The sequence below is a fragment of the Zeus faber genome (assembly GCF_960531495.2).
Source record: "Zeus faber genome assembly, chromosome: 4".
NCBI lineage: Eukaryota > Metazoa > Chordata > Actinopteri > Zeiformes > Zeidae > Zeus > Zeus faber.
Window position 1 is genome coordinate 2747553 of NC_137191.1, and position 288358 is coordinate 3035910.

General features: G+C 44.6%; 2 protein-coding genes across 4 annotated transcripts; one reads left to right on the forward strand and one right to left on the reverse strand.

The window, feature by feature from the left end:
• Positions 1–65726: 65726 nt before the first annotated feature.
• On the reverse strand, positions 65727–69533 carry spcs3 (signal peptidase complex subunit 3). The gene is made up of 5 exons (XM_079999828.1): positions 69283–69533; positions 68611–68686; positions 68027–68101; positions 66989–67104; positions 65727–66040 (listed from the first exon to the last, which is right to left on the reverse strand). Exons 1-5 carry the CDS (start codon positions 69423–69425, stop codon positions 65908–65910), a joined length of 543 nt encoding a protein of 180 aa, XP_079855954.1. The 5' UTR covers positions 69426–69533; the 3' UTR covers positions 65727–65907.
• An 8994-nt stretch (positions 69534–78527) lies between these two features.
• On the forward strand, positions 78528–201136 carry LOC307228650 (glutamate receptor 2-like; the record flags this gene model as incomplete). 3 transcript variants are annotated; one of them, XM_079998380.1, is made up of 19 exons in its annotated part: positions 78528–78597; positions 88230–88370; positions 125403–125642; positions 126640–126761; positions 136799–136873; positions 145670–145723; positions 146384–146542; positions 148004–148171; positions 174307–174411; positions 175373–175480; positions 181789–181852; positions 182288–182430; positions 182661–182876; positions 183002–183156; positions 183682–183880; positions 184088–184335; positions 190723–190837; positions 192864–192998; positions 194420–194590. In XM_079998380.1, the coding sequence occupies 19 exons, from the start codon at positions 78528–78530 to the stop codon at positions 194588–194590; spliced, it is 2688 nt and encodes an 895-aa protein (XP_079854506.1). The 3 variants fall into 3 exon arrangements, with proteins under 3 accessions (XP_079854506.1, XP_079854507.1, XP_079854508.1); XM_079998381.1 differs by lacking the exon at positions 194420–194590 and adding an exon at positions 201002–201136 and having other exon boundaries at positions 78573–78597; XM_079998382.1 differs by lacking the exons at positions 190723–190837; positions 194420–194590 and adding exons at positions 191962–192076; positions 201002–201136 and having other exon boundaries at positions 78579–78597.
• Positions 201137–288358: the final 87222 nt, after the last annotated feature.

Here is a 288358-nt window from a genome sequence, read left to right on the forward strand (position 1 = left end):
AAAAAAATCCGTACTGTTATTAGAGCACCAGTTTTAACTGCAATATCGCTGCAAGACAAGTGACTGAAGAGAACTCAATGTGTGCTGTGCCAATGTCTATAAAGTTGGGCTTCCTGGCAGGCCCATATCCGCCCAGGCCCCCTGCATGTAGTGGACCATGATCTTAACCGGCCCTTTTCCACAGGTGAAAAAAACGTATTGTGGGGCTGGGCCTTCTTCAACAGCTCCAGTCAGGTTTCCAGCCGCTTCAACTTCTCTGGCTTCAAAAACAGTCCTTATTGGTTTTTTGATCGCTCACCTGCAATACACAGAGAGTTGACAGCTGCCCACACCCTGTCAGATCAAACATTTCCAATAAAATTCAAATTATAACCACACATCAGTTAAGGGCCTCATATTTACAGAGACCACAAAACCACTGGGGGACTGGCTGTCAGTCCTGGCAGCCAGGACTTAATTCACCTCCATGTTTTTTAGCATTCCGAGGTCCATATTTGGAAGCCACAATGGCGGAAAAGTAACCGTAGAAACATACTGGGGCAGCTGTGAGTTGTCCTCCTTCATTTCCTCCGAGAGGAGGACATGGCAAAAGAAAGAACACAAAGAACACATTTCAGCACCCTGGATAGAGAGACACGCATGCAGGCATACACACTCACCTGTGTGTGATTTCTTGTGTTTGACGTACATGGGCCAGACGTGACCGTCAAACAGACCGGGCGGGTCTGGCACAGTGTAGTTCCTTGAGCACCTCCTCTTTTTGCATTCTTCATATGGGATGGAAATAAAATTGCGTTGGTTCAGTACGTCGATCAAAGGTCCGTAGGTGTAGGTGTACACACACACACACACACACACACACACACACACACACACACAGGCTAAACTGTCCATTATGCACCCTAACCAAGCAGCTCTGGGATTTTGGCCTTGGCCAGCTCCTGGAACCTCCTCAGGGTCTCCCTTAAGACAACCTTCCACATTTTGGTTGCTTTCACCTTTAACTGGTGAAGCACAATCTTTTTTGTGATGTTGGTCAGGGCTCCTTCCACAGCCCTGACCACTCTGATGAGCTGGGCCTGGGACAAGCGACAGAGGCGTGGTGGGGTCTCTTTCATGTACTCGAGGAACCTGTACACATTCATCAAGTAAAAGTTGGCTGTTGTAATGGTCTTCCCCATTGTTGCCAGGTGGCCAGACCATCTGCAAAATCACAAGGTTGGACTTAGTCACTGTTCACAGGCTAGTGTCATAACCACTTAATAACAATTGATTAGTAAAGCCACACTAACTTTCTGATTATGTCCATGTCCATGAAGTTGTCAATGTACATGAAAAGCACAAAGGAAACTGTTGACTTTAGAGTAGGCATTCAGATTAAAGATCCAAGATTCAACAGCTTTATTTGTCACATACATATACATACTTTCATACATACACTACTCACAAAAAGTTAGGGATATTTGGCTTTCGGGTGAAATTTCAGGATGAACCTAAAATGCACTATAACCTTTACAGGTGAACTTAATTTGACCTTCTCTAAACTTTTGAATGCACATGTCCAACTGTTCAATGTGTCAGTTCTTTTTGCACAACTTGCTGTTCTCTAACAAGGAGCTGAATGGCAAAATTCACAACAGGTGTTTGATCCATGAATCAACCAATACATTTCCTGGTTCAATTAGAATTGGTATTTAAACTGTCCTCTTCATCATGCTGTTCACATTTTGACATCATGAGACCAAGACGACACCTAACAATTGATCAACAGTACCTCGCCTTGCGAGGCTTCAAACAGGATGTTCTCAGAGGGAAGTGGCCACTGAGCTTAGAGTGTCACAGAGTGTCATCAGCAGCTTGCAACAGAGATACAGAGAGACTGGAAGAGTCACAGAAAGGCATAGAAGTGGACGTCCTTTGGCCACATCCCACACTGATGACCGCTTCTTTGTGAACAGTGCCCTGCGGAACCGGATGATGAATGCCACTCAACTCCAGGCACATTTAAGGGAGGTGAGAGGCACCCAAGTGTCACGTCAGACCATTTGAAACTGTTTAAATCAGCGTGGTCTGCGTGCTCGACCACCTGCAAGGGTACCTGACCACACCACCAGGCACAGGCATCATTGTCTTGCATGGGCCAGGGAGCATTTACGCTGGACGAGGGACCATCGGGCCTCAGTGCTGTTCTCTGATGAAAGTCGATTCAAGTTGGGCAGAAATAATGACCGCCAACGATGTTGGAGACGTCAAGGAGAGCGCTATGCATCAGCCACTGTTGTCACCAGACGAGCCTTTGGTGGTGGTGGTGGTGGTGTTACAGTGTGGGCAGGTGTGTCTAGTCAATACAGAACTGCCCTACACTTTGTGAATGGTACAGTGACAAGCCCATACTACCTGAATAACATCATAAATCCAGTCATTGTGCCCCAGCCTGAACAACACAGGCCTCATTTCATCTTCATGGACGACAATGCTCCAGCTCATCGAGGTCACATCCTTAGGGAACTTCTGCTGGAGACTGGGGTACCTCAAATGGAGTGGCCTGCACTTTCTCCAGACCTGAATCCCATAGAAAAGCTGGACATGTGCTTCCCCACCCTAACCACCTGGTGCTGGGCTGAGAGGAAGTCCAGGATCCAGGCACGCAGCGGAGTATTCAGTCCAAGCTCCTTGACAGCCAGTCTGGAGGGGACTAAAGTATTGAAAGCTGAACTATAATCGATGAACAGCAATCTCACATAGGCCCCCTTCCGACCATCCAGGTGCGTGAGTGTGGTGTGCAGTACCTGGGAGACCGCGTCATCCGTGGATCTGTTCTGCTGGTACGCAAACTGCAACAGGTCCAAGGTGCGGGGGAGGGAGGCGCAGATATAATCCTTAATCAGCCTCTCGAAACACTTCATGACATGAGGTGAGGGCCACTGGACGGTAGTCATTCAGGCAGGCTGGAGAGGCGGTCTTCGGAACAGGAGTGACGGTGGACCCCTTGAAGCAGGACGGGACCACTGATTCAGCCAGGGAGATGAATATTGTAGTGAACACCGGGGCTAGGTGGTTAACACAGGTCTTCCATACTCATCCAAATATGCCATCTGGGCCCGCAGCTTTCCTGGTGTTCACCCGCATCAGAGCCCTCCTGACGTCATGCTCGGACACTGAGAGTGTGCACTCCTCCCCAGCAGTGTAACTCCAATTAGCCGGCGAGCTAGCGGTGCTGTTGCCAGACTCAAACCGCGCATAAAAGGAGTTCAATTCGTTGGCGAGGGAGGCGTTTACACTCGTGGCTGGGGAGTAGCTGCTCTTGTAGTTTGTTATAGTCTGCAGCCCCTGCCACAGGCGTCTGGTGTCCTGTTGCTCCATCTGTAGCTCCACAGTCTCCCTGTACATCGGTTCGGATGTACAGGGAGACTGAGCGTCCGTTGAGCGTCCTTCACTGCCCTCCACAGATTGTATGCCGCTTTGTAATTGTCCATATTTCCGGATACAAGACCGTCGTGAGCAGACATGCGAGCATTCAGAGTGCAGCGGATGGATTTATCGACCCACGGCTTCTGGTTTGTAAATATCCAAACTTTCACCGTGGGAATGATGCTGTCCACTAACATAAACACGGAGCTCACCGCTACGTCCGTAAACTTGCTGACGTCACTTGAGCTTGATTGGAACATGTCCCAGTCAACGTCAGTCAGATGTCCTGAAGCACAGCCTCTGATTGGTCTGTCCACCACTTCACTTCCCTCGTCACCACTAATTCTCACGCAGTCAGAGGCCTGTAAACGGGAACCAGCGAAATCGTGGGTAGGCCTACTAGGTACAGTAGGTGCAGCAATAAAACAGTAGGTACAGCCGACAGGAAATAGCAGTGCAGTGGAAATAGCAGTGCAGGAGAGCTCTAGTTGTAGGCTAGAGGGAATAGATGCGTTTTTAGTTTTCTTTTAAAGATGGCAAATGAGCCGGCTTTCCTAATATCTATAGGTAGTGCATTCCAAAGGTTTGGGGCATAAGTTTCGAAGGCTGCACTCCCGATTTTCTTCTGTGTATTACTTGGTGCTTCCAACAGGCCAGCAGTAGATGATCGTAGCTCTCTTGGGGGCACATAGTTAGTAAGGGAGTTGGTGATGTATTCTGGTCCTTGCCCTTTTAGAGCTTTATATATGAGGTGAAGGACCTTAAAGTCTACTCTAGATGTAACTGGAAGCCAGTGTAAGGCAGCCAGGACTGGGGTGATGTGTTCTCTCTTCTTAGTTCTAGTTAGTAGTCGGGCAGCCGAGTTTTGGATGAGCTGAAGCCTTTCAGTAGTTGCTTTGGGAAGGCCGGTGAGAAGTGCATTACAGTAGTCAAGCCGGCTTGATACAAAGGCGTGAATCAGCTTTTCAGCATCCTTTTGGTTTATGAAAGGTCTTACTCTTGCTATATTTCTAAGGTGAAAAAATGAAACTTTCGTCACCTTGTTAATATGGGACTTGAAGCTTAGGTCGGCGTCTAGAATGACACCCAAACTTGTAACCTCAGGTTTGACCCAGGGTGCCAGTTTCCCTAGGTTTTTAAGTAGCATGTCCCTTTTTTGGGGGGGGCCAATCAGAAGGATTTCAGTTTTGTTTTCATTTAGCTTCAGGAAGTTATTGCTCATCCACTTATTTATCGCTAGAAGACAGTTTGTGATGGACTGTATGGCTACAGTGTCATTTGGTTCTGCCGAGATGTATAGCTGTGTGTCATCGGCATAGCTATGGAAGCATACATTGTGCTCTCTAATGATGTGCCCAAGTGGGAGCATGTATAGTGAGAAAAGCAAAGGGCCAAGGCAACTTCCTTGCGCGACTCCGAAGCTGCTGTTATGTTTCTCTGATACATGATCTCCCAGCTTAACATAGAACTTTCTCCCTATAATGTATGTTCTGAACCAATTGAGCACGTTGCCGGAGAGACCAACCAGCGTTTCAAGACGATTGATTAGGATATCATGGTCAGTTGTATCAAATGCTGCGCTCAGATCTAGCAGGACAAGGATTGAGACCTTATTTGCATCAGCGTTCAGCCTGAGATCACTAACTATTTTAGTGAGGGCAGTTTCTGTGCTGTGATTTGTTCTAATACCTGACTGTAATTCTTCCATAATGTTATTTTCTTTGAGAAAAGAGTTTATTTGTACTGAAACTATCTTCTCGAGTACCTTACTGATGGAGGGAAGATTGGATATTGGCCTATGGTTTTTCAATTCGTTCACATCTAGATTGGCCTTCTTTAGTAGCGGTTTCACCACAGCTGTTTTGAAGGCGTCTGGAAAGATGCCAGTTTGAAGTGACATGTTTATGATCATCAGGACTTGACTTGCGACACTATCAAATACCCGCTTTAAGAATGCCGTTGGTATAGGGTCAAGGCAGGAGGTGGCTGAGCTACATTCGTCAACAGTCTTGCAGAGGTCTGACAGTGTAATGCAGGCGAAATCCTTCATGGTTACTTCTTTTCTGTGAGATTGACTAATCTCGTCTAAATTTACGTCAGGGATGATGCTCGCTCTGATCATGGTTGTTTTATCCTCAAAGAAGAACGCAAACTCCTCACATTTCCTGGCTGACTGCTGTGGTGGAAGTGGGGGGGGGGGGGGTGCGCATTTATCAGCCGATCGATAGTGGAGAAAAGCACTCTGTGGTTACCTGTATTTTCTGAAATTATTTTGGAGAAATAATCTTTTTGTGCAAGTCGTATTGCTGTATTGTAAGTAGTCAAGGAGTCTTTGTATATGCTACTGTGAGCTGGGATTTCCTCCAGTTTCGCTCAGCTGTCCTACACCTTCTTTTTTGGTCTTTGACATCGGTGTTATTCAGCCAGGGGGAAACTATCAGTTTTCACCTTTTTGACCTTTAGGGGGGCAACTGTGTCTAGCACTGTTGACAGAGTGCAATGGAAATTTTGGACTATCTCATTCAGGGGGGGGTCATGGCACGGCCTGATTGATCACATAATATTAGAGAATTTGGTCTCAGCGCTGTCGTCTAGGACCCTTCTGTGGACAAGGAGTTTGCTTCTGGACGTTTTCATGATTAGTTTTGTCTCATAGAACACGCAATAATGGTCGGAAATGGGCATTTGTTGCACCGACACATTCTCAATATCTAACCCTGCTGTTATTAGTAGGTCTAATGTGTTCCCATATCGGTGGGTGGGTTCGTGTATATGCTGTGTCAGCCCAAAACCGTCGAGCATGTTCTGAAGCTCACAACCTTTGGGGTCGTTCTCCTTGTTAATATGAATATTCAGGTCTCCATTTAAGATTATTTTATCATATCTAGTAAGGCAGATTGAGATCATTTCTGAGAATTCCTGTATAAACACTGATACTGAGTATTTTGGTGGGCGGTACAGTATCACACTGATTCATGGAAATGTGTTCTAATTTCTATAGCAAGATACTCGAATGATGGAAATGTGCCCAAGTCAACGTTATTTGACGTAATCTGCAGTGCCATGATGGCGGCTATTCCTCCTCCTCCCTTTCCCCTCGGTCTGGTTGATTGATAAGATTTAAAATTGGGGGGGGCACGCTTCATTCAATATCCCAGGACGAGTGTCCTTGTCAAGCCAGGTCTCCACTTAAAACATACAGTGTAGATTATTTTCAGTTATTAGCTCATTGATCAAAAAGGTTCTTTGTTTCAATGCTCAGTCATTAAGCAGCGCTAATTTCAGCTGAAATGAGTCTGTGGGGGAACAAGAGTCTGTTGGGGGACAGGGGGCGCTCTGATTTGGTTTAATACAGATCAGGTTTGACTTACATACAGAGCGTGCTGAGTAATGATTGTTCTTTCTAACCGTTATCAAAGTTGAAATGGCATCTGGTGTGTGATCAGTTATTTGGCCTTGAGTGATGCGGTTCTTGTCTGTCTTTTCTGCACTGTGGGCATGGGGAACCGGGGGGGCAGACGACGGGGCCTTTTCTGGGCGCTGGGTGTGTGGGGGGCTTTCGGGGTAATTGGCGCCTGTTCCTGGGAGCTGGGTGTGGGCGAGGCTTTCTGGGGGGTGGATACTCATTTCCAAGGGCTGGGCGTGGGGGAAGGGGGTTGCTGAGGGCTGGGCGTGGGAAAGGGGGGTCGCTTGGTGCGGGTGGGTCGAGGGGGAATTGCGGAGGGTCGGGCGAGTGAGGGGGAGGGGGGTCGTGAAAGGCGGGCAGGTCGAGGGGGAGTTTCGGATGGCCGGTGGGGGCTGGCCGAGGGGCTGGGTATGTTGAGGATAGAAGGTTTGGTCGTGGGGGGGATGATGGACAATGATGGGGGTGGGGGGGTGGGCGGGAAGGGCCTGTCCAGGAAGGTGAGGCCAGCAAATTTCGATAAAAATCCTGATGATGGCGAGGTGGTCTCCGCAAGGGGCGAGGCAGGTCGGGTGGGAGTTTCGGATAGCCGGTGGGGGCTGGCCGAGGGGCTGGGTATGTTGAGGGGTTTCAGGGGGAGGGTAGAAGGTTTGGTCGTGGGGGGGATGATGGACAATGATGGGGGTGTGGGGGTGGGCGGGAAGGGCCTGTCCAGGAAGGCGAGGTCAGCAAATTTCGATAAAAATCCCGATGATGGCGAGGTGGTCTCCGCAAGGGGCGAGGCACCTGGCAGCGCGGTGGTCCCGCTTGCTGTGGTGTCTTGTGCGCTGGGGAGGGCAGCCAGTGGGCAGGTAGTCAGCGGGGTGATCTGGTCACCAGCTGTGGCGTCCGGGTGCGAGGTGATCTGGTCACCAGCTGTGGCGTCCGGCTGCGGGGTGGTCTGGTCACCAGCTGTGGCGTCCGGCTGCGGGGTGGTCTGGTCACCAGCTGTGGCGTCCGGCTGCGGGGTGGTCTGGTCACCAGCTGTGGCATTCGGCTGCGGGGTGGTCTGGTCACTAGCTGTGGCCTCGAGCAGGGTGGTCTGGTCACCAGCTGTGGCGTCCGACTGCGGGGTGGTCTGATCACCAGCTGTGGCGTCCGGCTGCGGGGTGGTCTGGTCACTAGCTATGGCCTCCAGCAGGGTGGTCTGGTTGAGGTTGGGCAGGTAGTCAGCGGGGTGATCTGGTCACCAGCTGTGGCGTCTGGTGCGGGGTGGTCTGGTCACCAGCTGTGGCGTCCGGCTGCGGGGTGGTCTGGTCACTAGCTGTGGCCTCCAGCAGGGTGGTCTGGTCACCAGCTGTGGCATCCGGCTGCGGGGTAGTCTGATCACCAGCTGTGGCGTCCGGCTGCGGCTGGTCACCAGCTGTGGCATCCGGCTGCGGGTTGGTCTGGTCACCAGCTGTGGCGTCCGGCTGTTGGGTAATCTGGTCACCAGCTGTGGCGTCCGGCGGTGGGGTGGTCTGGTCACCAGCTGTGGCCCTTCAGTGGGGTGGTCTGGTCACCAGCTGTGGCGTCCGGCGGCGGGGTGGTCTGGTCACCAGCTGTGGCGTTCGGCGGGGTCGTCTGGTCGCCAGCTGCGGTGTTCGGCTGCGGGGTGGTCTGGTCACCAGCTGCACCACCCAGCGGCGATGTAGTCTGGGCGCTGGCTGTGGCATCGGGTGGTGAGATGCTCTGCTCCTTTGTCAGGGCCTTGCGCTTATCGCTGACTGTCTTTGTGCTGTTCCCATGTTCGGCTACTGTCGGCTGGATAATAGCGAAGGCTAGATTGTTTATTAGCAAAGCCTGGCCGGTTTGGTTTAAAGTGCCAGCGCGGTTGTAGATGCCCGATCGTAGCCAGAACAGATTAAAGTTGTCAACAAAGTTCAGCTTGTGTAGGTAGCACACATTTGTTAGCCATGTGTTGAGTCCAGGCAGTCTGCTAAATAGTTCAGATCTCTGTCTGGCAGGGGGCAGGGGGCCACTAACATAGACATGCACGTTTAGAGTGCTTAGCAGCTGGAAAAGCTCGGAGAAGTCACTTTTCAGTAATTTCGACTCCTTCCGTCCGACTGTCACCAGTTCCAATGTGTAGAATGATCTTATTGACACTTTTGTAATTAGCCAGAATTTGTGGGATCTTTGCTGCTATGTTAGAGACCAGTTCATATGGAAAACAACATGTCATGGTGTTTTTGCCGATCTTTAAATGCTTCATTGTCGAGTCGCCAATAATGAGTGTTGTTATTTGCTCTGATGGGCCATCAACATTACCTTGTTGTGGTGTTTGGGGTCCAGGCCTGCTGCTGGCAGTAGCTTGCTGTGTTGCAGCTTGGGTAACGTTAGCTGGTCGCGTATTCTTCGTGCGACCACTCCCCCCTCCATGGTATCGCTTATCTTGGGCTGTTTCATGGCTGCTAGTCAGCAAAGGCCATCCAGTCGCTGAGCTAATCTCAGGTTGCGAGGGACCCTTGCATGTGTTAACTTCATGAATTTCAGGAATTTTAATTGTCATCAGAGGCTTTCTCAGGTAAGCAGCCTCGTTATCTTGGTTATAAGTTGTTTTGCTTGGCAGAACACCAGGCAGAGTGAGCCCAGCTGTGTTGTGGGACGGGCAAGGCCTGGTAGCATTGTCTAGCTTAGCAGTACTCACGTTAGCTCGGTTGACTGAATCCTTCAGATTTAATACTGTTGTTTCAAGTACAGCAACCTTCTGTAGGAGTCCATAGCATTCTTTGCAAGGTGGCATAATTCTTCTAAGTTTCGCCGAGACTTGGCTTCCTCAGTGACAGTAAGTCCTCTCAGTAAGTCGTCTCTCTGTGTGTGTAGCAGGGGTATCAGTGTGGGGTAGCAGTGTCCATACACCACAATCTTCTTTAAGGTGGTAATGATCCTTTATAAAATAAGTGTCCAGCTGTAAGATAGAGCCGCTGTTTCTTCTTTAAGTGTTGCAATAGGAAAAAAGGTGCTGAGACTGGTGAAAATAGAAGCAAGGCACAGAGCAAAGCAGAGAGCGGATAGTCGATCAAGAAGTGCAGTAAATTAGCAAGGATGATGTGAGAACAGCATTAAAGAAGATGACGAGTAGAAAGGCAGTTGGCCCAGATGACATACCTGTGGAAGCATGGAAATGTTTAGGTGAGATGGCTCTGGTGTTACAATGAGACAGTTCCTGGACAGGGAGAGGATGCCGGAGGAGTGGAGAAGGAATGTACTGGTACCCATCTTCAAGAATAAGGGAGACATACAGAGCTGTAGTTACAGGGGAACAGGGGAATAAAGTTGATCAGCCACAGCATGGAGCTATGGGAAAGGGTAGTGGAGGCTAGCTTAAGAGGAGAGGTGGGGATCAGCGAGCAGCAGTATGGTTTCATGCCAGGAAAGAGTAGTACAAATGCAATGTTTGCTTTAAGAATGCTGACGGAAAAGTACAGGGAAGGCCAGAGGGAGTTGCACTGCGTCTTTGTGGATTTAGAGAAAGCATATGATAGGGTGCCGAGAGAGGAAGTGTGGTATTGCATGAGCAAGTCGGGAGTGGCAGAGAAGTACGTAAGAGTGGTACAGGATATGTATGAGGGCAGTCAGACAGGAGTAAGGTGTGCAGTAGGCATGACGAAGGCATTCAAAGTGGAGGTGGGATTGCATCAAGGATCTGCTCTGAGCCCTTTCTCGTTTGCAATGGTGATGGACAGGTTAACAGATGAAATCAGGCAGGAGTCTCAGTGGACTATGATGTTCGCGGATGACATTGTGATTTGTAGCAGGTGTAGGGAGCAGGTTTAGGAGAAGTGGAGGCATGCATTAGAGAGACGAGGAATGAAAGTCAGCAGGAGTAAGACAATACATGTGCCTGAATGGGAGGGAGGGCGATGAAAAGCTGAGAATGCAAGGAGTGGAGGTGGAGAAGAGTTCAAGTACTTGGGGTCGACCATCCAAACCAATGGAGAGTGCAGGAGAGAGGTGAAGAAGAGAGTACAGGCAGGGTGGAGTGGGTGGAGAAGAGTGTCCGCAGTGATCTGTGACAGAAGGGTTCTAGCAAGAGTGAAAGGTAAGGTCTACAGGACAGTAGTGAGACCAGCTATGTTGTACGGTTTAGAGGCGGTGGCACTGACAAAAAGGCAGGTGGCTGAACTGGAGGTGGCAGAGTTGAGGATGTTGAAATTTTCATTGGGAGTGACAAGGATGGACAGGATTAAGAATGAGTACATTAGAGGGACAGCTCATGTTGGACAGTTTGGTGAAGAAGGGAGAGAGGCAAGATTGAAATGGTTTGGACAGGGGTGTCGGATTTGGATCTGGACCAGTCAGGATTTGAACACAAAAACAGTACCGTATATCACACCAAAACCGGCAATTCACTCATGCAATCTTACTATTTAATGTATAATGTCTAATCTATACTGTTTACTTATTTATCATATCCTTTAGAATTTCCAATTTACTAATGCTTCATACTATTGTGCCAATCCGTTGCTGCTGTAACACTGCAAACTACCCCAATGTGGGATAGATAAAAGATTATCTTTTCTTAATCAGCATATCACTTTGACACAAGAACACAAAAGAAAGAACTCAAAAAGATAAAGAAAATTAACTCAAGCTATATAAACCAAAAGGAATGCATTTCTGCTGTTGTTATGCATCATATTGGCTCTCCGCAATTTCACAAAAATATTTTTGGAAGCAATTTTTCCCAATTTATATTGATCAATTTAGATTCATCAATTTAAAATGCATTGCGATAAAATCTATTAACAAAGAACAAACTATAGTTCTGAAAACACTAATCATACTCCTCATCTTTATCAAAGTTGCATTAATAAACCAACAAATACTTTTTCCAGCAACTTAAAAACTGCTACAACTCACCACACCAGTACGTTCACTTTCACAATCATCATTCTGAACACAATCCAACAATTCAACCTGTTCAATATCTATTCATACAGTAGAAGCCACTTGAAGAGGCCTCTTCCAGCCGGCTGACAGCTGAATTGCAACAAAGTTCCAGTCAGTTTCCAGCCAACCACCATTCACTTCCCAGCCAGTTGCCATTCGCCGGGAATCCCCCCTCCTTCTCATATGTCCTGATAGACGTGTCTAATTTTGCCTGTAAACACGTCTATTTATTCAATTGCAGTGTGTCACCATGAGATGGCGCTAGCTAAAAACACAATCCCATTCCAGAGAGAGATCTCAGATTTTCACCCCTAACCCTGACTCATTACCTGAGATATTGTCCTCCTCCATCCTTTGAAGCCTGACCAGAGGTTATCGTTCAAAATGCAATTGTTTTTTATCATATGAATGAGAACAGGTCTTAATGATTTATTTTGATCTACATGTTGCACAGCTGTTTAATTTAAAAATGGGAGCTGTTTTTTTATTTACATGTTTAAAATTACAAAGTTCAATAGCTTTGTAATGAGAGCACTCAAACCAGGTCTATGTAATTATACAGTCGTTTTTTTATATATATACATCTTGCGATGCACCATGACACATCATCAGTGTTGTATCCTGGGTTCATTAGGTGTTTCGGGCCTTGCAACAGACACCCTCACCCTGGCAACCCAGCTGGGATTGATCAACTCCCGGCTTGTGTCCTGGTAGCACTACCTCACCCACGCCTCTCCTCTCCTGATCCACACTTGAGGCAATTTAAGCTGCCTCTGTGACCATCTTTATGACCCTTCGCTTTCTCGCTCCTGTGATGCCCAGCATGTTATAGGGCCTACAGAGGGACTGCCTAGCAAACTCTCTGCTCCCTACTTCGATGGGCTCACACCTCGTTGCCACCCATTGCCACGGCACTGCTCCACCAGCTCGGCATACTTGCCTCTCATTGACTTCATCGATGCGGTCTTCCGCAGGGACAGTGAGTTCCAACAGGATGAGGCTTCTGTTTTAGGCTTCTGAGGGCAGCACCATGTCTGGCCTCAATGTTGTGATGGCAACAGTTACTGGAAACTTGAGTTGCTTCCCCAGGTCAACCTTCAGCGCTTTACAGTTGAGAGCAGGCCGAGCTACTGATGCTCGTAGATCCTCCTGGATCATGGCCTTCCTATCCTTCCCCTTCACCTTATCGTAGCATGGTTTTGAGCTACCACCAAGGCCAGCCCTTCCACGTGTCACCGTGCCCACCAGTGCGGTGTGTCTCACTGCTACCAGGACACAAGCCTGTTAGCAGAAAAGCAAGGCAAGAGAAGGAGGATGTAACATGTTGCTATAATTTCTTCCAAGTTTTTATGGTTGATTGGATCAAATTGTGTTGTGGTTTTTTAATTGATTTTTAGTGGATACAGGGAGAGCACATATCCTGTACCATATGATATGGCGGCACTTTTGGCAGAGAATAAGGAGGGCCTTGCATTTCTCATTTCCAAATTATAAATGCGAAATCTTTATTTATAGTCATAACCCTAATCCCCCCCAAAAATAATCAGAAAACACTTTGTTACAGAAACATCAATAAATACACATACTGTATATAGATTGTGGAAATCTCCTGCTCGCTCCTCTGATTAATGGGATCAACCCACCCTGGCTTCTCCCTTGGACCCACGGAAAAGGAAACCATACGGAAAGCGTTGTATTCAAGCCAGAAGCTGATGTGTGAGATATAAACAATAAATGCGAAACTTAAAAACTACGTTAATAAACAAACATTCTTCAAATGTGAATACGATGAAAAGTAAATGGTTGAAAACAAAAGCCAAGATTCACATAATTTACTGACCCATTGAAAGTTGATAAATTTCACAATTTCAAGTTCAAAGTCTTGAGAATGCTGTTGACAAATCATCAAACGACTCAACGCTTTTGTGTTGCTGACATGTTGATGATGTCGCTTCTGGCGTGGCCCAGGGGTTAGCCTACTTGGATAGAAACATTTGTAGCTTAAACATAGTTTGGTTACAGATTAAGTTAATTAATAATTCAAGTTGATACAGTTCTTGTTCAAAACAGAGAAGGTTGTAGAGAGGCCCTGGGATGTGTTATCAGTGTATGATCAGGGATCTGGGAGAGTTCACACCTCTGTGCAACTTTGGTAATAAACAATAAGGGAGGTGATATGTGTGTGTGTGTTTGTGTGGGTCTTAAGAGGGGCCGTGAGGTTATAACAATAAAGGTTGTGATGTGTTTTGTCAGTGGGTGTTCAGGCTCAGGGTCTGTGGTTGTGCCTTTGAAGTGTTGAACTGCATATCCATCAGAATGAGATGGGGGAAAGTGTGAGAAAAAAAGCAGATGATCAATGCTTTGAATGATGTTTCATATGTCTTATATAAGACAATATCCTTTTTTGTATCTTATGTAGCTTTTAAAACACATTGACTTGAGTTTCTAACGACTCACTCAGAACTCAGATTGAAGAGACACTGTTCTTTAAGATAGTACCATACTTCAAAGATCAGACAACATATCTTCTTTACTCAACCTTGTGTAGAGATAAGGATTACCCCAGGGGGCTTGACAGAATATTGTGGTTTGTTTATAGCACAGTAAGATTGTATTTGTGAGCAAAGTTTGACTGTTTCATTGTATGTGAGTGGGGGGCATAGTCCTGTGAATGACACCTACCAATGACACGCAACCCCTCACGGTATAAAGCCCTTTTCACAGAAGCAAGGGCAGAATGGACAGCATCACTGTTTTGAAATGCATCTGTATCTTTGTCTTTATTCTGCCGAATAAATATCTCAGTTTGTTTCCTCGAGCGAAACAGGTTTTCCTCAACGATCAGGCAGTGAGAATTCACCGAAAATCTTGACGACTTGGTCTGCTTGGTTTTGTTGTTTTGTGCACAACTGCAGTCAGGGACCAACCGTAAAACATCAAAGAAGGAGTAGCCTGGAGTAGCAGATCCAGCTGAGACAACTCAAGGTCCCAAATAAATTCAAAGGTGAGGACTTACTGAGATATTGTCTTGTTTGATGATGATCACGGAAAAAGCTTTGAGTAAGCTTAGATATTGTGCCAATTAGGATGATCGTGGAAAAAGCTTTTGGTAAGCATAAATATCATCCCCCTCAGACAGACATGTCGGCAGCTAAGTGCTGCACAGATTAGGAAGGACAGTGGAAATATATGTCTAGAGGGCTGTGGATAAAGTGGCCAAATTTGAATCGATCGAGATGATCGTGGATTTTGTTTCTTAATATGTTTTTTTGTTTTTTTTTCCTATAAATTAATGATAAAGTCGACATAATTTAAATCATAATTATTAAACTATATATATATATAGATATAGATATAGATAACTCTTTCTCGCTCTCTAGCTAAGTGATCTTTCTCTCTCTCTTTGTGTGTTTGTGTGTGTGTGTGTGTGTGTTTGTGTGTGTGTGTATATGTAAAAGAGGTATCTAACAGCCTGTTTCACACAACAGCTGCAGGCCCCAGTGTATGAGATCTCTCATACACTGGGGCCTGCAGCTGTTGTCTGAAACAGGAAAAAGTTTAGGGAGGTCACAAGTATAAATAACAAACTGATGATTATTATAATAATGATGATGATGTAAATAAAAATCATCTCGGGCGCAGGAGGAATGGTGTTCCGCTGCTGGGCTGCTGACAAGCCCGTGCACTGATCCCCTCTGCAAGACAGACAAAACATTAAGAAATCTCCCTGCCTTAAGTCGGACCAAACAGAGCAGCGCAGCAGCTTATTGGGCCGATTCGAGGCAGCAGGAAAGGGAAGGGTGCTGTCGTCCGCAGCCGGTGCTTGACCACGCCCCTTTGTCCAACACATACCCCTTAGGCTGGGGAGCCGTCTGGCCGACAGTCGACCCCCCCGCCCCCTCAGAGCAGGAGAGAAAGTCAGCCACGACCATCTGCGCCACTGGCCTGTGGAAGTTAAATGGCTGGAGAGCCAGGTACCATCAGGTGATCCGTGCGTTTGTGTCCTTCATGCGGTGGAGCCACTGCAGCGGGGCATGGCCCGACAGACGATGAAAGCTCATCCCAGGAGGTCGAGAAGTTTATTGACTCGGGGCATCAGCTAGGTGTCAAACTTGGACATCGCATTCACCCTTCAGGTAGTCCACGCAGCCCGTGACTGACCCATTGGGCTTACCCACCAGTCACTCGTGGACTCCTCTATTACGCCCATGTCAAGCATGGTCTCTAATTCTGCCGCCATGATCCTGCGTTTGTGTTTGGGCAGGTGAAATGGCCGAGAGCGCACCCACAGGGTCGTCTCCACATGGTGCTGTATGAGGGACGTGAGGCCTGCCAGGGAGGAGAAAACATCAGAGAAGCAACGCTGAAGTGCAGCTACAGAGACAGATGGTCACTTAACAGGGCCACTCATAATCGACCGAGCCAACCTGCCATGTGACCACAAAAGGCCCATGCCACTTTGTGAGCAATTTAGAGCTGGAGCAACAATAACACCTTGTCTCCCAGTGCGAATTGTCTGAGTCGAGCCCCCCGGTCGTATAAGAGGGGCTGACATTCCTGAGCCCGGAGCAAATTCTTGCGTGATAACGGCCGAACCAACGCGTGTTACTTTGCTCTCAGGTCTATAACATACTGTATTTCATTCTTACTGGTGCTAGGACCTTCCTCCCAGTTTTCTTTAATTAGATCTAGCACCCCCTACTACCCTCCTGTCAAACAAGAGTTCAAAGGGAGAAAATCCCATGGAGGCCTGGGGAACCTCCCACACTGCAAACAACAGGGGGTGCAACCACTTGTTCCAATTACAGCTATCGTCGTGAACAAACTTTTGATACATGTTTTCCAGCGTTTTATTGAAGCACTCCAACAGGCCATTGGTCTGGGGATGGTAAATGCTGGTCCGAATTGAGCGGATGCCCAGTAACTAGTAAAGTTCCCGAAGTGTATGTGACATTAAGCTGGTCGGTCAGAATTTCCTTCGGAATCCTGACTCGGGAGCTGACCTGAAACAGCGCCTGTGCCACACTTTGGACCATAATACTGTGCAGAGGCACTGCTTCTGGGTACCGGGTTGCATAATCCACTAGGACTAACCCAAAACGATAACTGCGGGCACTGTGGTCTAACGGTCCGATGAGGTCCATCGACTAGGGGGAGGGGCCTCAACAGCGCTTTTGGCGTAGCCGGAGGGTTGACTAACTGGCACTTAGGACACACAGCGCACCATTTACGCACATCTGCCAAAATGCCCAGTCAATAGAAGCAGGCCATTATCAGCTGTCATGTTTTCTTGTGACAGAGGTGAACGGCCATCGGGTTATGGTGAGCTGCCTGGAAGAGCATTTCAGCACCAACAACTGGGTTATCTCCTCTCCTGTCTGAGTGTCACGGCACCGAAAAATACGGGTGAGTGAGCACAGCGTCTGGGCCCGTCAATACGCCTTCGATTTCAACTACCCCCTCAAAGGCCCGGTGCAGGGTGTTGTCTCGCAACTGCTCCAGTGGAAAATCATCGACTGGGAAGGATAAAGGGACAGGGGGAGATCCTTCTTGGGATCCCACCACCCCTGCACCCGTCGCGCCTGCCGACGACCACTCTGCGTCACCGTGTGCCACGCAACACTCACATTTCACTACAATGCACTCTCCCAGCTTCTCTCATCAAAGCGTCGAACCCTGGCCAATCCGTGCCCCAAATCAGGGAATGCAACAGGTGGGAAGTAACCACAGCCTGTACCCTATGCTTTTTTCCCTTGTAACTAATATTGGGCCGGACCATCGGATACATGTGAATATCCCCATGCACACAACTAACCTCCACCTGTGACACCTCCACCAAAGCCTCGGCTTGAACCAGGCATTGCTGGACCATTGTCTGTGAACAGCCAAAGTCCAGCAAAGCCTGATGTCTACCCCCTTCTAGCTTTACTGGGACTTGGTATGCCCCTTTCTGACTGGGTGAGGGGTCCGGTGGGCCGGCCAGCTGGACCACCGGGCCGAGTTCCATCCGAGGACAGTCGTGGCCGAGCCGCCTGCAGTGTCCGCGCCCCTGCCCAGATATCTGCACAGCTCCCTGAATTCCAGCGGCAGCACCACCCTGGGAGCTGAGGGGTGACAGAGAGGGGGCAGCACGGGAAAGGGGACAGAGCATCCCGCGGCACCACAGAACCTAGTGAATCCTGCATAGGTCCTGGGGTCAAACGTAGCGCCCCTCCTGACATTGTCCTCCGTGGCACCGCGACGGGCTCTGGTCGGTTCCCTGTCGGCAGCAGCTGGTCACGGCACGCTCCAGGAAGCTCACTCTGGAGAGGAAGCGCCCCAGCTGGCAGCGCAGGTAGTCCCGCTCCAGGTCCATGAGGCATTTCCACAGCCAGCGTCTCGCCAGTGGGGGGCCTATCACTCGGCGCCCTGCCCCTCCCGGGTCCCTGCTCAGGCATCACCTGTGAGAGTCTCTGCCCGCTCTTAAGGGTTTAGGGAGGGAGACGTAGTCTTTCTTGCCGTGGTGTCGCCAACATGGCAAGAGTCTCTATTGTCACCTCACACAATAAGGTACGCTGGTCACAAGTATAAATAACAAACTGATGATTATTATAATAATGATGATGTAAATAATAATCATCTCGGGCGCAGGAGGAATGACGTTCCACTGCTGGGCTGCTGATGAGCCTGTGCGCCGATCCCCTCTGCAAGACAGACAAAACAATGAGAAATCTCCCTGCCTCGAGTTGGATCAATCAGGGAAGGGAAGGAAATGGAACCATTGAGAGGACACTGGTATGTTTTGTTGATGCTTCTCACCTGCGTGTTTACATAACTGTTTCATTGTTTCTCGTCTCCCCGAACTTTTGGTCATCTCACTTCTAGCCCTCCCTGCTAGCTTGCGCCACTCCCCAGACTTTCTGGCCATCGCTACTTCTGTTTTGGCCCACTGCTGCAACTACCAGAGGCCACTTATTCTACTGTTTTCCAGCTGAAACTGGATCAGCGGCTTGCCGAGATAGGCGCTCACGTGTTGCGGAGATAGTGCTCTTAAAATACTCGGCATTGGAACTCATGAATCTCTCCTGTCACTCTACTCCAAACTGCCTCACCCACATCAAATCCATAGGACTCCTGCGCCGCCCTCGCTACTGTATGTCCACAGGGCTGCTCGCTGCAAGTCTGTTTACTCAGATCACAGTATTCCTTCCATAATGTCGAATCGGCGGAGGCAACGTCATCACAGCAAATCACGCGTGCATTTTGTTCTGCAGCCGCTGGTCTGTGTTGACAGGCCCGTTCCTCCCAACTTACCTGCCCCACCTTCCATAGTTAAAAATGCAACTTTCATGCTCATGAAGTGGACACCATATACCAGCACCTCCAATTGCCTGCCCTCCCACACACATCCCAACCACAGGGTGTTGCACCCCCAACTGCCAGCCCACCCCAGTGCTGTCTCTCCTCTTTCTCCTCTGTGGATGTGCCACAAATGATTATGCTGGTCAACAAGGCCAAGGCATCCACCTGCTTTCTGGACCGCATGCCCACAGCCCTGGTCAAGGCTTGCCTTCCTTCCCTCTCCGCTGTCATGGTGGCCATCAGCAGCAATGATGCCTCCTTGAAATCCAGCACGGTTCCCACCAGTTTCAAAATGGCTTCAATCACACCAATAATAAAGAAGCCTGGTCTCGACCCGGACAACACCAACCACTACCGCCCGATCTCCAACCTTCCCTTCCTAAGCAAAGTCCTGCAATGAGCAGTGTATGCTCCGTCCCGGAAGCTGTGGTCCTCGGACACGGGTATGCTCTCCACCCCCCACATGAGGCTTCGAACCTTCTGGGACAGAGCCTTCAGTGTGGATGCCCCCACTCTCTGGAACTCTCTCTTGACCACGTCCCTATGTCTGCCACAAGGTAGTTTACAGGGAGTTTTAAAATGTAAAAATATGTTGAAAAAATGATAAGGCTGGAGAGAGCTGAAGTTGCGAGATACATCCTGCGGATGCACTGAGACACATCATCAGTGATGGGTCTTTCAAGCATCAGACACCCTCGCCCAGGCGACCCGACCAGGGTTGATTAGACCCCGGCCTGTGTCCCGGCAGCGTTTGCCCACCGTTCTGCGTTCTTGATCCAAAGCCACCTGGTGACTTTCTCCGCGGCTTCAGTTACAGATCTGATGGCCTTCCTCTTTGCCTTCCTGGTGATGCCCAGCAGCGTGAACACTTTGCAGAGTGAGCGCCCTGCGAATCCTCTGCAGCCCACCTCCACAGGCTCGCAGCGAGTTTGCCAGCCCTGCCTTCTACATTCTTCCACAAGCTCCTACTACTTGGTCCGCTTCCTTTCATTAGCCTCTTCCATGCATTCACTGTGAGCTCCAGCATGATCAATTGCTTGGTGGAATCAGAAACAATGATCATGTCTGGCGAAAGCCATGTAGATGTTATCCTAGCTGGGAACTTAAGTTGTTTTCCGAGGTCCACTTCCAGGTGCCCGTCAGTAGCAATGGTGAGGAGACCAGACTTTGCCCTCAGTTGAATGTGGGACTTCTCTCCCGCTCTGAAGAATGCGATGGTTCTTGCCCTGTGGGGGCCCTTACTGGTGTTGATGGCTGTGTATACACTCACAGCGACTGCCTTAAGCACCTGGTCGTGGCAGGAGCTGGAGCGCCCGTCTCCAAGTGCTTTTAGGCAGCCGCTAATAATGTGTTCCAGGGATCCCCTTCAAGTGAGGACAGCGAGGTGTATCATTTTTGCCCCAGACATGGAGGTTGGCTGGACTGGGTAGGACGTCGTAAACAGCGTAGACGAGGAACTTGATGCGATGGAACACTGCTTTCCATGTTTGACCAGGTGATCTGTCACTGCCGAACATTCCCCCATCTAGTCCAGGCTCCCTGCTGACCCATTCCCACCATCCCACTGGCTCGTACTTCCTGCACGCCTGCCCGCATTTCCTCCTGAATAAGGTATCGCCGCTATTTGCCTTGGGCTCTGTCGACTCTGGTGGTTGGGAAGTAGCCAATCCCGCACGCCCTCTAGCTGTGGACCCCACCAGGGCTTTTTGCCTCAGCTGTGACTCAGCCACCTCCAGCGATTTGGCTGCGCTCCATTTCCTGCCTGTTTGAACCTGGATGCCAGTCAATGACACTTTCGGGTCCCTGGATTCCTTGTATTGCAGTGCCTCCCGGGTTCGTGTCACCATGAACTCCTCCGTGAAGCACTGATTGGGAGCTCCATGATATTGCTGCTGCCGCACAGAGCAGCGCTGCTTAGGCTGCGGGGTAAACCTAGCCATCTACGCAAGTAGCTTCTGATTTTCATCCTGAAAAGCTAGTTGATAGATTGCAATGATTATGGAAGTTGATGAGGAAGAAACAATGAGAAGGGAGAAAGACAATGAAAGTGGAAAAGTTAGCACATGATGCATTTGGGATTCAATGTCTGGGATGGAATTTCGAGTAAAGAGTTGTGAATGTCATTTTAGTAAGATATTGGTTCAGCAGAGGAAGCTGCAAGACTGAGTGATTTAACTAATGGTCAAATGGTGCTCTGTGTGATTATGGTTAACTAGTGGTGTTTAGCGAACTAAATGATAATCTGATTGAATTTAAGTGCCAGTTAACAACAGTAGTCTATGCTAAGGTAGTACAGTAGGAGCCACTTGGAGAGGACAACTGGGGCATGATAGAGCCCAGGCAGACCAGTGATTGGGATGTGGCTGACCCATGCAAGAACCGTGACAGGTTCGCGCTCAAACCCTGGCTGTAATTAAAAACCCCTCGATGACGTAATTTCACGCCGGCGCCTGGCAACGCCCCCAAGCTGCATTTGTGGAAAAGCAGTTGCAATGCTTTATCTGTCCACTGGGGGAGCAGTGGTTTAAAACGTAAAGCACCTCGTGTTAACAGGATATCTGCGTTTATTTAATGAAAAGTATATATGTTTTGGAACAGAACATATGTTCTGTACATCTAAAACAATCAATATATACATTTCTGATTTTAAAGAACAAATGGTTTGAAAGAATTAATGAATCTGTGTTTTGTTTTTTTTGTCGATATATTTAATTGAATAAAACAAATTAAAACACTGTGCATAACCGTGTGTTATGCAGGTGTTATAATAAACCAAAGATAAATGTGAAATATTGCAATAAATTTAATCACAATACTTAATGTAACACAAAAGTCGCCATATCGTTTGCGTTTTCGCGCCGCCGGAACTTTTTCATCGTTCTAAGGACTTTTTGGAAGAACCGTCCCTTTAATTGTGTCTGCGCTGCAGGCACAACTGTAGGCACGATCGTAGTTCTTAGAACTCCCTTTTGAGCAACTCAATCAGCTCCTGCCCCAGGACAGGGACTGGATATTCAGTGATGGATGTGCCGGTGATGGGACAAATAATAAAATAAAAATAGTATTTTTATTGTCAACTTATTTATCAAATTTTACAAAGTGAATTGATGAAACAGAAAATCCCCGAGCAAGCGAGCTCGTGCTTTACGAAAGTGGGAACAAAGTTTTAAATTATATCTTGTAAATCCAATATGAGTGAAGATTTAACAACGCGGATGACGTCTCATCTGAGTCACCAGTCACCACTCTCAGGGAGCTCCCCCAGGTCCTAGTGCCCCTCAGGAAGTCCCTCCCCTCATGTGCGAAAACACATTGTATCATACGTTGTATGATGAGGTAACATTAGCATTAGCATTGAGATGATAATGTTTAAGGTTTAGAAGATAAGGTAATTCATATATTTGAGTTACCATATTTCCTCAAATATAAACAGTTACTGTAATAAAAAATGGGCCTCTCATAGTAAATGCTGGGGTGTGGTCAACACAAACAAATAAAGGCCAAAGCCCTCCCTGAGATTAAGACCAGGGAAAATCGAAGGATGAACTACTGGTGCCTGTTGCACAGCATGGGTACAGTATGCCGGTTAAGCATAATGTACATTTCCGCTGCTTTACGGAAAATTGATAAATTCATGAATACAATCATGTTATCTGAAACACTATGTTGTCCTCTACTCATTGTGTGAGAGGTAAACCTAACTCTGAGAATTGGAGCGGGGTTTTTTTTGTCCTACAGTGTGCCGTGTGCGCAACTTATAAGTTATTATTACTTATTACTACTACTCTATGGAAATACTTATTTTAAGTATATTTTTATTATCTATCGATCCCTGTTGCTTTACATATAAACAACTAATACACACACACGTCTTTGCAACGCACCCAGAGATTATGCACAATAGTTACTAAACCGAACACTAACCAAATTCCTACCTAGCTAACTAACTGAACTAACAGATTCCTAAAACACAATGCAGCTAGTGAATAGAATAATATGAATAAAATAAAATTAAAATAAAATAATACTCAAAAACATAATACAGAGTGGGGGTCCAAAGTAGAAGGGAATAGAGTAGTATATGGGATAGGCTATTTGTATATACAGATATGTGCAGTTTATTGCGTGTGAATAAAGTGTGTATGGAGATATGAATCTTGAATCTTGAATCACACAAGTGTTATTGACCATCTGTGGCTTATGACAATTGATTGTATGTAATCATTTTTATCTGTATTCCTGTTTCACCCTTTATTGTTGATCACATGTTTTGCTGTTTTACTTATTGTTTCCTCCTTTTTTTTAATAATTTGTATCATAGCCTTTCAATCTACAACTTTTACACAAGGATACAGTACTTGTCTGTAATTGCCGCAGTACACATTTTTGAGTGATACAAAGCAGACAAGGCCTTAGGCCATGTCTTTATTTACACTTAATGGTCGATCATTGTGTCACCCAACAGGTCTGTAAGCCCTCACACCTAACCCATACATATGCAAACGCAGACCCATTGACCAAAATCTCCACACTCCAATGGATCAATCCACCACTCTCTCACTGAGAGGTGAAAATTCCTCTCTGTAGGGGGGGAATCAAATATCCAATTTACCATTATGGCAATTATACGGCATACACCGTTTCTCTGACAGAGGCTCAAATGGAGAAATTTGTTTTGATATTTCACTATTATTTTTAGTAAAATAGCAATTACATAGTTCAAAAACCCTAATTTTGAAATCAATAGGCCGAAGACTAGAAGCTATAATTCCCCACAATTGGCCACTTTAAAAAGAGGCTAATAAAACTTTAAAACGAGTCACTTTAATTTATCAGGTATTGCATTCTTGTTTTGTCTTACCTCTTAGTAAGTATACTGCAGTGTTTGTCTTACAACACTGTGTCTATCTTACCATTCAGTATGACACTGCACAGTTGTGGCCCACGACTATTTAAGAAGTCCACTATCAAGCTGACTCACTGTCATTATTGTCTGCATTTTATCTTGTCTGCTTTTGAGGTAGATACTTTTATATTACTTATACTACACTACTTCTTTCCATTTTCGATTTAAAAAATTTTGTTTGAAAAATTAACTGTTAAAATACTCTTTCAATTCAGTTTTTAAATACTGTTCTATTTTAATCACTACGTGACCCTTATTTTACATATTAGGTAAAGTTGAGTTAGCTCTGAGACTAAGAATCTCATTATTGATAATGATGATTGCATTGTTATCAAGTATTTGACAATTTTTGTTAAATGCCCTGTTTTCTAATGCACTTTTTCCCTTAGGCGTGGAACATCGTAACACATCACTTCTTATGATTTTCAACCTACTAGTAACAAACACACTTAAGGCCAATAGTGCATAAATGAAGCATTCATATATTGTACATACATTCATCCACTTGAAATTTTTGTTTATATGCCTTATGTTTTGTGTGCTACTCATGTATTAATAAAATATTTTTGTTTTATTATAGTATAAACAGGGGGGAAATTTTATTAATTACTTTGCTATGTTGTGTAACCATGACCATATAAACTTGTGTGTGTAACAATATATCTAAATCTATGTAATCACAGAAACATTTATGCACATACATAATGAAGAACACAACCTCATATATCCTTGTAAATCTTTGTAATCACATATCAGCACAGTGTTAATTCCCACAGACAGTCCAGTCACAGCTATCAGTGTTGAGGCCTCACCGTGACGCAGCTGCGGAGAGCGAGAACAACATGCACCCTTTCACCTGTCACAGGGTATATGAATCTGTGACGCCAAACTGACCATATATTGTTTCTGACTTCCCAAAATAAATTGTTGATCCCAGAGAGCTGCTTTAAGCACACCTCTGATCCGACCCTTGTACAACCGGCCCTTGTACAAGATAATAAATTCACTTTGAGACCAAAAACCTTTTTCGTCTTCATTGTTTATTAGAAAACAGGGCATTCAAAAAAACCTTTTTTCTAACAAACTTGGCAAAGGGTATTAGGCATTCTTAGGCCATGAAGGCCATGAAGTTCCTTTGTAGTTCATAGGCTTCTTCCCGTTGAGAAGAGGAGTTGTTGCTTCAATCACCATTAGTTCTTTCTCGGTTATTGCAGTTTCAATAAGCCTTTGTAGAAGGCCTCTGACACATGGGATGATGCAGCATCCGAAGACCATTAGCACATCTGCAATGACAGCTACAGAGGTTATTATGGACACCATCCCCCCTTCCACTGGCCGAACCATGATTCAAAGAGGCCAGTGAGGGAGGTGTCGTGAGGGAGGTGTCAATGCTGGAATTCTCCGCCAGTTCCTCAGCTAATGTTGTGAGCCCATGCAATGCCTTGATCACGAGCCATCTGGAACAGTGTTGTTGAGAATGAATGTCATGACCCGAACGTCATGCATGTCCCACCCTTCTCAGCTAAGAGCATGTCTAATGCCATTCTGTTCTGCCACGCCATTAGACTAGTAGCTGCCATCTGTTCCACCAAGCCTTAAACTGCGATCCGTGTGTGATTTATGAACCTCTGTTGGTTGTAATAGATTGAATTGATCCAGTCCACATTCTTATTTATCGTGGACCTCCAGAACAGTGCAGATTCAAAACCTGCACCTATTTGATTTCTAGCTTTGAACTCGTCAGGTACCCCTCTGGGAACTCAAATAGCGTTGATGTAAACCTGTTTATCAAAATCACATCTTTCATAGTCCGAACATAGTCATAACAGAGTCGTAACATAACATAACATAGTCATAACAGAGTGTGTGTTGCACAGCAACACACACTCTATTTACGGACCGTGTGGGGCTGGATCAAGGTGAAAGGCATTACCAGCTGGACACTGCGGCAAACAAGGTAAACATTGACCCAGAATCACATTCCGGAACAAAGTTAAATGAAACAGTTTGCTTGTCTTGGCCACAAGAACCAAAAGAAAACCCGAAGAAAAAACTACTCAGAATAAAGTACTCACAATAAAAAAAACATCAAAACAAAATATTCCTCAGTTGAGTTCCCCAATTTCACTCCTACTACCCCTGGGCCCGAGCACAATTTCCTTGTGACGGACGTCCGACGAGAGGTGATGGCATCCAGGAACAACGACGATGGAGGAAGCAGTCGAATCCAGTTGGATCCAGTGGACAGTCCGACCCTCAAAAAAAAACCAGCCTGCACAAAAGTGTGCAGCGCAGTTATCAAACAGTCTGAATGCTTCTGTTCCACTGTCCATTGCATTAAATTAAATAATATTTTAACTTATTTCTCCAAACATGTAAATTTGTTTAACCATGTTCTAACGTACTGTACATATTGCCTGTAGTTAACACACTGCCATGGCCATTAAGAAGGCATAAACCGCCGCTGCACGTGCAAATTAACCTAGCTTTCAAGGCAAAAAGCTGTTTTTCAACAGCTGAACAATTTCTTGACACTACACTGTTTTGATGTCTTCCAGTCAGGATTTCAACCACACCACAGCACTGAGACTGCTCTTGTTAAGGTCTTCAATGACATCCATCTAAACACAGACAGTGGCAGAATCTCAGTCTGAGGATTATTCAATAATCTCAGTGCTGTATTGGCACGGATGACTAGAACATATTACTAGACAGACTAGAAAACTGGCTGGGACTTTTTGGCGCACTAAACTGGTTTGAATCCTACTCAAAGGACAGGGACTACTTTGTGTCTATAGGTAATTACAGACCTTGGCGGACAAAAATTACGTGGAGTTCCCCAAGGCTCCATTCTGGGGCCCTTCTGTTTAACATCTACATGCTCCTGGCACTATCACTGGCTCAGACAATGGAAAACAACAAAATATGCTACCATAATTACGCAGACAATGACACACAAATGTACATAACCATATCACCAGGGTACTATGGTCAAATACAATCACTGAGGAAGTGCATTGAACAATTGTTTTTGGAGACAAGGACGAATGACTAGAAGTCGGTGCTCAGCTTCAATCGGTGTTGTTACAAAGCACAAACCAAGCCAGAAATATTGGTGTTGTCATGGATTTTGACCGAAATTTCAACAGCGACATTAAATCAATTACGAAGTCAGCCTAACCTTAAGCATATGTCAAGGATTAAAGGTCTAGTGTCTCAGCAGAATTTGGAAAAACTTGTCCATGCATTTATCCTCAGTAGACTCGACTACTATAACGATGTCTTTACAGGTCTCCCTAAAAAATCGATCACACAGCTGCAATTGATTTACTACACTCCTGCTTGAGTCCTCACTAAGACAAGAAAGTGGATCATATCACTCCAGTTCTCAGATCTTTACACTGGCTTCCTGTCCGTCAAGTAATTGATTTCAAAATACTACTGTTGGTTTATAAAGCACTGAATGGTTTAGGGCCCAAATACATTATTAATCTTCTGCTACATTGACCTCTCAGGTCAACTGGGACAGGTGGGCATACTGCATACTGTCCCCAGAGTAGAAACTAAACATGGAGAAGCAGCGTTCAGTTTTTATGCACCACATATCAAACAGAAAAAACTCCCAGAGAACTGCAAATCTCCTGCAACTCTCACTTTTTTAAAATGAAGGCTGAAGACTTCTGTTTGCCTCTGCCCTTTACAAAATCAAATATTAATCCTGTGTGGAAGGATTAGAGGACATTTCCCTGGCGGAATCTCCACTCTGAGTAAAGGAGGTGGAGAAGGGAAGTAGCGAAGGCCTTTCAGGCCTATGTGAAGAGCTGCGGGAGGAAATGGCCAGAGTTCTGGAGTGGGAGCTACCAGATCAGCTCATGGACTTGCACATACTTGGGGAGGTAAAAGAAGAGAACGAATGAGATGGAGTTGTAAAGGAAGATATCTTAAAATAAATAATAATCATCTTAAACAATAATGAAATGATTTAAGTACTTACAAGAATGTTACGGATGAGAACAAATTATTAATGGATGACTATATTCTACAAGTAACATTGAAAGTAATAATTATCGGACGGTAATAATGTACCCATGTTAAGCAAATGGTTTAATATGAGAAAAAATGTTGTGATTAATGTGATAATGATGTGTAAGAATTAGGGAAAGACAATTGTAAGATAAAGAAAAAATGCATTTATTCTCTGGGAAGGTCCGAAAAAATGAGTTAATGTATTTATGGTAAAAAATGGTTTGACATGTAATCTGGAGTTTTATGTGGGCTGACCGGGAATGGCTATTTTAGGAAAAACCTTAGACGTCACGGGGGGATGAATCATGTTGTGAAAAACATCAAAACACAGGAAAGAAAATGTCAGCAAATAACGTCAGCAGGTAACGTCAGTAAGGCAGCTGTTTCCAGAAGAGCATGAATCACCGATCATGTGTTCGTAAAAGGGAGGTGTCGGCCAAAATTATAAAAAGAGGATACAAGCAGACACATTGGGATTCTTTGCTCCAGAGAAAACATGACAAGAACTGAAAGAGGATTACAACGCTGGACCAAGTAGCAACTTGGACTCTGGGACGTTGTCACACCAACCCTTCTCTGGATTATTCATGGATTATTATTATATGGGAACACCTGAATCCCCCCAGCAAGCAGCGGTTGTTCGACTGTAGTGAGGCCTGGGCTCCTTGTACTGGGAGGTGGACTGTTCTGGAGGACATCTCAACTACCATCGCCGCTGGTAAAGCCAGCTTGGAGGTTCCTGAACAGATCCTTCATCTGGCTTCCAAATTGAAATTAGGCCTAATTAGGATAGGGTAGGGAGTAGCATTACAGTATGTTTTTATTATTTTCTTTCCTTTCTTTCCTCCTCTTTTCCAATCCTGTTCAGATTGGTATCATGTAATGACTAACTACCCCTTTGCACTGCTGCATCACAGCAAGAAGGGCCTGGGGCGCTGTTGGCACCGTGCTCCGGTGGGTTATCTCCCAAATAGGAGCCTTTCTGTGTGGAGTTTGCATGTTCTCCCCGTGCTCACATGGGGTTTCCTCCACCTAATGTCAGTAAGGACCCCCACCAAAAACATGCACACATCATCGTCTGACCAGCGATGGACACTCACACCAGGTCTCCGGGCGCATCGACAAATGCTGCCCACTGCTCCTGGCTGTGCCCCTGGAGGAAGGACAAGCCAGGATGGGTTAAACGCAGATGCCTCATTTCACCGGCCACCATCCAAAGCGTGTGTATGCGTGCATGTGTTGTAGTGTGGTGTGCTGTGTGACGATTAAAAGATTGTTCTTGTTCTTATACGATCGAAATGCTTAGCCTATCACCAAATTAGAAACATCTCCTGAGGACAAAAGTATACTTGTCGTTAAATGAACACCCAGCAACCACACCAACTGGCACTCATTGGAAGAGAGCTGTCATTAACTTGAGTGGCCTTTTGAGTTGTATCCTAGTTAGTAACTATCCTAGTTTGTAGGGTTACTAACGGGTATAATTCAGGGCTGAAACAGGGGAGGCTTCAGGAAGGAGACAGTTAGCTGCTGGGCGAATCTATTCGCTACCTCGTCTAAGCAATCTTTAGAATTCTGTACAGTTGTAATAACTGGCAGGCTAGAGATCTCACCCATTAGATGAAGGACTAGTCCAAAGCACTGTACTGTGCAATTGCTGTTAGACATTTTGTATACTACTCTATTTTCTTAAGTTCTTCTTGATCTTTCATCATTTACTTTTTATCTTCTACCTATCTGGCATTCTTTCTAGATATAACTTCTTCAACCCTAGAAAGTTGTTTGTAATTTCTCTGTGAAGACCCTCTGGATGAGCTGTACATTTACCCACATTCACACTGTAAAAAAAGAGTTTTTACAGTTTTTTTCCCAATTCTTTTTATAAATTTTCCCTGTATTTCAAAATAATAGGAACATTTTATAAAATTACAAGAATTAGATGTTTATTGAAACGTGTCATGTGATTTAACAAGTGTCAGTGTAAATTGAATACATTAAATATGTTTTTTTAACAGCTTTTAAATTACAATTTTAACAAACCTGACTGTATAAACTAAGTATCCCCTATTCACAAAAGTAACAGCATTTTCTGCAAATTTACAAAATAAATAATTTTATTATGGCGATGTATCACTATGAACAACATACATTTTATTTCTTGGAGTGCATTTAGAGAAAGAAAATGCATTTATTTTGACAGTTTATTAATGTGTTAATGTGAATTAAAAAAATATTTTTGACAGATTTTTTCTTGGACATTTGCAAAGTAAAATTACATGTTTTTTTGTGTTTTATGGTCTTAGATTAATGGTACTTTTTGTTATAACAATAGTTATTATCTGCACTTAGGCTTTTCTTTATCATTTTTAAAGATAATTATTCTGTTTTTTAGAGACGTGTGGTAGTTTGGACTACCACACGACACCAAAGTAACATTTTCAGGGACCACCAGCACAGAGACACGGACGACGATGGGTTGTAGACATCAGTTTATTGTAGAGAGGGTAGGTGGAATTAGCCAGGAGCAGATGGAACATGTCATGACAGGACTCCTATTCTGAGGATGTGTGAGATGGGGGTTTTAACCTGTTGCTCGTTAGCCCAACCAATGCGCAACAAGTATGCAGCCACCCTGACCCAATCACCTAGATCCAGGTGGGGTATGGCTGCTCAAACCATCCCATTTCCACACCACAAGGTGTATGACTTTATTCTAACAGTTAATATGTGACCCACCGTGGATGTTAGGCACATTTGGTACCTTTTTACTTTTCTTCATAGCATTTGAAAGTCAAGAATCAGAGCTTCAAAACAAGGTGTCACTTGTGTGAATCAAGCAAATATATATATCCAGTGTTCTATTGTCCCAGGTGTGGCATGTCACAGACTGGGAGAAAGTGGGCAGAGTGGAGAACAGAGAGGCATGATTTAAATCGCCAAAGATGAAAAGGAGGGCCTGTGGGTGCTGTGTCTGCAGCCTGCTCACAGCTGAGTGAAGGACATCACAGGCCGCTTCAGCTTTGGCAGAGGGGGAACATACGCCGCTATCACAACGACGTGCGAAAATTCCCTCGGGATATAGTTCTCGAGATGCTTGAGAGCACATCTCTGACCCGACCCTCGTACAAGTAAAATCCAACGACTCTCTGCCTCTTTACTTAAAACCACCCACTGACAAACTGCAGATTAAAGCGACCCTTTCATTTCTGTAACAGTCCAGTCCCGGTTGAGTAGTTCCGAGGATTCTGAGATGCCATCTCCTTCTTCCCCTTGGCTTTCCTCCTCCGACGACCCCTCCTCGTCGTCCTCGCTGTCCACGCCCTCTTCTCTACTGCTGTCGGGGACTTCTAGTCCTAGGCAGGAACTTGATCTTCCAACCCCGACACCCCCAGGGCACTCGGGGCCCTGCGAGTCTCTTGCGCTCGGTGGCTTAGGGGTAAACGTGGACCATGGAGTCCCCGCTAGTTTGTTGCCTTGTACTCTGCACCAGTCGTAACCATCCAGTGGCTCCACTGATCCCGGAAATGGGATCGGCTCCCAGCTTTCAGATGTCTTGTTCTGATCTTCGCCTCGTACTGGTAATTCCCGAAAAGTCCCCTGCGGGATCGGCTCCAGGTATGCTTATGTATGTATATGTATGTGATGAATAAACTTCTTGAATCTTGAATCTTGAATCTTGTCCTGGACTCCGTCTTGGAACATGTCCTTCCGCTCCTGTGGGCAGCTTAGCCGAAGCTTTAGATCCTCGTCGCGAACAGTATATCACTCAAGATTCAAGATTCAAGAGGTTTATTCGTCAAAGACATATACATACATTCATACATATATGCAGTGAAATGTAATGCAACCTTGTTTTATGTACGGTGATAACACACAATATGTCCTAGGAAAAATTCCTTTCTAATAGACCAACTAACTGACTCCTAAAACGTAATACAGTAAGTCGAATACTTCTAGAATAAAATGAAAATATATAGAATAAAATAAAATACAATAAAATAAAATTAGATAAAATGGAATAGATAGAAGGAATATGCTTATGTATATGGAATAGGCAATTATGTATATACAGATATGTGCATTAAAGTGGCATGTGAATAAAGCGAGGTAGTGCTTGGGATAATACAGCACAGTATACAACAGTACGGCACAGCAATACGGCATCACAAACAACCCTGAACAGTGACACAGTATGCGGTACAGTATTCTACATATAGTACAGTAGGTAGTGGAGCCTATGTGTGTGGCTCAGTGAGGACCCCTGGTGAGGTCAGCATTGACAGTTCTACTGGCTTGCAGGAAAAAACTCCGTCTCAGTCTCTCTGTTCTCGCTGTGTGACTGCGGCGGCGCTTGCCTGACCGCAGCAGCTGGAACAGTCCGTTGTTGGGGTGATGAGGATCCTTCATGATCCTGCGGGCTCTGCTACTACACCTCCTGGTGTATAACTCCTGCAAGGGGGGGAGGGTAGTTCCAGTGGTACATTTAGCTGAAAGCACCACCCTCTGCAGAGCCCGCCTGTCCTGAGCAGTACAGCTCCCAAACTAGGCAGTGATGTTGACTGTCAGGATGCTCTCCACTGCTCCAGAGTAGAAGGACTTGAGGATCCTCACCGAGACCCGGAATTTCCTCAGCTGCCTGAGGTGGTAAAGACGCTGCCTCGCCTTTCTCACCAGAGTGTCTGTTTGTAAAGTCCATATTAAGTCCTCTGTGATGTGGACTCCCAGGTATTTGAAGCTGCTCCCCCTGTCAACAGAAATCCTGTTAATCACCAAGGGCACGTGCGTCCTTGATTGTGATCCTCGCCTAAAGTCCACAATCAGCTCCTTAGTTTTGCTGACGTTCAGGTGGAGGCTGTTGTCCTGGCACCAGAGTGACAGGTCAGCCACCTCTTCGCGGTAGGCCTTCTCATCGCAGTCGGTGTTCAGGCCCTCGACAACGGTGTCATCAGCAAACTTGATGATGGTGTTGGAGCTGGACCTGGCCACACAGTCATGTGTGTACAGGGAGCACAGTAGGGGGCTGAGGACGCAACCCTGGGGGGATCCTGTATTCAGGGTGAGGACGCTTGATGTGTGCTTCCCCACCCTGACCAGGGTGAGGGCCAGAGGCGATCTTCGGGACAGGAACAACGGTGGACCTCTTGAAGCAGGACGGGACCACTGATTAAGCCAGGGAGATGTTGAATATTGTAGTGAACACCGGAGCTAGCTGGTTAGCACAGGTCTTCCGTACTCACCCAGATATGCCGTCTGGCATATCTGTCCATTGCTTAAGGGTGTAAATCACGACTGTCTGTTCCACGGCGTTCCATATCTTCCCGTGGTTAAGTCGCTCTTGAATTGCCTGTAGTATTCCAGCATCAACTTGAGGCACAGCTGAGCCAGAGATTTCAGCCCGTCCAGGCTGATCACCACTCTCCTCATCTCGAGACTGTGCGCTACATCGAGGACTCGGTCCACCGCCACTTTTGTCACTTCCTTGCAATCGTCTCAGTCTTCATCCCCAGGCGTTCCCACGTGTATCACTGTCATGAGCCTGTAGATCTCGTTGTCGATTACGGTGACTGATCTCCTTGTTTCGGGTTTCTTCCGCAGGAGTTCTGTCCATTTCTCTCGGTTTTGCACATACTCTCTGCAGGCTCCTCTGTCGAGCTTCTTCCTGAACTCTCATTTCTGCGCCCGCAGTCCCTGGATGGTGATTACCAGCAGTCCATCCATCTGTACCTCCCAGGGGTTCCCCACGTACCAGTAGAGACCTCTTCATGGGAACCTGCACCCGCCCTGATTCCCGTCAGGCAGAAGACTCAGCGTCAGCCCTAGTCTTCGAGGGAGGCGTTTCAACTCGGTCGCACGAAGAAGATGTCTCCAAGGATTCCTTGTATTCCTGGGCAACCCCAGGAATACAAGGAATCCTTGGAGACAGCTTCTTCACAGTGGGCAACGCCAGGAATATGAGGAATCCTTGGAGACAGCTTCTTCATTCCTCCCAACTACTGCTGTTCCGCCGATCTGCGTTGCGGGAACCTATGGGCTTTCTGCCCGGGTTCAGGCCGCATGCTTTTCCTGATGGTAACCATTTATGCTCAGTTCTGGAACTTTCTTCTTCCTCCTCATTCGAAAATCCCAAGCAGGAGGTTTTTCGAAGGTCCCAATTAATACTTCATTTACGTATCCCCGAGGGGCCTCCGAGATCTTCATCCCTCATGAGTAGAGCCTCAATCTGGTTGGTTAGCCCTTTCACCTGTGTCCCATAGGGAATATTTTGAAAGCGATCTGGGTGTCCTTCCGGGGTGGTGTTGGGATCCCCCATCTGTCCTTGCTCATCCTTCCCACATTTTAGATCCCCATCAGTCCTTGGAAAGGTCCGCGGGAGATCTGGGCCCATGCCTGAGGGGGCTGTAAGATCCCCCGCTCCTCCCGGCTTGCTCCGCTGGTACAGGCTTACTTCCGAGCATGAGCTGCTGGGGTGTGATGCGCTGCCGGGAGCTTCCTTCTAGCTCTGTTCCCCCTCCTTCAGCTGTATCCTCTCCATCAGGTCATGGTGATCTTGTTCTCGGCTCCAAGCTCTAGTCGTGGGCTGTATCAATAGTGGTTCTGCCTTTGAACAGTTCGCCACCATCTTCACCATAGCATCCCATTTGCGATGAGGAATCATGATATTCCTGATGCTATGGTGGGAGAAAAAGTTATCTTCTGGAGCCTTTATCTACCACTTCAGCCATTTTTCTTTAGCAGGTTTCCCCATCTCTGCCACCGGACTCAGGGATATAACCAGGATGCCTGAACGGTGTTCCTTTTCCCATGGGAGGTTCAGAGGCTGTCCATGGCAAAGGCATTCCCATACCATAGCTTCGGTTTCTACCCATCCTCTCCAGGTAGCGTTGCCGACCCAGTTCTGGATGGCTGAATCTCAGTGCTGCCATCCCGTCACCAGGGGTAATGTCACCATTTGTTTCATCTTAAAGGTTGAAGACCATTGTTCACTCAATCTTCTCCTCGACTGTAAGGTGATCAATTCCTCTTCCACGGGGCCACCTTCGCTTACCATTTATTTTTCTTGGTCAGCAATGGGTCGCTTGTCGTCAGATCACCGCACTTGCTCTTTTCAGGCAGTTAACTCCAAGCTCTATCGAAGCAGATTATCCTTCTGATTCAAATTCTTTGTAGGTTACTTGTGGTGTTAAAGAATTGCTGGTCAAGTGACTCCTTTTCTACCCGGTTACATTCACAAGACTGATTTCTCTATCAGTTTCTCTGATCAGTTCCATCGATCGGCTGTTGGCTCTTCTTTCTGCCCAGCCACCAGTGCCAGTCCTTGTCTCGAAACACCAGTGGCTCTTTTTCTCTGGGTCGACACACCCCCAATGCTCCTGCACTGAAAGTGCTCGGCGGCGGGTTTCTAGGCTCTCACACTGCCAGTCTGTCTCACCGGGCCAAAATGCGAAAAACTGGCCAAAAAGTTTTCCTCTTCGACCCCCAAGTTGGGCGTGAAAATGTCTCCCAGCAATAGCACAGTACAGTGCTGCAGACTAGTATAGCCTACCAGGTATTACAACTGTACAGGATTCTAAAGATTGCTTAGACTAAGTAGTGAATAGACTCGCCCAGTTGCTAACGGTCTCCTTTCTGAAGCCTCCCCTGTTTCAGTCCTGAATTATGCCCCCTCAGAGAACTTACAAATGAAAGGATATAACTCAAAAGGCCGCTCCAGGTAACAACAGCTCTATTCTAATGAGTGCCAGTTGGTGTGGTTGCTGGGTGTTCATTTGACAACAAGTGTACTTTTGTCCTCAGGAGATGTTTCTAATTTGGAGCTAGGCTATCCTTTTAGATCCTATAATGCGCTCTGCCTAACTTTTTACCATCTATAAAAAGGGTCCTCAGGCTTAGGGGACTTGTTTCTCGAAACTAAAATAATAACTAAAACTGATACATTAAATGCAGGTAAAGTATTTTGTGGCAGATTCGGGGGGCGGGGTCCAGTGGGCTCTTGGAGGCGAGGGGAAGTCAGTGTGGTAGACCTGTGCTCCCCGCCTCGGTGCCAGCTGTGGCCAATTGAATGACTGGTCAATCACAACAGCTGGGAAGGTTCTTATGTCTGTTTTCTCTTATAGTGAGGGGAATGGCAGGGGGGCCACCCGGAAGCTCACGGCGGGGGTCCCAGTAGAAGCCAGTCCGAAAAAGCGCTGTCTTTGTTGTGTGGACCTCACTTGAACTATTACAAATGCTGTGTGCAATAAACGCTTCAGCCCCGAAAAAACACTGAATACGCGTCCTTGGGGGAGCCGGGGGTAACAACCGCAATACATATTTATTGAAGCAGTGCAAATGAGTAATTTATCATTACATGACACAGACAAATCATAATTATTGGTGTAGATATAATCAAACAATCAATCTGATCAAAATTGGTAATTAGAGAAATAACATAAAAACAAAAAAACATGCACTAATGCTTTCCCTACCCTATTAGGCCCTAATTTGGCCAAATTTTAGTTTGGGAGCCAGCCAAAGGATCTGATCAGGAACGTCCAAGCTGACTTTACCAGCGGCGATGGTAGTAGCGATGTCCTCCAGAACAGCCCACCTCCCAGTACAAGGAGCCTAGGCCTCACTACAGTCAAACAGCCAATGCTCGCTGGGGTGTCCGAATAATCCAGAGAAGGGTTGGTATGACAAAGTCCGAGATTCCAAGTTTCTTCTTGGTCCAGCGTTGTAATCCTCTTTCGGTTCTTGTCATGTCTCTCCAGAGAGAAGAATCCCAATGTATTCTGCTCATCTTCTCCTTTTATAACTTCTGCCAACACCCCTCTTTAACAGCACATGATCGTTGATTCATTCTTTTTTGGAAAACAGCTGCCTTTCTGATGTTACTTGTTGACGTTATCTCTTCTGTGCATTTTCACAGATAACGTGTTTTGGTGTTTTACCACATGACTCATCCCCCCATGATTTCCCCAACGTTTTAGATTTTCTCCTAAAAAAGCCATTCCAGATCAGCCCACATAAAGCCCCAAACACATGTAAAATATATATTTACCGTAAACCATTAACTAATTTCTTTGGGCTTCCCCAGTGTATATATATATATAAATATATATATATATATTTATTTATTTTATTTTTTTCTTTATCTTACAATTCTTTTTCCCTCATTCTTTTAGATCATCATTTTATTCATCACAACATTCATCCCACATTAAACCATTTGCTTAACATGGATACATCCTTACCGTCCGGTAGTTATCTTTCAATATTACTTGTAGATTATAGACAAATAAAGTAATCTTTGATACATCATTGTAAGTACTGAAATCATTTCATTATTGGTAAAGATTATTATTATTTTAAGACATCATCCTTTATTGATTCATTTCATTTATCCTCTTCTTCTACCTCCCCAAGTATGGGCAAGTCCATCAGCTGATCCGGTAGCTCCGACTCCAGAAACCCTGGCCATTTCATCCTGCAGTTCTTCACATAGGCCTGCGAGGCCTTCGCTACATCCCTCCACCTCCTTTATTCAGAGTGGAGACTCCGCCGGGGGAAATGTTCTCTAATCCTTCAATCCATCCTGGTGTGTTTGTCTTCACTGCGTCTGGTTCTCTTGTCAACTTCGGTGGTAGCTGATATCGTTCTCCTCCGCTAGTCCCAGTGGATGCATTCTTCATTTTCTCCCTTTCTTCCCTTGTCTGGGCCCTGGTCTTAAGCCTTATCTTGCCTATCGCTTTCTTCTTGGGCTAATCTGCTGGGTGCTGATTCTGGTGCCCCGTCTTTCACAGGAACTAGCTCCTTCTCCCTACTGCAGTCCTGTCTCAGCTCTCTCCTTAGCGGTCGTTTATCCCTCGGGGTCCAAGGTACATAAGGTGCGTCAGTGTGGTGGAAGCCCATACTCCAGCTCTTGCGGACAGCGCCACGAATGTCACCAGAGCCGCCCGGGAGACCCACCCAACCGCACAGCCCCCGGCGAGACCAGGGATCCTCCTGGTCTCGCCCTACCTGCCCCAAAAGACCAAGACATTGCCCCAACTTAGGAAGACTAAAGTATTATATGATGGAGTTACTGTATGTCAGTGGCACGCCAACCCACCAACCATGGGGCCAAGACCCGAACCAGCAACGCGTACCCCCAGCCCCAAACCTGCAACCACGCCCCAAACCAACACACAGACAGCTGCAGGTACTCCGCTGGAGCACCACAACCCCCCGGCCCCCCACCCCCACCCAACCCCTGGAGACAGGCCAGCTCAACTCACAAAAAAGAGCGGGTGCCATCACCCAGCCCCCTCACACCCCCATGGGACTCCCGGTCCACCCCACAACCACAAGCCTATGCACCACGTACGTCCCCAGAGCCGGCCGGGCACCCACCCAACCTCAGAGCCCCGGCAAGACCAGTAAGACCTCCACATGCCCCAAAACACAGACTTAGGAAGACTCAAGTATAAATGATTGAGTTATGTCAGTGATAAAAGTAGCCCAAATGTCATTAAATTAATAAACATTGATTTTGAACATTGCCAATAGTTTTTCCATTGAGATATATTATTTTCTTGGCTAACGTTAAGGCCATCAATTTGGGTTGGTGGTGTTTAAGTGGTGGTTCAACTGAGGAGAGGTCACCGAGGAGACATATTGTCGGGGAGACTGGAATGCTGTGACCCAGAAGGGTTGATAGCTTCTTGATGATGTTGGTCTAGAATGCTAGGATAGGTGGGCCGCGCCAGAAGGCATGAAATTAGTTATCTCTAGTTTTAAGAGAACAGTGAGAGCAAACGTCTTTATCCACAAAACCCATTTTAAACATTTTTTGTTCCGTGAAATGAGCTCTGTTCAGAATCCTATGTTGGATGAGTTGCATTTTGGAGTGCGGGTCATAGAAAAGGTGTTGTTGCAAATAAGGTTCCACAGGTTGATATCAGTGGGAAAAACAAAGTCCCTTTCCCATTCCATTGTGGGTAAAGATGAAGTGTCATCTGTTTTTAATATAAGTTTGTATATTCTGGAAAATATACATATATTTTTTTTAAATGACCGATATGAATGAGATATTCAATCATTGGAGGTGGTTGTAAGATGTTTGTCAATTTCATAAAACATTTTAGTGACTGCTGTAGTTGAAGGAATTGAAAGAGGCCGTGGCCACTGATATTATACATTTGGGTTCAGGTTAAGAAGGAAATACGCAAATTGTTTTAAAAAATGTGTTCCAGATGAGTAATTGCTTGTCTTTTCCAAGACCTAAAGATAATTAGTCTGTTTTTAACCAGAAAATCTGGCTTGTGCTAGATTGGCATGAATTTGTTTGGACTTAGAGTGTGACCACTGAGTTTGAGGAATCTTCACCAGGCTGACAGAGTTGATGCGATGAATCTAATTTTAAAGAAATTATGTTTCCTTATTGATTCAAAAAGAGAATGGGAGATCAGATAATGATAACTACTGACATTCTGTTTGTTCAATGTCTCGCCATCCATGGCCCAAGTGTTGCTCTGGTTGTAACCATTTTATCATAAATTGAAGATTGTTCGCTAGATAGTAGTATCCGAAGTTTGGGGCTGCTAGGCCTCTTTGTTTTTTTGTAGTGTTGCAAGTTTAATTCTCAGTTTCTTGAATTTCCAATAAAATGTATTGACTTTTGAGTCTCGAGTATTAAACCAATGTACTGTTGGTTGCACTGGGGTCATTGAAAATATAGTTTATTTTTGGTAGTATATTCATTTTCACTGCTGCTATCCTTCCAATTAGTGAGATGGGTAGGTTGTTCCATCTAATGAGGTCTTCTTCACTGGATTTGAGCAATGGAGTAAAGTTAAGGGTAAACAACTCTGACAGATTTGGGGAGATGTCAATACCAAGGTATCTAATATTGCCGGGAAGTTTCTAGGTCACAGCGTTGCACTGAGTGGTAAGACTGTGGTTTAAGTCCAATTAATTAAATAGTCTGATATAGCTGAGAATTTAAATATAAGGTGGAACACCTCTGGTAGGATGATATTGGGTTCCGTACGTCCAACAAGATATCATTTGCAAAGCAACTGATTTTATAAACAGAGTTTCCTGTTTGTATGCCAACGATATCACTGGTTTGATTGATGGCCGCTACAAGGGGTTCAATAAATATGGCGAATAGTAAAGGGGATAGCAGACATCCTTGTCTTGTGCTGCATTGTAGAGTGGAACGCTGTGAAGTGTAACCAGTGGTGATGATCGAAGCAGATGGGGAGTTGTAGAGGATTCTGATCAATTGAATGAGTGACTCTCCAAAGCCAAATTTGTTGAGGGTTGAAAAGAGATAACTCCAATTAACTCTGTCAAATTAATTTTTGGCATCCAAAGAGAAAATAACAGTATTTAAGTTGTTCCTTTGAGATATGCTGATCAGTCTGAATAAACGGCGCATATTGCTAGGTGAGTATCTGCATTTGACAAAGCCTGTTTGGTCTGGGTGAATTTTAAATGGAATTACTTTTTCAATTCTGTTGGTTAGTGTTTTACTCATAATCTTTAGATCACAATTAATAAGGCATCATGGGTCTATAACTGGAGTTGAGGGTTGGGTCCTTATTGGGTTTGGCAAAACCGAAATGAGAGCGGTATTCATGTGTGGAGGCATGGTGGAGGTTGACTTAATCTCTGTAACCATTCTGATGAATAATGGGTATATACTGTAAGTGACCAGAAGTGTCTATAGAAATTCCACTGGGTAGCCATCCGATCCGGGTGATTTTTCCGGGCATAGAGAAGAGAGCTTTCTTGAGTTCTTCTAGAGTAAGTGGTTGCAGGCTTCTGACAGAGCAGGCTACCCCTCATGGGGTAGCCTGCTCTGTCGGAAGTTTAGGGAGGTCAATATTCTCAAGGAATGAGTGAATGTTTGATACATTCGATACATTATCCGAGTGATACAGCATATTATAAAAGTCTCTAAATATGTTACCGATGTCTTCCGGGCTGTATGTTATCCTACCCTGTGGATCTTTGATGGCTGTAATAAGGGTTTTTTCTCAATTCTCAATTGATTGGCTAGAACTGATTTGTCATTGAATTCAAAATATTTTGCCCTTGTTCGGTGCATGAGGAATTGTGTCTTTTGTTGGATGATATTATCAAGTTGAGATGTAATTGTCCGGATCTCATTTGGGATTTGCTCAGTGGGTGAGTGGGCTTGTTGGGAGCGCAACTCCATTAGTCATTGTTCAAGTTTATTTTGGCATTCTTGTCCATTCTTTTTCTTGTGAGTGGAGAATGAAATAATACCACCTCTTAGAACAGCCTTAGCTGTTTCCCAGAGTATGGATGGTGATATTTCTGGAGAGTCATTCAGTTCAATGAGAGAAGTCCATTCTCTGGAAAATAAATGGTTAAATTATTTATCTGTCAAAAGTGAGCCGTTAAACCGACACCTACTGGGAGGCTTGGTTTCATTTATGAAGTTGAAACTAATTGGCCCGTGATTGGAGATTAAAATAAGGTGGATTTCAGGATTATTGATTTTGGACATTACAGAGTTACTTGTCAAGAAAAGGTAGATTCTAGAGAAACTTTGGTGGGGTGGTGAATAATATGTGTGTTCTCTATTATGTGGATTATTTAATCACCAACAATCGCCAAGAGCAAGATCACTTATCTATTGTTTTATAGTGTCCGATGAAAGCAAGGATTTGTGAATATTTCTGGTTTGAGAAGAGTCTAAACTTGGATCCAGTACTGTGTTAGAGTCTAGTCCCAATATAATAATTGAGTCAGAGAATTCTAAGAGTTTTGAAAATATAATGTGAAAGAAATTTGGGTCGTCCTCATTGTTGCCATAAATATTAGCAATGGTTAATTTGATGTTCCCTAAAATTCTGTTAATCATTATCTAATGCCCTTCTTGGTCTGATATTTTGGTTTTATTTTGATATGGGGGTACCTTTATTTATCAATATAAAAACACCTCTTTTTTTGAGTTGTATGATGCAGAAAACATCTGATTAACCCATTTAGCTTTGAGTTTGAGGTGCTTAGATGCAGTGAGGTGAGTTTCTTGCAGTAGACAGGACAAAATGACTTAGGATTTTGCTACGTTTAGCAGGTGAGCCCAACCCTCTCACATTCCAATGAAAAAACGTAATGGGTGTCATTGAAGTTAGTAAGGGGGTGATGGCACAGTACATCCAGGGCAATAGCTATACTATCATGCCAATGCTTTCCCATGATAAGTCTGAGTTTTCCTCCTTTACATTCATTTTTACCGTCCTAGTATTGCAGTTTGTTGGATACATATCTACACAAACAAAGGGCAAATAGACAAAGATAAACATCGAACATTGCAGAGTCAGACATTCATATAGCGAGAGATGGAATAGAGTGAGAGTGATGGGAGAAGTAGGGATGGGGGATTAGGAAGGTGACGTGATGAGAGTTTACATTACATTACATTTCATTTAGCAGACGCTTTTATCCAAAGCGACTTACAATTGTTCAAACACCGACGGACGCAGCCATCAGGAGCAATGTGGGGTTAAGTGTCTTGCTCAAAGACACTACAGCATGCTAGCAGGAGGAGCCTGGGATCGAACCAGCAACCTTTAGATTACTAGACGACCAGCTCTACCGCCTGAGCTACCATCCCCCAAGAGAGTGAGCAATATTTAAAATCCTGACATAGATAGCATACTAATTTCTACATCTCGCAGTATATAATTACCAGAATTACCAAAATACATACACAATTATCAGAATAACCAGGGTGTGGTAGAGGAGTCTTGGAATAACAGACCATCTATATATAGTTTATCAACAACCAGCGATATGCATTCACCCTTCTGCCGGTTCTCCTTCAGGATGGGGTACAGCACCTTCTGTCGGCTGTTGATCTCCCAGGGGGATTGATTGATCATACCCAGCGTGGTTCCTTTAAGCTCGCGTCTTTTGCTTTCAACCAATCCTTGGGCTTGATGTGTTCAAACTTGGCAATGATGGAGCGGGGATGGTTTAGGGACCGAACAAGCTGTCGGGCTTGATGGGGCCGTTCAGGAGATCCTTTTTTATGGAAGCCAGAATGGAGGAGGAGAGGTGCAGCCAGACGTTCCGTTGGATCATCTGCTGCCATGCTGCAATGCGGGTGGTGGAAACTGCAACAGAGGCGCGCAGATTTAAGACAGCACTGGCGGCTTTGCCAAGCTCCTCTGCCCGTTTGGGCAGGAGTTCGGGTATGGCGGCCATCCTCGTCATTTAATACGCCAGCAGCACAACGTTGTTGGCTGCCGCTGCGGCTGCACACCGGTGAGACCGGTCGGAAAATGTGGTCGTTGCCTGGCCACTGCTGGAGGGAGGGGTTGGTCACACTCACAGAATATGCCAGTTCTCACACCAAATACTGACGCCAGGCATGGATCCAATCGAGGGACGGGAGGGAAAACGTGCTTCGTAAAGCCATCCACCTTGGTGATGCACACATTGGTGAAACTGGAGCTCTCAGCTTCCCAGGCTCAGCTGCTGCCCGAACTGGTAGGTGTGGATGGCAGGGAATTGGGGCCAGACAGGGTTGCATTGGGCCGTCTTGGCTGAGGCGATACCGCCTGCCATGTTGTTCAGTGGAAGTGTGGCTTGCACTGGAGGAACCGTGGGGTTCTTACACCCTGCGGTCTCTGTATTATTCCGGAGAGTTCCCAGAAGAGGGCGCCAACAGCTGTCAGGGATGTTGACGCCGAGATGGGGATGTCAGTGAAAGCTGACCGTATACCTGGCAGGTCATCCAGCTCCAGCCCCTGCAATGGGAGGGGGAGAGCAGGAGGCAACCTGCGTGGAGAAAGCATGGAGGGGGCGAAGCCTGCCACGTCCTTCGGTGGAAGAGGGGCTTACGCCGTCGAGGTTGTTATACTCAGCCGCTTTCTGTATTATTCGGGGAGTTCCCGAAGGAGGGCGCCAACAGCCGGTAGGCATGTTGACCATGAGATGGGGACCTCAGCAAAAGCTGAGCATACACCCGACAGGTCATCCGGCTTCAGCCCCTCCTAGGAGGCAACCTACGTGGAGAAAACAATGAGGGGATGGATTCATCAGACTCTGACCCGCCGTTGAAGAACTCGAGTGGTTAATACAGGGAGTAGTGGTCCTGGGCAGGAACATCTTCACCCAAGTCGACCACAGCTGCAAAGGCATCCGCCCTGCGCTGCTTCAGAGGGAGGAGCTTTCAAAAAGGGCGCCCACTTGAGGGGTGAGCGATCGACTGACGTGCTCCGGTCTGAGGCAGGACTCACAATGGGGGTGCAGGTTGTAGCTCAGGATGTATCCTGTCTCGCACACCAGACACAGACGAATCCCACTGGATAAAGTCATCTCTTGTTCTTTTTGCTGCTTTTGTGGCTGAAGAAAAAATGGGAGCCGATTGATGGTCGTACCTGCTTTATATGCGAGATGCGGATGTAAGTGGGGCCCACAGTAGGTGGGCTTGGACTAAAGACTTCAGTGCTGCGTGTGCACATGAGGGATAAACCCACTAGTAATAGCCTTAAAGGGTGGAGCTTAGACGAAATAGAACAAATATTTGGGAAAATTTGCGGGGGAGATAGAAGGGGCACACAGACAGCAGCTCAATGTACGTAGTACACACAGTCTCTCTGACAGTGATGTGTTTACACCAACGCTGGTTGACATAGAGGCAGACACATACCTAGGGATTTCCCTGTGACATCAGCATCTTGCCATGATGCATGCGTCTCTGAATTTCTCCAGGTGAATGACGTTAGCTTGGATCTCATCAACCTTGTTTTTGATCAACTAGGCATTGCAAAATAGAATCGAGTACTATAGATACGATTTCAACTACTGTGGCTTGTTCATGTTTTACTGCAGCATAGTTGAATTCTGAGAGGATCGTTGAGTCACATTTTCTCAGTGTTATGGAGCCCTTCTATTTAATTTCTAAGTAATTTTTCATTTCAAAGTCTATTTATGAGCCAATCAGATTCCATTCCAAAGCACATGAATGTTATGTTCTTTTACTATGGAGATGAAAGTGATATCTAGGGTCTCTGAGTGGGTTGGTTGTTGGTAGAGAGAGGTTGGGGGAGGGGGGTGTCTTCCTCCCATTTGAGCATTGTGTTATAGTTCAACTGAGGGCCAAAATGAGAAGGTAGGAAGCAATATGAGTCCAGTACAAAAAACAATGTTGCAGATTTATAGTGTAAATACAAAAAATATTTACATGAAGTAACTAAGGAAAACAAGTAATAAAGTTATGTACAGGACTGAGGATAAACAGGAAAAACTGTCAAATACTCGAATAAACAGACCTTTCTGCCCCTAACCTTCCCCTTTCTAACTCTTGCTAGCCTGACAAATGCTGCTTGAAAAAATGCCGGCTGGATTATCACGGCAACATTTGCCTTGGAGCTAGCCATTGCGAGCAAGCTAGTTTGAGGACATGCGGCTAACCTAAAATTGGGTCTGTCACGAACAATCCGATTCTTTTGAATGGCTCTTTTGTACTGTAGGAACGAAGGGAACCGAGTCTCGCTGGGTGATGAGCCATTCTTTTTTTGCCAAGTTTAACAGACAGCTATGTCATTCAGTTTGTTTAAGTTCCTGTCTCCTGCCGCCGGCAAATGCCTCCCTCTCCATTTAAGAGAGCCTATGCTCCTCCCTCACCTGGTGGTGCCCTGGTTGAAAAAGAAGTGCACACTGTCACGTCAGATTCACAAAGCGAAGGCACACAAAGCACACATTGGTCTTTAGCACAAAGGTTCAGATGGTATTACTTTGATAAAACGTTTTATTTCAATAAGTTATTTTACTATTATTATGTATTGATTTTACACCTGTTATGCAGAAAAAAACCTCACAACAGTACTTGCTTTATCCATTTTATATTGTGAAACTTTTAAATATGATCTAAATAAATACATATTAATGAAATTTTAAAAACATACTGAATCAGAATACATGTGCTTGAATGGGAGAGAGGGTGGCAAAAAGCTGAGAATGCAAGGAGTGGAGGTGGAGAAGGCAGATGAGTTCAAGTACTTTGGGTCGACCATCCAAAGCAGCGGAGAGTGCATGAGAGGTGAAGAAAAGAGTACAGGCAGGGTGGAGTGGGTGGAGAAGAGTGTCCGGAGTGATCTGTGACAAAAGGGTTAAGGAGAAGGTCTACAGGACGGTCGTGAGACCAGCTGTCTTTACGGTTTAGAGGCACTGACAAAAAGGCAGGTGGCTGAACTGGAGGTGGCAGAGTTGAGGATGTTGAGATTTTCATTGGGAGTGACAAGGATGGACAGGATTAAGAATGAGTACATTAGAGGGACAGCTCACGTTGGACAGTTTGGTGAAAAAGTGAGAGAGGTGAGATTGAGACGGTTTGGACACGTGTGTAGCAGAGATGAGAGTTACATTGGGCGAAGGATGCTGAGGATGGAGCTGCCAGGCAAGAGGAAAAGAGGAAGCCAACGAGAAGGTTTATGGATGTGGTGAGGGAGGACATGCAGGCGGTTGGTGTAAGGGAGGAAGATGCGCAGAACAGAAGGTATCGGAGGCAGATGATCCGCTGTGGTGCCCCCTAACGGGAGCAGCCGGAAGAAGAAAACGACTTAGGTATCATGAATTTTCAAGTTATTGACGTCATTCGCCAATATGCAGATTAGCAACACACACATACAAAAAAAAAAGAACGGAGCCATAAGATCCGGTTCCAAAGACCCGAAATTCCTATGACCCCAATTAACACCAAAAGCGACACGTCACACGCACATCTCATGTCATGTCATCTGTTTAACTATTCGTCAATACGCATGGAAGGCTATTTGAACAAATAACATCTTGGAAATTTTCTGTTTCCACTACAATAAAATGTTTGTTCAATCATAGAGTTTGGTTGTGTTAACACGTAATATTTTTACGCAAAACAAAAATGTAAACATTAACACTTCAGGTAGATTCTCTACACCTTAAGACATCTAATTTTAAGACATTCTTCTTTTATTGTTTAATGGTGGTTGGCAATTATCTTTTAGGTGCATTACCACCTTCTGGGTGGAGTGGGGATCAGAATGCTTACTATACTATTACATAAATATTTCCTATTTATTCCTGTGTTTTCTAAAAATCGTAAAATAGCCCTGTACCCTATATCACGTGAAATCTTCTGCTACACGTCCGTACTTAGTGTCATTCCTTTTGAGTGTAATTTTAAGTGTCGGTCTCTCTTGTTGATATCCAGGACAGCATAAAAAGATAGATAGGATAAGATAAGATAAAGGTACTTCATTCATCTCCAAAGGGAAATTCCAGAGTTGCAATAGCAATGACATACATGACAAAACACACATAATTTACAAAAACACGTGTTGTTTTTAAAATACACATACTTAAAACAACATACCTCGTACATACATAAAAATACATTGCTTCACTGTTTCCTATAGTCCTTAATGTTCACATCTACCCGTAGCATGCTTATTCATTATCAGAATCAGAATCAGAGATACTTTAATAATCCCAGGGGGAAATTACTTTTGTTACAGCTCCAAATCTACATACAACATATTTACATACAACATATAATAATTATTAAGAAACATATTTATATATAAATATATATAAACAGATCTATATGTTATCAACATATCTATATAGAGTGTAAAATGTACAGTTAAAAATGTGCAAAAAGAAGAAGGTGCAGAAGTGGAAGTCTGTGTTTTGAGGTCAGATTACAGAGAGGGGGTGTCTGACTCTCTGAGGGAAGCGTTGTAGAGATTGATGACCACAGTCAGGAATGATTTCCTGTGGCGCACTGTGGTGCATCTGGGTAAGAGGAGTCTTCTGCTGAAGGTGCTCTTCTGCTGGGCCAGTGTGTTGTAGAGAGGGTGTGAGACGTTGTCCAAGATGGACTGAAGCCTGGACAGCATCCTCCTCTCTGCCACAGTCGTCAGGGTGTCCAGCTCCTCTCCTACTACATCACCGGCCCTCCTGGTTAGTTTGTTTAGTCTGTTGTTGTCTGCGACCCTCAGACCACTGCCCCAGCATGTGACAGCGAAGAAGATCGTACTGGCCACAACAGACTCATTGAACATCCTCAGCATCGTCCGCCAGATGTTAAAGGACCTCAGCCTCTGTAGGAAATAGAGTCGGCTTAGGCCCTTTTTGTAGACTGCCTCGGTGTTTCTGGTCCAGTCCAACTTGTTATTGAAGTACACACGCAGGTACTTGTACTCCTGCACAGTGTCCACAGGGACCCCCTGGATGGAAACATGGGTCACGGGTGTTTTTGCCCTCCTCAGATTCACTATGAGCTCCTTTGTCTTAGTCACATTGAGCTGCAGATTGTTCAGCTCACTCCAGGTGACAAAGTTGCCCACAACAGTCCTGTATTCACTCTCATCACCCTTTTTAATACAACCAACTATTGCTGAGTCATCGGAAAACTTCTGAAGGTGGCAGGACTCAGTGCAATAGTTGAAGTCTGAGGTGAAGAGGGTGAAGAGGAAGGGAGAGGACAGTCCCCTGTGGGGCCCCTGTGTTGCTGACTACCCTGTCAGACACACAGTTCTGTAGGCGTACATACTGTGGTCTGCCCTTCAGGTAATCAACAATCCAGGACACGATGGGGGCCTCCACCTGCATTGCAGCTATCTTCTTACCCAGTAGAGCCGGACGGATGGTGTTGAAAGCACTGGAGAAATCAAAGAACATGACTCTCACAGTGCTCGCCGGCTTGTCCAGATGAGTGTAGACTCTGGTCAGCAGGTAGATGATGCTGTCCTCAACTCCCAGGCGGGTCTGGTAGGCGAACTGCAGTGGATCAGTGAAAGGCCTGACCATAGGCCTTAGCTGCTCCAGGACGAGCCTCTCGAAGGTCTTCATGATGTGGGACGTCAGCCACCGGTCTGTAGTCCTGAGGGCCGCTGGGACGCAGCGTCTTCGGCACAGGAACGAGGCAGGACGTCTTCCACAGCACAGGGACCCTCTGGAGGTGCAGGCTCAGGCTGAAGACTTGGCTGAGTACTCCACACAGCTGGGGGGCACAGGCTTTAAGCACCCTGGGAAAAACACCGTCGGGGCCTAAAATAGGTTCAGTTCATTGGCCCGGTCCGCACGGCCCTCCAACCCCATGCCACCAGTCTTCTGGAACCCAGTGAGTCAGTCATGCCACTCCACACATCCCTCATGTTGTTTTGCTGGAGTTTTTTCTCCAGCTTTCTCCTATAACTGTCTTTTGCCTCCTTGATTGTAAGTTTGAGTACCCCCTGCACTCTCCTCACCTCATCACGGTTGCCATCTCTGAACGCCCTCTTCTTTTCATTTAGGATGGCCTTGATGTCCTTAGTGATCCATGGTTTATTGTTGGCGTAACAGGTGACAGTCCGAGCTGGGACATTGCAGTCCACACAGAAGTTGATATAGTCTGTGATGCACTCCATCAATGTCCTCCCCGTGGGGCTCACAGAGTGCAGGCCAGTCAGTCACTTCAAAGCAGTCCTGCAGTGCCTCATAAGCCTCCTCCGACCACCTCCTCACAGTCCTTGTGGTCGTAGGCTTCCTCTTCACCAGAGGCACATAGCAGGGTTTGAGGTGAACCAGGTTGTGATGTTTAACGTATTGTTGAGACCGGTGTGACGAAACTGCATCCTTGTCTTCCTCCCTTCTATTTCTATTGCTTCCTTTCATTTATCCTACTTTTCTTTGAATACTGTAGTAGTATCAGCACTTATTTCCTCACCCAAATTTGATTATACTTTTAAAACTTCAGCCTTGCTATATTTTATTGCCATACTTTTTATAATTTCCTCCTTTTGCATATTTTTCTGCAGGCTTATTTCCATTGACACCAATATGTGCAGGAATCCATGTGAATATCATTTCTATTTCCCGTCTTAATTCTGAATATTGTTTGAGCTATGTCAAGTACAATGTCTTTCCTTGTATCCGACTGTATGTATTTAAAACTTGTTAGTGCACTACTGGAATCAGAACCTATTGAAACATTGATTGGTTTGACTTCTATCCAGCTTACAGCTAGTAGAATAGATGTTTGGCTGTTGCTGTTCTGAATAGTTTGGTAGCCGGTAGGGAGTGAGCTGGTCACGATGGAAGGCCACCACCCGGTTCTGTTTGTCCAGCTGAACTCTATACACCACGGTCGATGACTGTTCCAGCACCGAGCAAGGCCCAACCCACTGACTCGAGAGCTTGTATATTTCTATCTACCTGAAATGGGAGAAATTTACTATAACATTCAACTGTAATATATAAGTATTATCTTGCCTACACGCTATATGAATCAAATAAGTGTGGGTAAATATTGAGTAAAGAAGATACCACTCTCCCCCAATGCTGATACAGTATGCTACCATTATAGATGTTAAGGGGGGAATGAGTACAGTAGCTCTATGGAATGTGTAGAGTTAACATGTTCCATATGTGGAGACAAGCTCAAGGCCAGAAGGAGAACAAGTGCCCAGTGGACAGATTTCCATATGTTGTAACACAAGCTCAGGTCCAGAAGGACAACAAGGGTACAGTGGACAGATTTCCATATAAGGAATGAATGTATGGTATGATATGATGATGTATGGATGATAGATGTGTAGAATGGAGCATATAAGCCAGCCTGGGGAGAGGCTCCTGAGTTCTTTGCAAACCAACTCAGGCTTTAATGTTACTTGTTCACAAGTGATAATAAAAGTCTTTATCTTTCAAACTTCTGCTTCCTCGATCTCTCTCTTATTTTGTCAAAGTGTTAGTGTAAAGTCTATCTACCACACTGACCAGTCCTCGGGGAGGGTTGAGTGTAATTTGTCTTCATCACACAATCAATATTGGTCTGCTACTGGTTACGTAGGGGGCTGAGGGTTTGTTTGTTGTCCTTTTAATACTGGGGCCACATGACTCCCTTTTTTGGAGTTTGAGTCTGAAATGTTCCAAATGGTTGAGCAGTATTCATCGGGCAACTGTCCAGGGGTTTGTCCATTATGGCGTTCATAACACTCAAATTCTCCTCCTAGCCATAATTTTAGACCCGTATTGGGATTATAGGTTGTCCAATCTGGGGACAGCCTGATATCGATATTCGCTAATAAAAATAGTATTTTTATTGTCGATGTATTTATTTAATTTAACGAATGCATTGAATGAAACAGAAAATGTCAGAGCGAGCGACCCTGCGCTTTACGAAAGTGGGAACAAATTTTTTAATTATATCTTGTAAATCTAATGAGTGAAGAACAGAAAACTTTCAAAAAAACGTTCCTCTGTGTTCTCTTTGACGATTGAATAAGCTTGAGACAATGAATGACATAAAAACAACAACAAATAGCAGTGTCAGCATTGAGGTGATAATGTACATAATATCATAATACATAATATAAGGTTTAGAAGATAAGGTAATTCATGTATTTGAGTTACCATATTTCCTCAAATATAAACAGTTACTCAATTAAAAAAGGGCCTCAGATAAATGCCACGGGTGTGGTCAATACAAAAACATAAAGGCCTAAACCTTACCTCAGATTAAGAGGATTAGGGGAAAATCCAAGGATGAACTACAGGTGCCTGTGACACAGCATGTGTGCAGTATGCCGGTTAAGCATAATGTACATTTCCACTGTTTTACTGCAAATTGATAAATTCATGAATACAATCATGCTACTTCGGCACTTTGTTGTCTTAAACTTATTGGGTGAGAGGTGAACCTAACTGAGAATTGGAGCGGGGTTTTTTTTGTCCTACAGTGTGCTGTGTGCGCACCTTATGAGTTATTACTACTACTCTCTGGAAATACTTAGTATATTATCATTATCTATTGATCCCTCTTGCTTTTCATAATGACAACGAATGCGCACACACAAGTGTAATTGACCATCTGTGTATTATGACATATAAGTATGTATATCGATATTGATTGTATGAGATCATTTTTATCTGTATTGCTGCATCACCATTTGTTGTTTATCACATGTTTTGCCTATTTTAATAATCATTTCTATCATAGCCTTCCAGTCTACAAATTATTCACAAGGATACAGTGCTTGTCTCTAATTGCCGCAGGAGACATTTGAGTGACTATGAAGCAGACCGTGTTAGGGATGGTGGTCAGGATGAACCCAAACGCAGGACACACGGTTTTAGTAGTTTGTACGGGGGTTTAATGGGTTGACAGGCAGAGAATCATGAACAGGCAACAGAAGGGGGATGAGAACAGGCAGGGACTCGTGATGGGGAAGGCAAGGACTCACAACCAGGCAGGGAATCAGGAACCAGGAGCAGAGGAGTCGGTGGAGAATATGGAATCGGGAGTTCGGGGCGCACACCCAGGGATACAGGGAGGAACACAGACGGTGTAGGCACCCCTCAGGTGGACAGCCTGTGAGTTGGAACCCTGCCCAGGCCAACAGGGCAGGTAGGGGGAGGCCTTCTGGAGGGCGGCCAGGGGGTCGGGTCCGGTAGCGGGACCGCTCGGAGGGTCGACTGGAAACTATAAATCCACACACTTGGCCACTTTGAAAAGAGGCAAGTTAAACTTTAAAACGAGTCACTTTACTTTATCAAGTTTTGCATACCTGTTTTGTCTTACCTCTTAGTAGTATATTGCAGTTTTTGTCTTACAACACTGTGTCACTCTTAACATTCAGTATGACACTGCATTGTTGTGGCCCACAACTATTAAAGATGTCCATTATCAAGTTGACTCACTTATTGTCTGCATTTTATTTTGTCTTTCTTTTAGGTAAATACTTTTATATTACTTATACTGCACTACTTCTTTCCATTTTAGATTTTAAAATTAACAATTTAAATACTCTTTAAATTCTGTTTTTAAATACTGTTCTATTGTAATCACTACTTACCCTTATTTTTGACTCTGAGAGTTTCTTAGTCTCAGAGTTGACTCTGAGACTAAGAATCTCTTTACTGGTAATGATGCTTACCATTGTAGCATTGTTATCAAGTATTTGACAATAAACTTGAAACTATAATTACATAGACCTAGTTTGAGTGCTCTCATTACAAACCTATTTAACTTTGTAATTTTAAAAATGTAAATAAAAAAAACGCTCCCATTTTGAAATGAACAGCTGTGCAACCTGAAGATTAAAATAGATCATTAAGACCTGTTCTCATTCATATGATAAAAAACAATTGCACTTTGAAAGATGACATCTGGTCAGGGTTCAAAGGAAAATATCTCAGGTAATGAGTTAGGGGTGAAAATCTGAAATCTCTCTCTTGAATGTGATTGTGTTTTTTGTGAATTCAGCACCATCATGGTGACACACTGCAATTGAAAAAATAGGCGCGTTTACAGTCGAAATTTAACATGCCCTGTCAGGACACATGAGAAGGAGGGGGGATTCCAGACTGGGAAACACATGGTGGTTGGCTGGAAACTGGCTAGAACTTGATTGCAATTGACAATGACAAGCGGCTGGAAGAGGCCTCTTCAAGTGGCTCCTACTGTCGTCAACCATTGCTTGATCTCAAGATTCAAGATTTAAGATTGCCACATACATATACTGTACATCTGTTGGTCACATTGGGTCCAGCTGAATTTAGTGTTTTTGACATACAGCTTTTCAGGTCTCACTTTGGAGCATAAGTTCCAGTTACTCAAGTTGTTTTGTATGCCGGTGTAATGAACCCACTTATACTAGTCGTTGGCCTGAGCTTTTATATATGTGACCCACCGCGGCAAAACCCACATTGTCGCGCATTCCTTAAGTCAACAAGAGCCTCCAAATAAGTTGAAAAAACCTTTCTAGAAGGAAGATGAGATTTTTCCAGATTTGTGTTCCATGGTGGGGTTTTTTACTCTCTCAACATATGCCGAGTTTGATTTGTAAATTATAGATAAATGTTAAACTGCCGAGTTAAACATTCCCGTTAGATTACATGGGGAAACGCAGTTTACTTACCGAGAAGCTGAACACCACATACACTGATCGATCGATGGAACTATCTACCCATCTCATTAATTGGTAGGATAACAGCAGTGAAAATGAATATACAACCAAAATTAAACTATATATTTTAAATGATCCCAGTGCTACAAACAGTACATTGGTTTAATACTCTAGACTCAATAGCCAATACATTTTATTGGAAATACAAGAAACCGAGAATAAAACTAGCAACACTACAGAAAAACAAAGACTGTGGAGGCCTAGCAGCCCCAAACTTCAGATCTACCTAGCGAACCTTGTTCAATTTATAATGAAATGGTTACAACCAGAGCAACAATTGGGCCATGGATGGCGAGACATTGAACAAACAGAATGTCAGGAGTTATCATTATCTGTTCTACTATTCCTTACTGAATCAATAAGGAAACATAATTGCTTTAAAAACCCATTCATCGCAACAACTCTGTCAGCCTGGTTAAGATTCCTCAAACTTAGTGGTCACACTCTATCTCCAAACAAATTGACGCTAATCTGGCACAACCCACATTTTCTGATTAAAAAGAGACCAATAATCTTCAGGTCTTGGAAAAGACAAGGAATTACTCATCTGGAACACATTTTTGAAAACAATTCATTAATATCCTTCCTGAACTTAACCCAAAGGTGTAATATTGGTGGCCACGGCTTCCTTTAAGTCCTTCAACTACAGCAGTCTCTAAAAATTAAAATCAAATTGATGATCAACATCCTACAACCACTTCCAATGAGTGAACATCTCACTCATATCGGTCATTTAAAAAAATCCCTTTTCCAAAATGTACAACATTTTATGAAAAACAGATCACACTTTATCTTTACCTCTTTAACTGGTCCTGTGACCCGTGATTTGTGTTCTACTTGCCTGAAGGACTCGCACCCCCACATCCTGCAATTTTAACTGCAATTGCCAACAGCACATTGAGCACTTGGGTTTTCCGAGGTGGCGGGTCACTGGTGGGTCGGTGTGGGGGCGTGGTTGGCCAGTGGGTGGCCAGATGGGCCCCCCACCAGCTGGGCTGAAGTCCTGGCAAAATTGTGCCTGGTGGCTTAAAGTGTGCTGCGACCTGGTGGGGCTGCGGAGAGCGCCGCCAGGTGCCTTCCGTGGCCCTTAGGGGGTGCTGCTTGCTGTTGTGGGTGTGGGTTGGGGTGCAGGGGACGGCCGTCGGCCATTGCTCCCGCTGCGCGGCTTCTCTGTGGAGGTTGCCCTGGGTGCCAGGGGTGGTGGAGGGGTCATATATGGCGGCCTGCTGGCATTGGCGGGGGTGGGCTAAAATCCAGGTGCCCCATGTTGAACACACTGCTATGTGGAATGGGAGCTTGCCGCTCACAGCCAGGTGTGGCATCTGGTTGGCTGCGGTGGGGCGGGCCTCGCCCTTGCGCCACCCGTGGTTGGGAATGGGGGTCCTGCCGGCTGGCCTTTCGGGCGGGCTATTCCGGCGGGGTGTCGGTCTGTCGTCATGGGACCTGGATCCAGGCCTGCGGTCCGTGCCTGGCACCCATGGCCCAGGTTCTGTGCCTACGGCTGCATCTTGTGCCTGCACTTGGGGGTGGGTTGTATGTGTGGGTCCCTTGAGTGTGGGGTCTCCTCATGCTCCTTGGGACTGGGTTATGCTCCTCAGTGGCAGGCGTGGGGGTTGCTCCACAGCCCCTCTGGCTTCCCTGGGGGCCCGGGGGTCTTCTGTGGATGCGGGGCGGGGTGCTCGGGGCTTTCCGGCAGCTGTGGGGTGTCTACACAGCTGCAGAGCTGGGGTGGGGCTTCGGGGCCTTTTCCACTGCTTGCACAAACATGACAGGAAGAGGCCACATGCCCAATTGTTGGTCTAGTTTTCCTGGACCTGATTAACTCTGTTTTTCAATACAAGTTGTCGTCCAATGGCTATGTTTTCGTGTTTTATTGTCTCACCCGTGGTGAATCTTCCCCTCTTGGAGTAGTGTTCAGTTGTTTATAGACCCAAACATGGCAAAATAGTTCTCCAAAGAGGGGGATTGGTGGTGGTTCTGTATCACCAATAACTGTGCTTTTGTCATTATAGGTCATCCACAGGACATAGTTATTGCAGCAGTTCTTGATGATTTAAGAATTAATAAGGAAGAGTTGCATTGTCGGTGTAAAACTTGAACTCCACTTGCCGACTAACTCTGTCCTAGATGCAATGGCATACAAATACTCTGTGTTGTTATACATTCATCCCCTACACTGCGTGAGCCGGCGGCAATTAGCCTTTCGGCGTGAAAGTATGAGCGCCCCCCAGGCGTCACGTTCACGAGCACCCCTCTCCTAAACGGGGGGGCGACTTGATGGTGTCGTTGTCCCCGCCCATCCCGAGACGGTCCGTGCATAATGCGCTCACCAGAGACTTCTGCTCAGCCCTTTCGGTTCGAGCCCCCCCCGAGTCGCCCCAGAGAACACTCTGACACGGCCGACGGCGACATGGGCCCTGGCTTGGCTCGTCTCCGGACAACCGCAGTGCATCAAATAAATACACGCCCGCTCTGGAGCATAACTCCGAGTTGCAGCGCGTATGTGTACTGGATAACTGGTTGGACAGGCTGATCAGCAGACGTTAAACACTGCAGTTCGCCTTCCCCCTCACAGGTTCCAAGGGATTTTGGAAACAGTCCTGTCATTCCAGGAACAGCATCTCGCTCCCCAAACAGACCTACGGGAGCTCCTGTTGAAAAATTTAATTTCCAGAGTTCTCCAAGGAGAGGGAAATCAAGGGTTTTATTCCCGTTATTTCCTGGTTCCCAAAAAAACAGGAGAAATGGGGCCCATCCTCGATTTATCGCTGTTCAACAAAGCGCCAATGGAAAGACCCTTCCACATGCTGACGATAAGACAGATGCTGGAATGTATTCACCAGGGAGACTGGTTCACTTCCATAGACATAACATATTTCCACGTCTCCGTCATCCCAAAAGAAATTCCTGAGCTTCTCATTCCAGGGGATCTAATGCCAGTACAACCGTCTACTGTTTGGTTATTCTATGGCTCCATGCACCTTTTCCAGATGGACACTGGTGACGCACCTCTCGTGTCTGGGTTTCACCATTAACTGGAAAAAGAGCTCCCCTTTTCCCTCCCAGCTCGTTGTGTACCTGGGAGTGGAATTAAATTCACCTGAAATGAAAGCGCGGCTCTCCCAACAGAGGGTGGAGGGACTGACTTCTCCACGTGTCACGCCCCACAGGGTGGTGACAGCTCTCTCTGTCATGCGGCTGCTGGGCATGATGTCAGCGGGTCACGTGGTGATCCCCCTGGGTCTGCTCCACATGAGACGGCTACAGAGGTGATTTATCCCCTGCGCACCGATCCTGTGGCCAGTGGAGACGCATGATCTCCATTCTTCCCTCAGTGGCCCCCGATCTGGCATACTGGAAAAAACTGCACATCCCAGGGGCACTCCTGAGAAGGAGTGCCCCTGGGCAGAGCGGCATCACACATCTCCATTTTTCACGGACACATCTCTCTCAGGGTGGGGAGGAACGTGTCTGTCACAGGTGGTGGGGGGGCAGTGGCCAGCTCACATGTCTCTCCACATAAATGCACTGGAACTTCTCAGTGTGGAAAGTGCTCCAGAATTTCGATTCGCTGCTGCAGAATCAGCATGTGCTGACCCACACGGACAACAAAGCGACGGTAGCCTACATAAACCGCCAGGGGATGGTGTGTCAGCGCAGCTGTTAAACGTAGCCAGACGGCTGCTGCGCTGGGCGCACACACACTTACTCTCCATCAGAACAGTGCATATTCCTGGTGTACTGAACTAGGGGGCCAACATCAGAGGGCCCCCCCTCGACAGGGGGATTGGACCCTTCATCCAGAACTGGTCACTCGGCTTTGGAACAGGTTTGGCGAAGCAGAGGTGGATCTGTTTGCTGCACGCGGAAACACACGGTGCGCTATCTGGTTCTCACTGAGGCCACGGGACGATCCTCCGCTGGGAGTGGACACATTTGAGCATCGGCCGTAGCGCAGGATGCTCCGTTACACTTTCCTACTGGTCCCGTTGATTCCACGGTTCCTTGACCGAGCACAAGACGAACGGCTGGAGGCTATTCTGATAGCCCCGGAGCACATGGGCACGTCATGGTTCCCACATCTGCAGCAGCTGTTAGCAGGCTGGCTGTGGGAACTCCCGTGGGGCGGAGATGCTCTCTCCCAAGAGGAGGGAGCGATCAGGAATTACCTGGTGATGGCCCAGCGCCTATGGGCTTGGCCGCTGAACAGGAACGCCTAGAGAGGCTGGGTCTCTCTCAAAATGTTGTACACACCATTCAGGGCGTGAGAGCGGTTCGACCAGAGCGTCATTTTCTGCCAAATGGGCATCATTTCAACGCTGGTGTGTGGGAAAAAAGATTGATCCCACGGCATGTCAGCTGCCTCAGGTGCTTTTATTCCTCCAGCTGTTGGTGGATAGGAATTTGGCTTCCAGCACAATTAAAACGTATGCAACTGCCATTTCATCCTGTCACAAATGTTTTGGTGAGAGAATGTTGTTTAGTCACCCTTTATTGAAACTCTTCCTAAAAGGTGTGCGGAGACATAGATCGGTGTCGCGCTCCTTGGCTCCTCAGTGGGACTTAGCGCTGGTTTTACGCACGCTGGTTAAAGCCCCCTTTGAGACTTTGGACCAGGTTCCCTGTCAGCCAAAATGGCACCTCCCTCCTTCTGTGCCTTGTGGGACTGTTACAATGCGTAACCCTCGTCTCCGCTCATCACAGCAAGACGATTATGTGTTCCCAGCATGCCACCATAGAGAATTTGTTATTCTGCTATGCTGTGCCATTCAGGATTATATGGGTCCTGTGGTGCGTCATTATGCATGACGCAGTGGCTGGGAATGGAGCGTTTGTGATTCATCACTGGAGTAGGTATGGTTATGCTTATGTTACCGGACGGACCCAGTGAGGCATATACTATATCCTGCTCTGCCTTTAACCCACTAGCTATAGCCTTAAAAGACGGAGCTTATGAAATAGAATGTTTGATTTAGAGTATTTGAGATTTATTTGATTTAGAGTATACATGCAGCGCTTTAAGCTATGGGCCTAACTTGCCCAGTAAAATGATTGAAGAAAAAAGCTGTTTTATGGGAGCCGATTGACGGTAGCACCCACTGTTTTATACATGAGGTGCAGACGTAAGTGGGGCCCACAGTAGGTGGGCGTGGACTAAAGACTTCAGTGCTGGGTGTGCGCGCGAGGGATAAACCCACTGGTGGCCTTAAACGGCTACGCTTATACTCACAGAATCTGGAGTTACAATAGGTAACTAACGTTACTGTTTTGAACACCCCAAAGCCAATGCAAAGAATGCAGTGACAACTATTCACAAGGTTACACAAAAGCTACAGTACATCTCTCCTGATGCCTCTTGTCTCATCCTTGATGATTTCAATCATTGTAACCTCAAATCAATGAGCAACTTTTATCAGTATATTTGTTGCCCTACGAGATTGAACAAAACTATCGATCTATGTTATGTGTCAGTTAAAAGTCTGTAGCTTTGCTTGGATCAGCACACTATCCTTTTTATCCCAACATACAAGCCGCTACTTAAAAGGGGTAAAGTAGCCACCAGAGAAGTAGAGATGTAGACTGATTAGAGCACAAACTGGAATGTTTTTAATAATTCTACTACTGATCTTGTTTAGAGGGCTGAGGTGATATCCTCTCGTGTTCTTTATCGAAAAGATGCAATCATCCCAACTAAACATCTGAAGGTGTTTCTGTAAGAATATAATATAAAAATACCTCTAAATCTATGTAATCACAAAACATATATGCACATAGATAATCAAGAACACAACCTCATATAACCTGCCAGAGAAAAATGCATATGATCAACTATTTGAATGAGGACAATAGCCTCTTCCTGTTGACAGGGGTTTAAAACATTGCCTCTGGGTTTTTAAAGAGCCCCCCCCGAGAGTTTATGTAAAGTCAAGTCAAGTCACACTTTATTTATGAAGCGCATTTCATACCAGTGCAACACAATGCGCATTACAAAGAAATACAAAAAAGAAAGAGAGAACGTAGTTGTTAGCTGGTCATTACAAAAGAATGTCCCTGAAACAACAGCAACAACAAAAGCAGAAGCGACAACAACAAAGACACAAAGACAACAATAAAAGCAACTCCAACCACAGTAGCAACAACAGCAACAGCAGCAGCAACGGAAAACAACAACAGCAGCAACAGCAGCAGCCACAGAAACAACAACAACAACAGCAGAAACATCAACACCAGCAGAAACAACAGCAAAACAACAGCAAAAACAACAAAGACAAAAACAACACACACGCAAAGACGTCACCGGAACCGGAAGTGGTAGCTCTCACCGGTAAGTTGAGGTATAAGGTTAGAGATGTTGAAGTTAAGGTATAAGGTTAGAAAAGGTTAGGTTTAGGTATAAGTTTTGAGATGGTTATATTTAGGTATAAGGTGAGCAGCAGCAACAACACCAGCAGCAAAGACAACACCAGTTTAGGTATAAGGTTAGCAGCACCAACAACAACACCAGTAGCAATGAAAACACCAGCAGTGACAACACCAGCAGCAGCAACAGCAGCAACAAAAACAGCAGCAACAACAACAGTAGCAACAGTAGCAGCAACAACAACAGCAGAAAAAACAGAAACAACAACTCGAACAACAGCAGCACAGACCGGGAGAGCCATAAAATAGCAAGGATATCTCAGTGCGAACATTCTGAATTCCCTAATCCAAATCAGGTAAAGTTGGGAAATGATTCAAGAAGTACACACACAAAAACATCATCGGAACCAGGAGTGGTAACCCTCACCGGAAACGAAAATTTCAAACGTGTGCACCATCTTATCTCAATCCAGTCACGGTGCTTGAATTTGTGTCCCAAAATGATGGTGTCAAGTTTTCATTCAGACCTCGGGAAGGAGATCCTTTTGACTCTCTCTCCGAAAACACACCCTTCTTATGATCCTCTCACTGTAATCTCACAACAGAAACAACAGCATTAGAAACAGCAACAGCAGCCACAGAAACAACAACAACAACAGCAACAGCTACATCAACACCAGCAGCAACAACAACAAAATCAACAGCAAAAACAGCAACAGCAACAACAACGCACACACAAAGACGTCACCGGAATCCATTTCACCCTCACTCAACGCTGTATGGAGATAAGATAACCCCAGGGGAGCTTGAAAGATTATTGTAAGGGATCGTAGTCTGTGTCTTCAACCAAAGTTTGCAAGTACCTGTGAAATCACTGTTTGAGGGTAGCGCCCGGGGAGAAAATTGAGGGGCACAGTCTTGTAAATGACATCTGACCAATGGTACACAACCTCTCTTTGGTATAAAGCCCTCTTCGTCTGCAATAGGGGTAGACTGATCAATACACTGCTTTGGAGCAGCACCGAATCTTTCTCTTTATTCTGCAGAATCATCTTCTTCTTTCGGTTGCTCCCGTTAGGGGTCACCACAGCGGATCATCTGCCTCCAATACCTTCTGTTCTGCGCATCTTCCTCCCTTACACCAACCACCTGCATGTCCTCCCTTATATCCATAAAGCTTCTCTTTGGCTTCCTCTTTTCCTCTTGCCTGGCAGCTCAGTCCTAAACATCCTTCTCCCAATGTACCTCTCATCTCTCCTACACAAGTGTCCAAACCATCTCAATCTCGCCTCTCACCTTTTCACCAAACTGTCCAACCTGAGCTGTCCCTCTAATGTACTCATTCTTAATCATTTCTTTCATGCTTCCCCAGGTGTCTCATCCCGGCCAACTGCCTTTCCACTCTTCATCTTCTTTAATGCTGTTCTCACCTCATCCTTGCTAATTTGCTGCACTTCTTGATCCACTATCCCCACATCAACCACTCTTCTCTCCCTCTCATTTTCTTCATTCATCAACTCCTTAAAGTACTCCTTCCACCTTCTCAACACACTTCATGAGTCAGCACATTCCCATCATTATCCTTCATCACCCTAACCTGCTGTACATCTTTCCTAGCTTGGTCCCTTTGTCTTGCCAATCGGTAAAAGTCCTTTTCTCCTTCCTTACTGTCCAACCCCTCATGCAACTCGTCGTATGCCTTTTCCTTTGCCACTTCTCTCTTTGCCTTGCACCGCCTCAGCTTGTACTCCTGTCTACTTTCTTCATCTCTCTGACTATCCCATTTTTTCTTCGCCAACCTCTTCTGCTCTATGCTCTCCTGTACTTCCTCATTCCACCACCAAGAGTCCTTGTATTCCTGCACTTCCGGCACAGTAGCACAGTGCATTGCACTGCTGCCTCACCGCAAGAAGGTACCTGGGTTCGACCCCCGCCCGGTTATCTCGCAATTAGGGGCCTTTCTGTGTGGAGTTTGCATGTTCGCAAAGTACCTGGGAATTCACTGTTTGAGGGTAACACCCGGGGAGATAATTGAGGGGCACAGTCTTGTATATGACATCTGACCCCGTGCTCACATGGGGTTTCCTCCATGTAACAACAGTAAGGACCCCCATCAAAAACATGCACACATCATCTTCTGACCAGTGATGGAAATACAGTATGTGACCAGGTCCCCTGGTGCATCGTTGAATGCTGTCCACTCCTCCTGGTGTCCCCCGGAGGGAGGACAAGCCAGGATGGGTCAAATGCAGAGGAGTCATTTCACCAGTGACCATCCAAAGCATGTGCATGTGTGTGTGCATGCGTTGTAGTGGCATGTCGTGTGACGAATAAAGATTCTTTGACTTCTCTCGCCTTCCTCTCTTCCCGCATGATACACCGAGTACCTTCTTGGCCGTCTCCCTCACCACTTCTGCAGTTGTTTCCCAGTCATCTGGTAACAATTCATTCCCACCTATTGCCTGCCTTACCTCTTCCCAAAATTGCATGCAACACTCCTTTTTCAACTTCCACCATTTTATCTTTAGCTCTTCTTTCACTCTATTCCTCTTCTTGGCTTCCAGAGTCATCCTACAGACCACCATCTGATGCTGCCTAGCAACACACTCACCTCCCACCACTTTGCAGTCACTAATCTTTCAGATTGCACCTCCTGCATAGGATGTAGTCCACCTGTGTGCACCTTCCTCCACTCTTGTATGTCATCCTGTCTTCCTCCCTCTTCTTGAAATACGTGTTCACAACAGCCAATTCCATCATTTTGGGGAAATCCACCACCATCCGTCCTTCCACATTCCTCTCCTTAACACCATACCTACCCATCACCCATGTCTCTGATCCTTTCGCCAACATGCCCATTGAGATCTGCTCCAACAACCACTTTCTCTCCCTTGTGGATGCTCTCCACCACTAGATCCAACTCATTCAAGAATTCTTCTTTCTCTTCCATCTCACACCCAACTTGGGGAACATATGCACTGACCACATTCGGCATCACCCCATCAATTTCCAACTTCATGCTCATCACTCTGTCTGACACTCTCGTCACCTCCAAAACACTCTAGACATATTCTTCCTTTAAGTCTATACCTACCCGATTCTCCTGCCATCCACTCCATGGTAGAATAGTTTGTACCCGGCTCCGATTACTCCTAGCTTTACTCCCCTTCCACCTGGTCTCTTGCACATCTACCTTCCTTCTCTCCAACATGTCAGCCAGCTCTCTCTCTTTACTATTTTTAGTGCCAACATTCAAAGCTCCTACTCTCCTACCCTTCTTCCTCTCCTGTCTCCGGACACGCCTTTTCCCTCTTATTCTTCTATGGCTGACAGCAGCACGATTTCCACTGGCACCCTGTTGGCTAACGGCACCAGTGGTGGTTGTTGTTAACCCGGGCCTCCACCGATCCAGTATGGAAATCAGATTTGTTGTCCGCATGTTTTATTTGGCATGGTTTTTATGCCGGATGCCCTACCTGATGCAACCCTCTCGATTCATCCGTGCTTGGGACCGGGACTAATGATACACTGGCTTGTGCACCCTTAGTGGCTTAATATCTTTAATATTCCCAGTTTTGGTTCCTTGTAGCAGGTAGATTATCATCACTGACCACGCAGGAGAATTTCTCCAACAAACCTCAGTCACATATCTTTATTTTCAGCACACAGTATTAAGTCGCACGGAGATCCCAGCCTTGAGGTCCAGACGCAGCTATCAGTGTTTTGGCCTCACCGCGACGCTGCAAGAGCGGGAACACCTCTCATCTGCACTCCTTTGCCCGTCAGAGTTTGCCTTATCTTGAACACGTACGAATCGAATGCCAAACTTACCATATATTGTTTCTGACTTTCCAAAATAAACTGTTCGTCTCAGAGAGCTGCTCCTTAGCACATCGAGCAGAACCTTGATCAAGTAAAAACCAACGTTTGTCTGCCTCTTTATTTCAAACCACTGAATGGCAAACTGCATATTAAAGTTACCCTTTAAATTCTGTAACATTTCCAAATAATAAACCCTGGTTAAATAAATCAGTGAATGATGCACGGCACAGGAAATATAATGCCCTTGGGGGGGATTGGGATAAGGCAGAAGCTAAAAAACATAGGTCAGATAAGAAATTAAGAGGGCTAAATCCCAATATAAAAGTAGAAGAGAAATGTCATAGTAATATCCAAAGGTAGTGTGGGATGGCATGAAAGCCATGACAGGCCAGGGCAATAAAAATAATAGGTCAATCACCATTGATGGTTTTAATTCAAACCCAGAGCTTGCAAATGCACTGAATGATTTGCATTTACATTTTACAGATGTGCATCGTAATCTGTTTGATATGGGAGTGACTGTACTGCTGCCTCTCAACCTACAGTACCATCAGTGCCCATTCTGTCAGATCCATGTTTCATAAATGTAATATTAGTAAGAGCCTTGGGCCTGACATGATCACTGGCCAATTTCTCAAAGTTTGCGCAGATCAGCTATGTGATAATTTTACTGATCTTCTTAACTCATCACATATCCAGCACAAAGTCCCAAAACTGTGGAAGGAGTCTATTCTTGTACCCGTAGTAAAGAACAAATCCCTAAAGGAGCTCAATGACCTTAGGCCTGTGGCCCTGACCTCACCAGTGATGAAGACTTTGGAGCGATTGGTAAAACAAATCCTGACTGATGTTCATGGCCTACTCAACCCGATAAAATTTGCATATCGGGTTAATAGAGGGGTGGATGATACTCCTACTACTTTATCTGTACAAACATCTTAAGGGTACAAAAACTCATGCAAGGCATTTTTTTGTAGATTTCTCCTCAGCTTTTAATACAATCCAAACACACATTTTAGCTAGTAAACTACTGTCCACGTTTAATCTTGATGCTGGCATGGTGAAATGGGGAATGGACTTTTTAACATGTATGTAATGGTGCCCCAGAAGCAGTTGTCATCCGTAGTCAATCATAGTCTGTTCCAGGATGGCAAGGTCGATCATGGGCCAGTTGCGAAGAACTTTATGTCCTATGTCCTCTTGCATGTTGTCTTTGTGGCCTCTACTACAAATTAAATTTCACCTCGAGGGACAATAAAGATCTGAACTGAATAGTTTAGTTTTACATCTTTTGGGTTGAAGGGGACAAATTTAGCAGCAATATATCTTAGAACTGTTTCACATTTGGGACAACATTTCTAGGTTGCTTCTACTACTACCACCTACTTGCCTAGCCAGTTGCAATAAGGTAATCTTGTAATGGTCGGACTTCCATCGCAACATAATTCTTCTAAGTTTTACCTAGAAAAATTAACCACAGATAAGTTCATTTATTCTTGTCTTTTCTCTGGTGAATGTTCCTTGTCCTCCCCAAAAAAAAAAATTCCCTCACCTCTCGCCATTACACGGCAACAGCAAGTAAACAGACAGTAAAATATGCCATAAGTTCACAGGTGTTACAAATTTGACTTTTAATCCATATCAGAGAAAATAAAACATATTTTTAACTAGGGGAGAAGACATTGTGTTTCTGTCCATATGTAGAATTTCTATTTGTGTGTTTACCGCTTTCTTTCGTTTTTATGACAACCAGTCGATTTGTGTGGTTGAATGCTCTTCCTGCCCGATTAGTAGCTCTTGGTGATCTCATATGTGTCAGGGAATGGAAGACTGACATGGCCATTTCCAGCTACCAGGGGGAGAATTCCAGCGTTGGGAACCACATTCCAGGACAAAGTCAAAGTGATGTTTTTGTTAGCCCTGGGGAAGGAAACGGATTTAGCCATCAGCAGGCACAGAGTCCACCATCATGGAGCACAGGCACAAACCTATCACTTAATTAACAAAATCTCAAACTTCGGGGGGCTTCTTGTCGCACTCAAATGCTTATCATTATTGACCTTTTGCTCAGGAAAATATTACAAAAAAATAAAAAATAAAAGCTTGATATGAGCATTGACCCAGTTAAACGTTTACATATTCAGGTAACTGCAGGAATATTTTAATCACATGTCAGGGATCCGGTAAATTATGTGCAAGTTTTATCATTGCTGCAATACTCTACTACGGTGGCGCAGTGCATTGCACTGCTGCCTCACAGCAAGAAGGTCCTGGGTTCGATTCCCGCCTGGGGCGCTGTTGGCACAGTGCTCCGGCGGTTATCTCTGAAATAGGAGCCTTTCTGTGTGGAGTTTGCATGTTCTCCCCGTGCTCACATGGGGTTTCCTCCACCTCACGTCAGTATGGACCCCCACCAATGGTGGACAATTATCACCTGGTCCCCGGGCGTGTGCACGTATGCTGCCCACTGCTCCTGGCTGTGGCCCCGGAGGAAGGACAAGCCAGGATGGGTCAAAAGCAGAGAATCCATTTCACCGGCCACCATCAAAGCATGTGCATGTGTGTGTGTGTGCAAGCATGTGTTGTAGTGTGGTGTGTTGCGTGATAAATAAAGACTGTTTCTTCTCTTCTCTCTTCTTCTACTAAATTAGTCGCAGGTGATAGTTTAAATGCAACTGAAATAAGGGATGAAATCTACTACATAGTTGAATATAATTATTTAGCAAGCTGTTGAACATCTAACTTTTACTAAATTTGATGGAGAGCTATGAGAAAATTGCTATGGATGTAAATATTTCAAACTAAATAAACACCAAACATCGATATGCAATGCTGACTGTGTTTTATAGCTGCATATTTGTATCTTACCTTAATCCATTGCCGTCATCGAAAAAGAAATATTTAGACTTCATGTCCTTCAAGTTAAAATGTGTGTTTTCGCCACGAAGTACAATCTTATCCCACAGCACCACCTGGTTGAGAGACTGTTAAACAGACGAATGATTCAACAACATAATCCTAAAATTGTTAAAGACAAATTGAGCCACTGTCATTTGTGCTAAAAGGGCAGGATGAACAGCTTCAAATGGTCTAAACACCTCTAATGACTAGATGAACAACCTAGCAATAACTTATATTATATATCTTAAATAATATTTTATATCATAATAATTGTTTTAACAATTTCAAAAATCTACCAATGAAATATGCAAACAACTAGACTTAAATCTGCAAGCAAGGAAATGGCACAGGCAGGAAACCTGTTGAGTGCTTGATTATCATTGTGAAATAGAATGAACGGCCCAATGTAGCTGGAGCAGACAAGCCTCAATGAGCCAGGCCTCATTGGTGCCTCATTTTTCTTTTTGAAAACAGGAAGCCCACAATATAGCCAGGCAGTCTTTACATGCTACACCAAAGAAAGAAAATGCTCGCAAACTGTGCATTTTATGGTTTTCACGGTTTCATTGACTATTTTTCACTTCTGCAAATCAACTCTTTTGACTACTTCCACACTAATGCTAACAACCATAAATGAATATATTACATTTATTACACATCCATCAACATCAACATTTTCCAGGATTTCTTTGTGATTTATGCGTGCAAGTGGTCTGAGGCCATTCTAAATTTGTGCCCGAAGTAAGAACAAATGTAACGTAAGGAAATATTGATGGACACCAATTTTTTGCGTTGGAGGTACGGCGCACTCCTTCCTGAATGAAGCCCAGGGAGAAGCTGCAGAGAGCCGTTGTTAAGTGTATTAAAGCTTTACAATCTAAAACTATTCTTTAATGACAACAACAAAGAGTCAACCAAAGCTTTAGACTGAATAACCGTGTGCCTTAAGACCGCTAAAGACAAAAGCTGTGGTTCTGACGCGTGTTTGTGGTGAATACTACTCACATTACTCTTGGTTGTGTACTCGGCAGAAAGGTAAAGGAAGAGTTGCTTGACATTCCAGTCAAAGATTGGCTGTAAATGTAAGTCAGGTTAAGAAATAGAAATGTCTGTTGGATCAGATAGTGTGATTGCATTAAGTACTAGTTTACACAAATGTGGCCCCTTAATAGATTAACCTGAAAACCTTCCAAAACGTGGAAACACCACCATGCATCCATAACAGAGTTGAAAAAAAAGACAATAAGATCATATAGATCAATAGTTCCACGTTGGTGGAACGAGCTGCCAAAAATGACCAGAGCAGGGACCTCCCTCTCTGTCTTTAAGAAGCACCTGAAGACCCAGCTCTTCAGTGAGTACCTCCTGTCCTAACCTACAATTACTGAGCACCACCTTGCAGTATTTATTGTTACACTAATGTTGTTGTTACACTAATCTCTGTCGCAATGTAACTTGAATGTTATTCTCCCTTGTAAGTCGCTTTGGATAAAAGCGTCTGCTAAATGACTAAATGTAAATGTAAATGTAAATCATGGTAATAATCACTGTGATTAAATTAGATCTCATGTTAATGTTGACAAAAGGATATCGGCTGCAAGGTCAAAGGTGATGAAACCCAAGTCACTCCTTTCTCTGGAACCTGTGAAGTCATCAACGTTCTTCCTGTGTAAAAAGACAAAGATTTGGGGAGAGAGGGAAACAATGGAGAAAGTCGTGACTATTGGCGGTATAGAAACAACGACAGAGTCAAAAAGAGGCATAGAGTGTATGATCAAAACATCCTGTTTACAGGAAGCTTGCCATAATTGCAATTGCAATCCAAGGAAGGAAGTGTTATCCTTTCAGGGCTGCATCAGATTCTCCGCCACATTTCAGTTTAACAAGTAGAAGTCCAAATTAAAGAGTGACAGAACAAAAATGATTTTTTTTTTTTGCCTTTACATTATCCTATAGCATAGCATCCATTAGACTTGAGGGGTTGTGTGCAATTATTATTATTTTAAATACAATAAGAAAAAGGTCTCTCCTATATAATTATCCTATTCAGCTTTTAAGTGTGTAAATAACCCCCGGATACCCAGTCCTCGGGGACGTACATTTATTTGAACTGTATTATAAAATATCCTTTTTCAACACATATGTTTGCGTTTCCAACTATGCGAACTAAAGGTTTCACCATTCCATATGGAACGTTCGTGTCGGTCGTTTCCTTGACGTGTATACAATGTCGTGGGTTACGATTAGATGGGGAACCTTACAGCATGACTCTCGAGACACGGACGTCGACGGGAATCCTTCGATCTTTAAAAGCCGTCGTGACGAAGCAGCCGAAAGTTAACGCCGCCATCACACTCAAAGAGAAGGCGAAAAGAGAATTCGCCCTCGACAGAGCGGTATTCATCCTGAAAGTACAATTCAATCAGCGCCACTTAATATTTTCTTGTATTTCGCTGGAGGCCGACGTCTCGTTACAGCCAGGAAGTACAAAATATTTTCTAGGAAGTGGCGGTTCTTCTTCGTCTTGTGAATATTCGGCAGGCTGGACGTATCAAAAGCGTACTGCTGCCCTCCACCGTTCAGTTTATGTGTGACATTTTTAGTGGTTAACAGCAGTAACGTGCCGCGTAACAATAACAACATAATAATAATAATAATTATTATTATTATATTTTATTGCTTCCTGCAGCTATATTTATATTATTATTGTTATTATTAATAACAATAATAATGTTTTTTTTATTATTAATTATTATTATTATTATTATTATTAGTAGTAGTAGTAGTAGTAGTAGTATTCATATTATTATAAATCATAATAATTTGTATTATTATTTTATATATATACTGCCGAAAGTACTGTACTGGCCCGTCGGTCTTAAAATCGCTCAATTTTTGGTTGGTTTTTCACTAATATTCAACCTCTGATAGTCACGTTTACCCCAAGCCACCACGGAGGAGAGTCTTGACTGGTTATTGAGATCCTGGCACAGTTACAGTACAGCACTTTTAGTTGGCTCCTTCCCTCCATTTTACTGTAGTCATGTCACCCCCACATCTAGAACAGCTCCTGTTCCCTTTGCATGCTTGACCAATTATGTCCAAACTCCCTGGAATTTAATAGCATCTCAATAGTTTTGGGTTATATTCTCTCAGATTATGCAGATTATTGCTTGGGATCACTTTTCAACCACTCTTTTGTAGCCTGGTCCCAGTGGTGTACAGTAACAAAGTAAAAATACTTTGTTACTGTAAGTTAAGGTGTTAACTATTTTTGGGGGTTGTCAATTTTACTTGAGTAATTATGTTTTTGTGGACTTTGATTTTCTCTAAATTTAGCCCCAAAAAAGTATACTTTTACTCCAGTACATTTCCCCTGAACACCTTTGTTACTCGGTATAAAATAACAGAGGAAGGAAAGAGGAGGAAAACTGGTAGCCAATGATGTTAGTGAAAGCCAGTTGTCACGAAGTGCATGTTAGGGAATCAAGGGTTATATCCAGCCAACAAGATAAGTGTAAACAAACACGCTCAAGTTCAGTGTTGTCCGTGGGTTGCGGGGGGGGGGGGGGGGGTGGATGGATTTGACCACAGCGATGGCCTCCTCCAGCAGTGAACACCCTTGGTCATATTTAAAACTAATGTTTTACTTAGTAAGTATTCTAATGAGTGACTTTCACTTTTACCAGAGTAGTTTTTGGTAAGATATCTCTACTTTGACTCAAGTGTGGCTTTCCAGTACTTTTTCCACCACTGCCTGTTCGTAGCCCACTTGTAAAACTTTAGCCACCTTGATTGAATTCCCTCTGATCATCATTCCTTGCTTTCTCACTCCGTTTACTGAACTTCTTTCGGCTGCTCCTGTTAGGGGTCGCCACAGCGGATCATCTGCTTCCAACACCTTCTGTTCTGTGCATCTTCCTCCCTTACACCAACCGCCTGCATGTCCTCCCTCACCACATCCATAAACCTTATATTTGGCCTTCCTCTTTTCCTCTTGCCTGGCAGCTCCATCCGTAGCATCCTTCTCCCAATGAAACGCTCATCTCTCCTACACACATGTCCAAACCAAACTGTCCAACCTGGACTGTCCTTCTGGTGCAGGGGTGTCCAAACTTTTTGCAAAGATGGCCAGATTTGGTGAGGTGGAAATATATGGGGGCCGACCATTCAGCCTGACATTCTTTGAACCATTACCATTGTAAATTAACATGTAAATATGTAACTATATCACTTTGTACAGTTTGTTGTATATGTGTTTATTTGTATTTGCTTTTATTTTGCTTTGTTTTACTCTGCTGTGTGCAGCTAGGTTGACATTGCAAATGAGAATCTGTTGTCAATTGCCTTATCAGGATAGATAAAGGTTAAAATAATAATAAATTAAATGCAAATGAACTATTTTATATAATCTGACTCCGAATTTTTTTTGAAACATGTATTTATTGATTTTGTTTTAACAAATCACATCAAAGTGCATTTTGACAAAGGATAGTATAGTCAAATTAAATGACTGAAATTTGACAAAACTGTGGTTTTTATCATCACAAAAAATTTATTCACTTACGACTTTAGTATTTATTCTCCTCAGAAGAATAAAAAAAATAATTGACCTACATTAATGTGAAGGGTGATACTGAGATCTCGACTGCAGTAAACAGGGCAGGTCTGGTTCAAAAACAATGGTTTTGATGGGCAAGATGTCACGCAGGTGAGAGTCACTCTTGTCCTCACGCGGTTCTTGTTAATGTTTATCACCGAGAACGTCTTCTAGCACAAGTATGTCGAGCTAAACAAGCTCAGCATTTTCTTAGCAAATGTTTGAATCTCTTGGAAGCTGTCTTTGTCCAGCCGGCGGTAAAAGTTTACAAGAGGGAGTTGCTGGTGCTGACTGTGAAACTTCACATCACACTGCAGCTCAATGAGCTCCAGCTGCAGGTGGGCTGGAGCGTCGTTAGGATCCACGGAAAACGGAGAGGAAAAAAGTGTGATCTCCTTTTCAATAGCTGCAAAATCCCTGAAATGCTGTTGACACTCCTCAGCCAGAGATGAGATGTTTGCTGCATACCTCCTCATTTGCGCAGTGATAGTTTGCTGAAAAACTGGTCATCATTTCCTGCAGCGATGGGAAATGTGTGGTATTGGGCTGCGTTTGCGACAGGTGCCTTTGAAAAAGTAGCAGCTTTGTCGCAAAAGCTTTGATGTGCGAATACAACTGGCTTACCACTGCATTTTCTCCCTGAAGGCTTGTGTTCAGCGCGTTCAGATGTCGTGTTATGTCAACTAGAAATCCAAAATCAGCCAGCCAAACAGGATCGGAGAGTTCTGGGATCGGTTGTCTTTTTTGTGCCAAGAATTGTCCGATTTCCTTTCTGAGAGAGTAGAATCGCTGCAGTGCAGACCCCCGACTGAGCCGTCTTATGTCATTATGATACACAACATCTCCATATTCAGCGTGGATGTCGATCAGAAACTGTTCAAACTGGCGGTGACACAGGGCTCTGGAGCGAATATAATTAATAGCCTTTATCACCGGTTTCATAACGTGATCATATTTCAGATGTTTGGCACATAGAACTTGTTGGTGAATAATACAATGGAGTTTTATAGCTTTGCCTCCTTCTTTGCTGACTTTTTTACAGACTAGGGTTGATAGCCCACTTTGCTCACCAACCATGGCAGGTGCGCCGTCCGTAATAATGCCAGTGATTTTATTCCACTGTAGTTTCATGTCATCTACGGCGGAACAAACAGAAGCAAATAAATTTGTCCTTAAGGCTCTGGAGGTCAAGTAGCTCTTCACTCACGTTCATTTCATTGTCCACTCCTCTCAAAAAAATCAGTAACTGAGTGGTGTCAGATGCATCCATGCTTTCATCGCAGGCAAACGAAAAAAAGTCAAACTCCACTCCTTTTTCCTCTAACTGTCTCTTGATACAAGATGAATTTTCTTCAATCCTCAGTGCCAAAGTGCTACAAGCCAAGCAAACATTGGCAAACTCTTGTTTTTTGTAGGACAAATTTTCTCCACCATTTTCATCACGCAGTCTTTATTAAACTCACCCTCAGTAAAAGGTTTGCAGTGCTTGGCAATAAGCATCGCCACCTCGTTGCTCGCCTTTGTAGAATTTTCATTTGAGTCACAGGCTCTTTTGAAAAAGCGCTGCTGTGCCATTAAAACAGCTTCAAGTTGCTTCAGTTTTTCGGTGCGTTCGTTTGCCGTTAGCTTATCGTAGTTAGCATGTTAGCATGTTTCGTCTGATAGTGCCGCTTGTATCTGGAAATATGGACAGTTACAAAACGGCGTCGTACAATCTGCGGAGGGCGGTGAGGGACGCCAAACGGACGTACAGAGAGACTGTGGAGCTACAGATGGAGCAGGGGGACACAAGACGCTTGTGGGAGGGGCTGCGAACAATAACAAACTACAAGAGCAGCTCCTCCCCAGCCACGAGTGTGGACGCCTCCCTAGCCAACCAACTGAACTCCTTTTATGCGCGGTTCGAGTCTGGCAGCAGCACCGCTAGCTCGCCGGCTAATTGGAGCTACACCGCTGGGGACGAGCGCGCACTCTCAGTGTCCGTGCACGAGGTCAGGAGGGCTTTGATGCGGGTGAACACCAGGAAAGCTGCGGGCCCAGACGGCATATCTGGGCGAGTGCTGAAGACCTGTGCTAACCAGCTAGCTCCGGTGTTCACTACAATATTCAACATCTCCCTGGCTGAAAGAAAGAAGAAGAAGAAGAAAGAAACAGTCTTTAATCATCACACGACACTCCACAACACATGCTTGCACACACACACACACACACACACGCACATGCTTGATGGTGGCCGGTGAAATGGCTCCTCTGCTTTTGACCCATCCTGGCTTGTCCTTCCTCCGGGGGCACAGCCAGGAGCAGTGGGCAGCATACGTGGACGCGCCCGGGGACCAGGTGATAAGTGTCCATCGCTGGTCAGACGATGATGGGTGCATGTTTTTGGTGGGGGTCCTTACTGACGTGAGGTGGAGGAAACCCCATGTGAACACGGGGAGAACATGCAAACTCCACACAGAAAGGCTCCTGTTTTTTTGGAAGATAACCCGCCGGAGCACGGTGCCAACAGCGCCCCAGGCCGGAATCGAACCCAGGACCTTCTTGCTGTGAGGCAGCAGTGCAATGCACTGCGCCACCGTGCCACAATCAGTGGTCCCGTCCTGCTTCAAGAGGTCCACCGTCGTTCCTGTCCCGAAGATCGCCTCTCCTGCCTGCCTGAATGACTACCGTCCGGTGGCCCTCACCTCGGTGGTCATGAAGTGTTTCGAGAGGCTGATTAAGGATTATATCTGCGCCTCCCTCCCCTGCACCTTGGACCCGTTGCAGTTCGCGTACCGGCAGAACAGATCCACGGATGACGCGGTCTCCCAGGTACTGCACACCACGCTCACGCACCTGGATGGCCAGAAGGGGGCCTATGTGAGAATGCTGTTCATTGATTATAGTTCAGCTTTCAACACCATAGTTCCCACCAGACTGGCTGTCAAGCTGAAGGAGCTCGGACTGAATGCTCCGCTGTGCGCCTGGATCCTGGACTTCCTCACAGCACGCCCCCAGGTGGTCAGGATGGGGAAGCACATGTCAAGCTCCCTCAGCCTGAATACAGGATCCCCCCAGGGCTGCGTCCTCAGCCCCCTACTGTACTCCCTGTACACACATGACTGTGTGGCCAGGTCCAGCTCCAACACCATCATCAAGTTTGCTGACGACACCGTGGTCATGGGCCTGATCACCGACTGTGATGAGAAGGCCTACCGCGAGGAGGTGGCTGACCTGTCACTCTGGTGCCAGGACAACAGCCTACACCTGAACGTCAGCAAAACTAAGGAGCTGATTGTGGACTTTAGGCGAGGATCACAATCGAGGACGCACGCGCCCTTGGTGATTAATGGGACTTCTGTCGACAGGGTGAGCAGCTTCAAATGCCTGGGAGTCCACATCACAGAGGACTTAATATGGACTGTACACACAGACACTCTGGTGAGAAAGGCGAGGCAGCGTCTCTACCACCTCAGGCAGCTGAGGAAATTCCGGGTCTCGGTGAGGATCCTCAAGTCCTTCTACTCTGGAGCAGTGGAGAGCATCCTGACAGGCAACATTACTGCCTGGTTTGGGAGCTGTACTGCTCAGGACAGGCGGGCCCTGCAGAGGGTGGTGCGTTCAGCTGAACGTACCACTGGAACTACCCACCCCCCCTTGCAGGAGTTATACACCAGGAGGTGTAGCAGCAGAGCCCGCAGGATCATGAAGGATCCTCATCACCCCAACAACGGACTGTTCCAGCTGCTGCGGTCAGGCAAGCGCCTCCGCAGTCACACAGCGAGAACAGAGAGACTGAGACAGAGTTTTTTCCTGCAAGCCATTAGAACTGTCAATGCTGACCTCACCAGGGGTCCTCACTGAGCCATACACATAGGCTCCACTACCTTCTGTACTGTATGTAGCATACTGTACCGCATACCTTCACTGTTCAGGGTTGTTCGTGATACCGTATTGCTGCGCCGTACTGTTGTATACTGTGCTGTATTATCCCAAACACTACCTCACTTTATTCACATGCCACTTTAATGCACATATCTGTATATAACATAATTGCCTATTCCATATACATAAGCATATTCCCACTATCTATTCCATTTCATTTCATTTTATTTTTGTTGTATTTTATTTTATTCTATATATTTTTATTTTATTCTATAAGTATTTGACTTACTGTATTACGTTTGAGGAGTCAGTTAGTTGGGCTATTAGAAATCTTCCCTAGGACATATTGTGTGTTATCACCGGGTGCGTTGCATTACATTTCACTGCATATATGTATGAAAGTATGTATATGTAAGTGACGAATAAAAATCTTGAATCTTGAATCTTAATATTGAATTCCTTGAAAACACCCACAGTCTCTTGGCAAATTAAGCACACGCAGTTGTTTTGCATGTCAGTGAAAAAATACTCAGATTTCCACTTGTCCTGGAAACGGGGGCCCTCGTTGTCAACTTTCCTTTTTTTTAGTTCCAGTTGCCATTTTAGAAATGGGCTAAAAAATATACCACAGTGGTAAAAGTTCACACAGGGGTCACGCGGCGAGAATGTGGCCACAAGTCTACTGCCTTCCTCTGGTGAAATATAAAATTGCTTTTTTTGTACGTGCTGCGGGCCACATATGGGCCGGATTTGGCCTGGGGGCCGGACTTTGGTCATGCCTGCTCTAGTGTCAGTCTGGAGAGTGTGTACACTCCCTCCCTTTACTGAACATGAGAGATTATTTATACTGCTGGTTGGAACTGATTTGCATTAAAATTGATTTACACTAAATCCTTCACTTTAACCTGGAAATAACACACTGACATAAAATTAATAGACTAAGCTTTCCCATAGAAACTGCTAAGCTGAAGCAAGTTGAGGTTGTTGGCTGTTCTTGCACTATCATTTTACTGCCACATAATTGCATTCAGGGAAGGGTTCTCATCCAATCAGCTGCTCTATTGTTCTGAGCGATCATGCTCCATTTTGTTTAACGTAGCAATTTTGTTATTAACCAATCGGGTTTCATTTATTTTTATTGAACAATGTGTCAGTGGTGGCTACGGCAAAGGCAGTTCTTCTAACTTTATTATTGACTGGGTCCAACTCCCATCACTGTTTGAGTTAAGTACATCTATGTGTGAACGTTTACATTCATAATTTGTAATACTTAATGTTGTAACTTGAAGTGCTAAATGCCTACATTTCTAGCTTGAGCATAGTAAACGACAGAAAAATACAAACGTTCCAAAAAAACTGCAAGAAAGAATTCCTTGTTAAATAATTACAATTGACAGCCATCACAGTCATCTTTGTATTTTAGAGCCACAAGTGAGGTGAATATCACTGAATTTCATGAGGTATTATTTATTCATTTATTTACCTTTGATGTCTATGGTGAAAGGGGGCTTACTGCCACAACTAGTGGATGCGTAAGGTATTGAAACCATGCAAGACAGCTGTATCGATAATGAATGGGTGGATGGATGGAAATGTTTAATGTTACAATAAAAAAAACTGAACATTTATGTAAAAAAAAAAGACTTTGCAATGTTCAGTTTCGTTCCTAGAAGCATAAAGGTATAGGTTTGAGTGTTCTCAGTCACATGAAAATAATTCACTGAACTTTGAAATTTTTAATTATTCAAAATATCATGAAATTGTGATTTGGAAAAGCTAAGGCTGGAGCACTTTTTGGTGATAAAACACTGTCCGTCATAAACCTATTTATATTAAAAAGTTTCTAATTGTTGCTGCTAAAAATAGTTTTTGCACGTGTGTAATTTGTTGATGGTCCCTAATACACCATTGAACTAATAGTTTCTAAATTTTCCAGACTTCTGACAAAAGAGTCAAACTTTAGGAAGACACATGCATAGAGCTGAGAAGAGAGTTTAATATAATTAATGGCGTGAATTTGGAAGTCAGGATTTATTTTCAATCAAATTTACAATCTTAATTAAATACAATTTCAACAGTTGTTCCCATAGACGGATTATGACACAATGGGACCACAGGCACAGGCACCCCCTCCCTTGCACTGCCTGAAAATCAACTGTATGGCCACACAGTTTCTGGTCTGGAGGGAGACCCATGGACTCAGGGGCCCTATTCAGACAGATCAGAGGTGGTAAAGCAACATTTTGGGCTCTGCATAAACCATGACTGTACATTAGAGGCCTGAGACAACAATGGAGCACTATACCGCTAAAGTCCTAGAGATAAACTGTGGGCAACATTCACTTTGACAGTGCCATGGTGACACCTGCAAAGTACATTTTTAGGCTATTACAGAGGGATTTTCGGGGCTTTGTTGTTGATATGAAAGACTAAGCACGTCGACTGTGGGGCAACAAATGGAAAGTTAGTGACAGCAACATCATGTATCAGGCTCTGGCTGAGCTCCTGGGCCCCTAGGCCTGAGTTTGCACAGGTAATCCATCCATGATTATTGCCCTTGTTTCTTCCTATTATACTTTTACCACAACTGCTTCTCCTTCTGCACTTTGGTGTAAATTGTTGAATTTACACCCAAAGTGCAAGGAAATTAGCTATTTAGTAATTTTATTTTTATTTTTAGTTCATTTATAGTTTGGAACACAAAGTACAAATACAATTTGAAAAAAATAATAATAATAATTCGGCAGTTCTGTGTCGTGCTTCTCCGTCTACAAACGAGGGTGCCTCATCTGTATTCCTTTACCGTCCTTGAGATCTCCCCCGCTTCTCCCACCCCCACCCCCACCCCCAGCCGTCAAACAGCAGCAGAACGCGCTCGTCGGTGAGGAGGACAAGACATCCGCAGAGCTCGAGTCTGTCACCCTTCCGTACTTACATACTGGCGACCCCCCACCCCCCGACCCCAAGGATATGTTTATTCCGTAACTGGTACTGCCGCCGCCGTCACGGTGTTTCCCGAAGATGAACCAGAAAACGACGACGATGAAGCCACTTCTCTTGCTTATGCTCTCGTGGCCGTTTTCATTCTGCGGTTCACCGAGCGTCCAAATCGGTAGGCTCGTATGTGTTTTACGCTGCTAATAGCGGTTTATTTTCCCTTTCTTCGTTTCTCCGTCTCTCCCTGACCATGATATTCTCGTTCTTTCTTTCTCTCCCTCTTTCTATCTATTTATTTATTTATTTATTTATTTATTTTCACAAGACTGCGAGCTCCAGGCATTTGGCAGGTGGAGCGCGCTGCTGCGGCTGATGCTTTGTATATATTAAAATATCCGGGCTCATAAATTCGTTCACGTTGGCTGATGCTTTGTATATATTAAAATATCCGGGCTCATAAATTCGTTCACGTTGGCTGATGCTTTGTATATATTAAAATATCCGGGCTCATAAATTCGTTCACGTTGGCTGATGCTTTGTATATATTAAAATATCCGGGCTCATAAATTCGTTCACGTTGGCCTTTAGATTTTGCTCATTTTAGAAGCGCGCGCTTGCGCGCGAACGTATTTTCGATCGATCGAAAATATGATTTTCGTTTCCAGTCGTCCTGTTTTTCCTGCTGCAGTTATGTAAATTCTGATTATTTCATAAATTCAGCATAGGGGCTGACATTGGAGAGACCCTGTGCCCCATATATATACACACACACACATATACATATACATATATATATATATATATATATATATATATATATTTACATTTAAGTCATATCCCCCTGGGATTAATAAAATATTTCTGATTCTGATTTATATATATATACATATATATACATATATACAAATATATATACACACATATATATATATATGTAAACATACATACATATACACACATATATATATATATAGACATGTGCGTATATATATACAAACACACAAAAACACAGGTAGAGCTGGTTGTCTATTAATCTAAAGGTTGCTGGTTTAATCCCAGGCTCCTCCTGCTAGCATGCTGTAGTGTCCTTGAGCAAGACACTTAACCCCTAATTGCTCCTGATGGCTGCGTCTGTCGGTGTTTAAGTAAATGTAGGTCGCTTTGGTTAAAAGCGTCTGCTAAATGTAATAATATACGAAGAACAATCTTCATTTGTCACACAGCAGACCTGGGCAGCATTCATTGACACGCCCAGGTAGCAAGTGTCCATCGCTGGTCAGACGATGATGTGTTCATGTTTTTTGGCAGGGGTCCTTACTGACATTAGGTGGAGGAAACCCCATGTGAGCACAGGGAGAACATGCAAAACTCCACACAGAAAGGTTCCTATTTGGGAGAGAACCCGCTAGAGCAACATACATACAACATACATATACACACACACATATATATATATATATATATATATATATATATATATATATATATATATATATATATATATACATTACTCACAAAAAGTTAGGGATATTTGGCTTTCGGGTGAAATTTATGGAAAATGTAAAAAGTTCACGCTACAGTGTTATCATATCATGAAATTAGGGCATTTAAGTAGAAGCATGCAATGGTTATTTCCTCATCTCAAACAATTTATTGAAACAAAAGCCAACAACAGTTGGACACACCTGTCCACACTGTAACACGCCAATGTAAATGGTTTTGAATGGTCTGACGTGACACTTGGGTGCCTCTCACCTACCTTAAATATGCCTGTAGTTGAGTGGCATTCATCGTCCGGTTCCGCAGGGCACTCTTCACAATGAAGCGGTCATCAGTGTGGGATGTGGCCAAAGGACGTCCACTTCCATGCCTCTTCCAGTCTCTCTGTATCTCTGTTGCAACCTGCTGATGACAGGCTGTGACACTCTAAGCTCAGTGGCCACTTCCCTCTGAGAACATCCTGTTTGTAACCTCACAATGGTGAGGTACTGTTGATCAATTGTTAGGTGTCGTCTTGGTCTCATGATGTCAAAATGTGAACAGCATGATGAAGAGGACTGTTTAAATACCAATTATAATTGAACCAGTGAATTTATTGGTCAATTCATGGATCAAACACCTGTTGTGAAATTGCCATTCAGCTCCTTGTTAGAGAACAGCAAGTTGTGCAAAAATAACTGAAACATTGAACAGTTAGACATGTGCATTCAAAAGTTTAGAGAAGGTCAAATTAAGTTCACCTGTAAACATTATAGTGCATTTTAGGTTCATCCTGAAATTTCACCCGAAAGCCGAATATCCCTAACTTTTTGTGAGTAGTGTATATATACACACACTACTCACAAAAAGTTAGGGATATTCGGCTTTCGGGTGAAATTTATGGAAAACGTAAAAAGTTTACGCTAGAGCAGTGTTTCTCAAATAGTGGGGCGCGCCCCCCTGGGGGGGCTCGGAGCGATGCCGGGGGGGGGGCGCTGTGACCCCGGGGAACATGCTTTTTTTTGCCGCAGGTAGGGTTTTTTTTGCACTGAACAAGAGCACAGCTGGAGATCAGGAGATACGAAGGAGATATAAAGTGCAGATAACAAACCCTTAAGAGACACCATGGAAAAATATTTAACAGGGATGAAAAGAAAAGGCGGAGAGAGACAGAGATAATGAGACAAACGTAAGTCTCCCGAAAGCTAAGACGAGGAAATATGACGAAGCGTATGTAGCGCTTGGCTTCACTGTGACAACGGTGGGAGACGAGGAAAGAGCGGTATGTTTACTGTCTCTAAAAATGTTGGCAGCGGACAGCATGAAGCCAAATAAATTAAGGCATCACTTAAAGACATTACACCCCACTCACGCTGATAAGCCGCTTGAGTTTTTTCAGCGAAAACATGCCGAATATTGCCAACAATCGTCCCGCTTTGTGAATGCTACTTCAGTAAACCAGCAAGCACTGTTAGCGTCATATAAGGTGGCCTACCAAATTGCTCAGTGCAAAAAACCCCACTCCATAGCAGAGGAGCTGATACTGCCTGCAGCATTAGACATGGTCTCTGTCATGCTTGATGACGCAAGTGCTGCAAAAATAAAAACTATCCCTCTGTCCAATGACACTGTCGCCAGACGTATAAATGACATTGCTTAGGATCTTAAAGAACAGCTGGTAGATAAACTCAAAGACAAACGTTTTGCCTTACAGTTCGATGAAGCAACTGACAGCAACAAAGACCGTTTGTTTATCCCTTATATACGTTTTGACATGACAAACTCCCTGTGTGAGGATCTACTTTTTTGTAAATATGTCAGAGATAGAGCCACAGCTGAAGAGCTATTCAAAATGCTGGACTGCTTCCTGACTGAGAATGGGCTAAAGTGGGAGAACTGCATTGGTGTTTGCAGTGATGGTGCACAGACCATGACAGGGATGAGAAAAGGACTTGGGGCGCTCATCAAGAAGGCCTCACCTAATGCTGAGTGGACACACTTATTATACACACTGTGACTGACATTGTAGGTGTAGTCACTTTTATAAAGACCAGACCACTAAAAACAAGAGTCTTCTCTGCTATCTGTGAGGAGATGGGAGCTGAACATCAACCTGTGCTGTTTCACAGTGAAGCAAGGTGGCTGTCAACAGGAAAAGTCTTGTCCCGAGTTTTTGAGCTCAGAGAGCAGATAAGAATGTGCCTAATTGATGTGCCTATTGTACCTATTGGTTTTACTTTCGCAAACTCCCCCTAGGTGATTTATTGGATCGACTTCAAACTTGGCGACTGTCTACAACACACCTTCACGACTAAAAGTTATTCAAAGCTTGAGTTTTCGTCACATGGTGTGGCCAGGTTAAAGTGTTTTAAATTTCATGTTCGGAAAAAGGCACTGTTTACAAGACTTTTTTTGTCACTTTAATTATTACTTTTTTTTTGCAATTATTGCAATTTATTTTGGAATGGAAAGTACCATATAAATATAATAGAAAGGTATATTTGCACTTAAAAGTGAAGTTCATTTGAAAAGTTAATTTGAAGTTTGAGCTAGCCATTTACATGTTAGTTATACATACAGGTTATGTCCTTCTAAAACTCAGTGAGAGTTACAGGTTGCATTATGCTGAAACTTGGTGACGGTCAATTTTATCGGTACTCAGTGACCGTTCCATGTTGGAATTTATTGGAACTGAGGGTCGTATGTGCAGCTATCCAATTGTAACGGGTGTGTATTATGTGAAAGTGTGGTCTGGTTGGATACCCATTAACATGCAGAATTCCCTGCGTTGTGTTTTTGTGTTCGCGTTGCGAATGAAAGATTCCAACCACGGCTGCTGTGGTCACTCTTTTATTGGCGATCTGCACAAATCAAATGAAAAATTAACATACAGTTGCTCCTCCACACCACAAGGGGCATCGCGTCTCCTTCTCTCTGCCTAGCACAAACTCAGGGTAGCCCATAAGTCTTCTAAAGTGCTTTTCACCGTAAAAACAACAAACATCATATAGAACAAATACTGAGTTCAACATACCAGAAAATTTCAAATGAAAAGGAACATACAGTTGCTCCTCCACCCCACAAGGGGCATTGCGTCTACTGTTAAACACAGAACAATGCATGGAAACCTGTAGGAGAAGGAAGCTCACGTTTCTACAAACACCTGCAAAAAGTGCATCCACAACAATATTCACCACATGACAATTCAACTGCATGCTCACAAAACCAAAAACAATATACACTTCAACACACGACACCACACCCGATCATTATACAACAAAACAACAAACTTATTTCATTACAACACAGAAAACAGTCCGTACCCTCTGTCTGCCCATCGTGAACTCAGCGCAGCAGAGAGATTATGTCATGAAGTAGTGCATTTGGCTCTTAAAGGGACAGTGCAGGCTTTTCTCAGGATGGAATCTTCTTCTTTCGGCTGCTCGAGTTAGGGGTTGCCACAGCAGATCAAAACACAAATTAATTTAACCTCATGTGAATCTGGATTTTGGTTACACAATCAGTAGCAAATTAATAAATAAATACAATTATTATTTTACACAATCACAAGAGCAGTTCATGCGGTGTATTTTTCATTGACGTACAGCAGATATCACCAATGAGACCAAATTATGAGAAAATTGTATTTCTCCGATCAGGGATATCAATTCAAAATGATCGGATGACAATTAAGAACACACAATTTGGACACAGGTGGGGTGTCTTTTGTGGCTGAAGGGCAGGGTGCTCGGGGCTTTCCTGCGGCCGTGGCGTGTCTGTAAGACACTCCTCAGGAGTGGCTTCTGGGCCTTTCCGCTACTTGGAGGCGCTACTATATAAGACCGACCTTATACACAAGAACCAACTGTGTTGTGTCCGGTCCTGTGCACTCACCGATTTGAGTGCACAGGACCGGACACAACACATACACACGCACGCAGGCACACACACACACACACACACACACACACACATACAGGTGGTCTCATCACAGGCACACACACACCACCAGCATCCCCTTTGAACACACCTCCAACACCCTCCTGGTTACTTACCTCTCCTTACCTCCCTCATTTACTGCCATGACTATGACAGGAAGAGGCCACGTACCAAATTGCTGTTCTGGTTTTCCTGGACTTAATTAACTCTGTTTTGTCGATACATGTTTCTATGTTTATGTTTTTCCATGTACATGTCATGTCTTGGAGTAGTGATTAGTTGTTTATAGAACAACACAGGGTAAGATAGTTACCCAAAGAGTGGGATTGGTGGTCGTTCTTTGTCACAAAAAGCTGTGCTCTTGTCATTTCACAGGTCATCCACAGGACAGAGTTTTTGCAGCAGTTCTTGATGATTAAAGAATGAATAAAGAGTGGTATTGCAGGTTGAGACGTTGAACTCCACTTGCAGACTAACTCTGTCCGAGATGAAACGGCATATAAATACTCTGTGTTCTACTGTATGTCCATGACATGACCAAGAAGGTTCAGACCTGGGCCAGTAAAAAGTCTGGATCTCTGAACGACTTTTCTAGCTGTTCTGGTCTCAAAAACTTGGAAGCAAAAACACTGGAACCTGATCTGATGAGTCTGATGCAAAAAAGTTTGTCTATCTAAGAGTCAAGTACAGCAATAAATCGTGAATGGCTCTGGAAAACAGACTGCCAAACCGTTCTTTTGGCTCTTCTTATTTACCCAAGATGTTCCCTCCTCCTAGTACACGTCCCGCCCCTTTCAGTTCAGGGTCTCTGAACTAAAGGTGTCGTGTTTCATGCTTGGGCATGTTCCCTTGTTTTAACTGTGTCTGGCTGGTGTTCTGTCCAGGCATGTTTTTGTAGAGGACTAAGTTCTTTCTTTTATTTTCATGACTCCCTTAGTTTTGGGTTTTTTCATACATTTTTACATACATTATATACATAAACCTTGAATATTGGTGGTGAAGTGTAACATGTAATCAGTTTCTTGTCATGTGGGGTTAATAATTAACCACAAGATTCCCACCTTTGGGACTTCTAAAGTCATATTCTCACAGGAAAACGAGCATTAACGAATGACTTTAAAGTGGTAACACTCATTATGCTGGATTACATATGACCTTAAGTGGTAACACTGAGTATGCTGGATAACATGGCTTTAAATGGGAACAATGAGTAGGCTAGATATATTGCGTGCAAACAAGCAAAAACATAGATGTACCTGTGAGCAAATGCATAATAAAACAACTTTAGTGAGAGCACAAATACTACAAGAATATGTGCGATCCAATAATGTGTGGCCCACCACAGACTTTGGGTAGGTGGCTTTTGACTTTTTTTGCATCATTTGGAAGTGAAAAATCAGAGCTTCTAAACAAGGTGTCACTTGTGCAAATCAAGCAAATATTTTTAAAGCTATGACTTGCAAACTGTGATTCTGAGATAATCACCTTCAAAGTTTTCCCCCGCACTTGGCTTTATTCAGCCAGCCCCCAGAATGCAAATGGTTAGAGGACCAACACAGCCTGGCTACTTCCACATAGCTACTTGACACTCTGCTGAATGGAGACTTGACACCCTGCTGAATGGTGCAATCTCTGCATTGTTCTTGTGTTTTGAGGGAAGTCGAACAGCGTCATCGACACACAACATCTTTTGTTTTTTAAAAGCCTTTTATTTAACAGTAAAATGTTTTATAAAAGTGAAATTATTCAGGAGTTTAAAAGTGTAGACAACTCACACACCACACCACACATGCACGCTTTGGATGGTGGCCGCTGTGTTTAAACCCATCCTTGGCTTGTCCTTCCTCTGGGGGCACAGCCGGCAGTGGGCATTTGTGGATGCAAGTAGTGTTTCTCTAACAAATCTGTTTTGCATGGTCATGAGGGAATTGTCATGCAGTTTTTTTCTCACTCCCTCTAAAGCCTGTATAGTGTGGTTTATAAAGTGATGTTGATTGTACCATTAGTAATTAACCCATCTGCTGTTGCGAGCTAGATACTGAGCATTTACTGCCTGTCCGTACATGGGAATCGAGCCTGCGACTTGTCCCGACACCATCCAATCCTCGCTTATTACCCGAAGGTCATTTGGTACGCCATAAAGCTCTTGGTTAAACGCAACGTATACCTGAGGATCTAGTAGCCATGGAGTGGTCGCACTTCTTTTGTGCCTTTTTCTTGGTTGCTCCGGTTGAGGGGCTTGTATTGTTAATTGTTCTGTTAACATAACTGGGGCGCAAATTCCTGTCCAGTTAGGTTGGAGCTGGGACACAACTTGTTCATTTTTCTTGCACAGCCAGAACATGTCTCCCAGGCGGAGAGTTCCGTTTGACAAGTCCTGACCTGAAGGTCCTGTAGGTCTTGGGCCCATACCCTGTTGAAGGTTGTTGGGCTGTCTAAAAACCCTTGTGGCAGCCTTGTGTATGTGTATTTGGAGCCCTGATAAGTAAGTGCAAACAGATACTGTGAATCAGGATGTACTGACACACTAAAAAAGGCTGCGCATAGATCGCTCACAGTGTACCATTTTGTACCCGACGGAATATTAGAGAGTAGGGTGTGAGGGTCAGGGACAACCGGTGGTTTTGCGTCAACAACAGCCCTCAGATCATGTACCAAATAATAATCCTGAGAATGTGGTTTCTTATTTGGGAAGATTGGAGTGTTGCAGGGGCTTGAGGTTTTCGTCAAAACTCCCGCTTTCTCTAGTCCTGAGATTGTGGGACTGAACCCTTCAATGGCATTTGGTTTGAGAGGATACTGATTCAGGTGGGGTAGTCGAGCTCCTTTTTTAGTTTTATGTGTACAGGCTCTGCTGACTTTACACATTCTACATCTGTCTTGTGTTTTGACCATACTTCCTGTGGAAGTTGGTTTAGTAAGATCTCATGCTCTAGGGCCATAAGCTGTCCTGCCCATTCATTAGGACACTCTCCAGCTGTTCTATGTCATACACTTGCCCTGGTATTCTGATGAATTTGTTTGTTGGGAGAGACATGGATGCACCTATTGCTAGTGGGTCTCCAGTCATGCACCTGCTGTTTTGATGGAGTACTGTTTGCTGTGGATCAGCTCTTTCCAACATGCGTGATAATCTGTGTGGCGTTGAGGTCCATCATATAGGAGCATGCTGTGTAGGGGCAGCTGTGGTTTGCAGACTCTTCCCAGTTTGACTCGTACCTGTAGACCTCGTACAAAGTCTCGCTGATGAGACGTTGTTTTCTTTTTTGCCAAGTTTTACAACCCACTAATGAACTTGAACCCCGGTCTCGCCCCTCACAGTTATACACACAGAGCGTTACACTAGTTATTTACCAGTACTATAAAAACGAAAAAACATTTTTACACCTCTTAACTTTAAAAATGATTTATCTTAAATGTTAAGCTACGTAATATACATAACATAACATAACAATATAATGTAAAGTAAGGTTATGTAAGATATGCAAGATAAGTCGTATAATTATACCTGAATAGTAGAACATTTGGTGATTCACAGTCTACATTTTGTGATAGAACAATTACAATAAAAGAAAAATGGCCTTCCATATATTCAAATGTTTTTTTTTTTTTACTATATGCTAATATATTTTTCTTCTGTAAGGTGCAACATTTGTACAGGGGAGAGTAACCAAACAAAATGGAGGATATACTGTAAATGGGAACAACCTTTCCTGTAGCCCAATTTAAACGGAAGAATAAGTGACTCGCAGTGAGTGTCCAGGGAAGGTCTGAGCAAGGGAGAAACAATGTCATGAAAGTCTTTTAACAAATAGTGATGGGAAGTTTGGTTCTTTTTGAAGATTTGGCTCTTTATGAGTGACTCAGTAAAAAAATGTGTTACATTTTCCGACTCTTTGTTAGTTTGATTCAGACGAGTCAGAAGAGTCGGTTCAGCTCTGAGTTGTGAATGGAATTCTCACTATAATCAATCCATTCTGTCAACATTATTTAGTTTAGGAAGGATTCAAAGTGTAAATCATTCACATTCAATATGAAATATGCAAAGAAATGCCTTCAACCTTTTTACACATTTATTTCACCCTTCTTCACGAATGAAATCCATGAGTCATTGCCTCTGTTTGAGGCGCATGCGTGACTCGTGACTCATGGATCTCATTCGATAATCGGTTTGGGTGACGTTGCCTCTGCTTTGGGCGCATGCATCTCTCGCTCTTCAGGTTCATCTCTCGCTCTGAGTTGCAAACAAAACACTTTTGCGGGAGTGACTCACGATTCCTAGATAAATTAAAATATTTCTCTGTTCACAAATCTTTTGTGAGTCTTGCATCACTACTAACAAATATCTTTGAGTCTTCCTCTCTAAACTTTCTTCTCTGTATATTTCAGGTGGTTTATTCCCCAGGGGCGCAGATCAGGAGTACAGTGCATTCAGAGTCGGCATGGTTCAGTTTGGGACAACAGACTTCAGACTGACCCCGCACATAGACAATCTGGAGGTTGCCAATAGCTTTGCTGTCACTAACTGCTGTAAGTTTGTTTTATTTTATCTTAACATCTGTTTCTGTTGTGTTTTGTGTTTTAAATGTTGTATGAAGTTCCATAGGTTCCACAGGCAGGTATCTATCATGTGGCATGTTTGCAGAGCTCTGATACTGTTTACCTGAAGTGGGATTGAGGAGGAGTGAGTTGCATGGTTGACAATCTCTAGACTTTATGCAAAAAATAATCTGTTTAAATGAGTGAATTACCAGGACCACGCTACAGGAGGAGCCACTTCGAGAGGGCAGCTGGAACATGACAGGGACTAGGCAGATCTATGGCTCGGGCGGGAGTAACCCATGCAGGGTCACTCCCGGGTCCCTGTCGGGTCCATGCTCAGCTCTTGCTTGTAATGATATCCCCCTCAATGACGTAATACATGCGCCGGCGTCTGGGAACGGCCCCCAGGCTGCATTTGTGGAAAAGTAGTTGCAATGCTTTATCTGTCCACCGGGAGGAACAGGGGTTCAAAATGTAAAGCAACTCATGTATACCGGATAATCTTGGGTTTGTTTAATGAAAAAGACATGTTTCGGAACTGAACATATTTTCTGTACATATAATAGAATAAACATATACATCTCTGATTTAAAAGAACGAATGATTTTAAAGAATGAATGAATCAGTGTTCTTTTTCGATTGTAGATGTATTTCATTGAATTAAACTAATGAAAACACCCCGTGTAACCATGTGTAACAGGGACACCTTGTCAGTTACTCGCCCTTATTTTCAAATCTCAATTTTGTCAGGTATGGGCTTAGTGCACCTCCCTGCCCGAACCCCGCTCCTCCACCTGGGCGACGAGCCCTTCGCTGCGGATGTATTCATACATCAATCCCATCCTATCACCTCATAACTTAAATTTGATATTTTCTATTTAATTTTATTTTACATAAAATAATTTATTATTGAAATATTTCAACAAATTTAATTGCAATACTTCATGGATTGCAAAACTCCTCATATCGTGCTTTTTCGCACCGCAGGAAGTTTTTCATAGTTCTAAGGACTTTTTTGGAGGAACTGTTCCTTTTATTGTGTCCACACTGCAGGAACTACTGTAGGTAGGTCGTAGTTATTAGAACTCCGTTTTGAGCAACTTATTGCGCTCCTACTCCCAGGCAGGGACTAACCGGCACAAGAGGAACCATCAGTGTTGTAAGTGCCGGTGATTGGTCCAGATGTAAGACCACGGTCCCATGGGGGAGTCCGTCTGGTTGAGTCGCATGGCTCTTGGTGGTGACCAGTACACTCAGCGATAATAAAAAAATCTCAAATAAAAATTTTAAAAATACAATAAAAAATAATATTTTTATTGTAGATCTTTTATTTCATTTAACAATGTTTATTGAATGAAAAAAAAAAATCTGAGCCCTTGCCTATATATTACATTTAGCAGACGCTTTTATCCGAAGCGACTCACAATTATTCAAACACCGATGGACGCAGCCATTAGGGGTTAAGTGTCTTGCTCAATGACACTCCAGCATGCTAGCAGGAGGAGCCTGGGATCGAACCAGCAACCTTTAGATTACTAGACCACCAGCCCGCTGAGCACAATTCAGACTCATCAGAGAGCTGGTCGTAAGTCTGAACGATTGTTAAACAAGTAGGTTGTTAGGTGAGGAGTACCTATATATTAATTTTATATATATATATATATATATATATATATATATATATATATATATATATATATATATATATATATATATATATATACACCTTTTTTGAGTGACTCCGAAGTAGGCTACAGCTGAAGCCTTGGGCTCTCTCTTTGTTTGCACTTAATTCCCAAACATTGTGTCACCCAACAGGTCTGGAAGCCCCCACACCTAACCCATACATGTGTAAACGCAGACGCATTGACAAAAATATTCACATTCCAATGGAGCAATCAACCCCTTTTTCAGAGATGAAAATTCCCACCCAACCAATGGCCCCCTCTCTGTATTCCCCCTCTCTCTAGAGCGGCAATCAAATATTCAATTTACTATCATCTTAAAACTTCTTAATTATTCTTAATTAATAGTTGGTAATTTATTTAATATTCGGCAATTAATCCATAAAGTAAACCATGGAGTTTAAAATGTGTCAACAGTAAAAGAATCTTGAGTGTTCAGAAGGATCCATACACTGTTTAGTCTCTTTAACATTTGTACAAATTATTATGATTATATTATATGTGCTGCTTTTATTCTTCTGACTTTTATTTATTGATTTTGTGTTTTATTGCGCCTTTGTTGTTTTTCGGAATTTGGAAAATCAATCTATTATCTGTTTATCTATCTGTTTATCTGTTTCCCAGAAAGAGAGGCTCAAATGCAGAATTTTTTTGTGATATTTTACAATTATTTGAAGTAAATTAAAATGAGATAGTTCAAAGACCCTAATTTTGAAATCAAAAGGCCAAAGGCTAGAATTTATTAATCCATACACTTTAAAAAGAAGGAAAACTGCTGTTTACATAATCTACCACTAGTCACTTTAATGTATCAAGTATTGCATTGCATACCTGTTTTGTCTTCTTAGTAGTACACTGTTGTGTTTGTCTACTACACTGTGTCTATCTTGCCATTCAGTATGACGATGTATTGTTGTGGCCAATGGCTATGTAAGATGTCCACTATCAAGTTGACTCACTCATTATTCTCTGAATTTTATTTTGTCTTTCTTTTAGGTAAATACTTTTATATTATTTAAACTACACGACTCTTTGGAAGTTTTTTAAATACTCTTTAAATAAAAATTTTTCAATACTGTTTTATTTTAATCACTACTATGCCCTTTTTTTACTTATTATGTAAAGTTGAGTTGGCTCTCAGACTAAGAAACTCATTACCGGTAATGATGCTTGCATTGTTATCAAGTATTTGACAATACACTTGTGTAGAAGTGTGTTCTGGACCAGGACCAGGGAATGAGAGAGAGGAGGCAGGCAAAGGCGAAAAAGCACCGGTTGCATGTATTTATTCCCAGGATTTAAACAAAATGTGGCTCATGGGCCAAAACGACAACTTAAAGGTTTGCAGGCAAATACGAAAAATTGTCTGCTCGATCGGCACTTAGGTGCCTGTCTGGTACCTTGGGTAGAGTCCTCGTCTTGCCCGGTCCGCACCATGTCCCGATCCTCACTGCGGGGACAACAAATCCTATATTTCTTCTTGGCTTTAGGATCGGATCAATTCAGTGGATTCCCTCCGTTGATTCACCCGATCCGCAGCAACTGAGAGCCCCCAGCATGGGACCCTGCACCGCCTGTCTGCAGCGGCGGCTTGACCAAGCCCCCTTGGCCTGCCACAACTTGAAACTATAATTACATAGACCTAGTTTGAGTTCCCCATGACAAAGCTATTAAACTTCGTAATTTTAAAAATGTAAATTAAAAAACGTCCTTGTTGGGAGCCGCCTGGTAATTGAGCCGCCTGGTAATTGACTGGGAACTGGCTGGAAACTGACAGGAAGTTGGTTGCCATTTGGCTGTGAGAGAGAGACCTTGGGCTGGAACAGCCCTCTTCAAGTGGCTCCTACTGTATGCTGTATACCTAATTGTTAGGCAGTTCAAGTTGTTGTCATGTATACTTATCCTGGGTCAAAAGGGGCAAAATATAGACCAGGCAAGTGTCTTTTTGTACGTCTATCGACACAGAAATGATCGTGCCTGCTTACATAGCACTTTTGAAATCATCACCTGGTATTAGCAGGCAGGAAATGTTGTAAGAACCCACAGGACCTTCTTTAAAATATACTGCACTCCTTGTACCAGCCTCTGAGACAGAGGGTTGGTGCAGTGTGCACACGGAGTTGGGCAGGATCTACTTTTGAGAGGACGTTTATTGTCAATGTGCTTTCAAGTGTAAGGAGGGCCAGAGCTGTAGGGGGAGCTACACAGCCCCTCAGCAGCACTCTACCATCTAAAAATACAATAGTATAAAGTCTTGATAATAAACATAATTGCTAGTTATTCTTGTCCTCTGCTTTAATTCATGTGCAATGGTGCCATCTGTTGGATTGCTCTATGTATTGCACACAGGAAACAGGAAGTAGGTATTAGTTGTGGGTAGATAGGTAGTAGTGTACAGGAGCAGTGACTAACTGTCGACACTATCACCTTTCCACCTGGCCGACCATGCGTCCATGGGGAACCCAGGTGACTCATTCACACAGCAACGATGATAACCCACACTCATTGCAGATAATAATGGCTTTAATTTACCGCGTCTTTCAAGGGGACTTGAAAGACGCGGTTTACACACAGTCACATACTGCTTTACACACAGTCACATACTGAGGCAATCTGAGTCTTGTATCTCAGATTTGAGAAGCGGCAACATACACACCAGCGTCCTGTCATGATCCGGAGGGTGCAAACCAACACATCGCCTCTAGCATACCTAGCATGTCTTTTGATGGTGGGAGGAAACCGGAGCACCTGGTAGGCTTGTGCGATAGTGCAAAATTACTGTTGGTGATCGCTGGGGGACAAGTAGGAACAAATAAAAATAAATAGATCTAAAATGAAAACAGTCAAACCGACACAGGAGTCGGGAACCGCAGGAGCGTCTCCGGTCACCGATGCGTGCGCAACATTAGGTTTACGATTTTCATTCACCATACAAGTAAGAAAGAAACTAAGGAAACTAAATAAATTCCACATGAAAAAATATGAGAGAAATAAATTCCATTTCTGTGGTTGATTCAGACAATACACTCCACAATAAGGGTTAGAAGAACATTGTTACGAGGTTATGCCGAGTGAACCCAGTTGCAGAGAAGAGGCGGCAAAAATAAAGGTTTACTTGAAACAAGTACCAAAAATGGACAAAGAAAACAAATAAGAATTTCGTGGGCCTGGAAACAAGAGCGTTGTCAGGAGGCTAGACAAACTCAAGACTGAGCAACGAAGGACACAAACGACAGGGTATAAATAGGCAAGACAAAACGAGACACAGGTGAAAACATATATCCTAATGAGGCTGGGTAATCAGGAACTGAAACAAAGCAACATTGATGAGGCAGTACTGGCGGCATCTAGTGGCCGATGCCGGACGGCCCCGGGCGAACCCTGACAGGACCCCCTCATCCAGGAACGACTCCCGACGTTCCCCCAGGAAGTGCCGGGTGGTGACGGCGGAAATCCCGGACCAGGGAACCCAGGAGCGCTCCTCCGGACCGTAACCCTCCCTGTCCACCAGATATTGCAGGGCCCTGCGGACCCAGCGGGAGTCCAGGAGCCGGCGGCCCGTGTAGGCGGGCCGGCCGTCAATGAAGCGCAGCGCGGGAGGAGGCGTCCTGGTGGGCGCCAAAGTGCTGGTGACCACCGGTCAGAGACGAGACACGTGGAAGGTGGGATTTATCCACATGAACCTGGGGAGCAGAAGACGGTATGCGGCAGGATTGACCCACCGCACGATCTTGAAGGGCCCAACATACCGTGGCTCGAGCTTGTGTGACTCCACCGCAATGGAAGGTCCCTGGTGGACAGCCAGACCCTCTGGCCTGGACGGAGCATAGGTGCTGGTCTGCGCCGTCGGTTGGCCTGGATCCGCTGCTGCCGGGATGCCCTCAGCAGCGCCTGACGAGCCCTCTGCCAGGTCCGTCGGCACCACTGACGAACCGCTGGGCTGACGGCACTCCCACCTCCTGCTCCTGAAACAGAGGAGGTACGTACCCGAACTGGCACTGAAATGGGGACATGCCGGTGGAAGAGCAGCGCAGAGTGTTGTGAGTGTGTTCCGCCCAGACTAGACGGTCGCTCCAGGAGGCAGGGCCTCAGCATGCGTTCCATCTCTGGAGGCTGACTCTCTGCTGGGTCCATGTTGTGGCTCAGTCTTGCTGTTATGAGGTTATGCCGAGTGAACCCGGGTATAGAGAACGAGGTAGAGGCGAGGTGGCAAAAATAAAGTTTTACTTGAAACAAGTACCAAAAACGGACAAAAAAACAAATTAGAATTTCGTGGGCCTGGAAACGAGAGCGTTGTCAGGAGGCTAGACAAACTCAAGACTGGGCAAACGACAGGGTATAAATAGGCAAGACAAAACGAGACACAGGTGAAAACATATAACCTAATGAGGCTGGGTAATCAGGAACTGAAACAAAGCAACATTGGTGAGGCAGTACTGGCGGCATCTAGTGGCCGATGCCGGATGGCCCCGGGCGAACCCTGACAAACACATAAAATCACATAAACATCACAGTAATTTTTTTTAAATTGTACCAACTGCCCAAGCCTAGCACCTGGCAGAAACCCACCCAAACACAGGGAGAACATGCAAACTCTTCACAGAAAGGTCCTAGGATGGCCAGGCTCTTCTTGCTGTGAGGCAACAGGGCTAACGACTGCCACCAGATAGACAGGTCTACAGAGATGAAACTGTAAAAGTGTCAAATCGTCATGCTTCGCCGTCTTGTACGCACCAATCCGGCCAAAACCCTTCTGGCAAAACTTCTCTTTCTAAAGAGAAACTTCTATTAAGTCATAGATCTTATGACGAACACCCTTCCAATTGTAAACAACATTATGCACCTGAGAGGGAAGCTATTAGTATGAGCGACTTTGCCAAATACTTTACACCAAGAGAACTTGTGACCTGCTGGACTCACTAAGTTCCATGATAGACCCAAGAGCTTCAGAGCATGGCAATCATCCTTTACTAATGCCATCCACGGCTTGGATCTCACCTCTAGCAAAGAACTAGATCTCTTAGAATCGTAAGTAATTAAGAATCGTCGTAAGTAAGTAATCGTAAGTAAGAATCATCAGAGCATGTCAGAAGAATTTGTTGAGTGTATGTTAGCGATCCGTATTCTGCTCGTTGGCTTGTATGTGACAGGCTCCTGGAATGTTATGGTGTTCCAGAGGTATTACAGAGCAGCACTATTCCCCAAGTTGGATTGTTTTCCCGCATAACCAGTAGGGATCACATCAAACCTAGAGAACGCAGAGATTTGCTTATGAAGTTATAGCCCACTTAAGAAGATGGATACCTTCCTGGTCTACCTGAACACAGCTCATGACATCGAATTGTGGAGAAACTTAACTGTGGTGTCCAGGAAAAATAGATCTCCCGGGTTCAATGAGGAACATGGAGAATGCTTCCTACCACTCTCCTTCTTCACGTGAACCTGTAATCTGTAAAGAGGTAATAACTAGAAATGATCCAAGTTTTGCCTTTTCAAGCACTATTAGTAGTCCTTCAAAGTATGAGAAGCCTTCACAGGGAAAGAGTAATTAAAAAAACTCCCATATACATGCACAAGACCGACAACACTTCAAAAGCTGATAACAGTACAGAGAGAGCAATGCACAACAATGATCTGTGAAAAATTGACCCATCCACAGCAGACCTCACTCCCTCGCCAAATTTAGAGGTTTTAGAGCCAAGCCCATAGAGGAGGGTAAAACCTACCTGAATGAGAACAGTCTTTCATCAAAGACTACATGAAAGCACTCAAATGTGGAGAATACGGAAGTGACTACTGCCCTGGCCCCTAAACCTCCAAGCCTCTCACTCATGAGCCTAAGCCTACAGCACAGGAAGAAAGAAGTCTCAACCCTGATCAGTTTATTGTAGAGATGGGGCTAGGTGGAACAAGCCCCAGAGCAGAGGGACAGCATGTCATGACAAGGGCTCCTCATCTGTGTGTGTGTGGGGATGGGGCTTTACTTGCTGCTCGTTGGACCCATCAATGAGCAACAGGTTTACAGCCACACGGAGCCTGGGTCCCAATTACCTCAACCCAGAACAGGTGTGGCTGCTCAAACCACACCATCCCTACACCACAACATCCCAGAGCTACATTGACATACATACAGAATCTACTCTACTACTCTGGAAATGATATTCTATGAGTGCACAAGGTGAGACAACAAATCAAGGGACCAGACAACCCTCCCTTTGCACAGAGACTGGACTTAGACTGGGCCCTCATAGGTGAGGTTTGCCTTGGGAATGTACATAAGCCAAGCATCAGCACCTTAAAGACGCAAATCCTTGACAATGGACGACCCATTCCTCACACCCTGCCAGAGAGAAATACAGAGAGAAATATCAGAGAGACGGTGAACCTCGGCGGGGAGTCAATACGTTGTAACGTGTTTCCTTCACTGACTTCAATTTCTCTACTGATAAGGCAGCTAAAGATAAGCTTGGCAGCTCAGTAATTGAGAGAACCAAGAATGATGATAATGGTGCTCCATATTTCAAAGATAGGGCCTTCCTAAAAACTATAGAGGAAGAGTTCCACAAAGATGAGACTAACAGCTGGGTGGCACCTCTACCTTTCAGAGCACCCAGACATCCTCTTCCCAACTTTGGGACCAGTCCTTCTCCTGCCATTGCCATCTACAGGCTAAGACATGCTGCTCGGGCTTCAAAACTTGAACAATCTTCACATCCCATGCACACACCCCACCCCATCTCAAGGCACCTCTAAGAACTACTGTACATAAGACCACTCTGAGGTCATTCTTCTCCTTCATATTAGCACTGAATCTTGAGGTTATTTTAGCTGATGCTGGTAGTGACATCAAACAATGCCAGGCGGGTAGTGTTCTGTCCTCTGCTTTAATTCATGTGCAATGGTGCCATCTGTTGATTTGCTCTATGTATTGCACACAGGAAACAGGAAGTAGGTATTAGTTGTGGGTAGATAGGTAGTAGTGTACAGGAAAGAAAGAAACAGACTTTATTTAGAAAGAAACAGACTTTATTTATCACGCAACACACCACACTACAACACATGCTTGCACACACACACACATGCACATGCTTTTGATGGTGGCCGGTGAAATGGATTCTCTGCTTTTGACCCATCCTGGCTTGTCCTTCCTCTGGGGGCACAGCCAGGAGCAGTGGGCAGCATACGTGGACGCGCCCGGGGACCAGGTGATAAATGTCCATCGCTGGTCAGACGATGATGGGTGCATGTTTTTGGTGGGGGTCCTTACTGACGTGAGGTGGAGGAAACCCCATGTGAGCACAGGGAGAACATGCAAACTCCACACAGAAAGGCTCCTATTTGGGAGATAACCCGCCGGTTTGGGAGATAACCCGCCGTGAGCAGTGACTAACTGTCGACACTATCACCGGCTATCTTCGGCCAGAAATTCTTCCTGGCCTCAGTTTGGTGTTGGGGATATGTGGTGGATGGGATGGCTTGAGCAGCCACACCTGATGCTCGTTAGTTGGGCTAACGAGCATCAGGTGTAAAAACCCCGTCCACACACTCAGTCAAGAGAGGAGCCCTGGTGTCATGACATGTTCTATCTGCTCCTGGCTAATTCCACCTGGCCTCATCTCTACAATAAACTGGTGTTATCAATCCCCCGTCGTCTGTCTCTGTGCCGGAGGTCCCTGAACACACCACTTGGATGGCGTGTGGTGGCGAATCTGCCACAATGTTGTTTGTTTCTATGTTTGATTTTGTTGTTTTCTCTGATCGCACTATTCCATCCATTATGTCGAATCGGCGGAGGCAACGTCATCATAACAAATCCCATGTGCACTCTGTTCTGTTCTGGTCGGTGTTGACAGGCTCGTCCCTCCCAACTTGCCTGCCTCGCCTTCCATAGTTAAAACTGCAACATTTATGCTACAGAATGCACAACTCAAGTCATTCAATACACCAGCCCTGATCAACACCCTCGCAACCAACCTGGCCCTAGATCCCTCTGACAGCACGGCTGATGGCCTCGTTGCCCATTACAACTCTGCCCTCTCCCTCAGCCTCAGTTCTCTTGCCCCCCCTCAAAACCTGGACTGTCTCCTTCACTCACCCTGCACCCTGGTACACCTCTGAACTCTGCACCATGAGGGCCAGCGACGGTCAGCTGGAGAGGAACAGAAGATATTGCCTCACTGTCCACCTTAAGGCCTTCAAACAGCATGTGACATCTAACAACCCCAACCACTACCGCCCGATCTCCAACCTTCCGTTCCTAAGCAAAATCCTGGAGCGAGCAGTTGCCGCCCAACTCCAACAGCACATTTCCAACCATGAGCTTCACAAACCTTCAATCTGGATTCAGAACTCACCACAGCATGGACACCGCCCTCATTAAAATCACTAACGATCTTCTCATTGCTGCTGACGCAGGCTATCAGTATCCTTATCCAGCTGCCTTCGACACACTATCCTCCTGAAACGTCTATCCGGGTACCTTGGCCTCTCCAGTACAGCACTCTCCTGGTTCCAATCCTATCTCACCAACAGGAAGCAGTTTGTCACTATTGGAGACTCCTGGGCGTCCCCTGGCCCAGTTGACCAAGGCATGCCTCAAGGCTCCTTGCTTGGGCTCCTCCTCTTCACCATCTACATGCTCCCCCTTGGTCAGCTCATAGGCCACCACGGTCTATGCTTCCACACCAACGCTGATGACACCCAGTTATACCTCAGCACAAAACCATCCACCCGGCTCCCACCCAGTTTCTTCTGAACTGCCACCACGACATCAAAGTCTGGATGTCATCAAACCTGCTCAAACTCAACACTAACAAAACCAAACTCATGGTTATGGATCCCAAGGCACTGTTCAGAAAGGTTGGAGATCTGCTCCTGGTTGTTGATGGCTGCTCTAATTTCCCATCCCTTAACGTACACAACCTCATTTTCAACTCAACCCTCTCATTTCACTCACATCAAATCCTTCACCAAATCTGCCTTCTTCCACCTCAAGAACATCTCCAGACCCCGGCCATCACTGTCTGAGTCTGTGGTAGAAACACTAATCCACACTTTCATCAACTCTACTGCAATGGACACAGGTCTGTTGTCCAACCCTCGCACAAGGCTACGAACCTTTGGGGACAGAGCCTTCAGTGTGGCAGCCCCCACCCTCTGGAACTCTCTCCTCACTGGCATTTAAAATGCTCCATATCTGGCCACCTTCAAAAACCTCCTCAAAACCTACCTGTTCAACGAGGCCTACTGCACCTGACCTTTTTTGGTTTCCTTTTTTTTTTCCCTGTTCTTTATTTATTTCAATTTATCTACCTTGTTTTGTTTTTTGTTTTCCATTGTAAAAAATTGTGAAAGGTGCAATATAAATCCCAGTTGTTATTATTATTATTATTATTATTATTATTATTATTATTATTATTATGTTGGGAACTATTGGAGATAATGCCAGTTTAGTTCTAAAGCGCCTCCATGTATTTTGGAATGTGATGATGACAATGTAAGTAAAAGTTTTTTTGATTAGTATATTTCATTGTGTTTAGTTAAGTGACATCAACTTGGTGAGAGGGACCCTCTCAGTTTACACGGACCCTCAGGGTGAATTTGGCACATAGAATTTCGCAAATTTCTCCACAATGATGTCTCCGTGTGTGTAAAAGTAATACGATTTAAAGGTTAAACTCTATCAAAACGGTTTTACATTGTGACTTCCCACGTTGGAATATGGAGGAATGATCTTCACCTGGATGGTTGCTTTAAAGGAAACCATTGATTAGCGTTTTTCAGTGCTGTTCAGCGTCTCGGTAAGTGTACTGCGTTTCCCAGTGTAATCTGACGAGAATATTTAACTCGACAGTTTAACATTTGGGTTTTGCTGCGGTTTGTCACATATAGTATATACAGTGTATATAGTATATAAAGGGTGATGCGCGATGAGATGCTTGATGCTGAGACGCTGCGCATGCAGTGCACCAAATAGACTGGTCTGAGAGATGGTTGTAAGTCCATACGGTTGTTAAACAGGTAGGTGGTTAAGTGAGAAGTACCGTAGTTCAATTGGTGCATCTCATATCAGTGTTGGTTAGTTTATCAACAGACGTCATCATCCAGGTCCACCTTTCACTGTGCATTTCAACTTCTAATCTGGAATGTCCTCAGGGTGCTAAATCAACAGTAATTGGCCAAATCAGTGCCTGCCTGGGTAGCTTCCAGCTTGGTGTACATATTTACCACCATAACAGAACTATCTGCTTGCTCCAGTGTCAATATTTTGTTCTTTCCATTGATGCCCAGGTTGGAAAACAGTCTTGATGTTTATTCTGCCCGAAACAGCTAAGAGCCAACTTCCACTGGCTAAATCCAGACACTCCATTCTCAGTGGTTGCACTAAAGGATGAGAGGGGCATTGCAGAATGTCAGGACATGCTCCATGGTGTCAAGTTTACCACAGAGAGCACTGTTTTGTTTCCAAATGGGGCCCCATCTATCTAATTTGGTAGGGCATGGTAGCAAATCATAGACTGATCTTCGCAGGAACTGGATTCTGGCGGGTTTAATCCTTCATAGTACGGGTGGGAATCGCCAGAGATCTCACGGTACGATAATATCTTTATGTTTTACACCAAGTACAACTTTGAAATACACCAAGTTCTTTCTCATTTCACGGTAGTTAAAGCACTTTTTAAAAATCTCCGTTTTGGTCTTGCATCCACACGGATCTTCATGAAAACGATAATCTTATGAACTTGCACATGCGTCAGCAACCTAAGTGCAATGGCCGGTGACTAATTAGTTTCTCTGTGGTCAGTACTGTTTGGTTCAATTACACATTTACAAGAAATTAATATTGTTTGCACTGCCTCCATTAAAAGTTAAAAAACTTTAGGAATTGCACCCAGAATAATTTTTATGATCGCTGACTGCATTGTTTTTGTTGCTGTAATACCTCAATTTACCTCCGGGCATAAATAGTTAAAAGCGTTAAGTTTGTTGTCAGATTTTCTGTGTTTGTCTTGTAATTTAGACAGATTGAAAATCTTAAATTACTTAAGATGTTAACTGCATTACGATAACACTGGACTGCCACAATGTCAGCGTGCAGTAGTAAGCCTTGGGGCCACCAATATCCTGTTCTGACCTTGATATTTGCGTCTCAGATTTTTGGATGTTTTTTTAACATTGCACATTGCATCCAAGACAGTAAATCTGCAGGTGCAGATCCAATTCCCAACCTTTTGCGGTCTCATAAGAATGTATGTATGTCAAAAGCACATTGTTCTATACTTTTGGGGCCACCAACTCCTCTCTTCAGGGATAACCTTGTCTTGGTTAATTAAAGCCCCTATCCCACTTGCAGTGAAAGCTGTTAATCTACTGGCAATGTTACGTATTGGCATCATGTGGGGAAAGGAGCTGATCTCGATGTTCCGTAAAAGTCGTTCCCTAAATTTCCCCACTCTCTACCTAGTATTGTTTCAGAAAAAATTCTGGTACAGCTGTGAATGGAAGTGTGTGGCAATGGCCACAGTAACATTGCCATAAAGTAGGGGTGGCCGAATCCAAATAAAGCACAAATTGTTGTTTTTATGAGTATTTATTTTGTAAAAATATAAAAAAAAAATATATATATATATATATTTTTTTTTTTTTCAATAAAAAAAACTAAACATTCTGAAAAATGGCGAGTCTGAACCGTAGCGCTCGGCTTCAAAGACGAGAAATTGAAGGACGAACAGTCTGTATGGAGACAGGTCTTTATATTCTTAAATATATATATTTTTTTCTAAAAAATGCCATTCAGACCCTCGATATGTCTTTTACAGTTAGTGGTGCAGTGCGAAGAAATGGGGCATAAGCGCTTTGCTTGCCCGCTAGCTGTTCTGCAGCGCAGAGCCGGTGGGAGCAGCTGGTTAGAGAGAGGTAGAATGGTGGAGAATGTTCCTTCGACTTCCACATGGGCAGCTGCGTCTACCTTCACCAGATTTTACCGCCTGAATGTTGCTGCCTGCACCTCCTTTGGGAATTGGTGCTAAACGCAACCCAAGATTAGTAATACTACTGTTCCCCGTAAGACTGGGGCCTTTCCATCTGGGACCTGTCCCTAATTCCAGTCAGCTTTGCCTCTGGCAGGCTTGAGTGGCCTCTTCACCACTCGGTACAGGCTTGAGTGTCTGGCAGGGCCTACCAGCGGGGGGAGTATGTAAATACACCTTCTGATCAATATTAATCAGTGATGCCACGCTAACGCATGCACTTTATAGGGCTATACTATAGGTGTTGCTGGCTAGGCCGGGTTGTCCTAACGAAATATACACGTTACCTGGCCCAGGGGGGTCTTTCCCCATATATATGGAACATGTAATGGAATGGAGAACCTTTGGTGTATCAAAGGTTACAACGTTACCAAACGTTACAAAGATTTATACGTTTTCATTGGTTAGTATATTTTGTTTCAAGCGTATCATTTCATTTCAAGTATCATTTCAGCCGTCATTTGAAATTTTTTTGCAGAGGCTACAATATAATTATTATTTTTTATTTTAATACACATCCATTTTCCCTGCCACAACACTATCACTAAAGGTCAGATGTTCTGTGGGGGGGTTGTGGGGCTTGCCTGTCCTTCAGTGTCCCATGTGGTGGCTCATTGGGCCGGGGCTGGTTGGATGTTCCATCTGGTCGTGGTACCCGGGCTGGGACCTCAGCCTGGCCAGGTGTACTCGGGGCGGGCTCCCTATGTGGTCTCCTGTCTCCCATCACGCTCCTGCCCTTTCATGCTCTACGTCTGTCGTGTAATTTTAATACCACTCATATTAGCTAAGTACATTCGGCTACGTGGGTGGGCACTCGGGGCTTGTGGCCGCTGCAGGCCCTGCTGGCTTGGCGGTCTGGCGATTGTCGGTCTGTTGGCACGGGACCTGGCTCCAGGCCTGTAATCCATGCCTGGCTTCCTTGGCCCAGGTTTTGTGCCTGAGAATGCGTTTTACGCCTGCACAGGCTGGGTTGTGGGTGTGTGCTTCAGCGGTGCAGGGTCTGCTCGCGCTCTCTGGGACTGGTTTATGTGCCTCGGGCCATGCTCGGGTGTCCTCGGGTGTTGCTCCGTGGGCTCCCGGCTTCCCTTGCTGTGACCAGGCTGGCTGGCTGCAGGACATGGTGTTCTGGGCCTTCCTGCGGTCATGGAGTGTCTATATGGCTGCCGGACTCAGGGGTGGCCTGAGGCTTTTCAGCTGCTTGGAGGTGCTACGATATATTTCCGATCTCATACACCACAACTAATTGGGACAGGTCTCGTGCACTCACCGGTGGACACACACACACACACTCTATGTTTGTGTTTTTCCATGTACAGTACATGTTGCTTGGGTCTTTGTCTCACCCGTGGTGATTCCCCTCTTGGAGTAGTAATGATGATTAGTTGTTTACAGGACAGAGTTATTGCAAGCAGTTCTTGATCATTAAAGAATGATTAAAGAGTGGCAGGTTGAGAATTTGACTGCTTCTAGAACTTTGTACTCAATGCAGTGGCATACAAATACACTATGTTGTATGTAGGGCTGAATAATTAATCAAATTCAAACTGACATCACAATTTTATAGAATGCATTTTTTTTCAATTTCAAAGTTTTATTTAAAATTTAGTAAAACATTTCTAAAAGATTATTTCAATGAATTTTGTCAGCGACATTGTCTGCAGCATTCAAAACTGAATTTCCTTACCCATTTCCTTACCGATATCATTACCTATGAGGGCTTTGAAAGAGCGCATCTATAGAAATCTGTTTCCTGGTAGCGATCAATGATCTGTTAACTGAGCGATCAATGGCTAATCACTGGGTTTCCACTGGCAATTATATTTTTAATTGTTTCTATTTAATTATATTGTTACCGTATATAAGTTATAACCTGGAGCCGCAACTTATCACCGGATTCCCAACTGCGCCGCACAAGACCACCGTTTCAAAATCCTCCATCGGTTTCCATGCTACAAGCACCACAACAGCCTCCATGCAATTAATAAATAGAAGAATCAGCTTATATCAATCCACCTTTTTTATTTAAGCCATTTCACTTAATTTAAGTGCGTTATTCCAGAGAACACGGCATCAGCACAGTAGTATCGGCTCGTCGCTTTCTCTACGTAACTTCCAGTTAGCTGTCTACCCGAATACATTTGTGCATGATTTGTGTATAATAATACATAATACATCTGTGATTGAAACGGTAATAAAAACATGGTAATAATAATAATATGGTCATGGTAATAATGATAAATGGCAATTATTGGATACATCATCCTTTTCATTCCATAATAACGTGTCACTTTCCTTTGATGTAGGGAAGGGACGTTTCAGAAATGTGGCTCTTGTGAAATCTTAGCTCCTAAGCTGGGAAAGGTTGAGTACCACTGCTATAGAATGATTAATTGCTTGTGTTTATTGAATAATACAGAAGATAAGGAACTTAAAAAATTGTATTGCTATATTGTATATATGTATATATAAAAAAAAAAGATTAATTAAAATTAGACTATTTTCCCAAGTCATTCAGCCCTAGTTGTATACCAAGCTTGATGACAGCACAGGTAAAAAAAATTATAATAATAAAAAAATTAAATAAAAAATGAAGGTCGGACGTGCACACATGTTGTAACAAACAACATGTGTCATCATTCTCCTTGGCGAATGAGGTGTTTCTATCTAGTGCTCTGATTATACAATGTTTCACATTGAATTTGTATTTACAGGTTGTAAATAAAATGGGACTTTCAACCATATCTAACTACCTATTGATAGCTATAGTGTCCTTTCCAACATATTGGCAGTTCTATAAATTGGGTTACTGCAGTTTTCTCTTTCTAATTCCTTTATTAGAGCTTCTAGTGCTTCAAAAATCTGAGGGTCTATTAGTTATTTCTCCATCTGCTGTTTGTTTTCTTTCTTTGCCCTTTTTATTTGTTATTTAAATTTCCTAGTCTAAGGAGGAGCCCGATCTTGAAGTTCTGCGGTTCAGTACCATATACCTTGGTCACTAGGGTTGCCACGACATTACTTGTCCACCACTATTGTTTTGCTTTTTTTTTTTTTTTTTTTCAAATCAAACCCATTTAGTTAATTTTCGCGTATCAGCGCCAACGTTAATCAAATTAAAAAAAAAATCTAATTTATAAAATCCTAAGCATGTTATCAATGCTAAGTCGGATGCTGTGACAGTCAAAAGTGGTTGCTTGTGCGCGCACAGCTGAGTTGCAGCACAGTCTGCTTATCACTGAAGGAGAGGAGAGAAGGCTATAGAAGACCTTCGATCAGGTATAGATTGGGACCTGTCTTCCTCCATCCGTAATAAGCGCGCATGCATAATAGGGACACTTGTAAAATGTCATGAATTCATTAACTGGTGGGAAAAATTCTTCACCGTGGCATCCCTATTGATCACCCATTCTTCACACCTTGGTTCATTTACTCCACTCCTCCACCCATGCTGGTCACTCAATGCCACTATTGCTGTTAGGTCTCAGAAATCACTCTTCCCAGATAGAACAAGCTCCCCCCTAGTGCCAGGACAGCTGAAACTCTATCCAAACAGAAATGGAAGTCCCATCAGTTTGAGGTCAAGGGCAATTTTGCGCCATGATATGGCATACACTTTGCTAGCTTGTTTCAAGGGAATGCTTCTGACCTAAGAATCGTATGTCCAGAAGAAGCGTGTACAGTTGAATACTGGTATGAAACATATGAATAAATAGGAGTATGGAATGGTCAAATGGAAAATCTCTTTCAAAAATTACAAATCAATAACCCATCTCATCCATAAATATGAGGGTTGACATTGTGTATATGGCAGCAACTGAAAACTTATATCCAGGCTTCATGCTTCAGCTTGTAATGATTTTGTAATAATTGTGCCGCAGAGGGAGATGTTATCAAGCTCTGCTTATGGTTAGAAACATCTAGTTGTAAGGGCTGAGCAGAGTGGCAGGCAGCCCATTTATCATTTTTGACTGATGCAGGCATTCAAATTCCAAGGCGGCACAATGCTAGAACATGAAGGGGAGCCAATATAAGAAATATAAAGAACCATAGCAATTTACAACATTAAACATATGGTATTTTGTTGATGACCAGGGGAAATTACATGCTATAGCAAAGGGTTTTTAGTTAGCCTACCATAATTTATTAAACATTAATTCTAACCAATCGAAATGTGATTTTCTTTTTTTATAAATATTGGAATTAAAATTTTTACTAACATTTTATTGCAAGGAACTGGATGGCTTTAATGTACTGTGTACAATGTGTACAGGTTATTCAAGACAAACAATATCATTTTGTGGCTTTATTATACTGTAATTGTTTCGCCATTAACGTGTCACCGTGATATCCATGTTCTTGATATTAAGGATTTCCCTTGAAATACTGAAATACCATTGAAACAGTTGCTGTTTACAAAATTGTTTTTGTGCACAGTCGGTACATAATAATTGTATTATTTGATTTACCTATTAGTGCATAGGGTGTGTGCCTGAGGTTTTGCACAAATGCTTGATGTTGTGTGTTCATATGTGCATTTCTGTGCATAATGTATGTAGATTCAAGCCTTATGCATGCTTTTATGGTATGAAAAGGTGCATCTTTGTATTTCTGTGCTTGGAGACAACAGAAACTGAAACTGACTGAAATGAAAGCAGGACTATGACTTCTCCACATGAATATAGACAACATTAGCAGTGTGTAAATAATTGAAGTGAATAATATAGGGTTAAATGTATCACAATATAATATGTGTTTTTATTTCCAGTTGTTGCATATGTGTCTGTGCATGTACATGCATGCGTGTGTGTGTGTGTGTGTGTGTGTGTGTGTGTGTGTGTGTGTGTGTGTGTGTGTGTGTGTGTGTGTGTGTGTGTGTGTGTGTGTGTGTGTGTGTGTGTGTGTGTGTGCTGCAGGGTGGGGGCTGGGTGCTCTTCTTCTTTTTCACTGCTGCTCTGCGCTGTCCTAGATAGACATGCACAGAAGCATATACGCAGTTCATTAATAGTCGGGACTTCTACCAGAGCTCCAGTGAAGAATGTCACATGGAATGATTGTTGGACATTGTGGTCAGTATAGTATAGATTTTTTAAATACTACCTAACTTACACAATAGTGTTTATAGAACCGCAAATGCTTACATCACACAAACGTAGTCCAAGGTAAGCTAGTGAAAAATGGACAAAAATGGTTTGTGTTACTTATTTATTTATTTTTACAACAAAGGCTATCAATTGCCAGCCAAACCTAATTGTTATATATCTCCACTTTCTCAAGATTCAAGATTTGTATTTGTCACAGGCAGTCATACAACTATGGTTCAGTCAACAAATAAAGGGAAAACTCTGAAGATTGTGCAAAACAAAGTAGGAAGAAGAAAATAAAATACAATTATAAATATAAAAAAAGAACAATTTTGAAAAGAAATAATATATATGGAGAAAGACTTGTAAAACTACCAGAAATATGCATGTACTGTATGTATGTACTGTATGTAGGTATGGGGCATGGTGGTGGAGGCCAGGCTGCTACAGTCCCACACGTTGGCTCCACCTGCTGCCCAGTGACTGCATTGCATGCAACTCCACACCTGCAATCAAATCAGCTTGTTGAGGCAGCTCACCATGAACAAAAGGCTGCTACTCAGTGAAGAAGGGTCCAAGAAATCACTGGAGCTTGGCAAGTACGATGATACAGAAACTATTTTTAATTTTGGCAGTCAGGACAAAGGAGGAGAGTGGCGGATGGCAATCAACCATACCGTGAGTGTAGAATGGGGAAAGTTCAGAGGCTAAGGATCAGGTATGAATGGTGTGCCCTGTTAAATAGAAGAAGGAAAAGGCTGTAAAGGAGAGAAAGTAGTGAAGCTTGGTCAGATCTTAGTAGTCAATAGCTGCTTTCACACATGCACTGCAACCCTGAAACTATCCGAAGATTACCCGGATGAGCAGTATGTGTGAACACAAATGTCCGAATCATTTCACCCTGAATTTAGTCCAGGTATTGTCTTATTAAGTGGTATGTGTGAACAGAGCAGGTAATTCTCCGGATCATTCACAGTGGGCAAATGGGCGCGTCGCATGTTACTGAAATCTATCATGCGCCAGTTATTTACCTCTGTGCGTCCTTTCTGTTGTTATTATTCCTTTCCACTCGCTTATTTGTATTGCGCTTACATCCAAATACATGGAGTATCAATGCAAAACAAAACTACTGATAAGTCTGTAGCCCCGTCCGCCATCTTGGGTGTGCTGTAAATGCGTGCTGAGGAACGGAGCCTGTATAGAGCGTGCCTCCTGCATGCTCTATACAGGCTCAGTCCTTCGTCTAAACCAAATCTATTATTTCCAGGTAGTGTAAACGCATCTAACACGGACAATCTCAGTTGATTTTGCTACATGTGTGAAAGGGTAATACCCGACAATGTCGGGTAATGTGAATGCAGCTCAGGAGAAGGGGGCTCTGCAAAAAAGACAAGAACTAATCAGGAAGACATGGCCCAGCGGGAGACAGACAAGGAGTGGAAAGTTGCAATTATGTTTGGAAGAGTCCTTATCTCTGCCACAAGAATACAAAATCCTCAAGATAGACGGTTTAAAGCTCACAACACATATCCCTGGTATACTGGCTAAAATGAGAGGTGCTATTTTAAATGTTCCTCTAGAGATGACTGAGGAGGAAGTCAAGAAAGAAATCCAAGGGAGGAAAGTGCTTGATGTCAAGAGATTTGGGACAAACAAAGGAGGTGTAAAGAAGGACAGTCTGTCAATGTTGGTGCAATAAAAGTGCACACTTCCTGAAGAGATCAAAAATGGGGTGGATCAGTTATTGCAGGGGTCGGGAACCGACGCAGAAGGAATGGCGTTCCACTGCTGGGCTGCTTACTAGCCCGTGCACCGATCCCCTCTGTAAGACAGACAAACATTAAGAAAACTCCCTGACAGAAAGGGAAAAAACCTTTATGAATGTGACGAATAATCTCTTGAACTTGAACTTGAACTTGAACCTGAAGACCAACTGATTCTTAAAACTTGGAACAGGCTTCATGCATACAATGCAGCGTGTGAGTATTGCCGTATTGACCATGTTTGGCTCTACATACGAATATGAGCAGTCTTTCTCGCATCTGAGAAACATTAAGACCAACCTACGCTCACGTTTAACTGATGGAAGCCTCAACGCTTGCATGAAGCTTAACCTCACTACGTATGAACCAGACTACAAGGCCATCAGCAAAACCATGCAGCACCAGAAGTCGCATTAATGGTAAAAAGTATTTAATTTATTATTGGTTAGCTACAGTATAACAACAATATTATTAAGAAGAACAAAGAGAAATTTATTACATATAGTACTTTCTTAAGTACTCAGAGATGTGTTATACATTAAAAATGTATGCCTTATTTAAAAAATGCATGCATTAAGTTGTATTCAATTTCATTAAATATTATATGGCTCACAAGGAAATACATTTAGAAATATTTGGCTTTTATGGCTCTCCCAGCCAAAAAGGTTCCCGACCCCTGAGTTATAGGGGTTGGGAACAGAGCCACAGTAAACAAAGATGTGCAAAATGTGGAGGTGACTGACTATGGTAAATTTCAAGATTCAAAAGGTTTATATGTCATGTTCATACATATATGCAGTGAAATGTCTTTGCAACGCACCCGGAGATTATGCACAATAGTTACTAAACCGAACGTAATAGCTATCCTAATTCCTGCCGAGTTAACTAACTGAAACTGATTGCTGAAACGTAATGCAGTTAGTGAATAGAATAATATAAATAGAATACGACTCAAAAAGATAATACAAAGTGGGGGTACAAAATAGAAGTGAAGGGAATAATTATGTATGTGGGATAGGCTATTTGTATATACAGATATGGGCAGTTAAGTGCATGTGAATAAAGTGAGTATGGAGTTGTACAGTATACAACAGTACAACACAGCAATACAGTAACACTGAACAGAACAGCATTACAGCACAGTATGCAGTAAACCAGAACAGGGATACAGGATGCAGTACAGTATGCTACATACAGTAAGGCAATGGGGCCTGTGTGAGTTTACCAGTGCTTTTTGTTAGGACCCTTGGTGAGTTCAGCATACACAGTCCTTATGGTTTGCGGGAAGAAACTCTGTCTCAGTCTCTCTGTCCTCGCTGTGTGACTGCAGAGGTACTTGCCTCACCTCTACCTCTTGCAGCAGCTGAAATAGTCCGTTGTTGGGGTGGGAAGGATCCTTCTTGAGGGGTCTGATACTTCACCTCCTGGTGTATAACTCCTGCAGGGATGGGAGGGTAGTTCCAGTGGTACATTGGGCTGAACGCACCACCCTCTGCAGCGCCCGCCTGTCCTGAGCAATACAGTTCCCAAACCAGGCAGTGATGTTGCCTGTCAGGATGCTCTCGACCGCTCCAGAGTAGAAGGACGTGAGGATCCTCACAGAGATGATGCGGACTCCCAGGTACTTGAAGCTTCTCACCCTGTTGACAAAAGCCCCATTTATCACCAACAGCGTGTGTGTCCTTGGTTGTAATCCCCTCCTAAAGTCCACAATCATCTCCTTAGTTTTGCTGATGTTCAGGAGGAGGCTGTTGTCCTGGCACCAGCGTGACAGGTCAGCCACCTCCTCACGGTAGGCCTTCTCATCGTCGTCGGTGATCAGGCCCACCAGGACAGTGTCGTCAGCAAACTTGATGATGGTGTTGGAGCTGGACCTGGCCACACAGTCATGTGTGTACAGGCAGTACAGTAAGGGGCTGAGGATGCAGCCCTGGGGGATCCTGTGTTCAGAGTGAGGGAGCTGGACATGTGCCTCCCCACCCTAACCACCTGGGGCCAGGCTGAGAGGAAGTCCAGGATCCAGGCACACAGCATAGTGCTCAGTACTAGCTCCCTCAGCTTGACAGCCAGTCTGGTGGGGACTATGGTATTGAAAGTTGAACTATAGTTGATGAACAGCCATCTCACGTAGGCCGCCTTCTGGCGGTGTGCTGTACCTGGGAGATTGCATCGTCCGTCGATTGGTTTGGCCGGTACGCAAACTGCAGTGGGTGCAAGGTGCGGGGAAGGGAGGCGCAGATTTAATCCTTAATCAATCTCTCGATGCACTTCATAACCACCGAGGTGGAGGGCCACCAGACGGCAGTCATTCAGGCAGGCTTGAGAGGCGATCTTCGGGACAGGAATGATGGTGGACCTCTTGAAGCAGGACAGGACCACCGACTCTGACAGGGAGGGGTTAAATATCCTTGTGAACTAGCCGGGGCTAGCTGGTTAGCACAGGTCTTCAGTACTCGCCCAGATATGCCACCTGGCCCACAGCTTTCCCTGCGTTCACTGACCCCCCTGCCCCCTGCGCAGACACTGAGAGTGCGCGCTCATCCCCAGCGGTGTAGCTGGCGAGCTAAGGGTGTTGTTGCCAGACTTAAACTGCGCAAAAAGGGGTTCAGTTCGTTGGCTAGGGAGGCATTCACACTCGTGGCTGGGGAGGAGCTGCTGTTCACAATAGTCTGCAGCCCCTGCCACAAGCGTCTGGTGTCCTGTTGCTCCATGTGTTGCTCCACTCTGTCCCTTTACATCTGTTAAGCGTCCTTCACCGCCAACGCAGATTGTACGACGCCGCTTTGTAACTGTTCATATTTCCGGATACAACACCGAAATACCGAAAGACTGAAATTTGCGAAGGAGGCTGAACTGAGATGTTGCAACTGTGGAGGAGAACATGATGCTGTGTTTGGGGGATGTGCAGTCCAGATTAGAGCAAATGAGAAAATTTCCACTGCAGAAGCATCAAAGAGAGTAAATGAGTAATTGATGAAATGTAAAGAACAGCAATATATGGAGAGAGGGTGAGAGGTGAAGAAGTTAGGCAATGTGGTGGCCCTAGGCTTTTACCCCAGAGACCAAGTAGGCCTAGGATGCAGTAAGAAGATGAAACAGTTAAAGACTAAATGTTCCCATAAATGTAAGGTAGAAGAGGACTGTTTAGATATTTTTGCACCAAACAAGTCTGGGAACTCCTTGAGGGGAACTAGGAACTGTGGAGGTCCCCCGAGAACTAAATACCGTCAAGGGCTTTTTCCGGGTGTATTCGCACTGCGCTGGAACTCTGAAGTGACGTAAGCCATCGGGGGTTTAGCACGAGTTCCGTGTTGTATTTAGTCCATAATTTTTACTTATTTCATCTTATCAGTAGACTTAAATCTGTTTCTGAACAAATTTAGGGCGAGAAATAAGTAATCCAGTTGCTGAATCTTTACTCATATTAGATCTAGAAGGCCTCATTTAAAAGTAAGTTTCGACTTTCGTAAGGCTTGCATCGGGACAGGGCACAGGTATTTTGGGACGCAAGTTAATTTATTCAATTAACGTTGGAAAATATATGAAATGAATCCATCTACAATAATTATTTTCTAACCAGAAACTATAGGCCCTGAATGCTCGCACAGTCGCTTACAATGACGGTCTTGTATCCTGCAACATGGACACCTTACAAAGCAGCATCCTACAAACTGCGGAGGGCGGTGAACAACACTAAATGGACAAACAGTGACACTGGAGCTACAGATGGAGCAACGAGAAACCAGATGCTTGTGGCAGGGACTATTCCTAACTACAAGAGCAGCCCCTCCCAGCCGCGAGTGTGGACGCCTCCCTAGCCAACAAATTGAACTTTTTTTATTCCCGGTTTGAGGCTGGCAACAACACCGTTAGCTCGCCGGCTAATTTCAGTTACACCACTGGGGATGAGCACTCTGCCTGAGCATTACGTTAGCAGGGCTCTGATGCGTGTGAACACCTGGAAAGCTGTGGGCCCAGATGGCATATCTGGGTGAGTACTGAAGAACTGTGCTAACCAGCTTGCCCCAGTGCTCACTAGGATGGGGATAATGAGAAAACGTAATAGACTAAAAGAGGAAATCAACTAAGTGAAACTAGGGGATGTATGGCTGATGTTTAAGAAAATGAGTGGCAAAAGAAGGTATACTAAAATCCCAGTGCTAGAGGATGGATAAATATCTATAACAGATAAAGAAAAGGCCAATTTATTGGATTAGAGCTTTGCCAACATACACAGTGGAAATCACTTGGATGAGCTGCATTTAAAAAAAATAATAATAATAAATAAAAAAAATAAAAAAAATAAAAAAATAAAAAAAAAAGGAAAGAGGAAGTACTTAGTGAAAACTGTGACGGAATTAGGAAAAAAGATAATGAAGACAACTCTTGATGCTGAGCTGATTATGAGATAGTTAGTAATAGCACTACACGGCACTGGATACACAGCAACGGTACAGGACCAACTTAGTTATGCTATGCTCTGTAATTTACCTGATCAAGTATTGAGTATCATACTGGAACTATTCAATAAGATATGGTGAAAATAATTAATGCCAAAAGGCTGGAAGAGTGCACTTATTTTACCTTTTTGTAAACCCGGTAAAGACCCAAATAATGCTGGAAATTATAGACCCCATCACGTTAACTTCACACCTGTGCAAATGGATGGTAAAGATTTTGGTCCGAAGACTAAACTATTGACTAGAACAAGAGGACTAATTGTATCATACCAGAATGCATTCAGGAATGGTAGATATACTACAGATGCCGTTGTTAAAGTAAGTAATGAAATAGAGAGAAAAAAGATGAAAGAGCTGATGCCGATTGCTTTCTTTGATATTGAAATAGACTATGACTACATGTGATGGGAAGGGCTGCTAATCCAAATGAATAGAATGGGCATTGCTGGAAGCTTTTTCAAATGTGTACTAGATTTTCAATCAGAACGAAAGTATAGAGTTAAAGTGGGGCCGGAGTTATTTGATGAGTATGATATAGTTAATATAATCCCTCAAGGAAGTGAGGGAACATTAGTCCAGAGCTATTTAACATCATGATCAATTATGTTTTTTATGAACCGAGACAGAAGAAGGGGTGCATCACTATATGCATATGACGGGGCTATATGGATTAGGGGGATGACAGAAGTGTGCTGAGAAGGATAAAGGAGGCTATTCAAAAGGTAGTGCAATGGTCATACAATTGGGGATTTAAACTTTCAACCAATAAGTCTTGCATTATGTAATTCACTAGGAAGAGAAAATGGATGAATAGTCAATTAATTGATAAGGACAACCAATAAAAAGGAAAGGAATTTAAATCATTGCGAATTTGGCTTGACTAAAGATGTTCTATTTATATATACAGTATATATTCAACAGATATTACTGTGAAACCCTAATAGAGCTCAGAAGGGACAAAATTGCATCAGCTTACCAGATTTGTCTTATACATCCCCACATCCTTAGAGGATGTGGGATGAAAATTCCACCAAAAGGGACCCAAAAGAATGCTGGGAGTATAACAGATTTAAGAGAAATAGCTTTGGATGGAAGATAAAGATAAATCAGACGAATATGACGTTAAAGAAACAAGTTTTAATTCCCATACTCCAATTAGTAATATCCCACATGGCTATTTCCTAAGGCTAAAATTTATTTCAGTATCATGAAGCTAAAGAAAGATTGGGTCGGAAGTGAAAAAGGACACTGCACACCAGTATATAAGGAATAATTTCTCAAATTATGAAGAGATTTTTACTGACTGCTCAAAAGACCAGAATTATCATGTAGGTACAGGAGTATACATCTCACAAATTCATTTAAGGAATTGAATTACAAATTATCGGTTTATACAGCTGAGATGATGGAAGCAATCATTGGTCTTCAATGGATTGAATATTTGGGGCGAGACAGGGCGGTGCTTGTGTATTGACTCTGCAGCAGTTCTTTTAAGTTTACGGACTAAAGTCAATCAGGGAGGATCCAGTGTTTGAAATCTTCCAATGCTTATTGAGACTTCGGTCATGTGTGATTAAAGGGTAATGAGTTTGTAGACAGGATGGCTAACAGATCAATCAATTTGAGACATATAATTGACATTATGGCTCAACAATTAATCAAATTCAAACTGACATCACAATTTAACAGAATGCAATTTTCAAAAGTCTGCGATAGCCTCTTCCAGAATAATGCATCTTGTTTGTTTGTTTTTTGTTTTCTTTTTAACTTTTTTTTTTAATGAGCATAAAGCTGTCCCTGAGTTTAATAAAAATTATACATTTCTGCTGAAACACTGCATATTTTTTGAATGTTAATTTTCAGATTCAAACAATTATAAGGCTTGAATCAATGAATCAATATTCTATTGTGATTGGAGGATCTTTTTACAATTCAATAGTTAAATAAAGATAACATATAGGCCTATCCTACAAGAAAGAGCAGCTTATATGTTGACTGTATCCATTTTTGTGTTGGTCATACTATAAAATGATTTATTGCTTGTGTTGAATAATTGATAAGTCAATAATACAGAACATAAGGAACTTATATATCACAATCACAATATTTGTCTAAAAAATTGAAAATGATTTTTTTTCCCAAATCCTTCAGCACTAATTGACATACCATTTGGAAAAGGGAAAGGCAAGGCACTAATCAAAATGAAAATGTCAGAACTTTGGCAGAAAAAGTGGGATGAGGACAGTAAGGGCAAAACATACTATAGAGTACAAAAGACAGAGCACGGAGTTTTAAAGGGAGAAGTAGAAGGGAGGAGGGAGTTCTATCCAGATTAAGGTTTGATCACACTGGTTTAAATAAGAGATTTTTTTTACTGGGAAAAGTAAATTGACAAGCATGTTGTTATGTTGGTGACTGAAGCACAGGAGATTACGAACTGTTGAGTATTTTATTTTATTTTACTCTTTGCAACTGCTCACAGTCATGGCGTACACCAGAAACCGTGGGTCCATCAAATCCAGCCGCGGTGCTCTGAATGCTCACACTGCCACTTATAACAAAGGTCTTGTATCCGGAAATATGGAAAATTACAAAGCAGTGTCATAAAAACTGCGGAGGGCGGTGAAGGTTGCTTAACAGACATACAGAGACACAGTGGAGCAACGGGACACCAAACGCTTGTGGTCGGGGCTGCAGACTCTTACCAACTACAAGAGCAGCCCCTCCCCAGCCACAAGTGTGGACACCTCCCTAGCCAATAAACTGAACTCCTTTTCAAGAATCAAGATTTTATTCGGGTTTGAGGCTGCCACCAACACGGCTAGCTCGCCGGCAAATTGGAGTTACACCGCTGGGGATGAGCGCGCACTGTCTGAGCATGACGTCAGAGGGCTCTGATGCGTGTGAACACCAGGAAAGCTGCGGGCCTAGATGCCATATCTGGGCGAGTACTGAAGACCTGTGCTAACCAGCTAGCCCTGGTGCTCATGATATTCAACGCCTCCCTGGCTGAGGCGATGGTTCCCGTCCTGCTTCAAGAGGTCCACCATCATCGCTCTGCCGAAGATCACGTCTCCAGCCTACTTGAATGGCTACCGCCTGGTGGCCCTCACCTCGGTGATCATGAAGTTCTTTGAGAAGCTGATTAAGTATTAAATCTGTGCCTCCCACAACTGCATCATTGACCCGCTGTAGTTCGCATACCGGCCGAACAGATCCACGGACGACGCGGTCTCTCAGATACTGCACACCATGCTCACACACCTGGATGGCCGGAAGGAGGGCTATGTGAGATTGTTGTTCATTGACTACAGTTTAGCTTTCAATACCATAGTCCCCACCAGACTGTCAAGCTGTGGGAGCTAGGACTGAACACTCTGCTGCATGCCTGGATCGTGGACCCCCTCACAACCAGGCCCCAGGTGGTTAGGGTGGGGAGGCACACGTCCAGCACCCTCATCCTGAACATGGGATCCCCCCCAGGGCTGCTTCCTCAGTCCCCTACTGTACTCCCCATACACACATGACTGTGTGGCCACGTCCAGTTCCAACATCGTCATCAAGTTTGCTGACGACGCTGTCGTGGTGGGCCTGATCAACGGTGACGATGAGAAGGCCTACCGTGAGGAGGTGGCTGACCTGTCACTCTGGTGCCAGGATAACAGCCTCCTCCTGAACGTCAGAAAAACGAATGACATTTCACTGCATATATGTATGAAAGTATGTATATGTATGTGACAAATAAAAAAAATCTTGAATCTTGAATGAGCTGATTGTGGACTTGAGGAGAGGATTACAACCGAGGACACACGTGCCGCTGTTGATTAATGGGAATTCTGTCGACAGGGTAAGCAGCTTCAAGTACCTGGGAGTCCACATCATAGAGGACGTAACATGGACTTTACACATAGAAACCCTAGTGAGAAAGGCGAGGCAGGGTCTTTACCTCCTCAGGCAGCTGAAGAAATTCAGGGTCTCTGTGAGGATCCTCACATCCTTCTACTTTGGGGCAGTGGAGAGCAACAGTGAGAAGAGAGAGACTGAGACAGAGTTTCTTCCCGCAAGCCATAAGGACTGTCAATTCTGAACTCACCAGGGTCCCCTCAGTGAGACACACACACATAGATCACTCCTGAAAACATCCCCCCTGCGTTCTCACGGCCCAATGCTAAATGCCCTGCGGCCGGCACAGTCCACGAGCCGGTGATTGGGAACCTCTGCTCAAGAGGACATTATGTGGTGATTGTTGGTTTTTTTTCCCACTTTCATGACCACATCTGAAATGACCAGACAATCTGGTCAAAGGCACACTCTCCCTTGTACACACAGTGAAAGGAGAGGAAGACGAGTTGGTGCACTCGTGCATACTCGCCGATGTGGACTTGGAACACCATTACGGGTAATATTTCTCTCTAATGTGCATTCACTGTGCAACAAACCGGATTAACTTAAATTGAACTTTATTGTAATTTCTTTTGTCATATTAAAATTCGACTTGAATTTCGTTCCCTCAGTCCTCGAGCCAGGAGGGAGGATGAAGTGTGCGTTGAGGGATGTGGCGCAGCGGATCCCTCTGCGGAGCCGGGTGCAGCTCTCCCAACTCCGAAACCAAACTTCATGAAAGTCAGTTCGGAGCCCGGTGAGCCACAGTCAACACCCCGCAGCGCACGCTGCATTTGTTTACTGGCTGATCTTGACCGCCCCAATTTTGTGACCATGTTGGACAATATTACCCACAAAAATACACGGAGAATCGTGAACCTGATTGTGATTTGGAAGTTCAAAATTTAGCGCTCATTAAAAGATTTTCGATTTCGAAACGGAATAGTGACACCCCTATTCTATAGGCAAAAGGTTGCATGAATATGTTGTAATCAAGAAAAAAAGACTTGTTAGTGACAAATGTTTAGAGCTGTAGAACTGCTTCTTTTGACATTCTCGTGTAGTCAAGCTTTAGTAAACATGTACATTGAAATCTTTAGGGGTCAAGCACCGTAGGTGCTGTAACCCAGTTGTATTTGTAAGTCTTCTTCTTCTTCTTATTCTTCTTCTCTAAAAGTATGCACAGCTCGAAAACCGTAAGTCCCAGAGCAACCACATTCGGCAGGTGGATTCCCTGTGGCCCCCCACTACTCAGGCAAGGTCAATCACTCATTTCCAACAAGATGGTGGCGCTATAAGAAGAAGTCACACTAAAAAGGCCATAACTTCAAATATAACTGCTCCACCACCAAACTCAGCTGTTACTCTCCATCTCAAAACAAATTCACTCCATTTTGGCACAATCCAGATGTTCTTGTGAAAAACAAACCAAAAATGTTCAGGTCTCGGAAACGACAATGAATTTCTCATCTGAAACACATTTTTGAAGAAAATTCACTTACATTTATCCCAACCGTAATCCAAAGGTATAATATCGGTGGTCACAGTTTCCTAGAATTCCTTCAACTGCAGCAATCTCTAAAAGTATTATATTATATCATTATATTATTATTATTATCATAAGTATTATTATTATTATTATTTATTATTCTAAAGTATTATTATAAAGTACATTTTAATTAACTAACAATACCCTCCAACCACCTCCGATTATTGAACATCTTACTAATAGGTAATTTAAAAAATCAGTTCTCCAGAATCTACAAACTCTTATTAAAAACAGATGAGTCTTTGCCTGTACCAACCATGGAATGGGAAAGAGACCCTGCTTATTCCACTGATATCCACCTCTGGAAGCTTGTTTGCAACACGTTTTCTATGACCTGTAATTACAAAATGCCTCTTATCCAGTATAAGATTTTGCACAGAACACATATCACCCAACACAAAATGTTTGAAATGGGATTCCTGCATTAGGATGCTTGCTCTCATTATACACTCAATACCAGAGATGACTACTTATATGCCATCTGGCTCTGCCCACCTATCCAAACATTCTGGACCAACATGACCAGGAATCTATCATCCCATTTGGGTCACAGCATTCCAGTTTCCCCATCTATCTGTTTCCTCTGTGATTTCTCCTCAATTGACCCTCCACCCAAATACCAGCAACCCATTTTGATCGCTTTAACAATTGCCAAGAAAATAATATTACTCAACCCGAAAAACAAATAATCTCTCCACATCCCAGTGGTTACATTTATTAATAGAATACATCTCAATGGAAAGACAATTGGCAACATCAGAAAACAAGGCTGATTCATTTAATGAAATATGGGCTACTTTTATCAAGACATAACTCCATCGATCAAGGCCTGAGTCCTCCTCAGTCATGATGTGGGGGTCTTTCTTGGGTCGCCTGCCCCGTGAAAGGGGTGGTGGGACTTACGTGTCCTTATGCGTGTCGTGGGGTGGGGGCGTTGCCTGCCTTTCCAGGGCTGGTTGGATGGTTCATCTGTCCCTGGGTGCAAGTGGGTGGGGTGTGAGCTATGTGAATAGGGATGTGGCGGGCATCTGAGATCACACTCCTACCCTGACGTGCTTCGAGTCCAGGACAGGTTACCACTAATATTAGCTTAGAACAAATTCACACCCAGACAAATCTTACTCCAAACAACACACCATCAGACCAGGGTCTTCAGGGCAGGGGGGCTGCGAGTGATTCAGGTTTGACATGCCTGGAGGACTCGCACCCCCACGGCCCTCAATTTTAACGGCATTTACCAAGAGCACAAATTGAGCACTGGGGTTTCCGAGGTGGCGTGGCGCTGTTGGGTTGGTGTGGGGGAGCATCTGGCTGAGGGGCGGCCGGGTGCACCCCCTGCCGGCTGGGTTCGGGTGCTGGCTGCTTGCCCCTGTTGCCGGGTGGTTTCTGGCATGCTGTGAGATGTCCAGGGCCCTTTGGAGACTGCTCGCTGTTGTGGGTTGCGGTTTGAGAGGTGGCTGGCGGCCTTGCTCTGGCTGCGGGGCTTCTCTGCGGTGGGTTCCCTAGGTGGTGGCGGAGGGGCCACATATCTGGCTGTCTGCGGGCATTGGTGGTGGGGGGGGTGCAGATGTCCGTGTGTCTTGCGCTATGCGCACTTGGCTACATCTGTCAGGGTTCGCCCGGGTCCTACCAGCATCAGCCACTAGATGCCGCCAGTACTGCCTTTTCAAGGTTGCTCTGCTTCACCTATTTCTGTTCCTGATTACCCTGCCTCATTAGATGATATGTTTCACCTGTGTCTCGTTTGGTCGTCCCTATTTAGACCCTGTCGTTTGTGTCCTCGGGCGCTCAGTCTTGAGTTTGTCTAACCTCATGACAACGCGCTTGTCCATAGCTCCCGAGACGTCTTCTTTGTTTTTGCCCAGTTTTTGTACTTGTTTTGAGTAAACCTCTATTTTTGCCACCTCGCCTCTGCCATGTTCTCTGCACCTGGGTTCACTCAGCACACCTCCTAACACATCAGTGGGCTTTCAGGGCCTGTGGCCGGGCCTGGCATCTGGCCGATTGAGGTATGGCAGGCCTCGTGTGGGCCGTTACTGGGCATGGTGGCCCCACTGGCTCGCCTGCGAGGACTTGTGGGTGTGTCTTATGCCTTCACGTGGTGGGTTATATTTGTACGCTTTAGGGGTGCAGGGTCTCCTCATGCTCACAGGGATGGTAGCTCTTAGGTAGAGCTGGTCGTCAAGTAATCTAAAGGTTGCTGGTTCGATCCCAGGCTCCTCCTGCTAGCATGCTGTAGTGTCCTTGAGCAAGACACTTAACTCCTAATTGCTCCTGATGCGTCGGTGTTTGAATAATTGTAAGTCACTTTGGATAAAAGCGTCTGCTAAATGCGTCTGTAATGGTAATGTAATGGTGCTCTCTGGGACTGGTTTATTGTCCTTGACGCCATGTCCTTGGTGTTGCTCCACAGGCTCCTGGCTTCTCTAGGTGCTGGGGGGTCTGCAGGGCATAGTGCTTGGAGCTTTACTGCAGTCTTGGAGTGTCTATATAGCTGTGGGACTAGGGTGGCCGCAGGGACTTTTCCGCTGCTCGGGGGCACCACAATATAATTTCTGACCTTGTACACCAGAACTAATTGGGACTTGTGCCGTTCACTCACTGGTGGATTCATCACAGGCACACACACACCACCGGCACCTGCTTTGAACACCCCCCAGGTTATATCCTTCTCCTTTTCTCCCTCCTTTACTGCCATAGCTAAAACAGGACAAAGCCATGTGCCAAATTTCTGTTCCATTCTTCCTGGACTTAATTTTTTTTATGTTGATACATGTTGATGTATGTATGTATGTTTTTCCAGGTGCATGTTGTTGTTTGTTCCTATATTTATTTGTCTCACCTATGGTGATTCTGGTGTAATGATGATTAGTTGCTTATAGAACAAAACATGGTAAGATCATTCTCCAAACAGGGGGATTGGTGGTGGTCTTGTATCTGATCTAAGTTCTCCACTTGCAGATTAACTTTGTCCTAGATGCAACGGCATACAAATACTTTTACATTGCATTTGTTTTTGTTGATGCCAAGCATGCTGACAGCACAGATTAAAAAATACAGGTCCTCCTTACTTAACGACCGAGTTCCGTTCCTAGGACCAGGTCATTAAGCAAATTGGTCGATAAGCGAGGACCCGTGTCATTTCACGGTAAGGGGGCAGGCGATTGCTAATGCTAGTGTAGTGAATACTGACAGACAGTAGGAAAGAGAGTGAGAGCTGGTCGTAAGTCCGAGCAGTCGTTAAACAGTTCGGTCGTTAAGTGAGGAGTACCTGTAGATAATATAAAACTGCTCTGTAAAGGCATTTTGACCACACTGACTGACTTTGCTTCGTTATTGAAGTATACCGTTAATAACTATTTGGGGTTCGGGTTTACCCCCATCCCCAGCCAATTTGGGGTGGTGTGGTCCTTGATACTAGGCTCCACTACCTACTGTACTGTATGTAGCATACTGTACCGCATACTGTGTCACTGTTCAGGGTTGTTCGTGATGCCGTATTGCTGCGCCGTACTGTTGTATACTGTGCTGTATTATCCCAAACACTACCTCTCTATTCACATTCACATGCCACTTTAATTCACATGCCACTTTAAATGCACATATCTGTATATACATAGCCATATTCCTTCTATCTATTCCATTTTATTTCAATTTATTTTTATTGTATTTTATTCTTCATATTTTTATCTTATTCTATAAGTATTCCACTTACTGTATTACGTTTTAGGAGTCAGTTAGTCGGTCTATTAGAAAGGAATTTTCTACTTTTTATTTTATTTTATTTTTTATTTTTTCCTAGGACATATTGTGTGCTATCACCGGGTGCGTTGCATTACATTTCACTGCATATATGTATGGAAGTATGTATATGTATGTGACAAATAAAAAATCTTGAATCTTGAATATCTAGCGACCTACTGCCTACTGGTCATACATTATCCACTCATCTAATACCCCTGTATGTATGTATGTATGTATGTGAGTATGTATGTATATTTTAGTTCCATTAATCTTTAGTAAGCTTTATTTTATGTGTTTTGTCTTCGCTTTGAGCAAGGTCATGGCACACAGATATTTCAAGCTGTGTCACTAAGTTTGCGCTGGTACTTAAAGTACTTAAGTAAACCAGGGAAGAGAACTTTTACAATCGAGTCTCCAGCGATTCCCAACCTATGGGCCCACTTGCAATATTCCAAGTGGGCCACCAAATCATGGGCAAAACACATCGATTTTATTGAAAAAATGAATACATTATTAATGACAAACATTTTAAGATGTTAAAAAATAATAATAATTTCATGGTATTTTGTCTTCAAAACCTTTTAAAAATGCATCTTCACTGATAGATAGGAACATGTTAGGGCGTACTACGTCCAAGCCGGACCACGATCGACACCTGTACATCATCCACAAGCAAAGTTTTTTTTACATTATTTGTCATGTTGATGGTTAAAGAATAACTATCCCAGTTGTATAACAAAGATAACACACAACTGATTAAATAGTATCATTAATAAATAATTACACACCTCAGACACATACATTATGAAAAATGTCTGTTCTGTTCAAAATGTTATTTGTTTTTCGTCATTCGCATTTATTTTTCGGCAAATTAAATTGCTCACTGGAAGGGGGGGGGGTCAACTGACGCAATGTACAAACCAGTATCACCATGCTTGGCTCTTAATGTAATGACCCAGTGAGATTTTTCTGGATCATAAACAAATACGTTATAGGATCATCCTATTATTCGGTCTTGTATTTATTTACAAAAAAAAGCAAGAAAAAAGAAATTGGCTCTCAGACGGAAGCCAGCTGTTACCGTTCACATGAAGTAGCCTGCTCATAGAGCCGCGACTGACACATAACTAGTCTGAGGGGGCTGAGGAGGAAAGGTCTGAGGTGCTGCCGTTGGACCCTCTTGGCTCAGTGTGGATTCGTACGGCTCTGGGAGAGGGACTGGCGGTATCAGAGACTTTGACACTGGTGATGAAAAGAGCTCAGTGACTCAGTAAAAAGATTTGTTAAATGTTCCGACTCTTCTTTCATTTGATTCAGTTAGTGAACCCTGCACGGTCGTGACTCAGATCCTCCGTGATTCGGGTCATTTAAAAGATTTGTTCGATACGAACTAATCATTCATGAGAAGCTCAAAGTGAGCACTAGCCGTTGGGCTAGCCTATGTTAACGTTCGAGTAGCGATCCGGTCCAGTTCGTTTCTTTAGTTAGCAGGTGCCGCTCCAGAGAGTCAGGTTTTTTGTTTTTTTTTGAATCCTCAATTATGTTTGTTTCTCACCCAATAAAAGACCTGTCTCAAATATATTGTGCAAAGTGATACGGATGAATATAAATATACACACTGATGTATTGCAGATGAATACAAATATACAGTCATTATTGAAATATTGAATATGAATTGGTGTCTAACAGGTGACTCCCTGGCCACGTCACAGTTTATAATCATTATGTCCTGGAGAAGGAAGCTCACTGATGTTCATCCTTGTATGGACTCTCTTAAAGTAGGCTGTGATTTGTGCATCTCTCATAAAACTGCGCGTTTTCATATAGTATGGTGACAGTGACACTCTTAGTTTCATAATTCAAAGGAAAGCTGAGCTTCTCTCAGTTATGGCTGTGGCTCAAATGTGCTGCCCTGAGTTTGTCCCAGACGTTAAATTTAAGTAGTGTGACTACTTTTACTGACTTGCCATATTTTTCCCACACCATTTGAAAGTGTGATAATTAAAGAGTCACCACTCCACTCTGCTTCACTGATCTAAATGTACTGGCTTGTTCTCTAATGCAGTCCAAGCTAAGGATTTTGATTGACAGGTCCTTTTGCCCAGCATTTTCTTTTTGTTGTATTATTAAGCACAACCATCATGGATGAAAAATATCAACTGTAGCTCAAGCCAACACTCTAGTCAACACTAGCACCTAAGCTTCTCATTTTCTTTCTTATTTTCTTCTTTTTTCGTTTGATCTTTTTACAACCTTTTTCAGCCGAAGGACTCCTTGGGGGATAAATAAACAGCAGGCACCCCCTAGATTTAATTTTGCATTTGAAGCCTGGCCTATAATATTATTTTTATATATTTTATATAACAACATGCATATTTAAGATATTTATAGAGCCTTATTAAGCCAACATGTGTGTTTATTGAAGTTCAGCCATGCACCAGTCTGTGAAATACTCAGCACGTTACTGAAAATTCTGAGGTTTTTGAACGTTTCTCAGAACCAAGGGTTTTTGAACGCACCATAATGTCAAAAGATGTGAATCGGTTCGGTTTCAGCTGTTTGCTGAAATAAAAAATACTGCTGTTCTAGTGTTAATGGTTGGAGTTTCCGACTTTTTTTTTTTTTTTTTTTTTTTTTTTTGGTGGAAAATATATATTGTTTATTTTTCACAAAAACTATTTTGACATAAAACAAAATTGGTCCCGGTCTTCAACCGGGGTCGTGGATCCCCCATTGAAGATCACTGGTTTGCCATATTGGAAAAAATGTGTGATTTTATTTTATTTTCTCTCTCCCTTCTCTTTCTCTCTTCTATCTCTGATACCTACAGTTTGTTCGCAATTCTCCCGAGGTGTCTACGCCATTTTCGGTTTCTATGACAAGAAGTCGGTCAACACTATCACCTCATTCTGCGAAACTCTCCATGTGTCCTTCATCACTCCCTCCTTTCCTGTCGAAGGGATGAACCAGTTCGTCCTTCAAATGAGGCCAGACATAAAGGGTCCCCTGGTGTCTTTGGTAGAATACTACAAATGGGAAAAGTTTGCCTATCTCTACGACAGTGATAGAGGTAAGATAGCTTGTTAGTTACAGTATATCATTGGTACTTCTAATATTGTTTCAACTGCGGCAAATTAACACTACACATTTGTTTTCAAAAAGTGTCTAATCTTCCATAGTGGATGATGGATTTTACTGAATATTAATGGGCCATAAATTACTTTGCTCTGTCAAATCAGGTGTGTGTGTGTGTTTGTGTGTGTGTGTCTGTGTGTGTGTGTGTGTATATATGTATGTATATGTATGTTTGTATGTATATAAATATGTGTGTGTGTGTATATATATATATATATATATATATATATATATATACACATACACATACACACACACACATATCTATACTGTATATGTGTGTTTTTTTGTGTGCGTGTGTGTGTGTGTGTGTGTCTTTGTGTTGTCTCTATATAATAATTAATATTTTACACAATTATGTTCTTCTCTGGGCATAATTTATGAAACTAATTAACACAGCTCTTGTGTCTGATCGTAAATGCAGTGCCATAGTGAAAACATCAACTTCTCACAAATGCAAATTACATTTCCCTTGCATTAAATCATTTTGTTTATGCTTTTGTCCAAAGCAGGTGACTTAACAATTTCAAACAAATCAATCGGTCAATCAATCAAACCACAAGTCAAAGTCAGCTAGTCCAGTTAGTCTCTATATACATACAGAGCCTTAGTAAGATTATAACAGTCTCCATAGTTTGGATTCCTGGGTCATAGTCAAATGTCCAGAGAAGGTTGTCTTTGTTGTGAACAAAGTGTTTGGTCACAGAGCCATTCCTTTTTTATCCCAGCTTGAGTGCATGTTTTGCGGGTACAGGACACATGTTCTCGCCTCTAACTCATACTGTTTCATTTGTATGGGTGTTGCTATTGATCAACTCTGATCACATTTCTTAACATATCATCAAATAGAAGCATTTAAATTATTGTAATTTATTCATTTTTCATGAGCCCTCATACTGACCTATTTGAAATAACATATGATGTGTGTTTAGGTTTGTCTACCCTACAGGTCATTTTGGACACAGCAGCTGAGAGGAAATGGGTCGTCACAGCAATAAATGTAGGAAACCTGAAAGACGAAAGGAAAGATGAAGCCTACCGCTCTCTATTTCAGGTAAACACAGACATAAACATGCATGAGGGAGGGGGGGCACTAGAACAATCTTGTTGCAATGGCACTTCAAACAGCACAACATATGGGTAACCTAAAAGATGCTGAGAGGTTGACATAGGGATCAGGTTTCACTCACTAAATCCTAAACAAATGAAGTTACACACCTTAGTTGCTTGATTTACATCTTATTTGAATGGTTGATAAGTCAGGTCCAGTCAAGTTTATTTATATAGCCCTTCATCACAGTGCAGTCTCAAAGTTCTTCACAGGCCCACATTTCACACAGAAATCGACAGCGTCCCCTTGTCTCAATCCCATCCGGGCAAGGAAAAAATCCCCTTGGGGAAAAAAGGAGAAGAAACCTTGATATGGGGCCACAGAAGAAGGAATCATCCTTCCAGGATAGCAAGGCTGCTCAACCACAGCAGACCGGCACATCTATTATTGCTTACGCTATGGCACATCTGCAAAGGGTCACCATGCTCCCTCTGGCTCCATGGCTACAGCACAGCAGCAGCCATCATGCTTACAGCAGACTGACACCCTCTCTCATACCAAAACAAGAGAGGGGGGAGGGGGTATATCAGGGGGTATATGGCAGTGGCTCAGGAGGTAGAGCGTCTAGTAATCGCAAGTTTGCCGGTTCGATCGCTGACTCCTCCTGGTACCGTGCTGATGTGTCCTTGAGCAGGACACTTAACCCCCTAACTACTCCACTATATGGCAGCCCACTGCTGTTAGTTACTAAGATAGGTAAAATGCAGAGAAATGCATTTCATTGCCTCAGTACTTGTATTCTGTGCAATGACAATTACTAACAGGATGGCAATGGTTAATACAATGCAAGACTATAAAAAATAGTCTTCTGTCTGGATTTAAACATTTATATAGAGGTAGCAGCCCTGATTTCTGCAGTTGGGGTGTTCCAGAGTACTGGTGCCTGGAGTGAGAATGCTCTAGAGCAGGGGTGTCCAAGCTATGGCCCATGGGCCGACTGTGGCCTGTGGTCCATTTTTGATTGGCCCACAGCAAATTCTAAAAATATAATGGAATATGGCCCACACAAGAAACTTGCACTTGACTGTATTGTACTTAGTTTTAACACTAGCTTTCTTGAACAAGGCAGCTTCTCCACAAAACAAGAGCAATCAAAAAAAGATTTTGCTATGGCTGACCAAAAATGCAGAACCAAAGAAGCGTAAAATAGCAAGTGAGTGCATAAAATTTCAGACGGTGGGGAAAATGAATATTTCCTCAAAGAAGTCAAGGGGAAGTGTATCTGTTTCATTTGCAATGAAACTTGATTTGCAGTGACAAAAGACTATAATGTATGATGACACTACGAAACCAAATATCAGACCTTCACATCCTACACTGCCTAGCTAGCCTGCAAGCTCAACAACAGTATTTTTTTCTGTGCTAACAAAGCCCAAGAAAATGCCACAATAGCCAGTTACGAGGTAGCTCGACTCATTGCTCGACACGAGTTGACAATAACTTTTTCATTACGGAGGAGCTGCTTGATCTTAGGAGTCTAAAGGGCACAACAACGGCTAAGGACATTTTTGAAGCTGTGTCAGATGCGATGGGACTTACATGGGACAAGCTGTGCGGAGTTACGGATACGACTCCAGGAATGCAAGGTGCACAGTAACAGTGAAGGTGAGGCTGTTAAAATTCACTGTATCATCCACCAAGAATCCATCTGTGCTAAGACAGTCCAGCTTGGTGATGTGATGAACACTGTTGTGAAAACTGTCAACATAATTCGAGCATGAGGGCTCGACCACAGGAGGTAGAGTTGGTCGTCTAGTAATCTAAAGGTTGCTGGTTCGATCCCAGGCTCCTCCTGCTAGCATGCTGTAGTGTCCTTGAGCAAGACACTTAACCCCTAATTGCTCCTGATGGCTGCGTCACTCGGTGTTTGTATAATTGTAAGTCGCTTTGGATAAAAGCGTCTGCTAAATGCAATGTAATGTAATGTAATGTGCGCAAGCTAAGTCATGGCTTGTGTTTTTTTTTCCCTGAGATCAGAAATTGACCAGTTTTTGAAAGAGAAGAACTGACCTCATCATGAGCTGATTGACCCTCTATGGTTGGCAGACCTAGCTTTTTAAGTTGATCTTACTGTTCATCTTAACACACTGAACAAGCGCCTAAATGAGATCCAAAATCAAATTTGCTTTTACAAAGGCCAAACTTTCTGCTAAAAAGGGGAAATATGTGTCTGTGATCACATCTCTCACGACAGAATTCAGTCAGTGCATCCAAGATTTTTCTATCATTAAGAAAGAAATCAAGTTGTTCTCGACTCCCTTTCTGATGGATACAGAAGAAGTTAAACAGAGTCTGCAATTAGAACCTATTGAAATGCAGTGTGATAGTTCACTGAAGAATCAACATTAGCTTTAACTTATTTGCATAACAAGCGTGAAATATACACATCTCCTTCCCCCCTCATTCTACCCCTTAATACAGGGCTGTGGGGATCACTATCCTGACTAAGAAGCAATCTGAGGCTGCTGTTTTGAGAATGTGCTGCCAACCATTTTTGTAACAAAATAAATGAAAACTCATTAATTGAAAGCTGTGATGTAGGCTGTTTTTTTTCTTTAAGCATATTCAATTATCAAGCATAATTTACCTACATTTGATTGATTTTGCCAACTTTAATACACAAGAGGTGAGGCGATATACCTCACCTCTAATTAGTGGCCCAACCCCTTGTATATTTTTCTGTATGTGGCCTTCAGTGAAAAAAGTTTTTACACCCCTGCTCTAGAGCCTGTGGACTTATTTTAACTTATTTTTGTGAGCGTAAGGCTCGAGATGGTACATACAGTAAGGTACCACTAAGTCAGCAAGATAATACGGCGCTAGGCTGTGTAGTATTTTATAGGTAAGTAGCAGAACCTTAAAGTCACATTTGAGGTGAACCGGGAGCCAGTACAAGGTGGCCAGCATAGGGGTTATATGGTAAACCTTTCTAATCTAGCCAGCATTTTTTACAAACTGGAGGTTTTTGAACGCCACAGAGAAACATAGTGCAAAGTCCAGGCGGGATGTTACAAATGCATGAACTATGGTCTCCGCATCACTCATGGATAGAATGGGCCATATCTTGCAATATTGCGAAGATGGAAAAAATGCAGTTCTAATATTATGTTCGTAATATGTAGTTGGAAAGAGAGTGGGGTCAAATGTAACTCCTAAACCTTTTGTTGAGTTATTTTGGGTAATAGTACAATTATCAAAGTTCAGAGTGGCTTCTTTAAACAGGTGCCTGTGTCTGGCAGGCCCAATAGTCAGCATCTTCGTTTTATCAGATTTAAGAAGCGAAAAATTACATGCCATCCGATGTGTAATTTCAGTAAGACATGCCTCGAGAGTACAACAATTGGGCGGATAAGTTAGTTCTAAGGGCATGTATAGTGGGGTGTCATCAGCATAACAATGAAAGGTAATGCCATATTTGCATATATCTCCAAGTGGAAACAAATAGATATTGAACAACAAAGGTCCAAGTACAGACCTTTGCAGGACCCCACAAGTAACAATACAATACTCAGAGGTCACGGTCATGGTGTGTCCTCTCTGACAGATAAGATCGAAATCAGGAAAGCGGGTACCGTCTTTTGCCAATGCATGTGTCAAGGCGATCTAGCAGCAGGTTATGATCAACAGTATTAGCAGCGCTTACAGTAGGTCAAGTAATCGTACTACCGATGAGGTTTCTGAGTCCATTGCTAGTAAAAGATCAGTAACTACTTCTGTGAGGGCCGTCTCAGTCGAGTGGAGTGCTCTAAATCTGGACTGAAATTATTCAAATAGATCATGTGATCAATAATCAGATGTTTTCTAGAATTTTGGAGATCAAGGGGAGATTCGAGACTGGCCTATAGTTACTAGGAGTCTCAGGATCGAGGATGGGTTTTTTAAGTAAGGGTTTAATCACGGCTGTGTTAAAAGCTGTAGGTACAGTGAGAGTCCCATAATTGAAAACAGCTCTTTAACAACCTTCCAGGGAGTGGGTCTAGTAAGCATGTTGTTGGTTTTGCTGCACTTACCAACTTTTAAAGAGTGTCAACAGATACTGTAGGTATCTGTTGACACGGTGTTGATAAGGTGTGAAAGATTATCAATGCCATCTGCCCGAGTGTCTATTCATATCTCACTACTGGAAGGATACAATTTTGTTGAGCCCGAATCACTTTAATCTCCTCTCTAATAGGACCAATTTTCTGAGTGAAAAATTGAATTAAGTCATTAGCTGCAAAGGGGGAGCTGTGGGAAGAAGGCTGTTTTGGGGTCAGCATACTATAGCTACCGTATCAAATTCAGTTTTGGGAAATTTTTTCTTAAGGCTAATTGACCTGGAGAAATACTCAGTTCTGTCTAGTGAAAGAGAATGTTTGTAGTTCAGAAAACCATCATCCCATTCCTGACAGAACTCTTAAACTGTAATTGCATGCCATTTGCGCACAAGTTTCCTACAAGATTGCTTCAGTGGCCTTGTCTCATCTGTGAACCAAGGTGTTGGTTTCCTAGTAAGCGTTTTTGTTCTGAGTAGTGGAGTCGAAACCATTACACTGGGCCGCATTAAATTAGTTTGTGAGGGTGTCAATGGGGCCTTTATGAAATGGAAAAGGAAGCAATAGCTGTGGGCAGTTGATCGGAAAGTGCTGTTGTAGTTAAGGCATTCATGTTATGGTTGCTATAGCTCTGAACCTGCTCAGTATTCTGTTTCGAATTTTATTAAATAGTGGTCAGACATAGCAGAGGTATAAAGGAGAACCACTAGCCCTGCTTAGGGGTTCAGACAGGGAGTTCAAATGAATATTAAAGTCACCCATAATTAAAATATTACCTACGTGCATCACCATGTCACCATGGAAACATAGTCAGAGAATTCATCTGTTAAGCCTGAGTAGCGGCAGTAGATCAGCAGGACAGTAGCTCACTTCTAGGTAAATAGGCAATGATGTTGAGGGCCACATAACACAGGGGTGTCCAAACTTTTTTTACTGAAGGCCACATACAGAAAAATATGCGAAGGGCTGGGCTACTCACTCGAGGTGAGGTATATAGCCTAACCTCTAGTGTATTCAAGTTAGCAAAATCAATCAAATGCAGGTAATTCTTGATAATTGAATATGCTTAAAGAAAAAACAGCCTTCATCACAGCTTTCCATTAATGAGTTTTCATTTATTTTGTTACAAAAATGGTTGGCAGCAAATTCTCAAAATAACAACCTTAGATTGCTTTTTAGTCAGGATGGTGATCCCCCTTCACAGCCCTATATAAAGGGGGACAAATAAGCAAATAAGTTATTGGGCTTGTTAACACATCAACTAATGTTTGTTAGAAAATGTTATCAACTTTAATTGACTGAATCTATAAATTAATTGGGCTTATTAACACATGAATCCTGTGTAATAAATTTTTAACTCACCTATAAAGGGAACAGCGTTGCACTCAGGGGGCGCAGTGATGCTGCGCTTTGGACTGAAGGATGGCTGGCAAGTCAGGAGTAAGTTTGGTGGTTGAGATGCGAAGGACATCACAGAGATGGCTGTCGGTCATTTTGGAGTTAACAGAGAAAATGCTTTCTCACATATGTATGTTGAGCCGAACAGACTCATCATTCTTTTTGCGTGGTGTCTCATCAGTGGAAACTTAGCCTTTTCCAAACTCCGGTAGAAGTCGGTTAGGGAAGCTGATGTTGATTCTTCAGATAATTATCGAAAAAGATAAGTTCTATTTGCAGACTCTCTTCCATTTCTTCTGCATCCACCAGGAAGGGAATTGAGAACAGCTTGATTTCTTTCTCAATTATAGAAAAATCTTGGATGCACTGACTGAATTCTGTCATGAGAGATGTGATCACAGACACATATTTCCCCTTTTTAACAGAAAGCTTGGCCTTTGGAAAAGCAAATTTGATTTCGGACAGCGAAGGGAAGTGTGCAACACTGAAGTTGCGTAGTTGTGTCTGAAAGAGACGGAGCTTCATTATGAATCTTCACTCATATTAGATCTACAAGGCCTCATTTAAAAGTTTGTTGCGACATTCACCATGGTGTCCCTCACTGAGCTTGGGGAACAGCGCCATACAGCCGGGCTTGGGGCTCTTTAGTTTTATTCAATTACGGAAACGTCAGAAAATAAAATATATACATTTTATGGTGTTGTTTGGAGAAACGTGGAGTGGATCGAGCAGCCTACAGTAACGTTGCGTGAACACACAGAACCTGGACTCTTGTACGCAGGGATTTTTTCGTTTCATGTAAACATCGGAAAATAAAATAAATAAATACATATACAATAAAACCACACAATTTTTTATTGGTCTTGTTTGGAGAAATGCACAGCAAATCGGAAGGAGCAAATGACCATAAGGAAATCCATGACAAGCTGACGTCAGCTCATGCAGAGAATTGAAAAAACCTTTGAAAACTGAGTGTTTAGAGTGGTCGGAAGCCTGAGCGTTGTTCACAGCGATTAAACATTAAACATTACATTTAGCAGACGCTTTTATCCAAAGCGACTTACAATTGTTCAATCACCGACGGACGCAGCCATCAGGAGCAATTAGGGGTTAAGTGTCTTGCTCAAGGACACTACAGCATGCTAGTAGGAGGAGCCTGGGATCGAACTAGCAACCTTTAGATGACTAGACTACCAGCTCTACCGCCTGAGCTACCATCCCTTACTATGTCATTAGTTTACCTCATTGTTTTCCACTTTGGCCACGTCTAATACAAACATCCGACATTGTAACATTATATATATGAAAGAACATAGGGAAAAACATACTAGGTTCCTTTTAATGGCAGCGGTTAGCTTTTCTTTCCAACTGAGATGTATCACCAAATTCAGAATTTCAAATTTCAAAGTGTTGTCGCTGAGTGCTGATTCTAATTACTTGCCATTAGATATTGTAAATAGTGTTACAAATAAATTAGTATTAAGTAGTAAATATGCTAGAAAACAAAGTATAATTCTGCAATCACAAGATTGAGATTGCAGATTCCCAATTAGCATTTTTTGTGAGATGTTTTTCCAGGGCAAAAAAAAATGTATTCATAAAACGGATTCATATTTTATGAAGATGCACTATTACTGCGCTGTTTTCTCAGCGCTTTGGTGGGGTTAAAACTTTTTTTTACATGCTAGCCACCTGCAGATGCCAAAGCCTAAGTGGTCATTTCTATTATTTACTGGACCCACAAAATATGATGCTACAAGTGGAGGAGATGGACCTGCCGATAATTGAGACTCAACAACTATGAGTGCATTAACAAGCTATTAACATCCATCCATTCCATCAATTTTCCTCCGCTTATCTGGGGCGGGGACGCGGTGGCAGCAGGCTGAGCAAGGAGCTCCAGGCCCCCTTTTCCCCGGCAACGTTTTCCAGTTCCTCCTGGGGGACCCCGAGGCGTTCCCAGGCCAGCTGGGATAGGTAATCCCTGCAGCATATTCTGGGTCTACCCCGTGGTCTCCTACCAGTTGGACGTGCCCGGAAAACCTCCAAGGGAAGGCGCCCAGGAGGCATCCTGATCAGATGCCAGAACCACCTCAACTGGCTCCTTTCGACACGAAGGAGCAGCGGCTCTACTCCGGATGTCCGAGCTCCTCACCCTATCTCTAAGGCTGAGCCCAGCCACCCTATGGAGGAAACTCATTTCGGCTGCTTGTATTCGTTCTTTGGGTCACTACCCAAGTCTCATGACCATAGGTGAGGGGACATAGATGGACTGGTAAATTGAGAGCTTTGCCTTCCGGCTCAGCTCCCTCTTCACCGCAACGGTCCGGTACAACGCCAGCATCACTGCTGACACTGCACCGATCTGCCTGTCCATCTCATGCTCCATTTTCCCCTCACTCGTGAACAAGATCCCGAGATACTTGAACTCCTTCACTTGGGGCAGCAACTTGCTCCCGACCCGGAGGGAGCAATTCACCGTTTTCCAGCACAGAACCATCCCCTCAGACTTGGAAGTGCTGACTGTCATCCCAACCGCTTCACACTCGGCTACAAACCGCCCCAGTGCGTGCTGGAGGTCATCGTCTGATGAAGCCAACAGAACCACATCATCTTCAAAAAGCACAGATGCAATTCTGAGGTTCCCAAACTAGACACTCTCCTCACCTCGCCTGTGCCTTGAGATCCTGTCCATGAATATCACAAACAGAAGCGGGGACAAGGGGCAACCTTGGCGGAGTCGAACACCCACTGAGAACATGTTTTGACTTTGTGTCGAGAATGCAAACACAGCTTTCACTTTGGTTGTACAAGACCCAGATGGCTTGTACCAACGGCCCCGGTACCCCATACTCCCTCAGTACGGCCCACAGGATCCCCCGAGGGACACGGTCAAAAGCCTCCTCCAGGTCCACAAAACACATGTAGACTGGATGACAAACTCCCACGACGCCCCGAGCAACCCTGCAAGGGTAAAGAGCTGGTCCACTGTTCTACGTCCAGGTCGGAATCCGCATTGCTCCCCCTGAATCTGAGGTTCGACAATCAGCTGGAGCCTCCTTTCCAGCACCCTGGAATAAACGTTCCCGGGAAGGCTTAGCAGTGTGAAATCCCTATAATTGGAGCACACCCTCCGGTCCCCCTTTTTAAAAATGGGAACCACCACCCTGGTCTACCTATCCACAGGTACTGCACCCGACATCCACGTGACACTGAAAAGGCGTGTCAGCCAAGACAGCCCAACAATGTCCAGAGCCTTCAGCATCTCAGGGCAAATCTCATCCAGCCCCGGCGCCTTGCCACCGAGGAGCTTTTTGACTGCCTCAGCGACCTCTGCCAGGCATATGGACGAGACTTCCCCCGAGTCTTCAGACTTTGCCTCTTCCCCTGAGGACATATTGATTGGGTTCAGGAGTTCCTGAAAGTGTTCTTTCCACCGCCCGACAATATCCCCAGTCCGGGTAAAGCAGTTCTCCTCCCCGGCTGAACACAGCCTGAGCCAATCCCTGCTTTCCCTTTCTGAGTCGCCGAACAGTTTTCCAGAACTTCCTTGAGGCCAACCGAAAGTCCTTCTCCATAACCTCCCCGAACTCCTCCCACACCCGGGTTTTTGCTTCAGTGACTGCCCAAGCTGCAGCCCTTCTAGCTTGCCGGTACCTGTCTACTGCCTCAGCAGACCCTTGGCTATAAACAGTAAGACAGTTTTTGAACATTTGCTAACATTGCTGCTCCCTGACAAAGCAAGAGAAGGTCAACTGTCTACAAGAGCGTTCAACACGATAGTCACTTTCTGACCAAACAGTTCTGGGGACTCCCTGAAGGGCACTAGGAACTGGGAACTAGATACCTCCAAGGGCTTTTTCCTGGTTGCATTCACACCGCCAGTAGGAAGACTGAAGTGACGTAAGCCAATGCGGTTACGGCATGTTCCGTGTTGTATTTAGTCAATATACTTTCACTGGTTTCACCTAATCAGTCCACCAAAATCTGTTTCTGAACAAATTTGAGGCGAATAATAAGCAATCCAGTTGCTGAATCTGCACTCATGTTAGATCTACAAGGTGTAATTTAACAGTTTGCTCTGACATCAGTAAGGCAAGGGTATACATGAGGACACCACATGCAGATTTTTTGTTTTATTCAATTAAAGTCAAAATAAAATAAATGAAATCAATACAAATATAATGAAAAAAACAATTGTTATTGTAGTGTACGTGGGATGGTCCCTGCTCAGAACGATGTGACTCATCCGTGGTGGACTGCCCTCGGTGCGCCGGGGGCGAGGGACCGTGGACTTACGTCTGGAGCAATCACCATGCAATTACGTGACTGAAGATTCCTCTTGTGCTCGTTAGTCCCTGCCATGAAGTATGAGCTTAAAAAAAATCCATAAAAACAGGGTTCTAAGAACTGCGATCATTCCTAGTTCCTGCAGTGCAGACACAAAATGGGAGGGTTCCTCCAAAAGGTCTTAGAACTTATAAAATTCATAAATTGATTCATATTTTACCAGCAACTTTGGAATTATTTTATTTCTGTGTCTTTCAGGATCTGGAAATCCGTAAAGAACGACGCATCATTCTCGACTGTGAACAAGACAAAGTGAAAGATATCATGGAACAGGTTTGCTTCAAATACGACTAAACTACAGACCGTCCATCCATCTGTCCGTCCATCCATCCATCTATCCACTACACGTAACTTATTATAAGTTCCAATAAAGTTTTTTATGACAGTTGTTATCCTAACCTTTCCATTTTTCTTTTGCTTGCCAACCTGTATGTTAGTAGCGTCATTGATTCCACTAAGTAGAGCCTCCCTTTTGCCCTGTGATGCACTATTACTGCGCTGTTTTCTCAGCACTTTGGTGGGGTTAAAACTTTTTTTTACATGCTAGCCACCTGCAGATGCCCAAGCCTAAGTGGTAATTTCTATGATTTACTGGACCCAGAAAATATGATGCTTCAAGCAGAGGAGATGGACCTACTGATCATTGAGACTCAACAACTCAGCATCTGAGTGCATTAACACTCTTTTGGACATTTGCTAACATTGCTGCTCCCGGACAAAGCAAATAAAAATGAAATCAATACATATATATCAATACATATATAATAAAAAAAACAATTGTTATTGTTTCTTATTTTTATTGGTTATTTTTTATTACCACCTAGTGTACGTGGGCTGGTCCCTGCTCAGAACGATGTGACTCAACTGGGGCAGACTGTCGTTGGTGTGCCGGGGGCGAGGGATCATGGAATTACGTCTGGACCAATCACCATGTAATTACGTGACTGAAGGTTCCTCTTGTGCTCGTTAGTCCCTGCCCTGGAGTATGAGCTAAAAAAAATCCATAAAAACAGGGTTCTAAGACCCGTGATCATTCCTAGTTCCGGCAGTGCAGACACAAAAATGGGAGGGTCCTTGCAAAAGTTCTTAGAACTGTGAAAAAGTTTCTGCGGCGCAAAAACACCTTATGATGGGAAGAAACAATCAAGACACAAAGATGACAGTAAGACTGAGCTCCGCAGGGTGTATTTCAGTGGCAAAGATGCCGGTCATGGTGAGTTGGCTAAGCGCTTTGAAGAATGCAAAGTCATAGATGTGCCTACATCCCTTGATCTCGAAGATCAGTCGTTCCTGGACATTTTACACAAGTGAAACCATTACTATTATTTACAAATATCACGATTGTGGTGTCAGAATGCCGGATGGACCATCAAAACAACTGGTCAGAAAGTTTCAAGTGCTACTTGAGGCAATGCCAAGACAGCGCTGAAACATGCTTTGACTTTTTTGGCCAGCACAGTAATGTGTGAAAACGTGTTTTCAACATTGAAGAACACAAGTCATTACATTTACATTACATTTAGCAGACGCTTTTATCCAAAGCGACTTACAATTGTTCAAACACCGACGGACGCAGCCATCAGGAGCAATTAGGGGTTAAGTGTCTTGCTCAAGGACACTACAGCATGCTAGCAGAAGGAGCCTGGGATCAAACCGGCAACCTTTGGATCACTAGACCACCAGCTCTACCGCCTGAGCTACCATCCCCACAAGTCATTGCTATAGGTAGCCTATTCCATCTACCCTTTCTTCTATCCATCCATCGCCCTTCAAATGCCAAAAATTTCAATACGGAGCCGCGCCACTTCAATTATGGTGATGGGAAATCTTTCCATTTTCGTTTTTTGTGGTATACTCATATTTTGCACACCCTTTTCTCACCCTTTTCTCAAATGTACTGCATTTGGTTAATGTTGCTTGTTAGATTTTGTTGCAGTAAATATTTTATTTGGCTCATTCATTAAAATTAAAATTTCATTCATTCATGTTCCACTTTCACCCTTTCATGGCAAATTAAATATGCATCATGCAGTAGGATTGGAGGACACCAGATGCACACTTAAGGGCGTATTCACGAAGAAATGGATTGCAGCCATTTCTTTGTGCAGCCTTTCCCCTCTCTGTGTAACCAGATGGGGACCCTTGATTTTTCTTTGTATTTCTAGGTTTATGTGCAGTGACTATTAAACATTAAAATAGTAGAGAGAGAGAGAGAGAGAGAGAGAGAGAGAGAGAGAGAGAGAGAGAGAGAGAGAGAGAGAGAGAGAGAGAGAGAGAGAGAGAGAGAGAGAGAGAGAGAGAGAGAGAGAGAGAGAGAGAGAGAGAGAGAGAGAGAGAGAGAGAGAGAGAATATGAATGTAAATATTATATAAATATTCATTATATATAGATTAACTAGATATGCTGTAGATATATATGTATATAAATATTTTGTGTGTATATATTAAATCTATAATCTATATTTTGACTCAAGAAATTCTAGTTCTCACTGAATCCTAATATTATAATAATGAGAGTTCATTTCATATATTTTGCTCTACAAAGTTCCAGGCCACTGCACCCAAGGCCGCAGCCTGCGACGATCCTGCAGTTTTGAGGCCATCTGTGGTTCAGTGCCATTTTTGACCACTTCATCACTATTCTCTATAACTTTTACAGACCTGCCAAACTGCACGCATTTTGTGTACCAACCATACAATTCTTGGACAAAATGTGCAGGTACAAAATGCCAGCTTTGCAAAAAATAAAAAATAAAGATTATATATATATTATTGTAATTTAATTAAGGAAAACAATACATTAATCAATACAAACAATACCGTACATGGATTGGGTATTTAAACTACATCCCTGGGACTGGGCCAGATACTATGACCTGTGGTTCTGTAAGCCCTCCCCTCCCTCTCCTCTGACTCACTCAACATCCACTGAGCGCAGCGGCACTTTATTATTCACTGACACCGCATTGCTGAGGTAAAAGGGTAGTGGGAAGTGCGGGAGTAATAAGAACAAACATGTGATCGTAATGTTGACATATAAAGAGTTGGTAATAGAGATGCATGACTCTGTGCCGGTCAAATTTACACACCCAATACAGTGCTCATGTATTTGTAAAAATGATCCAATACTCAAACTTGATACCAACCTAATGTTACCTAACATTGCGTAGTTGACGCTTAATAAAAGAGAGTGAAAGAAAGAAAATTAGGCTGTTTGGAGGTACTTCAAGGTAAACGAAGATTGGATAGTACTCGTCGGAGACCCCGTCCATCTCCACATCCTCCGCTAATTGGGCCACGTGATCCTCATCGGAGTAGTTGGAGACCCTGTCCATCTCCTCGTCCTCCGCTAAATGGGCCACGTCCTCATCTGAGGAGGGACCCCCAGGGTCGACATCCTCGGCCTCTGAAACATCACTGGAGGACGCAGACAAGAGAGGTGGTGGGGTCTGCGGTCGGGAGGGTTGACCCGGTCTGGAGGGCTGGTCTGGAGGGCTGGTCAGGATGGCACTGATGGAACCTCCTGATAAGGTTGTGGTCGAGAATGTGCCTCGCAGGGACCCAGGACCTCTCCTCCGGGCCGTAACCCTCCCAATCCACCAGGTACTGCAGGCCTCTCCCACGCCGGCGGGAACGTAGGAAGCCGTAGGCGCACTGGAAGGGGGAGAGGCCTGTGGCCGAACTGGTCAGGGTGTTGTTGGCATATTCCACCCACAAAAGCTGCTCGGACCAGGACAACGGGTGTTGTGATGTCATGCAGCGAAGGACCATCTCCATCTCCTGGTTCTTGCTCCGTTTAACCGTTGGACTAGGGGTGGTACCCTGAAGAGAGGCTGACGGTGGCCCCCAGAGCACACAGAACTCCCTCCAGAAGACAGGCGAACTGGGGACCCCGGTCGGATACAACATCTACCGGGATGCCATGGAGGCGGACGACGTGGTACAATAATAGCTTGGCGGTGCCCTTGGCCGACGGGAGCTTCGGTAGAGGCACGAGGTGAGCCATCTTGCTAAACCAGTCCACCATGGTCAGGATGGTAGTGTTGCCGCTAGACGGTGGCAGACCGGTAACAAAGTCCACGGAGATGTGAGACCAGGGGCGATGAGGAACCGGCAGTGGGTGTAGGAGACCAGCAGGAGCAAGAAGAGAGGGTTTGTGCTGGTTACAGGTGGGGCAGGCATTGACGAACCCTCGGACGTCCTCACCCAGAGAGGGCCACCAGAAGCGACGCTGGACGACCTCCTTCGTCTGCTGGATCCCCGGGTGGCAGGTGAGTCAGGAGTTGTGGGCCCACTGGAGAACCTTGGACCGGAGGTCAGGCAGGACGAACAGACGGTCGGGCGGACATGCGCTGGGTCCAGGTTGGTCCTGGGCGGCGGCTCTGACCTTCTCTTCCACCTCCCAGGTGAGTGTGGCAACTAGACGGGAGGACGGTAGAATGGTGTCAGGGTCAGCAGCGTCTTCCTCCTCCTCCTGGAACTGCCGGGACAGGGCGTCAGGTTTGATATTGCGTGACCCGAGGCCGATAGGAGAGGGAGAAATTGAACCTTGTTAGGAAGAGCGCCCAATAGGCCTGACGGGAATTCAGTCTCCTGGCGGACTGGATATACTCCAGGTTCTTGTGGTCGGTCCACACCAGGAACGGCAGCTGGGTTCCCTCTACCCAATGTCGCCACTCCTCCAGGGCCAATTTGACGGCGAGAAGCTCCCTATTCCCGATGTCGTAGTTCTTCTCGGCCGGGGTTAAACGCCTGGAGAAGAAGGCGCAGGGATGAAGCTTCTGGTCGGAGGCGGTTCTCTGGGACAGAACAGGTCCGACTCCAACGTCGGAGGCGTCCACTTCAACCACGAACTGCCGTTCGGGGTCAGGCAATACCAGAATGGGGGCTGAAGTGACCCGTGCCTTCAGGGCCAGGAAGGCGTCGTTGGCGGCGGTGGACCACCAAAACGGCACCTTGGAGGAAGTTAGGGCTGTGAGGGGGGCAGCCACCGTGCTGTAGCCTCGGATGAAGCTCCGATAGAAGTTGGCAAAACCAGGGAGCGCTGGAGTTGTTTGCGGGTGTCCGGGGCGGGCCAGGTGGTGACGGCAGAGACCTTAGTGGAGTCCATCTGGATGGTCCCCCTCCCTACGACGTACCCAGGAAGGAGACGGACGGGACGTGAAACTCACACTTCTCCGCCTTCACAAAGAGTGAGTTCTCCAGGAGGCGCTGCATGACCGTCTGGATGTGGTGGACGTGCTCAGCTTGGGATCGGGAGAAGATCAGGATGTCGTCGAGGTACACGAAGACGAATTTGTTGAGCATGTCCCTGAGCACGTCATTGACCAGAGCCTGGAAGACGGCGGGGGCGTTGGTGAGACGAAAGGGCATCACCAGATATTCGTAGTGACCGGAGGGAGTGTTCCATGCCGTCTTCCATTCGTCCCCCTCTCGAACCAGGACCAGATGGTAGGCGTTGCGTAGGTCGAGCTTGGTGAACACCGTGGCCCCCTCCCGGAGTTCGAAGGCTGATGAGATGAGGGGCAGGGGATAGCGGTTCTTGACCGTAATGTTGTTGAGACCGCGATAGTCAATACAGGGGCAAAGTCCTTCTTCTCCACAAAGAAGAAGCCCGCCCCCGCTGGGGATGAGGAGGGACGAATGATGCCCGCCGCCAGGGCATCGTTAATATCGGTGTCCATGGCCTCTCTCTCCGGGGCGGACAGGGAGTACAGGCGGCCTCTGGGGGGGGTGGAGCCAGGCTGGAGGTCGATGGCAATATCGTACGGTCTGTGCGGGGGAAGGGATGTCGCCTTGGCCTTGCTGAAGACCTCCCTGAAATCTAGATACTCGGCGGAGACCCCCAACATGTCGGGTGCGGAGCTGGAGCTGTTGGGTGGCTGAGGTGCGGCGGATTGCTTCAGGCAGACCTGATGGCACGCAGGACTCCATCCCAGAAAAGCCCCTGTGGTCCAGTCTAGGTGTGGGTTGTGACGCCGGAGCCAGGGGAACCCCAGGAGGAGAGGGTGACGAGGGGAGTGCAGGATGCAGAACTGTATCGTCTCGTGGTGGTTGCCGGACAGGAGCATGCGGATGGGCACTGTCTGATGGGTGACTGTCCCCAGGAGGCGGCCATCCAGGGCAGTGGTAGGTACCGGAGAAGGCAGGAGAACTCGACCAACACCCAGCTGCCATGCTAGGTTATCGTCGATGTTAACGTCGGAACCAGAGTCAATAAGTATGGCGAGGGAATGTGAGCCTTGGGGCAGGTTGGAGGGGGATTTGGAGATGTGGCTCACCAGGACCTCCTCCCTCACTGGCGAGCCCGGCCCTTTTACCGGACACCCGGAGATGTAGTGTCCAGCTAGACCGCAGTAGAGGCAAAAGTTCCCCACCCGGCGTCTCTCCTTCTCCTCTTGGGTGAGGCTGGACCGGCCAACCCGCATGGGAGAGGCCTCACTCGTGGGTTGACGGGCCGGAAGAGCTGGAAGACGGGTTGCTGGGTGGCGCTCCACTTGCCTCTCTCGCTGGCGGGCCTGGATGCGTCGGTCGATACGGGAAGCAAGCTCAATGATGCCATAGAGAGAGGCGGGCAGGTCGTGGGAAACTAGCTCATCCTTCACGTACTCTGCTAATCATAGTGGATAATGAACAATAATAAACACACAGTGTCAAAATCAGCCATCTCAATAATATGGTAACTGAAAATTGCTGTCTGTATGTGCAGCTGTCCTATCACGTGAGCGTTATCAGATCACACAATATATTTGTCCTTGACGTACAGCAGATAATTATAAGGAAATTTGATTTCTCACATCGCAGATATAAACTCAAAATGATGGGACAACAATTTAAAAGTTATTTAATAGTCAATGTTTTATTATGAACATACAATTGAATGAAAATCTCAATCGGCCAGAATCGGCAGGTCAGACTTCAGAATTGGAATTCCCTAAGAAAATTGCAATTTGTGCATCTCTATTTGATAAACATATTCGGTAACTTAACATAATGCATTTCATGGAGTATATCCTAATTATTTTAATTTGTATATAGTTTGCCGTAGTAGCTTGGATATGATGTGATTATTCTCGTTACGAGACGGCTATGGTGTGAATAACTGATGGAGTCATTTAGGTGTAGTAACTGAAATGCCACGAAGACTCCCTGTTACACTATTCTGGTACTCAAAATATTTTCCCAAGGTTGGCAGGTCTGCTTTTAGTTGTTTTTTCGATATCTTTTAAGTTTAATAGGAATTATAGAACTGTTTTTGTAACGCTTGGTTGTTTGTACAAAACACTATTCACAGTTTCAACAAGTTGCTTTTGGAGTGCTTTTTGAAAACCACAAACCACAGTTGCGCATTCCACTATCTACAGATGCCGTGACATAATAATAATAATAATAATAATAATGACAATATCCCAACATTCCTGACAATATCCCAACATTGCGCAGACTGCGTTTCTAGAGCTGTCACAGTGGAGCTCCACTCATGATGAAAAGTTCAACTCTTTTTTGAGATTTGGTTCTTGACGAGTCACTCAGTAAAATCAGTCTTCAATTTGATGCATTTCATTTAATGCACAGTGGGGGGAGGAGGACTTCCAGTGAACGAGAGTGAGAAGAGTCGGCCATTAATTCAATTTTCATATTTTTGTAATGATTTCAATTTATTTTGGAATGACAAGTACCATATTCAGTAAATATTATATATATGTGTATTTGCACATAAAGTGAAAAAGATTTTCATTTTAAGTTTGAACTGGACATTTCCATGTTGTGTCCTCCTAAAACTCTTAGAGAGTTACAGGTTGCATTAAACTGAAACTTGGTAACAGTCCCATGTTCTAGTTCACTGGAACTCAGAGACTGTTCCATGTTATATTTAATTTTATTGGAACTCAGGGACAGTTTCATGTGTTATTATTGTCCCATAGTGAATAATCATCAATAATAAACATTGTGTAAGGATCTCTTTATTGTGGTAACTGAAAATTGCAGTGGTCTGTATGTGCAGCAGTCTTATCACGAGAGTGTGATCAGATCACGCAATGTATTTGTCATTGACGTACAGCAGATCGGAAATCGGAATCGGCTGGTCAGACTTTAAAAAATCAGGAAACTTAATTGGCCAAGAAAATTGCAATCGGTGCATCTCTAGTTGGTAAACATGTTCGGTAACTTTACGAGATGATGCATTTCAATGTGTATACCCTTATGAGACTAATTTGTGTACTGTGTATAGTTAGCCGTAGTAGCTCACATACAATGTGCTTGGCCTCGTTATGAGGCGGCTACGGTGTGAATAACTGATGGAGTAATTTAGCTGCAGTAACTCAAGCACCACAGAGACTCCCTGTTAAACTATTGTGTTACTCAAAGTATTTTTCCAAGGTTGGCAGGTCTGTTATTTTATCCATCTATCTATACAAATGTTCTTGAAACACATATGCCACACACACTTGATATACAATATATACTGTCTATCAAGTGATCAGACTGTAAAATACAGTACCATATTTTATTGTGGGTTGAGGGCACACGATTTTCAAATCATTAGAGAGCATCCGGGGTCACCCTCTGGGTGCAGGCATTCACTCAGATATAAGAGGGGTTCAGTGGAGATTCTGAAGGCCTTCGAGGAGGAATCTAGAATTAATTTTCCCCAAGGAGACAGCGGACAAAAACAGCTGATTGGATAACATTTTATCGAACACGGACTGGTAAATCATTCCCGACCCGAGCATCTGCAGCGCTCAGAATGTAATGAGTGATAGTAGATTGACCAGACTGACATGAAAAAAAACCCCATTTTATTTTATTAATAATTGAGACATATTTTACTTCATTCTGAGATATCTTATGCCTCCACTGAAGGCCCGGAAGGCAATGATGGCCAGCCACTGGTGTAAACCTTTTTTGGTTGTAGAAAGACGACAAAATCACCCCTTTATGTTACATTTCTTTTAGTTGTTTAGTCGTCACTCCTCACTAAGTTCACAAATTAATTTCAGCGACAAAGAGACAAATAAACTTCAATATGTTTTCTATTGTTGAATATGGATGTGTTTTTTTCTAACAGGTTATCACTATTGGCCGGCATGTGAAGGGGTACCACTATATTATTGCTAACCTGGTGAGTATCTATTGATAAATACAATGTAGCTATAACCTGAACACATTTCTGCTCAGATACAACCACACTCAATTGTTGTAAACTACCCTTTTAGTGATTAAACCCAAAGTAAATGCATTCATATATTTTTTAATGAGCTCATGTCAGGGAGTAAGAATATTGTGGAACTGTACAGAAGTGCGATTTTCTGTAATGCCTTGGAAAATAAATATTTACAACAATGTTGTTGTAAATTGCCTGATTACCGATTACTGATTACTTTAAAACCCACACATTTTAAAGACTAATGATTTATACAGTTGTTTGCAGTCCCTGAGCTGAAGTTGCTATAAAAACTCTTCATCAGTCGGGCTAAACTTGAATTCATAATTCTTTCCTGCAAGACTAAAAGATAGATAGAAATGACATTGCAGTGACAATTCTGTAAAATTGTGTTTGTTTGTTTTTTTACATTCCTGAAGTAGATGTAGATCTAAAGAGCCTACTTACAGTATTTTACAATTTGAAAATATGCCAGGGTTTTTCATTCATGAATTTAGAATTGAAATTGTAGCCAATATCAGCATAACTCAAGTTACAAATATTTCTAATATGTAAGTTACTATCAGTGAATGAATTGTTTGTTTTTTTGATGTGTGTGTTTGTGCACATGTATTTCAGGGTTTTGTAGACGGTGATCTCTCCAAAATCCAGTACGGAGGGGCCAATGTGTCTGGCTTTCAGATCGTAGATTTTGATGATCCTGTGGTGGCCAAGTTTGACCAGCGGTGGGAAGCACTGGAAGAGAAGGAATACCCTGGAGCTGACACCAGGATCAGGGTATGATTAAATGGGATTCATTACCCATTTGCTCACCTGATATGTTGTTATATACTGTATACAGTATATGAAGAATAATCAAGAACTTTAAAATTCTTTATGCACTATTCGGGTGATCTTCTCCAAAGGATTTTAGTGTGACTATGGAGTTATTTTGGTGAAAGCTTTTCTACCTAAATTGATACATATTTTGCTGTGTCTGTGAATTCTGCTATATATTTACATTCATAAGTACCGACATTACATTTTAATCCCAAAACACAAGTGGTTTTGCAAGACTCTCGGTATTGCAAACAAGGTGTCTGTGAAATGATTATATCTTAATGCTAATTATTATTTATTACAGTCAAATGGTTCCTAATCCACTCCCTCTTTGTGATCTGAAGAGTAAACTAATTCAATCTGCAAAATCTTAACCATTTTTCAGCAGTGTTATTAATTGTGCAACAACAGCCCTCTTGTAACCTGTCCAGATAGATAGATAGACTGACAGTATGGTTCCAAGGTGGAGAATAATGGATGAACACATTGCTCTGCGCTGCTACCATCTGCTTAGACTAATTATAGCCACATACCTGGCACCATTTTCAGGGTCACCTTTCTCAACATTTTATTTCAATTTGTGCGTTCCAATAAACAGCTGCATTGTAATGACGGCGTCACTGAAGCCTTGGATGTTGAGTGCCTGAACAAAACAAAAGGAGCTGGGAACTTATAAATTCACAGTATTATTTACACCAATCAGCCATAACCTTAAAACCACCAACAATACTGTATATTGTAGCTCCCCCCCCTGCTTCCAAAACAGCTCTGACCCATCGATGCATGGGCTCCACAAGACCTCTGGAGGTGTCATGTAGTATCTGGTGCCAAGACGTTGACAGCAGAGCTTTTAAGTCCTGTAACTTGCGAGGTGGGGCCCCCATGGGCTGGGCTTGTTGTTCTAGCACATCCCACAGATGCTCGATACGATCGGACCCTATCCCCGGTCTTCCCAATGATGTAGAAGAAAACGTGATTCATCATCAGAGTTCTGACACTCACATCTGCCCATTGTAGGCTCTTCCGGAGCTGGACAAGGGCACTCTGACCGGTCTGCGGCTACGCAGCCCATACACAGCAAGCTGCAATGCACTGTGCGTTCTGACATGTATCTATCGTAGCCAGCATTAACTTTTTCAGTAATTTGTGCTACATGTAGCTCTTATGTGGGATAGGCAGATCCTCACGGTTGCCCATTTTTCCTGCTTCCAACACATCAACTTGAAGAAACTACTGTTCACTTGCTACCTAATACATGCCACCTTTTGACAGGTGCCATTGGAACGAGATGAGCAATGTTATTCACTTCACCTATCTGTGGTTTTAATGTTGTGGCTGATAGTAGTATCTTCACAGTTACTACAACTGTCTGATTATAGCCATCAGAAAAAACACTTAAGAAAGGTGTGTCTTTTCCAGTACACTTCAGCGCTGACCTATGATGCCGTCCAGGTGATGACCGAGGCGTTCCGCTTCCTTCACAAACAGCGAATAGATATGAGTCGCCGTGGAAACAGTGGAGACTGCCTGGCTAATCCGGCGGTACCATGGGCCCAGGGGGTGGAAATAGAACGTGCCCTCAAACAGGTAATGATTGAAGTAAAACTCCAACTGACTTGTGAATGGTGAATAAGTATGTGAATGTGTTTAGTATGTCTGAAACCATAGTATGCTCAAACAGTACATTCAGGACAACAAACTACATTCAATAAAATATCATAGTATGAACACTTCGCACTACACTGGCAAACACATGGTCTTCATTGGTGTGTACACACCTATAAGAAACTCACATTCCAATGGGAATGTAAATCAATTGTTTAGGAAATAAGTCACATTTTCATAGCTGCGAAAGACATTCCTTCCAAAATTTTTGCTTTGCACACCAATTGCTCCTCCTCCTTCTTGGTCGCATGTTTTATTATAATTGAGAGTTTAAAATGCAAGTCATTGGGTACCTTTATCTTACCTTGGCCATTTTATTTATCATTTTAGAATAATTTTAACAAGCCTAGACTTAAGTTTGACGCATAACATTTGGGGAGGTACAAATTAACTTCACGCAATGGTATTCTGAAGTACCTCAGCTGGGCGAGTGGCAGTGTTGTGATAGGTCTCTGTATTTTTGTCACTGAGGAACTTTAAGCGCGATCTGTGTGATCCTGAGTGTCAATTGGTTTTCTTGTCATTGCGGATCTTTTTTTTTTCCTGAATAACAAGCCAGATAACAACTTATTTGATAGTGAATATCGGAAATTATTTTTTTTTCCATTATAGTTAGATGTAAAGTTCAAGTTAAATTAAAATGAGTTTTTGTAAAAATAAATTGTATCGTCCCCCTTGATGATTGATTTAGGCCACCGCAGTGGTGTTTTCAGATCAGACCAGGACATGTTGGCCTTGTAGATGGGGAAAGAAATGTCGGAGGGCCATGTGGTGTCCGGTCCAAGATTGGCTCCAGTGACCGCTGGCTGCCTTACCCCTGTACACCGCACCCCAACCCTTTAGTGAGGCACACCAGCTCCCTGCGATGGACTTTGCCCATACTAACTCCCTGTGTCGGGAAGGAGAGAAGATGCCATATTCTCAGGACCGCCATGCACTCCCTTGTCATCCAAAGGTGGCGGTGCCTGTGTGACTTTGGGTGCACCGAGTGAGAGGTGAACCACCATTGAAACTGCCAGAGATGGAGGAGGCCCAGTGGAACTAACTGCGAGGCTGCCATTAGCAGGCTGGATAGCTGCTGGCACTATAGGACAGAAATGCCTCACTCCAGTTGGAAGTGTTCCAGGTGGGACATGGTCTTCCCAGCCCTCTCCTGAGGCTGCTGTGCCCTCAAGAGAGCTGAGTTCAGGGACATTCCTATGACCATCTCTTGCTAGGCGGTCAGCCAACTCTTCTCTTTGTTGAGGGTAAGATCAAAGCACTGGATATGGCTCACTAACTTTCAGAAACTACACCATCATAACCTGTTCACTGGACACGGCACAAACTAGCCAGTTGTCCAGGTAATTTAACACCTGAACTCCTTGCGAGGCGAGCTGACAGTGGCATGACATGCTGTCACTGAGGGGGAGGTCATCATCATCCTCACACTTCAGACCAATGATCTCCTGTAAGGTTCTTGCCCTACACTCAAGGTCGATCAGCTCTTCAGCCTTGTTGCGTTAGGGTAGGGGGGTACCGAAAAAAGCGAGGGGGGGGCACCAGGAAAGCAGAGGGAGGGCTCCTCTCACAACATACTACCTTGGACAGAGGGATATGTTCACTCATGGGGAGGGGGCATGGGGCCCTACCCTGCTTCCCTTCCCACCCAGCCACACAGAGGCGCTCCCCAAAAGCTTCACAGTTTTTCAATTTGGCGTTTGTGCTCTGTGCCAGTTTTCCTACACATTAGCCAAGGAGATTATTGCGGTTGACAGAATCAAAAGCTGCGCTGAGGACGCAGAGACACAGAAAGGTTATCGTAGTCCAGTTTGACCCTCAGATCACTAACAGCAGTTGTTTTACCATACCTGTTTTATAGCTTTGGGAAAAACACCTGTAATATAAATTGAAAGTATGGTTTACAACATCATGTTTTTGCAAAAAAAAAAAAAAAAAAACACTAGCTGTAGTGCGCACCAACCAACATTCAAGATTAAAGATTCAAGATTTTTATTTCACATACATATACATACTTTCATACATATATGGAGTGAAATGTAATGCAACGCACCCGGTGATAGCACACAATATGTCCTAGGAAAAAAAATAAAAGTAGAAAATTCCTTTCTAATAGACCGACTAACTGACTCCTATAATACAGTAAGTTGAATACTTATAGAATATGATAAAAATATATAGAATAAAATACAATAAAAATAAATTGAAATAAAATGGAATATAGAAGGAATATGCCTATGTATATACAGATATGTGCATTAAAGTGGCATGTGAATGTGAATAGAGTGAGGTAGTGTTTGGGATAATACAGCACAGTATACAACAGTACGGCGCAGCAATACGGCATCACGAACAACCCTGAACAGTGACACAGCATGCGGTACAGTATGCTACATACAGTACAGTAGGTAGTGGAGCCTAGTGTATGGCTCAGTTAGGACCCCCGACCCCCCTAATGGCTTGCGGGAGAAAACTCCGTCTCAGTCTCTCTGTTCTTGCTGTGTGACTGCGGAGGCGCTTGCCTGACCGCAGCAGCTGAAACAGTCCGTTGTTGGGGTGATGAGGATCCTTCATGATCCTGCGGGCGCTGCTACTACACCTCCTGGTGTATAACTCCTGCAAGGGGCGGTGGGTAGTTCCAGTGGTACGTTCAGCTGAACGCACCACCCTCTGCAGGGCCCGCCTGTCCTGAGCAGTACAGTTCCCAAACCAGGCAGTGATGTTGCCTGTCAGGATGCTCTCCACTGCTCCAGAGTAGAAGGACTTGAGGATCCTCACCGAGACCCGGAATTTCCTCAGCTGCCTGAGGTGGTAGAGACGCTGCCTCGCCTTTCTCACCAGAGTATCTGTGTGTACAGTCCATATTAAGTCCTCTGTGATGTGGACTCCCAGATATCTGAAGCTGCTCACCCTATCGACAGAAGCCCCATTAATCCACAAGGGCGCGTGCGTCCTCCATTGTGATCCACGCCTAAAGTCCACAATCAGCTCCTTGGTTTTGCTGACGTTCAGGTGTAGGCTGTTGTCCTGGCACCAGAGTGACAGGTCAGCCACCTCCTCGCGGTAGGCCTTCTCATCGCAGTCGGTGATCAGGCCCACGACCACGGTGTCGTCAGCAAACTTGATGATGGTGTTGGAGCTGGACCTGGCCACACAGTCATGTGTGTACAGGGAGTACAGTAGGGGGCTGAGGACGCAGCCCTGGGGGGATCCTGTATTCAGGGTGAGGGAGCTGGAGCTTCCCCACCTTGACCACCTGGGGGCGGCCTGTGAGGAAGTCCAGGATCCAGGTGCACAGCGGACCATTCAATCCAAGCTCCATCAGCTTGACAGCCAGTCTGGTGGGGACTATGGTGTTGAAAGCTGAACTATAATCGATGAACAGCATTCTCACATAGGCCCCCTTCTGGCCATCCAGATGCATGAGCGTGGTGGGCAGTACCTGGGAGACCGCGTCATCCGTGGATCTGTTTTGCCGGTACGCGAACTGCAACGGGTCCAAGGTGCGGGGAAGGGAGGCGCAGATGTAATCCTTAATCAGCCTCTCGAAACACTTCATGACCACCGAGGGTAGTCATTCTGGCAGGTTGGAGAGGCGATCTTTGGGACAAGAACGACGGTGGACCTCTTGAAACAGGACGGGACCACTGATTCAGCCAGGGAGATGTTGAATATTGTGGTGAACACCGGAGCTAGCTGGTTAGCACAGGTCTTCAGTACTGACCCAGATATGCCATCTGGGCCTGCAGCTTTCTTGGTGTTCACCCGCATCAAAGCCCTCCTGACCTCGTGCACGGACACTGAGAGTGCGCGCTCATCCCCAGCAGTGTAAGTCCAATTAGCCGGCGAGCTAGCGGTTTTGCTGCCAGACTCGAACTGCGCATAAAAGGAGTTCAGTTGGTTGGCCAGGGAGGCGTCCACACTCGTGGCTGGGGAGGAGCTGCTCTTGTAGTTTGTTATTGTTCGCAGCCCCTCCCACAAGGGTCTTGTGTCCCCCCGCTCCATCTTTAGCTCCACGGTCTCCCTGTATGTCCGTTTGGCATCCCTCACCGCCCTCCGCAGATTGTACGACGCCGCTTTGTAATTGTCCATATTACCAGATACATGACCGTCGTTGTAAGCGGCCGGATGGATTTATCAACCCATGGTTTCTGGTTTGGAAATATCCGAACTTTCACCGTGGGAACGATTTCATACGCTAGCGTAGTCACAAAACTTACTCCAACCTGACATCACTTGAACTTGTTTGGAACATGTCCCAGTCTACGTCAGTCAGAGCGTCCTGAAGCGCAGCCTCCGATTGGTCCGTCCACCGCTTCACTTCCCTCGTCATCACCAGTTCCCGCGCGATCAGAGGCCTGTAAACAGGAAGCAGCGAGATCGCGGCGTGATCTGATTTCCCGAAAGCAGGGAGCGAGACGGGCTTGTATCCGTTCTTGTAAGGAGTGTAACAATGGTCCAGAGTTCTGTCTCCCCTGGTGGCACACGTGATGTGTTGGTGGAAATTAGGCAGAACTTTTTTAAGGTTGGCCCTGTTAAAGTCCCCAGTCACCACCACAGCCGCGTCGGGATGTCTGTTCTGAAATCCGCACAACACATCCTACAGAACCGACAGAGCTGCGTCGGTGTCCGCTTGCGGTGGGATATAAACGGCTGTAATGATGACCGTGCTAAATTCCCGGGGGAGATAAAATGGACGGCATAGTATGGTCAGCTGTTCCTGTTAGGAGGTTTGCTGAGTGAACCCAGGTGCAGAGAACAAGGCAGAGGCGAGGTGGCAAAAATAGAGGTTCAAAACAAGTACAAAAACTGGGCAAAAACAAATAAGAAGTCTCGGGAGCTTGGAACAAGAGCGTTGTCATGAGGTTAGACAAACTCAAGACTGAGCGCCCGAGGACACAAACGACAGGGTCTAAATAGGGACGACCAAACGAGACACAGGTGAAACATATCATCAAATGAGGCAGGGTAATCAGGAACAGAAATAGGTGAAGCAGAGCAACCTTGAAAAGGCAGTACTGGCGGCATCTAGTGGCTGATGCTGGTAGGACCCGGGCGAACCCTGACAGGACCCCCCCGTCTAGGAACGGCTCCCGACGTTCCTCCAGGGAGTGTCGGGTGGCGACGGCGGAAATCCTGGATCAGAGAGGGGTCCAGGATATCCCGGGCCGGAACCCAGGAGCGCTCCTCCGGCCCGTAACCCTCCCAGTCCACCAGGTATTGCAGGGCCCCGCGGACCCGGCGGACCGTGTAGACGGGCTGACCGTCGATGATGCGAGGCGCCGGAGGCCTCGTGGTGGGCGCTAAGGTGCTGGTGACCACCGGTCGGAGCCGCGACACGTGGAAGGTGGGGTTTATCCTCATGGACCTGGGGAGCAGAAGACGGTATGCGGCAGGATTGACCCACCGCACGATCTTGAAGGGCCCAACAAACCGTGGCGCGAGCTTGCGTGATTCCACCCGTAATGGAAGGTCCCTGGTGGACAGCCAGACCCTCTGGCCCGGACGGAGCATAGGCGCTGGTCTGCGCCGTCGGTTGGCCTGGATCTGCTGCTGCCGGGATGTCCTCAGCAGGGCCTGACGAGCCCTCTGCCAGGTCCGTCGGCACCGCTGGACGAACCGCTGGGCTGACTGCACTCCCACCTCCGCCTCCTGCTCCTGAAACAGAGGAGGTACGTACCCGAACTGGCACTCAAACGGGGACATGCCAGTGGAAGAGCAGCGCAGAGTGTTGTGAGCGTATTCCGCCCACACTAGATGGTCGCTCCAGGAGGCAGGGTTGGAGGACACGAGGCACCTCAGTGTTGTCTCCAGGTCCTGGTTGACCCGCTCCGTCTGGCCATCGGATTGCGGGTGGAAACCGGAGGACAGGCTGACGGAGGCGCCGAGGAGCTGGTGGAATGCTTTCCAGAACCGGGATGCAAACTGCGGACCGCGGTCTGACACCACGTCCAGGGGCAGGCCGAACACCCTGAAAACGTGCTGCACCATGAGCTCAGCAGTCTCCAGAGCTGAGGGGAGCTTGGGCAGAGGAATAAAGCGGCAAGCCTTGGAGAACCGGTCTACAACGACAAAGATGACAGTGTGGCCCCGAGACGGTGGAAGGCCGGTGATGAAGTCCACTGAGAGGTGTGACCAGGGCCGACTGGGAATGGGAAGGGAATGCAGCAGCCCCATGGGACGTGACCGGGGGTTCTTGTTCTGGGTGCAGATGGTGCAGGCAGCGACGAAGGACCGGACGTCCTGCTCCATGGTAGGCCACCAGAAACGCCTGCGGAGGAACTCGAGGGTCCTGGAGATCCCCGGGTGGCCAGTGAGGCGGGATGAATGCCCCCATTGCAGGACTTGTGATCGGACAGCCTTCGGGACAAACAGGTGACCCGGGGGCCCGTTGCCGGGATCCGCCTCCCTCCTTTGGGCCTGCCGGACCTGCGTCTCGATTCCCCAGCGGACCGGAGCCAAGATGCAGGAGCTCTGGAGAATGGGCTCGGGGAGTTCAACCAGCTCAGGAGGGTCAAACTGTCTGGAGAGAGCGTCGGGCTTGAGGTTCTTGGACCCGGGACGATACGACAGGATGAAGTTGAACCGATTGAAGAACAAGGCCCATCGGGCTTGACGGGAGTTGAGGCGTTTGGCATCCTGAATGTATGTCAGGTTCTTGTGGTCGGTCCAGACGACAAATGGGTGTTGGGCCCCCTCCAGCCAGTGCCGCCACTCCTCCAACGCCAGTTTGACTGCCAGTAGCTCCCGGTTCCCTACGTCATAGTCCGTTCCGCTGGGGTGAGGCGACGGGAGAAGAAAGCACATGGATGGAGCTTCCTGTCGTGAGTCCTTTGGGACAAAACGGCCCCCACTCCCACATCGGAAGCATCCACCTCCACCACGAAGGGTAGGGTAGGCTCTGGTGTGGCCAGGACAGGGGCAGCGGTGAACCGCATCTTGAGAGCCCTGAACGCCCCCTCAGCCTCCGCAGTCCAGGCGATGCGGGCTGTGGATGTCCTAGTGAGGGCGGTGAGGGGAGCTGCCACCGTGCTAAAACCCCGAATGAATCGCCTGTAAAAATTGGCAAACCCGAGGAAGCGCTGCACCTGTTTGACCGAGGTGGGTGGTGGCCAGTCCCGGACGGCCTCGGTCTTGGCAGGATCCATCTGGACGTGACCCTCGGTGATGACCAACCCCAGGAACTGAACGGTGGTGGCGTGGAACTCACTCTTCTCCAGCTTCACATAGAGGCCATTGGCGAGCAGGCGGTGAAGGACCTGTCTCACATGCTGTATGTGTTCGGGAAGGGTCCTGGAGAAGATGAGGATGTCATCGATGTAGACGAACACGGAGCGGTTGAGAAACTCACGGAGGACGTCGTTTACAAAGGCCTGGAAGACAGCGGGAGCATTGGCCAATCCAAAAGGCATGACCAGGTATTCATAATGGCCGGTAGGTGTGTTGAAGGCGGTCTTCCACTCATCCCCCTCGCGGACGCGGACGAGATTGTATGCGTTTCGAAGATCGAGTTTGGTGAAGATGGTGGCGCCTTGCAGTTGCTCGAAAGATGTGGACATGAGAGGAAGGGGGTAGCGATTCTTGACCGTGATCTTGTTCAGACCACGGTAATCAATGCAGGGACGCAGGCCGCCATCCTTCTTACCCACGAAGAAAAACCCTGCGCCCGCCGGGGAGGTAGAAGGGCGGATGAAACCTGAGGTGAGCGCCCCCCGGATGTACTCCTCCATGGCTGTAGTCTCAGGGGCAGAGAGAGAGAAGAGACGTCCTCGAGGAGGGCAGGTGCCAGGCAGAAGGTCGATGGCGCAGTCATAGGACCGATGGGGAGGAAGCGTGGTGGCCCGTCTCTTGCTGAAGACCTCCCTCAGATCGGCATACTCGTGGGGCACTTGTGAAAACTCGGGATGGATGGGACCTTAAATACGGACTGGAGCCAGGACAGGAACTCCGGAGTGGGCAGAGGCTTGGGAAGGGGCCCGAGCTTGGACACGGACTGGAGACTCGAGAGGGTGAGAAGACGGACTAGAACGAAGACAGGTGGTGTGGCAGGCAGGGCCCCATTCGGTGAGACGCCCGGAGGCCCAGTCCAGATGTGGGTTGTGACGGGCTAGCCATGGGTAGCCCATGACCAGTGGAAACTCAGGAGAGTGGATGAGGTGGAGCTGGATTACCTCTGAATGTTTTCCCTCCAGTGACAGCCAAAGGGGGGCGGTCCGATGGCACACGCTACCGGACCCCAGTGGTCTTCCATCCAGGTCTGTCACCGTGAGAGGATGCTCTAGAGGTGCCAGAGGGAGCTTTAGGGCCTTTGCTAGCCCTACATCCAGGAAGTTTCCTGCAGCGCCGGAATCCACCATAGCTTGGAGGGAGTGATGTTGATCTCCCCAGGCGAGGGAGGCAGCCAGCAGGACCCTGGTCGCCTCGAGCTCGGGAGAGAAGGTTGGCCTCGTCGCAGTTCTCCCTACCCTGGACGAGAGTTGGCTTTTCCCGAGAGCTCAGGGCAGGAAGAACGGAAATGCCCCGGGATTCCACAGAACAAGCAGCAGCGCTCTCTCATCCGCCGGTCCCGTTCGGACCGAGAGAGCCGTGTGCTGCCTACTTGCATCGGCTCCTCCCTTGATGCTGGAGGCGAGCTCGGGATAGCCAGGAGATGCTCGGGAGGCCTCGTCCCCAGAGCCGCTCTGCGCGCTGGTATTGGTGAAGCGGGGAAAACGCGTTCCCCTTGTCTCTCCCGGAGGCGGTTGTCCACCCGAATCGCTGCATCGATGAGCGTGTCCAGGTCCTCCTCCGCCTCCCGGGATGCCAGCTCGTCCTTGACCCCCTCATTGAGGCCCTCCTGGAAGGCCGCGATGAGTGCCTCGCTGTTCCATCCAGACGCCACGGCGAGGGTGCGGAATGCGATGGCGTAGTCCGCCACGCTCTGTCCCCCCTGGCGGAGCCGGAGTAGCCGTGTCGACGCCTCCCTCCCACTGACTGAGTGGTCGAACACTCGGCGCATCTCCCCGGCAAAAGCCTGGTAGCTGGAGCAGGCCGGGGTTTGCCGATTCCAGATGGCTGTGGCCCAGGAGAGTGCTTTGCCGGTGAGTAGCGTGACCACGTATGCCACCTGTGAGCGCTGGGTGGGGAACTGTGACGGCTGGAGCTCGAAAGCCAGGGAGCATTGTGTCAGAAAGCCACGACAGCCCCCTGGGTTACCGTCGTACCTCTCTGGCGCAGGCAGTCGTGGTTCGCGGTGCTCTGGAGGACGCGGGTCCATGGGAGGCAGCGCTGGCGCAGGGGCCATAGGTGGAGCCTGTGCCTGGCTCTGCTGGACGGCCTGGGCGAGCGACTGCAGGTTGTCCAGGACTTGTTGGAGAACCCGCTCGTGTCGGCCAATCGCAGCCCCTTGGTTCGTCAAGGCCACCCGCAGGCTCTCCACCTCTGGAGGCTGGCTCTCTGCTGGGTCCATGTTGTGGCTCAGTCTTGCTGTTAGGAGGTATGCTGAGTGAACCCAGGTGCAGAGAACAAGTCAGAGGCGAGGTGGCAAAAATAGAGGTTTACTCAAAACAAGTACAAAAACTGGGCAAAAACAAATAAGAAGTCTCGGGAGCTTGGAACAAGAGCGTTGTCATGAGGTTAGACAAACTCAAGACTGAGCGCCCGAGGACACAAACGACAGGGTCTAAATAGGGACGACCAAACGAGACACAGGTGAAACATATCATCAAATGAGGCAGGGTAATCAGGAACAGAAATAGGTGAAGCAGAGCAACCTTGAAAAGGCAGTACTGGCGGCATCTAGTGGCTGATGCTGGTAGGACCCGGGCGAACCCTGACAGTTCCAGGTTCGGCGAGCAGGAGTGGGAGAGGAATTTGGTGTTGTTGGCGTTACACCAGCGGTTGTTTACCATTAGGCAGACGCCTCCACCTTTGGATTTCCCCGACTCTCCCGTTCTGTCGCCGCGGAACACGGAGAAGGCCTCGGCTGGACGTATGGCTTCATCCGGCACCAGTGGGTTCAGCCATGTTTCCGTCAGGCAGAGGACGCAACAGTTCCTCGTGTCTCGCTGGAATTTAATCCTCGCTCGAAGTTCATCCATCTTGTTCTCCAGGGACTGGACGTTAGCAAGAAGGATGCTTGGCAGAGGCGGACGGTAAGGTTGCGTCCTCATTCTGCCCCGAATGCCGCCTCGTTTACCTCGGTGCTTCCTCCATGGGCCCGCTCGTGAGGTGGCACATGTGAGCAGTCCAGAAATGATTGGTGTCTCAGCCCCTTTTGCACTTGCACTGAAAGCCGTAAATCCACTGGGTATGTTCAGTACTGTATTGGCGTCATGTAGGAAAATTAGCCCTTGTCGATGTTCTGTAAAAGTTGTCCCTAAATCTCCCCACTCTTGATCTAGTATCATTTTGGAAAGTAAATGGAAGTGTGTAGGAATGGAAGGAGTAACATTGACTTAATGTATGGGTGTAGCCCAGCTCAATACAAATAAAGCACAAGTAGTGATTTTTTACTAATATTTATTTTGCAGAAATATTTAAAAAATTATTTGTTTTCGGGAAGAAGGAAAAACATTGGAAAAATGGCAAGTCCAATCCGAACCGTGGAGCTTGGCTACAAAGACCAGAAACTGAAACACGTCCAGTCTCTACGGAGATAGGTCCTTATATACCCCATACGTGTCTTTTAGAGTTAGGGGTGCGGTGCGGGGACATCGGTACGAGTGCTTTGCTGGGAAGGGAGCAAGCGGACAGGGAGAGGTTAAACACGTGGAGAACATTCATTCTCCAGAGACAGAGAGTGTAGGACAGGTTGAAAATGATCACACTGATTTAACAACATTGGATTAGGGTTTTTGCATCTGGGAACTGGGGCTCTGTCCCCTCTCAGTCAGGGCAGGGGAAGTGTCGGAAAGAGAGGATGTGTGTCGGAGAGAGAGGATGAGTCCGCGGGGCATGGAGACGTGGAGGGAAGCGCTGGTCTAAAAAAAGATTCTGTTGCCTAGTCTCGCGTAATATTAGACCCCTCTCGAGCGAGCATTACGTAATGTAATGTGCCTTAAGTGCACACTTACTATTAAATCCCTGTTAATCCACTGCTACAGCTCCACCGACCATGTAAGCCGCGCGGCATTTCTATATTTTTGTGGCACGCAGCCTTTTTAATAGAAACACAAAATAAAACTATATAGAAATGTTTCTCTAAAGATTGCACTCAATTGAATGTGTTTTATGTCAGCTTACATTGTACCAGAGACAAAAGCTGCTGTTGGATTTGCTTATTGATCATGTTTTAAATCCAAAGAACAAACACACCGTGTCATGCATAAGTTCATCTCAATTTAAACGGGGGGTGTCCAGGATAGTGTGGAAGGAGAGGAGAGAGGGAAGTGAGGAGAGCGCTGGGTGCGAGTGGAAGCAGAGTATCAAAAAAGAAGTCCGTAATAAAATGGGTACACAGCCATCCCAGGTCATTATTTTCCGACTGAACACCTCAACCCTGGGGTAGTTGTAGCCTCGCGGCAGCCAATGAAGGTGAGAGTCTACTCCTGCGCCACAGAGGTTCTGTCTGCATCTCCATCTCTTCATTGTGTCTCTCTGGTTCACCCCGCCACGCGTTACAGTATTATAAAACTTTGTGTTGAAAAATATTTAAATCGCAACATCAACACATCTGGGTCCCTTCACCACGTAGCCGGTGGAGCCAGTGGAAAACCACGCTGCGCCAATGTGTCCAGTGGATAGGGAACTTCTCCATAAAGGAGGCTATGTGGGAATGACTACCTACAGTATTGCCTTTGCAGAATTTTTTATCCAACAATGCCATGTGAGAAAGGGGCTTTAGGGGAGCAGTGCGGGGACATTGGTCACAAGCACTATGCTTGCCCACCGGCTGCACCCCAGCGTAGAGCCATAGGGAATGAAAGAATGGTTGGAGAAAGTTCCCTGGAGGCAGAGTGTAGGACAGATTGAAAATTATCACACTGATTTAATAATTTTGGTTTAATAACAGATAATATGCACACGCACACACATGCGTGCATGTGCACGCACACATACACACACACACACACGCGCACACGCACACACACACACACACACACACACACACACACACAGACACACACACAACACACACACACACACACACACAGACACACACACACGCACACACACACACACACACACGCACACGCACACACACACACACACACACACACAGACACACACACACACACACAGACACACACACACGCACACACACACACACACACACAGACACACACACACGCACACACACACACACACACACGCACACGCACACACACACACACACACAGACACACACACACACACACACACACACACACACACAGACTGTATCTAATAAATAACGTTTCATTATCATCTGGTTCCTGCGCTTAAATAAAAGCATCTAAAGGTTTTTAAAACATTCCTGTGTTCTCTGGGATGACTGAATGAGCTTGAGACAATGAATGACACAAAAAGATTCCTTTGTTACGGCAAACATGTGTTTCGGAGGTGATAATGTACATACTAGTAGTGTTTATAATAAGGTGTGACGGTATGACATTTTCACGCTCTGACACAATAGCCGTTTTAGCACCGCAGGAGCTTATACATAGTTCCAAGAACTTTTGGAGGAACCGTCCCTTTTTTGTGAACGCAATGCAGGAACTAGGAATGATAGCAGTTTTTAGAACGCCGACTAGAGACTAACTAGCACAAGAGGAACCTTCAGTGACCTAAGTGCACTGTGATTGGTCCAGACGAGTCTGCCCGATTGAGGTGCATCTCTCTGGGTGCGGACCAGCCCACGTACACTCACAAAAATATACATATTGAATGTATTTATTTAAAATGAGTGAAGATTCAGCAACTGGATTTTTTATTTCTCGCCTCAAATGAGTTCAGAAACCGATTTTAGTGGACTGATATGGTGAAATAAGTGAAGGTTACGGATTAAATACAACACAGAACTCACGCTGAAACCCCGTTGGAGGACGTCACTTCAGCGTTCCAGTGCAGTGTGAATACAACCAGAAAAAAAGCCCTTGACGGTATTTAGTTCTCGGGGGACCTCCCCAGTTCCTAGTTCCCCTCAGGGAGTCCCTAGAACTGTTCATTACAAAAAAGCCCTATATCCCTCTGCTTTCCTATTTATACAGTATCTATATACAGTATATATAAATATCTATATATATATATATATAGATATATATATATCTATATATATATATAGAGAGAGAGAGGGAGAGAGAGAGAGAGAGCATATATAGGACAAATATATATCGCAAATATATATAAATATTATATATATATTGATTATATTTGGAGGAATGAGCCCAGTTTCACTGAGGGGAAAATTCCTACTCCCCCAATGGGGGATTCAATGAATTCAAAGGTGTAGCAGTAGTAGACCAGGGGTTCTAAAACTTTTTGGTTGTCCATCCCTAAAAAAAAGTTAAAGTCTTGTGATCCCGTCATTGCAACTCGCCGATGTTCGATCTAACAACAGCACAGTTAAGTCCATGTACAAACTTCCGTGGAGTTGGCACCCCATGTGATTAGAAATTGTATAAAGTCATTGCCATTTGTGCTGCATTTGTGCTCATTTGTGCTGTAAAAATATATATTTTGTGCTGCTATGGTTTTTGAATACATCTTCAGATGCGCCTGATCACATCATCGGTGATGTAACCTGGTGTCCTCGGGTGTTTCGGGTCCCTCAACATCATACACCCTCTTCCAGGCGATCCCACCACGGTTGATCAGACTGCGGTGTGTGTTCAGGGGGCATTCGCTTGTCCCCATGGACCTTCTCTCCAGATCCAGAGCCATCTCTAGGCTTTCTCAGCTGCTTCGGTGATGTTCTTGATGGCTCTGCTCCTTGCTCCTCCTGTGATGCACAGTCCATTGAGGGCTCTGTGGAGTGAGTGACCCACAAATCCTCTGCAGCCTACTTCAATGGGCATGCACCTCGCCTTCCAGCCCTGTTCTTGACAGTTGATGACCAGATGTTCATATTGGGTCCGCTTCCTTTCATGAGCCTCCCCCAAGCGGTCTAGCACCGTGAGCTCCATGATGATGATGGTCTTGGTGACCTCAGAGACCAGAAGTAAATCCGGCCTCAGGGTGGTGCTGACAATGTGCTGCAGGTATCTCAGCTGTTTCTCCAGGTCCACTGAGCGCTGCCAGTCCTGGGTCGTTAACAGGATCCCTGCTGCCGCCCCCTTGTGTCCTGCCCTTGGCTGCACTCCTGCCCTAACAAAAGCGATTGCGCTGGTGGTGTTGAGTACTCGGCCACAGCTGCTGAATACATTTGGTGACCCACCCGGGGGATCGCAACCCACCTATTATATTTCAGTGGGACATATAACATATTGCACTGTTGAGATATAATATAATATCATATAAAATATAAAATGATTTTAAATGATTTTATTTAATAAACCCTGTAGCCTTGGATGAGGGCGGAGCTGACAGCGGAGCTGTGGAGCTCCGCGCCCCAGGCAGGGAGAGAGGGAGGGGGAACGAATATTCATTGCAATCTTGATTTTAACCATGTCACCGTGACAAAAACACTGGTAACGTTCACCCAGTTTGTGAAGTACCCCATTAGGGAGAACAAACGAAGAGTTGTTTGTATAGTCGTTGTAGTTTTATAAAAATTAAGAACATAACACATTGTATTATTGCTTTTATTATTTTTTGAAAATTATTATTTATTATTATATGAATATTATGATGATGATTATTAACGCCCAGACAGAAAAGCTACCTCACGTTTCTACATCTTCATTCTTGAAAACTTCAGGCTGTGGCCTACTTGTGATCCAAATAAAATACTGTTGCCAGTCAATATTGACTCAGTGTGTCTCAGTGTGATCACACACAAGCTCCTTTCCCACATGGAATCCGTAGCATGAGCAAAAGTAAAGTAGCGGATGGACTCAATTCCGTCCCTCAGCCCCAGACACAAAATGCCGAACCCAAAGTTATTCAATCAGTGTGATCATTTTCAACCTGTCCTACACTGTCTGCCTCCAGAGAATGAACGTTCACCTGTCCTCTCCCCTTCTCTGCTCGCTCCCTCCGGCTCCGCGCTGTGGTGCAGTGTGTGGTGCCCGATGTCCCCTCACCGCACCGCTAACTGTAAAAGACACGTCTAGTGTCTGATTGGCATTATAGCGAAGAAAAATAATAACATTTAAGAATACAAAGACCTGTCTCCGTAGGGACTGGACGTGTGTCAGTTCCTGGTCTTTGCAGCCGAGCTCCACGGTTCGGATCAGACTTTTTTTTCCTTCCCGAAAACAAATAATTAAAAATATATATTTGTGCAAAATAATTATTCATAAAAACCCACTATTTGGCCATATTTATGATTGGGCTCCACCCCTATCTTAAGGCAATGTTACTGTTTCCGTTACCACACACTTCCATCACAGCCGTACCGACATTTTACCAAATTATACTAGATCAATAATGGGGAGATTTAGGAACAACTTCGACATCGACACTGGCTCCTTTTCCCACATGATGCCAATACAGAACATATCCAGTGGATTTACGGCTTTCAGTGCAACTGGGAAAGCTTTGCCGAATGCCCCCCGAATGCCCCCCCGAATTCCCCTGCTCTCCTTTTGCCGGGATGGGCGGTTGCGCCGAACCGGGTCGGAGGGGGGAGAGTTCGAGCTCAAGTTGGTGTTTGAGGAAGATCTGCCGTGCCAGCTCGGGGGGGCCTCCGGCACACCTGAACCACTGGTCAGACAAGTTCAAGTTCAAGTTCAAGTTATTATTTGTCACATACATATACATACGTTCATACATATATGCAGTGAAATGTCATGACACCCGGTGATTACGCACAATAAGCTCTATAAATACTAAAAAATACCAACACTTGGCTGTCCGTGTCACATGGTTGTTCCTCTGATGTACGATTGGCTGTTCGTGTCAAATGGTTGTTTCTCTGCTGAAAGATTGGCTGTTCGTGTCACATGTTTGTTTCTCTGCTCTACGATTGACTGTTCATGTCGCATCTTTAGGTAGAGGAAAACTGTTGGCGCAGCTTATGGGCGCTGCATTGCGTTCCTTAATTGAATGCTTAAAAAATAAACACCAAATCAATGCATGAGGCCATGATCCTGTGTAGGATCATGGCCTCATGGCATCATGTGTAGCACTTTATAAGGTGCACCTGTCATGTGGCAGAAAATCATTGCATAAAAGCATGCAGACATGTCAAGATCTTTGAGGAAATGTGATCAAAGTGACTTTGGCCATGGAGTGATTGTTGCTGCCCAGGGCGATTCTAGGATTTTTTTTACATGGGGGAGCCATACATGTACATGGAAGGATTTTAATTTCCTTCTATCCTCTGTTAGTTTTACATGGGGGTGCTGGGGTGGACTGAGGCAAAAAACAGGATTTCTGTCTATTAATTTTCACAATATTTTATGATACTTTTCTTTTGGCATGGGCTAAATAGTGCATACCTGATAACATATGGTTTCGTTCTGTTAATATGCCATTGTAAAACATGTACATTTTTAAGATTTGTGCGCTCCTTTATAAAGACAAAAAAAGAAATAACTCTGATCGTGCTGCTGAGCTACAGACCTTTGAGCCACGGTGACTGGGGGGGGTTACAAACATGACGCTGCCATGCAAACTGACACAGCTCCAAACAGGGCAGTGGATACCGCTAGTCCACGAGTAGAGTGAGCCTTGATGCCAGGTGGCAATCCGTAAAGGTTTGTGTGATACTGACGCATAACCAATGAGAAAGTCCCTGTTTCGACAGAGGTTTTCCCATAGTAGCGCCAGTGCTCCTCACTGCCACTGTGTGCCAGACGTATGTATCCAGATCACGAATAGGGCATAAGCAATGGAGGCATTTGTCTTCCTCGTTAGCATGCGGTGTCGGGTAGAAAGAGTCAAGCGTGTCAAGCGTGTCAAGCGTGTGCCCTGTGGTGTAAAGCATGTGCACCACAGGGCATAAGGTGGGAATGACATTCTGTCCTTCGCAACAGCATTCAGAAGACCGCCACTTCCCAGCATATTCCCTGGCACTCAACATCGTATTAATCACAGCAGATGACAAGCCCCGTTGTTGTAGCCTCAACCTCTCATATAACAGGCCGCCAGTGGCTGACCATGAACCCGGCACTGTTCTATCACTCCCTGTGCCTGAGGGATGGCACCCAGGAACCTGAGTATTGGTCGCCAGGGTATCTGCCAGGGCCACCTGGGTATCCTCCGCCAGTAACTGGTCGAGCTCCGGAAACCAAGGTGCGGAGGTGCACTCTTGGGCTTCTAGAACGAGGCACACTGTCTCCGCTCTCACTCTCATTAGTGGGCTGTCAATGAGGTGGATCGGAGGAAACGCATATAGCAGCCCATTGGGCCAGGGGGCGTGGGCAAAAGCATCCAATCCCAGTGGTGGTTCGCACTGGTGGTGAAGGGAGAACCAGAACTGGCACTGAGTGTTCTCTCTGGTTGAAAACAGTTCCACCCACGCTTCTTCGAAATGATGGTTCCCCATGGGATGTCAGATCGGCCCATAATTCTGTATTCTGGGAATGTAGAGTGCCCTCAGGCTGCATAGGTTGGCATGCACCTAATGCCACAGTCTGGCCGATGAGCAATGCAGGTTAACTACCTCACCATGTGTATAATATATATATATATATATATATTTACAGTATGTACATTGTACAATGTTTTCTGTGAAATGTTTTAGAACTGAGAGCAATATCAAGGAATACTGTGTAGATGTGCAATTAAATATAAAATGCATACAAAATATCACAACAATGAGGTGAACACAGTATTTATGAGGTGAGTCTGAGGTTGTGACAGAGTTCGGTGTTATGGCCTGGGGGAGGAAGCTCTTTCTGAGTCTTTCTGTTCTGATGTTGTCGCTGCGGACGCATCTGCCCGACTGCAGCTACTGGAACAGACCATGGTTGGGATGGCGGGGATCCTTAATAATCCCCTTAGCTCTGGTCCTGCACAGCCTGGTGTTTTTTCAACAGAGTGTCTGTATGTAAAGTCCATGTCAGGTCCTCAGTGATCTGAACATCAAGGTTCCTGAAGCTGCTCACCCTCTCAACTTGGCCTCCATTGATGGTGAGGGGGGTGTAGATCTTCTGCTGCATCCTTCTCAAGTTCACGACCAGCTCGAGCCATTTTGCAACACCCATGCCCAAGACCGATATCAGACAACAAAACACACCCCTTGTGACACATGTGCCAAGTTTCATGAGTTTTGAAGCATTCCTAGTCCCTGAAAAATGGCTTTGTTTTTCATTGTGAATTATGCATCACCATGGCAAAGGCGTTTGAAAACTCAAAAGCTTCACTAATTAGCATCATCATGTTCTGAAGACTTTTCTGACCACATTTGAGGTGGATCTGGTCAACCCGCTAGGAGGAGTACATCAGTATATGTCATTTTCTGTTGCCAGTAAGGAGCGCTATGACCATAACTCAATATTGGCATGTCAATGTCTTCAGGCTGGCCACTGGGGGGTGCACAAGCCAGTGTATCATCAGTGCCGGTCCCAAGCCCGGATGAATAGAGAGGGTTGCGTCAGGAAGGGCATCCGGCGTAAAAACCATGCCAAATCAAACATGCAGACAACAAATCTGATTTCCATACCGGATCGGTCGAGGCCCGGGTTAACAACGACCACCAACCGGGTGCTGGTGGAAATTGTGCTACTGTCAGCCGAAGAAGAAGAAGAGGGGGAAGGCATGTCCAGAGGCAGCAGGAGAGGAAGAAGGGTAGGAGAGTAGAGTTGAGAGTAGGAACTTTTAACATTGGCACTATAAAGGGTAAACAGAGAGAGCTAGCTGACATGATGGAGAGAAGGAAGGTAGATGTACTATGTGTACAAGAGACCAGGTGGAAGGGGAGTAAGGCCAGGACTATCAGATAAGTATAGGTATAAACTGTTCTACCATGGAGTGGATGTCAGGAGAAATGGGGTAGGGATTGTCTTGAAAGAAGAATATGTCAAGAGTGCTTTGGAGGAGATGAGAGTGTCGGACAGAGTGATGAGCATGAAGATGGAAATTGATGGGGTGATAATGAATGTGGTCAGTGCATTTTCTCCCCAAATTCGGTGTGAGATGGAAGAGAAAGAAGAGTTCTTTAGTGAGTTGGATGTAGTGGTGGAGAGCGTCCCCAAGGGAGAGAGAGTGGTCGTTGGAGCAGATCTCAATGGGCATGTTGGCATAGGGATCAGAGACATTGGTGACGAGAAGGTGATGGGTAGGTATGATGTCAAGGAGTGGAATGTGGAAGGACAGATGGTGGTGGATTTTTGCCGAAAGGATGGAATTGGCTGTTGTGAATACGTATTTCAAGAAAAGGGAGGAACACAGGGTGACATACAGTACAAGAGTGCAGGAAGGTGCACACAGGTGGACTACATCTTATGTAGGAGGTGCAATCTGAAAGAGATTATTGACTGCAAAGTGGTAGTAGGGGAGTGTATTGCTAGGCAGCATCAAATGGTGGTCTGTAGGATGATTCTGGAGGCCAAGAAGAGAAAGGGAGTAAAAGTAGAGCCAAAGATTAAATGGTGGAAGTTGAAAAAGGAGGAGTGTTGCATGCAATTTAGGGAAGAGGTAAGGCAATAGGTGGGAATGAACGGTTACCAGATGACTGGGAAACAACTGCAGAAGTGGTGAGGGGGACGGCCAAGAAGGTACTCGGTGTATCATGCGGGAAGAGGAAGGATGACAAGGACTCTTGGTGGTGGAATGAGGAAGAACAGGAGAGCATAATGCAGAAGAGGTTGGCGAAGAAGAAATGGGATAGTCAGAGAGATGAAGAAAGTAGACAGGAGTACAAGCTGATGCGGCGCAAGGCGAAGAGAGAAGTGGCAAATGCAAAGGAAAAGGCATACAACGAGTTGTATGAGCTGTTGGACGGAAGGAGAAAAGGACTTGTGCTGATTGGCAAGACAAAGGGACCAAGCTGCGAAGGATGTACAGCAGGTTAGGGTGATGAAGGATATTGATGTGCTGACTAGTGAGGAGAGTGTGTTGAGAAGGTGGAAGGAGTACTATGATGTGGGGATAGTGGATCAAGAAGTGCAGCAAATTAGCAAGGATGAGGTGAGAACAGCATTAAAGAAGATGAAGAGTGGAAAGGCATTTTGGCCCAGATGAAATACCTGGGGAAGCATGGAAATGTTTAGTTGAGATGGCAGTGGCGTTCCTAATGAGACTGTTTCACACCATCCTGAAAAAGAGTACCCATCTTCAAGGAGGGAGACTTACAGAGCTGTAGTAACTACAGCGGAATAAAGTTGATCAGCCACAGCATGAAGCTATGGGAAAGGGTAGTGGAGGCTATGTTAAGAGGACAGGTGGGGATCAGCAATCAGCAGTATGGTTTTATGCCAGGAAAGAGTACTACAGATGCAATGTTTGCTTTAAGAATGCTGATGGAAAAGTACAGGGAAGGCCAGAAGGAATTGCACTGCGTCTTTGTGGATTTAGAGAAAGTATATGATAGGGTGCCAAAGGAGAGGAAGTGTGGTATTGCATGAGGAAGTCGGAGCTGGCAGAGAAGTATGCAAGGTACATGATATGTATGAGGGCAGTGAGACAGTAGTAAGTTGTGCAGTAGGCGTGACGAAGGCATTCAAAGTGGAGGTGGGATTGCATAAAGGATCAGCTCTGAGCTCGTTCTTGTTTGCAATGGTGATGGACAGGTTAACAGATTAAATCAGGCAGGAGTCTCCGTGGACTATAATGTTCGCGGATGACATTGTGATCTGTAGTGAGAGTAGGGAGCAGGTTGAGGAGAGCCTGGAGAAGTGGAGGCATGCATTAGAGAGAAGAGGAATGAAAGTCAGCAGGAGTAAGACAGAATACATGTGCCTGAATGGGAGGGAAGGCGGCAAAAAGCTGAGAATGCAAGGAGCGGAGGTGGAGAAGGCGGATGAATTCAAGTACTTGGGGTCGACCATCCAAAGCAGCAGAGAGTGCGGGAGAGAGGTGAAGAAGAGAGTACAGGCAGGGTGGAGTGGGTGGAGAAGAGTGTCTGGAGTGATCTGTGATAGAAGGGTTAAAGAGAAGGTCTACAGGAGTGAGACCAGTTATGTTGTATGGTTTAGAGGCGGTGGTACTGACAAATAGGCAGGTGGCTGAACTGGAGGTGGCAGAGTTGAGGATGTTGAGATTTTTATTGGGAGTGACAAGGATGGACAGGATTAAGAATGACTACATTAGAGGGACAGCTCAGGTTGGACAGTTTGGTGGAAAAGCAAGAAGGGCGAGATTGAGATGGATTCAACACGTGTGGGAGAGATGAGAGTTACATGGGAGAAGGATGCTGAGGATGGAGCTGCCAGGCAAGAGGAAACGAGGAAGGCCAAAGAGAAGGTTTATGGATGTGGTGAGGGAGGACATGCAGGCGGTTGGTGTCTAAGTGAGGGAGATGCGCAGAACAGAAGGTATTGGAGGCAGATGATCCGCTTTGGCGACCCCTAACGGGAGCAGCTGGAGCTGTCTTCAGGCTGGGGCTGTTGTGAAACACCTGAAATTTGGGGCAGATTTGACCATGTACACTCGAGTTACAAACTACTCCCTGTTTCGTGGTAAAAATTACACGGAAATTAGACACCGATCGTCGTCACTGTCCACGCTGTCAACTCTGTTCCCACTAGGGATCGGTGGCTCACTATAAAAGTCTGACACAGTAATAATTGTGTCTTGATAGTGTCTTCTTCCACCCCCAGCACCCTCCAGATATTCCTGGCTCTGAGAGCCTCTCATACTCTGTGGTTTAGGGGTGGATGTGGACCATGGGGATCCTACTGCCCCGTTCTCCAGTGTTCCCCCCGACCCCTGAAACGGGATCCTCTTTCAGGTTCTCTACCTCTACTCTTACAGGTGAGTTCGCTGGAGCCTTGAGTTCTTTTGTTGGGACCTGAATTATTTAGCTGGAGACTTGAGTTCTTTCGCCGGAGACTTGAATTCTTTTTTTTGAGCACTTGAAGTCTTTCTCTGGGGAGCTCTCTTGCGCTCTTTTTGCCCACTATCTTGCTGCACAGCATATTGCTCCACTGTTTAAGGGTTAGACCATAACTATTTGCTCTACATTGTTCTATATGTTTCCATGGCTTAATCTATCTGTAATCACCCGCAGGGCCCCTTCCTTGACCTGCAGCGCCTTTGAGCCCGGGGATTTCAGCCCATCCAGACTGACTACCACTCTCCTCATCCCCAGGCTGTGTGCCGCATCGAGGCACACAGACTGGTTCACTGCACCACGTTCACTGCTACTTTTACCACTTTCTCGTGGTCAAGTTCATCTCTCCAGGCCCTTCCACGTGTATCACCACATGCAGCTGAAGGTCTCGGCCGTCGATGACTGTAACGGGTTCTCTAGTCTCTCTCTTTTGCTGGAGATATGCCCACCATTTCGTTTTCTGCACATATTCTCAAGCCGCCAACTTGTCAAGTCTTTTCCAGAACTCTCTGTTCTGTGCCTTCAGCCACTGGTTAGTTATTACCAGCAGACCGTCTGTCGGTACCTCCCAGGGGCTTCCTACATGCCAGTAGAGGCTGCCTCTTGGCTGCTGTTTCCCCTGCCCTAGGGGGTCCCAGAGTTCAAATCTCGGGATCAGGCATACAGTTTATTCAATGTGTTTTTCGGTCTTACTTCTTGAGGCTCTGGTTCAGGAAGCTCTACTGCGAATCTTGAGATCAGGGGAAAGAACTTACTCCATGGTTCTTTTGGTCTTGCGTTTTGCTCCTCAAGGCTTTGGATCTGGAGTCTACTTTCTCCCCCACTGGGCCTCTGAACTCATCTTTCTCTTCCTCCGAGTGGCGCCAGCAGCCGTGTCTTTCTTCTGCCCCCTCCCCTATGAGGAGGGAGTTGAGTAACTTTGGTATCTGCTTCAGCTGCTGCACCCTTAGGAGAGACTGGGAAAGGTTCGGATATATGACCAGGTCTAGTTCTCAGGAACCTCCCACCTCCCTCAGCTCATCCTCCAGGTACCGCGGGTCAGTCTCTGGGACTGGGCTTGGAAGGCCTACTCGGCCAGAGTCAGAGTTCTCTTTCTCTGTGGTTTACACCCCCTCCAGCCACAGTATTCTGTCCATTAACAGGTGATGATCTTGTCCCCTACCTAGAGCTCTAGCGAAGGAGGTTATTAATATCGGCTCTACCTTAGAGCAGTTCACCACCATCTTGCATCTTCACGAACAGTTCTGCTGTTCGTGAAGTGAGTGAGTGACACAGCACCACGGCCAGTGGAAGTAAAAGAGGAAGAACGGCCGGTTAAGGGGTGCTCTGACATCCTCGCTGAGCCTTTTCGATTGGTGCCAGTGCCAATCGAAATCAACCAGTACCATGTACCAAAAATGCTAGAATGATTGAATGCTAAAGAATGATGTATTGTAGAATGATGTTCCAATAATTATTCTATGATTTTACATGTGAAGTATGATGTTTCGTAATAACTGCTCCAATAATTATTTTATGGTTTTACATGATTTTAAAATGATTGAAATATTATAGCCACAAATTGGGATAATAATCAATTAATTTAAATTATAGAACTGTTAACTATGTTGTGTAAAACTGAAATATTTAAATGTGTGCGGCCATGGGAAATCCAAAAAAGCGCGACCGAGCGACAACGTTTTATTTTTGCAAGTTGTCCAAAGATCAAGGTTCCAAATTTTTGCAGGTCTCCATAAAGTCAAGTTTTTATTTCTGCAAGTCATCATAAGATAAAATGGTTCACTTTTGCAAGTTTTTGAGGAACCAAGACAGACCAAAGCCGTTTCCAGACCATTAGACACAGAATCCCCCAGCCTCATGGCTGTCCGTAACTTAGAACAAGTTCAGTCTTTGGGGTAACCAAACAGAGGGGCCAACCGGCCTCCTGCGGTCACAAGCTGAGGCATCGACAGAGTTGCAGCATTGCGGTTCACGGGACCGAAACGCCTGAGTTCCTTTGTCGTGGTAATTTCTGTAATAAAGGATCGTGCACAAATTCTTTGTTGCGTGTATATTTATTTCAGAGGAACAGAGTTTGTCTTTGCAAAGAGAGGAGAGGGAGAGATTGAATCAGACGAGTAGGGAAAGAAAGATGGGTACGTTATTTCTATTTTGTTATTTTATTTATTTCGATTCAATTGATTTGTTGATTTTATTACTGCCCATGATTATAACCTGTCTGTATTGTGTACTGATTAATTGCTTGCTGTATTACTTATAGTAAAATAATTTTTTTACCTGTATCAAAGTAAGAAGTTCCAGTTCAAGTTCCAGTCACCTAAGTATTGATAACCCTCCCTGTATACCTGTAAAAAGTTAGGATACAGAGTACGATAGGATCTGAATGGTTTGTCCAGCCTCCCTTATTTAAAATATCTTCTAGGGGCAGGGTACACTTGCCACTAAATGAATTTCCAGTAACCACACCAACATTCACTCTATAAGTGAAGAGCTGTTAATAATTGAAGTTGCTTTAGCGTTGCACTCTATTGTAGGTCCCTTATAGAGTACGGCTAAAGCTGAAATAGGGGAAGCTGGTCAGCAGCTGGGCGAATCTTCTCGCCACACTAGTCTAAATAATTTTTAGAATTATGATTAGTTGCAATGCCTAGCAGGCTAGGAATCTGACCCTGACACGGCTTGTCTGTACGGTGATCTGCTGGGAGAGATTTTTGTCTACCTTTATTGAAAACATATTTTTCCTTCGTGTGTCCTTCGTGCGGAGCAGATGTGTTTTGCTTTGCTCTACGCTCTCTGCTTTGCTCTATGTTTTGCTTCTGTTTTCACCAGTCTCAGCACCTTTTTCTGCTGCTACGCTCAAAGAAGAAACAGTGGCTTCATCTGACAACTTTGGGGATGGTAGCTGAAGCGGTAGAGCTGGTGGTCTAGTGATCTAAAGGTTGCTGGTTCGATCCCAGGCTCCTCCTGCGAGCATGCTGTAGTGTCCTTGAGCAAGACACTTAACCCCTAATTGCTCCTGATGGCTGCTGGCTCAAACTATATATCCACCTGTGCACATAGGCAAGGCTATATTTGTTTTGTTTGTGGAGGGAATATAAGTACTGAAGGAGAATTACTGTAGAGATTTGCACTGCATCATTTTTCAAACAAGGAATATGAATAGGAAACTACTAAAATGGTTGGAAACAGAAAGAACCTCAGAATACGGTGAACCCAGTATAGCTGCACAGAAAACATCTACAAGTTGGTGCCGATGGTAGCTTTGGAGTGATGCCACAAAGTTCTAGAGTTTGGTAAAGATAGCAATATTCAGCAATATTCACACATTGTGGTTCCTGGATCAATAACTGGAAAAAAAGACATGATGTAAAAAAAATGAATCTCTATTTTAAATTATGGGAACATAGACAATGAGCAACAACTTTGCTTTAATCCGAATTGTCTTCACAGTACAAGATGAATTGCATTGCAATACATTACATTAGATTAAACACATCCTGTATTTGAAAGAACTGTATGAATGACATAGAGTATATGATTTCCATGTATTCATTCTTTGTGGTATTTCATAAAAAATGGTATCCATGGTATTTTTTTATGCTTTTATTGGCCTTTGGAAACCTTAATTTTCTTGTAGTCATCTCCCTAAAGTAGCCCTTTTTGATGTAGTTCACCCGGTAATAAAACAATAACACTGGGAGGACTTGCTTGACTGTAATTATTGACTAGCAGCTGACTTGACTCAAAGAGATGACATACATGAAAAAAAAAACTTGTCTACATTGAACAAAAGATATGACATAGCTGTCACCACTTCTCATTGAGTTTATTTACTGCTAAAGTGTTGCAAAGTGTTTTAAAAAAAATGCTTTTACCCGGCTTATCTTGTAGCCCATATAGAATTGTAGCCTTTTTTTCTGACTATGTTTTCATTGTGTTTTCTCTCATATTGACAGTCCTATCTTGCACACAGGCAGCATACATTTAAAAGTCTGTTCATAGCAACTGCATTTCTGTAATTTTTTTTATCTGTGTTCTATGTTTGTCTTTTATCTAGGTGCGTGTGGATGGTTTAACAGGGAACATCCAGTTTGACCAATATGGGAAGAGAGTCAACTACTCCGTCACTATCATGGAGCTAAAAAATAATGGTCCCGTAAAGGTAAAACAACAGACGGGTTTTTGACAAATGGTTGTCAACTTTTTTTTTTGTATTTATCAAATACACCGATCAGCCACAGCATTAAAACCACTAAGAGGTGAACTGAATAACATTACTCATCTTGTTCCAATGGCACCTGTCAAGGGGTGGGATAAATTAGGCAGTAAGTAAACAGTCAGTTCTTGTAGTTGATGTGTTTGAAGCAGGAAAAATGGGCAAGTGTAAGGATTTGAGCAACCTTGACAAGGGGCTAAATTACTGGGTTAGAGCATCTCTAAAACGGTAGGTCTTATGGGGTGTTAGTGGTAACAACTGACTGGGTGGTATGACAATCAGGGAACCAGCGACAGGGCCATCAGCACCCATGGGCTCATTGATTTACGTGGGGAGTGACGTCTAGCCGGTCTGGTCCGATCCCACAGAAGAGCTACTGTAGCACAAATTGCTGAAACAGTTAATGGTGGCTATGATAGAAAGGTATCTGAACGCACAGTGCGTCGCAGCCTGTTGCTTATAGGGCTGCGATAGCCACAGACTGGTCAGAGTGCCCATGCAGATCCCTGTCCACTGTCGAAAACATCTACAATGGGCCTGTGAGCGTCAGAACTGGAACATGGAGCAATGGAAGAACATGGCCTGGTCATCATGTTTTCTTCTACATCATGTATGTTAGGGTCCAATCGGACCCCGCATCTGTAGGATGTGCTGGAATAACAAGCCTGATCCATGGGGGCCCCCCTTACAAGACTTAAAGGATCTGCTGCTATCGTCTTGGTGCCCGATACTACAGGACAGCTTCAGAGGTCTTGCAGAGTCCATGCCTTGACGGGTCAAAGCTGTTTAGGTGGCACGAGAGGGAGCTACACGATATTAGTGGTTATGTGTTGTGGTTTTAATGTTATGGCTGTTTGATGTATGTATTCTCTGACATTTGTGTGCGTGTGTTTGTGTGTGTTTTCAGATTGGATACTGGAATGAGATGGATAAGATGGTGGTGACAAAATCAGACCTTTACCCCAACGATACCATGGCCATGGAAAACAAGACAGTTATCGTAACTACTATACTGGTAATAAAGAGTACTTACTATGAGGTGGATTCTACAATTAGGGTGCCATTTTCGCCCTTATAACTCTTAAAAAATTAACTTAATTTTTTATCATTTTTCAACATTGACTCTAAGAAAACAAACATTTAACCGTTCAAAAAATGTGTGTATTCATCCAGGTAATAATATCCCCTTTTTTTTCAAAGTTTCTGTGCTGTTGATGGCTTAAAATAGTAATTTGGTTGAAGTAACAGGGTTGAATGTTTAAGGATAGAATCAGCAAATACAACAGTACAATAACGACATACTTATTAGTTTCCTAAAATGTATTTTAGCAAAATAAATAAATTACTTTCAAGCTATAATTTTGGTAACATGGTTGTACTTTTATAGCTACTTTCTCAGTTAAAAGCACAATATCAGTGAAAATACAGAAAAAAAATCACGAAAGAACTTACTGTACTTCTTCCCACGGCCTTCAGAGAATTCAGATGATGCAAAATCTTGTTGAACATGTAGCTTGTAGAATATTGCAAATATTCCATATGGGTGAATGTGTAAAAATGTTGAGTGAATTTCTTAGGAAACAATTAAGTTGTTAATTTTTCATAATCTATAATGAATTACTCTTAAATATGTTTCAAAAGATATTTAATTTATTTACACATTAATGCAAATATAATACGATTTCAGAAGGATGTTAATGATTAGATTTCAGTTTAGTTTAGAAGTTTAGTTATAGTGGGTTGCTGTGTTGATAGTTGATAGTTTTTATTCATGTGTTACGCTCCAAGCTCTATCTGAAACTTCCATGTAAGTTGTTGTACAGGACACTTTTGTTACAATCAGGGCTAGGAGGGATTCAAATGCACGTCACAGAGACGGTTCGCAGACAGGGGTAAATTAAGGAATTTTATTCTGAGACACAATGGTGACGTCAGGAGAGGTCCGGTCCGGGCCGGCGGGACTATCGGACCAGGTGGAGCAAGACAGGACAGGACCGATGAGGACTGGGAAGGAGGGATCCAGGTTCCGGTTAGATGGACGGAGAACCAGGCTGGATAAAGCAGGATGGAAAGACTTGAACGAGGAGAGGAGACAGGCAGGTTAAGACAAGGATTGGATTATACAGACTAGGAAGGAGCCAGGAGGGATACGAACTCAGGAACGTTGATGATGACGATCTGGCGATGAGTGACTGGGGAGCCGGATAATAAATATGGGAGGGAGCAAAGAAAGAGCGGCCTCTAGTGGTGCTAGGAGGTCGTTGGCTTGACAGTACCCCCCCCCTCCTCTACGAACCCCACCTGGTGCACACCTGGACCCGGGGGGACGAGTCTTGTTGAAATCCCGGATGAGGGAGGCATCCAGGATGTGCCTCTGGGGGATCCAGGAACGCTCCTCCGGGTCGTTTCCTCCCAATCCGCAAGGTACTGCAGGCCCCTCCCCCGGCAACGCAGGTCCGGCAGGCGCCAGACCGTACAGGCGAGGTGGTCATCGATGGTGCGGGGGGGTGGTGGAGCCTGGGCAGGAGGGGATAGGGGACTTGAGGCCACTGGCTTGAGCAGAGACACGTGAAAGGTGGGGTGGACATGGAGGGAGGAAGGGAGATGAAGATGTACGGCACAGGGGTTGATGACAGACTGCTATGACAAAGGGACCAACATGCCAGGGGGCAAGTTTGCGAGAGTCCACCTTGAGGCGCAAGTCCTTCGCGGAAAGCCTCACTCTTTGGCTGGGGGCATACGTGGGTGCAGGGACCCAGCGCCAATTGATGCCTGGGTGGATGCCTGGAGTGGGGCAGAATGAACCTTATTCCACGTTCTCTGACAGCGCCAGATGTGGGCCTGAACCGAGGGCACCGCGATCTCCGCCTCCTCGGAAGGGAACCGGGGGGGCTGGTCGCCCAGGGAGCAGTGAAACGGGGATAGGCCAGTCTACGTGTTGACTAGGGTGTTGTGGGCGCATTTGGCCCACGGGAGCTGGTTGCTCCAGGAGGAGGGGTTGGTGGCCGTGAGGCAGCGTAGCATGGCTTCCTTCATGGTGGAGGTCTTATTCTGGGCGCAGGTGAACAGGCGGAAACAAAGGACCAGGGTTGGCGGGACCAGAGGAGGGGGTCAGGGACCAGGGTTGGCCACCAGAAGCGCTGCCGGATGAAGGCCAATGTGCAGTGACCCTGGGGTGACAGGTGAGGCGGGTTGAGTGAGCCCACTGAAGAACCTGGGAACATGCTGAGTCAGGGACAAACAGATGGTTGGCGGGGTTCCAGTACCTGGGTCAGGCTGGTGCTCCTGGACTCGGGTTACCAGCGACTCGATCTCCCATGTGAGAGTAGTGGAAAAACAGTTGGGGGGCACGATGGGGTCAGGATCCACACTGTTCTCCTTCGCTGTAAACACGCGGGACAGGGAATCGGGTTCAGTGTTCCTGGAGCCTGGGCGGTAAGACAAAGAAAAATTGAAACGCCAAAAGGATAGCGCCCACCTGGCCTGCAGGGAGTTGAGCCGCTTTCGCCGACTGGATGTAGGCCAGGTTTTTGTGGTCAGTCCAGACGTACTAGTTTCTTTCAGGTGGGATGAGCCTACCGGAGAGGAAAGCACAGAGCTTACCGTCTGTTGGGGAGCGCTTGGACAGCACAGCTCCTACCCCAGTGTCTGAGGCATCCAGTCCACCATGTATTAGAGGTTGGCGTCAGGCTGAGCTAGAACCGGGGCAGATTTGAAGCGGCTCTTAAGCTTGCTCAGTGGGGTCGCAGCTGCGGGGGTCCACTTGAACCATGCAGCGGTGGAGGTGAGGGCCAAGAGAGGAGCGGCGATGTGCAAGTTCCGGATGAAACGCTGGTAAAAATTGGCGAAGCTGAGGAAGTGTTGAAGTTGTTTCCTGCTGTTGAGGGTTGGCCACTTTGCCACTGAGGCCACCTTCTCAGGGTCCATTTCCATCCTCCCTTGGCCAATAATGAAACCTACAAAGGACACAGATGGGACATGGAAGAAGCACTTTTCAGTCTATGCAGGGACGGACAGTCTTATCTTTCTTGGCCACGAAGAAAAAATCCACGTCCAGTGGTCACGACAAGGAGCGGATTATCCCAGCAAGTCCCGAATGTAGGTCTCCGTGGCTTCCCGCTCAGGCCGGGAGAGGTTGTATAGTCGACTGCAGGGGAGAGGGGTGCCTGGCAGTAGATCGATAGCACAATCATAGGGGCGGTGAGGCGGTAGGGACAGTGCACACCGTTTTCTAAGAACCTGGCCCAGGTCCCGATTTTGTTCCGGAACAGAGAACGGATCTTGGTTTACGGGGGAAACTGGAGGAATGTCAGACAAGGGACTCAAGGTGGAAGTGGTTCGGCTGGAGCGTACCTCCACCGAGTTGTCAGACCCTCCCTGCCGGATCGACCACGTGGCCTGGAGATGTGCAGTCTGACTGCAGTACAAACTAAAGCCGGTCTGCATGCTGCGGGCACGTTCCTCAGAAGATATCCGAGTGTAACCGAGAAGTATGGGTTCTGGCTTGGAGTGGCTCAGGAGACTCTGGAGACGTTCGTGAATGGTCCGCGCCAGAGGCCAGGACGTGGCCGGCCAGGCAGGAGGCATGGGCTGGAATCCCGCCCGCGTCTCGTGCGGCGCTCCTGGAGCTGGTTGTCCAGTCGGATCACCAGCTCCACCACCTAGTCCAGGTAGGTGGGCTTGTCCCACCACGCTAACTTGTCCCGCAGGTCCTCGTTCAGGGCATGCTGAAAAATGTCCTGAAGGGCTCCATCATTCCTGCTGCTCTCCGGAGCCAGAGTCCAGAACTCAATGACGAGTGCGGAGATGCTGCGGGTTCCCTGACAGAGGAAGAGGAGCTTCTTTGCGGCTTCTTTGCTGCGAACTGGGTGGTCGAAGATCCTCCTCATCTTGTTGGTGAAGACCTCATCATAGGAACGACTCTTAGGACCTTGGCGTTCCCATACTGCGGAAACCCAAGCAAGAGCCACCCCTCTCAGGGAGGCGATAAGGTAGGCGAAGCGGGAGCTGTCGGAGAAGTAGGACCATGGCTGTTGTCCAAAAACCACCGCGCACTGGACTAGGAATGACCAGCAGGTACTGAAGTGGTAGGGCGCCGGGGCCGGGACGTGGGGCTCACGGAGGATGAAAGGGGTGCTGGTAGCCAAGGTGGGGGATGTCACGGGAACCGGTGGAGCTGGCTGGATCTGGAGGCTACTCACAGCCGCCGAGATGTTCTGGTAGTGATCTGCAATGTCCCGCAAGGGCTTGGTCGTCCTGCCCTAGGAGACCACCCTGGCTCCGAACCGCTTGGCGGGGCGCCTCTGTGTTGGCTGAGTCCATATTTTTTGGCCAGATGGTACTGTTACGATCAGGGCTAGGAGGGACTCAAATGCATGACAGAGAGACGGTAGGCAGACAGGGGTAAACAAAGGAGTTTTATTCTGAGACACAATGGTGACGTCAGGAGTGGTCCGGTCGGGTTGGAGCGGGTCCGGGTCGGCGGGACCCTGGGACCAGGTGGAGCAAGACAGGACATGACCAATGAGGACTGGGAAGGAGGGATCCAGGTTCCGGTTGGATGGAAGGAGAACCAGGCTGGACGAAGCAGGACAGAAAGACTTGAACGAGTAGAGGAAACAGGCAGGTTAAGACAAGGACGAGATACTTGGATCATACAGACTAGGAAGGAGTCAGGAGAGATACGAACTCGGGTTAGTAAGCTGACGATCTGGCGATTAGTGACTGGGGAGCTGGAGAATATATACAATGGTTGATGATGATGGCTCTCAGGTGTGTGTGTTGAGTTTGCTGAAGGGAGGAGCAGATGAGGGAAGACCGGCCTCTAGTGGCGCTAGGAGGCCGTGATCTTGACAACTTTACTTAAATGTAAAAACTATTGTACCTTTGCTTTACATATTTATTTGTAAATATAATATCAGTGGGACACAAATAGCACCCCAATCGTGGAATTACCCATGGCTTACTGGTGTCGGGGTGGAACTTGAATTGCAGTTTTAAACTTAATAGCCAATTAGCCTACATTCCTTCGACTTCATGTTCTCCCTGTTCTCCTCCACCTCTTTTTTTAACTAGTATCTATGGTATGATGAATCTAAATGAATCTAACTAGTATCTGTGAGATAGTAACTACTATCTGGTTACTTTCATTTAGTATGTCCAATATCCAATGTTCATACAATGTTCTTTTCCAACTTCACCGCTTTCTGCCATGCAGTTTGTTTTCACTTTTCCAGAATGATCTTACCACCCTACTCTCTTCTGGACAATGTCTTTGTTTGTGGTTGTGGGAGTCTATGTCCACAGGTCGGGGTTTAGGGAGGGAGATGGAGTCTTTTTTTCCGTGGTTTGCCAACATGGCAAGAGTTTTTTATTATAAGGATGGACAAAAAAGGCTTGCTGGCCACAAGTATAAATAATAATAATAATAATAATAATAGATAATTATAATGATTTTGAGCGCAGGAGGAATGACGCTCCAGTCTTGCTCCTGGTCGGCTGACGAGCCCATGCGCCGATCACCTCTGCAAGACAAACAAACATTAAGAAAGCTCCCTGCCTTGAGTTGGACCAATCAGCACCACGCGGGAGCTTTGTCGACCAATTCGAGGCAGCTTGGCGGCCGCAGGAAAGGGAACTGTGCTGTCGTCCGCTTGGTCTGCCACAGTGGTCAGTTTTCCCTTTTTGTTTAAAATGTAGATTCGGAAAGTTGTTTAAAAAAATAAAAATAAATACACTTTAGATCTTGGACCATGTATGGTGGCACTTAATGGTGATTGGCTTTCACCAAGGGAAAACTGACAAGGGCAAGTCATCTTTCCACCCTCACGCGGGTGGAAAGATGTTTATTTCACTTTCCTGAATTAACATTATGAACACATGAGATAACAAAACCCACAGATTCAAGAGGAGAACATGGAAGGCATGGGTAATAATCATCAGATTTACATCAATATTTTTTTGTCAATATTATTATCTGGCCCTTTAAGGAGTCTGGTCTGTTTACTAATTTTTTCTTTGGTTACGGGTTAATTTCGATTTTGAATAGGGCTTTTTTTAAATCCAAAAAAAAAAAAAAAAAACGAATAATAACTTGATCTGTAGTCATTTTATTTTTTAACTATTATGTTTTAAATTTTAACTGTAATAAACAGTAAACCCAAAATCTATTTTATGTGTTGATACAAACAGTCATCAACAAGTACACAAACTGTGTTTTTTTCCTGCTACAGTACATAGAGACTAATTTTTGCTTCCAAATACACGTGCGTGTGTGTGTGCGTGTGGGTGTTTGTATGCATGTATGCACTTGGGCATATGTAGGAAGCGCCTTATGTTATGCTGAAGAAGAACGCTGAGCTGTTTCAAGACAACGACCGTTACGAAGGTTTGTGTGTTCATGTGTGTGTGTACGTGAGTTAAATTTGTTAATTCAAATATTTTTCTAACTTGTTAATTAAAATAAAAGCTAAACTAGGCAAGCCATTTTAACATTTAAGCCATAGGACAAACCAGAAAAGTTTTACAGCATTTTCATATTTCAATGTTGATAGAATATTGATATTTATCTAGAATATTTGTTGATATTTTCGGCTCACTATGCCGAAAATATCATAAAGAAAAATATTTCAATAAAAATGCCAATGTGATGGCAAATCTGGGTACTGTATGGTAACTGTATGCTTCACCTCCCGCTCTGTAGGCAAATGGTTTCAAACTTCAGTGTGTATGACACTCTTGAGGTGTGTGTGTGTGTGTGTGTGTGTGTGTGTGTGTGTGTGTGTGTGTGTGCCTGTGCCTGCATCTTGTTCGTGTTATCAAGGTTACTGCGTCGACCTGGCTGCAGAAATTGCCAAGCATTGTGGAATACGCTACCAACTAAGGATTGTGGGCGATGGGAAGTATGGTGCAAGAGATGCAGAGACCAAAATCTGGAATGGAATGGTCGGAGAGCTGGTGTACGGGGTGAGATGAACATTCTCATACACACACACACACACACACACACACACACACATACACACACACACACTCCTTGTCAAATTATATTTTGGACCAAGAAAAAATGAAAGTCTGCAAAATAAGTTTCTATATCCTGAATTTCCTCTGTGACTTACCCCTGTGTGGAGGTGGCTTATAACAAACTCTACATTCCTCTTTTGTGAGATATATGCATCTTTTTTCCTCTTTACTAGAAAGCAGATATAGCTGTGGCTCCGTTGACTATCACTTTGGTTCGTGAGGAGGTGATCGATTTTTCCAAACCCTTCATGTCTCTGGGGATCTCCATCATGATCAAGAAGCCCCAGAAATCTAAACCGGGAGTCTTCTCCTTTCTGGACCCGCTGGCCTATGAAATCTGGATGTGCATCGTCTTTGCTTATATCGGAGTTAGTGTTGTACTCTTCCTGGTGAGTATGCATGCGTCCGAGCATTTGTGTGTGTGTGTGTGCGCGTGTGTGTGTGTGCGTGCATCTGTGTGGTGTGGGTGTGTGTGTGTGTCCGATCACTGCTCACGTAAGGACAATCTTTTCAGGTGTCCAGGTTCAGTCCCTACGAATGGCAGCTGGAGGAGCCAGAGGACGGCGCGATGCCGCTGACCACAGAGTCAACCAATGAGTTTGGGATCTTCAACTCTCTGTGGTTTTCCTTGGGTGCATTCATGCGACAAGGATGTGACATCTCACCAAGGTGACATACATACATATATATATATATATATATATATATATATATATATATATATATATATATATATATATATATATATATATATATATATATATATATATATATATATATATATATATATATATAACTAAACCAAGTAACTAACCAACTAAATTTTCATAGATGAGGAATTTGACATGGTAAATCTCTGTTTACTGTGTGTCTGTCTATCAATGTGTCTGTCTGTCTGTCTCTCTGACTATCTATCTATCTATCTATCTATCCATCTATATCTGTCTGTCTGTCTGTCTGTCTGTCTGTCTGTCTGTCTGTCTGTCTGTCTTTTTCATGACCATAAATACCTGTGTGGCCAGAGCACATTGTACAGGTAGAAAGAAAATGATGAATTAAACACATGACAAATAATATATGAGCAACTAGAAACTGAACAGCTGATAAATATCAGTTAGTTTCAATTCTCTTTCTCTCTCTTTCTCTCGCTCTCTCTCTCTCTCGCCCTGTCCCTCTCACTCTCTCTCTGACCAGATCTCTGTCCGGTCGCATTGTCGGAGGTGTGTGGTGGTTCTTCACGCTGATAATCATCTCCTCCTACACCGCCAATCTGGCTGCGTTCCTGACAGTCGAGAGGATGGTTTCACCGATAGAAAGCGCCGAAGACCTGGCGAAACAGACAGAAATAGCATACGGCACTCTGGACTCCGGCTCCACCAAGGAGTTCTTCAGGGTGAGTAGAGTGAAGTGACAATGCGTAGATCGATGACTGGTGCTGGTACACAAGAAAATCAAGATTCGAGAGTGGCGATTAAAAAATATAGCGCATTCCTCACCAACCACGCCTCCGTACGTCCACAACCCTGTCACACAAAAAATTAGTCGGAACACTGACTCTTTAATTTCTACCGCATGGTGATTTATGTCTCATTCTCTCCAGCGTTCCAAAATTGCCTTGTTCGACAAGATGTGGCAGTATATGAAGTCCGCCGAGCCGTCGGTTTTCGTCAAGAAAACCGCAGAAGGCGTTCTCCGCGTCCGCAAATCCAAGGGGAAGTACGCCTACCTGCTGGAGTCCACCATGAACGAGTACATCGAACAGAGGAAGCCGTGCGACACCATGAAGGTCGGGGGGAACCTTGACTCCAAGGGCTACGGCATCGCCACCCCGAAGGGATCCCCATTAAGGTGGGTGGATCAGTATAACAATGCTGCCCAACCTGAGAGGCCGTGTCCCATTTACACGATTAGCATACTACCTGTAGCTATATCCAGTTGCACAGTCAAAATTGTTCCATTGCGGCGTTCGCGGCCAACGCCATGCTTTTAACAGCTTCAGCTGTAACAGCTAAAGCAAAACGTAAAATAAAATAAATAAGTACAATTCTAGAATCTATCGAAATCCTGACCATTAAAATGCTTTCACTGGGTGTCAAATCTGGTTTGTGTGCCACCGACTTCATGTATAGAATGCTAAAACTGAACGTTAGAATATACTGATTGGACAATTTGGAGCAGTTTCTTTTCGGTGGCGATTTTTGTTCACCTTGTTGTTTACGGCTAGAGGTAATTTAAATTGTATTTTTGCAAACGGCTAAAGGTACTGCATCAGATTTCCAGTGAAACACTGGGAAAAAGCATGGCAATGTTGGAAACTGATCAACAAACTATGGGTAATCCGTTATGGGAATGTAATGTAGAAGTCCAACCCCCCCTGGTGGGAAGCAGGTGGTGTAGTATGGGAATGTGGGGAATGGGGCATGGCGGTCACCTCGTTGTTATAATAATCCACCTACCCTGATGACGTCGTCACAACGGTTTGTATTGGTCCCATGGGAGCCACCTCTGGTCGCTGGCTAGCTGTGGTTGCCATGACTAAATGCGTATGCGTGTTTGTGTGCATGTGCATGTACACCGTGTTGATGGGTGTGGTGTTAAAGTTTTTGAAGGTAGCAGGACTTCAAGAAACAGTTCAAACACCCGTTCATTCTCCGTTTATTCTCCCGTTTATGCCAAATGTATTAAATGGAAGTCATGGGCAAAAAAGAAAAAGGTGATCTTGGGAACTAGATGTTGGCGTAACATCCGTCACCCGAGAAACGCATTTGAATCTGACAACGGAGGGTGTTTTTCACCAGTACCAGGTTTCGTCTCAAGGAACTAACAAGGGAAAAAAAAGAAGATAATATGAGAAGGTGATATTGGGTGATCAACCCTTTAAGACTGGAGTCTGAATGGGTAAGGTCTGTTAGCGAGTGTTTAGCAGAAGCGTATAGTTGGTCTGTTCACATCCTGCTACCTGTTAACATTTAAGCTTAAACCACAATCCTTTCCTTAAAAAATGTTTATTTACCTGTAGTTTGTGTTTGTATTATGTTATATACAGTGTATGTGTATATATATATATATATATATATATATATATATATATATATATCTTTGTATTATGTTATAATGGAAATGTAGCTCTCCGAAGTGATTTTTTTTTTTTAATATTGAACATAATGAAAACATACCCAACAGCCTGCTTTGACTGCCAAATTAGGCAATAAATGCTATTATGCTTTAATTTGAGCAAAATACATGCGCACTTTCCTTCCACTTGTACAAGTTTCACAGTAACAAGTCAGAACTCTCATCACAACAGTGATCCTCCGTTCTCCAGCCTATATGTCGAACAGTAAGGGCCTTGTTTCCCAAATCCTGATTAATCTCAGAGTTTAAGTGAGTTATCTGCACGCCATGCTAAAACCCTTGGGTTTTAGATCAAGCGCTTCCCAGATTAGTCGGGCATTAGTTGTTGATACGCGTTTTTTCACTTTGCTGTCAAATTGACCGCTCCTATGAAAGGCTTCCAAACCAGAAACGGAGGTCTGAGGTTGAAATGTGCCATTTCAACCACGTTGGACACCCGATAGGCTTTAAGGTTTGCTGTGATTGAACTTATTCCTATTTCACTCTGTGTAGGGCAAAAGGGGCAATTTTTTTGTTATTATTATTACTTATTTTATTTATAGCAACAATATAATGACATGAACATTCAAAAGCTCACAAATTTTCTGAGATTGTGGTGACAAATTTACGAGTAAAATAAATCAGAAATTTTGCAATGTTGGATCAAGCTCATCACACAACAGATTGCAGATCGCCGTTTGCCGTCTATTTTCAATCCGTGTATAATTCGATCATTTCATATCCGATTTAGAATCCAAAATCAGAAAACCATTGGCGGGATGTTATTTCATTGTTCGTTTACTAATCGAAAATCAGAAACCCAAAAACAGGCTGTTGTTCGTTGTTTCAATTTTGTTCTGAAGTTAAAAATAGAACTTGAGAAAATGGGAAATTTTCCCGAGGGAGCGGGCGGAGGCCAGCAGGTGCTGTGCACGAGCCCCGGGGGACCGGGATTACAGCCTTCACTATCATTGCACCATCTGTTTTCTTGTGGTGCTCTGACTCACGTGTGCATTAGACTCCTTGGTCTGTGTTTCAAGATGGGTCAGGTGGGTAGCCAACATTGCCGCTGACCCTTTGTGCAGAGGGTACATGGGCCTGTCCCTGACCAGAGCAGCACAACCTCAGCTGGGGCGCACTGAGGGTTGAGGGTCACGTCATGTCATGTAGCGTCATGTCATGTCGTGAGGGACCTCCGCGACAGGCGCATTTCCTCCATGGTGTTGCGCTGCAACTAGCTCTGGGTCGGCTTGCAAGGGCTCAGGGGTGAAGGTCGTCCCTCCAGCACCCCTCCTACCCCGACCTCTGCGCTTTCCAGGGCCGCGGACTCACTTACTCGCTGTGCCTTCCCCGTCCACCTCATGTACAGCAGATTGTCCTCAGTGCACCACAACCGAGTAGCGTCGCTCTGGGTGGTGACCAGCCCACATACACTCACCACAAAGGGAAACCCCGAGGCGAACCCCGAACCCCGAGGCGCAAGGAAGTGAAGTTTTTCTTATACATTTCTGACTTTAATCTCAGAAAGTTTTTTTCTCTGAATATTACCCCCCTACCCCGTTTTTTTTTAACCTAAATGAACCTAATACACCGTCGTAGTGCTTGTGCGTTTCTGTCTCTCACTTTTTTGTTCTGATGTCTTTCAGCTTTCTCTGTCTACTTGTCTTCTTACCATCAATTGTGTCACTCTGTCTGTCCCCGCACTGTTTTGAAGCCGATTGCTTTGAAGAAATTAACTTGTTCTCATCCTTATTCCAGAAAATGACAATTGTTGTACATTAACTTTTCAGTATTGTGTTTTCAGTACAGTGCAATGTCTTTTATATCGTGCTAGAAGCAGAGATGTACAATAAGTGACCTTTTACAGCGTTATTATATGTACTGAGTTTTTGGTTTTATTGAATTGGATTCTTACTGTCTGGTTCCTAAACCTAAATGAACGTAAAGTAATGTTAAGTTAATGGAAGGCTGTTAATCTTCAAGTCTTATTTTGCTATTCAGTTTTCCCAGATCTCTACTCCTAGCACAAATTTGATAGTTTGTCAACTATTTCATTAATTGAAATAGTTGACATTATTACGTTTGTGTTTTTTGGATTGTTTTATTACTGCATTGTCAGAATTTGGGTCAGTTCAGCTCAAGTCCGGTAATTCAGAATTGTTAAAATCAAAATAGGAAAAACCTTTTCCCAATTTCGATTTTGTCTATTGGCATTCATAAACAAATGATTTCAGAATCAAGCGATGAGGATTTGAAAATAAATTGGAACGTGGCCATTCTCCACCATATTCAATATATATTCACAGATAGAATAGCAAGTGTTTTGACTTTAAACTGAAATTACCCAAGGTCTGTTATCTGATCACATGTGGGATTCACATGATATACATAATATTTCATTCGATAACCCCAATACACATCATCTCCCATGAGGCATCAGATATGTAAAGTTGATTGTGTTAAGATAATTTCACTCACATATTTACCAAACTCATCAGGTATGTCATGGAAGTTACCAATGTTCAAAATGTAATTAAGAAATCCCATGATTCCAGAGAACTTTTAAAAGCCGTAAAAAAATAAAAACCAAAAGACTAGTGCGTACCTAGTGGGAATAACGCATAAACTGTGACGTTAAATTGACACTTGGACAGGTTTTAGAGAACTAACGGCGATATTAGCATGCGCAATGACAGCCTGTATCTGCGCGATTAATTCGGCAGTAGAATAACACTCCGGTGACAACTTCCAAAAGCCTTTCGATTGACTTCTGTGATTTTAGAAAAAAAAAAAATGATGAGGGTGCTAACGGCATCATCGATGGTGTGTCACATATTTTCACACGGCTCATCCAGTGACAGCCGATGATTATTTTGCTGTCACAACTGATAATAAGCGTATGTTTTGCCACCATAGAGTCAGTGACCTCCTAAAACACAATGTCGCTCTCTAAACTATAGAGTTAAGTCTATTTGTAGAGACGCAGTGTTAGAAAGAGCGCTGAGCACTTTGGCCTCGATACTTGAAATATTGTAATGGAAATTTTGAAAATAAAAGTTTCAAATTTACACATTTATAGGTCAAAACCAGCAACAAACAACTGTTGGGTATCTGAAAAGCCTGTGAGGATGTAAGCCATCATTTTCGTGTAGAGCACAGCACCAGAAGAATTCACAACATTCACAAAATGCCCATCCCAGCCCAACAAGTAAATGGAAAAGCAAATCATCCAGGTAATACCCACAGGGGTGGTACAAAACAGCAAGTGATATACAAGGTCAGCTATTCCATATACATTACTTAATAGGTACTTTACAGCAACTATACAAAATCAGGCTGGATATTGCCTGGTGGGGGAAAAATTTATAAAGAAACAAAGTAAGAGCAACCCTCTGCTTCATCTACTTCTGGAGTTGGTCTGCAGGCGCTGTACTGCAGCTGCCCACTGCTCCTAAGTACTGTATATAGGATGGGTCAAATGCAGAGGACAAATTTTGTTGTATCCTGATTATACAATGACAATAAAGAGAGTACTTTAAAATTGATTATGACTGAAATGGAGACACTTTTGACTACTATCCAATCCTGTGCACCAACACAAAACAACCAAACAAACCAAACTATACCACAGCACAGAAACCCTCGATGCAAATGCCTTAAGTGTCTTATTGCAGTGACAGTTTATTTATATTCTTTATAAGCTGTTAATTCTGGCAAGGACTGTAACCAAGCGAGTCCACACTAGTTATCGGCTTTGAAAGGTAATTTCTCTATTGTGGCAAAACCGATGACATTTTCATCCGAATCAACTGACACAAAATCAAATAATTCTGAAATGAAGGGCCACATTGAACAACCATTATATATATATATATATATATATTTATTTATGCTAATGCTAAGCCAGTCGTTAGGAACTACCCAACAGGTTCAAGTTGAGTGTCAAACACTGACAGTAAATGCCAACAAATGGAAAAAGCTGCTTAGTTCTGTAGGTTTTGTGTTCTATGTAGAACAGCTGGTACCTTGGCTAAGAGGTAATGCTAACATGGCAACTGTTGTCAGCTGCTCAAGCACATAATTTGCCTGCAAGTGGAATAGTGAGTTAATGCATAAGTTAGTGCATCATTACCTGTGGGCCACACCAGAAGCAACACATCAGCATCGCAAAAGCAGGAGGCCATGAGGCTCCTAAATCCCTTACGTTTTTTTACTCCTCGGCTTTTTTTTTCAGGCCACAAAGCGTAAACTGGAGTGTAGATTCCCACATGGAAGCGGGACGGTCTCCTTGCTGCTTGGAGTCAACTACGTGTGGGCTCTAGTCAAATTGACTTGTCAGTTTGAAATCAGAAATCTGTTGATTTATTTATATTGTATTATTAAGCTATTCATTTTTTTTTTTTTTTATTAAATCTACAAGAATAATTCCATTGCAGGTTTTCTTCATTTAATAATAAAACCACAAATAACTGATGACAAAAAATAATCAGAAAACACTTTATTACAGAAACAGCTGAATAAATTCACATATCCTTCATCCTCCTCTGGTTAATGGGATGAACCGACCACCGCTGCCATCCCTGGCTTCTCCCTCGGACCCACAGAGGAGAACCGGCATCGAAGATTTTATTCATTACAGCGATAAAACGCGTTGTACTGTGAATGAATCCAACTACGTTAACACACAAACAGACTCGAAAGGCAAATGAAATTAAAATTGAAAACGAAAGCAAATATTTACTTACCCATTGAAAGTTGAGAAATTTCACAAGTTGAAGTTTAAAGTCTCGAGAATGCTGCTTACGCGAACGCGTTGTAGAAGGAATGTTGGAAGAAATTGACGAATCGCTTTTGCGTTAATGACATGTCACTGACGATGTTGCTTCTGGGGTGGCTCAGGGGTTAGCCACCTTGTTTGTGACTGTATATTGCACGATTGACAACACGTGTGGGAATTTATCTGGCTAAGGCTGTCCAGCTGGGCTCCTTGCCTTAGTTTCCAGTGCTAAGAGCCTGCAATGCAATGCTTGCTGCCATGACCAATGACAAGCGGGTTCCCGCGAGCTAATAAGAGATACCAAGTTGACCAGATACACGCTAACAGCCACTGTGTTCATGTAGAAACGCGGTGAACCTGGCGGTGTTAAAGTTGAACGAGCAGGGCCTTCTGGACAAACTGAAAAACAAGTGGTGGTATGACAAGGGAGAGTGCGGCAGCGGAGGAGGGGAGAGCAAGGTTAATACGCACCTGTGCCCATGCACGCACGCACGCACGCATGCACACACACACACACACACACACACACACACACACACACACACACACACACACACACACACACACACACACACACACACAGTGACTACTGACTTTCAGGGGATTTCAATCCAAGGAAGCAGCACAGAAACAGCACCCTTCATGTGCACAAAGGCACAAGCTCAAACAGACATACTTGACACAATTTGAATGTAAGCAATCGGTCTGGATTTTGTATACATAGGTGTTTCAAACACTTCTCTTGATTCCGTATCTGCCAATATTCTCAGAATTAACTGTGTATTCATCAGAATACTGATAACTATTGATTCATGTGTGGCACCAATCTGCAAAGTGGTGTTGTGGTCTATGCTGCCTCCTCCAGCGATGCGTTGCAGCCTATCTGGATGAGGTCACGGTGCAGGCAGGGTCAGACATGAAGGACAGGACTAGAGGACCTCAGACCAGATTGCCGCAGCGCTCATCGCTCTGTACGAGCCTCGGCATGAGCCATCGATTCAAAGGGTTTTGCGCAAATTGGCCAAACTCTTTCTATCTCTGTCTTCATGCCTGGGGGCCTCCAGTGTACAAGAAGTATAACAAGGCTTTTTCATCTGCAGCAACTCTCAGTCTTTTGTCTCAGGGTCCACAGAGAGGAGGCTCAAAAATGGCACCAAAAACACAGGCTCTTAAAACCACAGAAACACTCCTGGGGTCTTGGATAGTATCCTAAATCTGACCTTCATATAATGCACAACTTATGTTCGACAGATTGACACCCTCAAATTCAGGACCCTGTGATTTAAATAACTATTTAATTTAGTTATAATTATTTTAATATATTTATGGCCTCAAATATCAACATACTTGAAACTGTGTACATTTTAATCTCTTCTCTTTTGCCGTGTATAAATCCTTTCGCGCCAGAGAAGGAACATGACCTATAATGCTAGATCTCCACATATGCTTATCTATTTGACATATTGGCTTGTAGCCTTCTCTGCCAATGTATTGGTCCCCAGACAAGAGTATCAGAACTGCTGCCCCACTAATAACATAACATAACATTGATAATGATGTTATTTATGTTATTCCCATTGAAGAGTGCCAGTAAACCTTGCAGTATTGAAACTGAATGAGCAAGGAACCCTAGACAAGATGAAAAACAAGTGGTGGTACGATAAAGGAGAATGTGGCTTCAAGGACTCCACCAGTAAGGTTAGTTCTGTGTGTGCAGAGTTGAAACACATGTGCAGAGCACACTGTTTGTTTATCTGTTTAACAGTCCCAGTAGGGCTAGTCCCGCGGAAAAAGAAGACACTGTGGCAATTCAGACACAACACAATCATTCTAGTTGATAACACTATTAAATATAATGTCATCCACAGCTGGATACAGCTATTAAATGGAGGACAACTTCAAAGAAATTGTTGTAATCCTAGTTCTAGATCTAGTTCCAGTACACAGTAACCTCATCCTGATAAAGCTATACACCATTGAACTCCATGAATCAAACCATTCAAGCTCATTGGAAACTACATCATGACTACATTGCCTGTCTGTATATCTTCTGTGTGCTTATTCAAATACAACAGTATGTTATATATATCATGCAGCAGACTGTGATTTAAAGTTTAGGTTAAATATACCTCCCTCCTGAGGTGAATTTCCTTTCAGATATATTTTGATTGTTTTGGTTAAAAAAAAACAAAAAAAACAATCAATCCTCACTCTTTTTAAATGTGCTACCAGGAATTATTATCACTGCGAAACACATACACAAACCAAAACCATGTTTTGTCCTAACGCGTTGTGTAAATGAAAACAGCTATGGTGAACTGTCACTGAATTAAATGCATTGTATACGCTAAGTGTTATGGTACTTTCTTAGAGCATTCATAGATATGAATTGCAGTTTGTATTGTCACCCAAACCTAAACCCCCTACTGACACAAGTCTTTCCATGTGGCTGGTTTCTTTGTGAATGTGGCTGTCTGTCCTCCAGGAGAAGACAAGTGCTTTATCTCTCAGTAATGTAGCTGGAGTTTTCTACATCCTTGTTGGAGGCCTGGGTCTCGCCATGATGGTGGCCCTGGTCGAGTTCTGCTACAAGAGTCGTACCGAGGCCAGAAAAATGAAGGTAGGGGAAAAACAACTGAGATGTTCATTGCAATTCGTTTTTTGGATTATGCTCTCAAGAGTTGAAAGTCTCTAAAGAGTTTTAAGGTCTGGGTTTGGCTCACTTTAGTGGCCAAACCTATACAAATGTCCTTGAGCAATTTAGCTATCCTTCGCTTTCAGAGCGGCAGATAATCCATAATACCTAGCGCCCCAATCCGAAGGAAAACCATTTTGTTTGCCTTAGGAAGAATTATAACAAGTGTAATTCGATGTAAATCAAGAGATTACGTTTTACTGGTAATAAGGACATATTAATTGACGTGCTATTATTTTTTGCTGGAGACCCACACAAGCGCATCAATGGTTGTCATTAAATCCATACATGTAAACTGCTGGCATTTGTAGGACACAGGACGCCCTTTTAGCTTGAAGAAATAATGTTTACTGTCTTTTGAAAATTGGTCGAAAATGTTGACTCCTGTAATTTATGAAAAAGTTCAAAGTGTTTGAACACTTTACTGTTGAGAAACTTAACGCTTTGCTGCAACTTTTCACTGTGCGTATGTACAGTCCAATGGGGCATATGTTTAAGCCTAAAAAATATGTTAAACCTCACTTTTGAAACTTGCATTATGTGTGGCATATTTTTGTTACATTCTTCAGTGATATTACCTTTTATTTTCAGAGATATTACATTTTATATACTTTTTGCAATTGCCGCAGTACATCCAAAGCTCAACATTGGTTACAGCAGGTTGGAAGTTAGGAAGCCCTGCAACTTCCTGTTTCTTGTGTCATTTCTAGTTAGAATATCTCTATATTGTCATTGTACAAGTAGGATAGTTACATTACACACACACACACACACACACCTATATATATATATATATATATATATATATATATATATATATATATATATATATATATATATATATATATATATATATACTGTATATATGTGTGTTAAAAATCTGGACGCTTACCCTTAATGGTTTCACCCACGTTTCTCACACACACACACACACACACACACACACACACACACACACACACACACACACACATACACACACACACACACACACACACACTTTTGCGCAGGGAAGCTATAGGCATATACAGTATATATGTTTTTCAAGCTTCCTAAAGTCGATAAAAGAAAAAGATAAATTCTCTATTTTTATTTCAATCATTTTGGTGAAGCTAAGCATCCCTAGCCTAGCACCGCCTATGCACACAAATACAAAAGCATGTGCATTGTTATTTTTAAATTAGCCTTATTCCTCAATTCTCTCTCATTGTCTCTTTCCACTAAGGTACACACTAACATCACTTGATTAACTTCTAGAAAGACTTTCATTAATACAAGTAGTGGAAGTTGTATGACTGACAATGTTCCTATTGTTTTTATACTTTATACTTTTTGTTTTCCAAAAGGTGGCTGCGACCACATTGTCGTCCCCCCAGCACACACAAAACTACACTCAGACACTTTCTTCCCCTCAACACCCCCCAAGCTACAATCTGCAATCTCCTGGCCACCAGCCCAACTACGCAACCTATAAGGAAGGCTACAACGTCTATGGCATCGAAAGTGTCAAGATCTAACCAGGGGTAGGAGAGAGAGATGATTTGCATTTAAGTTGACCTCACCTCACAGGCATAGATCGTATCTGGCCATTGCATTTTTTCCAACAGTGTGGTCTTAAAAATGCCCTTGATCCATCTGGGGAAGTTCATATTTGGTTTGGCAAGAAGTAGCAAGGACAGAATGAATTGACAAATTAAAAATGTTAATCCTATTCCACGGCCGTTGCATAGTCAATGGTCGTTCCATCGGCCATTTTCTGTGATGTCGCCTGAAATCAAATTTCACCTGTGTTGGCCACAAAAATAGATCTATGCCTGTTAGTTTACCTGCCCTGGCCCCGTGACCTCTCCTTTATTCCTCACAGCAGAAGCTTTCTTTCAGCCGTCCCACTTTATTTCAGCCACCTGACTTTTGTTGCCCCACCCGCTGTTTCTTGTTATCACTCACTTCTGTGACCTTTCCCACTTTCCACTTTGTGACGCTCTCTTCTCACTTCCACACCCTTTTCTTTCTCCTAGTCTTTCCTCTTCCTTCCTTACTTCATTTTCTCCCACTTCTTTTCTTATCTCTAGCCAATCATCCTCTCATTAGACACACATTAGCTGATCATTGCTCAGCCTTAGCCGGAGCAAAAGATGCTGACTAGATGCTGATTTAGCACAACTGCATCAGTTCAACTCGATTGCTTCCATTTACATTTCTCATACTTGTGGTGCGTCAATATCTGTACTCAGAAATGATCCCTATCAAAGGACAAGGCAAGCTCATAATTGTGATAATCAAGGCATTCTTTTAGATTTTTAGCAGATTAGGCATATAGTCTATAAAGTGCTTGCCTCGGATGACGGACAGAAATTTGTTTAGTTCTTTCAGTTGTTTAGCATAGTCTGATGTATCACAAAATGGATAACATTATTAAAAACATTTGGTACAAGATCTAGTGATTTGATATTTACTTTCAGTGACAGGAGAATTGTGAAGGCAGTTATATATCCTAACACTGGTGACAAGGAAGTCTGCCTGGAGCACTTGGTCAAATCCAATGTTGTGAAAAAGAGGGCCATGTATCCATCACGATGGGGATACCAGTCAATGCTGGTATCACCTGCTATTACCACACCTCTCTGGGACGCAAGCATACTGTCACCCCTGGGGAGATTTCTATCTGGTGATGTATGAGCGTTATGCGACCAGATAGTGGGGAGGAAACATTGTCAAAACGCTTTTGCAACACAGCAACCTCCGCTCTCTGGTGCAACGAGAGATGTCATCAAGGGACCGAGGTAGGGTGTTTCACTGCAGGATCAACCTACCAAACTCACCTCTATTGACCATCGTTGTCACCAAGGAGACCGGGACCCCCTCCCTCCATGCATTTAGGAGAACACACAACCCGAATAGTCCACCTCCCCACTTACCATGTGACACAAAGGGCCCTTATCACTTTGCAAGCAAGTTAGAGCTGGATGAGCACCTTACGTCCCTCAGCCGAGCCCCTCCATCTTAGAGGTGCCGTTGACGTTCCTGGGCCTGGTGCAGTTTTCTGTGCGGATTCCAGGCCAATTTTTCAAGAACTGAATGACTGCCGTGGTGAATTTCATAAAGCAGGGACGCTAATTGTTGTCCGTAAACTGTTGGTATGGATGAACATTCACAAAAAAAACGGCATCCTCAACTGAAAAATATATCCCCACCAACACAAAGTGACCAAGACAAAGAAGCAAATCAATCATACAAAGTAAAATCAAATCAGGGAAATTCCCCCCTGGCCTGGCTGGAGTCCTGACTGCTTGCACCTGGTGGCTTGCGGAGAGCGCTGCCGGGTGCCTTCCGGGGCCCCTGGGGGGACTGCTTGCCATTGTGGGTGTGGGTTGGGGTGTGGGGGGTGTGAGCTGTTGGCCGTTTGCTTCTGCGGCGCGGCTTCTCTGTGGCGGGTGCACCAGGTGCTGGGGGTGGCGGAGGGCCTGTATACCTGTCAGCCTGCCGCCTTCGCCGGAGGGGGAGGTGTGGGGGTGGGGGGGGATGTAACATTGAGGTGCCCCGTGCTGGGCACACGCTGCTACGTGTATGGGCACTGGTCGGCTGCGTTGGGGCGGGCCTCCCTCCCCCTTGTGCAGGGCGTGGGTGGGCATGGGGGTCCTGCCAGCTCGCCCGTGGGGCGGGCAGCTCGGGCGGGGTGTCGGTCTGTGCCGTGGGGCCGGGATCTGGGCCCGCAGTCCCTGCCTTGCGCCCAAAGCCCGGGTTCTGTGCCGGCGGCTGCGTCTTGTGCCTGCACCCGGGGGGTGGTTGTATGTGTACACCCCTGGGTTGCGGGGTCTCCTGATGCTCCCTGGGACTGGGTCATGCTCCTCGGGGCTGGACGTGGGGGTTGCTCCACGGCCCTTTGGCTTCTCTGGGGGCCCGGGGGTCTTCTGTGGCCGCAGGGCAGGGTAGCCAGGGCTTTCCTGCGGCCGTAGGGTGTCCACGGGGCTGCGGAGTTTGGGGGGGCTTCGGGGCCCCTTCCGCTGCTTGGAGGCGCTGCGACATATTACCGACCTTCTACACTAGTACCAATGGGTATAAGTCATGTATATTCACTGGTGGAAATCTTACACACACACACACACACACACACACACACACAAGCTTCAAGTGCACCCCAGCACCCTCCTGGTTGCATTCCTCTCCTTTCCTCCCTCATTTACTGCCATAATAATGACAGGAAGAGGCCACGTGACCAGTTGTATTTCCAGTTTTCCTGGACCTAATTCACTGTTTTTCAATACATGTTGTCATCCAATGTTCATGTTTTTGTGTAAATGTTGTTTGTTTCTATGTTTATTTGTCTCACCGTGGTGGTTCTCTCCCTCTTGGAGTATGCAGATGTAGATAACCTGTTAATACAGCTCCAACATTGTATACATGTGAACTCACAGATTGTGTCTCCTCAAGGGCAGTGACCGAGGCTGCTGAAAGAGATGATCACCCTGGCACGCGATCAGATGGATTGTGTTTCTGCGTGATTGTCCTTCTGTCTATATCTGCTCTGATGTCATACAATCATCACCGTGCTCTGATGTCACAACACAGATTTGGGGGGGGGGGGGGGTGGCTTCTGGGGGCACAAATATCATCAAGAACTACTTGCAACAACTCTGTCCTTTGGACAACCTGAGCGATGACAAGAGCACAGCTTTTTGTTACACAACCCCACCACTTATCCCCCTCTTTGGAGAACGATCTTACCATCTTGTGGTCTTTAAACAACTAATCACCACTCCAAGAGGGGGAGAATCACCACAGGTGAGACAAATAAAGATAGAACCAAACAATAACATATACATGGAAAAACATAATCTTAGAAACGTCAGATGACAACATCTATCAACAAAACAGTTGATAGAAGTTGAACAGAGTTAATTAAGTCCAGGAGCACTGGAACAGCAATTCACCATTCTCTTCCTATCATTAGGCAGTTGTGGCAGCAAATGAAGGAGGAAAGGAGATGGATCTTACCAGGAGGGTGTGTGTGTGCGTGCGTGCGTGCGTGCGTGCGTGTGCAGGTGAAGTGTTGGCTAGTGAGTGTATGAGACTTGTCCCAATTTGTTCTGGTGCATTAGGTTGGTATTATGTTGTAGCGCCTACAAGCAGCAGAAAAGGCCCCGAAGCCACCCCTAAGGTCTGCGGCCGTATAGACACTCCACGACCGCAGGAAAGCCCTGAACACCATGCCCTGCAGCCACAGAACACCCCCTGGCCCCCAGAGAAGCCAGAAGCCCGAGGAGCAACACCCACGCCCGGCCCGAGGAGCATAAACCAGTCCCAGAGACTGCAGGGAGACCCTGCACCCCTGAGGCACACACATAGGACCCACCCCAACGTGCAATCATAAGACACAGCCGCAGGCACAGAACCCGGGCCACAGATGCCAGGCACGCACCCAGGCCTGGAGCCAGGTCCCATGCTGACAGCCCGTACTGCCTGCCCCAGGGGCCCGTGCCCCTGGGGCAGGCAATTTTGTTTCTTTATAAATTCAGTAAGAAATGGGAGATCAGATGTTGATAAATCCTGACATTCTGTTTGTTCAATGTCTCGCCATCCATGGCCAAATTGTTGCTCTTGTTGTAACCATTTCATTATAAATCGAAGATGGTTTACTAAATAGTACTACTGTATCTGACGTTTGGGGCTGCGAGACTGCGAAGCGGTCTTTGTTTTTCTGTAGTGTTGCTAGTTTAATTTTCGGTTTCTTGTTTTTCCAATAGAATTCATTGATTATTGAGTCCAGAGTATTAAACCAATTTACTGTTGGTTGGACTGGGTTCATTGGCAATATATAGTTTATTTTTGGTAGTATATTCATTTTCACAATGAATATCCTGACAGATTGGTGAAGATATCAGTACTAAGACATCTAATGTTGCCCGTTGTGATGGTTAAAGGAAGTTTCTGGGTTACAGCATTCCAGTCTTCCCCACTGAGTGGTAAGACCGTGGTTTTAGTCCAGTTTATTGAATAGTCTCAGATGGCTAAAAGTGTATATATAAGATTGAACACTTAGGGATGATATTGGGTTCCGTAAATACAAAAAAATATTGTCTGCATACAAACTGATTTTGTGAACAGTTTCCTGTTTTTATGCCAGTAATATCACATTTTTGAAGGATGGCCACCACGAGGGGTTAAATAAAGATGGCAAATAGTAAAAGGGAGAGTGACATCCTTGTCTTGTGCCAGGCTGTAGAGTGAAACACTGAAGTGTAACAATTGGTGATGGCTGAAGCAAATGGTGAGTTGAACAGAATTCTAATCCATTGAAGTGACTCCCCAAAGCCAAATTTGTTGAGGGTGGAAAAGAGATATGTCCATCTCTGCCAGATGCTTTTTTGGCATCTAAAGAAGCATTAACAGTATTAAAGTTGTTCCTTTGAAATATGGTGATCAGACTGAATAAATGGCACATATTGCTGGATGAGTGTCTGACCTTGACAACGCCGGTTTGGTCAGTGTGAATTATAAATGGATTTTTCAATTCTGTTGGTTAGTGTTCTACTAATAATATTAAAATCGCAATTAAGTTGGCTTATGGCTCCATAACTGGAGGTGAGTGTTGGGTCCTTCTTGGGTTTGAGCAAAATCGAAATGAGAGCAGTATTCATGTGGCACTTAGGATTTGTGTAGTGTGTTTTTTTTTTTTGTTTGTTTTGTTTTTTTGGTTGGAGATGTCGGTGTTTAAGTTCGTTCAGCTGGGCGCCGCCATTTTGGATCTGTACTCACTTCCGTGCTCTCACAAGATCACAGCATGCTGCTCTCCTGCGAAATCCCTGAACTTATGTTCATTGTACAAAAGAGTATTCCAAAAATCAGAACAGAGCAGTAGCCTAAGAAAAATGCTACGTGAACAATGCTGACAACTGGTTATTTGGTAGAAACACTAGAAACAAGCTACTAGTAGAAACATTGGAAACAAGTCTATCCACTTGATCAAGTTGATAGAATGTCTTTATTCCTGACTCCTAAGATTGGTTGGCATGGTACACAAGGCAGTTGGTTTTACAAAGTCAGCAAACAGCCTAGTCTTTATTGATCATTTTGCCATGCAACACCATGCTTCCAAGAAGTGCATCTCAGGTGATTTGGTGTAGTGATGATCCATTCAGCATGGCTTGAGATTGACTTGCTAGTTTCCTCCAATTTAACGTTATCAACTAGCTAGGTCAATGGCACCTGCTGGTGGAATACTTTTGAGAAAAATAAAGCATGACATGACTGTCTTAGACCAAAGAGGAGGTTAAAGCGAGATGCTGGGAAAACAATATTGCAGTTTCAAATAGAATTCTGGAACCTATCCAATCCACCCAACACAGAAAATCTCATGGATTACTACTTTAAAACAAATAGAGGGCAGTGCCAGTGAGCATTTTAAATTTCCGGAAAAAAAAACCCTAATAGTAAATTGAAATGTTTTGCAGTTGAAGTGAGGAAATATTTGCTGAGAACCTGAAATTTAAAACGGAATCTACAACCACTTTCAGAAACTGAAACAGCAGAACAAGAAAATCCAGTTTGGCCTCAGATAGTTGAGATAGTCTGCTCCTTGATGCATATTCTCTTTTGAGATGAAGAGAAAGTATATGAAATTGTTTATTAAACTTATTGAATACTATTAAGTTCATTTAAAGTGTATTCAGGTGATTCTTGCGAAAATAAGTTATTTATACATTGTTGATACATGTTGATACATTGATACATGTTGTGATTGTGGACTGTTGTGTTAGGTCCCCATTGTGAACAATTTGCATTCACCATGAATTCATTATCACAAATGTGCCTTTGAATAGTAAATCTGTCCAGATAATGTCGGCAAAATTGTCTTGTGAAATGTTAACTGGTCAGTAGTAATATGTTAATATTTACTACTGTTATGCCTTGTGTTTCTTCCTCAATAGATGACATTCACAGATGCAATGCGGTCAAAAGCTCGTCTTTCAATCACAGGACCAACCAGTGAGAATGGTCGTGTCCCAGTGTCCTACCTACGCCCAGGATTACCCATGAGTCTTAGCCTGACTGATCTGTCCTGACTACACCTGACCCAGTGCCTTACAGCCAACCACCACACCAAGAAAACCTGGTCTGACAACCCAACAAGTGAAATAGTTATTTCTCCCATCTGTTAATAACAAATCTGAAAGACGGATCCCCCCCTCCTGTCCCCTGTCATCTATCATTCATCTAATCCTTTTACCCTGAGGACTCCAGATATAACATTGGACAGGTTGCAACTTCAAATATCTGTGCCCCCCCCACAAACACACACACACACACACACACATCTTCCTTTCGTCCTGTTGAGTTGGCAAGCTCCTTCAGAGAAGTGCCCACAAAACACGGAAATAAGGAGCATCCATGAATAAGCCTGGTTCGGTCCCACAGTGGGGGAAAAAAATGATCAAGCACAGCCAACAGCTTGTTTTTAAAACTAACAAGCAGCAACATTTCCAGGATGTTTGAAATAGGCCTTGTACCCAAGGAAGAGACCGAAATGTTCTGTAAATAACTGACAATAAGGGCAGTGATGGACTCTGGTTGATGCCTTTCCTCATCAACACAGTCACAAACAAACCACCACCAACAGAAAACAGCAGAACAGCTTCAACAACATTAAAAGCAACCAAGAGGGATGTGAGTAGTAAACCCAGTGTGACAACAATATATAAATTTGCTCCTTTTGTGCCATATACAAAAACACATCTTGAGGATTCATATCTATTAAATGATAACAATCGATAATTGTAAGGTTTATGGTTTAAAAATAAGGATAATTTTATTGATGCTATTAGATATTGGTTTTTTTCTGCCTGAAAATCCCTCAATAGAGACAGTCTTAGAACTGACTGATGCATGGACTTGGAGAATCACACACACACACACACACACACACACACACACACACACACATACACATTCCTGTTGCCATTCAAAAAACTGATGCACACTTTGATGAGGTGCCAAACGACGCTGAGAACCGATGGGGGTTCTCTTTGCTCCACCCGCAGCCAACGGCAGTTGTCGATACTGCGAAGAGGACAAAGTCAAGAGAATCCTCCTTTTAAGACGAACGCACTGCACTAATGAAGGCGGCAATTAGCGATAGCGATGAAGATGCAATTACAATTTTGTGTTCTGGGTGTGAAACAAAAACTAAGAAGTCGAAAAGGGTTCAAACATTTTGCATGTCACTTTTGCTTATTTTAGCTTTTGTTTGAGATGAAAAATATCAGCCCTTAAGCTTTATACTTGGCTGTATTTTAGTGTTTATTAATAATAATGGTTATTATACGAATATGAACAATGTTGATTACGTGTTAACATTGCTGACAGTGTTATTTATATTGAGTGTACTGTACACTTAAGAGGAATTGCACTGACATTTTGAACTTTGGTCTGATATTTACCCGAGCCGGGATTCATAGAAATAAATCTTGTTTTACCCCAATTATGGAGAAAAGGTCATCCAGGAGGCCCACTAGCAATAACATAGCTCATTAGGACAGATGATAAAATCTTTTACAATCAAGTTATGAATGCCTTTTCTGAAACGACAGCTGGAATAAAAATAAAAAATGACAGGTTACATGTTATGTGAAAAATCCATCCAGTGCTGATATGGATATCCATGTCAACATTTTGGAACGATGTACTTCAAATGCAAATGAAGCCTGATGTTAATAAGAAATCTGCACAAATGGCGTTTTTATATATATATGTTAGGGGATGTCAAATATTGAAGTAATTGCAATATTTACGTAGATACATTTCCTTTGTGTTCCACAGGAGCATCAACGTATATTATGTTTCTGTTTGGTTGGCAAGTCAGTTCCATTCAAAGCCTCATTCCACATAAGTTGCCGAACTAATCCAGGCCAATATAATGCAAGGGTTTCACTGAAGTGCTATCCGGTTATTTTGTGTCCTTCAAGCACAAGAGGATTTGCTTGATTTGGGCTTGTGTTAAACTAAAGACGGGGAAAAACACACATGGTGTTTATAATAAAAATGCGAAATTGAACGGGAAAAAGGCTCATAATTCACAGAAAAAAGAGAATTCAGAGAAATTAAAAAATATATATTTTTATCAATATTCATCCAAATACTTCAGTCTTAGTGATTTTAGTTTCTGAGAGAGAGGCTGAGTCAAAGAAAAAAAACATCCATTAAAAAATTGGCATTTGAAATGTAAAATGTTATGAAGCACAGAAGCACAGGCTGACAATACAACAAACATCATCAAATATCTTGAGCATTAATAATAAAGTATGTCAAATATACAGTTTTTTTTTTTGTTTGTTTGTTTTGTCCACAAAAACAGCTATTCCATAACATACACCCTGCCGTTAAAAGCTCATTCAACATTTTAGGCTAAATGCAGGTAAGAATATGCCAACAGAGAACAAGACCCTACTGCAATCCAAATTATGTGGCTGAGTTGCTGTAGCAAGAGAAAAATCCCTTCATCTTAAGTAAAAAAGAGTTGTCTAATCAGTCTTACACTTATCTACCTGAAATGCTTGTTGGTGCTACCTCATCCAGTGTACTTGCCGCAAAATTGGTTATGGAAGAATGCAAAATGTCACTCCATTAAATTAAATGGAATCATCCAAACAGGGTCGGTCCACTTGCATGAAACATCCAACGTGAGTCTTGGCCTCAGCTTTGCACCGATACATACCTTTAGGTCAAGTGAACTGTGTCATATTACTCCAGGGAAATAGGTTGAGATCCTTATGGACAAAATTAGGTTTTAGTCCATCAACATCTATACTTAAGTACAGATGTTTTTAACTTGAGATATATATTTCATATACCATGCACATAGGCCAAGCAAACAAAGAAAATGTCTGTTTAGTAGACATTTCACAAATGGCAAAATGATTGAATGAAGAAAGTGACATCAATATGATGTCTGTTCTTGGGTGGAGACTTAAAAAAATACATAAATGCAAGGACATTTAATTGTTTTTACGACTTTTACCCAATTTTTGGGGAAACATCTTTTTTTGTCACACTGTCAGTCGGCAGTGCTGCTGTTGAAAACAGGACATCTCCTATAATTTACGACTTCAGTATAAGTAAATAACACTAGAACTTGTGATTAATCCTCTGAACAATAGAACGTGTCAGCAGTAGTTATAGGGAAACAAAGCCTAGTTAGTTACAAACATAGTACAAGTGTAAATAAACACAATAAAAAATGCAGAAAAGTAATTTAATGTAGATGTGTCCTTTTTTCAGGTATAAAAAGATTTTGACATGTATGCGTTTATTTGTTCTTTACATTTGGAATAATAACTAGTATATTTTGTGTATATTTAACTGACTCAATATACCGTCTAGGGGTTTTTATTTTGTTACTTTATTGTTTATCCTTTTTTCTATTAACCATAAAATAAAATAAAAACATGCAACATTTTTTTAAATGTATTTGAAGCATTTTTTGTAATTTTCAGCGTGCTCCAAAAACTAGGAAGAAGGAATACATTTAGAAAAGAAATCACTGACATAACGTCATAGTGCAGCCAGTGCAAAGTTACTGTACGTCAGATCTGTTTGGCCACTTCCAATTTTATTTTTACACTCTTGTGCCAATTTTCACAAAATTGTTTGATTGAAGAAAGGAGTACTCGCCCAATGACAAATTGATATTAATGATATGCCTGTCTCACCCAACAGTTTGCTGGGAAAATCCATTGGATGAATGGTTATGTAATAACTTATTTATGAGCTGTTTGATTCTTGAACATACAAAACGGTCCGAATGCCTTTGTTTCAACTGAGAAATATGATATGGAAGGAAAGGCTTGTTCTCGGAGGACTTCTATTTTCATGACCAAAGGTCACACACATTCCCACTCATCAATTTATCACAGTGGCGGGGCATTGTCATAGTTTTCAAGAAAAACACAAATAAAATATGTTTTTAAACATTAAAAAAGTATATATATTCTAAATTGATCTGAAAGAAATACATATATTCATTGAAATCTTTGTTTTGCCAATAATTTGGCAGCTCCGCTTGCAGTATCCTCAATGACCACTAGGTCCTTGTGATCCACCGAATGAAAATCGCTGACTCATTGGATTATTGAACTGAAAGATACCTGCATGCAGATAAGGATTAGACCGGGCACACAGAAACATGCTGGTGCAGAGTGCCCACTGAAGAAAAATACCAAAATAACTTCAAAATGTCCGAATATCACTTATGCATTATATTTAGTATATGTGTGTCCTACCACTTCGCTGATTATGTAGGAATGACAAGCCACACTTCAAATCACCATTTGTATACAAAATACATGAGTGCTGAAATATTTTTGAGACTTTGGTTTTCCAAATAAAGACCAACTAGAACCTTCTGCCTGTAGTTATTTATTCTTAAATGCATGCATTCTGTAACTATAAAATAAACACAGAGACACAGAATGTGTCTCTTACGCTTCAACAGTAACATCAATTACTCGGATGACTTCACAGCAAAGATTTCTATTAACCCTAGAAATTCTGAAAAACCTGTGTTCTCCCTCATCTGCCAAAGTCACCACTGAATAAATACATTTAGAAAACAAAACACTGACATAGCCAACCTGATTGTAGGAGTCAAATAAGCTGCAAAAGGAAGCTATTATGCTTTTATCACAACAAACTGGTCTGTTTTTTCTTCCCTCTAGTTAAGTCTCGTCATGACGAGATGATACCTATCATATATTATATGATAGGTGTAGATTTTCTCTTTTCCCCTTTTCCTATGATTGTATACACACTCTGTAACCCCTGTCATGTTTGTCATAGATTGTTATCCTTCATTTTACAGGCTTTTCATCCTTTCTAGCTTCTTCTCTCTTCATTTCTCTCTATTCTTTCCTTGTTTTTTATTTTGTTTGTCTTTGTTTAAATGTTTGTCTTCTACTTTTCATGGGGATTGGATGCAATATCACGAGACAGGCCATCTGAAGGAGCCTGCTGTATTACAGTACAATTACAATTAATTAAAATAGATAGCATCAGTAAAAGTATTAAAATGATTGCCCACATGTTCCTTATTTTTCCTGCCATGTTGATGTAGGAATAACAATTGACACAGAGTAGCAGGTTATTCAATACAAAAATCAAATCTCTTATGCTTTACTGCGATTCTCAAATTGGGGTCCGTGGCATTTAGCCAGGGGGTCTCTGAAAAAAGATTTGGGGAATTAAAACATTAAAATTTTTGTGTCCCTTCAAAGGATACAGCCTTTATTTTTTAGAAATGTAACACTTTAATTCAATTTATACATATATAATTAATTATTGTTTATAATGATCTCCTTTGAGACAAAGTAATCCCACCATGCATACCTCCTCGCCTGTCTCTACAGTACATTTCTCATGATTTGTGTTTCACATTTTGTGCAGCTGCAATGTAACTTGTTAATTTAATTGAGGTTATTTGAACTGGATACATTGTTTTTATATTCTATATTTAGAAATGGTGCGATACAAATATTTCTAATACATTTCCCTTGAATGTTTTTCCACACATAGTCTGAGAAATAGGCCTAATATCAAATTACTTTTTTGGGAAAAACGTGAGGGGGGTTCTCGGTTTTTTAGTATTTTATATGCCGCTGAGATTAAATATTGCAAAGACAAGATACAAGATACATGGTCTGAAAGAAAAAAACAACAAACACATCTGAGACATTGTCATAGGTACAGTATCCTGACCAAAATAGCGCCACAGTGCGCTTCATTGATGGAAAGAGTGGTTGATACTGTTCACCATCTGGGAAAGAGAAAGGAGGGGAAACACCATCAAGTCATTATGCAGTTCACCATGACTTTGTAGTTTCTTGATGAATTTGATGTGTTGATGAAGAAGGAGTTACAGCTGACGCTGACTTGAGTAAAACAATAGATTTTTTACAAAAGAACAGCATCAGAACGGACTTTCCATGGACGTCCAGGAGAGAACCGAGCCGGATGGATTCTCTGCCGGATGAAACTCGGCCAGGTGCTCTTATGTTTAACCAGAGATAACGTTGATCATCTGATTCCCCTACATAGGTCACCGTTCACATTTTCACCTCCCTTATCACTGGGACCCCTGACAATGGGCTCTCTCTCTCTCTCTTTTGAGACCACTGGCATCGTCTGTCAATAATTATCTTATACAATGGGTACTGTCTTGCGACGCCACACATTCCAAGACACCTCAACTCCAAGATCTACAAGGACTTGGGGATCCACTTCAAGCAAGACTTCTGCAAAGCCGATAGAGAGGCTCACACAGCTGAATTCCCAAAGATGGAGCAAGCCAGGACAGCAGAAAAGAATGTGTACTACAGAGGACGTGGGATACATCAATGGTAACAGGGTTGCTCTGTGAGGAGTTCGATACATTCTTCAGTAACAAAATTATAGCCATCAGACAGAATATTAGAGCCTCAAACATCCAGAAATGAACCTACCCTTCAGATCTCCAGTAATATCATTGGTGCCATGTCTCACTTCGTCCCCTTGGACATAAAAAGACTGGACGATAATGTTGGTCAGCTCAAGTCCTCCACCTGCTGCCTGGACCCCCTCCTTACAAAATTTTTTAAAAACTTTTTTAACTCCTTTTTAACTGCCTAGCACATAAGGTATTAGAGATTTTAAATTACTCTCTTCAATCAGGTATATTTCCTGCAGCATTTAAAACTGCTTTTAAACCACTCCTTAAGAAGAGCAATCTCCATGCAACAGTTATTGCCTACTACAGGCCCATTTCCAACCTGCCGTTCCTCAGCAAAACTTGAAAAAACACTTAACTTTCAGCTTAACAACTATCTCACCTCAAACAGCCTTTTAGACACCAATCAATCTGGCTTTCGACCTCACCATAGCACAGAAACAGCGCTTATTAAAGTTCTGAACAATCTACACATAAATACTGATGCAAAAAACAATCTGTTCTACTCCTGGATCTCAGTGCTGCCTTTGCCACTGTTGACCATCAGATTTTATTAGCGAGATTACAAAAATGGGTCGGCCTATCTGCCCCAGTTCTAAATTGGTTCAAAACCTACCTACAGGACAGGCAGTTCTTTGTGTCCATTGGAGATTTTGTGTCGAACAAAGTGAATATTGTATGTGCAGTGCCCCAAGGTTCGATTCTGGGCCCATTATTGTTTAACCTCTATCTGCTCCCACGTGCACATATTGTAAAGAAACACAAAATGAATAACCATAATTATGCAGATGATTCACAACTGTACATATCCCTATCTCCTGATGACCTACTCCCCATACACTCCCTCACTTAGTGTATTAATGATATCAATGCATAGATGTCACAGAACTTTTTACAACTGAACAAAGACAAAACAGAAATACTCATCTTTGGTGCAAAGGCTGAAAGACAGAAAATTGCAGCTCATCTCAGTTCTCTGTCCCTGGAGAGCAAGAATGATTCCAAAAATCTGGGTGTAATCATAGACGGCGATCTAAAGTTTAAGAGCTATATCAATCACATCACGAAATTAGCCTTCTACGATCTAAAAATCATTTCAAAATGAAGAGGCTTTCTGTCAAAAGGAGACTATGAAAAACAAATCCATGCATTTATAACGAGTATATTGGACTACTGTAATGGCCCATTCACCGGCCTCCCAAAATCAGCTGTGCAGCGGCTACAGTTGATCCAAAATGCGGCTGCACGCGTTCTCACTTGGACAAAAAAGTTAGAACACATCACACCTGTTCTTCGATCTCTACAATGTCTCCACGTCAAAACTAGAATTGATTTTAAGATTCTGCTACTTGTATATAAAGCTAAAATTGTTTGTTTCCGGTGAGGGCTACCACTTCCAGTTCCGGTGACGTCCTTGTGTGTGCGTTACTTTGTTGAATCGTTTCCCAGCTTTACATTCATCTCGGACATTATAACTAAACTTAACAATCTCTTACCTCATACCATAACTTAATCATCTTGCACATTATACTTAAACATAACCATCTCTAAACTTATACCTAAAGTTAACCATCTCTAACCTTATACCTCAACTAAACCATCTCTAACATCTCTAGCCTGGGTGACTTTTCCGGTTGCGATGAGAGCTACCACTTCCGGTGACGTCTTTGCGATTGCGTTGTTGTTTTTTTGCTGTGGTTTTTGTTGTTGTTGCTGCTGCTGTTGATGTTGCTGCTGCTGTTGTTATTGTTTCTGTGGCTGCTGCTGCTGTTTCTGTTGCTGTTGTTGTTGTCTTGTCTTGCGTCTGTCTCTGTTGTTGTGAGGTTACAGTGAGAGGATCATAAGTAGGGTGTGTTTTCGGAGAGAGCGAGTCAAAAGGATCTCCCTCCGGAGGTCTGAACAATACTTGACCCGTAATTCAGGGACGCTAATTAAAGCACCGTGACTGGATTGAGATGAGATGATGCACATTGTTGAAATTTCCATTTCCGGTGAGGGCTACCACTTCCGGTTCCGGTGACGTCTTTGTGTGTGTGTTTACTTCGTTGAATCGTTTCCCAACTTAACCTGATTTGGATTAGGGAATTCAGATTGTTCGCACTGAGATATCCTTGCTATTTCATGGCTCGACCGTCTGTGCTGCTGCTGTTCAAGTCGTTGTTTCTGTTTTTGCTGCTGTTGTTGTTGCTGCTACTGTTGCTGCTGCTGGTGTTGTTGCTGCTGTTTTTGTTGCGGCTGTTGTCGCTGCTGGTGTTGTCATTGCTACTGGTGTTGTTGGTGCTGCTAATCTTATATCTAAACTGGTGTTATCGTTGCTGCTGGTGTTGTTGCTGCTGCTAACCTTATACCTAAACTTAACCATCGCTTACCTTATCCCTTAACTTAACCATCTTGAACATTATACCGAAAAATAACCATCTCGAAACTTATACCTAAACTTAACCATTACTAACCTTATACCTTAACTTAACCTCGCTAACATCTCTAACCTGAGTGACTTTTCCAGTTCCGGTGAAAGCTACCACTTCCGGTTCCGGTGATGTCTTTGCAAATGCATTGCTGTTGTCGTTTTTGCAGGTGTTTTTGTTGTTGTTGCTGATGGAGTTGATGTTGCTTTCGCTGTTGTTGTTGTTTTGTGGCTGCTACTGCTGTTTCTGTTGCTGTTGTGAGATTACAGTGAGAGGATCATAAGAAGGGTGTGTTTTCAGAGAGAGAGAGTCAAACGGATCTACCTCCTGACGTCTGAACGAAAACTTGACCAGTAATTTAGGGACTCTAAATAAAAGACTGTGACGGGATTAAGGTCAGATTTGAAATTTCCGTTTCCGGTGAGGGCTACCGGTTCCGGTGACGTCTTTGCTGTGCGCTACTTCTTTGAGATAAGACGGTACACACTGTTGACTAAATACAGATGAGGAGATTTTCTGTTCCAGTGAGAGCTACCACTTCCAGTTCCAGTGACGTCTTTGCTTGTGCGCTGTTTCTGTTGTTCGCTGTTCGCTGCTGCTGCTTTTTCTGTTGGTGTTTTGGTTGTTTCTGTGCTCCTGCTGCTGTTACAGTGGTTGTTTCTGTTGTTGCTGCTGTTGCTGTTGCTGCTACTGTTGCTGCTGCTGTTGCTGCTGTTTTTGTTGCTGCTGGTGTTGTTGTTGGTGCTACTAACCTTATACCTTAACTGGTGTTATCATTGCAGCTGGTGTTGTTGCTGCTGCTAACCTGATACCTGAACCTAACCATCTCTGACCTTATACATTAACTTAACCATCTTGAACATTATACCTAAATATAAATATCCCTAAACTTATATCTAAACTTAACCATCTCTAACCTTATACCTTAATTTAACCATCTCTAACCTTATACCTCAACTTAACCATCTCTAACATCTCTAAACTGAGTGACTTTTCTGGTTCCGGTGGGAGCTACCACTTCCAGTTCCGGTGAGGTCTTTGCGTGTGCCTTGCTGTTGTTGTTTTTGCTGTTGTTTTGCTGTTTCTGCTGCTGCTGTTGTTGTTGTTTCTGTGGCTGCTGCTGCTGTTGTTGCTTCTGTTGTTGTTGTTGTTTTCTGTTGCTGCTGCTGTAGCTGCTACTGTGGTTGCTTTTATTGCTGTTTTTGTTGTTGTTTTTGTGGGTTTTTTTTTGTTGCTGCTGCTGCTTTTTTAGTTTTTAGTTTTTAGTCTGGGTTGTAGTAGTCAAGAGAAGTTTTGTTATACTTTAAAGGGATTGCAGTTTGAAGATCAAGGGAGAGGAAAACAGATTAAAATTCAATGTGCACTAATTTTACATGATCATTCAACTACTTACCTCCTTTCACACAAATATATAAGTGATAAGATAAGATAAGATCAAGGTACTTTATTAATCCCCAAAGGGAAATTCCAGTGTTGCAGCAGCAATGACATACATGACAAAACACACATAATTTACAAAAACGCACCTTGTTTTTGAATCAATATATATATACACACACACACACACACACACACACACACACACACACACACACACACACACACACACACACACACACTTAATTAGGCACACCTGTTTAATTGCTTGTTAACACAAATAGCTAAAGCCAACCACATAGCAGCAACTCATTGCATTTAGGCATGTGGACATGGTGAGGATGACTTGCTGTTCAAAGTTCAAACTGAGCATCAGAATTGGAACGGAAGGGGATTTTAGTGACTTTGAACATGTTGTTGGTGCCAGGCCTCAGTATTTCATAAATTGCTGACCTACTGGGATTTTCACGCACAATCATCACTAGGGTTTACAATGGTTCGAAAAAGAGAAAATATCCAGTGGGCGGCATTTGTGTGGACAAAAATGCCTTGTTGATGTCAGAGGTCAGAGGAGAATGGGCAGACTAGTTCGAGACAATAGAAAGGCTTCAGTAACTCAAATAACCACTCGTTGCAGCCAAGGTATGCAGAATACCATCTCTGAACGCACAACACGTCAAACCTTGAAGCAGATGGTGCCACTCCTGTCAGCTAAGAACGAGTAACTGAGGCTACAATTCGCACAGGCTCACCAAAAAATGGACAATAGAAGATAGAAAAGAAAATAGAAAAATAGAAAAATAGAAAAACGTTGCCTGGTCTGATGAGTCTCGATTTCAGCTGTGACATTCACAAGGTAGGGTCAGAATTTGACGTAAACAATGTAAAAGGATGGGTCCATCCTGCCTTGTATCAACGATTCAGGCTGGTGGTGGTGGTGTAATGGTGTGGCACACACTTTCTTAGCACACTTTGGGCCCCTTAGTACCAACTGAGCATAATTTAAATGCCACAGTATACCTGAGTATTGTTGCTGACCATGTCCATCCCTTTATGACCACAGTGTACCCATCTTCTGATGGCTACTTCCAGCTGAATACACTATGTCACCAAGCTCAAATCATTTCAAACTGGTTTCTTTAACATGACAATGAGTTCACTGTACTCCAATGGCCTCCACAGTCACCAGATCTCAATCCAACAGAGCATCTTTGGGATGTGGTGGAACGGGAGATTTGCATCATGGACGTGCAGCCGACAAATCTGCAGCAACTGCGTGATGCTATCATGTCAATATGGATCAAAATCTCTGAGGAGTGTTTCCAACACCTTGTTGAATCTATGCCACAAATAATTAAGGCAGTTCTGAAGGCAAATGGGGATCCAACCTGGTACTAGCAAGGGGTACTAAAAAGGTGGCTATATATACACGTACATATATTCACATACACACACAAATACATATACACTATATATACTGATACATACACATAATATGTACCTGTGTGTATCTCAATATATCGTGCATACATCCATATATATATATATATATATATATGTACATATATACAGATACACATACATACAAATATCTGTATATCCATATACATATAAAATAACTAAATGAATAGAAAATAGAAATTATAATAATGGCAATAAAAATAATAAAATAGAATTTAACCTAATTAATGTTTAAGCTCAAAAGTGGAAGTTAAATGTAAAGTAAAAATGTACCTTGTGCATTGCCATTCAGAGGAGGAGTTTCCTCTTCTGGCACAGAGGGGAGTCATTGTAGGTGGCGGTGGTCAAGAATGACCTTCTGCAACAGTCGTTATTGCAGCAGAGCTGAAGGAGCCTCTGGCTGAAGACACTCTGTTGTCTGACCAGTAGGTTGTGTAGGGGGTGTGCAGTGTTGTCCATTGTGGTGGATGGGATGGCATGAGCAGCCACACCTGACGCTCGTTGGTTGGGCTAACAAGCGGCAGGTTTAAAAACCCAATCCACACACACACTTATGATATGGGAGCCCTGTGTCAGGACATGTTCAATCTGCTCCTTGCTAATTACACCTAGCATTCTCTCTACAATAAAATGGTGTTAATAACACCCCTTTGTCTGTGTCTTTGTGCCGGAGGGCCCTGAAACCACCACTTGGATGGCGTGTGGTGGCGAATCTGCCACACTGGTGCCCTCCCCATGTCGGAGAGTCCCTGCTTAAGCGTGGTTTCAGGGCCCTCTGGCACAAAGACAGGTGTGGCTGCTCACGCCATCCCATCCACCACATCCATTATGCTGAGAAGCTTATACAACATCCTTCTCTCCACGACCAGCTCTAGGGGCTCCAGAGCAGTCCCCAGCACAGAGCCAGCCTTCTTTAACAGTTTATTCTGTTTCTTGGAGTCTCTGGCTCTAATGTTGCTGCCCCAACAGATGACCACAAAGAAAATTGCACTAGCCACAACAGCCTGGTAGAAGATATGCAACATCTTGCTGCACACATTGAATGGCCTGAGTTTCTTCAAGAAGTAGAGTCTGCTCAGTCCCTTACTGTAGACTGCCGTGTTGCATTTCCAGTCCAGTCTGTTGTCCAGGTGAACCCTCCACTACCTTCACCTCTTCTCCCATGAAGGAAATAGTGTTCGGCTTAGTCCTGGTCCACCTAAAATCCACAACAATCTCCTTCGTCTTGGTCGCATTTAAGAAAGGGTGGTTGTTTCAACACCATGCCACAAAGGGGTCCACCAGTTCCCTGTACTCAGTCTCCTGTCCACCATTGATACACCCCACAACTGCAGAGTCACCCGAAAATGTCTGCAGATGACAAGACTCCGAATAGGATCTGGAAGTCTGAGGTATACAGTGTGAAGAGGAAAGGTGCTCCTGTGTTGCTAACCACCCGCTAAGACACGCATTCCGTCAGCCACACAAACTGTGGTCTGTCTGTCAGTTCATCAATAATCCAGGAGGTTGTGGAGGCACAAATTGTTGAAATGTTGGAAGTGTAGCAGAGAGAGAAGTCAAGTAGAATAGTCAGCTGTCCCTGAGATTCTGTTTGTTTTGCACATCTAACAGGTAGAACAAGGTGAAGCTCACCTTTATATATATACTGTATATATATATATATATATATATATATATATATATATATATATATATTCACTATAATAATGTTTTTTTGTTATAAGATTTTATTGTACAGGTACTCCTCACTTATCTACCGAGTTCTGTTCAAAGGACCAGGTCGTGAATTGGTCGATTATTTCACGGTACGGGGGTGTGGCGATTGCGAATGCTAGTGTCGTGAATATTGACAGACTGGGGGAACGAGATTCACACTGAGAGCGGTAATGCGCGATGAGATGCTTGATGCTGAGATGCTGCGCACGCAGAGCACACGCCGTGGTATTGTACACAGCGCACAATACAGACTGGTCAGAGAGCTGGTCGTAAGTCAGAACAGTTGTTAAGTGAGGAGTACCTGTATTCAATAGTGCTAACCCTCGCTTTGCAACAGTGGTTAGTGTGAAAAAACTAACATCCTTACATTTATGAGCACGTTAAATCTTTAAATGTATATTGCCTTTTTGTATGTCTTCCTTTCATCCTATGTTGTCTTATGTTTCACTTAATAATAGGGCTCTAAGAGATCCTATAAAAAGAAAATCAACCTTCCTGTTTTGTAAAAATGAAAATTCACAATGTTTTCTTCTCCTAGAAACTCATTCTGATGACATGGATGACAAATTCTGGTCAAACCAGAGCTCAGCATATTTTTGTAGATTGTAAAAAGGGAGACTGCTGATCAATAATCAAGAGTGTATGGAAGCTGATAAGATTTCCATGGAAATCTTCCAATTTTTCAGTAAACTGTGCTCTTCCCTTTATTCATGAATAGATGCTGGATGGTTTTTGTTTGAGCACATTGGAATGGATCCCGAAAGTGGATGACAGTTTCAAAAGTCTATGTGAGGCCGATATCAGTATAGATCATGAGTAGGGAACCTATGGCTCACGAGCCAATTATGGCTCTTTCAATGATGGTATATGGCTTGCAGACAATTTTGAGCTAAATTTTTTTCATCACGATTAACAAGTAATAAATAATTATTATGTGTCATTTTAAAATAAAACAAGAGAAATTACAATTTTGAAAATAAAATTCAAATTATGAAATATTCTGATCTATTTTAATCTGTCGACACCAAACTAAATTTTTATTGGATAATGCGCAAGCAAAGGAATTTGCCTTTGCGGAGAGAATAAGATCTTCGGTATGTCTAATATGCAATGATAAAATGGTATAGATGAAATGGTCAAATGTAAAGTGGTACTTCGATACATACCATGCTTTCTTTGCATCAAAATATCCAGCTTGGGACAGAAGGGAAAGGAATGCCAAGAGCTACAGCGGAGAGTGCAAGCCAGTCAGCAGCACCCGTGTATGGACCAAGCAAGGTGACAGGAATTCGGCTAGCTTTGTTGGTGCTTTGGCAATAGTGAGGAATGGGAAGCCATTCACAGATGGCAACTATGCCAAAACATTCATGCTTGATGTGGCCAATGAACTGTTTGATGACATCCCAAATAAAGACAGGATAATCAAATGAATAAAAGACATGCCTCTGTCAGCAAAAAAGGTTTACGATTGTACCATCATGATGGCAAATCAAGTCAAGGAAACACAAATTAAGGTGATAAACGCAGGGACATACTTTTCTCTCACTCTAGATAAGTCAACAGACGTTAGCTATTTATCTTAAGTTTATCTGAAGTTCGCAAAAAAAAAATAATCTAGCGATGGATAAACTTATTTCTGTGTGTATTGATGGTGCTCCCTGTATGTTGGGGAAAAACAAAGGATTTGTAATGCTTCTTCGTGGACATGAAAATAGGCCCATCCTAAGTTTTCATTGCATTCTGCACCAGGAGGCACTTTGTGCTCAAACGTGTGGCGAGCAGCTTGGTGAGGTGATGTCGCTGGTCATTTGAGTGGTGAATTTTATTGTTGTCGGAGCTTTAAATGATCACCAGTTTAAAGCACTGTTAGACGAAGTTGGGAATAATTATCCCGGTCTGCTTTTACACAGCAATGTGCATTGGTTGTCAAGTGGGAAAGTGCTCAGCCGTTTTGCGCTTGCCTCAGTGAAATCCGGACCTTCCTTGAAATGAAAGGCGTCGAGCACCCTGAGTTAGCTAACACTGAGTGGCTCCTGCAGTTTCACTATCTCGTGGACATAACTGGACATCTGAACCAGCTCAATGTGAAAATGCAAGGCATGGAAATACAGTCTTATCCCTTTAACAGGCAGTCTTTGCATTTGAAAGCAAGCTGGAACTCTTTAACAGGGACATTGAAACAGGCCGTCTTCTACACTTTGAAAGACTGCAAAAATTTAGAGATGTGTGCTTAGCAATTGACCCGACTCAACTTTTTGATATCCAGCAGCTAGCTGGCTTTACATCCAATCTCCTGCAGTCATTCAAAGCACGTTTTAGAGAATTTCGTGAGCGCTCTATTCCTTTTAAATTCATCACTCATCCACACGAGTGTGCAGTGGACAAAGCTGAGCTGACATGCATCCCCGGTGTCTACATCAGAGACTTTGAGCTGGAAGTTGCTGATCTGAAGGCTTCAGACATACGGGTGAGTAAGTTCAACTCACTGAATGGAGAGTTGGAAAGACTTGTGCGACAGCGAGCAGAGCTGGCAAGTGAACACAAGTGTACAAAAATGAAAAAACTTCAACCTGAAGACCAGCTGATTCTTTAAACTTGGAACAAGCTTCCCATCACATACAACACAATGGAGCATGTGAGTATTGCCGTATTGATCATGTTTCGCTCTACAGACGCATGTTAGCGGTCTTTCTCGCATCTGAGAAACATTAAGACCAAACTACACACACGTTCAACTGATGGAAGCCTCAACGCCTGCATTGAAGCTTAACCTCACTACGTATGAATCAGACTACAAGTCCATCAGCAAAACCATGCAGCACTAGAAGTTGCATAAATGGTAAGAAGTATTCAATTTATTATTGGTTAGATACAGTATAACAACAATATTATTAAGAAGAATAAAGAGAAATTCATTATATATAGCACTTTTTAGCATTTTTATTGTATATGTTATACATTAAAAATGTATGTCTAACTTAAAAAATGCACACATTAAATTGCATGCAATTTTATCAATTATTATATGGCTCACGAGGAAATTCATTTAGAAATGTTTGGCTATTATGGCTCTCCCAGACAAAAAGTTTCCCGACCCCTGGTATAGATGCTTATCCTAAGACATATCTCCGGGATCAGATGGTAACAAATCATTTCTATGCCTATAGAAATAGGCACAGAAATTATGGGAATATCTTGAAGTCCTTATTTTCCATATGTTAAATGAAATATCTGAAACTTACACTCTTCCAACTACTAAGAAGCAAGGGATCATCACGCTCATCCCCAAACCTGGGAAAGATCCAAAACTAATTGACAATTTATTACCCTGCTTATTTTAACGCATATTCATGCCAACAGATTGAAAACCAGTATCCCACAAATTATCTCAGCTACACAGTCAGGTTTTATAAAAGGATGATCAATTCATAACAATATACGACTTGTGCTTGACTTACTGGATTACAATTATTTAACTGAAGATGAAGGTTTTATATTATGTTATGATGTCACTTCCCGAATATTCAATAAAAGCTATAAACCAGATTAACTTTAATTGTATTTGGTAAAGAAAGACACATGTCATAGGAAAGGAATTATGGTTAAAGAATATGAGGAAGGAGGGCTAAAAGCCATTTATATTGAGTGAATTAATGGTACAACTAAAATAAATTGGCTATGACACTTTTTGAAAAATGAAAACAGCTTATCGTTCGATGTCTCAAGCTATATTTTTATGATACTAGAAGATATCAACCTCCTTCTTTGATGTGATTGTGACCTTCAAAGCTTCCTGTTAAATTATCCGTGTTTCATAAACAAGTATTACTATATTGGAAATTGATGTACAAGCATCATTTTGGTCCCCATACCACCCTATTGTGGAATGTAGGTAGGTATGTGGTATTTAGGAATTGTGGGAGTTCCTGCCCACAGGTAAGGGTTTAGGGAGGGAGTCTTTTTGGCTGTGGTGCGCCAACATGGCGAGAGTTTTTATTGTCCCTTTAAACAATAAGGTACGCTGGCCACAAGTATAAATGACAAATCAATGATTATTATAATATTGAAGTGGATAATAGTCATCTCGGGTGCAGGAGGAATGGTGTTCCGCTGCTGGGCTGCTGACGAGCCTGTGTGCTGATACCCTCTGTAAAACAGACAAACATTAAGTAAACTTCCTGCCTCGAGTCGGACCAATCAGCGCTGTGCGGAAGCTGATTGGGCCGAATCGAGGCAGCTTGATGGCTGCAGGAAAGGGAACCGTGCTGTCGTCCGCAGTTGGTGTTTGACCACGGAACCTTTGTCACCACATGCCCCCACCACCCGCCTCAGGCCAGGGAGCTGTCCGGCCAACAGGAGACTACCCCCGAACCCCCCCAGAGCAGGAGAGAAAGTCAGCCATGACCATCTGCGCTGCCGGCCTGTGGACCACCCGGAAGTTAAAGGGCTGGAGAGCCAGGTACCACCGGGTGATCCGGGCGTTTGTGTTCTGCATGCAGTGGATCCACTGCAGTGGGGCGTGGCTGAATAGAGTGTGATAGCTCGTCCTGGGAGGTAGTAGCGGAGGGAACCGACTTTTCACTTGATAGCTAAACACTCCTTCTCCCCCGTGCTGTACCTCAACTCCTGCTCTGAGAGCTTGTGGCTGAGGTACAGCACCGGACGCTTGGTCCCCTCCACCTCCAGGGACAAGACCGCACCTAGCCCTCTGTTCGACGCCTTGGTCTACAGACAGAAAGGGAGAGAGAAGTTAGGGTATAACAGCACTGGCTTCCCACAGAGAGCTAACTTTACATTCGCAAACGCCTGCTGGCACTTCTCTGACCACTGGATCTGATCTGGAGCACCCTTTCAGTCTCCCAAGTCTCCCAAGGGGCTGGTTAGCTCTGAAAAGTTGGGGACAAACCTCCTATAGTAGCCGGCCACCCCCAAGAACAACCTCACCTTCTTGGGTCTTGGGCGTGTTTGCGACAGCAGCAGTTTTATCAAGCTGGGGTCGGACCAGGCCTTCGCTCAAGTGGTACCCCAGATACCGTACCTTACGCTGTCCACACTTCTTTGGGTTGGCAGTGAGCCCAGCCCGCTTCAGGGACTCAAGCACAGCGGCCACATGCTGCATATGTCGCTCCCAGGTGTCGCTGTGAATAATAACGTCATCTAGGTAGGCAGCGGCGTATGCTACATGCGAATGCAGGACGCTGTCCATGAGTCTCTGAAAGGTGGCTGGGGCACCGAACAACCTGAACGGAAGTATGCGAAAGAGTTATAAGCCAAATCACGTGGAGAACGCAGATTTTTCCTTGGACTCCTGAGACAAGGGAGTCTGCCAGTCGCCCTTGGTTAAATAAAGTGAAATAATGAGCTGCACCTAACCGGTCGAGAAGATTATCGACCTGGGGCATCGAACTTGGACACCGCGTTCACCCTTCAGTAGTCCGCGCAGAACCGGACTGACCCATCGGGTTTACCCACCAGCATGTTGGGACTAGACCAGTCACTCGTGGACTCTTCTATTACAGCCATGTCCAGCATGGCCTCTAATTCCGCATGCACAATCTTGCATTTGTGTTCGGCTAAGCGATACGGCCGAGAGCGCACCTTAACTCCCGGGATTGCTGTGTCGTACTGTTGTATACTGTACTGTATATCTCCTTACTCACTTTTTTCATATGCACTTTACTGCACATATCTGTATATACAAATCGCCTATCCCATATTCATAACTCTATTCCCTTCTATTTTGTATACATTGCAAAGACAGCACTGCAGATATGTATGTATGTATATGTTTGTGACAAATTAACCTCTTGAACTTGAACTTCAACTTAGGGTCGTCTCCACATGTTGGTGTATGAGGGACGTGAGGCCTGGCAGTGAGGAGAAATCATCAGAGAAGCGACGCTGAAGTGCAGCTACGTCCGCCCTCTGGGACGGAGAGAGATGGTCACCTAACAGGGCCATGGTACGATTGGCTCCTTTCTGAACCTCCAGCCCCAACTCATCCCACTCAATGACCAGCATGACCAGAGCCACAGCCGCCTCCCCCCTCTCCATTCTTTTAAGAGGTTTAGGTGATAAATCTGTGTCGCCCCCTGCCTGTCAGACCGTTCGAGCTCATAATCGACCTTGCTAACCCGCCCTGTGACCACAAAAGGCCCTTGACACTTTGTTAACAATTTGTTGCTCCCTGTATGTAGGGAGCAACAAGGTAACACCTTGTCTCCTGGTGCAAATTGTCTGAGTCGAGCCCCCCGGTTGTATAAGAGGCACTGATGTTCCTGAGCCTGGAGCAAATTCTCCCGTGATAATAGTCTACTCAGCATGTGCAACTTTGCTCTCAGGTCCATAACATACTGTATTTCATTCTTATTGATGCAATGACCTTCCTCCTAGTTTTCTTTAATTAGGTCTAGCCCACCCGGGACCTTCTATCAAAGAGGAGTTCAAACGGAGAAAATCCTTTTGAGGCGGGGGGAACCTCGCACACCGCAAACAACAGGGGGTCCAACCACTTACGGCTATAGTCGCGAACAAACTTAGGAATCATGTTCTTTAGCATTTTATTAAACCTCCCCATCAGGCCGTCGGTCTGGGGATGGTAAACACTGGTCCCAATTGAGCGGACACCCAGTAACTCGTAAAGTTTCCAAAGTGTACGTGACATAAAGGTAGTGCCTTGGTCGGTCAGGATTTCTTTCAGAATCCCGACTCAGGAGATGACCTGAAATAGTGCCTGGTACCCAGAAGCTGTGCCCCTGCACAGTATTACAGCCAAAAGTGTGGCACAGCTTCTGGGTACCAGGTTGCATAATCCACTAGGACTAACAAAACGATACCCGCGGGCACTGCGGTCTAACGGCCAGATCTAACGGCTTCTCTGCGGCGGGCGCCCTAGTGCTGGGGGTGGTGTAGGGCCTGGCCTGCTGGCATCGGCGGGGGGCGGTAACATCGAGGTGCCCCGCGCTGAACACACGCTGCTACGTATATGGGCACTTGGCACTCAATCCGGGTGGCGCGTCTGGTCAGCTGCAGTGGGGGTGCCTCCCCATTGCGCGGGGCATGGGAGTCCTGCCGGCTCGCTCGCGGGGTGGATGGCTCAGGTGGGTTGTCGGTCTGTTGCCATGGGGCCGGGATACTGGCCTGTACTCCGTGCTTTGCTCCTGGGCCCAGGTTCTGTGCCTGCGTCTGTGCCTTGTGCTTGCACCTGGGGGTTGGTTGTATGTGTGCGCCCCTGGGGTGCGGGGTCTCCTCGTGCTCCCTGGGACTGGGTAATGCTTCTTGAGGCTGGGTGTGGCGGTTGCTCCACGGCCCTCTGGCTTCTCTGGGGGCCGTGGAGCAACTTTCCTGCACAAGTAGGGTGTCTACAGGGCTGCGGAGTTCGGGGGGCTTCTGGGCCCTTTCTGCTGCTTGAAGGCAATGCGACATAATACCGGCCTTCTACACCAGTGCCAATGAGGATTAGTCATGTACACTCACCGGTGGACAACTTTCACACACACACACACACAAACATACACACACACACACACACACACACACACACACACACACACACACACACACACACACACACACACACACATACAGGCAGTCCCATCACACAAGCACGCACCACCACACCTGCTTCGAGTGCACCTGAGCACCATCCTGGTTGCATTCCTCTCCTTTCCTCCCTCATTTACTGCCATAACTATAACAGGAGGAAGCCATGTGACCGGTTGTAGTTCCAGTTTTCCTGTACCTAATGAACTGTTTTTCAATATATTTTGTCATCCAATGTTTATGTTTTTCTGTAAATATTGTTTGGTTCTATGTTAAATTGTTTCACCTATGGTTATTCTTCCCCTCTTGAAGCAGAGATCAGTAATTTTTAGACCCAAACATGATAAATAGTTATCCAAAGAGGGGGGTTGGTGGTGGTTCTCTATCACCAAAAACTGTGCTCTTGTCATCCTACAGGTCATCCACAGGACAGAGTTATTGCAGAAGTTCTTGATGATTAAAGAATTAATAAAGAGTTGCATTGCAGGTTGAGAACTTGAACTCCACTTGCAGACTAACTCTGTCCTAGATGCAATGGCATACAAATACTCTTTGTTCTATGCCCAGCATGCTGACAGCAAAGTTTAAAATGAAACCCTAACCCTAAAAAAACTAAACAACAACAGAAACAGAAACAAAAGCAACAACATAAAGAGAAGCTATAACAGAAGCAGCAACAGAAATAACAACAACGACAGCAAAAACAACAGCAGCAGCAACAGAAAAAACAACAACAGCAGCAGTAACAACAACACCAGCAGCAACAACAGAAACAACAGCAGCAACAATAGCAGCAAAAACAACTACAACAGCAGTAGCAACAATAACAGCAACAACAGCAGCAACAGAAGCAGCAACAACAGAAACAACAACAACAGCAGCAAAAACAACAGCAGCAACAACTGAAACAACAACAAAAGCAGCAACAAGAAAATCAGCAGCAACAGAAACAACAGCAACATCAGCAGCAACAGAAACATCAACAACCACAGCAGCAGCAACAACAACAACAGCAGCAACAACAACAGCAGCAGCAGCAGCAACAGCAACAACAATATCACTAGCAGCAGCAGCAACACTAGCAGCAGAAACCACAGGAAAAAACAACAGAAACAACAACAAGAGCAGCAAAGACAACAGCAGCAACAACTGAAACAACAACAGAAACAACATCAGCAGCAGCAACAGAAACAACAACACCACCAACAGCAACAGAAACAACAACGACAGCAACAACACAACAACATCAGCAGCAGCAACAGAAAAAAACGAAAGCAGCAGCAACAGCAACATAAACAACAACAAAAACAACAACCACAGCAGCAGCAACAATGGCAGCAACAACAACAGCAGCAGCAACAATAGCAGCAACAATGACAGAAGCAGCAACAGAAACACCAACACCAGCAGCAACAACAACAAAAACAACTACAATAGCAGTAGCAACAACAGCAGCTCCAACAACAGATAACAACAACAACAGTAGCACCAACAACAGCAGCAGCAACAATAGCACCAACAACAGAAACTACAACAGAAAACGCAGCAACAACAGAAACAACAGTAGAAACAGGAGCACTAACAACAGAAACAGCAGAAACAGCAACTGCAACAGCAACAAAAATAACAGAAAAAGCAACAACAGCAACAATAGAAACTGCAGCAACAACAATACCAACAGCAAAAACAATTACAACGGAAGCATCAACAACAGCAGCAACAACAGCAGAAACAGCAGCAGTGACAACAGAAACAGCAGGAACAGCAACCACAGCAGTAATATAAATAACAACAGAAACAGCAGCAACAACAGAAACAACAGCAAGAATAGAAATGGCAGCACCAGCAGAAACAACAGAAACAACAATGGAAACAGCAACAACAACAGAAACAACAGCAACAATAGAAACAGCAACAACAGCAGAACAACGTAATTTGGAAAAAAAACACTACTGCAGAAACAACAGAGACAACAGCAAAAACAACAGCAGCAGTAACAGAAACAGAAACAACAACAGCAGTAGAAACAACAACAGCAGCAGCAGCAGCAGCAGCAGCTCAGCAACAACAACACTAGCAGCAACAACAACAAAAACAACTACAACAGCAGTAGCAAAAACAGCAAAAACGTCAGCAACAGCAGCAGCAACAACAGAAACACCAACATAAACAACCACAAAAGCAGCAACAACAACATCAGCAGCAAAAGAAACAACAACATCAGCAGCAACAGAAACAGAAACAACAACAACAGCAACGACAACAACAGCAGCAGCAGCAGAAGCAGCAACAATAGCAGAAACAACAACAGAAGCAACAAAAGAAACAACAACAACAACAACAGCAGAAACAACAACAGCAGCAGCAGCAGCAGCAATAGCAGCAACAAAAACAGAAGCAGCAACAGAAACAACAACAGCAGCAGCCGAAACAACAACACCATCAGCAACAACAAAAACAGCAACAAAAACAACTACAACAGCAGTAGCAAGAACGGCAGCAGCAACAACAGATAACAACAACAACAGCAACAAACGACACAAGCAGCAACAATAGCACAAACAACAGAAACATCAACGGAAAAAGCAGCAACAAAAGAAACAACAGCAGCAGCAAACGCAGCAGTAACAACAGAAACAGCAGCAACAGCAACTGCAGCAGCAACAGAAATAGCAGAACAGAATCAGAAACAGAAGCAGCAACAGAAACAACAGCAGCAGCAGTAGCAGCACCAGAAACACCAGCAGAAACAACAACAAAAACAACTACAACAGCAGCAGCAACAACAACAGCAGCAGCAGCAGCAGCGACAATAGCACCAACAGCAGCAACAACAACATCAGCAGCAACAAAAGCAGCAACATCGTAAACAACAACAGAAGCAGCAGCAACAACAGAAGCAGCAGCAACAGCAGCAACAAATGAAACATCAACATAAACAGCAGCAACAACAGAAACAACAACAGAAACAGCAACAGCATGCACAGCAGCAACAGCAGCCACAACAGAAACCACAACAATAGCAGCAACAACAACAGAAGCAGCAACAGAAACAACAGCAACAGCAGCAACAACAACAGCACATGTGTGTGACGTGGCGTGTGATGGCTGACTATGTTTATAATGGTATGTGTGACGTGGCTCCCCCAGTTGTGGCTGCCTGCACAGGTGCTCCTCGTTGATTATGCACATTTTCGTATTTTTTTCTGTTTTACCAATAAATGTTTTATCTTATCTTGCCAAAAACTCATCGGCAGTGTTCTCCTACGGCTGCGATGCAATCGTGGACATAAAAATTTCCCTGAAAGTTTAACTTTGGGAGTTTCTATCCATGGATCCAGACTGGCCCCCGGACATTTTACGCATCAACGCTTTTTTCAACAACAACAACAACAACAACAACAACAACAACAACAACAATGGAGCAGCTGTTTCACGGGTGGGCCCACGGAGGATGTCACAACAGAAACAACAACAGAAACAGCAGCAGTGCAATCATAAGAACAGTCACTGAGGAATAAACAGATCTGAGCATACAGAGCACATACACAAATCTCACTTACACAATCTCATTTCTTTATAATATGTGCAAGTGGAAGCATATAGAGGTTAAACAGTAATGGCCCCAGAATCAAACCTTGGGGCCCTCCACATATAATATCCACTTTGTTCGACACAAAATCTCCAATAGACACAAAGAACTGCCTGTCCTGTAGGTAGGTTCTGAACCAGTTTAGAACCAGGCCAGATAGGCTGACCCATTTTTGTAATCTCGCTAATAAAATATGATGGTGAACAGTGTGCAAGGGAGCACTGAGATCCACGAGCAAGAACCGATCGTTTTTTAGAATCAGAGTTTATGTGCAGATCGTTCACAGCTTAAATAAGTGCTGTTTCTGTGCTATGATGAGGTTAAAAAGCAGATTAATAAGTGTCTTAAAGGCTTTTTGAGGCTAGATAGTTGTTAAGCTGAAGGTAAACAGTTTTTTCAAGTATTGTGCTGAGGAATGGCAGGTTGGAAACGGGCCTATAGTTGGCAACAACTGTTGCATCGAGATTGCTCTTCTTCAGGAGTGGTTTAATTACATCTTTTTTTAAAATGCTGCAGGAAATATACCTGATTGAAGAGAGACATTTAAAATCTCTAATACCCCATGTGCTAGGAAGTTAAAAACAGTTTTAAAAAATGTGGTAGGGAGAGGGTCCAGGCAGCAGGAAGAGAACCTGAGCCCACCAACAATATCGTCCAGGATTTCGACCCTAGACATGGCAGAAGTCATATTACTGGGGAACTGGAGGGTAGGTTCATTTCTGGATGTTGAGGTACTACTATTCTCTCTGGTAGCTATAATTCTGTTACTGAAGAATGTAGCAAACTCTTCACATTTTTCAGTGGAGAGCATCTCTGACAGGGTTGTAGATGGTGGATTAATAAGTAAGTTGATCAACAGTGGAGAAGAGCACTTTACTATTGTTGATATTTTCATTAATGATTTTAGAGAAAAAAATACTGTCTGGCCTGTTTAATTGCTATGCTGTATTGATTGAGTCTATCCTTGTAAATTTTAATGAACCTGAAGTTTTGTATTTATCCATTTTTGTCCTGATTGGCGCCCTAACAACTGCTCCATTTCTCCAGGGGGCTTTTAGTTATTCTATGTTTTTAGTTTTAACAGGTGCAATGTTATCAATGATATTTAGCATTTTGGAGTTGAAGTTGTTCACAGGATCTCAGTTGATGATGCCATGAACAGCGGTAGCTAATCTACAGTTCTCTTAAAGGTTTTAATGGTATTATTGTCAATGAAAAGTTTTATGATTGTTCGGGTACCCCTCTGTTGTATATAAAGAGCAGACACGTCAAAGTATATGCAACAGTGATCTGAAATAGCAACATCCATGACACAGAGTACATTGTACGTTTTAGGAGTCAGTTAGTTGGGCTATTAGAAATTTTTCCTAGGACATATTGTGTGTTATCACCGGGTGCGTCGAATTATATTTCACTGCATATATGTATGAAAGTATGTATATGTAAGTGACGAATAAAAATCTTGAATGTTGAATCTTGAATCTTGAATTGATATTGAGTCCTTTTGATATGACCAAGTCGAGAGTATGCTGAGTGCTATATATATATATATATATATATATATATATATATATATATATATATATATATATATATATATATATATATATATATATATATATATATATATTTTATATATATTTAAGCTTCATTCTGTGGTCTCGGACCTTAATACTAATAGATTTTATATATATATATATATATATATATATATATATACTAACACTTATATTAATACTAACAAAATAATATATAAATACAAATCTCAAATATAACAATTATATATTTTTCTGTTTATTTATTTTTATACACATATATAGATATATAAATATATCTAATATTATAATTCAAAAAAATATAATAATACATAAATACATCAATAAATATAATATAATATATTATAGTATATATATAATATATATATTATATATATATTATATTCTATATCATTTATATATACAATATAGAATATTATTATTATTTGTAATACAAATAATAATAATATTAATATATTTAATCTATAAATACACAGACAAATAAAATATAATAATAATATAAAATAAAAATGATATCTTTTGTATATATAATTAAATAATGATATAATATAATACATTATACACATACTACTATAACAATATAATAATTATATATCATGTTAACAATTATAATAATTTAAGCATACTACCACATATAAATACATAGTTAATAGCAATATAATAACGTAATATAAATTATGTATAATAAAATAATAACATATTACACAAATAATAATAATACATTATAATATATGAATACATTAATAAATACATATACAGTATATATACATTATAATAATATAATAATTATGTATTATTATCATACAAATATTTTATATTAAATAAATAAATGTCATATGTAAGTTGCTTTGGATAAAAGGGTCTGCTAAATGTAATGTAATGTAATGTAATGTAATATAATATATTTTGATATATGATGACATGATGACAAAATACATGCAATTCTTCAGTCACGCACCTTCATCATTCAAGGTGTGTGATCTGAAGAATTTATCTGTATGACCTTTATATCTGAACTTTGTTAAAGTACCCTACTACAAGTATCTTGGTATATTTATTGATGAAAAACTGTCCTTCAAAATACATGTTAAGGAGCGGACAAAAAAGTTAAGAATGAAACTTGGAGTCTTATTCAGTAATAATTCTCCAGATCACGCACCTTGAGGGAAAATTACCTTTATATTTGAACTTTGTTAAAGTACCCTACTACAAGTATCTCAGTATGTTCATTGATGAAAAACTATCGTTCAAAATATATATTGAGGAGCGAATAAAAAAGTTAAGAATGAAACTTGGATTCTTATTCAGAAATAAATCGTGCTTTTGGCATGATAAAAGGAAGCTTTGAATACAGTCTACCTGCACGTTGCCTCCACCACTCTTGAACCGCTTGACACTGTTTATCACTTAGCACTTCCTTTTGTTACTGGGGATAATTTTAGAACTTATCATTGCAACCTTTATCAGGATGGGTGGCCCTCTCTGGTCGCTAGGAGAACACCGCATTAATGCCTGTCGGTTTACAAAGCCATACAGGTAGCCATCAAGCTACCTTAATACCTGAAATCCCTCATCAAATGGCATTTAACTAATCTCCTGACTTGATCCCGGCATTGGTTGGTTCTCACGGTCACTCAAGTAAAAGCCCAGCTGGGAAGAAATGCTTCACAGTGTCTGATGGCTGCGCCAGCCGGCATCCCACTAACACTTACTGTAAATGTCGAGGACCCGACCTCTAATTTGGGTCTGAGCCCACAAAATGTAGGCGAAGACCCGATTGTTATTGCTCCGTTTATTCTTCTTGTAATTCTTCTAGATTGAATCAGCTTTTGGAGGGCTTTAAGATACTTGAAAACTCACAACACTTTGCATCTTGCATCCCACTGACACCTGCACGTTCAGGATCCGGTCATCGCTACTGTTTCTTCTTGTTCTTCAGCCAAATTTAATTGTTTTTTTGGGGGCCTTAAGATACTCGAAAGCTCGCAAAACTTTGCACTCTCGCCAGTCTCAGTGAGGTATTTGATGTTCTATGGGTACCGTGCATGGGCATGGCAAAATGGCTCGCAAAGCTCCCTAGATTTTATTTTTATTTTTTTAATCAAACCTATTCACTTCTTCCACAAAAACTCAAATAATTCGGTACACATAACATAACACACATAATTTGCAATCACTAGACTTCAAAGAATACATATGGGCGCCATAAACGAAACCCAACAGGAAGTCGGCTATATTTAATTAAAGGCGCTATTTTAGTCACTTTTTGGTCACTTTTATGCTCTGTACTTTCGGCAACTCCTCCTAGGCGATTTATTGGATCAAATTTGAACTTGTGTCCCACCGATACTTGCATATCGAGGACCATGTCATAGCTAGTTAAAGCTTTAATTATTATTATTATTATTATTATTATTATTATTATTATTATTAATAATGTTTTTTATCTACCTTGATTTCCTCTCTTTTGTTTTATATGTGATTGTTATATGATGCTTGCCTGATGTCTGGAAAATAAGTGTTTAATGTTGTACCATTTATGTTTGTAAAGAATTTTTCACACGTTTGAATAAAGATTTCTTAAAAAAAAGAGTGAATGCCAAAAATAAGTGATAATGAAGAATATATGTTATATATAAAAAAGAAAAGATAATTTCCGCATTCAAAGTGCCAGCCAGGTGGTTTCTTCATCGCCGCTCGCATTGTTCCCGCTGCTCCACAACAAGATCCTCACTGCAGCAACTAGTGGTTGGAAGATGAATTTCAACAATTTTAATGTATTGGGATGCGTCGGCTTGCATCGCCCAGGTGATGGTAGAAAGTTCAGGTAATTGTCACGAACAGAAATATTTATTTTGTGGGCGTGGAAAAAGTACGGAAAAAATGGATAATATATACAACATCATTGATGGGGTTTCCCCATTCCCCCTAAAAAGCAACAAAAGACAGCATTAAAAACACTTGCAACGGGGAAAAGTGTTTTTTTCCTTTTTGCTGGATTTGGGAAAAAGCGCATGCTTTGGACTTTTTGAGAAAGTGATGGAAAAGGTAAATCAATGTATGTTCATCTATTCCCTCTTTTGCTGTAATTATGTATATATACATGTTTGTTCTTTAAATGTGATCCTTGAGAAATATTCCTTCTCTTGAGGGCTTGTGATCCAGGAGTGGTTTTTGTGGGTGTTATTTGGGCCCATAGTCTTTTTATTTTCCCTTTCTCAAGGTTTTTGCATTCTTTAATGAAAATTGAGCATATGAATGATTCGTTTTAAGGAGAAAAAACTGGAAAAACCAACCTGAAAGTCTGAGTGATGGTGAGTGATGGAATTAACCTTCCTTGAACCTGCTTTCACCTTCCATTAACCCTTGTCTGTAGTAGTTTTTTTTAATTATTATACAACATTGTTCAGACATCGAAAATTGCAAAAACAGTTTTTACAGTGACGTATCAGACAATTAATACCCTTGTATGCAGAATACGTGGCAGGCATGATGTATTTTCGTGGGCCAAACTGGAAGTTAACATCACCCTGGTCGACATAAAGCCAACAGGATTTTTCCATTGAATTTTGGATTATTGCAGAAAATAAGCTCTGTGGTAAACAGAAGTTCATACATACACGTTTTGTTCAGCAACATAATCTTCACAAATGCGTAAAAAGCGTAAATGCAATCGCCAGAATTAAAACGCGAATGTTAGGCTATAAACAAACTACACCACCAAATTATAATGATTTAAGCTGTGCCTTCTGTGATTCCCAGACTGAGAGCGTTGTCCATCTGTTCTAGAAATGTACCCATAATCTGTGGCAAGACATTTGGAGATATATCTTGGATAATATTATCTGCGTATATTATCTTGGATAATATAATATTGTGGTTTTGGGGATGGTGTTGTTTGAGCAGCCACACCTGACCTGGACCTAGGTAATTGGTGGGTCTAGGGTCAGAGTGGCTGCATACCTGTTGCGCGTTGGTTGGTCTAACGAGCAGCAGGTAAAACCCCCATCCCCACACACTATCAGGATAGGAGCCTGTGTCATGACACATGCTATGTGCTCCTGGGTTAATTCCAGCTGGCCCACGTTTTACAATAAACTGGGGTTTACAACAGCTTTGAGCTTTTATTGGAAAATGTATATATATATTAACTTTTTTTCGAACAACATGAAATATGAAATGCACAATATGAAAATGAGTATTTTCTAATGAATCAGATGTTTTGCAAAGTTTTTCATTCACAGATGTAAATTTGCCAAAGTAAAACTTGACTTTCATAATATCAAGAAAGAAATGGAGCTATATATTAAGACCATAACTTCAACAAGAAAAACAAAATGTGGGACTGTGCTCCCAATTTAATGTTTTCACTAAAGTTCCTTTTATTTATTTATGTTGACCCCTGGCATGTTTTATTTTTCATTCATTTAACCATTTTTTTACAGTTTATCTGTTTGTCCTTTATTTACTTATACGTATGTGTTTAAATTGAACTGTAATTATTATTGATTGATTGTATCATTGTATCATTATGTTAAAAGTTAATATTTTCATTTCACGCGCTTACCTCTTCAACAGAAGCCTGGAAAGTTTGAGTCAGAAAAGTTTGCAAAAGCTTGAGGATAAACACAACTAGAAGCTGAAATGGGAAAGTTGGACGAGTGTGTAGATGACTTTCAGTGTTCGACGTGATGACATTTCTCATGCTACGTCCCTGACAACCTCTGTAGGGTCTGTAGCTTCAAAATTCATTAGTGGGGTATTTTCTAGGGATGGAATGTCTGATACCAATGCACCGATGGTGAGGCATGCTGGTTCAGCACAGTGTGTGGGAGCTTGTATCGGATTACCATTATCACGTGACTGATGACATCCAAAGCTTTGAGGTGTGACTGGTTTTAAGTTCTGGTGCGATCCCAGCCCAATAAAATAGGACGTGAAACCAACAAACTCCGAAGATTTGATACCCAGAGATTTTGGCGGAACAACTCCTGGGAGAATCGATATACAGTAGATTAATGACAATAGACAGAATAGATATAGATAGATAAATATATTAGACTGATATAGGTTACACATATAGAATACATACAAATAACTTTGAGGGAGAGATATAAAATAGAACAAACATGAATGTGGTGTGGGGGTGGTGTGGTTTTAGCAGCCATACCTGTCTTGAGTCTAGGTAATTAGGCCCATGATCAGAGTGGCTGTATGTGGCTAGATGACTATTTAGCCAAAATCTAGCCACTGGGGGTGCACAAGCCAGTGTATCATCAGTGCCGGTCCCAAACCCGGATGAATGAGTGGCTGCATCAGGAAGGGTCTCTGGCGTAAAAACCATACCAAATCAAACATACGGACAACAAATCTGATTTCCATACCGGATTGGTCGAGGCCCAGGTTAATAACGACCACCAATCCGGTGCTGGTGGAAATTGTGCTACTGTCAGCCGAAGAAGAAGAAGAGGGGAAAGGCATGTCCAGAGACAGCAGGAGAGGAAGAAGGGTAGGAGATTAGAGTTGAGAGTAGGAACTTTGAACGTTGGCACGATGAAGGGTAAAGAGAGAGAGCTGGCTGACATGATGGGGAGAAGGAAGGTAGATGTACTTTGTGTACAAGAGACCAGATGGAAGGGGAGTAAGGCCAGGAGTATCGGAGCCAGGTACAAATGGTTCTACCATGGAGTGGATGGCAGGATAAATGGGGTAGGGATAGCGTTGAAGGAAGAATATATCAAGAGTGTTTTGGAGGTTACAAGAGTGTTGGACAGAGTGATGAGCATGAAGCTGGAAATTGATGGGGTGATAACAAATGTGGTCAGTGCATATGCTCCCCAAGTTGTGTGTGAGATGCAAGAGGAAGAAGAATTCTTAAGTGAGTGGATCTAGTGGTGGAGAGCGTGCCCAAGGGAGAGAGAGTGGTCGTTGGAGGAGATCTCAACGGGCAGGTTGGTGAAGGGATCAGAGACATAGGTGATGAGAAGGTGATGGGTAGGTATGGTGTCAAGGAGAGGAATGTGGAAGGACAGATGGTGGTGGATTTTGCCAAAAGGATGGAATTGGCTGTTGTGAATTTTTTTTAAAGACAGAGGAACACAGGGTGACATATAAGAGTGGAGGAATGTGCACACAGGTGGAGTACATTTTATGCAGGAGGTGCAATCTTAAAGAGATTTGTGACTGCAAAGTGGTGGTAGGGGAGTGTGCTGCTAGGCAGCATCAGATGGTTGTCGGTAGGATGACGCTGAAGGCCAAGAAGAGGAAGAGAGTGAAAGAAGAGCCAAAGATAAAATGGTGGAAGTTGAAAATGGAGGAGTGTTGCATGCAATTTAGGGAAGAGGTAAGGCAGGAAATAGATGGGAATGAACGGTTGCCAGATGACTGGGAAACAACTGCAGAAGTGGTGAGGGAGATGGCCAAGAAGGTACTCGGTGTATCATGCGGGAAGAGGAAGAAAGGCAAGCACTCTTGGTGGTGGACTGAGGAAGTACAGGAGAGCATAGAGCAGAAGAGGTTGGCCAAAAAGAAATGGGATTGTCAGAGAGATGAAGAAAGTAGAAGGAGTACAGGAGTACAAGCTGATGCGGCGCAAGGTGAAGAGAGGAGTGGCAAAGGTGAAGGAAAGGCATACGACGAGTTGTATGAGAGGGTGGACAGTAAGTAAGGAGAAAAGGACTTGTACCGATTGGCAAGACAAAGGGACCAAGCTGGGAAGGATGTACAGCAGGTTAGGGTGATGAAGGATAATGATGGGAATGTGCTGACTTGTGAGGAGACTGTGTTGAGAAGGTGTAAGGAGTACTTTGAGTAATTGATAAATGAAGAAAATAAGAGGGAGAGAAGAGTGGATGATGTGGGGATAGTGGATGAAGACGTGCAGCAAATTAGCAAGGATGAGGTTAGAACAGCATTGATGAAGAGTGGAAAGGCAGTTGGCCCAGATGACATACCTGGGGAAGCATGGAAAGGTTTAGGTGAGATGGCAGTGGCGTTCCTAACGAGACTGTTTAACACCATCCTGGAAAGGGAGAGGATGTCGGAGGAGTGGAGAGGAAGTGTACTGGTACCCATCTTCAAGAATAAGGGAGACATACAGAGTTGTAGTAACTACAGGGGAATAAAGTTGATCAGCCACAGCATGAAGCTATGGAAAAGGGAAGTAGAGGCTAGGTTGAGAGGAGAGGTGGGGATCAGCAAGCAGCAGTATGGTTTCATGCCAGGAAAGAGTACTATAGATGCAATGTTTTCTTTAAGAATGCTGATCGAAAAGTACAGGGAAGATCAGAGAGAGCTGCACTGTGTCTTTGTGGATTTAGAGAAAGTATATGATAGGGTGCCAAAGGAGAGGAAGTGTGGTATTGCATAAGGAAGTCAGGGGTGGCAGAGAAGTACGTAAGAGTGGTAGAGGATATATATGAGTGTATGAGGGCAGTCAGACAGTAGTAAGGTGTGCAGTAGGCGTGACAAAGGCATTCATGTGGAGGTGGGATTGCAGATTACAGCTCTGAGCCCTTTCTTGTTTGCAATGGTGATGGACAGGTAACAGATGAAATCAGGCAGGAGTCTGAGTGGACTATGATGTTCGCGGATGACATTGTGATCTGTAGTGAGAGTAGGGAGCAGGTTGAGGAGATCCTGGAGAAGTGGAGGCATGCATTAGAGGGCAGAAGAATGAAAGTCAGCAGGAGTGAGACAGAATACATGTGCCTGAATGGGAGGGAGGGCAGCGAAAAGCTGAGAATGCTAGGAGTGGAGGTGGAGAAGGCGGATGAATTCAAGTACTTGGGGTCGACCATCCAAAGCAGCGGAGAGAGGTGAAGAAGAGGGTACAGGCAGGGTGGAGTGGGTAGAGAAGAGTGTCTGGAGTGATCTGTGACGGAAGGGTTCCAGCAAGAATGAAGGGGGGTAGTGAGACCAGCTATGTTGTACGGTTTTGAGGCGGTGGCACTGACAAAAAGGCAGGTGGCTGAACTGGAGGTGGCAGAGTTGAGGATGTTGAGATTTTCATTGGGAGTGACAAGGATGGACAGGATTAAGAATGAGTTCTTTAGAGGGACAGCTCAGGTTGGACAGTTTGGTGAAAAAGTGAGAGAGGCGAGATTGAGATGGTTTGGTCACGTGTGTAGGAGAGATGAGAGTTACATTGGGAGAAGTATGCTGAGGATGGAGCTGCCAGGCAAGAGGAAAAGAGGAAGGCCCAAGAGAAGGTTTATGGATGTGGTGAGGGAGGACATGCAGGCGGTTGGTTTAAGGGAAGATGTTGTGCAGACCAGAAGGTATTGGAGGCAGATGATCCGCTCCCCCAACGGGAGCAGCTGAAAGAAAAAGAAGAAAAAAAGATCAGAGTGGCTGTATGCCTGTTCCTCGTTAGAGTAAAAGTGAGCAACAGGTAAAACCCCCATCCCCACACACAAGAGAGGAGCCCTTGTCATGACATGTCTTCCATCTGCCCCGGGCTTGTTCCATCTTGCCCACTCTTTTTAATAAATCTGGTACCTTTCAACACCATCGGCTGTGTTTCTGTGTTGGAGGACCCTGAAAATGCCACTCGGAAGGCGTGCGGCAGGCAGAACTGCCACAATGAACAAACAGACATTGAGCCAGAGTGCAGCAAGATATATGTAAAAAAAAAAAAGTAAAAGATGGAAAGTATCAAGGGACCTATAGCATCAACTCTTGCCCATTGCCATAAACCACAGCCATCCACTAACCCTTTAGCTGAGACTACCAGTAACACTGCCCATGTCTCAGGCCACACACAGCCCCTTAAAGGCGATTCTTCCCTAATCATTCCTGTACCTAAAGAGGTGCTGTTATTGAAACATTGTGAAACATAATTCACAAGCATATACTTCCATTGTTAAAGAGCAGCAGACATTTTCAGGCAATTTCCCAAAACCGCTCTCTGAAGTACACTATAATGTCTAGTGGCTTTGTGCTAAACATTGTTACTCTCTCTCTCTATCAAATATAGATTTCCCTTATTTATTTATTTATTTATTTATTTATTTATTTATGTTTTATTTATTATTATTTATAATATATAAAAAACCTTTTCACAATAGAAAATGTATAAAACCTTCTAGTCCGTCCTGCAGTTCTTATCATCTATCCTGCAATTTTAATACCACTCATATTAGCTTAGAACACATAAATCTTACTCCAAACAACACTCCACCAGGGTCTGCGGAACAGGAGGGGTGCGAGTTATTCAGGTTCGACATGCTTGGAGGACACGCACCCCCATGCCCGCTATTTGAACTGCAATTTTCAACAGCATACGTTGAGCACTGGAGTTTTCAGGTGTGTCGAGGGGCTGTTAGTTTGGTGTGGGGGAGTGGTTGACCGGGGAGGCTACCAGGGGGGGCCTCTTGCCGGCTGGGTTTGGGTCCTGGTGGCTTGCGCCTGGTGCCAGGTGGTTTCTGGCATGCTGTGTGGCTTCTCTGCGGGTCTCCCCGGGTGCCAGAGGGCCCACATATCTGGCTGTCGGAGGGGCGGGGGGCTGACATCCAGGTGTCCTGCTCTGAGTGCACTCGGGACCGGCCTTGCATGGGGTATTGGTGGGTATGGGGGCCCAGCTGGTTCTGGCGGGTGGTTCAGATCGGGTGTCGCTCTATTGGCACTGGACCTGGCTTGGGCCAGGGTCTGTATCTGGCGTCCACAGCCTGGCTTCCGCGCCTGCATCTTGTGCCTGCGTGTGGGTTGTATGTGTGCATGTGCCGTACACTCACAGGTGGACACATCGCACCCCACACACGCACACACACACAATACCCTCCAAGTTACATCCCTCTCCTTTCCTCCCTTATTTACTGCCATAACTGACATGACAAGAGGCCCATGCCGAATTGCTGTTACAGTTTTTCCAGTGGACTTAATCAACTCTGTATTGTCGATATATGTTGTCATCTGACATTTCGTAATCATGTTCGATTTTTCCATGTACATATTGTTTGGTTCTATGTTTATTTGTCTTACCCGTGGTGATTCTGCCCCTCTTGGAGTAGTAATTACTTGTTTATAGACCAAAACATGGTAAGATCTCCAAAGAGGGGGATCGGTAGTGGTTCTGTGTAACTAAAAGCTGTGCTCTTGTCATCCCACAGGTCGTCCTGAGGACAGAGTTATTGCAAGCAGTTCTTGATGAATAAAGAATGAATAAAAAGTTGCTAAAAAGGTGAATAAAACTCCACTTGCAGACTAACTCTGTCCTAGATGCAATGGCATAAAAATACTCTGTGTTGTATGACGTTTCGTTCTGCTCTCCGGCTCCTGGTCGGCTGACAAGTCCGTGCGCCAATCCCCTCTGCAAAACAGACAAACATTAAAAAAGCTCCCTGTCCCAAGTCGGACCAATCACAACGTGCAGGCGCTGATTCAGCCGATTCGAGGTAGCTAGGCGACCAGGGGAAAGGTAGCCTTGCTGTTGTCTGCTGCTGGTGCTTGACCAAGCCCATTGGACCGCTACATACCTCCACCGCCCGGGGAGCCATCTGGCTGACAGCCAAATCCCCCTTCTCCCAAAGCAGCCAATCAATTCAGCCATGACCATCTGTGCCTCTGGCCCCTGGACTACCCGGAAGTTAAAGGGCTGAAGAGCCAGGTACCACTGAGTGAGCCAGGTACCACTGAGTGATCCAGGCGTTTGTGTCCTTCATGCAGTGGAGCCACTGCAGTGGGGCATGGTCCAAACAGAGGATAAATGCTTGTCCGGGGAGGTAATAGTGGAGGGAACCGACAGCCCAATGGATCGCCAAACACTCCTTCTCCACTGTACTGTACCTTGACTCCCGCTCTGAGAGCTTGCGACTGAGGTAGAGTACCGGTCGCTCGGTCCCCTCCTCCTCCTGGGACAAAACCGTGCTTTGCCCTCAGTCTGACGTGTCAGTCTGAAAACAGAAAGGGAGAGAGAAGTTCGGGTTAAACAGCACTGGCTTCCCACATAGAGCTGTCATAGCATAGTCTACGCAGAACCGGACCGACTCATCGGGCTTACCCACCAGCACAATGGGACTAGACAAGTCACTTGTGGACTCCTCTATCACCCCCATGTCAAGCATGGCCTCTGATTCAGCCTGCACGATCTTGCGTTTGTGTCTGGGCAGGCGATACAGCTGAGAGCGCACCTTCACCCCTGTTTAGTTGAAAAATCTGTGTTGCCCCCTGCCTGTCAGACCGTTCGACCCCATAATCGACCACGTCAACCCGCCGTGTGACCACCAAAGGCCCTTGTCACTTTGCAAGCAATTTAGAGCTGGATGTAGAGAGCAACACTAACACCTTGTCTCCTGGTGCAAATTTTCGGAGCCAAGCCTCCCAGTCGTATAAGAGGCGCTGATGTTCCTGAGCCCAGAGCAAATTCTCCCGTGATAACAGTCAAATCAGTGCGTGTAGCTTTGCTCTCAGGTCCATAACATACTGTATTTCGTTCTTACTGGTGCTAGGCCCTTTCTCCCAGTTTTCTTCAATTAAGTCTAGCACCCCCTGGGGTGTCCTGCCAAAGAGGTCAAATGGAGAAAATCCTGTGGAGGCCTGGGGAACCTCGCGCACCGCAACCATCAGGGGGTCCAACCACTTGTACCAATTAAGGCGATGGTTGTGAATGAACTTTCGAAATCATCTTTTTTCAGTGTTTCATTAAAGCACTTCACCAGACCGTCGGTCTGGGGATGGTTAACGCTGGTCTGAATTGAGCGGATGGCCAGTAACTCTTAAAGTTCCCGGTGTACGTGACATAATGGTAGTGCCCTGGTCGGTCAGGATTTCTTTCACTGTGGTCTAACGGCCCAATAAGGTCCATACCAAGTCTTTCGAACGGGACCTCAACTAGGGAGAGTGACCTCAACGCCGCTCTTGGCGTAGCCCGAGAGTTGACTAACCCGCACTCAGGAGATGCAGTGCTCCAGCCATCTGGTTATGGTGAGCCGCATTGGAAGAGCGATTGCTCCATTGGAAATTTTTCAATAGGGAAGGTCAAGGGGACTGGGGGAGATCCCACTTGGGATTCCACTGCCCCTGCACCCGTTACGCCCGCTGACGACACCTCACCACATTCCACAAAACTCTCACATCTCCCTCCCGACAGTGAATGCACTCCCCCAGCCTCTCTCATCAACACGTCAAACTCTGGCCAATCCGTGCCTAAAATCAGGGTGTGCAACAGGTGGGAACTAACCGCAGCCTGTACCCGATGCTTTTCTCCCTTGTAATGAATTTCGAGCTGGACCATCGGATACATGTGAACATCCCCACGCACACAAAGAACCTCCACCAAAGCCCCGGGTCGAACCAGGCATTGCTGGACCATCGTCTACAATCCGGGTCCGGCGGGCTAGCAACCCGGACCACCTGGCTGAATTCCATCCGGGGGCCGTCCGGGGCCGCCTGCAGTGCCCACAACCCCAGCCAGACTTCTGTGCATCTCCCTGATTCCCCGTGGCAGAACAGCCCTGGAAGCTGACGAGGGACAGAGAGGGACAGCATGGGAAGGGGAGAGAGCGTCCTGCGGTACCACAGGACCCAGGTGGTAGACATCCGCCCTCCCCCAGGCCGGGGGGAGTAGGATCATGCGGGAAAGAAAGGGGGCGTCCCCCGACGCCTGTCGGGTCAGCGCCCCCTCACTCTCCTCCAGGCCTTCGGACGGGCTGGGGACCTTGCGAATCCCGCATGGGTCCTGGGGTTGGACGCAGATCTGGTCTTATAGCTAGCTCCCGGTTAGCAGTGTGCACCCGGGCGCACACGCCGGTGAGGAGGTACTCCAGCTGACAGCAGAGAAAGTCCAGGTCGGTGAGGTGGTTCCGCAGCCAATGGATCGACTCCGGGGCGCCTTTCACTTGGCACCCTGCCCCTCCTGATCCCTGTCAGGTGCCATATGTGCCATGCTATTTAGCCACCATGCCCTGGGTCGAGCAAGGCATGAACTATCGTCCACAAACAGTCCAGCAAAGCCTTATGTCTACCCCCTTGTAGCCTTACTGGTGCTTGGTAGGCTCCCGGACCACCTGGCCAAGTTCCTTCCGGGGGCAGTCCAGGTGGTCGTAGCCGGGCCGCCCGCAGTGCCCACACCCCTGCCCAGATGTCTGCTCAGCTCCCTGATTTCCCATGGCAGCACTGCCCTAGGAGCTGACAGGGAACGGAGAGGGGACAGCATGGGAAGGGGAGAGAACGTCCCGTGGCACTACGGCTGGTAGACATCCGCACTCGTGTGGGAAAGAAAGGGGGTGTCTCCAGACACCCGTGGGTGTGGCAGAGCCCCGGCAGTTCCCCTCTGGGGCGCCTGGATGGAAACCTGACGAATCCCACGTAGTCTTGAAGTCGGACACACCGGGCCCCCGGAGATTCTTTTCCGGGGCATCGCAACCCGGGAATCCTGGGGTCCTGGGGTCGGATGACGAGCCGGTGCGCCGATCCCCGTTGCAAGACAAACAAACATTAAGAAAGCTCCCTGCCCCGAGTCGGACCAATCAACGCCACGTGGGCGCTGATTCAAGCCAGCTTGGCAGGCATGGGAATGGGAGCCATGCTGTGTTTGACCATGCCCCTTGGTCAACCACATAGGTATAAACAGTGTTTTTCACACACTACAAATAATCGTAAAATATCTTACTGTGATAAAACCTCACAGTCAGGCCACTGGGTGTATGCCTTCGCTTTGTGAACCTGACGTGACAGCCCCCCCCTCGATGCCGGCTGGCCGCCAGGAATACTGGCCCTCCGCCACCCACCGCAGAAAAGCCACGCCAACAGCAAAAGGCCAACAGCCGCCCCCCCACACCCCATCCCCCACCCACAACGGCAAGCAGTCCCCCCACGAAAGAGCCATTCTAAAAACCGGATTGTTTCGTGTTTCTTTTGAAAAGGCTGCGTAGCTGCACGCAGATGAAAGATCAAGGATCAGATCAAAAAAAGAGAAATGCCACATGGCTCTGCACGGACCCCCCACGACTGACATGGCCGGTGGAGCAGCAGCAGTGCATTCAATAGGAAAAAGCACTTACTGCATGCCGCGCCACTATGCCAAGGCATCCAGTGGACTTCGACAGTGATATCGTAATACCTCGGTCTGCGGGTGCGTATTGAACTGTAGGGGGCGTACCAAACGGATCGATAACATACTGTGTACCGTTGCATCCCTACTGTATACATTGTGGTTAAACAGTCTGATGAGAATATTCCCGTCTATGTGGTAAGGCCTGAGAATGGAGAGGGCAGGGAGCACGTTCTGCATAGTGGCATGCATTATTGCCAGCAAATATGGAAGTAAAAAGTGAGAATGCTGTTTATAGTATACCTAGTCAGGTCCAGGATAACTGATGAGGGGCAAGAAGTGCAAGATTGTAAGCCCTCTTGGCTCAGCCCTCTCAAGCTCCTGAGAGTGAGATGTTTGAGACACAAAGTGTTTTTCAGTCCCACAGGTCTTTGATTCTTGAGGCCGCTGAGTTTAAATCAGATCTCTCCGGGTTGTCAGCACCTGAAAATAGTCCATCCCAAATACAGAGTAGGCCACAGAGGAGGTGAGCTCCCCCAGCTTACTTCAGGGACTACCAGCTCAGTTCCAGGTTTACTTGGAGGCAGCACAGCGTTAATCCACTAGCACATCAAACGCTGCTGTATAGTTTTTTATATATCTTTGAATTACAGATTGCAGGATTAATGCATTCTATGGAGAGACAGACTGACGGGGACATCAGGTTTTAAGTGGGGGAGGTTGTGTACTAGATAGGTCACAGAACTTAGAACAACACATTGTTTTTGCTTTTGAAATTGTGGACTGAGCGTAGCGTTATCGCTCGATGCTATTCCCAAGAAATAAGTCAGTCTGATAAACAGTTCTATTTAATCAGTTGAATTGTTGGAATATTAAGCCAAGGACATACTCCATGGCTAGATTTTATAAAAGGGTATGTATCTGTGTATTTAGAAAGTTGTCCATCTGCAGAGACAAACTAAATTATCTTAAATGAAAGAACCTCTTCTCCTGGGTGATTTTTTTCACCACAGTTGTAACCCAGTGGTTTGATTCAGTGTTAGACAGACTGTCCCGTTAAGAGTCACAACCATAAGCACAGCTTTACGGCTGTAGAGGATAATGTACATTGAATATCAATAAGGTTACAAAATCACCGACGGTGTGAATCGTGCAGAGTCGTACATTTTCTGGAACGCATTTCTCGAATGTTGCTGGAACATTTGTTAAATGCCACCTTCAGAATCAATTAATTATGTTAAAACTATGAAAAATCTAAAAGTGCTGAATACTAACTGGAGAATCTGATCACCACTGGTTTAATTTTTGAATTACAACTATTTTGGCGTTTGAGTGCACGCAGGTGCACTGGAAGGCATCTTGAGTGAGGGGTGCTGCCATGCAAAAGCCACAATTGTAACCTTGAATTGGTTAAAATTAAGTTGCTCTTTTCATTAGATTTGCCCAAGACAATGATTAGATGTATTGCGATGGAAGTATTCTCTCGCTTTGTCTCATGCACTCTCACTGTCGTCTCGCTCTCTCTGTCTTTCTTGCACGGGCACACACACACACAGTGTAACCTTGCATCAGCTGATGCCCTCGGTAACATTAGTGTATGGACTTTAAATGCTGTAGCAAAATTTAAGAATATAAAAAATGTTCAAATTTTTATTTTCTTGTTTGTTACTGGCTAATTTTGTAAACCTTATTACGTGGTAGGTCTGTGTGGGTTTCACCTGTGTGAAATTCAAATAAAAATCAGGAATTAATGGTTATTCTGTCTCTCATATATATATATATTTATGGGGTGGTTTGAGCAGCCACAACTTACCTGGGTCTAGGTAATTGGGGCCCAGGATCAGTGTGGCTGCATACCTGTTGCTCGTTGGTTGGTCTAACGGGCAACGGGTAAAACACACACTCAGGAGAGGAGCCTTTGTCATGACACACGTCCATCTGCTCCGGGTTTATTCCACCGAGCCAGCTATCGACAATAAACTATGTGTCTGAAACCCGCCATCTCTGTCTGTGTGCCCGCGGTCCCTTAAAACGGCACCCAAATACGTTTGGTAGGAGGAGAGGAAACAAGGCCTCCTCTCCTAGGTTTGTGTGGGGATGGGGGATTTACCTGTTGCTCGTTAGACAAGCCAATGAGCAGCAAGTATGCAGCTACGCTCATCCTGGGCCTCAATTACCTAAACCCAGGTCAGGTGTGGCTGCTCAAACCCCACCATAAATTTACACTACTCACAAAAAGTAAGGGATATTCGGCTTTCGGGTGAAATTTCAGGATGAACCTAAAATGCACTATAACCTTTAGAGGTGAACTTATTTTGACCTTCTCTAAACTTTTGAATGCACATGTCCAACTGTTCAATGTTTCAGTACTTTTTGCACAACTTGCTGTTCTCTAACAAGGAGCTGAACGGCAAAATTCACAACAGGTGTTTGATCCATGAATCGACCAGTAATTTTCCTGGTTCAATTAGAATTGGTATTTAAACAGTCCTCTTCATCATGCTGTTCACATTTTGACATCATGAGACCAAGACGACACATAACAATTGATTAACAGTACCTCGCCGTTGCGAGGCTTCAAACAGGATGTTCTCAGAGGGAAGTGGCCACTGAGCTTAGAGTGTCACAGAGTGTCATCAGCAGGTTGCAACAGAGATACAGAGAGACTGGAGGACTCACAGAAAGGCATAGAAGTGGACGTCCTTTGGCCACATCCCACACTGATGAGCGCTTCATTGTGAACAGTGCCCTGCGGAACCGGATGATGAATGCCACTCAACTCCAGGCACATTTAAGGGACGTGAGAGGCACCGAATAACACGTCAGACCATTCAAAACCGGTTACATCAGCGTGGTCTGCATGCTAAACGACCTGCAATGGTACCTGACCACACCACCAGGCACAGGCATCATCGTCTTGCACGGGCCAGGGAGCATTTACGCTGGACGAGAGACCAGTAGGCCTCAGTGCTGTTCTCTGATGAAAGTGGATTCGCGTTGAGCAGAAATGATGGCCGCCGACAATGTTGGAGACGTCAAGGAGAGTGCTATGCATCAGCCACTGTTGTCACCAGACGAGCCTTTTGTGGTGGTGGTGTTACAGTGTGGGCAGGTGTGTCTAGACAATATAGAACCGCCCTACACTTTGTGAATGGTACAGTGACAAGCCCATACTACCTGAATAACATCATTCATCCAGTCATTGTGCCCCTGCATGAACAACACAGGCCTAATTTCATCTTCATGGACGACAATGCTCCAGCTCATCGAGGTCGCATCATTAGGAATGGCTGCTGGAGACTGGGGTACCTCAAATGGAGTTGCCTGCACTTTCTCCAGACCTGAATCCCATAGAAAACCTATGGGATCAGCTGAGTCGCCGTGTAGAGGCTCGTAACTCTGTACCCCAGAACCTCAATGACCTAAGGGCTGTCCTTCAAGAAGAGTGGGGTGCCATGCCTCAGCAGACAATTAGTCGACTTGTGAACAGCATGAGACATCGTTGTCAAGCTGTAATTGATACTCAAGGGCACATGACACTGACATTTTTTTGTTGTGGTATACCTACCACTGTTGTTGGCTTTTGTTTCAATAAATACTACTTAAATGCCCTACTTTCATGATATAATATCACATCCATAAATGTCACCCGAAAGCCAAATATCCCTAACTCTTTGTGAGTAGTGTATATATACGAGAGAGACTCTTGCCGGACCGCAGCAACTGGAACAGTCCGTTGTTGAGGTGGTGAAGATTATTTATGATTCTGTGAGCTCTGCTACTACAACTCCTGGTGTCTAAGTCCTGCAGGGAGGGGAGGGTTGTTCCAGTTGTATGTTCAGCTGAACGCACCACTCTTTGTAGGGCCCGCCTGTCCTGAGCAGTACAGTTCCCAAACCAGGCATTGATGTTGGCTGTCAGGATGCTCTCCACTGATCCAGGGTAGAAGGGCTTGAGGATCCTCACTGAGACCCTGAATTTCTTCAGCTGCCTGAGGTGGTAAAGACGCTGCCTCTCCTTTCTCACCAGAGTGACTATGTAGAGTCCATGTTAAGGCCTCCTTGATTTGGACTCCCAGGTACCACAAAGTGGCACCAAGTCCACAATCAGCTCCTTTGTTTTGCTGGCGTTCAGGATGAGCCTGTTGTCTTGGCACCAGATTGACAGGTCAGCCACCTTCTCATGGTAGGCCTTCTCGTTGTCGTTGGTGATCAGGCCCACTACAACGGTGTCATCAGCAAACTTGATGATGGTGTTGGAGCTAGACCTGGCCACACAGTCGTGTGGACAGGGAGTATAGTAGGGGGCTGAGGACGCAACCCTGGGGGGATCCTGGCACACAGTGGAGTGTTCAGTCCTACCTCCCGCAGCTTGACAGCCAGTCTGGTGGGGACTATGGTACTGAAAGCTGAACTGTAGTCAATGAACAGCAATCTCACATAGCCTCCCTTCTGGCCATCCAGGTGTGTGAGCCTGGTGTGCAGAATCGCGGTACACCGCGTCATCCGTGGATCTGTTCGGCCGGTATTCGAACTGCAGCGGATTAATGGTGTAGGGGAGGGAGCCGCTGATGTAGTCCTGAATCAGTGTCTCGAAGCACTTCATGACCACGAAGTGAGGGCAACCGGACGGTTGTCATTCAAGCAGGCTGCAGAGGCGTTCTTCGGAACAGGGATAATGGTGGACCTCTTGAAGCAGGATGGGACCACTGACTTTGCCAGGGAGGCGTTGAATATCCTGTGTCTCCTGCTAGTTTAGCATCCTTCACCACCCTCCACAGTTTGTATGACGCTGCTTTGTAGTTGTCCGTATTTACGGATACAAGACATTCGTTGTATGCGCCCGTTCAAGCATTCAGAGCGCCGTTTTAGCGCCGATTTATCGACCCACGGTTTCTGGTGAGCAAATATCCAAACTTTCACTGTGGGTACGATGCTGTCCGCGGAAGTAGCTATGAAGCTCATAGCTACTTACGTCACTGATGTCACTGGAACTTGATTGGAACACGTCCCAGTCTTCGTCACTCAGGGCATCCTGAAGTGCGGACTCCGACGACTCCGACGTCACTACCGTTCTATATATGATACATACACTGTATGTATACATACATTTACAGTATATATACTGTTGCAGTGACTGGTGGTTACGCCGGTGTGCAAGTCAAAGTCTTGGTCTGACAATTATAATTCATAATTTCCACCAGCAGAACCCTACAAAGGACCTGATATCGCAACCAGCCCCTTGACAAGCGATGCCACACCTTTTTTAACATTCATGACTAAGCAAATTAGGAAACACACAACAGAGCCACATATAATGAACTCCCAGTGTAGTTATATATAAACAGTATATATGTATATTTATATATATATATATATATATATATATATATATGTTCATATAGATTGTATCTATACAGTGCAAAATAACAAAACAACATACTGTATATTGTCCTGTGAAACCCACCCCGCCCCATACACAAACACACGCACACACACACACACACACACACACACACACACACACACACACACACACACACACAACTTAACACAGCATGAGATTTCAAACTACTGTTTATTATCCATAATACGCTGCGCTTAGTATGAAACAAACTCAAAATATGGCCTAACTGCCCCCTTGTGATGATAACCGAATAAAATAAAATGCAACTCTGGTGAAAGAACCATGGTTGCAGTCCCAAGTTTGACAGGAATTTAACTATAAACGTAAGTGATTTTTTTTTAACGCTGTTACATACACCCCCCCGAAATTCTCAAAAAATTCAGGGCAACTCTTAAACATCATCAAAACAATGAGAGAAAAAATAAAAAGGGTTACTCAAAGTGAAATCTGAGCACAGATGTATACTGTTGGAGAAATTCTTCTGCGTGGCCGGTGAGGTTAATCTGCCTGCTACAGGAAAATAATCATCAGTCATGTTTCATGCTTCAAAGCAGTGTTCTGATCAGTCTACCCCTATTTCTGACAAAGAGAGCTTTATATCAAAGAGAGGTTGTGTGCCATTGGTCAGGTGTCATTTACAACACTGTGACCCTCGACCACCTCCCCGGATGTTACTCTCAAACAGTGATTTAACACTCAAACTCCGGTCATAGTCGCAATCCTACTATGCCATAAATCAAACACACAACGCTCTTTTAATTCCCCCTTGTGGTTATCCTTAGCTCCACATAAGGTTAAGTGAGGATGGAATATGGCCTGGTTTTTCCATAACTACAATTGACATTATTTAGAAAGAACAGCCTCTTCATTTGAGACTGAGAGACTCATTAAAACAGAGACAGTGACAGAGACAATGAGTTTTAAAACTACATAACATACAAAATGATAGTCCTATACAAAACATGTAAAACATCATTCAAATAGTTGATCATGTGCATTTTTCTCTCATGCTACCTCATTTTGTTCCTACTGGAACAACACCTCAAGGAAAATGCAAAAATGCTAAAATTGTATATACTGTAATTGAGGCAAAGGTATCAGAAAATGACATATTAATTGAATACAATACAATCATACTGCAGAGATCCTGAGGAATTCTATCTTCTTCTGGGAAAACAAACCTCTAATACAAAATTTAAACTTTCTCAAAAAATATCCCAGACAGAATTCAAGGATACTTCCACCTCAAATTGGCCAAACCAATCTTCTCACATTTGACTAGAGAAGAGTTAAAGACCATTAAGGGTTACCTACACTATACTATGACAACGCACAAGAAAAAAAACCTAGGTGTACAGGGGAAAAAATCCTGTGTAAAAGCCATTCCAGAATTCTAACTAGAAAACAAAAAAATCATGAATAACATTATGAAATAAAAAAATAACAACGTAAAGATTACACAAAAACATAATGCTATGCAGATTAAGCAATGGTTAGCACTCAATAATGACAACAGCAAAATTCATTGTGTGAACATAATGACTAACACATCCTATAATTAAGGATAAACACAATTAGACAAACATCTTCACATTTCAACATCTCAATTTCTCAACGTCTCCGTCATCGTCATAATGTGGTTTCCAGTCATCTAGTGGTATGGAGACGAACTGTTCCGCCATCATATTAGTAATCATCTTACGAAGGATAGGTATTATACATGCTAGACAGCAACATAGCATCAAACACTACAGGTATCAGTATTTTATGAGCGTAGAAATCCATGATCCCAGTGCATTTCTTTGCCAAATAAATGATCTCTATCAATAGGATTATATATTAGTTTAGTTATATTAGAATAGGTTGGAAAATTTGCAGCCCATGCTAAACATCTAGCTTCTTCCCATGACATTGATATAGGTGAGAGAAGGAATCGTACTTGCACTGAGTGAGACATTTTAGTACATACATAACATGAATGATCTGCACCATACTCTTCTTTAACAAAATGATTCAAAAACCTCCACCTCATATTTTGTTGAAATTAATGTCTAGTCAAGTCAACATTTAACCATGGGTGTACTACGTTCTTGACAGAACATTAATTTCTCACCTGGGGCTCTTCTTCTGGATCTGGTGTGAGTGAGTGGGGCGGGGGAGCGTTTATTTCCTAAGTCTTGCTGTGGAACTTTGTGCCAGGGTCGGATGATCAACAGGACGATGGCAATGATGATGAGAAGGATGATCACACACACATGACCAATCTTTTCCTGTTGACGGGGCGTCATCCTTTTTGAATAAAACATGTTTTTCTTAAAACAAGGTTGATATCACACAGACATGTGGCTTCTACAAGAGCAAAAACAAATTATTAGATACATTGTGTAATTCTTACCTAATTATTTATAAATGTTTCAAACCCTTACTATAACCCTAATCCTAGGAACTACAAAAACTTCTTCCATCTTGATGCAGTTGTCTCATGGATATTTCATATTTAAATCCTAAAAAATATACAAATTTATGGGGTGGGGTGGTTCAAAACGTAAAGCAACTCGTGTATACGGGATAATCTTGCATTTGTTTATTGAAAAATATACATGTTTTGAAATGGAACATATGTTCTGTACATCTAATAGAATCAAGATATACAAGATATACAATATATCTATATCTATATCTATCTATTTTTATATAATATATTTGAATGCTTTAAAACAATTAATGAATCAATGTTTTTTTGTTTTTTTGTAGATGTATTTAATTTAATAAAACAAATGAAAACACTGTGCATAACCGTGTGTAACAGGTGTTTTAATTTACATAAAGTAAATGTGAAATATTGCAACAAATTTAATGACAATACATAATGTATGGCAAAAATCGCCATATCGTACATTCTCGCACCGTAGGAACTTTCTCATAGCTCTATTTTAATTGATTACCCAATTAGATTAAACTAATTGCACAGACGTTTTGGAGGAACTGTCCCTTTTATTCTGTCCGCACTGCAGGCACTACTGTAGGGACGATCGTAGATCTTCGAGCTCCGTTTTGAGTAACTGATTCGGCTCCCGCTCCAGTGCAGGGATTGAACCTTCAGGGACTCAACCTTCAGTGATAGATGTGCCGATGATGGGCTCAAATAATACAATAAAATACATATTTTTATTGTCGATGTATTTATTTCATTTTACAAAGTTAATCGAAGAAAACAGAAAATTGCAGTGAGTGAGCCTGTGCTTTACAAAAATGAGAACAAAGTTGAAATTATATCTTGTAGATCTAACATGAGTGAAGATTCAGCAACTGGATAGATTATTTCTCGCCTCAAATTTGTTGAGAAACGAATTTCCGTGGATTGATAAGGTGAAAGTAGTGAAAGTTATGGGGTAAATGCAACAAGAAACTCGTGCTGAAACCCCGTTAGATGACGTCACGTCACCGTCACCAGTGCCAGTGCCAGGTTCTCGGGGAGCTCCCCCAGGTCCTAGTGCCCCTCGGGAAGTCTCCTCATGTGCAAAAACACGTTGCGTTTGTATTGTGAGGTCCCAGATATATATTCCCACTCCGATATATGTGTGTGTGTGTACATATATATATATATATATATATATATACGTGTGCCATTCTCATCTGGTTTCATACTGTGCTTAGATAAAATAAACAAAACAACTTTAAAATTCTCTGTGACGATTGAATGAGCTTGAGACAATGAATGACAGGAAAACAACAACAAATAGCAGGCCCAGCATTGAGGTGATAATGTACATAATAGCAGTGTAAGGTTTATAAGAGAGGGTAATTCATATATTTTAGATACCATATTTCCTCAAATATAAAGTTACTCAAATAAAAAACCAGGCCTTTAATAAATGCTGGGGGTGTGGTCAACAAAAACAAAATAAAGGCCTAAGCCCTACCTCAAACTAAGGGTTAGGGTAAAATCCAAGGATGAACTGCTGATGCCTGTTACACAGCATGTGTACAGTATGCCGGTTAACCATAAGATTTATTTCCGCTGCTTTACTGTAAATTTATAAATTCATAAATACAATCATGCTATCTTCAACATTTTGTTGTCTTCAACTCGTTGCGTGAGAGGTAAACCAAACTCTGAGAATTGGAGCAGGGTTTTCATCCTACTGTGTACCGTGTGCGCATCATATACGTTTTTATTACTTATTACTACTACATTATGGAAATGTAATTTGAAGTATATCATTGGTATCTATCGATCCCCGTTGCTTTTTATAACGACAACTAATGCACACGCACACACACAGTGTAATTGACCATCTGTGCATTATGACTATTGAATGTATGAGATAATTTTTATCTGTATTGCTGCATCACCCTTTATTGTTTACCACATGTTTTTGCTGTTTTACCTGTTGGTTCCTAATTTCAGTTTTTTCTTTTTATAATCATTTGTATCATAGCCTTCCAGTCTACATCTTTTACACAAGGATACAGTACTTGTCTCAAATTGCCACAGTACCCATTTTTTGAGTGATTATGAAGCAGACCGCAAGTAAAGCCTTGGGCTATCTCTTTGTTAACACTTAATGGCCAGTCATTGTGTCACCCAATATGTCTGGAAGCCCTCACACCCAACCCATACGTATGCAAACCCAGACCCCTTGACCAAAATCTCCACATCTCAATGGAGCAATCCACACCTTTCTCATCGAGAGGTGAAAATTCGTCTCTGTTGAGGGGGGAATAAAATATCCAGTTTTATTTAATAGTTGGCAATTAACCATTGAGTTTAAACTATCAACAGCAAGACAATCTTGAGTCTTCAGAAGGACCCATATACTGTTTAGTCTTTGTAATGTTTGTACAAATTATTATTATATCCCTGGTGTTGATTTTATGAGATCAACTTTAACTGATTGATTTTTAACATTTTATTGTGCCATTGTTGTTTTTTGGAATTTTGAAAATCAATCTATTAGATGGGGGTGATGGGGGACCGTTTCTCAGACACAGAGGCTCAAATGCAGAAATTTGTTGTGATATTTCACAATAATTATAAGTAACATAAAGATGAGATTGTTCAAAAACCGTCATTTTGAAATCAAAAGGCCGAACACTAGAACCTGTAAATCCACACACTTGGCCACTCTAAAATACGCAAGTAAAACTTTAAAACTAGTCACTTTAATTGATCAAGTATTGCATACCTGTTTTGTCTTTCCTCTTAGTAGTATATTGCAGTGTTTGTCTTACAACATTGTGTCTATCGTACCATTCAGTATGACACTGCATTGTTGCACAAAGTTAAAAAAAAGAAAAGGGTACAGGCTGCGGTTAGTTCCCACCTGTGGTACTCCCTGATTTTTGGCACGGATTGGCCAGGGTTTGACACGTTAATGAGAGAGGCTGGGGGAGTGCATTCATCGTCGGTAGGGAAATATGTGTGTTGTTTGGCGCACTGTGATGCGCAGGGGTCGTTGGCGGGCGCGACGGGTGCAGGGGCGGCGGGTTCCCAAGTAGGATCTCCCCCGGTCCCGTTAACCTTCCCTATCGACGATTTTCCACTGGAGCAGTCACGAGACGCCACCCAAAGGCAGGGCCTCTGAGGGGGAAGTTAAAATCGTTTACAGCACTTACCATCCCCAGGGCGACGGCCTGGTGGAGCGCTTTAATAAAATGCTGAAAAACATGATTTGAAAGCTAGTTCACGATGATATCCGTAATTGGGACAAATGTTTGGACCCCCTGTTGTTTGCAGTGCGGGAGGTTCCCCACGCCTTCACGGGATTTTCTCTCTTTGAAGTCCTCTCTGGCAGGAGGCCCCGGGGGGTGCTAGACCTAATTAAAGAAAACTGGAAGGAATGCCTTAGCACCAGTAAGAATAAAATACACTATGTTATGGACCTGAGAGCAAAGTTACACGCATTGATTCGGCCGTTATCACGGAAGAATTTGCGTGTGCTCCCGTGAAAATGTTCTCTCACCCGAACACAAACGCAAGATCGTGCAGGCAGAATAAGAGGCCATGCTGGACATGGGCATAATAGAGGAGTCCACGAAGTGACTGGTCTAGTCCCATCGTGCTAGTGGGTAATTGCCCTTATGACTTCCAATCTAGAAAACTAGGAAATAAAGGACAGGCCGCTCAGGAATGTCAGTGCCTCTTATACGACCAGGAGGCTCGACACAGACAATTTGCACCGGGATACAAGGTGTTGGTGTTGCTCCATACGTCCAGCTCCAAATTACTCGCGAAGTGGCAAGGGCCTTTTGTGGTCACAATGTGGGTTGGGGAAGTCGATTATGAGGTGGAATGGTCTTACAGGCAGGGGGCGACACAGATTTATCACCTAAACCTCTTAAAAGAATGGAGGGAGGGGGTGTCTGGTCACGCCGGTCATTGAGCTGGATGAGTTGGGGCCGGAGGTAAGCCGTTTGGCTTATACCACTTTTGCACACTTCCGTTTGGACATGTCAGCATGTAGCGTACGCTGCGGCCTACCTGGATGACGTTATCATTCACAGCGACACCTGGGAGCGGAATACGCATCATGTGGCCGCTGTGCTTGAGGACTGAGGCAGGCTGGGCTCACCGCCAACCCAAAGAAGTGTGGGACGGCAGGAGGTACGGTATCTGGGGTACCACTTGGGGGTTAGCGACCTAAGTCGGGCAGGGGGGATATGTGGCAGACAAAGGGGCGTGGTCAAGCACCGACATGACACCGTATGACAGCACAGTTCCCTTTCCCGCGGCCGTCAAGCTGCCTCGAATGGGCCGAATCAGCGCCCGCCCGGGGCTGATCAGTCCAACTAGAGGCAGGGAGATTTCTTAATGTTTGTTTGTGCCCCAATCCCCAGATTGGGGCACGGGCTTGTCAGCAGCCCAGCAATGGAACGCCATTCCTCCTGTGCCCGAGATGATTATTATCCACCTCATAATAATAATAATTATAATTTTGTTATTTATACTTGTGGCCAGTGTACCTAATTGTTTGAAATAGCAATAAAGACTCTCGCCAAGTTAGCGCACCACAGCAAGAAAGACTCCGCCTCCCCAAACACTTACCTGTGGGCAGAGACTCACACACACACTCTTACTCCAATATGGTTGATATATCTACTTGAAGGAAAATGACAGCTACATTGATATGCCATCAATAGTTTGGTCAGTATCATTATGCAGCTTTGAGATAGATCTAAAACACACAAGATATAAAGAGTATGTTTTTGTATTTTGTGTTGCCACCAGAAAAGTTATCATAGCACACACTGGAATATGTTGACCAACTGTTTTGTCAATACAAAGGATGTTCATCAAGGTCTTGGGTATATGATGAAGTTAAAATAATTGATCAAATCTGATGTATAAACAGGTAAAAAGATGGTTGGATCACAACTGTTCACTACTGGAGTAGCGATAGTGGCGCCGCCCCCTGCGGTCGCCTGCGCCGGCGCTCTGGTCAACTTTGCACATTTTAGTATTGTTTTCCGTTTTTTCATCATAATGTCCGCCAAAATAGCATTGGCAGTTATCTCTTACGGCCGCAATGCACACGTGGATATAAAAACTTCCCTAAAAGAATAACTTTGCGCACAAACTCTCTCAAACAACAACAACAACAACAACAACCAAAATGGAGCCGCTGTTCCACGAGCGTGCCCACGGAGAAAGCACCGTGGTAAACGAGGAGGCATTCGGGTCAGAATGAGGATGCAACCTAACCGTCCACCTCCGCCAAGCATCCTTCTTGCCAGTGTTCAGTCCCTGTAGAACAAGATGGATGAACTTTGAGCGAGGATTAAATTCCAACGGGACACGAGGAACTGTTGCGTCCTCTGCCTGACGGAGACATGGCTGAACACACTGGTCCTTCTCCGTGTTCCGCAGCGACAGATCGGGGGAGTCGGGGAAATCCAAGGTGGAGGTGTCTGCCTCATGGTAAACAACTGCTGGTGCCCCCCCAACAACACCAAGTCTCTCTCCCGCTCCTGCTCGCCGAACCTGGAAGAGCTGGCCATCTCATGCTGTCCATTTTATCTCCCTCAGGAATTCAGTACGGTCATCATTACAGCCATTTATATTCCACCGCAAGCGGACACCGACACAGCATTGTCGGACCTGTATGATGTATTGTGTGGATTTCAAAACAAACATCCCGACGTGTCTGTGGTGGTGACTGGGGACTTTAACAGGGCGAACCTTAAAAAAGTTCTGCCTAATTTCTACCAACACATCACGTGTGCCACCAGGGGAGATAAAACTTTGGACCATTGCTACACACCTTACAAGAACGGATACAAGACCGTCTCCCTCCCTGCTTTTGGGAAATCAGATCACACCACGATTTCGCTGTTTCCCGTTGACAGGCCTCTGATCGCGCGAGAATTGGAGGTGACGAGGGAAGTGAAGTGGTGGATGGACCAATCAGAGGCTGTGCTTCATGACACTCTGACTGACGTAGACGGGGACATGTTCCAATCAAGTTCAAGTGACGTCAGCGAGTTTACAGCCGTAGCGGTGAGCTTCGTGGCTACAGTAGCAGACAGCATCGTTCCCACCAGAGAAAGTTTGGATATTTCCAAACCAGAAGCCGTGGGTCGATAAATCCATCTGCTCCGCTCTGAATGCTTGCATGGCCGCTTACAACGATGGTCTTGTATCGGGAAATATGGACAACTACAAAGCGACATCATACCATCTGCGAGAGGGCGGTGAATGACGCTAAAGGGACATACAGAGAGACTGTGGAGTTCCAGATGGAGCAACGGGACACGCTTGTGGCAGGGGCTGCAGACTATAACAAACTACAAGAGCAGCTCCTCCCCAGCCACAAGTGTGGATGCCTCCCTAGCCAACAAACTGAACTCCTTTTAGGCGCGGTCTGAGTCTGGCAACAGCACCGCTAGCTCGCCAGCTAATTGGAGTAATACTGCTGGGGATGAGCGCGCGCTCTCAGTGTCAGAGCATGACGTCAGGAGGGGTCTGATGCGGGTGAACACCAGGAAAGCTGCGGGCCCAGATGGCATGTCTGGGCGAGTACTGAAGACCTGTGCAAACCAGCTAGCCCAGGTGTTCACTACAATATTTAACATATCCCTGGCTGAATCAGTGGTCCCGTCCTGCTTCAAGAGGTCCACTGTCGTTCCTGTCCCGAAGATCGCCTCTCCAGCCTGCCCGAATGACTACCATCCAGTGGCCCTCACCTCGGTGGTCATGAAGTGTTTCAAGAGGCTGATTAAGGATTATATCTGCGCCTCCCTCCCCCGCACCTTGGACCCGTTGCAGTTTGCATACCAGCAGAACAGATCCACGGATGATGCGGTCTCCCAGGTACTGCACACCACGCTCACGCACCTGGATGGCCGGAAGGGGGCCTATCTGAGATTGCTGTTCATCGATTATAGTTCAGCTTTCAATACCATAGTCCCCACCAGACTGGCTGTCAAGCTGAAGGAGCTGGGACTGAATACTCTGGATCCCGGATCCTGCCTGGATCCTGGACTTCCTCTCAGCCCGGCCCCAGGTGGTTAGGGTGGGGAAGCACATGTCAAGCTCCCTCACTCTGGGGGGAACAAAGGATCCCCCCAGGGGTGCGTCCTTAGCCCCCTACTGTACTCCTTGTACACACATGACTGTGTGGCCAGGTCCAGCTCCAACACCATCATCAAGTTTGCTGACGACACCGTTGTCGTGGGCCTGATTACCGACGGCTATGAGAAGGCCTACCGCGACAAGGTGGCTGACCTGTCACTCTGGTGCCAACAGCTTCAACCTGACAACAGCAAAACTAAGGAGCTGATTGTGGACTTTAGGCGAGTATTATACCGAGGATGCATGCGCCCTTGGTGATTAATGGGACTTTTGTTAACAGGGTGAGCAGCTTCAAATACCTGGGATTCCACATCGCAGAGGATTTACCATGGACTTTACAAACAGACACTCTGGTGAGAAAGGCGAGGCAGCGTCTTTACCACCTCAGGCAGCTGAGGAAATTCCGGGTCTCGGTGAGGATCCTCAAGTCAGTTGTCGCTTGGCTTCACGATTTCTCAGGTGGAAGGCACACACCTGTGTCTAAGATGGATTTGCACATAGGTGGTTCTCTTCATAGTAAGGTGTTAGCTCTGCCAGAGCATTGGAGAGTCTGTCTTCCACAACTTTGAAGTCAGTGGCTTGTGCACCTATGCCAAGGTCGTCTGCATAGATGAAGCGGCGAGTGTCTGCACTTTTTGGTTGGTCGTTGGTGTAGATGTTAAAGAGAAGTGGTGCATGCACACTTCCCTGTGGAAGGCCATTCTTGAGTCTTCGCCCCCTGCTTTTCTTTCCTCCAAGCTCAACAAAAAAGTTCCTGTTTTCAAGCATGCTTTCGATCAGTTCTGTCAGACGGATGTCCCTTGTGGTCTCCAGGATCTTGCTGAGGAGACGTCTGTGATTGACTGTGTCATAAGCAGCTGAGAGGTCGACAAACACCACACCAGTTACCATCCCTTCCTCATAGCCGTCTTCGATGTACTGAGTGAGGTTGAGTACTTGGCTAGTTGCCAGGGCGGAAACCTGCTTGTTCAGGGATGAGGTGTTTGTCAACAAAGGTGCCAATTCTGTTGAGGATCAGACGTTCGAAAAGCTTGGAGGTATGACTAAAAAGTATGATTGGTCTGAAGTTCTTGGGAGCGGATGGATCTTTCCCAGGTTTCAGCAGTGCTATAATGTGGGCTTCCAGATTTTAGGGAGTTTGTGTGTTGTTAAGCACTCATTGTAAAGCTGTAGAAGCCATGCCTTTGCCTTGTGACCGAAGTGCCTGATCTGTTCGGTTGGGATGTTATCCAATCCCATTGCCTTTCCTGGTTTGAGGGTAGAGATTCCCCCTTCCAGCTCTTCCATAGTAAGCTGTCTTGTAAAAGCAGGGTCCTCGATGTGTTTCTTGAGGTTCAGCTTGGTCTTTTTCCCTCTCTTTCCACTCTTTCCATTCAAGAGCAATTGGTTGGCAACTTGGTTGGCAGTGACTTTTGGGTTCTGAGGAGCTGCTTTAGGATCACCCCCTAGCTTGTGAATAACTGTCCAAGCTTTCCTGCTGTTTTTTGACATGTCTGTGGACTCAATAAGAGCATTCCAGGTCTTGCTTCGCTCTTGGGCAATGTTTTCCATCACCTTCTCAGCTTGGGCAGATGTTTCATCTGAGAAGGGATCTGCTTCAAACATGCTGACATAGTTGTCATAGAGTCCTGCACAGTCCTTTGAAAGCCCAGGTATATATTCAACTCTACAGCCTCGTGGGATGTGTTTCCGAGCAGTTTTCAACACCAGGTTAGCAAATTGGTCGTAGTTCTTGCTAACTGGTATTATATTTTTGATTTTCTCTTCCAGCTCATTGGTGAAGCCTTTCCAGTCTGCTTTCTTGTAGTTAAAACGCTTTTAAAGGGCACAATGGTTTGGACTACAGCTGCATTAATTTTGATCCCAATGGGACGGTGTTGGCTTGATGGAATAGGGTCTAGCACAATCTTTTTACACAGTCCAGCGATGTTACTTGTGACCATGATGAGGTCTGGATTGCGGCCACGTTTCCAGCGAGCACTGATAAACGAGTGTGGTAGCTTGGGGTCATGGATAAGACTTAGTTGGTTAGTATCCATCCAGTCCTCAACTGCTTCTCCATCTTTGTTCATTTCAGGGTAGCCCCACTGGGTGCTGTGGCTGTTGAAGTCCCCAATGATGATCTGTGGTTTGCTGTGTACTTTGGGGATTGGCTGGGAAAATATAAAGTCTACAGGTGGTGGTTTATAGACAGATGTTACTACAGCACTGCTTAGCTCAACAGATAAGACTTCGATGTCATGGTCGTCTGACATATCTGTATCTTCTATAGCTAACCCTGTTTTTACAAATATAGCACTGCCGTACTGCCGGTGAGGTCGCTCAGTGGTCAGGACCATTCCTGGTATGGTGGGGCGGTTATTTTCACTCCCTCTGTGAGTCTCTTGCAAGCAGAGAACATCACAGTGTTGCTTGCTCCATAGGTCGGCTAAGATGGTTTGTTTTGCAGAGGAGAACCCTTCAATGCTCACAGATATGACTGTCAATGCTGGTCTTGAGGAGGTTCCTCGTTTCCGACATTGACCTTTGTGTCTATCTCCAGGCATGATGTTTTCTCTTGTGTTCTGTAGCTTTGTGGCTTGTAGCTTGCAGCTTTCAGCGTAGCTTGTAGCTTGTAACTGTTGCTGGTAGTGGTGATTGGATTAGCAGTATCTTGTAGATCTAGTCGATCTTGTCGATCTCGTTGATCTCGTCAATACTCCCAGGGCCACACGTGGACGCTTCTTTCTTGACCCCATGTGTGTTGTTGTGGTTGTTGTGGTTTACGCAGCCACACCTGTGTTGGGTCTAGGTAATTCGGCCCAGGATCAGAGGTGGCTGTAAGCCTGTTGCTCATCAGAGCAATGAACGAGCTCTCTGTCATGATGTGTCCATCTTCTCCCGACTTGTTATATCTTGCCAATCTCTCTACAATAAACTGGTGTGTATGCATTTACATCTCTGCCTGTGTCGGAGAGACACAAACATAGGAGAGAATAGATCTGACGTCACAGCAACATAGCAACACACACTGTTCACAGCAAATAAAGTTTGCTTTGCATGGTGAGTGAGGAAGTGTTCCCATTACGCACTGTGTTTTGTTTAGTTCCATAAGGAAACTGAACGGTACTGTGGAGCGCAGATCATGGGCACCCGCCATGGTGCGCATCGGGGCGCTCGTGATCTGCCCTCCGCTGTGTGCACATTGCGGGCGAGCCGAGAATACGTTCCTTATGAATATGCATATCTTGCCCAGACAATCCGATACCTCACGCCCATTCACGCCTAAAAAAACATTCCTGATAAAAAGGGCACTGTGGGGAAAAGGGGCAGGTGCTTGCAATGAAACACGCTGAGCTCAGAAATGGAAACTACCCACCTTGAATTATCGATTTCTGGGTTCCAATTTTTGGGTCCTGGGGAATTTCGTGCCGCATCATTCGTTTCTCATCCTGATTCATTTCTCTATGTTTAGGGAAGCCTGTATCAAATTACAACCCAGGACATAATGTTTTAAAGCATCTGAAATATCCTGCTTAACCGAGCTAAACCACTAATGACCAGATGTCATAAAGCAGAGCTTCTCAATTATTTTCTTTTACGCCCCCACCCTTGGAAGAAGTAAACATTTGGCGCCCCCCCAACTCTCTGCCGCAACTCTATATAGTATCATTTGTCTACAAAATTGTTATAAGTCACCTCTGCATAACATTGTGTCCTTATTAACATTAAAGAAAAAAAAAAAGAAAAAAGAAAGAAATATGGATCAATTTACAACAAAGAATAACTTTATTAATATTGTTTTTTAGTCTGTAACAGAAAAGACTTAAAGTGCATCAATTTCCCTGAAATTAAAAAAAAAAATTCAATCCTTATTTAAACTGTGAACATTTTTTGACCATTTGATACTGAAAAATAAAATTAAATATAATCAATAAATAATAATAAATTCAAATTGATCAGCAACATTAACTCAGGAGCACAATATATGAAACACTTTGAACCATCTGATACTGAAAAATAAAATTAATTATAATCAATAAATAATAATAAATTCAAATTGATCAGCAACATTAACTCAGGAGCACAATATATAAAAAACTTTGACCTATAAAACAAAAATGAATACAACAATTTGTGCTGATTTTTTTTCAGGATTTCAAGTCGGGATTAATGGCTACAATGAGCACGTTTTGCAGTGCACAGCTTTTCAAAGTGGTGTTTGAAGCATGATACTGCAACTCTCAGCTCCTGCTCAATGTTTAGCCGGGACCTGTACTTGGTCTTCAGTGCAGCAACAGCAGAGAAGCCAGTCTCACAAAGATAAGATGTTGCAAAAGAAGAATGCCCATGGCCCTCTGCCCTAAGAGTGGATACTGCTTCTCTACACTCAGCCAGATTTCACTCAGTGTCTGCGATGTGAAACTCAGTCTCAATGTGGAGTCAGACGTCATATCAATGAACTGGTCCTCCTCTGCAGAGCTGAAACCAGTTGGAGCTGGTCCATTGAAAGGATCTCTCACCCAGTCATATTGGGAACTGTTTTCAGGGAAGTACTTTTTAAAGAATCCCATCAGTGATGAAATATGCTCCTTAATATATGGAATCATTGAGGTGGCATCATAGTCAGTGGTGTCAACAAATTCATGCAGGTTCTCGAATTAATCAGTATTTCCTTCATCAAGTCGCCTGCCCCACATTGCAAGCTTTCCAGTGAAAGAGCTGATCTTGTCTGTGACCTGAGAGAGGTGGTTATCTTTCCCTTGAAGCTGTAGATTTAGTTCATTTAGCTTTCCAAATATGTCACTCAGGTAGGCCAGTTTTGCCAGGAAGTTCTCATCACTAAATTTTTCTGCGAGGTCATACTTGTGGTCCTGCTCCAAAAACATTCTTATCTGCTCTCTGCGCACAAAAACTTGGGACAAGACTTTTCCTCGTGACAGCCACCTTGCTTCACTGTGAAACAGCACAGCTTGATGTTCAGCTCCCATCTCCTCACAGATAGCAGAGAAGACTCTTGTTTTTAGTGGTCTGGTCTTTATAAAATTGACTACACCTACAATGTCAGTCATAACCTCACTTAATTCAGAGAAAAGGTGCCTTGATGCCAGTGTTTCTCTGTGTATAACACAGTGTGTCCACTCAGCATTAGGTGAGGCCTCATTGATGAGCGCCCAAAGTCCTTTTCTCGTCCCTGTCATGGTCTGTGCACCATCACTGCAAACACCAAAGCAGTTCTCCCACTTTAGCCCATTCTCAGTCATGAAGCAGTCCAGCATTTTGAATAGCTTTTCAGCTGTGGCTCTATCTCTGACATATCTACAAAAAAGTCGATCCTCACACGGGGAGTTTGTCATGTCAAAACGTACATAAGCTATAAACAAACAGTCTTTGTTGCTGTCAGTTGCTTCATCGAACTGTAAGGCAAAACATTTGTCTTTGAGTTTATCTACCAGCTGTTCTTTGTGGGGATGGTAGCTCAGGAGGTAGAGCTGGTCGTCTAGTAATCCAAAGGTCGCTGGTTCGATCCCAGGCTCCTCCTGCTAGCATGCTGTAGTGTCCTTGAGCAAGACACTTAACCCCTAATTGCTCCTGATGGCTGCGTCCGTCGGTGTTTGAATAATTGTAAGTCGCTTTGGATAAAAGCGTCTGCTAAATGACTAAATGTAAATGTTCTTTAATATCATTAGCGACAGTGTCATTGGACAGAGGGATAGTTTTTATTTTTGCAGCACTTGCGTCATCCAGCATGACAGAGAGATGAGAGAGAGAGATGTCTAATGCTGCAGGCAGTATCAGCTCCTCTGCTATGGAGTGGGGTTTTTTGCACTGAGCCCCACTATTTGAGAAACACTGTCATAAAGACATGTCATCTTGTTGGCCTGATATGGCCTTTATTTAGCCAAAATATAGTCATTGAAAACTGTGTCATGCCAGAACTCCAACAGTGCCAGAACTCCAACTCAGCATATACTGTACACCACACAATAGGCCTTGGGTTTGCGGGATGGGTGGGGTGCAAGCTATGTGTGTAGAGATGTGACGGGCAGCTGTGATCTTACCCGTCACACTCCTTCCCTGGCGTGCTTCACGTCTGTCATGCAATTTTAATGCCTCTCATATTATCTTAGAACACATACACTCCCACACAAATCCTACTCCAAGCAACACTCCAACAGACCAGGACCCCCACCCCCAAAGCCCGCAATTCTAACTGCAAATACCAACAGCACAGAGAGAGAGACCCCGTCCATCTCCTCATCCTCCGCTAAATGGGCAACGTCCTCATCGGAGCAGGGACCCCCAGGGTCGACATCCTCCGCCTCTGAAACATCACTGGAGGACGCAGACAATAGAGGAGGTGGGGTCTGCGGTCGGGAGGGTTGACCCAGTCTGGAGGGCTGGTCAGGATGGCTCTGATGGAACTTCCTGATGAGGGTGTGGTTCAGAATGTGCCTCGCAGGGACCCAGGACCTCTCCTCCGGGCCGTAACCCTCCCAATCCACCAGGTACTGCAGGCCTCTCCCACGCCGGCGGGAACGTAGGAGATGGTTGACAGAGAAGGCAGGACCGCGTCAATGAAGCGCGGAGGAGGCAGGGGACAAGGGGTCAAGCCAGTCCACTCTCCCGGACTGGCTTGACCTTGGACACGTGGAAGGTGGGATGGACGTGCATGGACCTGGGGAGCTTGAGCCGCACTGCCACCGGGTTGACGACCTTCTCGATCTTGAATGGGCCGATGAACCGAGGAGCCAGCTTCTTAGAGTCCACCTTCAGGGGGAGGTCCCGGGTGGAGAGCCAGACTTTCTGGCCCGGCTGGTACTCCGGGGCCTGGGAGCGGCGACGGTTGGCGGCAGAGCCACTGCGGCCGGGCCCGGGCCTGGGTCCAGGTCCTGCGACAGCGGTGAATGAAGGCCTGGATGGATGGGCAGGAACCCTCCCTCTCAAGGGCCGGGAACAGAGGCGGTTGGAAGCCGAAGGCGCACTGGAAGGGGGAGAGGCCTGTGGCCGACTGGTCAGGGTGTTGTGCGCATATTCCACCCACAAAAGTTGCTCAGACCAGGACGACGGGTGCTGAGACGTCATGCAGCGCAGGGCCGTCTCCATTTCCTGGTTCTTCCGCTCCGTTTGGCCGTTGGACTGGAGGTGGTACTGTCGTGGCAAAATCTGTAATAAAGGATCGTGAACAAACTCATTGTCGTGTGTATATTTATTTTAGAGAAACAGAGTTTAGTCTTTGCAAAGAGAGAGGGAGAGAGCGAATGGCAGGACGCAGCCTGTGGTCGAGCTCACCCTGACCTGCTGGATGAAGGAAGAGCAGGCGTATATATGCGGTGTGATGTGTAGCACTGAAGACACTTGGGCTGGAGTGTATCATTACGACGTACTTGCCCTATCTATGTGATATACTGCCCCGTCCAAGTGACGGGTCTTCCTATCTATGTGACGTACTGCTTATGCCTGTTAGGGCCTTGAGGTTATCACTTTAGACTGTGGGCCTTTGTGTGTCCATTAAGTGGGACACAGGTGTCCTGTTGTTTATGTGAACAGGGAATGGGGAGTTCTTGCTTGGAATGTGTGCTATTAAGATAGTGTTTGAATAACATGTTATTGTAGAAAAGGGGAAAGTAGGATTTTGCCTTTACAGTACCCTGAGGACAGGCTGACGGTGGCCCCCAGGAGCGAACAGAACTCCCTCCAGAAGACTGAGGCGAACTGGGGACCCCGGTCGGATACCACATCTACCGGGATGCCATGGAGGCGGAAGACGTGATACAATAGTAGCTTGGCGGTGCCCTTGGCCGATGGGAGCTTCGGTAGAGGCACGAAGTGAGCCATCTTGCTGAACCGGTCCACCACGGTCAGGATAGTAGTGTTGCCGCTAGACGGTGGCAGACCGGTGACTAAGTCCAAGGAGATGTGAGACCAGGGGCGATGAGGAACCGGCAGTGGGTGTAGGAGACCGGCAGGAGCAAGTAGAGAGGGTTTGTGCTGGTTGCAGGTGGGGCAGGCATTGACGAACCCTCGGACGTCCTCACCCAGGGAGGGCCACCAGAAGCGACGCTAGACGACCACCTTCGTCCGCTGGATCCCCGGGTGGCAGGTGAGTCGGGAGTTGTGGGCCCACTGAAGAACCTCGGACCGGAGGTCAGGCAGGACGAACAGACGGTCGGGCGGACATGCGCTGGGTCCAGGTTGGTCCTGGGCGGCGGCTCTGACCTTCTCTTCCACCTCCCAGGTGAATGTGGCAACTAGACCGGAGGACTGTAGAATGGTGTCAGGGTCAGCAGTGTCTTCCTCCTCCTCCTGGAACTGCCGGGACAGGAGGTCAGGTTTGACATTGCGTGACCCCGGCCGATAGGAGAGGGAGAAATTGAACCTGGTAAGAAACAGCGCCCAACGGGCCTGACGGGAGTTCAGTCTCCTGGCGGACTGAATATACTCCAGGTTCTTATGGTCAGTCCACACCAGGAACCGCAGCGGGGTTCCCTCTAGCCAGTGTCGCCACTCCTCCAGGGCCAATTTGACGGCGAGAAGCTCCCTATTCCCGATGTCGTAGTTCCGCTTGGCCGGGGTCAAACACCTGGAGAAGAAGGCGCAGGGATGAAGCTTCTGGTCGGAGGCGGTTCTCTGGGAGAGAACAGCTCCGACTCCCACTTCGGAGGCGTCCACTTCAACCACGAACTGCCATTCAGGGTCAGGCAATACCAGAATGGGGGCTGAAGTGAACCGTGCCTTCAGGGCCAGGAAGGCGTCGTTTGCGGTGGTGGACCACAGAAACGGCACCTTGGAGGAGGTTAGGGCTGTGAGGGGGGCAGCCACCGTGCTGTAGCCTCGGATGAAGCTCCGAAAGAAGTTGGCAAAACCGAGGAAGCGCTGGAGTTGTTTGCGGGTGTCCGGGGCGGGCCAGGTGGTGACGGCGGAGACCTTGGTGGAGTCCATCTGGATGGTCCCCCTCCGCACGACATACCCCAGGAAGGAGACGGACGGGACGTGAAACTCACACTTCTCCGCCTTTACAAAGAGTGAGTTCTCCAGGAGGCCGTGGACGTGCTCAGCTTGGGATCGGGAGAAGATCAGGATGTCGTTGAGGTACACAAAGACGAATTTGTTGAGCATGTCCCAGAGCACGTCATTGACCAGGGCCGGGAAGACGGCGGGGGCGTTGGTGAGACGAAAGGGCATCACCAGATATTCGTAGTGACCGGAGGGAGTGTTGAACGCCGTCTTCTATTCGTCCCCCTCTCGAACCCGGACCAGATGGTAGGCGTTGCGTAGGTCGAGCCTGGTGAACACCGTGGCCCCCTCCAGGAGTTCGGGCATGAGATGAGGGGCAGGGGATAGCGGTTCTTGACCATAATGTCGTTGAGACCGCGTCAATACAGGGGCGAAGCGACTTGTCCTTCTTCTCCACGAAGAAGCAGCCCACCCCCGCCGGGGATGAGGAGGGACGGATGATGCCCGCCGCTCTCCGGGGCGGACAGGGAGTACAGGCGGCCTCTGGGGGGGGTGGAGCCGGGCTGGAGGTCGATGGAAATATTGTATGGCCTGTGCGGTGGAAGGGATGTCGCCTTGGCCTTGCTGAAGACCTCCCTGAAGTCGAGGTACTCGGCGGGGACCCCCAACATGTCAGGTGCGGAGCTGGAGCTGGTGGGTGGCTGAGGTGCGGCGGCTTGCTTAAGGCAGACCTGATGGCACGCAGGACTCCATGCCAGAATAGCCCCTGTGGTCCAGTTGAGGTGTGGGTTGTGACGCCGGAGCCAGGGGAACCCCAGGAGGAGAGGGTGACGAGGTGAGTGCAGGATGCAGAACTGTATCTTCTCGTGGTGGTTGCCGGACAGGAGCATGCGGATCGGCACCGTCTGATGGGTGACTGTCCCCAGGAGGCGGCCATCCAGGGCAGTGGCAGGAACCGGAGAAGGCAGGAGAACTCTATCAACACCCAGCTGCCATGCTAGGTTATCGTCGATGATGTTAACATCGGAACCAGAGTCAATAAGTATGACAAGGGAATGTGAGCATTGGGGCAGCAGCTGCTGAGCCTGACACAGGGGGCGTGGGTTGGAGGAGGGTTTGGAGGTGTGGCTCACCAGAACCTCCTCCCTCACTGGCGAGCCCGGCACCAGACACCCGGAGATGTAGTGTCCAGCTAGACCGCAGTAGAGGCAAAGGTTCCCCACCCGGCGTCTCTCCTTCTCCTCCGGGGTGAGGCTGGCCCGGCCAACCTGCATGGGAAGGGCCTCACTCGTGGGTTGACGGGCCGGAAGAGCTGGTGGCCCGGAGGAACCTGGAAGACGGGTTGCTGGGCGGCGCTGCACTTGGCTCTGACGCCTCTCTCGCTGCCGGGCCTGGATGCGTCGGTCGATACGGGAAGCAAGCTCAATGATGCCATCGAGAGAGGTGGGCAAGTCGTGGGAAACTAGCTCATCCTTCACGTACTCTGCTAATCCCATCAGGAATGCGTCAATCTGGGCTGCTGGGTTCCACTCGCTCAGTTGAGCCTGGGTGCAGAAGTGGATCGTGTAATCGACCACGGAGCGGGACCCTTGACTGAGACCCAGGAGACCACCAGTAGCATCTGGACGCCATGATGTAACCCCGAACACCTTGCGGAGCTCGGCGGCGAAGGCATGGAAGGAGCAGCAGGCTGGTGTGCGTCGTTCCCACTCGGCCGTCCCCCATAGCCGAGCGCGGCCCGTCAGGTGATTTACGGCGAACGCCACCCTCGCATCCTTGGAGGCGAAGGTGTGGGGCTGCAGAGCGAAGAGGATGGAACAGTTCGTAATGAACAGACTACAGCCGTCTGCGTCTCCAGCGTAGCATTCTGGAACCTCCACCCGGGGCTCCAGGGGGTACCCAGGCTGGGCCGTTGCTGGTGGAGGTGGGTCCGGGGAAGCAGGCGGCGGGATGAACTGACCGAGAGCGATGGCGAGCTGCTGGACCTGGGCGGCTAGCATGGCAAGCCCTTGCTCCTGGCTAGCTGCTGCTAGCCGAGCGTCCGCTGAGGTGGAGGCTAGGACAGCCTCCTGGTGTTGGAGCTGTGACTCCAACCTTCCCAGGCGTGCCAGCAACTCGGGGTTGTGTGCTGGGTCCATTGTTGGCCAGATTGTACTGTAACGGGTGTGGTTCGGACCCAATTGCAGCACAAAGACAGGCAGGGATATTTGGTAATGTCTTTTATTTGTAGAGAAGACAGAAGACAGGCAGGGAGCAGGCAGGATACGTCGGCGGGGACAGGCAGGTTCGATAACGAGGAGTGCAGACAGAAGACAGGCGGAGGGGCAGGCAGGATACGTGGTCGGAGCGAGGCAGAGTCGGTAGCGGGGAATCAGTCCGGAGAACGCTGGAGAGTCTGGTGCAATCATTGAAAACAATCTGGCAATGGGTGACTGGTGAGAGAGGCATATATAGTAGTGAGATTACAGATCGGGAACAGCTGTGTGCGCAGGTGAATGGAATTGGACTAATGGGACAGGTAAGGAGAGGGAGGGGAAAGTAGAAGAAGGCGGAGATCATGACACCATGTACATATAAAGGGCTCATTCTAAGGTTACGTAAACATAACAATTCTTATTTTTATGGGATTATACACTAGCTAAAACATACTGTAGACGATTGTCCTGGCTCAGGGCCAGGGTATGAGGAAGAGGAGGCAGGCGAAACAGCGGCAGTTGGCGTGTTTATCTCCGTGTTTAAGTCTTGTGAACAATGGTGGCTCGTTGGCCAAACAAATGCCAGGCTCGCAGGCCCATATATATATATATATATATATATATATATATATCGTTCAGGGATATCCGGGTATCTCCAGCTGTCCATGCTGGTGTCCCTCCAGCTGGTTTGCCTACACGCCCATCCTACTGTGGACACACACACACACACACACACACTTATACCTTCCTGTTTTTGGATCAGGCGAATCAGCCGAGTCCCTCCGCTGATTAGGCTGATCCCCGCCGTACAACCGTCGCGTCGCCGTGCGCCACGCAACACTCATATATGTCTACAGACCGTGAGCGCACCCCTCTGTTTCTTTCACTAGAACATCGAAACCTGGCCAATTTGTATCCAAAATCAGGGGGTGCGACAGGCGGGAACTAACCGCAGCCTTAACCATATGCTTTATTCCCTTGTAGCAAATTTCAAGCTGCACTATCGGATAAGTGTGAATATCCCCATGCACACAACAAATATCTACCCAAGATGCCTCTACTGAAGTCCCGGGTTAACCAGGTGTTGCTGAACCATCGTCTGCGAGCAGCCCGAGACCAGCAAAGCTTGATGTCTACCCCCTTGTAACCTTACCGGCACACGGTAGGTCCCTTCTCGACCAGGGGAGGGATCCGGCAAACCGGTGACCCGAACCACCTGGCCGACCTCCATCATTCGGCAGTCCTGGAAGTCGTGGTCGGGTTTCCCGCATCGCCAGCATACCTGCCCAAGCGCCTGCCCAACTCTCGGTGGTCCCGAGGCCGCGCCGCTCAGGAAATCTGGGGAGGGTGGATCGGGGTAGGCGGCGGTCTCCCTCCTCTGGCGGGTGAAGGGACAGGAGGTGGGCCTCCCTGGGGTTCTGGAAGGGGCTGGTGATGGCCGCCAGGTACGCGGTGCTGGTCCGGTGCTGTAGGTCCTCGTGTGGGTGTTGGCCTCCGCGTGGTCCTCCGCAAGGGCTGTGGCGGCTTGGAGGGAGGCTGGACGGTGGCCTTTTACCCAGATAGCGGTGCGGGCCGAGAGATTGTTCATGAAATGTTGGTGGCCACCGCCTTGACGACCTAGTGCGGGGAGTGATCCTCCGGTCTGAGCCACCGCTGGGCCGCGTCCAGGAGTTGCTGGGAGTGCAGGAACGGCCGGCCCGCGGTGTCATACTGAAGTGACCGGAGGCGCAGGCGGGGGCCCTCAGGTGTCCTTCTGACCCGTTCCATCACCGCCCTCCGGACGACAGCGTGCCTTGGCCATCAGTTCAAAGTTGGCAAGGAACGCCTCAGGATCATCCTCCCCCTTCATCTTCTGTAGTGGGGTGACGGTGGGGCTCAGCAGTCATTCCTCGCCAGTTCCGGTGCCCTCCCGAAGGAGGATCCTTATTGCTTTCTGTTTGTCCTGGAGCCTCCCATGGTCCCGCTTGCGGGCCCTTGCCATCTCTTGGAACTGCAGGGCTTGCTGCTCCTGCATTGTGGCCACCATCTGTTCCAGTGGGGAGGGCGTCCGGGATTCTGCCTCGCGCTGCTCCATGTCCCTGTTCAGGTGCCACTTGCAGATGATCGTTCTGGCTCAGGGCCAGGGAATGAGGAAGAGGAGGCAGGAAGAGGCGAAGCAGCGGCAGTTGGCGTGTTCATTAAGAAGTCTTGTGAACAATGGTGGCTCGTTGGGCAAACAAATACCGGGCTCACAGGCCCGGTATTTGTTTCTGCAAGTGGAGCTCAACTTCTCAATCTGCAATGCCACTCTTTATTCATTCTTTAATCATCAAGTACTGCTGCAATAATTCTGTCCTGTGGAAGAACTGTGGGATGACAAGAGAGTGGGACAGGTCCCCGACCGGGTCACAGGAGCAGATGGAACGTCTAACCAGCCCTGGCACAACGGGCCACCCCCACCCTACGGAAGATAGAAGGACACGCATGCCCCACCACCCCACCCATGGGCCAAAATCCCAGCGGCGCGCCGACCCACAGACCACGGGGTCAAGACCCGAACCCACAACCAGCACACCCCGCCCCCGACCCCAGCCGCAAACCAATAACCACACCTCAAACCAACAGATGGACGGCAGCCGCAGGCACCCCCACCCCCACCCTTGGAGACTGGCCAGCTCAACCCAGGAACAAGAGCCGACGCCACCACCCTGCCCCCGCCACAGCCACGGGTGGGTCAGGGTGGGCAGGGTACATACCGAACTTCAGAGCCCCAGTAAGACCTGAGGGACCCCCACATGCCCCAAAACAGAACGACATTGCACCCAACTTAGGAAGACTCAAGTATTAATGGATGGAGTTATGTCAGTGATAAAAGTAGCCCATATTTTATTAAATGAACATTGTTTTTGGATAGCGCCAATAGTTTTTCCATTGAGATGTATTTTATTTATATATTTAACCATTGGGATGTGGTGAGATTATTGCTGTTTTTCCATTTGAGTAATATTATTTTCTTGGCAATTGTTAAGGCGGTCAAAATGGCTTGGTGGTGTTGGAGTGGTGGTGTAGTGTGATATGTGCTCTGTGGAAGAACTGTCCGATGACAAGAGCAGAAGCTTGAACTGCCACCAATCCCCCTCTTTGGAAAACTATCTTACCATGTTTTGGTCTTGAAACAGCTAATCAGTACTCCAAGGAGGGGGAGAATTGCCATGGGTGAGACAAAAACATAGAACTCAACAACAACATTGACAGGGAAATACATAAAAATTGAAATGTCGGATGACAACATGTGTCGACGAAACAGAGTTAATTAAGTCCAGGAAAACTGAAATAGCAATTCGGCACGTGGCCTCGTCCTGTGATAGGGCAGTAAATGAGGGAGGAAAGGAGACAGATGTCAGACCTGAGGGACCCCCACATGCCCCAAAACACAACGACATTGCCCCCAACTTAGGAAGACTCAAGTATTAATGGATGGAGTTATGTCAGCAGCCCATATTTTATTAAATGAACATTGATTTTCGATAGTGCCAATCGTTTTTCCATTGAGATGTATTTTATTAATAAATGTAACCATTGGGATGTGGTGAGATTATTGCTGTTTTTCCAATTGAGTAATATTATTTTCTTGGCAATTGTTAAGGCGGTCATTATTGGTTGGTGGTGTAGTGTGATATGTGCTCCTGTGGAAGAACTTTGGGATGACTATTGGAGAACTATCTTACCATGATATGTTCTCTATGCAAAATCTTTTAGAATATTACATTTAGCAGATGCTTTTATCTAAAGCGACTTACAATTGTTCAAACACTGCGGATATAGCCATTAGGAGCAAAGTGTCTTGCTCAAGGACACTACAGCATGCGGAGCCTGGGATTGAACCAGCAACCTTAGATCACTAGATCACCAGCTATACCGCTTGAGCTACCATCCCCCTTCGCCAAAGCTTCCTCTGGATGTTGCATTTTGGAATTGCGGGTCATAGAAAAGGTGTTGCAAACAAGCTTCCAAAAAGTTGATATCGGTGGAAACGGCGAGGTCTCTTTCCAATTCCATGTTAGGTAAAGATAAAGTGTCATCTGTTTTTAATAAAACTTTGTACATTCTTCAGAAGGGATTTTTTAAAGCACCTATATGAATAAGATGTTCAATCATCTGAGGGGTTTGTAGGATGTTGTTCGATAATTTGATTTTAACTTTTAGAGACTGCTGTAGTTGAAGGGAATTGCAGGAAATGCTGACCACTGATATTATACTGTTGGATTAAGGTTAGGAAGGAATATGGACTAAGGTGCGAGGAGAGGAAGCTAGTGGCAGAATCCAGGATGCAAAATAAGCGAATGGGAAGCACCCTATATCGTTATAACTCTCAGTATATATATACAGTATATATATATATATATATATATATATATATATATATATATATATACACACACAGTATATATACAGTATATATACAGATATATACAGTATATAAATACTGTATTTATATATATATATATACTGTATATATATACTGTATATATGTTTATATATATAATTATTATTGGGATGCAAACAAACCATTCAGAATAGGCAGTGATAAGGCTTATCATAATCGGACCTTAATACTTAGGTTTGTGGAAAAACTGAACATTATTTCACCATGTGTTTGCATCCCTGATGTCAGTGTGTGTACATTATTTCTCTTTTTGGTTCCTTTGATTGGTTGATTTGATTGATTTTCTGTAAGTGTAACAATATATCTAAATCTATGTAATCACATAAACATACAGTATATGTACACACAAAATGAAGAACACAACCTCATATAGCCTCAGTCACATATCTTTATTTCAGCACACAGAGTTAATTCCCACACACACATCTAGGTGCTTGCAGTCAACCCTGGACTCCTGCCGCTACTATAGTTGTATTCGGCCTCACCGGGCTGCAGCTGCAGAGCAGGAACAACACCTCATTGTCATTCACGCATCACAAAATTTGCCTTATCTTGAGCACGTACAAATCTGTGACGTCAAACTGACTTTATAATATTTCTGTCACCCTAAAGTAAATTGTTTGTCTCAGGGAGCTGCTCTTGAGCACATCTCTGATCTGACCCTTGTACAAGTAAAAACCAACGTCTGTCCTTCTCTTTATTTAAAACCACCGACTGACAAGATTAACGCAACCCTTTAATTTCTGTAACATTACCTGGCACCAGGATTGAGCTTCGTCCAGGAGGACCATCGACAATGGGGCCGGCATAAACTAAAACCCTCATTTGGCGGACCGGCCTTCGGTGGGACTCCGGGGCGCCGCCTCGATCTACATTTCTGATATCGGGGTAAGACAGATGTGCGAAGTGTTTGAAATAAACCTTCTAATTCTAAATTAAAATTTTAAATCAAATTTTTAACCAAGGTTTAGAAGAAACCTGGAAATATAGTGACAACTATACTGAACTAGAGTTCTATGAGGACCATATTAAAGTATGTGAAATAGAACCTAGACTTCTATTAAGACCGTAAAGTAAGTATGTGTAATAGAATTTGGTTTATCTATTGAGACTGTAAATAATTAGATAAAATAGATAAAAAGGAAAAACAAGGAAACACCAATTGACACAAAGGAAATCCTGGACTTCCTCACAGCCCGCCCCCAGGTGGTCAGGGTGGGGAAGCACATGTCAAGCTCCCTCACCCTGAATACAGGATCCCCCCAGGGTTGCGTCCTCAGCCCCCTACTGTACTCCCTGTACACACATGACTGTGTGGCCAGGTCCAGCTCCAACACCATCATAAAGGTTGCTGACGACACCGTTGTCGTGGGCCTGATTACCGACTGCGACGAGAAGGCCTACCGCGAGGAGGTGGCTGACCTGTCACTCTGGTGCCAGGACAACAGCCTCCACCTGAACATCAGCAAAACTAAGGAGCTGATTGTGGACTTTAGGCGAGGATCACAATCGAGGACGCACGCACCCTTGGTGATTAATGGGACTTCTGTCGACAGGGTGAGCAGCTTCAAATACCTGGGAGTCCACATCACAGAGGACTTAACATGGACTGTACACACAGACACTCTGGTGATAAAGGCGAGGCAGTGTCTTTACCACATCAGGCAGCTGAGGAAATTCCAAATCTCGGTGAGGATCCTCAAGTCCTTCTACTCTGTGGCAGTGGAGAGCATCCAAACCAACATCACTGCCTGGTTTGGGAACTGTACTGCTCAGGACAGGCGGGCCCTGCAGAGGGTGGTGCGTTCAGCTGAACGTACCACTGGAACTACCCTCCCCCCCTTGCAGGAGTTATACACCAGGAGGTGTAGAGCCCGCAAGATCATGAAGGATCCTCATCACCCCAACAACGGACTGTTCCAGCTGCTGTGGTCAGGCAAGTGCCTCCGCAGTCACATAGTGAGAACAGAGAGACTGAGATGGAGTTTTTTCCCGCAAGCTATTAGAACTGTCAACGCTGACCTCACCAGGGGTCCTCACTGAGCCACACACATAGGCTCCACTACCTTACTGTACTATATGTAGCATACTGTACCGCATACTGTGTCACTGTTCAGGGTTGTTCGTGATGCCGTATTTCTGCGCCGTACTGTTGAATACTGTGCTGTATTATCCAAAACACTACCTCACTTTATTCACATGCCACTTTAATTCACATGACACTTTAATGCACATATCTGTATATACATAATGGCCTATTCCATATACATAAGCATATTCCCTCTATCTATTCCATTTAATTTCATTTTATTTTATTGTATTTTATTTTATTCCATATATTTTTATTTTTATTCTATAAGTATTTGACTTACTGTATTATGTTTTAGGAGTCAGTTAGTTGGTCTATGAGAAAGACATTTTTCTTAGGACATATTGTGTGTTATCACCGGGTGCGTTGCATTACATTTCACTGCATATATGTATGAAAGTATGTATATGTATGTGACGAATAAACCTCTTGAATCTTGAAAGGAAATCCCCAGGTTAAAAGGCAATCATAAACTGGTAACTGAATTTCCTAATGGGTACCAGTAATAGTAAAGCGCTACAGAAGGATCAACAAGTTAGGGAATTGAAAGAATGTCACAAATGTATGATGGGAAAAGATAAAAGAACAGTGATAAGTTTGGTAGAATAGGAAAGCTTAGGTTTTCCCATAGGAGGAAGCGTTGGTCTAAATCACCTACAGCAGCTAAAAGTTAGATTACAAGACAGAGAACAGAAAAAGAGGAAGTACAAGGCCGATTGGTGGGCCATTGGAGAGTGGGTAGAGGAAGCTATTAATAAAGAAAAGAAAAAGAATAAGAAGCAGGGAGAGGAATAGGGACAGAGAGATGGGGATCAGGGAAAGAGACAGTGCCAGGAAAAGAGACGAGGAAAGCAGAAACCATCAACACCATCACCGTATGATGCTAATAAATGTACTTCTTTGTATCCTATGTTACCTGCCAGAACTCCCCTGGATCTGGACCTAGACTCCCATCCTCCCATACGGCGTCAACCTCCAAATCCACCCAACTTCGTCCTTAACGACGAGCCTAACATCATCAATGCAGACATTCCAGTTATCGACCTCGACAGCGACGACAATGGTGCCCCGCAGGGAGACACCGACCTGCAGATACGGCTACCTCCAACTCCACCCGACCCACCTAAAGACGGCAAGAAAAGAACCACCATGAACTGAGAACAAAAAAAGAAGCATCTGAAAACGTAAATCCCATGTTCGAGGTATCTGGCCCAAATGGACCTATTCTGGTGTATCGGCCATGGATCAATGCTGACGTCAATCTTGCCGCGTCTAACATCCCATCTCCATTTGTGAACTTCAGACTGGCAAAGACAATTCACGGAAATGTGGGGGAGTTACCGTCTCCTCGGACGTGAGATACAAGTAGCCCTCGTCAAGACGTGGTGTACAATTTCACCGCGTGTCCGCCCTGATACCTGGTGACAGAATAAACTTACGTCTCACACACCTTGACGTTAACCATGCAGACAACCTGCAGAGGCGCAAACTCGTCGATCAGGTCATCGCAGGCGTTCGACAAGCCTTCCCCGAGGTCCTCGATCTCTCCAATATTGACGAATGTGACCAGATTCCAGATGAGACATCACAATGGACCGGTGAAACCTGAAAATGTGGGGGTAGCTCCTTTGACACCAAATGAGACTCATCTACGGTCTGTGTTCATTAACAGACTTGTGTCCCCACTTGGTGACATGTTGAAATGTTCGTTTGTCACCTTCGCTGACATCATCTTCCACACTGAACACGCCTATCGACACACCAAAGGAACAAAAACCACAAACAAGATCAAAGGAAACAACGCGAGACCCAGACACAAATGAACATGCTCGCCCAGGCCATCAACAAGGTCACCAAGGTCTGTGACAGTCTCAACCAAACCCCTCTGACCAGTCCCAATGATGTGGAGAATTCCGTAGAGGCTGTCCCAATCACCGAGGCAGAGGAGGTCTCAACACAGGCCGCAACACCTGCTATCACGGCGGCCAGGAAGGACTCTGGGCCCGGAGGGACACAGGGGTCAAACAGGGGAATCTGGACACTATCACATTTGACGCTGGGAGGAGGGGACCCCAGGGAACGACCCATGCCATGCCTCTGCACACCCTGATCAGGTGACACGTACACACACAAATGTGAATATTGTGAATCTCACCGATACACACTCAATTACACCCAATGACAAAAGTGATGACGAAATACACATGTCCATGTATCAGAATTCTGTTGTCAATTTCCCAACTCTTGATTTACATATTAGAAGTCACAAATTTACATTTATCGACTCAGGAGCCTCACGCTCACTAATATCCGCCACCGAAACACCTGTTAAACCTCATTTGTCCCTTAAACATGTTCCGTCATTGACTGTAGCAATATTAGAAAATAATGACACTACACTATTTTACTTATCTTTGGTGCAAAGGCTCAGAAACAGAAAATTGAAGCTCATCTCAGTTCTGCCTCTGGAGAGCAAGAATGAAGTCAGAAATCCGTGTTATGACAGACGGCAATCTAAATTGTAAGAGCCATATCAATCACATCACAAAATCAGTCTTCTACCATCTAAAAAACATTTCAAAATTAAGAGGCTTCTTGTCAAAAGCAGACCCTGAAAAATGAATCCATGCATTCATAACAAGTAGATTGGATTACTGTAATGGCCTCCCGAAATCAGCTGTGCATCGGCTACAATTAATCCAAAATGTAGCTGGACACGTTCTCACTCGGACAAAAAATACATTAGTCACGACCAGAACTGGGAGGGACCCAAACGCACGACACAGGGAGACGGGAGGCAGGCAAGGGATGTTTATTAGCCGGGACGGTGGAGCCGGCCGGGGGGACCCGGTCGGGTGGGGATGGAGCAGGGCAGGGCAGGGATGATGATGACCAGGAGATGGGGTCCAGGATCCGGGTGGAGAGACGGGGAACCAGGCTGGGTGGAGATGGACGGAGAGCCTTGGTCGACGAGCGGAGACAGGCAGGTAAACCGGGCTGGCTGGACTTGAAGAGACAGACTGGGTGGACGAGAGGAGACAAGCGGGTAAGGGGAAGACGAGACAACGAGACATAAACTAGGAACTTGGAAGGGAGCCAATAGCGATACAACTCGGGGAAAGCTAGTTGACGGTCTGGACGGATGACTAGGAAGCTGGGGCTAAATACTGTGCAGGTAATTGACCCCAGGTGTGTGCAATTGGGCTTGAGTAGGGAGCTGCAGATGGGGCAAGGGCGGCCTCTAGTGGCGCTGGGAGGCCGTTACACCTGTTCTTAGATCTCTACATTGGCTCCCTGTTAAAAGTAGAATTGATTTTAAGATTATAGATATTATTAGATGGATAGATTGTATATAGAGCTATAAATGGCCTTGCACCTCAGTAGATAAAATAAATGCTCATTATACACAAACCAGCAAGAACACTGGCAAGGCTGCCTTGTGTATCTATGCCCCAAGTAAATGGAACAGCTTGCTGTAGGACCTGAGAGAGGCCCCCATACTGAACACTTTTAAAAACAGGTTAAAAACCTTGCTGTTCACCACAGTCTATGACTGACTTCTGTGTGTGTGTGTGTGTGTGTGTGTGTGTGTGTGTGTGTGTGTGTGTGTGTGTGTGTGTGTTTGTGCTCTCTATGTTGTGAGATTTGTGTGTATGCTCTTTATGCTGTGAGATCTGTTTATTCTGCACTGACTGTTCTTATGATTGCACAGACATTTTATATATTTTCTTTGATTGTATTTTTTTTTAAACCGCATTATGTTGCCCTGGTACAAAATGAGTTTTATAAGGAAGGTTTGACTTGACTTGACACATCGATATTTTACAAACCATATTTGCATCTTTATTTTGTCATACTTATTAGTATTGCATAAGTTTGTGTCTTCCATTAATTTCATAATCTTACATCTTTACTTGTTGCTTCGGAGCCATCTTGCATGCACTGATCGAGGCCTGGAATCTTCTGATGCGAAGTCATACATGCCCTGCCGGCACTCCACCTAATAATGGGTTTTAATGCCTGAGAGGGTTGGCATAAGTACATACGAGCTCCTCCAGTAACTTAATGCAAGTGCTATTTAATTGTGGACACCAATAGCACATGCAGGGCAATTTAATTGGTGTGGTTTTGAGAATGCAGTGTTCTGTTGTGCTGTGTTAGAAAGTGTGTATTAAGTGTTGGATGATTCATTGTTGTGTTTTGTGTGTAAATAGAATCTGTGAGAGTATGAAGGTTTGTTGGATGGTCTAAACCGCAGACCATCGTCTGACCCACGACTCGGCCAGTCAACAGTGCCCATAGGAACTAAGATTAGCAGAGCCATTTTGAAAATCTGTATTCAGTGTTGACTGTCTGGGACATGGTAAGACTTTGGAAATTGTAGGATGTGTGTTTCCTCCTTGTGTGCACTGTATTTTTGTGTTGCAGCATTATTGCTGAAATTAATATTGTTTGAGTGCTGTTGGGATAAAGATCACGAAAATATAATTGTATTGTGAGGAAAATAGAACGACACAGAAAAGAGGATTAGAAAAGGACTGTTAAAAGTCGCGGACGGAGACAGGAGGAAGTGAGCGGATAGTGGGTTGTAGCATACTAAGAGAAGTTTCTGGAAGAGATTCCAACTGCATGCGCTTTGCTGATGACGTGTGAATTTGTGTGTAACCCCGCCCAGGATCCACAGCTTACCCACTAGGGTCCTTAGCCACAGCAAGATTAGAATTTAAACACTGAGTTCCACCCACTCCAAGCTACACACATTAAGTATAAGATAATAATGAAATACACATGTCCATTAAGGGCTTTCTGCTTTACACCTGCGGACCTTTGATCGACGTACTGAACCAACGCTATTTTATTTCCATCCCATATGAAGAATGTAAAAAGAGGAGGTGCTCAAGGAACTACACTGTGCCAGACCCGCCCGGTCTGCTTGACGGTCACGTCTGGCCCATGTACGTCAAACACAAGAACAATCAGTTCAGTTGTTAAACTAGTAAAAGCATGGATCTGCCTCCTTATAGAGCGGTTATTAACTAATACCCACATATAATCACGACAAACTCACATCTGACTGAACCCGACTGAACCCACCTGACCCCAACTGAACCACCAGAACCCTCTCGCCTGCTCACCGACACCCTTGAAAAGCCGCTCAACATACGCCTAAGCAAAAAACGCTCCATGAGTTCCGACCTAGGGACTGGGTGCCTGTAAAGGACCTATTACGGTCAACGTGGCAAACTCCCCGCTTCCTGGGATCGTTCTATGTCCTGCTTGTCACCAACACCACCCTCAAGGTCGAAGGCCGCGCCTCCTGGGTTCATGGCTCCCACTGCAAGAAAGTTCCTCCTCCCCTTTAGGTACTCATTGAGACAATGTGAGTGTACGCCGAACGCTGCTCACCCTGCAACCACGATGGAACCATATCGACCACACCTCCGCTGAAATGCAACTCTTTATTAATTGTTAAATCATCAAGAACTGCTACAATAACTCTGTCCTGTGGATGACCTGTAGAATGACAAGAGCACAGTTTTTGGTTATAGAGAACCACCACCAACCACCCTCTTTGGAAAACTCTTTATCATGTTTGGGTCTATAAACAACTGATCATTACTCCAAGAGGGGGAGAATCCGCATGGGTGAGACAAATAAACATAGAAACAAACAACATTTACACAAAAACAAACATTGGACGACATGTATTGAAAAACAATTAATTCGGTCCAGGAAAACTGGAACTACAACTGGTCACGTGACCTCTTCCTGCCATACTTATGGCGGTAAATGAGGAAGGAAAGGAGAGGAATGCAACCAGGAGGGTGCAAGGGTGCACTCGAAGCAGGTGTGGTGGTGTATGCATGCGTGATGGGACCGCCTGAATGTGTTTCTATATGTGTGTGTGTGTGTGTTAGATGTCCACGGGTGAGTGTTCATGACTTATCCCCATTGGTACTGGTCTAGAAGGTCAGTATTATGTCGTGGCGCCTTCAAGCAGCGGAAAGGGCCCCAAAGCCCCTAGAAATCCGCAGCCTTGTCCTACGGCTGCAGGAAAGCCCCGAGTACCCTGCCCTGCGACCACAGAAGACCCCTGGGTCCCCAGAGAACCAAGAGGGCTGTGGAGCAGTTAAAATTGCGAGGTTGGGGGTGTGAGTCCTTCAGGCAAGTTGAACCCGAATCACTTGCACCGCTCCTGCCCCGCAGACCTTGGTCCGGTGGAGTGTTGTTCGGAGTAGGATTGGTGTGCGAGTGTATGTGTTCTCAGCTAATATGAGTGGGATTTGAATTTCGGGACATACGAGAAGCATGCTTGACAGATACTATCAGTCAGGCCGGGTGCCAGGATGAAGTGACTGAGGGGGCAGTAAAAAATAACAAGAGGCCTAATATTTTTTATAGACTATAGGGCTGGGGGGGTGTGCATTCACGTAACGGATCTCACATTAATCAGGCGAAAAGTGACGGGCACCAAGCAAGTGCAAGTGGGTGGTAGGAGTGATTATGTCAGTCTGCATAATAATTAAGCATGTGCTTTTGTATGAAATTTTACAAAATAAATTATTTTGTTATGCTGATTTATCACTGTCAAATACATAAAATGAATGTTAATAATACATTTAAAATTGCAAGAAAATATTTGACGAAAGAAAGAAATGTCAATTTGCATAACTTAACTACACTGACTGAACTGAATAACAATAATACAGTTAAAAAATAATCAATGAGTGGTGGTGTAAATTCAATTCCTAATATGAATTGTGAATATTATGAATTATTATGAATGTGAAACATTTTAAAAATCTTGCTACAGGGATAAAGTTGGAATTCTATTGCATAACTTTTATGAAAGAAATGTTTGGGCAACTGCTGCAAAATTTCACTATATTTCACACTGATTTTAAGCTGATTCAAAGCGTATTTCCGTACTTTCTTGGCACGTGTTATTGGCTGAGGACGCCATTTTCCAGGGCTAACGACCCAAAATGCTTCCTCTTCAATCCATTGCCATCCTTGGATTTTCTGGAAAGTACATGAATTATTAAAGGATATGTAGTTTCTTGATGAATTTGATGTGTTGATGAAGGAGTAACCGCTGACGCTGACTTGAGTAAAATAATAGGTTTATTACAAAAGAACAGCATCAGACCAGACTTTCCATGACCGTCCAGGAGAGAACCGAGACGGATGGATTCTCTGCCGGATGCAACTTGGGCGGGTTCTTTTATGTTTGTCCAGAGACAACGTTGACCATCTGATTCCCCTACATAAGTCACAGGTCACATTTCACCTCCCTTATCACCGGGACCCCAGGTAATGTGCTCTCTCTCTCGCGACCCCTGGCACCATCTGTTGGTAATTATCTTATACAACGGGGGCTGTCTTGGGACGCCACACATTCCAAGACACCTCAGATATGAATAAAAACGGTCCATCAAACACTACATCAGACTATGAGTTTTTGACATTTGTACGATCAATCATATACTTTGATGATAGATTTGAAAAGCTAGCTTGACTCACGCACAAGTGATGTGCCCTTATGTTGGTCTGGAAAGTGTCAGAATTTGTTACAAAATAAGCAAAAGTTCAACCTTTATCTGTAGGTGTTTAATAGTTCTGTAGTTAATAAGTAGGTAGGTAGTATAGTTGGTAATGTTAGCTTGGCCAAAAGTAAGTGGACAACTGTTGGAGAATTCTTACTGCGTAGTTAGGTTAACCTGTCTGCTACAGAAACACAAACTGAGATTATTAAAGATATTTATTTTGCAGAATAAAGACAAAGATACAGCCATGCTTCAAAACAGTGATCTGATCAGTCTGCCCCTACTTCTGACAAAGAGCGCTTTATTCCGATGAAAAGTCCTGTGCCATTGGTCATGTGTCATTCACAAGATTATGGCCCATAAATCTGTAGGGTGTTACCGTTATACAGTGATTTAACAGTCAAACTCCGGTCACAGATCAATCTTACTGTGCTATAAAATAACCCACAAGGCTCTGTCAAGCCCCCTGGGGTTATCCTTATCTTCAAACAAGGTTGAGTGAAGATGGAATGTGATCTGGTCTTTACAATAGAGTAGGCATTAGTGAAAAACAACAGTGTCTCTTCATATGAGCTGCTGAGAAACCCCAAAGCAATGTGTTTTAAAGGCTACGTAACATACAGAAAAGGCAATTGTCCAATATAGAACATGGGAAACATCATTCAAAGAATTGATCATCTGCATTTTTCTCTCACAACAACTGAAAAAGTGCATTTATTCAGTACTGTATCAAAGTACTTATTTGAGATATTTGTCCTTCACTTGAATGTTTGCATTTTATTTAACTTTTTACTTATACTCCACGACATGTCAGAGGCAAATTTTGCACTTTTACTTTTGCACTTGCTTTTTATTTTTATTACTATGTTTATTGTAATGCACCAATACACCAAGGCAAATTCTTGTATGTGAAAACTTACTTGGCAATAAACCTGATTCTGAATTCCCCTACTTACTTAAAGGTGACGGCCTCCGTGGAAGAGATGGTGGCCGGGAAACTCACGAAGAAAGTCCCTCTCTAGTCAGCCGGTGTTTGGTTTGTCCCTCTGGGCTACTGTAGAAAAATGGCCATGCAACATGGTGGCCTCCATGAAGCGTACCCGCTCCCTATGTAGATAAAAACAGTTCATTCTAAGGAAACAAAAATACAACAATTCTTATTTCCTGAAATGATACATCAATTAAGACGTACCTATGATTATTATGTTCAATTTCTGCCAAGTCCGTTCCGTAAATTCACACACTGCACCTTTAAACCCCCTGGATTATGGAAATGCATTGTCACAAAGCTGAAAACAGGGTTGTTTATCTGAGCTCATGAAAAGCTGATTTTTTAGAGATGCAATGCTCTCGCAGGACAGCGACACTACAAACATATGATGATCGTATAGAATATGATGCATTGCTGTAGAATCAACTAACCAAGAGTATTATAAAGTAGTTAAAATTAGCACAACCATAAACATCTACAGCAGTAGAATTCAACATACACATTAATGCAGTAGTAATATTAATCCAAAAACATCTTATATAATAGTAAAACACTGACAGTGACCATTTCACTGCACAGTGAGTACTTATACTTCTCATACTTTCAGTATATTTTGCTGATAATACTTACATACTTTTACTTAAGTAAGGTTTTGAATGCATGGCTTTTACCTGTATCGGGGTATTAGTCATTTAATTTTGTATTACTCTCAATGTGTTCCAGATAAATGTAGAATTCGTCAGAATCACCACTGTTCTGCTGCTGTCTACATTCATGTCCCAAATGGATTGGAACTGGAACCAGTTAATGAAAGCACTCAGAAAGAAGCTCTGCCCCTGTCTGTTTTACCTCCCTGATCCTGTTTGTTTACCTCGCCAAAAATTGTGTATGGGTAATGGGAACATGGCATGTTTTGTATTGAAGGTTTGCCTGTCTCCCACAGTATCCCACTGTTGAAACATGATAATGTGTCCTCAAAGCACTTTGCTACTTAAATTAAAATCCTGAAAGATTCATAAAGTTACTACTTGGTAAGTTGCAACATATTTTTGTGGTTAATTATCAACCCCACATGAAAAGATCATATAACATATTATAACACATGAAAATAACCTATTACATGTTATACTAAACCAAAGATGTGAAGAAACCAAAAGTGTATCAAAAAACCTTTTAAAAGGTACATCAGCCGGAGCCCAAGTCTAGTACATCGTGCAACCAGCATAGGGAGCCGAAGCCTAGTACATCATGCAACCAGCAGAGGGAGCCAAAGCCTTCCACAAAAAGGAGCATCAAATGCAGCAGGAGCCCCTCAAGGTGCGATGTACGGTGCGATCTACGGTGCAGCCGAGAATCATACAGTCAGCTCTTTCTTGAGATAGCAGAAGCTGTCTGGAAAATTACAAGAGTTCCAGGAATCATAGAGTATGCCCTCTTCCAAGAAAGGGGAGAGTGTTTAATCTAAGAAGGCTGCAATTGGCTGTCTGGAAAGTTACATCAAAAGGAATGATCACAAGACTGGTAGCTGCGATTGGCTGAAACGGGATTTTGAGTGATTCATGACACTGAAAAAGACAGAAAATGTAAATGAGCTAGCTGCTCCGTGACTATAAAATGAAGAACAGTGAAAGATGAATTCAGTTGGTTTCACAATGGCAACTCAAAGATTATTAGTGTATTTGTCTCTCTGATATACAAATAAACCTTTTCACATCAGATTTTGAAACAATATTTCTACATTTAGCAGACGCTTTTATCTAAAGCGATTTACAATTATTCACACACCGATCAAGAGCAATAAGGGTTAGGTGTCTTGCTCAAGGACACTACAGCATGCTAGCAGGAGGAGCCTGGGATTGAACCAGCAACATTTAAGTTAGTGGACAACCAGTTCTACCTCTTGAGCTACCATCCCTCTAACCATCAAGTCAACCATTAGCTCTGTGATACATTACTGCTGATATTTTTTTAAATGCTCTCTAGTTTATTGCTGATATTTTACTGCCTCTAATAGAGACAGTCTGCTTGGTCAGAAGTGAGTTTTGTCCTGAGATCTCACCTCTAATCGAGATTGCCTGCTTGGCCAGCAGTGCGTTTTTGTTTTGAAATACCGCCTGTTATAGAGGGGGACTGCTTCGTCAGATGAATACTGAAATCTATGATACTGCTTTAAGGAGAGAAGTCTCGTTAGGGTCTGCTTGGATAGATTGATAGGTTCTGCGATAGCGCCTCAAGAAAGTGCACTTCTAGAGGGTCTGCTTGGGTAGAACCAAACTCTGCAGATACCGCTTAGCAAGAAAATTCTTGCAAAGGTCTGAAGTGAAGGTAGAGTATAAATTAAGAGAAACTGTATTTGGCTGATGAAGGAGAGAAAAAAAGAAAAGGCCTCGAGCACAGAGCAGAGTAATCCAGAAGGAGGGGGTTTCCCTATGAATCTGTGTGTGTCAGGGTGTGTGTGGCAGCTGCAAAGTGAAACTGCTTGTGTAGAAGTTTGTTCAAAGCTGTTTGTGAAATTGTGTTCGATAAAACTGCTTGTGGAATTATGAAGTGCATTTTATAATAAATGTGTGAAGTATAGTTCATGTTCAGTGGTCAGAAATATTGTAATTGAAATAGATAAGAACTTGGGTTATTAATGGAGATACATTTTATAAAGGGACAAAAAAAGGCTGACAGGCCTGTTCCCTCAGTGCCCACTAAAATTGTATGAGCCCTTGAGGCAGGAATGTGTGCATTGAAAAGACTCAAATTTGAGTCTCGATGCTTATGATTCTGCTTCCAAGGGACATTATTGTGTGAAAACAGTCCCAAATAGAATATCTCCGAAATAAGACCTTTAAAAGTAACTGTTTATAATATATTGTCTAAATACTTGGAATTCTGATAAAATAGTGTGTCCACAGTTTGTCTGCAGACTTAAAATTAAGTTGTGTTGGTGTGTGTGTCGGTGAACGCAATCCCCTAGGAAATATTGACGTGAAGGTCTGTAAAGAATTAAGGAGTTGAGTGTGTGACGAGTGGGTATGTAGAAGAATTCCCTGAGGAGCTATATTGGGAACAAGAGGTCAGATCTCGAGCTCAGAAGTGGAGATGGAGAGAGGGAGAAGAGAAAGAAAAACAGAACACTAGAATAATTTAAAAAGTATTAGGAATAAAGAATTAACTTTGAAGTAAAGTAAAAATACATTAGGGTATATTAGCCGAATAGTAAGGATACGATCCAGGTATGACATTGTGATGATCAAGAATTATTAGTTAAAGGTTCTCCAAGTGTATGTTGAGCTGATAAATTCCCGTGAAGAAACTCAGCTGCCTGCTGTTTTGGATTAGGCTGGTTCTTAGCAATGATACTCTACCTGTCTAGAACCTGGGTGTCACCATGGCAATCTAGACCGCGGGTTCCAATTTGGGCAATCAGCAACGTGGGCTCATAAATCCTCATTTTTGAGTCTCCTCCTTTGTGGAAGTCATCTGGAGTCAATCAGCACTGTTGGCAGCTGATCTTGAGTGGGGGGTGATACTGGGCGACCTTTGAGTGTCAGAGCTTCACAGGGTAAGCTATATTGGGACACAATCAAATTTGAAATTCAATAAACTAAAAGCAAATAAATTTATGTAAAACTACATTTTATACACAGATGAATTAAAAACAATAAAAATAAATGAATAAATAAGTAAATATTGACAATCTCGTGGGTACCGCCTTCTCCAGTAAAATGAATCATTTGTCATTGTGATCTTGTGTAAAAGAAATATAACTTGTATAACTTGTTGAAAAAGTTTAAATTTTTCCAATTGTAGAAAATAGTGTTGATACAATAGTTGAGCAGTAAAGATGAAGGATACACCAGTACAGATACTGAGAAAGAGGTTTCCATTGAATAAGGATGAAATAAAAAATACATCAGAGAAGTGGGCTAAACGCACAGCAAGGCTAGCCACTAAATGGCCAAAGGAAGGAACTTACGATGTAACGTTGTGTGAGGAGACGGAAGTTCTGATAAAATACTATAAACCAGGGGAGACAAGAAAGAGAAAAAGGTAGAGAAGAAAGGGAGAGAACTAGAGGTATTGAAAATGTTCAGTGAAGAAGGTGAGGGATATAGAAAGAACATGGAAATGGTAATAGAAATGTTGATGGAAGATAATAAGGAGAGACCACCCCCGTACAATCAAGGGAAGAAGAAGAATCTTTATTCGTCACACACACAGTATGGGCGACCAACACTCACGCTTCAAATGGTGGCCGGTGAAATGAGTTCTCTGCATTTGACCCATCCTGCCTTGTCCTTCCTCAAGGGGGCAGCCAGGAGCGGTGGGAAGCATACAACAACACACCTGGGCACAAATATCCATCGCTGGGAAAGCCCATTTGAGCACAGAAAGGCTCCTAATCGGGAGATAAACCTCCAGAGCACAGTGCCAACAGCATCCCAGGTGGGAATTGAACCTAGGACCTTCTTGCTGTGAGGCAGCAGTGCAATGCACTGTGCCATCGTACCCACCAATAGAGGGATGATGCATTGGCTGAGAATCGATCTCATCATTTCCCACACTTCATCCACAGAATGAAGTGCTCTGGGAGTATATTCCCGTTTGGGAAATATAAGGCCAAATCCTTCAGGTGGCTTCTTGAAAATTATGTAGGGTACACAGTGTACCTCATCAAGAGTGCCTAGAAGGAGAGAGACACTGGTGTCTTCATGGCAGAAGGGCCCAGCAAGGACAGTGGTCTGAGTGGTCCAGTGCTCCACCACCTGTCTCAGGAGAAGACAATCTTGTTGGCTTTGGTGTCAGAGTGAAGGACACCTGGAAGGCAGTGTGGGACAGGAGGGATGATGGCTATGCAGCATTCATCTTGCATTGCACTGCTGCCTCACAGCAAGAAGGTCCTGGGTTCAATTCCCACCTGGGGCACTGTTGGCACTGTGCTTCTTCTGCTAGGATAGTTGTATTAATGAACAGTAACAACCTATAATGTACGATATTTAACCACTTAAAATCTGTAGATGTACCTACTGGCCCTAATATAGATGTAAAAAAATGTTCTGCTCCACCTAAAATCCTATACTCGGCTGGAACCGATGTTACGGACATATATGTTCCTGATCGTCTTACACGCACATCTTGATGGGTCTTGGTCAGATTATACATGTAAACTGGCAAATCTAACATAACTGGTGTGCAAATGCCAGCCCAGCTCCTGGGCAGACTTGCATACGCCATGTGTCCACATAACCAATAGATATCAGGAATTGTTGCTTGTTCCATTGTATAAATTACCTGAGTTTGGTTACATGCTGTGGTTATCTCCACTGGATTTCCAGGGTAACATTTACTTTTTCTATTGGAACAAATGGATTGAAAACACAAGGGGTGAATAACTCCAGCACGTGGATAGACTATAATTGAGGAGGCTAGAGCAACAATTAGAGTAGTAGCCAATCTTCTCCATACACTAGTGCAGTTCAATTGTCCTACAGAAAGATTGTAGTGGAATACCTTTATCAGTTCACCGTTTTGCTTCATCTCAACAGAATGTGTCGTACCTCTATCAATATGATAATATATTAGGTCAGTCAAATTAATAGAAGTTGGAAAATTTGTAGCCCTTGCTAAACATCTAGATTCTTCCCATGATGTTGATATAGGTGAGAGGAGGAATGGTGGTTGCACTAAGTGAGGCATTTTACTACATACATAACAGGAATGATTCGAACCATACTCTTCTTTAACTGAATGATTCAAAAATCTCCACCGCATATTTTGTTGAAATGAATGTCCAGTGGAGTCACCTTCTAACCATGAGTGGACTATGTTAGTGACAGAACGTTCATTTCTCACTTGGGGCTCTTCTTCTGGATCTGATGTGAGTGCAAGTGGGGCGGGGGAGCGGCTATTTTTTAAGTTTCGCTGCGGAACTGTGTTCCAGGGTTGGATGATTAACAGGACGATGGCAATCTTGATGAGAAAGATGATCACACAGACGCGACCAACCTTTTCCT

Coding starts and splice junctions, on each gene's coding strand:
- spcs3 (XM_079999828.1), bottom strand. CDS start 69,425: ATGAATACCGCTCTGTCGAGGGCGAATTCTCTTTTCGCCTTCTCTTTG. Junction 67,105..68,026: donor AGTACACAACCAAGAGTAAT/GTGAGTAGTATT, acceptor TCTGTTTAACAG/TCTCTCAACCAGGTGGTGCT. Junction 66,041..66,988: donor GATGACGGCAATGGATTAAG/GTAAGATACAAA, acceptor TTCCTTCCCCAG/GGCTAACAAAAACATCACTT.